We start from the raw sequence: 288,358 nt of genomic DNA, 5'->3' as shown, positions 1-288,358 counted from the left end.
AAAGTTAATATTTCTGCTAAAAGGATGTTTTCTTAGGCTGTGCTGTTTTGCTCATTGTGCCATTAGCATATTAATAGCTATGTATTTTAAGAACAGTAAAATACATGTCTCTGTATGGTACAAGATAATGTGAGGAATTAAAAACAGTGGATTCTCTGTCTTCCTAGCTCTAGGTAGCTGTAGCATGTGACCTAATTTTTGGTCCATGGCTATAAAAATACCCCATCCTTAAAACATAGAGGTTACCTCAAATAACCCATCCCTACACAGAGTTATATTGCTGGCTTTCCAAATCATACAAATTACTCTGAAGTGAAAACCACAATGGAAACAGTCCAAAATCACATTCTTGGCTCAGCTCATCATACCCTATGTTATTTGCCAGTTCCCTTTTCCATGAGCTTTTAGGATCATTTACAGCAATGTTTCTGTGTGTCACATTGAACACTCAAACCAATGTTATCTTCTCCACATTCATTAATTGCTGCTCTCAAGAAGGAACAAATTACTGTAAATTAAATGGCACATATATAGCTTGAGCTTCTTTATTGTATTAAAAAGATGGCAGGTTTTATAGTGTTTATATGCTCCTTGTAGTAAACACTATAAATCAATACTTGGAAAATAAATAAGGTAATCAAAGATGGAAAACATCTTTGTAATATGCCACAAGCTGTCGTCTTGCTGCTCAGAGTTTCAGCCAATCGCTTGTGAATTTCTGGGCTGTTAAAGTGCCGTTGGGGGGTGTTCCTTGAAAAGGGATTTCAATGCAAGACAACATATAAATAATCAGCATGTTTGATCTGCACTGGGCATGTTCCAGGAGAAGGAATTTCAGGGGAAAAAAAGAGACATAATGTCCCCATGCACTTAGCACTGGGAGGTGGTGATTCTGCACTGTACTTTCTGCAGGTTATGCTGTTCTGTTTAGTGCCCCATTAAAAAGACTGATTGCTCCATGACTTGGTTAGAAGAATCTAGGCTCAGCACCCACTATTTGATAGGAGAAGCCCCCAAGGTGGACAAAAATTACTCTGTAAAGAGGAGAGGAAGGGAACATATAAAGACATACCTGAATATCAAGGAGAAACTTTCTGGTATGTTGAGAGGATCCATACTGCTTAATACACTTAGAAGAAGCTAAGGATCAGATTATGATATCCTGCTGTACCTGACACATCCCATGAGTCTTCCAACAAAGCTATTAAAATTCAGTTGGATTACAAAAAGAGGATGTTATTCTGTAAAGGTAAGTGTATTATAATCTCACTATTAAATAGTAAATCCTCTGAAGAATTTTTCCTGGAGTACTTTGGAACAGATATGTTTTTACTGTTGTTCACTATGCCTAGACAAAGTAGGGCTGAATTATAAAGACAGCTACTTCCCCCTGTAGAGGCAGACAGTATAATTCCAGATCATGAAAAATGAGGCAGCTACAGGTTTAATTCACATGTTTGAGCTCCTCTTTATTTGTGGAAGGACAGATTAGTTGGTGATTTCAGCTTTGAGCAAGTGTATCAGCTTGCAGTGCAGTTTGTTCTGAGACTGTTCCTGCTTTGGACTAATGATCCATCAGTAGCTTCATGAATGGGCTAAAACTCTGCTGGCAAGTGCTGCCATGGCTCATCCCAGGCTTACTGCAGCCTTTTGGTATCAGCCACTCCTGGATGTTTGTACTGCCACAAACATTTGGATGATGACTACTCTTCACAATTTTTTAGTCTCGTGTGAATATGGTTATTCATTCAGATGTAAAAGTTATTTTCTATTGAATTATTGATTAAAAGATTTCAGATATGTAGCCTGGAAGAAAAAAAAAAAGGCAAAAAAGTGTATGATATGAATGACCAGTTACACAGCATAAATGAAAATGGGAAAGAGTCCAAGTGAATATTTCACAAATTCTTTGCATAAAGTTTGTTCATCTACAGCCCTTTCCCATAGCCCAGTGAAGTCAACGAGAGTTTGGGGCTTTGGCTCAGGCACTTCAATTGTCTGTCCTACAATTACAATAACAAACACAGCAGTAGTCTGTTTGCAAACAGCTGGTAATTGGAAAAAGGGCTGAAGTTGTCAGCAAATGTATTTGTCAGCACTGATTTGACCAGTTGTACACATTACCTCAAATGACATTTCTTCCCTTCCATGAGGAATGTGGAGTCTGTGTCCAACGAGTTTCCTCAGTGGCTGTCATGCAGTGAGCATGGCAATCTGTGGTGTGTACCCTGTGCATGTTAAATACCCTCCAGCACTTGCTGTTTATTATACAGAATGAATAGGCTGGTTTCCAATTCATTTGTCAAAAAACAGTCCTGGTAACACAGTAGACATGTATGTGACAAGTGGATTTAGGGAGCTCTGTCCAACTTCAGATTTGCCTATTGATAACAGTTAAATGTCCCCTTTCAGCAGGAGAATGGTGACGCTTCTAGAAGAAAAATAAACCTTCATCTAAGCTATGGTTTTGTTTTGTTTGTTTTTTTTTGGGTTTTGTTTGGTTTTTGATTTTTTAGGTTAAGAAACATCCTCGTGCACGATTCTCTAAAACAAATCAAGCCTGTGTAGTAGTCACCAATGCTCACAGAGGAGTTGGTTGAATTCCTGTACTTTTTTTCCATCCTTTTTAGAGGCTCATTTATCTCCCCTGAAGTTATCTGCATTTCCAAGGGTCCCTCTGCCTGAGAACTCTGCTGAGTCCCTGGCTACAGCAGAACCTCCAGTGTGATAGCACAGACACCTCTTTTGCCTGTGTGATGTAAGTGCTGCTGTTCTTGCACTTTCTCACGTTTCCCTTTCGAGAGCCTGCAAGCTATCACATCAGTTCATGGTCATTCTCCTGTTTCCCACACTCTGTGTGTGGATACCTTCCTTTTATAATTTTTTTTTTTTTCCTAAGAAAGTAGATGAAAAACACAAACTCCAGTCATCAGTCAGATTTGTCAGCTGAGATAGGGTCATTGTTCTGGTCTGAAGTTTGTATGTTCTTTCTTATTTATGGTTTGTGGTTGGTTCACAGGTACTGAAAGCAAATGTTCATGGATGACTTGTTAATCATCTCTTGGTTTTTGTGGTTTGTTTGTTGTTTTGGGGTTTTCTCCTCCCTAGATTGCCATCTACCCCTTCCATGTTGTCTTCTGTTCTTTTTGCCTGTTTTCTGTATTCATCTCTGAGCAGGTGCCTCTACAGCCTGGACATTCTGTATTAAAAATTATTTTGGCATGCTGTTCCTTCTAAAATTGCCTATTTCTTTTTGTGGCCTACTGATAGGATGAAGGCAGGGGTCACTGGTGGGTGTGCCTCAGCCCTGGCCTCTGTGTCTCGGGCTTCTGTTACTCAGGCAGTTGTAAAATCAAATACAAACACATTCCAAATTAAATGGAAATACTATTGGTACTGTCATTGATATATGAAGAAAAAGCAAAGCATAACAGTGAATTAATTAAGTTTTTTGTGACACAGAGCAAAGAAATGGGTGGTACAAGAGCAGTTTTGTTGGAAATGATTGTTGTTTCCTGTAGCAGAGGGAAAGGCAGAGAGCAAAAAGCTCTTATTTCTCCTAATCTCAGACAGACCTAGATTTGGATTCCTTTGGTTAGATAGGAAAATAACAGGATGGAGAGAAGTTATGTATCTTGCTACTCTCCACTGCACTGATAGGGTGAAAACATACCTAATAGGCTTCATGGGAGTGAATCCCCTCCTGTATTTCATACTTATTCTACTGTCACTTCTTGACTGTAGCAGCTACCATGGTTTATTGCACATCCTCTTTGCTATAGTTCCCTTTCCCTGGCTTTTCAGATTGTGGCCATGCAGGTTGAAAGGGAATTTTCCCTTTACAGCATTCCCATAATGGATTGAATAATCTGAAAGCACTCAAAGTAGTAAATGTCCTACATTAATGTATAGGCAAGGTGTCTGTAAAAACATTACTGGTTTTGCAAGCATGAGTTTTGCAGTCATCAGGTTAATCAGCAGTTGATGAAATTAAATGGTGAAGTGCAGAAATATCAGCAATTCATTATGATGCTTAACAATTAGGAAAATAGCCCATGGGATGCATATTTGATCAGTGGATGGAATGATGGCACTGTTGATGATACACTACCAGTCTAGTGCAAGGGAATTCTGTCTCTTATGTGTCTTTTTCTTTGCCTTAACATTGTGTGTGCTTTCCTTCATGCTCTTTCCTTGTTGTTTGTAGGCTTCTCTTTGGGCTGTTAATGATGATATTTTACACGGGCAAATGTTTCATTATCTTCAGCCACCAAACTGTGATCCAGAGCACAGCCTGGCTCACCACAAACACCCTCACCAGGATCCTTAAAGGGCAAATCCTAAAGTGGGAAATGGAAAACCTGGAGTCAAAATTCTTTCATCTCCACATGTCCCATTATCACAAATGAAAGATGGTTGAATATTATTCTACCAGTTATCATTATGTCAAGGCTAGAAATACTCTATCCACAGGGAGCCAGTGGATACTATGTTTTTTAAAATATTCTATATGCATGATAAGACTTTCTTCTCTGTTGGCTTGCTAATCGTTTTGACTATTTCTTTTGAAGTAAGAAACAGATGGCAGCATTCACTGTAATAAGTGCAGAAAAACATGCCAGCCAATTAGGGATGTTTCAACTGACTGAAAACCTGAATCCTTTTCCAATATTTTGGTGATTTTTCCCTCCCTGTGTATGTCTAGAGGAAATTTTTATTTATCATTTGTTTATTAGAATAATAAAATTAGAGATTAGAGGAATCTTACATCATTAAACCTCTAGTAATGAACCTAAGAACAAAGAGCTGAAATACAATTTATGAATTCTTTTGTTTTGCAAAGGTTTTTTATCTGCCAGAAGATTAAAAAAAATACCCAAATCAAATACCCTTGTTAATATGAACCCCACCCCTCACTTGAAGGGCCAGTCTAAACTGTATCTGTATATGACTCCAAAATATTTACAATTTTTTCAAACTATGCTTCATTCAAGAAGTTAATTTTCAAATATTGTAGCATTTAAATACCTCTTTCATCAATCTTTAATGTTATGTCCCTGAAATTGTGATTCCAACAGTTCATTTAAAGCAACATTTTGCAGGCAATATACGCCCTTCTCACTTCCTCATCGGGGAAGGTTACTGTCCTCTAATTTCCTACCAAAATCAGGAAGATTAAGATATTTTAGATTCCTCAGAAAGAGATTCTTCTTTGTCTTGTGCTATGAAACTGAAATTAGAGGTCATTGCTGAAAACGCAGGTCACTACTGATCTTCTCCTTAAGTACCTGTTAATGCCTTTATTCCTTTATAGCATTCAGTATTATTTGAACTACATAAAAAAGAGCATTTTGGCTTCTAATATGTATTTTAGTCCCTGGTTATGTAGTGCTTTGATCATTTTTTCTTAGATATTTTGTAGTCCTGTCCTCACTTTTCCACTGTTTCACTTCAGGAGCAAAACTATGCAGATTTCAGTGCTTCAGGATTTTCAGTCTAGGTTTTTTAAAATTGTATTCTACTGCTCTGTTACAACATTTATATTCTTAAGATTATACCCTCTGAATGTCTATTATGATACCATTATGGATATTTTTGAACTAATCTTTTGGAATCACTCTTCTTCAATGACTTCTCAATTGTAGTCAATGAGCTTCTAAGGATGTGACTTAAAGCAAAACTGGTGCCACTTACTAGGGTCGATTTAGCCTATGAAAGATGAAATTCTGCTTCAGGCAGTAAAGCAATTTTCTAAGTAGCATATTGGCTTTTATCAGGTTTGGTCTGCTCTTCCTAAATGAAGACATTCAGGCTGTTTATGGGTGACTATGGTCACTCTGGGAAGCATTTGGTGGTAGTTAAGGGTAAAATACTGATTGTTCTTCAAAATTAGAAACAACTGGTAGCTCTGAAGTGATGATTTAAATTTCTTTTTTAAATTCTTTCAAACCACAAAGCTGTGTGTTGTTTGGTGATTGAATGCGTTTGAACTTATGGAACTTTTCATTTAATGTTGCTCTCCATTGTTTTTGGCTAGAGCCCAAGCCTCACATCTTCTAGCTGCAGGATTCCTTTCTGCAAACTCCATCTTTTGCTGAAGCCTCAGTGTAACATGAGACCATCCCTGTTTCCCAGCAGGCAGCACATTAAAGGTCTGCCTGGTGACCAGCTGCAAAGACAGGTGTTTTCTGCTCCTATTTTTCCTTCTCCCTTTATTTGGTCTTATAACTTCCTTAACACACTGTCAATTCCTGGGTGAAATGAATGATTGAAATTTATAAACTTGGAAAAAGCTCTGATTCAGACAGTGTGAAGATGGGGATTTTGGTCTAAAGTTGAGTGTTCTTAACTGCCTGTTTGCCACATTTTCTTTGGGCTGGCAAGAGGCTGAGCCAGACTGGAAATGCAGCTCATAAGGATAACTGCAGGGATCACAGGCATTGAGAATTTATCTTTCCAGGGCACTTAGCACTTAGAGCATCAAAGTGCAGATGCTGCTTGGAGCCTCAAGGTTTGGGTTTAGCACACTCATAGTCTGCACACAAACAAGTGTTTCCATGTACAAATCTGGGTGAGCCCCCAGTGCACCCCTCACTGGTATCTGTCCCACACCCATGTTGGGTCTGCCTCACTGCAGTCACAGACTGTGTGAATCACAGACTACCTCTGTAGTGCTCACAGACCTTCAAGAAGAATAAGTAAGGCCTGAGGACGATGTGCAGTGAGATCCAGTCCAAGACTCAGTCCAGTTGCCTGCCCCATTGTTGATGAACTGTAACTCTTCCTGCTTTTGCCACTATTGTACGCTCCCAATATCCTGTTAAAAATCAAATTGAAACTATAGCTGCCTCTGCCACAGTCCATTTCTCGTGCTTGCCTGTAAGGTACTGAGTACACCTCTGGTGTTCTACTAGTAACACAGAATAACACATTTTAGGAGCAGATTATTTCAGAGAACAGCAGCTGCTCTAACAACAAAGAAATGACACCTGGAATTCAAACTAATTCACAGCTTTAACTTTCTTACCAGTGAGATCAGCTCAATCCAGTAATGCTCTGTCTATCACTTAGTGTATTTCTGGGTAAGATTTAACACTCTACAGTAGTTTTTCAAAGTACTTTTAAGAAAAAAAAAATCAGTGATTTTTAAGAAAAAAATTTAAAGAAATTTTAAAGATTTTTTTAAGAAAATAATTCACTGTTCAGTCAAAATCATGGTAAGGCATCAGTAAAAGATGGAGTGAAACTTTTAAAGCAACAAGGATTTTTTTTTTTAAATTAATACTTAGATGGTGTAAACTGGGCCTGCTACAGCTAAGTAGTGCAAAGGTCTGAACTGTGATATTCTCATCAGATGACTATTTCCCACTGAGTTGAAATAACTTGTTCAGAATTCAAATGTGTCCATATTTTTCCAAGTCATATACCAAACCCCTTTGGAAAGTAGAGGTGGATCTGCTGACAGCTGTTGAGTTGATTCTTCACAGCTGCTAATTATAGCATGGCTGAGTTTGCAATAGGGCATCACACAAAATATTTGTTTTATCTGGACAAGTCTGATAATGTGGAAAGGAGTAATTATTTTCTCCCCTGCTTATAATGGTCAAGAGATACCATGAAAAAAAGCAAACCTAGTGAGGGTAAGTATCTTCTGGCATTTCTGAGGAGCTACCTAAAGACTGGGGTCCCTCAGATGATTTGCTGTCCTTTTGTAGTTCTAAGGGAACCTTGTTCTTTATTTCCTCTTAAAGAGCAGGGATACTGGATGGGCATTAAGCAACAAGTCATTCTGGTTTCAGAAGAGATTGGCTGAGCTGAAGAACTGCAGAATTTGTCTAAGTATTGGTTAACCCCATTACAGTGGGTTGTTAATTTAGTGGGATACAAAAAAATGCATGAATATGCAGAGCTTTGTTCTATGTTCCTTTCAAATCAAGGGTTTATTCCTTTGATTTTGGCCACGGCTATGGCTTGAGACTTCTTCCCCTCAGGCTTCAGGACTTAAAATTTTGATTTAGGGTCTGGAAGTATCTTGGCAATGTTGATGCTGACTTTGGGATGAGTTGCTGTACCGCAGCAGCTGTACTACAAGAGGGAAGTCACACGACCTCTCTGTGGCCATGTACTGAGGCTGGCCCACAGAAGGGTATCTTTAAGTCCCAACAACCATTCATCTTAGGCTTCATGTGCAGGAATGCTCTTGCACAGTAAGATTTCATTTTGACTCTCTTATGCTGATATGCTGTTGGTTTCAGTGAGGTTTCATCCAATAATCCTTTGCCTGTTATGTGCAGAATTCAGTTCTGCTAGACATGGAAAGATCCTAACCTGTAGGGCCTGACATACTTGACTAAAGAACAGACAGAGAGAAGGTAAAACTTTTGAGATATAGCTAATAATGTCTGCACCTTTCTTCCCCCACTGGGAAGTCCTTGAAGACAACTTGAAGCCTTGAATGGACTGGAAAATATTTGTATAAATGGATTTGCCAGAAAGCTAGAAAGCTGTTTCATAGCTTGTGACTTATGAAGCATTTGGGAAACACTACAAAATTGCAAGTTTGTAAGGCCACACTCACTATACAACACACCTTGTGAACCTCCTACCCTGCTGTGTTGAGAACTGAGAGCAATGCCAATCTTAAGGATCAATTTTCAGCCACTGCCTCCTTTTGAGCCTCTGATAGCATGAGAACATGGGCATGATCAAAAAGCAGTGGGGCTGGTATGTTCGTGTCCTCTGTAGGCACCTCCTGTGCTGCACCTACTGTAATCCTGAGTTCTGTATTGAAAAAGGCCTGGTTTTGTCACAGATGCAAAGGTATTTACAGGTAAATCAGAACAGCCTTGGCTCTGAAACACAAGGATGTTTCTTTGTGATGGAAGCCTCTAAAAAAAATTAAATAAGCAATCTTCTCTAAAGTACCATCACAGAATATATTAGCTAGCAAAGGCAGCAATGTCAGAAATAGTGACAGAAAATAGATAGCTTCTGAGAAAGTGAAATGTGTTTAAATTCTTTCAAGTAATAAGGGATTTGCTTTCAGCTCTGTGGGAAATACAAGACTTGTTAACCATCAGATATGAGCTGAAGCTACAGTAGAATCTGTTTGCATTTCTGTATTTGGATTTCAAAAAAATTCCAAAGAGTTTATAACTAGGGACTTCTATCAACTTGTTGTTAATGTGTGACACCTATATATAAGCACAGGATCAGAAATGGAACTAAAAATTAATTCAGATTCTGCAGATTGACAAGATACCATACTTCATCCAAGTTACAATATTTATTTCTGTATGTTTTAAGTAGAAGCAGCAAAGGCAAGAGAATAAAAATTTGGATAACCCTCTTTAATAGCAGGCTAAGTTAAATTGAATTAAACTTGCAGTAGGCTGGTGAATATATCCACACAGTTACTGTGGCTCAGCCAATTTGCAGTAGCTTGAATTCCTTGCATCATCTGGCATGTGTAACTTTTTTGTTTTGGGTAGCAGGAAGCTGTTGGCTGTATAAATCACAGATATCTCAATTTTCACAGACTAATGGTATTTCTGGACTCCTCTCTACAAAAGATAGAATCTTATATGCCTTCATGGAGATTTTGGTTTATAAAGATACAGCTGTAGAAGTTTCACTTATACTTTCAGCTTAAAAGGACCCAATTCTGCAAATCATGTTCTGTTAGTTCTTTTTCAAGATAGCTCATTGACATTTCTTCTTGTGTTTTTTCACACACAAAATACTACTCCAAATCTCAACCCAGTACTGCACAAAAGCTGTGCATTGAGCTGGCACCTCTTTCTTTTGAAAACATTTGTAATTTCATTATTGCACGGTAAGGAACACTGCTGCTATGAAAAACACCATCTTCTCCAAATGTAGTTCTCACCACAGCATAATAACTATAATCCCATCATCAGATTCATCATGTTTTAATTTGACCAGATATGTCAGTAGTTTAGAGGGTTTTGCACTAATAAATTTCTTTAGGTTAACGTGAAGTACCTTCAAACCATTGGAGATTTCATTGTGGAAAATGTTTTGCAAAGCTGCATATCCTAAATGGCTGCACTCCAGAGTCTGGAATTCAAATCCCATTTACCGTAAATGACTGGAAACCAGAAGATGTAGAAGTTTTTTCTAATATCCTTAAGAGAATATAGGGGAAAGGGGCTGATTTTTCAATTTCTGTGTAATGCAAATGGGTTTATTCAAGAAATTAGCTGTAAATAAAGGAAATACTTGTCAGATACTAATTGGGAAATGTGCATAATATTTGAAGGCAATACTGTGAGATTTGACATGTTCTAAGTAGTAGTAGGATATAGAGCTCATTTTGTTGCTTCTGTGTCATTTGGCAATCCCTTTCAGGTGTGATTGCAGAAGGGCTCAGTGCTGGTCTGAAACCTCAAGCTACAGAAGCCCAGTGGGAAGAGAGGAAGAGTTAAATGGATGGTGAGTGCTTTTTAAAGCCCCACATATGGGCCCCTAATGGGAGTTGTGTGCATGTGGGTGGGCTCTAACCTAGGAGTCTAATGTTCAGCTGGCAAATGGATGCTTATTATCTATGGTCCTCCCTACACTAAGCCACCACCTGGGAATCAAGCAAGTGTCTAAAAAAAGAAATTTGGAGTCTAAATATGGGCTCTTGTTTTCAAAACTATGTATTGACTTAGATAGCATCTGTTTGAGTGGACTAATAGGCACTGTTTAGCTCTACACACTTCCAGTATGCAATTAAAAATACAGTAGCTTCCATCCTAATTTTGGTAACTGACAGTTACAATTATGAACATTGAGAGGAATAATATTTTGCAATAAAGAAGTTTTTCTTTATTGCTTTGGGGGGAGTTATTTATCCATCTGCTACATCCCGTAGCAGTCATTACTTCCCCCATTCACACAAAGGAGCTCCTTCCAGTTTCCTCCAAAGAAAAAGCTTCTATTTTGAGGAGAAAGAAAGCAAGCAAAATAGAGCAGAGAACAAATGATGTCTCTAAATATTAATGAAGGACTTGTAGTAGGTCTTGCCAAATACTGTGGACTAATCAGGCTCTTGATGGGCCACAGAGTTCCCATTGCCACAAGTAGTAGACTAAGAAACTTGGATTCTATTTCTGTCTTTGCCATTGACTGGCTGGTGTAACCCTTGGCCAGACATTTAATTCCCTTGTGGTTTTGTTTTCCCTATTACACATAGCCTGTTTTGTCTGTTTGGTTTGTAAGCTTGCCTGGACAAGGATTGTCTCTGGTGATGTTTGTATAATGCCAAGCTGACAGGGTTCCAGTCTTGGCTGGACCTGTGACGTGCTACCTGAGTACAATATTATTGTCATGTTAGTCCAGTTATCAGTTATGCCAGTTCACGTTGCACTGACAGTTTGCTTCTTTGACTCTTGGTACTTGGTAGGGGAACTCAGAATGAGTCTCTGTGTATTCCCACAGCAGGCATTGTTGAGCTATAGAAATAAAATAATCATAACAAAGAATTAGCTGGAGCCTTCTGTGCAATCCTGGCACCATTTGGGTTGTAAAAAATCTTCCTTTCTTTGGGCTGAATCAGTATTGGGATAGAGATTGTCATGCTTTGAATGGGAGCCACAGTCTCTGCAAGATACCGAGTGACTGTGGCTGGTCACATCCCTTGGGTTAAACACCTCTTTTCAGAGCCATGGCACTTGCTGGCTCTGCAGGGATGTCATGGGCTGGGTGTGCTCAGGCACTGAATTACCCCGGGTCTCACCCAGGTCTCCTCTGGGCACAAGAGGAATCCCACTCCCTTTGCATGGCAATGTAAAGGGGGTGGAGATAAACTAGATGTCACACTGTTAGATTGGCTACAGATAAGAGGTTTTTCGGATCAAAGACGCTTGTGGCAATTTTCTGAATACAAATAAAGTCAGAGGAATATTCCTAGAAAGACTCAATGTGCTTAACTGTGTTCTAAATGGCTTTGTCAGTATGCCTCTCAACTTTTCAAATGTTGCCCTGCATGTGACTGCTTTCAGAGGCCCTCTGAAATCAGCCCTCCTGGTACTCACTTGTACTGCTGCTGCTGTGCAGTGTGGCAACCAAGCATGAGACCATCCTTTTGGGCTGTGAGCAGGAGATGTTCTTTTCTGCCCTGAGACATGAACAGGCAGATCTCTTCACCAACTGTATTTTAAGGTGTGCCTTTGAGAGCTTTCAGAAAGGGGATGGGAATAAAACTTAACCCATAAATGGAAACCCCCAAACCTGTGGCCTAGGGGAGAAGCTGGCACTGTTCATAAGTAGAAGATTCTGAGGCGTGACTTCAGAGATTGGAGCAATGTCTGTGGCATACTTTTCACCGAGGCAAGTGGTGAGCTGTTCTGGCTGTAGCAGAAGCAGTTTCACAATACTCATGGAACAGGAATAGCACCAGAGGGAACAGTGAGGCAGGTAAGAAAATGGTCTTTCTTTTTAAGTAAGTCTCACTTTGATAAATATATTCTTGAGCAGCTCAGACCTTACACATTAAATAAATTATCATGATCAGTTTGGCATGTTCCAGCAAACAGGTACCGTGCAGTATTGATAAGAACAGTTGTAATCTGGGGAGTAATGGATCATGTCTGAGTAAGAGATTATTATGGTCATCTTTTGGGAATATGCAAAATTGGGAAATTTGAGAAATGCATATTTGCTCAAACTGTTAAAAATGGTGGCTTTTGCTAAGTGTGAACAATTCCTGTTGCTGAAATGCATATTTATACTTGAAGTTTTTCCACAGCAGCGTGGAGAATTAAATCTCTTATGGATTATATTGACTTAAATTACACGAATTTAGGTAAAAAGCATAGGCCTTTACTTGTTCCATAAAGGTTTGAAACCCCTTGTAGCACCCCATGAAATCCAGTCCCTACTCATGACACTTTCCCCTTTAACTCAGCAGTGTGTGACTGCTGAGGACATGAATCAGTGATCACCTGTTTGCTTATGATGTTTTGATTGTTCTTGGAGGTGTGTACAAAATGTTTGTTTTAGCTGGGATGGCCACAGGGTCCCATGTTTATACAGCAACCAGAACACTTGTTTCGTGGCTGGGCCTCTGAGGAGCTTGTGCCATTCAAAAAAGAGGGTGCAGTAAAGAAAGTAATTGTTCTGTTGTTGGATTTAGTGTGGCTTTCAGTGCAAACATGCACTAAATGAAATCTGGGCAGAAGTTTAATTCTCTAGTCTTACTGTTAATTTCCAAATGTGTCCAAAGAACCTGCTTAGGGCTGGACCTTGTAAGGTGCTGAGCACGTTTGGGAACTCCAGATGTTGCTCAACACTGAACACAAGTTCTTTTCTCTTTAAAGAAATGGTTGTACTTTGAACAGAGGCAGCTTGGAGTTCTCTGAAATGGCAAATGTTTTGGAAGAGGCATAAATTACTGTTGGCTTTTGCAACACTGGGCTCTTTGGAAACATTCCCCTCGAATAATATTAAAAGCAATTCCAACTTATGTAATTTAGCTCATCCCTATCATCAGCACCAATAAAAAAACCATTTACAGATTCCAGGCTCACCAGGACCTTTCCAAGGGCTGGCATACTCAGAGCCAAGTAACTTATAAACAATGACTATTGATCTCAACAAGTGTGTCTGTTCTTGCAGGGAGTTTGTGTGTGCTGAACTGGCACCAGAGGTGAAGAGCTGCAGTTGCTGTGGTTATACCTTCATTGGTATCTATCAGAATCGCTACCAAAGTTGCTCTGGCAGATAAAATCATACAGTTTCTGAGAGGTTACCCAGGTGTGATCTATTAATTCCTGCACAAATAATATCTATTAAGCTGTATTTTAGCTTAAGGGCTGTAAAAGCACTTAGAGTTTTAATTGTATTTTTTGGCCTCTATGCACACCATGTTTTGTCATGCTACTGCATACCCTTAGAAGAATTGCCTTTGTGTTACTTGCACATCAAAAGATTTGGGTGTGAAGGGAACTACAGCCATGATTTTACAAAGGTATCAAGGCCCTTATTTTATGAGGTTTTACCTATATGCAACACAGTCCCCACTGCAGTTTGAGCTCATTCAACTCCATCTTGTACTCTCACTAAATTTCTGTGATCTTATGGCAGACTTCCTAGGCCATTTATCAATCCTCATGCTACTCCAAAATATGTTCCACCAGCCTCACAACAGTGGTATGAGATGATGAGATGCCTTTAGTTTCCCTGTCAGGATGGAGGATACACCTAAGGCACACTGTAAGAAGTCTGCCTTTTTCTTATTTACACCTAGTGCTTTTTCATTCACATAATTGAAACCTGTTGGCTTTAGTACCAGTGGTCAACTTAAAAATATTAAATATCCCATCTGCCTTCAGGCTGATACCACATTAATCTTCTGTAGCAGAGCTGTTCCCCTGGCCATGTGTCTATGCTGGCAGGTTCAAACTCTGCAAGTGGCACCTGACCAGGCCTAGCCTTGGCCTGTGCTTGCTTGTGTTAGCACCTGCAGGCTGCTTGGAGGGCTGTCCTCATTCCCCTCTGTCCCGTGTATTCCTTAAGGACTCCTGTCACATCCTTGGTGACACAGTCATGTCCATTCTTCATGGCTTCCACTCAGGCTGCAGGACAAGTGGCTGTCAAACTGAAATAGCATATAAAGAGTTATTGTGAGGTCCTTTTGTGCTTTCTCTCTAAGTTCTTGTCCTGGATCCAAGTCATCTGCTCATCCCAACATACATTGGACCTTGCTGCTCAGCTTTAGCTGGGAATGGCTCTTCTGCTTCCTTGTGCTTTTTGTTTATTTAGAGCTTTGTTTATTAGAGCTTGTTGTTGTTGTTTCATTTCTGAGTATGCAATACTCAGATGGCTGCAATCCCACTGCCTAATTAACAACAAAATACCAAGAACATTGCAGTGTTTCTGAATCAATCCTTTCTCTGCATTATTCTGTTGTGTGCCTGGTTTCTCTTTGCAGACACCCATCACTTGCAGGTGGAGGGTGAGCCTCACTCAGTTGTCTTAATTAAGGGCCTAAAGAGTTTAGGGAATAGTGGAAGACACTACAGAGGTATGTAAATACCCTTAAGATGTAAACTCAAAGTACTTTTCCCATTTCCTGAAGCTGCAGCTTCTGTGAAGCTTCAGAATCTCTGTTATCCCAGGCACAAGACAACAAATACATTTTTTACACTGAGCACCACGTGCTGTATTCAGTGAGGTTGTGCAGGGCTTTAAACTTCTTGCAAGAGATCTGTTGCACTGTGTAAAACTGCTTGGCTACGTGTAAAAAAAAACTTCCCTGTACCTTTACTAGACTTCTAGAGTCTAGAAGCATCTTCCTGAAAGACAGAACTAGGAGAAGGAACAACTTCTACAAGTATGGAGAAGGGAGAGAAAGGTACACAGCCTTTGTAATACCCATGCAATATGAATTCATCCTGCCTCAGAGGGGTAAAAAATTGCAAGTGAGAGGAGAGCAAAGATGCTTGTTCTGGGCTTTTAAGTGGATATTTGCCCTTTTTGCATGTTTGCAGGATCACCATCTGGATAATTGAATTGGCAAATGCTTAAAGCTGTAGTCAAAGCCTTTGTTTTGTATTGCACAATGAGATATTGTATTTCATGTCTCCTGTAAGATGCTTTATACTATTCCAGAATGTCTTAGCCAGCTTTTTCTGGCTCAAAGCAAATACTTTTAATAACTGAGACTGACCAAAAGGATCTTGTCTTCTTCTGTAGTTTAAGCATGAGGTATGATAGCTCACTTTGTTACTGTCAAAGAATGGATTTTTTCACCCCATTGGTAACATGTTTAATTCTGGATCTTGTTATTCTTTTCTGCCTCTGCTGCCATTTGCCAGGACAGAAAGAGGAGAGGGAAGAGGAATTTTGCCTTTGAATGTTCTGCTGAAGTCACTCATTTTTATTGAGAGGCAAAAAATGTTTGGTCCTATTTGGAAATTAGTTCTGCAAACTGACTGACACATTGCTGGAAGAATAAATAGTAAAATACAGGATTGCTTGTCTATATCTGACAATGTGGATTTCTTGTGAAAAATTGAAGGACTGGATAGCACCCAAATGTAAAATCTTGTGCTGGCTAAAAACTGAAGTGTTCTTAAAATCAGCTTAATCTGATTTTGGCTGTAGGCTGAAAGGGCTAGGAGTTCAGACTCACATTCCAACAATCACTTGGTGAGATTGCAACTCCTCACCTTTCTGGTGAGAGCATCCTGTTCCATTAGGGCTTGATTATCTTTTCAAATCAGTTTTATGTGAGAAAAATACCACTGATTTCATCCAGTGGTTCACCCAGGGGAGTGTCCTGATTCTCCTCCTTTTCCTGCTCCAGCAGGCAGGTTTCATGTGAGCAGCTTTGACAGGGGCCCATGCTAAGAGTACCTGCAGTGTGTAATTCACAGGCCTGGAGGATTTTGTCAAAAGGTCCTTCTTTCCCTAAATACCTGTTGCACAGTGTCATTCTGGGAGCAAAATGTCCCTGGCTGATCCCTCTGCTGCCCTTCCTGCCCTGCTCCACATGGCCCTGCCATGCCAAGGGGCAGTGGCTGCACTGTCACTGCATCTCTGGGGTCCTGCCTTCTCATTCAGGAGATTTTTCATTTGCATTCTGGCTGAAATGCCCTGAGCAATGTCTTTGGGAACATGAGGCTTGGTGTGGTCATGGCTTTTCACTTGAGGTCTGCTTTTTGGGGTGTGTGTCCTCTGTGGCTAATGATGGGATGGCAGCTGTGGGGATGGAGCAGAGCTGCACTAAACTATCTGGGCACACAGGGATCCCAGGGATTCTGCTAATGTGGGACTCTTAGTCCCTCAGCTAAGGCTCTTGCACCTTGTCAGCTTGTGTGCTGTCACAGCTACAGTGTGATATGTGCCTGTGTTGGCTGGATGTGCTCCTGCTCCTGGGAGAACTACAGCACCTTGGGCCATCAGAACTCACACCTGGAGATGCAGGCTCTCAGACCAGCAAGGTGGATGCTCACATGAGCAGGGCAGCATCCAGTACCTTTGGATAGGTTGCTGATTACTAAAACCCCACTATCAAGAAGGCTGAATAAGATTTTAAGACAGGTTAGATCCAATTCATTTTATTTGGGAGGAATGCATTGCTGCCTTTTGGTAGCAATATTCAGTTTCTGTTTGGGAAGGATGGACTTGTCCTGATGGCAGGTGTCACCAGTTCCAGAGGCACTTGGACTCCAAAGCCAGGCTTGGACTACACCCCTCAAGTTGCTGAGAAAGTCTCAGACCCAAGCACATCCCACAAAGGAAGTGCTTGAACACTAGGATGTGAATTTTCCAGTTCTGGCCTATTGCAGTCAAATTTTGTAATGAATCCAGAGCAGGAGTTGCTATACATTTTTTCAGATTCTGCTCAGACTGTATGCTTAGACTACAGTGTGTCACTTTTCTAAATGGGAAGTCTACGATTCCACAATTTTTGGCTGTGTAAGCCACCTCCAGCTCTGTGTAACAGGATGGTGGGCTCTCTTTGGTGTGTTGATATGCACATATGGTTCAGAGACAGTTGGTGAATTCTAAGGGAATGACCTTCAGGACTGACATTCTTCTATATTTTCATGATTTTGGCATGCTGTGGTGGGTTTGTTCATTCCTCTTTCATCTCTTCTGAGCGAAAAACTCTGCAGTCTTCCAGACAGCGTCTCTCTCTGTCTCTCTTTCTCTCACTCACTCCGACCATCTGTTCCCAGATTACAGATTTCTCTGCATGAGTACCAGGTAACAGACGTGACTTTGCCCAATAACTACAGCAAAAAAGGCTTTCACACACTCTCCACAATCTGTGAACATATGATCAGTCTAGGATAACATGTCGTGCCAAACACACACCAGAGACATTTATATGCAGTAACAGAATGAACCCTGAAATCAGGTACTTGGCAACCCCAAACCTGACGTTTCCTCTGCATGGCTTGAAAAGAGGCCTCTGTGCCCACAATAAAGTCTGTGTTCCTGCCCTGGTGCCTTTTACTCAGGGGTAGAAGAATAAAATCCTTCTCTCAGGTTTTGCTTAAAGAGAAGCTGGTAATATCTCACTGCCCTGTGTCAGTCCTTGAGGCTGGTCTGGGAATGAGGTCTCTGTTCTCTACTGGCAGCTCCATAATGAGCCAAGTGATGGGAGACATCAGAAAGGACATTTTACCCATCTTTTATCATCTTCACTGGATTCCTGCTCATTCTGGGAGTAGGATACAGAGACAGACTGATATCCTATACATAAGTGTGTGTATGTAATAAATCTTCAATTGTATATCTGAGCACTTTTATCCCCTCTCTCATTGTCACATCAGCCCTCAAAGGACCCTAATGAGACTGAATATTAAAGCAGGGGTTTGTTTTTAACTTGAGGAAGCTGCTGCTCACTTACTCAATGGCCATAATGGCTGAAAAGTTAGGGAGCTGACTTGAAGCTGAGGACCCATGTGTGGGTACCAAAGATAGATAAAGCACAAAGCAATGGTTTGTTTAGCTATCACACTATCCATGGGCCAAGGTTAGTCTTTATCTCTGGTGCAGGGTATGTACTGCAACAGGTTCCAACAAACTGGTAATATATTTATTTTTTGATAAGTAGATGTCTGTGTTAAATGTCTCATGTTAGTCTTGTCTACTCCAGTGACTTGAAATAAGAAAAAGATCTTAGACAAATTAGTACCCAAGAGAAACTGCTAGAAGGGAATTTGCTAGTAAATATTCCTTTTAAATGCATTTTACAATATTATTTACTATCCCTTGTATTTAAGAAAAATAATTGGTCATCTGCTACACAGCACTACAGGAAAAAATACTTTGAACTCAAGACCCGAGTGCACAAAGTTTTCCCAAAAGTGAGAGAACTTCAATAGATTGTATCTATGTGCACTAGCAACCACAGAAACAAAACTATAAAATAATGTTCAGAGATTTGGGATGCACATGATGTATTCATGTATTATTAACCTGCCTCATATGGCCCTGCCTGAGTCTTGTTTCCCAAGAGCCAACATCCACTGTCACTGTTCAATGTGAAAAACAAGAGTGGTAGAACAGTATTTTGACAAGTCTCAGTTGGAAAAAGAATGCTTCCTCCTAAACGTGGTGCAAACACAGGGCCCAGAGATGCTGTGAGTGTCTGCTGGGTGGGATCCAGGACAAAAGACAGTGAGTGTGTACAATTTGCAAGCTGTGAGTGTGTGAGCTATTGCTGTGTGCTTACCTGGGACCCTGTACTTGCTGCTCTATGCTTAATTGAGGGGTGTGCTGCTTTAGGGAAGAGCTGACATGTCTTCTGAATGTCTACAAATGCTTGCTTATTTAACAGACATCATCATTTACTGTGCTGCTTTATGTCTCAAATACACAAATCTAATGAGGCATTGCTGATGTTAAGGCTTCACTTTATAGTACAGGTGACTTTTATCATATGGTACAGAAATTACCAGCAAGCTCCCAGTTAAAACACAACCATGGTCTGATGCTTGACAGACACTTACCACACTGAAACAGTTTCTCTTCTGGTTTTGCCCTGTTTGCTGTGTGCTAACAGCTCCTATTGGGTCCTAAAGAGGACTTCATACATGGTAGGAGAGCAGCAGGAGATGCAGTGGGGTGATTGCAGAGGTTGACCTCATATTTCCTCATACTGTTAAAATATTTTAGCCAGTCAGTACTGCTTGGGCTTCACTGAGAAATTGGAGAAGGCTGTTCTCAGAGCTGGGCAGAGGCCCTGGGCTGTGTCTGTGGGGCTGGGTGATGATGTGAGTGCATTGAGTGTGCAGGGCTGAGCTTGGGACACAGTAGTGTCCTGTCTCTCCCTGGGGTACACCAAAGGAAGGGCTTCTCCACTTCCCTCTCTTCAAAGCAGGCATCATTTTCCCAGGGAGTGTGCAATTGTTTCTAGAGCCTAGAGGTAAAAGTGCAGTGTGTTTCTGGTACACAGCACAGGAAAACTTTTCTATTCCAGCTTTTGTCTGAGGCAATTCTCTGGTGCAGTCAGAACAGCAAACAGTTGCTGAGCATAAAGACAAACAAATCTTTGAGAGTGAAATGTAGTTATAGACTAATACAAAAGAAGATTTTCACTGTAAACAAATCATTCATTGCTATTCTTTCCTGAAGATTAGCTCTCAATTTGGGAGAAATCTCCATTTATCCAAGGCACCCTCCTGCCCTCTGCATTGGAGAAAAGAGGAAAAGCAGTTATTGAAGCTATGGAATGGTAATATCTTTGTCAGAAGAATTACTGTGTTCTGAAAATCAAACTGATCTGGGTGTGATTACCTCTGTGAAGAGGTTTATGTTTTCAGCATTAGGTAGAAGGTGTTAAATAAGTGTTGACTCAGGCTTCTGCCTTTTCTCTTTAATTTCCCAGGTCTTAATTCTTTACTTTGGGCAACTGCTTCTGAAACGTGAAACTAAATCTTCATTTTAATGTTCTTTTTTGTGCTTCTTTCACTACTTCATCCACATATTTCTGCTTTAATGCTACAATACTGTGTGGGAGGATTAGTTACATGATTAAAAAAAATAAAGACTGGAGCAAGAATGAATTAATCTACAAGCCAGACACCTTCATTAGGCAAAGTAGGGAAAATTATATATATAATTAGTAAGACTTCTGCTTACTGTATGCTCTAATGTAATATATTAGCCATCTCATTATTTTAAAATATTAATTGCCTTGAAATTGGTAGCTACTGTTGTTAATAGCCAATTAGGGCTACTCTTAAAAGGGAGCTATTTACTGATAATAATTAAATCGTAGAAAATTGGGGTACTTAGCCACATTTGCTTTCACACTCTTTGTTTATTCCTTTTCAGAATCTATAATTTAATGTTTCTCCCTTTAAACAAAAGGGTAAAGAGAGACAAACCCATGTTCTATAAAAGGTATTTTCATTAGAAAAAAATAGAGCAAAAGACCTTTTATTTCTCTCCTTTTTGTTAATATAAGTGTCCAAATACTCAGTAAAACACGTGGTGGAGTGGAAGCCCATCTGTTTACTGCTCTCTGCAGTGCTCTTTGCATTGTACCTGTGCTCTACAGCAACATGATTGATACCAGCACAGCCTCTGCCTTATTCCTGGAAGTATTTTTCTCATTTAATGGTTATATTCTCAGAACAGAGATCACATTCCTGTTCACCAAGCTCCAGTTCTGCAAAATCTGTTCTCCTGTTTCACTCAAAACTTTTGCATCCATTTCCTTCCATGTTATTATAAATTGTTGTTTATGATAACATAATAAATATATTATATGTTATTACATGCAGCTTATTGCATGGTGGGTAGGAGGAAGGGCTAGAGAAAGCTTTTTTTTTTTTTTTTTTTGTATTTAATTCTGCATAGAGAAAGGGATATACAGAAGTGCCCAGCTATGACTGAGAGCTTTGGCAGCTATGAAGGCTGTAGATAATTTTCTTTTCTGCTGTCATAGCTGGACATTTACAGAACCTGCAGAGAAGACAGTGGCAAATATTCTCTGAATAACAGAAATATGGGTTGTTCTGTCATTTTTCCCTGGCTGGTATGCTTGTCCTGAGCAGCAGGATGTGTCATCTCCCTGAAACAAGGACATGATGGATACAGGGAATTCAGCACTTCCCCAGTCCTCCCTGTCAGTGGGATCCTAATTTAGGATCTCCCATCAATAACTAGTTTGGCTGAGATTTCTAAGGAAATTTAAAGAATTGGGGGCTGCTAATGAGCTTCTAACCTTCTTTAGGCCTTTTTCAGCCCTCTTGCTCTCATTTCCAATGGCAGTCACTGTTGCACAGTGAGCAGTGGCTCTCAGGGTCCCCAGTGAGCAAATCAGACCCAGAAAAAACCCAACAGCAGCTGGTACTTCAGTGGCCCAGTCTTGCCTTGGTTAAAATAAGCCCAATCTCTTAAACAAGCAGAGATGCTTCTGCTTACATTTAGTCTGGTTGTGATCTATTGACTGTTATCTGATTATGACTAAAATGAAAGGAAAACTCTTCATACCAGGGCAGACTTTGATGGAACATGAGCAGTGCTTTGCAAATCTATCAGAGGTCTTTGAAGAGGTCAATAAGAAAGTGAATAAGGGTGAGCTGCTTGTTACACCTGTATTTCTGAATGGCTTTTCATGAAGTCCTGTGCCAAAGAATTTTAAGGGAAACTAAGAAAAAATGTAATGGTTTCTTCATGCAGCAGGCAGTAGATGTGTACCTTTTTTCAAAGGATGTGAGGGCTGCTCTAACTTTACATGGATTCAAGGAGAGACTGCACAACCTTCTGGATGAGAAATTAAGTAAGAACTATTACATTGCGGAAACTGAAACGGCTCAGAAAATCCCTGCAGGTAAAAATAGCTGTTCTGTGGGACAACCTGTGTGAACTGCTATACAGACATGCCCTCTTCCTGCTTTTCCCAGCTCAGCTCCTTGGAAACCCTGCTGGAGATAAACCCTGGGCTCAGTGGGCATTTGATGTGATCCACTGTGGCTCTCAATATTCTAACAACTCTGATCTTGCACCTTGCTGGTGTCAGGAGAAGTTTGGGCTGTGTATGAATGGCTGGGGTAATGAGACACTTCTCTTTCTTTCCCATTATTGCATGATATGATAGATAATCTGTTTAGCCAGCAGATGATCACCTGGTCCTTAACTGACCAAACCTGCCTTGCCAGAAAAAGCACAATTTTAAACTATGCTCTAAAAATGAGACACCTCTGCTGTATGGGCAAAGCTGCAGCAAGTAGCTGTAACAGTTGACAGACCTGAGAGACCCAGAGTCTTATTAGATACCCCAGAAAAAATAAAAAAGTCTTTTTCATATTGCCCATGAGGAAAAGCTATCAGAAACTGTGATAGTATTTCCTTCATTGTGAATTTATTTCTCATATTTCATAGATAGACCAAAGCAGCATAAAAATCTGGCTTTTGCAGAAGTGCTATTACAAAATAAGTTGCACAAAGCCGTAGGAAGATGAGCTCTGATTGCTCATTCCTAATTTCTAGCAATATACTGCTATAGCAGAATGAAAATGTACCTTAGTAAATTTGTACTTCTAAAGCACAAATCCAAAGGAAGGGCAGTGTGTAAACAGTACCAATGGTGCAGGACCTGTGCAGGCAGTGATGGGAGCAGTGTTGCTCTTGGGGCTCAGAGAAACCAGCCCTGATGTGGCTGTGCATTAACAACAAATTAAAACTTGTTTTAGAATCCAGAATGTTAACTTGGTGTAAAATACCATGAAAATACAGCTGGTATATTCTATTTCATCATTAAATCAGTTTGGAAGATTTGGGTAGATTTAGTATTTTGGACCAGGTAATACAGAATTAATTTTGTAAAGTCTTCATTTTTAGTGGTTTAAAATCTCAACTTCAGCAATTTTAGTTGTGTTGTAAATATAAAGTCCATAGACAGAAATAGGAAAGGCTTATGGTAAGACATGCTGGTTTTTATGGGGTGTGTTGAGAAAATGTTTTGGAAAAAATGACACCTGAATAGTAAAACCCCACAATCAAGTAGAATGAAATTGTTTGAATTTCTAAGTGTGATTCCTTACATCTTGAAGACAGAAATGAAAATGTCCAAAACTTTTACCCAGCTGAAGAAAAAAAAACCCAAACAACAAAAATAATTACATTATACAACAATTTCCATGTGAAAAGGTGCACATTCAGGAATAAGGAAGAAGGAATCATAGTTCCTTCTTCCTTATTGTGGCACTTATCTTGTCTGTTTTACGATTTCTTCCCCTGTAAAGTGGAATTTGGATTATTACTTCCTTTAGGGAAATCCTGTAGCTGTTGTTATACCATGTCACAGGACAGACATTCATGCAAATAAAGACAAACCATCTTAAATGTCTTTGCTGTACTCTGTGCTTTGTACTTTTGAGCAACAGGTAAAGATTTTTCTAGAGTTTGATCCTGTAATGGTCCATCTCCTGCCTTCCAGGCTCCTAAACTTTAGTATGACATTTAGGCTTGCTTCCTCTCTTTCTTTTCCTGCCCTAGCACCCACTCTAACTCACTTTGCAATACCTGCTAGGAAACAGAGTTATTACTATGTGAACAAAGTACTTGGAAAAACTAAAAAAAAAAAAAAAAAAACCACATTCCCCAAGCTACCTGTATCCAATGAAACCAGTAATTTTTTTACAGAACTAGGACAGTGGAAACCACAAAACATTTCAGTTCCCATTCAGCTCCAGCCCACAAACACACAGCTCAATGCAAGTCCTCAAGTGAATACAACTTACTCTTTCTGACTATTACACATTGGAAAACCTACTCTTAAATACCAAAATGAATAACCTTTCCAACCATCTTCACAGATAAAAAACCCCACACATACCATTTGTATGTTCTCCTAGGAGAGAGAAACACGATTTCAGGAATCTACCTGCTTATAATTAGAAAAGATTGCTGGTGTCCAAGGTGGAGATAACAAGCAGAATAATGACATGTTATGTTGTACTGAACTGAGGCTATGTGACAAGAACTTACACTGTGATGGAGTGGCAAAGCTCCTTTTCATGCTCATTGTTAATGCGGGTACAACACTATGCTGAAAAGGCTTACTCACATCTGGTATGGCCATGCCTCTCAAACAAACACCACCCCCTCCATCCACCCAAACCCCCCCAGCACCAAACCTTGAGAGATGGCTCTTTCTGGTGTACTTGTGACATACAAAGGTGGACAGTGCAGTGGCAGAGAATTGTGCGGCTCCTTCAGTTTCACCTTCAATGCAAGTTCTCTGAAGGGCCCTGTGAATTACATAAGGATGGATCTTTTTAGGATACTGTAGATATCAGGCAAGTTAACCCTGATTTATGCAGAAAGAAGTGATTTCTCCTCTTCACAGTGTGCTGAGCTTGAATTTAATTTGCAGTGAGGTAAAAGTCTATTCAGTAAGCCAGTCTTGCCTCAAAGAGAATGTGTCTTAGCTTTTGAGCTTTTGTCAGAAAACAGAATTTCCTGAACCATTAAAGGGAAGGAAATGCTGTTTTGCAAAAATTCAGCACTTGCCAAATTAAGAACTGACAGATCTTTCACCTACATGTTTCTTATTTGCTCTAAAGTCAGTCTTGTTTTGCTTTGTATTTCTAAAGACATTTAAAGAGGGAAATAAAATGTAATTTTGCAAGTTACACGTGTACAAACATCCCCACATAGAGAAATGTAAGTCCTTCAGCTCACCCAAAAGAAAGAAGAACCTTTCTGAAGACCTGATGTAGAGCTGTTTGCTGTCTGGTATGGTTCACTGAGGACATGGTCCTAGGCATGGCCCTGTTACACCTCTGTCATTCTTAGCAATAATTACAGATGAGCTGGGAGCTGTGTGTGGGGAGTGGTGGTGTTTGTGAGTCAGACCTGAGGAATCAAACACTGCAGTTTTGCAGCAGGCTTCTAGATTTTGTTGGGAAGGAATGGTACAACTTGCTGCATTTATTGTCCGTGCACAGGTCACCATGTAGCTGAAGCTGAATATTTAAAGGTGTTACATGTATTGTCACTTCATCCTGTGGCAGCTGCTGCTGCAGTGGGAGGCTGTGAGGCCTTTACTGGGGATGGAGAACCTGGGAACCTCTGCACAGGCTGCATGCAAGAGAGCATGTACTGCCCACTTCCAAAGGCACACCTTTTCCTGACACTTAAAACTGGTGAAGCCCATGTCCAAGTGTGCTATTTATTACCTAAAATTATAGTCTAAGTGGCTTTTAAGCCTGTTGCCAGGCTTCAAATTACAAATGATCTTGGCACCTAGTGCATTATTACAATGTTTTTGTCTGTAAACAAAGCAAGCAGATTTCAAGTCAGCATCAAAGACGCATGATTTTGAGATACCAAATTAGTTTTTTCATGGTCCAGCTGATGCAAGGGATCACATTTAGCCTGTGGAAAGATTAATATAGATATGATGTGACATCTTCTCTGTGACCACTGCTAAAGCACAGTGCTTTGTTGTGTCATCCCTCACCCATTTGTCAGCCATACCTAATTGATTAGGCTACTGTAACATTTTTATTCTGCACGTGAAGTTCCCTCCTCAGCAATCTCTCCCTCCCAAAATGTACATTCATCATTAATTACAAAATCAATGGGAGAGATGGTCTGGACATATACAATTGATAGCTTCCCTCTTCAGATTAGCATAACCTCCCAATTCATTACGTGGAGTGAATAATACAGTTGCTGCCACCATGAAAGCGGGCAGGTCACCTGCTGTAAATTTCTTAACAAAATGTGGTGTCAGGAGCCTTTTCATTTGCTGAGTGTTTACTGTGTGTTTGGAGGAGTCCATCCTCTTTCTGAGCTTCTCTCTTGGCAAAGAAACAATCATAAATTTAGACAAATAAATGCTTAAATGTGGAAAGACTGAGAAGTTCCATCTGAAAGCTCCGGTGCTTAAAGTGAATCCTGCAGAGTGCTGACACTGCAACTGTGAATAAGATATTAAAAAAAGATGAAAGGATCAAAAAATTTGGTCCCTATGAACCCAGTAATGTTTCTTACATGCGAAAGGTAATGGAAATTTAGGCCACAGTGTGCATACTTTCCTATGTTTTAGCATATTAAAACATTGAAATCTCACAGATTTTTTTATTTTTTCCTTTCTCTGTACTATATTTGGATTAGAGTCTTCCATTCCCCTTTCCTCAAAAAAAATATGCTTCCAGTCACATTTTCCAAAATAGTCTCTCTGGTCTTTTAGTAGCTACCACTTATAACTTTACAAGTCAGGTCAATTATGAAATAGATGCAACATTTCCTGTAAGAGTCAGAAATTTAGCCAATATTAAATAACTATTCCCTTAATATAAGGATAGAAGAATAACACTTTTTTTTTTTTTTAATGACACTTGATGATCAGGCTCTGATATTGTTCTCCATATTGCACCTTACTTCAGCAGCTTCGCTAAAATTAATTTGACACCTTGGGGAATAAGGAGATGGACAACAAAGTCCTCCTGTCATTGCCAGGACACTGGAATTTTTATGCTGAATAAAACTTATCACAAGATCTACCTATTTATGGAGCATGTATATCTTAAAGTATAAGATAGGAAAGATGATTTAGCCATTTAAGTAAAGGGAATGTATGCTTTCAATTCCCATAAACATTAACAGAGATTTTGTTGGAGTGTTAGGGAGAGTAAAACATCATTCCAAATTAATTGACTGAAAAAGAGCCATTCACCTCAGCAGGATTTGGACCAGGTTTCAAGTGATTTAGTGACTTTAATGGACTTTATTCTAGGGATTATAAAATCAAGCCTTGTAATGTTTAAATTGGGGATATAAAAAAAAGGTAGGAAGTGAACTGAAGCATTATTTGAAAAATGTCATCTGTAATAAATAAATTAGGTACAATACCTGAAGCAAGACTAATGCTAGTATTTACAACAAAATTCAGGCCAGACTATGAATAAGAATATTGATAATTGTCTTTCTTGTTATTAAATGGAAATGTATTTATCTATGTGTTGAGGTCAATGGGATATACAGATGGTGGCAAACGTGCCATCACCCAGACATGTCTTTATCTAGTTTGGTGTGAACAGAAAGTTATGATCTGATTTTATTAGTACTTCTGGATTGTCCCTTGAACTAATTTTGCAAAACTCCCAATGTGATTGCCATCCACGGGTTTTATTTAGATCTCAGTGAGGAAAATTACTGCAATCTTTTGCTCTTCAAATGTACATTCTGAGTCAGATATTCCTTTCCCAAAAACTTTCCAATAGGATTCACTGGTGAAAATCCAATTGCAAAATCAAAGTCTTTGTCTGTTAAAACAATGATGTCTTTCAGCACACAAAATAAGGGCAGAGTGCATGCAATGATTGAAGCCATACTTCTGGTGGTACTTCCTTGTCAAATATATATTTCTATTATTGGTTTCAGTATTTCTCATGTTCCAAATCAGGGGACTTTCCTGTATTTGTCAACTCCTCAATCATCTGGCAGGTTTTCCTAGCTGCTGTTTTCCAGTAACCAGAATTCAATTATATTACCAAAATCCTTGCCAGAACCCCTTTGTCTCACTTCAAACGATTCTTGCACAGCCTCCTGGTGTGCTCTGCAAGCCTCAGCAGATGTGTGTGGTACCTTTCCTGCCTCACCCAAACTGGATATGCAGCTCTGTCACTGCAGCAGCACATGGAAAAAGGAAAGATGGATGAACCCCATCTGGTTATTTCTGCAAGAAAAAGGTTTTCTTAGCTAAATAGAGGCCCTTTTCATGGGGAAAAAAATCCCTTGCAGACTATTGTCCTGTGTAACTACATTTATGAAGTTTTCTAAAAGCACATTATTGACTTGTTTGTGATGCATTGTTTCTACATTTAATTATAGAAATACGTACTAAGGAGCCTTTATAAAATGCAGATTAGTGATCCAGTCCTATAAATATTTACTCAAAGTTTTAAAACTCCAATTATTTGACCTGATTGTATGGCAATTCATTCTTAAAAAAAAAAAAAAAAGATGCCCCAGTAGTATATCTGTATTGGGAATTAAAGAAAAAAGTTCACAATTACCTAAAAAAGCTGTTAATATTACTTTCGGAGTAAATTTAAAGTTCAAACATTGTGTGTTTCTCTTATAGTGTAATGGTTTACAAAATTTCGTGTTCAAAATATGATTTTTTTTTAATAATGGGAAGAAAAAAAATTAAATATGTTTCAGTTCTAGAACTTGTTTTCTAAGTTTGAGCCCAGAGCAAAATTTTTATGGTTGAGTTACAAACCTCTGGAAATAGGGGTTTACAATGGAAACACTGACACCGCTTTAACTATGGCAGCACTGGCAGAGCAGTGTAATATACACTAGAAATAGAAAGCAAGATTAGAGATGACATTTAGGACATGAAGCCTTCTCCAGGCTGTGGGAAAAATAACTGTGGTCTATTTTTTTCCACAGCCTGAAAAAGGCCTCCTGGTCTGAGTGTCATCTCTAATCTTATTTCCCATTCATACCACTCATTTAACTAACTCCTTTTTTAATTATTATTGGCAGCAATTTGTTGCAGTTTTAAGTACCAAGCCATGTCCAAATCACAGCTTCTCTGGCTAGCTCATGTCAAGGTGCTGGGGAGGGTACCAAGGACACAGAGGACTTTGATATTTCGGTCTCCACGATGTGCCACAGCTGGCTGTGGGAGCCAGCCCTGCTGCTCTGCATCAGGCAGGGCAGAGCCCCTCCCAGCTGTGCCAGAGCAGGGCACTGCAGCCCTGAGCACACTGCAAACTGCATGTTCTAAGGGCACAGTAAAGCCTGATAGTCAAATACACTTCCCCTGGAGGGTCTGGAACAGCAGCCAGGACAGGCAGGTACTCAGGTGCAGTGACTTCCTCCTCCACTTCTGGAGCAGACCACATTTCTCACCACAATTTAGCCTTGAGCCAGGGTCCTGAGTGCTCCAAAGTGAGAGAGGCCACAACACTAAGAAATTTGGTTAGATGTGACTCTGGGCTAGGCTGTCTCCACCACAAAGCCGTGGTGTTATAATATTGTCTGGAAGTTCCTTCTACCAGTGAGGCCCCCATGAAAGGGGGGACTTGGTACTGTCTCCAAAAGGTAGCTAAGCTCAAGGGATAAGTTTTAGATTTCTCCAGGTTAAACTCTTTCTCCACACTTAGGCAACCTCCAACTCACAGCTGCTTCAGTTTTGTATTCACGGCATTAAATGATAATTCCCTGTATACATTTATGGCCTTTTAATACCTACTGTGCCACAGCATTGCTTTGCAGTGATCTTGCAATCTCCATTCCCAGTGTGGGGTAAAAAGGAGCAATAAGGAAAGAAAATGCCACTGCAGAACAAATGCAATTGTAATTATTTCTTGCTCCCACCAGAAGAATGCCAGTAGGAGATCCATATCCTGAGGGTGATCAGACAGACAGAATGCATCTATCCTGTCTATATTGCTTGAATGGTCAAGGTAGAAACTTATTTTACATTTGAACTGCATTTTCAGTACGCATCTGATCAATTCTTTTTATTGTTGTACTCACAGTAGACAAAGATACTGGCAGCTACTGCCCGTTCTCCAAGAAATGTATCTTGCAAAGCAATAATAGAGGCAAATTTATTGCTGAAGCAATTGCCTAGTGAAGGTGCTTCATTCCAGCACTGTGGAAGCTGGTATTAGTGGAGGATAAACACGACCTATTCTGTGTGTACATGTAAGTAGGTGTATAATTTTGTTTGTAAGCACGGTGTTTTCTTGGCAGGTACTCTGCAGCCAGCAATTGCCAGCTGCTAAATGCTCAAAGAAACATGATTTGACTTGTTCTCCACATCGGGAGAGTAGCCAGGAAAATTCATTTAATATAATCAGTGGATTCAATTCTGACAGCAGAGATGTAGAAAAATTTGCTTACCTGTGAACATCTTTTGGATTTTAATTTTCTGAAAAAGCTGGTAATAATAACAACTATTCTCTCACAAAAATGATATATCACAAAGCCAGAAAAATTGAAATATAAATTATTTGCTAAAGTTGAGCTTTCATGTTCATTTTTCTACAAGATTATGACATTGTTATTGGCCCAATACTTCATTTTACTTCGTGTTGTTTATAGATCCAGGAAAATGTCATATAGTTTCTTTAATCCTTACAAAATATAAACACTTTTAAAAACGTTATTTTCTGTGGTTAGATCTCTGACTGAACTGTATTTTTTACACAAGCCAAATACATGATATAGTCATTTGTCAAAAAGTAGCATGAAGATTTGAAATGCCATTAATTACTGAAGCTGCTGTGAAAGGCTGGTAACCACAGTTCTTGTGCACAAGCAACCTCTGGGACACAGAATGTTCTTCCAAAAGCACCTTCTTGGTCATATAGGGCTGTGAGTGTGGCACATGAAGAAGGGGTGGATCAAAAGTCTCTGCTGGGAAACCAAAGCCTGCACTTCAGGCTATACTGTGGTAATGCCTGAACATGGAGTGCTGTTCCTGTCAGAACACTGTGTTACAATAGCCACTCTGTCTCACTTGTGACAGCCCCTAATCATATTTTTGGCCAGAAGAGCCAGACTATTAGTTTCTGAGACAATTCTCTACCCACAGAAACTGTGAGGTGTTGACTTGAAAGAACTCTGTTACAACAGTGCAGTGGTGTGAGTTGGCACTGGTGATAATCTCACCTGGTCCAGCCCAGTGTGAACCACTGTAACTCTGGTTTAAATCATTACATGAATTTCCATGCAAAAACCAATTTCACTAAGCACACAATATTGCACCTTCTGTTTCCCTGGCACAGCCCTGTGTCCAGGTGATTCTGTCCCACCCAAGCTGAATATTGGGGCCTGCTGTTTCATTGAGGGAAGGAATGTATTTACAAAACAAAGCTGATGGCTGGCAGGAATGGATCTGCAGCTTTCAAGATCACACCAGCCAGGCCTGTCCTTGACCCAGAAAAAAAATTATATTCTCTTTCTAGGGATAGTAAGTGATCTTGGAAGGACTGTGGCAATGGGTCATATGAAGCCAACACTAGGTCTTTTCTTCTGTTTGCTCTTGAAGCATTTTGTGTGATGATTCTGAACATACATGGTTAACACTGTTCCCCCACGTTATCAGAGAGCATATTAACTGTGAGCTGATAACATGCAAGGGAAGAGAGAACGTGGCAAAATTTTCCTAGGTTTAGCACTAGCTCTGATTTTCCTGCACACAAAAATTTAAAATTCATTGTTGGGAAATTGAGCAAAGTAAATCAGCCTCCTGGTGCAATTTGCTGAAGCAAAAGTAAACTAAAGTTCTGAGCTGCACACAACTCTGTGTCCAGCTTATCCAATTCCAGCAAAACTGCATGGCTTCATGCTGCATTTCTTCCTCTGAAAGCCACTGTTGATGTTTCCTGGTGGTTTATTTCCTTCTTGTGTGCCATAGAGATGTGACAGTGAAAGCTTAGTTGCAGTGTGCATGCACAGCATGGGTGTTCTTCTCTCAACAGCAAGTCCTGTTCTTCATCATTTTGTTCATAGGAAGCATTAGGAAGAATGTTAAAATGCTAAATTGTGAAGATTTACAGCAACGTTTTTCTATTATAACCTTATATTTATGCTAATTGGAAACTACTTGGAGTGTCATGCTGGTCTTATAGTACTACTACACATAATCCATTTTTGTTTTACAGCTTGGGAGGCATGTTAGCTGGAGTTGACTGAACAGATTTTACTAGGTGATGAAGATGTCTTCCTCTAGACTCACCTTGCTTGCATCCCCTCCTTGATGAATCTTTTCCTTACATCACTTTAGGAGCAGCATTATTACTACTGGGAAGCAGCAAGAATCCTCCTGCAAGAGATGAGGACTCGTGTCAGGATGACACTGCTGAGGATTCACATAGGCATATCAACACAAGTAGCACTGTTCTTTTTTCAATTATGTGGTGCCTTTGGATCAGGCTTCAAAGCTGACCATCAGCTCTCATTTCTAGGTGCCCTGACTCGAGTCTGAAGCTCCTGAGTGGCTGGAGTTGGCTTCTCACTCCTTTACTTCACTCTCATTTTCTGTGCCCTACACGTTCTCTACTCCACTTTGGAACAGGGATTTGAATCAAAATTTCCCAGGTGCCAGAGAGTGCCTTAGCCTCTACCAAATAGGTTTGCAGTACTCCTTTGTCTGGTTCAGGGATTGTTCTGCTATTCAAACAGGCTGAGATGCCCTGGCAGGTGGAGAGCCTGGCTCTCAGTCCAGGACTGCCAGTTACCAGGTGCTCTGGGCACTCAGCTGGAGAGGATGTTCTTGCTCTGACTGAGAAGAATCTGCCAGTCATTCTGAAATCCTCTCCCATTGCAGCAGATTTGTTACTCCATGGGAAAGTTCACATCTGAGAAGCTTCTCAGAAAAAATACTGATGTGCCTAAAGCCCTTCACCATCCACTGATATATATTTTTTTCTACTTTCTTTGGTATCCTTTTCTGGAAATCTAATCCTCTCATGTTCTTGGGGAAACCTGCCTTTGGCAAAGACATTTAATGATCCAGAGTTTCTGATGCTGACCCTAAATCAGTTTTTGCAAATATTGCTGATAAGCTTTCTTAACTTCTCTCAGTGCTGCTCATTGCAAACGGAACAGGTTTTCTCTTTGGTTTTAAGAAATGCCTCTCTGATTTGCAAGTTAAACTATTAAAAAATAAAACTAAAAGCTTGATACATAGTGTCTTACAAAAATCCTTAACTATATAATGATTTTGCAATACTTTTATCAGAATTAACTTATAAATTCTTATATCTGTCTGTTTTACAGAAAGAATATTGCCTAAAAAAGACACTGTTAACTTATGGTAGCGGGTAATGCCAATTCCTGCAGTCTGGTCCTAGTCTTCCTTTGAACATTTGTTAGGGAAAATATGTAAAATTGATTAATTGCTTAAGTATAATAATAGCAGCAATATTATACTGTGGTGAAGGTTATTTTGCATAACTTTAAAACATTTACAGAAGGCTCAACATGTGGTGCCTTAATACAGAAGTATCTTCCCAGTAATTAGGGTTTGTGGTGCCTGCTGCAGTAGCTGCCACAGCCCTGAGGGTCTCAGTCCATGTTCTCCATGCACAGGGCACCATGCAGTGCCCCCACCTTGGTTGGAGTCAGTCTCAGGATGTTGGCTGGATAGCTCAGAGCTCAGCTGTGACAAGGGGACAAGCAGGGTGACAGTGCCCATGCTAATGTCTGCAGGAATTTGCACAGGGGGAACAGGGCAATGGTCAGAGCACAGAATAAATCAAAGTGTGAAAGCAACTGCAGTCAAATGTCATACCTAAGCACTCAGGGGCCTGGCATGCTGTTTGGAAATAGGTTGGGTTACCTGTCAGCGTGGCATTTTCTTTCCGTTGCTGGAGAATAATGTTATCTGAGGATAAAACCTAAGGAGCACAGATGGTTGTTATACAGATCTGACCCTCTAAACCTTTGTCATGGCAAATTATTCCATTGATGTAAATGGGATTACTCCTATGTAAAAGATCTCAGTTATATTATCTAATTCTTCCATTATTGAAGTTATCTGTTGAATACAGTTTTGTTGTTTTGTGTGTGTTTGTGTATGTCTATATGTCTGTAATTAAACAACATTATCCATGGGACAAACTCTGTCATAGCCTAACAGTATTACAGTCACAGGACTGTAGAATATTAATTCTCACTTTATGAGAAATTAGAAATGTTATTTCTGCACTTTCTAAACACAGAGATATAAACCCTCATTTGACTTTGGAACTTTCTTTGCTTGGGAAACATCAGCCCAGAGTCCAACACTTGTCTAAAGTCTAATGCTTCCTTTTATAAAAACATAGACATTGAGGACTTGTGGTTGTGGAGCAAGAAGAGTTTAAGGAAGAGTAAAACAGATTAAAATTTAGAATCAAGCCTTCTTTGTTTTTACTTATTGTAAATTTTTGTATTATGGTGCAAATATCTCAGCATTTCTTGAAACACTGTTTAAATGTAAATAATTTTTCAGCTGCTAATTCTGTTGTTGGAGAAGCCTCTATACTCTGTGAATCTCTCATGAACAAGGCCTTACCCCATTCATTGTCTTAGGAAACAGTCCTGCTGGTGTCAGAAACATCAAAATAAGGTAAGTTGCCCTCAGATGGGATTCTGCAGCCAAGAAATTTACTCAGTTACTTAACTTTACTACGTAACTCATGATGTCACTGCACAGTTTGCTTAGAAAATGCTTCTCATGTCCTTTTGTCTGCTTAGAACTGAAGCCAAACCCTTGGAAATTCCTTTTATTTAGGAAAAAATAAGGGAAAATATTGAATCTCTGCCCTCTTTCAGTTTTGAGGGGAAAAAATTACAATTTTTGCATAAAAGCCACACAGTTCAGCTCTGAGCCTGGCAACTTTCAGTGGTTGTAGCAGTTGGGCATTATTTAGACCTTCTCATTTACTGTCTAGTCAACTGTTTTTAATTTGAGGATACCTTTTCCCTAGGAAAACCTGAAATGTTGGAGTAGAAACTATCCCTGGCTTGGGGTTTGAAGCCCTGGGTCACATGGCCACCCTAATTTTTAAATCATGCTGGCATTACTGGACCAGGTAGTGGCAGACTGGTGGCACAGAAACCTGCCATGGTTTTTGAAAACTGGATTCCCTCTAATTAAAAACACATTGTGAATTCTCTGAAAGGAAAAAAAAAATCATAGCATGGCTGATTTCTATTATAGCTGTCACTGTCACACCATGGATTCAGCTAACTGAACCATTTTTTATGAATAACACTTAGTTTGAATTCTGGCACTTTTAATTGAGTGAGTATTTTTTCATTCTTTTACCAGGGATGGATTGCAGTAAATCTGACCACAATGTTTCTGACCCAAGTTTTTAAAAAACAGAACCAATGTGACAACCTGCAAATGTTTTGCTTATTATTATTATTCTATTTACTCCAGAATTCTCCTCTAGTAGGAACATAATTCTTCACTAAAGGGTGAAAAACATAATGGTATTAGTCCTAGGTTCTCACACACAAAGGCTATGAGAAAAAAACATGGAGCCATTTTCACAAACAACAGACCAGCCCAGAGCTCTTCTTAAAAAACAATGCAAGGAGACTTTATACAGCTGCCCATGCAGAAAAAAGACAATTCATGTGGTTTAATATTTTTTCACAGAAACATTTTTGCCTCTGCTATAATGGAGCATTCAGCACTGCGTTATCTGAAGAAGCTAATCCACAGAAATTGTTTGGAGCTGATTTTCTGGAGTTACACCTGAATACCACTGTGTGTTCATGTGACTCGTAGTATTACAGACAGTAACTTGTCTGGTGACACCAGAGGAGAGCTCTGTATGTCAAAATGAATGGGCCTGACACCACAAATGTTAATACAAGAGTGCCAGTGAAGCACAGTACAAGCTAATTCTGACATTCATTTCAGAAGCTGTAATTTAATTCACTCATAAATGAGCTTGGTACAAATATTAATTTGAAGTCGCTTATATTTCTCATCTGCTGGCTAAGGCTTGCAAACAATAGGGGAAAGGTCTTTCTATACTGCTACAAATAAGTAAACAATCTTTTCTGCCAAGAAGACTCCAGTGTAAATGCAGAGTCAGGGAATTGTTTTTTGACTAATTTATCCTGCATATGGATACTTGGAAACTACAGATGCTACATAACGATCTCTATCTACAAATATTTCCCAAAGGACAAGAGAACTTCAATTGCACCTAGTTTATAATAAATCATTGCCATGGACTGCTGTTAGCCCACATTAGAGAAGCACTGTGGACAGGGTGAGGTGTGGGTTAGCAGTCTGGCTCAGCCTTAGGAGCACAATTCCCACCTAAGGTCAAAGCAAGGCAAGGTCAGAAGTTGGGAAGAGGACGTGAAGGGGATACAGAAAAACCTCAGTCTATCAGAAAGCAGCTGCAAATCTCTCTAAATATTTCCCTGCCTTCTCTTCTCTCTTTCTCCCCCAGTGCTTTCTCCCTCCATGCTTTGATCTGTTCTGGGACTGTTTTCCTCCTCTTCCATTATTCTGTGCATACCACCAACCCCTATCCCAGAGATAGCAGGAGTACAGGGAAAACAAGGCTGCAAAATGAACTCTCTCTCTGTATTTACATTGGTTTCCAGCTCCTTCTATGAACAGGCATATGGTGTTAATCTAAACTGTCCAACACATTAGTGGGAGGGAAGCAGCACCCAGAGGATTATTACAACATTTTACCTGGCAGATGCCACTATATTTATTGGTATGAAAATTTCCTCCCTCTATATCAGCCACTGAAACCTCCCTCTGTGAAATTCTCTTTACTTTCAGCATGGCTCTATTAAAATATTTTGCTAAACTCCTTAAGTTTTACTGTGTCTAGAATGTACATTCATTATTCAGGAAAAGTTATCGCTAAAGTCAATAGAATTTTAAAGTAATGAATGATATGCTTATTGTAGTTGGCTGCTTGAACACATTGCATTTTTATGAGTAATTTCTATGGGCTCCATATATATGTGTCCATATGTATGCACAGGTATGTATATCTACGTATAAGTATATATATATATGCATATAGATTTTTACCTTTGTGTATATACGTATTTTTGATTTTTATCTTCAAACCTGTGATTTTATATCAAGTATTCCTGAAGAGAACATTAAAATCAATTAACAATGGTACATCAAAATGCTAAAAAGAAGAGCCAAAGTATCATTGAATTAACTTTCAGATAATCCTGAAATGGGTAATAGTGTCAAGCCAAATCTGGAAAGCATTTATAAAATAATGCAAGATATATTTGAAAAAAATTTTTAAAATTAAAGTTTCTTTATTTGTCTTTTAAAAATAATATTTTGCAATACATTTCCTACAGTTTTTATCAAATAACCAGAGCCAATATAAATATGAATGAAACATGTCAATTTTAAAGGCATCTCTTGAAAGGGAAAACACTTTCACAGGGTTTTACTTTCACAGAGAAAAACTATATTCAATTCCATCAAGCCCTGTGTTTTCAAATATTTTGTGGTTCTGGCTTAATCCCAGAAAGGGGAAAAACTTCAAAGTTAAGGATCAAGCCTCCAATATGAAAAAGTTGGGTAAAATTAAGGATGGTAACCTGTTGTGATAGACAGTAGGGAGGGAGTGATCTCTGACACTGGATTTCCTTCCTTTTGCTCGAATCATAACAAACGTCAAACACAGATGAATTTCTTTTGCTATTGCAATAATATGTCTTTTTATTTTGGAAGCAAATAAAGTCTAGAATGTCTGTATATATGTGTTGGTAATAAAACATTTAATGCCTCTGAGATAGCTACAAAACCTGACTCCCCTTTCCTGGGGAACTGTTCTGGGTTCTTTGTGCCCACAGAGCCTTGCAAACACCTTTTCTTCCCTTTGGCCAGCATAAGAATGTGATCATAATATTCAGTGACATGCAGTACAGTAGCATGTTGTTCTACCTCTAACAGGACTGGTATTTGAGAAAAGTCAAGGTCCACACATGGAAACATCATTGATAGATCCATTGACAGAGCTTGAGAAACTGGGCAATGCTGTGGGTTCAAAGCCAATCACCCTCAGTGCCATTTCCTATAGCAAGGTGGGTCAGTGGACATGCAGAAAAGATTGAGGGGCGTGTGGAAACCACACATGTTGCTACATCGTATAGGTTAAAAATTTTCCATCTCCATCTGTTCCTTAAAGGAAAAGTTGAGTTTTGTGAGCATATTTTTTCCACAAAAAAAATATCTGCTTTCTGTAGAAAATTAGAGCTATTCATCAGACAGCCAAACACCTGCAAGTCAAATATTTCTGGCTGAAAGTATTGATCCTCTCAGGAGGATGGGAGTTTGGTGCTTCATTTCCATGCTTTTTGTGAGGGGCTCACAAGTGCTACATTTTCAATGTCTTGTGTGGCTGAGCTTGAGTGGGACAGGAGCACACGTGACAGCAATGCTGCTGTGGAACAGAATTTGGGTGTGAGATGACAGCCCATCCACTCCTTCGGCAAGACTAGGATCTGCCTGCAAGCAAGCCAGGGCAGTGGGGATGACCAAGGACCTTGGGCTGGACAAAAGTTCCAGGATCAGGTTAAGCAGACACAAATTCTGATACAGCACTGCAGAGAACAGTCATATCTTCAAGTACGTAAACCTACCATTTGCATGGTTAATGTTTTTTACTATGAGTTTTCACATGGAACCTTTGTTATTTTACTGTTATAAAAACAAATATTTTCAGATTTTCCAATTTAAAACAGATCAAAAAGCTCAAATAGTTTTTGGAAAGTAATGGGTCTCACTCTGCTCTATTAAACTCAGAGATATTATTTGGGCACTAGATTACCAAGAAGAGAAGCTTGGTAATGCTTGAATTTAGATAGAAAGAAGTTTTTGACAACAAAGGTGTTAAAACAGTGGCACAGGTTGCCCAAAGAGGTGCCCCATCCCTGTGAACATTCAAGGCCAGGTTGGATGGGGTTTTGAGCAGCCTGGTTTGTTGGAGAGGTCTCTGTGTATTGCAGGGGGCTTGGAATAGATGGCCCTTAAAGGTCCCTTCCAGCCCAAACCATTCTCTGAATCTATATATATTTGTTAATGGTTCTAACAACTAATTTTTTTTTTTAGAATTGCATTTTAGTTTTGGTGAAACTGAGTTTTGAAATACAGCTGGCAAAATAAAAAAAAATAATCAAGAAAAGTATTATTTTTTTTTCAACCCAAAATATTTAGTTTTACTTCAAAAGAATGGCTTCATTTTTGGTTTTGAGATGTTTCATGTGTTTAAAAGCTTTTTCTCTCTCCTTTTAAAATTCTGAGGAATTTAAAAATGGACAGATTAAAAGCTTGTTTTGAAAGTTTTTGAAAATGTTTTGGCACTTCTAAAATGAATCACTCCATTTTGAAAATACTAAAATGAAGTGCTTTGACATTTTAGATTTTTTTCTGCATTGTTTCATCCGGGACTATTTGCTAAATTCCATTCAAATTCATGAGGAGTCTCACTAACCCTGAAATTCATTTGTGTGGTGTATTTATTATTTGTCAGACAGCAGCGGTTCATTAAACTCTGCATCAGTTCAACCTTAAATAATGGGAGAGAATTCTTAATAGGGCCTTGTTCATATCCAGCTACCATTCTCACTCCCCTTATAATTGCTGCCCTAAGGGGCACTCAGCTGTGCAGAGCCACATTTACCCCTCTGGGAGAAGACGTGGCAAGACAGACCTCAGGCCCCTGAGCTGGTGTTGCTTCCTCCTCTCCACCTAGAAGAGTACTCCTCCTGGAGTACCCATATCAGCCTTACAGCTCACACCAGTGTTTTGTAGCCTCTTGCTAAGCTCTGCCTTCCTCCCACCAAAGGCAGACTCTTTGCTGTTCATGTCACTGTATGTGGTCACAGCTTCTTATGCTTTATTACCTTCTCTCTCACCTTTTGCCATTAGTGAGGATTGGCCTGTTTATACTCCAACTGGTTTAAATGTTTCTAAAAGCCGTTCACCTGCAGTAGCAGTCAACAGCTGGCATACCAACATTTTTTTCTTTTCTGTCTGCTCAGCTTCAGCAGGGCTATTCACAGCTTGCACTTTGCTAAGGTCGTTGGTATCACCCTTACACATTTCCTGTATTACATGAGGATCAGGTTCCAGTAGTTAACAAGTCAAAAAATATTCCTGGGGGAGGAGAGGAGCTAGGTAGATAAGTGTGTTCCACATGTGCACTTTATTTTGGGAATTGCTGCCTTCATCCAAGTGAGAAATAATTGTGATCAAACATGGGTCTGAAACGTGGTGCTCCAGATCACCCAGAAATGTCTTTGTACTTTGAATGTTCCAGTCCAGCAAGGCCGGAGTGTGATGGGATGTCAACTGCTGGCCACTGCCCAGTGCCTGGATCTGCAAAAATAGTCTCTGGGTTAAACTTTGCACTACTGTAATTGGGAACAGCTCCAGTAAAATCAGTATCTCCACATTTATTCTCTTGAAATTTAAAGCCAGGTTTGGCCCACTATGTGGACAGAGTCCAACTGGAAACTAGGGCCAGCCTGACTTACGGGAGAGGAGATGAGAACTGACTCTCCTGCAGTTAGTTAGCCTCAATACTCACGTGTCTCCCAGATATAACTGTTCTGACCTCAGTGGAATTGATCCTAATTTATGCCACTGTAACTGAGATTGCAGTGTGCATTGTTTGAATTCTGTTGGGTGCGCCTTCTTCCAGATGGAAACTATTTGCAAACTATAACAGCCTCTTTCCTAATGTTGAGGCTTGCCATATCTGAAATTTTTGGTGGGGCAGGGGAGTGGAGAAAAGGATATAATGCCAACTTTGTGCTTCGTGCTACCTAGTGACATTAAATTCTGCAGTGTTCTATTAAATTATCAGTGCCTAATTAGGGGATTAGAACACTTCTATCCTCTCATCCTAATTACAGAATGTGTTCCAAGATCACCCAAAAGAAGGGAGGAGGTAGCTTTAGGAAATTCAGAATGGCAATGTGGTGACTCTGTGCAGGCCTTTTTTCTTATACGGGCGTTCCTGCTAATTGATTTTTCTTGCATCTGCAGCTTCTGTTTTTACCAGCTTTACATATTACATTGCTGAAGAGTTTGATGAATGGGATGCTGTGCAGCTGAAAGATCACACGTCTCAAATGGCTCACTTGGCATTCTCAGACTGAACTGACTGGCAGAGTTGCAGCTCTGACAAGGGGAATGGCTGCTTTTCTCTCAGAAGAGCACTGTAACTCTTAAATGCACCATAAAGGCAAGATATTATACACACCTATGAGTGTGTCTGTCTATATACACATGTATATGTGTGTGGATATATGTGGTTTTGGAATTAAAAGCCACTCTGTCTTCCTGTAATTGCACTGGAAATGTTCAGTTTGTCAGCATTACTTTTTTCCCTGTTAGCAATGAAATTTGGCCAGGAGTCCTAGCATGCCATGAGAAATCAAGCCATGACCACATTAAGCATGAATGGCAGGGCAAGGTTAAAGCCTGTAACACTATGCTGGAGTGACCTGCTGCAGAGTTAGAGGCTGAGGTGTGAGGCTGGGTCACATAACTATTTGCAAGTGAAGCACAAAATGAAGCTTGAAGCTGCTTTGACTATTTACTCTTTCAAGAGGCATTTAGTGAGTATTTTTTATTTTGAAAGCATATTTAGAGAACTTCAGCTGCAGGGATTGTAGCCAACCTTCAGAAATCAAACCAGAATATTTCTTAATTTTACCTAAAAGTACACTCATGGCATATTCCTACTTACTCTACTTTTGAATGATTTGAAAAGCTTTTCTAAAAACTCATGTACAAAGAGACTGCTGAGAAGCATCTGAAGAAGAAGGAGATGTTCAGCTGCAGGGAAATAAAGCATGGGATCTCCAAACCAGCAACAGGAGTAGGTTGGTGGATCTTTCCTGTCATCAGCTCTGGAGTTGTTCTACCGAGCAGGAAGTTAGACATTCTCTCAATGAAGAAAAAAGAAAGGTGCCAGGGAATTGTTTGCGCTACCTATAAACTTTCTACCCTAAATCTGTCTCCTGAAATACTGAATTGAATGCAGATGGAAAAAAACCAAACCAAAACAAAGACATTTTTTATTTTGAAGCCTTCTTATTAATTTGTCTTTGCCTTTTTCTTTTTTTTTTAATTTTTGATTTATTTTGCTTACTGGACCCTTTAGCCCAAGAGGTACATTTGAATGCAGCTTTGAAGGGAATTTGGCTCAGTGCTGTAAGGCAGGCTAGGGAAGAGCCTGGTCTTAAAATAGACACAAAGCACAGTGCATGAATTGGCTTCCCAGATCCCACTGAAGCACAACCTGAACTTTGCCTTGTGGAGTGGCAAACTTGAAGAGCTCAATGAAATCTTTCACCAGAAGCAGGGCTGCAAAGGGATCTGCTGTGTCCCACCCTTTCACCACAGCAAACAGGCTCTGGTGAAGGTCACCCACCTACACCAGCTTTACCTCTGTCTAAGACTGCACACCTTTGTGTGAAGTCACTTATGAGTTATCTTTCTGTGAGGAGAGGACAATCAGACATTTTCATGCCTCAGTCAGTTGGAAAACGACTCAAACTTCATTGGATATCTCTAAAGCTGATAGAAAAATAACATTTTGTGTTTGTAAGTTGTGGCTCACACTTCAGAGTAAGGTCTGACTAGGATTGAGGTGTTGGGAAGGTTTGTACTACTGCCTTGCTTGATAATATAATCCAGAGCTGGATGCTGGACATAGGTATGAGATTGATGGCAGCAGCCATTGCCCAGGGAAGTGCCACAGATCAGCAGACTTCTTAAGGAGCTGGGGATTGTCCTAACAGGACAACCATCTCCTCCTGTAGTGCAGAGCATTACAGAATGCCAGTTCTTGCAAGAATTTCTGGATTAGCAGCACAGTGAAGCACTTTCTGCATCCTACAAAACTTAATGTGCTGAGGACATAAAAGGTCACTTAAGGACTGCCCCACCATAGGCCCAGCCATATCTGCTTCATTTCAGATGTTAGTCCAATCTGTTGATAAAACCCTGGTGACAGAGCACCTCCATAGCTTTGCAAAGAGCAAGCTGTGCTTGGGCTGGTTCTTAGCATTACAAAGCTTTTCCTAATAACATCCAGTACAATTCTTTCTTGCTGCCAGTTACGCTGTTTTCACTTATTTTCTGCCAAGCTAACACCTTCACTGTCTACCAGCCTTTTCTGTGTATGCAGACTGTTATCCCAGGTATCTCTTCTTCACACAATTATCTCTAATTATTCAATCTTACCTTTTAAACTGTGTTTTCTGGATTATTGGTTCTTCTCAGAGCTCCATCTAACAGCAATCTGTCCTGTCATTGAACAACTTTCTGGAATTCATGTGCTCAACCTGGACCTTGGTGCTTTAGATGAAGCCTTACCCTGGGCTACTGATGGCTCTTTCAGTCCCTCTTGCAGGACTGCTTTCACCAGACATGCCAATGACTGCTTTCAACATTTAATTGTAAGTAGCTGAGGCTACTTATAATTAAATAAATTACTTGATATAATTAAATTAATTAATTGAGGCTGAACTGATGCTAAGAGAAGCCAGACACTCATCTGGCATAAAATTGATGCAGTGTCTCAATGTCTCTAAATAATACTGACTTACATTATGTGAGCACAGTGAGCAGGTTTACAAATGCCCTGGCATGACAACACCTGAGTCTCCTGAGCTGTTTCACCACAGGTGCTGCTTCTGCCAGCTGCATCTGTGTCTCAATCTGAAGCTGCTTCACTGTTGTGATGGACATAAACCCCTAGTGCATGAATGATGCATGTTTGCATAATTAATACCAATTGTTTAACCAGAAGCATTTGCTGCATGAAGTGTTAAAATCATATTGCATCCAAATACTGCTGTGTTTCTCTGGTTTATGAGTACTACTGTTTCAAACTCTAATCAAAATATTATAATTAATGATATAAATTCTGTTAAAATGTACAAGCAGTGTGTTATATTCAAAATGCCATCAGCTCTGATCAACTCCAAAATTGGGAAACATGTTTGATTGATTTAAGGCTTCACAAAATGATCATAATGTTATTGCAATTAACAAAGTGATTAAGATTTACAGGTTACATAATTCATTTCACATGTATAACAATTGAAGTTTAATTAATAAAACTTAAGTGTGCTAATTACCAGAATTTTCAAAATCAAAAATGTTTCAACAATGGAATTTGGATAATAACTTTTTCCTCTCTTACCATTCTTTGCTGGATTGTTATTCTGCTTCCATATTTTCAGGTTTCCAGATCTTCTTTTTGGTTGTACTTTACTGCAGGGGAAAAGAATGAAGTTTTTATTAATTGCAGATCTTTTGCTGATAAACCATATTGTTCCATTTTAAATTGTTCTTCTTTTACCCACAGTGGCCACTGCATTTGCTGTTGCATGTTCTTATCACACCTTGGTCATAAATTAATTTAAGTCATTGTATAGTAGAAAGAGTATGTTATATGCATGGATTTGTAAGATTGAACAGTTTTGGAGACTGCTGTAGTCTCATTTATGACAGTGTAACTTAGTTGGAGGCTCAGCTGAAGCCTTTCAAAATGGAATGGATCAAGCAATAATTCTTATTAGAGTATGTTTTACTAAAATCATGCAACACCCTTTTCTGTTACTATTACTGAACACATAGCAATAGCATGAAGCAGTAAAGCTCCATTGTTTTAATGATTTTCCAGTCTTATTTAAATGTATTGGTAGATCCCCTACCTTGATGTTGTGATGAAAGAAGACAGCTTTGATAGATACTTACTCACAAAGGAGATTAAAGGGCTTAAAATTTGGTCCCTATCTAATAGGTGTCAGGGGAGATCCTTCCATGTAATCAAAACAGATAAGAGATGGCAGTGATTATTGTAACTGCTCCATGGTCTCTCCAACTGCTGTACCCAAAGCCCTTCAGTAGAATCACTCTTTTGAGCACTGTTACTGCTTTGCACTGGCTTTGTTGCTAATACTCAACGCAAGAAAACAACACTGCAGGTGTCTTTCAATGTTGACATTTACTCATTGTCATGAAACTTCTGCAGGTCACACCTCACTGTGTGAGTGGTCTGAGGAACTGCTGGAAAGATAGATCTTTTTACTTTTGTTGTTGAAGAAGTCCTTAATGCATTAAAGGACACAGCTTACAGGACTGGGCTGTCAGACAGCAGCTCATGACTTGCATTATGTTATATTGACAATGTCTTGGCAAATAAGACGCTGACAAATTGTTTTGCAATGAAAGCATAAACTATACAGAATTGTGCAAGGCAGACAATATAAGGAGACACCCTCCAGTCTCCAAGGACTTGCATTTTTTTATTGCTTACCATATTTTTTCTAATATCTGTGCTGATGCAGTGTCTCATTTGGGAAGGGGGACTTTTTTCCCTTCTGCCTCATGCAAAGCACCCATCAAGACTCCAAGGCCAACACCACTTGTGTTTGTCAGCTGAAGCAAAGGGAGCCCAGACTGCTGTGTTACCAGGGGCCAGGAGCTTTTGTAGGGGCTAACATCAGAGACTGAAAGATTCTAGGTGTTCAAAGAAATAATGTCAAGGAAGTTTCAGGTTAGACTTAAGGTCTCCATAAGTGCAGGTGGATACATTTTATCTGAATGTTATGGAATACCCATCCTGGTCTTAATAAAACCCTAAAATTAAGAATAATAAGTAAAATAACATCTCCTACAAAAACCCACCATCATTAAGTTAAAAGCAAAGGCAACATGCAAATTTGATTCACTGCTGAGAATCCAGAGGATCTTTTGCAGGCCCTTCCACTACTGCTTTTGGGGTCAGATCTTGAACTGCTGCAGAATTTCTCACTTTTGGGTGGGTTCAGCATGGTTCATTGGTACTGATTTGTGTTTGTCTCCCTTTGGTAGGAGTGGGGATCTAACTGCTTGACAGTCCTGATACTCAACAATGCTCTGTCAATCTTGTGTTTATCAAAATTTCAGATAAAGTGATGTTTATAAAATACATTCAGAGATGGATTAAAAGAAATAATTATTAGATATGGCTGAGTTTCAGAGTTCAGCCATTCTAGAAAGATGTTTTTAAAGAGATTAGTTATGTGGCACCAGTTTACTATGAAGAGAAAGATGAATTTTTTCAATGTCTGTCTTTCAAAACCCAGCAGAAAATGGAGAAAATACATTTTCTTTAGCTTGTTAAAATCTGTAATTAAACAAGCTGTCCACTTAGATAACATATGGAAAACACTGATTCCAAAGAAAAAATAAATCTAGAAAGTCCTGAATTAGTGAAAAGGGATATAAAGATGAAAATAGCCTATAAATAAATGTTATAGTAGAAATCACAGTAACATACCACTGTCCTTTCTGTCATATTTTTATGCTCTAATGAAGCCCTATTACATATTTCTGTGGCCCCCTCTTTGATGAGCTCTTCAGTATTTCCTGCTGCAATAAGCAGTCATCTGAAATACCTGTGGGACTGGTCTCTCCCAAGACACCCGGTGTGGATTGTTCCCTAACTACTGATTTCTACCATTTCAATGGCACAAAGGATTGTGTGTTTTGACAGGGAAATCCTTATAACTCTAAAAATGAATTAAGTATTCAGCCAATCATAAAATGACATCATGAAAGCAGCTCTTTCGCTGATGTGGTGACTATAGAGTTGCTTGACATTATTCTGCTAACACAGTTTGACTGGATATATGTTTTGACATCTAGACAACATGGACACTGATGGAAACTGATAGACCCAATGTCAAAAGAAGAAAAGCTGGCAGCAGGAGGACACCCAGAAAATTAATAGGTGAATCGCAAAAAAACCCTTTCCCAAAGAGTAAAGTCAATAAAGTCAGGACCGAATAAAACCCCCAAAAAACTGAAAAAAAAGGCACAGACAAACCAATTCTTATAAAAATAGCAAAGACATGCTGAGGGGTATTTTGGAGCTCAGTAGATGCAGGCAGAAAAATAGTTAATTTGAATCTGAGTAGTTGACATTCAATGTTCATATTTTTGTTTCTGCCACAACCTTCAAAAATAACTATGTTGATCACACTTTTTGTCTTTTCCTTAATTTCCACCATTAATATGTTCCAGAATACTGTGAACAAAATGTCATTCACAGGAGAAACTAGCATTTTTAGACATTTTTTTGGGGGACATTTCACTTTAGAAGCCAAGACCTTTTCTTCCATCAAGAGCCTTTGTAAGCAGTTCTGCTTGCACATTTATAAAGTGTATTTATATATAATATTCAAAATTTCCAAGATTGAAAAAAATTCCAGTTTTGGAATCAGCCAGAAACATACTCCTTCACATATTTTGCCCATTCTGAACTGAGTATTTGTATCTATGATAGATTGGTCACTTTTCCCTGTCATCTAGTGACATATGTCATAGGTAAAGGACTTGTGACAGGGCTCAAGGCAGAACTGTGTAAAATAATGCAGTGCCAAAAATCCAGTATTTGCACAGTCAACAAACTCCTCCAAGTAAATGATAACATTTACATATTTTGCCACCTGCTGACATCATGTCTCCCTTTGCACTGACTCTAGTATCAGACTATTTCTAAAGTCAGAGAGACTTCATTATTCTGATTTTTTGGAGTAGTGTCTGTGACCAGCAGATTTTGGAAACTGTGAGACTGGTATACCTAATATAATTATATATTTACTGGTGTCTTAAATTCTCCTGTAGGCCTCCAGTGATGGCCACTGTTTGATACAGGACACACATTTGCGAAATGGACCTTTGACTTGCTCCAGAATGGCCATTCCTATTGTCCTGTGCAAAAAACCAAACCAAAACAACCCTACAAAGAAGGCTCAATGAAACAGTCATCCAAAATACTAAATAAAAAGAAACAATTCTATTACCAATAAATGATTCTCAGATCAAAATACTGAAAATCAATAAAAAGGAAAAAAATAAGTTTTGTGAGAGCAACTTGGCTTCATTTTCTGTAGTTCTTGGCTAGAACATTTCCATTGATAGAGTTGCTAAGTGCATTCTATTTACAAATATAAACACTTGATTTTGATCAGCAAAAACGCATCAGCACACTTGAATAGTGTCAATGATGACATAATTACACTCACAATTTCCTCTCTGTAATGATTTTTAAATGTCAGCAGTCATTTTTTGTCTAATTGTAGCCTGCATGTCAGCACTTCCTCTTAAAACAGCATGTTCCTCTCTGCTGGAATTTCACACCTCTCCACTCACTCACTCACTTCACCAGTGAAGATAATGAAGATGATAAAGGGCTCCAGGGTATTTTCACTCCTGTGCTGCTTTACCATTTAATATCAAGCAGGCAGAATGAGGACCTTTTTTTTTTAAAGTAGAGAGTTTGATCAGTTAAACTATAAATAATTATTTGATTTTAATGAACAAATCAAAAAGTAGTTTTGATTTTTCAGACCCCCTGCTGGTGCTTTGCTAATAACCTGTTAAAAGGCTGGGGCTTGTGACAAAAACATTCTCACACATGGAGACCTGAACTTACTCACTGGAGGAGAAGGCTGACCCTGCAGTGCCAGCCCTTGATCACTTCAGGGTTTAACACAGTGCAATGCAGGTGAGCTTGCTCTTCAAAGGCAGCCTGGTTAGAGATGTCATCACTACCATCTCTTGCTATGACCTAGAAAGTGACATTTCAAATGCTATTTTGCATGGCTCAAGGCCCCTGAGCCCATGGCATAACAAATAGGTGCTCCTCAGAGCTCTCTTCCTCCTCCCACAGACCACAGACCACATCATCCAGTGTATGGAAGTGGATCTGTTGTGCAATGAACTGGAAACTCTGCACTGGGGTTAGCAGCAAACATTTTCCACTCATTTTCTACTCACTTTTCCAATTCCTGGAATTGGAAACAGGGACCAAGGAGGCCTCCTTCAATCCAATTTGCTTATAACTCATCTTCATCTCTCTGATGATGCTTAATTGTAGGGTTTAGGAGATAAAGCTTATAATTTACTGGCCCATTTAGTATCAGAAGAGGTGAACAGCCAGATAGAATTCACACTGTGAAATCAAATAATGAAATAAGGTTGAGATGTCTGATAAAAAAAGAATATGATTGAGTATCTCTAATTACAAATACACACATATAATGACATATCAACTAGTTATTTGTCTGAATAGGTCCCTGAAAGCTAGAAGAATGAAAAATGAATAAATTGAATAAACACAGGTGAGGGGGTGGGAGTGTGTTTTCTACAGCCCATGATAACATTCATTATGTCCCTCTGTGGCACTGCCATCACATGTGACTCCTACATACCCAAATGTTTGTGTACACACAGCTGTGTGGGGACCGTGCACAGATTTGTACAACACAAGTGCAGTCCTGGGTCTCTTTGTGCTTTATGCTGCATTTTGTGCCCTACACTTTGAACTTTCTTTTTTAGCTAAATTGGTGCCTCAGAAATCTTCTGGAGCTCTTGGAAAGGGCAGAGTTTTTAAGCAGCTGCATCCTATGCACTTGTGAGACGTGTGTATGCATGAAGACAATCTGAAAAGTGATGGTTCTGTACTCTACTGCAGAGGGATGTCCCCAAGGAAACAAAGCAAGCCAAAGACACCAACAGTCAAGAAATCAAGAGCAAAATAAACCAGTCTTTGAGTACTTCTAGCACTCTATGAGTGCTCAAGACACAGGAAGACCTGCCATGGGAAACTGTGTGCAGCAAGCTTCCCTGTGCCCACTCCTGAGAGAACAGGAGACAAAATCTAAACATAATAAAAGCTGAAAGACTATGTATGAGATGAACCTAGAACACAGAGGCACTGCTCTAGAACTTTCTTTCTCCCCTACCCCTTTCTTTCCCAATTTTATACCAAAGAGAAAAGTAGACAATATTTAAATTAGTTTTAAATTGGGTATAATATCTTGTAGGCAAGTCAGCTATACTGGAGTTATACCTCAAAGCTCCCTATGAGCAGGCTCCACTTCTGTGCACTGCACCACAGAAATGACCAACATGTCCTTGCCAGGTTGCTCAGCTAAAGGTAAATTGAGAAAAGGGAAAGAAAGGTAAGAGCCATGTCTGGAGTCTCCTTCAGATCCAGGTGGCTTGCTGGAGGCCATGAAAATGTTAGGTAAAATGAAAGGTAAAAAGCTACTTTGAAGAGCAGGTTCTTCTGTTTCCATAGAAAAGCAAAAGAGGACATTTACCAGTCAGTTTGCCTCTTTGGGATTATCTGCAGAAGACAATCAAACCTCACACAGAGCTGTGATAATGCTCAATTACCCTGGTCAGGAGTTGTTTTTTTTTGTTTGTTTGGGGTTTTGTTTGTTTTGTTTTGTGGATTGGTTTGTTTGTTTTGTTTTGGGGTGTTTGTTTTCATTTTTTAGTTTTCTTTTTTTTAGTTTAAGTCTCTCTTTCAGCTGGAGTTGAAACTCCAGCTTTTTAATGAACTACCAATGGCAAACTGCATATTACACCCATCCACCCCCAACATTTGAACATGAGGAAATTTGCAAATGGAAAGGAGAAATGGAGTTTTCTGTTTCAATGGACCAAAGGTATTGGAATATTGATGTTACACACGGGAATTGAGCTTATGTTTTACATTACAGTCAAGCATTCCTGTAGCTTCAGACAAATAAATAAAGGCTGCTGAGAGAATGACACACTGTTCAGTTACTGTCTAACAGTGGTAGGTTCAGCCTGTAGGAGCACAGAAACATTCCCCATACCACCTGAAACAGGTTTATAGCCTTGAAAAAGAACACTGTCACAGACTGTGCAGCTTGGCAGATTATTCATGACTCAGTCACTGTATACAGAGCACTGGCTTCTCCTGCATCTGAGGGTGCTTGACATCTCTTAAAGTCATGCCAAAAGTATTGCAAGTTGGCCTCTCAGAAAACAGGGTACATTAAGTTAGAGACCGTGTCTGAAAACTTCAGTTGATTTGCTTCACATGAACTTGAATTGAACCTCAACCTTACAAAACAAGGCATATTAAAACACAAAGACAGCTGAATGGTAACCATGACAACACTACTTCCAAAAAACCCATAGGTATAGCCAACATTTATATATATATTTATATTTATATATATATATATATATATATATATATATATATATACTGCAAGGGATAATGCATTCTTTTGTACGCTTATTTAATACCAGTTCATGCTGTGTGCTTGGCTTTTCCTGAACAAAACTGTAAGTTACACAGGACTGTCCAGATATTAATTTACCTTTGATGTTTTTTGCTACTCTGATAAAGCCCATGCAAAATGAAATTAGTCAAAATGTTCCAAGTTTTAGGCTTGGGTGCAATATGGTCTCAAAATATTGCCTTAATTTTAAAAGTCTATCTTGAGGCAAAATCTGTGCTGCAGCTATGTGTGGCATTCCACTGAGCCATAATATTAGTTGTAACATTTTAATTTCTTTTATTTTTTCATTGTGACAAAAAGAGAGACTTTTTTTCATTGCTGTATTTTAGGAAGATGAATACCAATTTTTGAATAGATTATTATGTTAAATGAACCTTTATTCCATCTAGATGTCTGTTATTTTTCAGTCTTTGAGCTAAAGGACGATTCTTTAATTTGGGCTTTTGTCAGCACTGATGTAAAGTGCTTTATGTCTCATTTTTATAACCCATTTCATCCCAAATGGGGTGCATTTTTAATCCCCTTTTCTCTAACTAAATAGAGGAATACAGCCCTTTCCATCAGCTTGGAGAGGAATATGTTTAGTTTATTTTCAAATACCCTGCCAAGGGACATTTTCCTAAATGAGTATTTTCTAATCTGTAATTAGTATCACAAATACTTTTGCTGCCTGCACATTCTTCCAGTGAAAGGTTGTATAGAGCAGTCACTGCATTCTGCATGTCCTGTGGGACTGTGTGAGGAGCTACACACTCCCCTTTCACACAGTGAACAAAAGCTAAATTCTTGCCTTTTTTATTTCTTTCTTTTCCTTAGGTCTGAAATGCTAAAACTATAAGTGCAGTCCTGAGGGCTGAATACTGATGCTCAGACCTTCTTGGGTGGTATCAGGGTAAGGCTTGATGCAGGTCTGTGATTCATCTGCCATCTCTTCTTTTGCAATTACATTGCTTTTCTGACCTGTTATATATTTACTTCATAGCATAGATACAGTGTTTACTACTTCTTTGCAGACATAGTGAATTGCAAACACAATGTCCTTTTCCCCAACAAGACTACAGCATAAATACTTCAGTTGCTATCAACCAGGAGCACTACACATATGTATTTTTATATGTGTATATATTTTTATAGATATTTAAAATGTAGAACATTGACAATGTCCTAACTTAGCCCATTAACAAGTTGGGCACGTGTCTTTGGCATCAGCCACTTCTATTACACAGCACACAGAAGAAATAGCAAAGGCAGCCTTAGAGTGCAAAAGTCTTGCACTATTAATGCAATATCATTCTTAGCTCATCTGTGGCAAGCTATGTTAAAGTTTTACTAACTAAAACTGCAATCATACCTTTAATCCACTCTGTGCTTGGAAACGAGACCTGGCTTGCATCTGGGCTGTCCTGAATAGCTGTGCCTGCAGTCTCAGAACAGTGATTTCAGTGAGGTTTATCCATCCTGCAGGGAGAAACCTTAAATATAACCCAGTGTTTAATTTGTCTTGACTTTCCCTGTTGGCTTCTCCCAGGCTAAAGCCAGAGTGTAAACTGACACATAAGGAGTATGGATAAAATGGGTGCCAGGATTTGACTGTAAACTGCTGCCCAAATTAGCACAATGGTATAGTTACTATTAAAACAAATTGCCCAGTGTTGTAAAGAGACCTCCAAAAGTTGAATTTGTAAAGCTCTGATGGTCTTAAGCACAGGGATTTACTTCTTGCCTTTTCAAAATACAGAACTTGAAAATGAAAATGTTCATTGCCCTTTCCACTTGCCTATTCCAGGGTTCATTTAGTTTAGATTTAATGAATTCTCAGATAAAAGGTCTTGCATGTAAGCACCAGTTATGAGTGACATCTGCAGTGATGGTGGCATCCACCTCCTGTTGAGATTTTTTGGTCTAAACTTTCCTTAGTCTGTGGAACCTGGTTCTCCCCTAGGGACAGCAGGAATATGTAATCCAAAACATCCCATCTCCATCTGGATGTTCCCCTCCTTTCTTCATCCAGCTCTTATTGCATGAATGCTACTGTAAAGGTACCATGAGACAGTACTAAGGGCACAAATGCAGCTCATTAATTGTTCTAGGAATGAGAAATGAAAGTGCTGTGACACCCTGGAAGCATTAAGGACAGAAGAATCATAGCATGAGCAATAAAACTCTGTCAATCCTCTTAGTGCAACCCTCCTCTGACATTTCATTCACCCTGGGTGCTGTTCTCAGGACATGGGCTCCCACCATGGCAGCAGCCCATGCCTGCTGCTGGCACCATGTCCCCTGCCATCAGCTTCTCTGACCAATGCCCACTCAGGCTGCTGGGAAGGCGGAAGTCCAGCCTAGAATCAGCCATAGCATTGCTGCATCTTTGGGTGTCACCTGCACTAAATGAAATAGCGAGCAAGGCCCTTCCATAGCTATCCTGTGCCATCCTTTCTTCTTTAGTGCAGCTGGCCCAGGAAAACTTGACATGGAGAGCAAGGTTAGCTGGGACTGATGTTGCTGTGATGCTGTAAAATCTTTAGTGAAACTGGGTTTGTAGCTCCTAATACACCCTCTCTCCTTCCAGGCAAGACAGCACCACCCCACTGCACAACCTGTGCTGAGTTACCAGCCCAGGTGTGTGGGGCACTGCCATGCAAGACTCTGTGCTGGGCTGTGCTGCTCACAGTGCCACACTAACCTTTCTGGGACCTACTCTAGCTGGGCTTGTGCAAAAATCCCAGCTCTCTGCAGTAGGATTTAAATTCTGGTTTGTAGAGAATATGGAACAATGTTCTGTCTTGCAGTCTGTCATGAAAAATCACTGCTTCCCAAAATGATTCAGGTCTTTAGGAGACAATCAACAAACTGACTTATTTCTCCTGTAAACAGGAAAAACACATCCCTTACTACTGCAGAGGTTCCTAAATGAGGCACAGCTGGACGGCTGCCAGTAAAGCCTTAGTATAGTAGTTGGCTGGGGAACAAGGATGCCCTGGCAACCACATGTTTGTTAGTGAGGATGCTGTATAACTTTTAACAAATGGTTGTGAGCTAAGGCTGGGGGTGGGGGTGTGGTGAGGAGGAAGGTCTGCTTCCCAGAGATTTATACAGGAGCTGCTGCAGAGAAGGTAAGCACTCTCCATGGAAAGCAGTGCTGGAACAATGGAACCTTAGATGTTTAAGGCTAAAGAGCCCTCATTTTGCAGGTGTACTTAACTCTTCTGTCTGCTTGAAGCTACAAATGTGACAAGGTGCCTCATCATCACAGGACAGATCCAAGGAAAGATTACACAGGCTCCTTTTGAAAATAACAAAAATTAAAGCTTACATAGAGAAAGGGTGAAAAAGCTGGGTCATGCACTGCGATTGATTTGGGCTGCACTAACATATGCTTGATCCCTGATTTACTTTTGTAGCTTCAATCTCTTCCTTTGTGTAAGTAAGTGTGCATCTGTACACTACTAGTTAAGGAACAGCTATAATTTTGACATAGGTACTGATGGTTTTTCTTGCTCTCCTAAAAAGCTAGGTCAGGTCCCTTCTTGTATACTGAGAAAGAAAGGTAAGTTCTTTTCAAACAATTGCTACACATCATTTGTTGATCTAAGCCTGGGGCAAAGGTCTGCAGGGTAAAGGTTTTCATGCTTTCATAAATCTAAACTTCTGAGGAAGATAGTGCACAGACAAGTCTCTTAGAGAAATCTGCAGAGTACCATAACAGTTGCAGCTATTAACTGAGGCCTTGCAAGCATGTTCCATAATTCTGTCTACTAATGACAACCCAAAGCCTACAGCAGCTCTTTGTGAGGGCAGGTGAATTCTGGTGACCTTGCACAAGTGTTCAGCAGGTGGTTCCCCTTCCAAACCTTTGCACAACAGGAATGGTCACTGCTAAGGAACAGATGTGTTTAACATCACAGAAAGCTCCAGTTCATTGAGCTGGGGAACAAACTCAGGGGCATATCTTATGTATTTCACAAAGATGGTGTAAATCTTATTATTTGATAGTATTAGGTAATATTTACAAAGTATTTTAAATTCCCAGAGAAATCATTATGAAGTTGTTGTAGACATTATTATTCCTATCACTGTCAGGAACAATATTGTGTTTTATAATCTACACAAATGCTAATATTGTTTTGTTTCTTAAGAGTACTTATGTGCTTTATAAAATGTCGTGTATTGTTCTCTGTGTCCTCTGATCCACGGTAACTTCATAATGATATGAAACATTGACATTTGGGGATTGGTTCTTACTGTCTTTTTTTCATACAGACTTCCATGGAGGATTTGCTAATGGTATATGTGAGTGTTTGAATTAAACCCTTTAATGCTAGGGGAGGAGATCAGTTTGACACGGAATTCAACAGCTGTTGTTTCTTTAAAGAGAAAAGGCCTGCTGGATTTAAGTGTGTTTGAGTATATCTGGTTGACTGAATAGTTTCCTCAAGGAAGTATTCATTCAGTCAATGTCTTGAAGGGTTAAGAAAACAGAAACCCATAGTGTTACTGAGTTGTTGTTATGTACGTTGCCAAGGGAACTGTAGCTGGAATGTTTAAATGTCTTGTTTCTCCCCAAACCCCACAGGAGTGGAGCTTGAGTGTCTTGGTGTGCCCTAATCCCCACAATTAGTTTTGGGGGGTGGGGGGTGGGGGGTGGGGGGGGCGGCTTATGGGGCTGATCAGACTAAGTACTTGTAGTGACACTGGGTAACATTCCAACCATGATGGACAGAGTGACTGTAACATCATACTCATCACTTAGGAGAATCACAACCAAAAGCAGGAAAAGGAGTATATTAAAAGTCGCCCTTCTTGCTTCTCCCTGAACCCTGGGGATTTCTTTTATGCATATTATAGGAATTCATGATCTCCATGGAGATCTCCTTAAGACTTTGGTAAGAGAAATCATGACAATGATTGATCTTGACTCAGATCTTTAGTATTGGTATTGTTTTGTCCCACATATCATTTCATTTGCTTCACTGGTGTAAAGCAGGAGGAACCTTTGTTGCAAATGACCATTTCAACAGAACAGGCAAATTTTAACCTTGTTTCCATGTACAGGCCAAGCTCTTGCACCGCAACACATCAGTCTGCAAAAAGCCTAATCAAGCACTTCTTATTGCCAGATAATTGCTGTAAGAAAAATAACTGAATGTATCTGAAGAGATTAGCTATGCCATAGATATTTCAAGAACCTGGGAACAACCCTTCTAAAGCATTCCACTGGGCCATCACTCCCAAATGTTTAGCCTATTCTACCACCATGGCTTTTTCACAGCAGCACTCAGTTGGCAGCACTCAGCTGAGTCCAAAGTAGCTGAGCAGCATGCCATGTCTTGTTGAGTCAAACATTTTGCCAAGCACAAACTGACCCACACTTTGACTGATTTATGTATTTCTTCTGGTATGTGGGAGGATTTGCATTTAGGGGAATGTTTCACTTTTTGCTTGTATCCCCTCCTATCACTCAACATAAGGTTTTTAATATGGTCCTAGATAATTCTGTCTTAATCTTCTTTGAACCAAGTCTAGCTGCAATATATGTGGAAAACAGAGATTACCTTCTCCTTGCAGCTGCCCCTCAAGTGCAAATGCTCAAGGCACATTTTCTGAACACCTGATAATTCTTATTGCCTCCTAAGCAGGACCCACATCCTGAGAAGCAGACATCCTGAGACAGAGGAAGGTCTCCAGCTGGTCAGTATTGGGGCAGATTACACACCTTTTATCCACAAAAGTCGTGTGTAAACATATTGTTGTGATATTTCCTTTTCTGTTGTTCTTTTCTCAGTATGAAACCATTGATCTACAGGCCAAGGGGCCTTTATTTCTGCATCCAGATAAAAGAGTGAGCTTAGGCTTTGTCATGTCCTGGGGTCCTCATCCTTCAGTTGTCCTCACTGGGAGTCACCTGAACTGCAAAACATTGAGGAAGACTGGTTCACAATCACAACTTCTACCAGTTGATTTCAAAACTTCTTTCAAGATCTCAGATTTTTAAAAGTTAGGAAAGTGGACACAGTGATAGAATCCTGGGGAGTCAATGCTTCCCTCAGTGCTCAGAGGCCAAGTGTCCTATTTCCACTAGGGTCAGAATAAGAGGACAGTGCTAAAGCTTGGGAATGCTGACACCACACATTTCCCAGCTGGGATGAAATCTTATGACTTAAAATAAAAGAACAAAGAAATAAAAGCCAAAGCTTGATCAGTGATTTCTGTGTCTCTTTAAATCCATGACTTTTGACATTGTGATGCTAAGAAGGAAAACTCACAAGCACTATTTTTTTTGTTTATTCTATGATCTATTTTTTTGCTTTCTAAAACTCCTGCACAAGTCAGTTTGACAAGGCACTTCTGCAGAGTTCTGAAAGTTTTATGTAGGGCAGCACTGAGGTGCATTGGCAGGAGCTGAATGTTGTTTGCCTACAATCTTGTTGGCTCAGGTTTGTACTTCATCACCCAGATATGCCTATGTTTTTATTTAAAATAGTCTCTTAGAAGTCTCTTTAGGTATTCTCAGGTCTTGTAAACTGAATGCAAAACAGAAGCTACGAGATGAGATGAGTTCACTATGTAAAAGACAAAGAGCCTATTAAAAACCCTATAAAAAGCAATGTAACCAAAGCCCTGCACTCCTCAGAAGAGTTAATCCTGAAATGGTGCTAAACTCCAGAGTTCTAATGATGGGGCACTCCTTACCTCTCTTCCCTTGCCATTTGCAACCACAAGGTGAGGATGAGCAAAAATCTGACTTTTCCCTTTTATTAGGTGTAGGAAACTTTTGTTTTGGCAGTGCTTCTTTTTGTCATTCATAGAGTTTGTTTTTCTCTTGATTTTTTGGGCACTTTTTATTTCCTGTCAGAGTGTGGAGGAGAAAGCTGTTCTAGTCTGTAAGTTATGCACCCCTTACAGTGCCCCTTAGTTACACAGCACAAGGAAAAGAGAAACAGAATCCATGGCACCATGCAGAAATGCTGCACTATATAGTTTGCCCTGGTTAAACATTTCCAGAAAGGGAATAACACAACGCTGTGGAGCTCCTGAATGTCTTTTGGCCCTTGTGCTGCAGAGATGAAGGCATTTAGGTAAACTGAAATGGTGCTGGATTCTGGGCAAATTGGTTTTCAGATCTGAGCCCCACAGACCAGAATTATTTCCTTTTCATATTACCATTACACTATCTCCTCCATACCTGAAATAAGTGGCAACTGGAGCCTTGAAAAGCAATACGCAACAGCTGTGTGAGAATTTAATTTGACATGGACACATGCCCCCATCTTCCACCACCTTCTTTGATCTTTCTTCAACAACTTATAATATCTACAAAATAATGCTGAAAGTCTTGTATGTAAAGATTTTTTTTGGTATTATATAATTCTGACATTTTTGTTTTGTCTTCTCCACATGCAGGGAGATGTCAAATTGGAAAAGAAAAAATGGTTATTTACATTTTTCAAAGCCTGCAAGAGGGAAGAGTTGCATTTTTGGATTGAGTTTGGGATGGTCTCACTTTCTCTTCAGCACTTATCTTGTAATTCACTTTATCTTGCTCTAAAATGTTTTGGTGAGGGAACGCGGGCACTGAATCTAATCAGCTCCTTAGAGCTGCTGGGATTTTCCAAATTCTCCCTCAGTGCATTCATGGCTAGTGGTGCCTAATGACAGAATGGATCAAACAATTAGTCTTAAAAAGCAGCTTACATGAAATTTCAATGTGCACCTGTAATTTGTGAATCTTGTGTCAGCTGCTTCTTCTTTGCTGCTAATATTTGAACCTTGCACATTCCCACATTCCTATGCATATGTTTTAAAGATGCAAGATCAAACCCTTTATCTGTTTATACTTATGCCTGTCCTTAAAGCATGTAGACTTTCAAGCTGCTAGGACCGCTCAAAGCTAACTTTGCCTATCAGAGGCTGAGTCCATGCAAAATGCTGGATGGTAGAGCAGGTTCTGGTTGTGCTCAAAATCAGCTGCGAGTGGGAGACAACAGGATTTTAACAATGTAAACAAGAAAAAAAGAGTCTATCCATTAAAAGGGTACATTGGAATTACATGGTAGAGGAGAATAAATTTCCACAGCAAATGTACTATTAACAAACAGAAAAGATCTTGCTGATTTGTAAATAATACTATTGTAAACTCTGAATTATGGTTTATCTGCTGTTTTACCTATTAATAATTTTCTATTATGTTCAATTAATTAGTTATTGGAAAAACACTGAGGCCAGCAGTTGTACAATGAATCAAACCTTTCAGCACAGTCCGATGCTGGGGACGCTGGCACACATCTGCCTTTTCTGCCAACAAAACAACAACAACCCCAGTAGAACCATGGCCTTTGGTTAGCCCCTGCATTTTTACACTAGGATTTGTTCAGTTGATATAAAATGGTAACTCAGGCAGTCCAAGTCAACACTACAGGGGGCCTCTATAGGGGAAAACACAGCCCCTAAACAGGCTTCCAGAGTCCCCCCTCAGGTTCCAAGAACGTGGTTTTAACCATCCCTAAGATGAACCCCCCACCAACTTTTACAGAGGCCACCCTCTGCTCACAAAACCTAGTCCCTTCCCTGAAGGCATTCAGGATCCTTTGAAATGGAAAATTTATGCTGTACTGAAATAGTTCATACTATAATAAACAACTAGTGCCATCATTCTGCTGGTATTCAGAGTGCAATTAAACCTGAACCTCATGTGAGGACTCCATTTGGGGTGGAAGGTGGTGGGGTGGGGAGGACAGGCTGCTCACCCCAAGAGTCTTTCCTTCTGCAGCAGGTTTTACTGCTTGTCCTCCTCACCTCTGCAGTGAACAGCCCCCTTTTCCCTCCCCACATATACATGAGGCATGGGGGCTTGTGGGGGATTATATAACTTACAGGTCAATTTGTTGTTTGGGCAGAAGAATGTGGTATGTTGGCCGAAGCTGTTTGTTTGCTTAAGTTCTCAGAGTTCAATGAGGTCATTTTCTCATCTTCCCTGTGTTTTCTGTATTTTCCACAGACCTGCCAGCCTCGAACAACACCCTCTTTCTTCGCATTAGAAATGGAAACACGTCCTCTGCAGGAATTTTCCACTTAATAGCTCCTGCTTTCCTACCGGGGGCCTCAGTGCACCACCACTGCAATGCTGTATTTCTTTCCACTGCAGTTTGACATTTTGCAGCCAGAACAACGAACGGCATTCACTCCATCCTGATTTTGAAAAACATATCTCTGTAGGCCCACAGAATGCACCCAGTGCAGCAATAACTAGGGGAAAATGGCAAAGGTATTTAAACATCATTACGTGTCACTGAGACTATGACATTGTCTGGTAAAAATGCTCTTTTATACAGTTGCTTTTCCTTACTCCCCGTTCCTCCCCCCTCCAACCCTTTATAGATACACACATACAGACACCAAACCTCTGCCCTGCTCTCCCATCACCAGCCACTCTCTTGTTCTACACTCTGTTATAATTGTTTGCCTTTGTGAATTATTTCCTTTGCACAATATTTGCAAACTGTGTATCAGGTCCTGACACTGTGAGGAGCAGAAAAGCACATTGCAGATAATCTGAGCAGTAAACAAGGAGACTGCTTTAAAATGTGCCGAGTGACCTGTCTGAAGGCAGCAATATTTGCAGATTGTTTACTGCTGAGATGCAGTGATGTCGCTGAAATGCAGCAGCTTGAAGATTGGAGCAAAATGGGATCTCAGACATTCGGTCAAGCACAACCTGTAATTTTTTTATTTAATGTTTGTGTTCTGCTTTTTTTAAAGTTAGAGCTGTATTATAAATTATTAAAAGCTATTTTCTAAAAATCCCTTTGCTGTATCTATGAAAAAAAAAACCTTTACAGGGGGAGAAATGAATGGAAGTAAACATGTTTATAGCTAGAAGGAAGGTTTCCCCTGTCTGCGCAGTGGTAGAGTCTCAGACAGCAAGGTCCCAGTAGGTCAGACTGGCACATTGAATTGCGTATCAAATGAAACTGGTATTCTGGAAAAGGGGTGGAAAGAGGAAGAGGGGTGTTAGTGAGGAGGTTGCTCGGGCCAGGAGGGTGGGCCACTGAAAAACAACAAGTTAAAAAATAGGATTGATGATTTGCAGGACACCTAGGGTATTTCTTTCAGGGGGTATTACTTCCACTTTTAACCAGGAACAAGAGCTAGAAGAAAAAAAAGCGGCAGGAGCTGACAGCTTTGTGCTGATCAAAGGGACAGAGCATTGAATGCCTTCTTTTGCTAGCTATTTATTAGAGAGAGAGAAGGGCTCCTTTGCCATTCTACTTAGGAGAGAAGGGATTAAAGATCAAAAAAAAAAAGGAGGGGGTCCGGCATGAGCTCTTTGTTCAGAAAATATTTCCCTCTTTTTTTTTTTATGGTGTGCCATGCTGTCCACTACAAGACAAAAACACCATTTCTTTTTATAGCACTACTCCCTTTCTTTTCTCACTGACCAAAATTTATAGTGATAAACAGTTCCAGTAGCTTTTTTTTTTTTAAATGTAAAGAAGGTCCCCTTTGGGAAACTTAGTTAACTGTCTTTTAGCCTGATTAACCTAGGAAATAAAGTTTAAATGCACTGCTGGGATTCTATTAGGATCATCAGTTCATACAGATAACAGCAAAAGGTGTTAAAATGCACTTCACTGGTGCAAATGATCTCATGTTGTAAAAATGATTATCCCCAGCAGAACAGGGAGGGATTAAGGGGCCATGTCTACATCTGGGAAACTCCATAAGTGTTTTATTAGCATTAGTACATGTATTAATCACACAGACACACAAAAAAAGGCCCGTCAGGATGGTGGCAAATGGCAGAGTGCATTAAACCTACTCTCTTAAGTCAGTGGAATGTGAGCATCCTTATTCCTAGAATTGATATAAAGCTGTTAAGTAGCATGAATGAAGTTGGGGAAAGCTTGCTTGTATGACTTTGGATCATTGTGGATTACCTAAAAAGAGAGACTGCTCCTGAAGTAAGGCACTCCCACTGCAGAGCCTTTGAAGAAATGCGGGGTAAATCTGGTGTTCCAGCCTCAAATCAGTTGAACTACACTGCGGATGTTTGATCACAGTGACCTAGCTGCTCATTTATATTCTGATTTCGGTTAGATCAGAAAGGAAAGTCTATCCATGTCCCATGCTTCTGCTCCTTCCTCTGCTCCTTAGTTCAGGGTGCTCCTTCCCAGCATGAGTGAGAGTCAGGCTAAATGGTCGTGCAAGCAAGGCTGAGGTAACACTGATAAAAACAAATGCTGTTGACCAGACATGTGAATAATTCAGCAGATGATCACCATGGGGTTTGAGATGAGAAGCATTTTCCACACTTTCATTCCATTTCCATTTGCAACCCCTAAATTTTGTTTCCTCTTGATAGCAACCACAAATAAAAAATGAAGCATTGCCGAATACATGGTGATTTTACAGCCAGCTTTTTAGAAGGCCTATTGCCAGCATTAGGTTAGCAAAACAGATACATGGTGATGATATTTAGGGTTCTCTTTGATCTGCAACCTTCACCACCATGAAAACAAATGTAAGTCCTTTAGTGGAGATTAGGAATGCAAGTCTTTGAGAGAAAAAAAAGGCTCATGGTTTTGCTGTAGTCTCCTTTCAGCTCTACTATGTTGACTATCACCATACTAGAGCAGCATCTAGGAAAGTCTTGATAAAAACTACTTTAGCACCATGATGGATGTGATAGTGAGACATATTATTGACTTCATTGCTAAAAATATTATAGTTATACATGTTGAAATCCTGTCAAGAAGTTGCCTCTTTCATTCCAATATTAAACATTTCTCTTTCAGGGGATATTTGGAATATTGTATATGTCTGTCACTACATCAGTGACATTTGTTATTCTGTTCATCAAAATGTCACCTGCCTATCAAGATAGCTAAGATGAGTAGGACTGGGAAACTCTGTTGAATCATCATACACAGGCTTTTTTTTGCCAGCAGATGTATTACATGAGACACTCACATTGATGTGGAATAACAACAGAAGTTAGCTGCCTTGTCTGCAAAGTTAAAGAAATTATCATTTGCCTTACAAGGATATTTCAGTAATTCCTTCACAGCATTAAGGGGACAGATGGACTATAAAACCAGTCAGTCCCTGATAGTACAGGGATCTTAGAGTAGATAGAGTTGCAAAGAACTTTGAGGAAGAAGGGGACTCTGTGAATACTAAGCATTTTAAGCGCCATAGTATTTTGAACATGCTTAGCTAGCTTACTTGGCTGCCCTTAAAACCTGAAAAAAAAACTTAACTGAGGGCCTAGTAAGTAGCCAGGTGACAGAAGAGACAGGAAATAGGATGCTAGAAAACTGGACATCAACTTCTGAACTGGGAAACAAAGAAGAAATTAAAAAACAAGCCCATAAAAACACAGAGAGTGTTTTAGAACTGACACCACTCTTGACAGAAGATCAACACTGTTTCAAATATACTGTATTTCTCCACCCACCCCTGAGTTGATCTTAAGTACCCTTCACGGCCTTGGAGTCAGATTTCAAGCCAAAATGTCTGTGTTACTAGTTTTGCAAGTGCTACCACTAATTGAAACCACATAATGTTGCAGATCTGAAATAAGGCAGGCAGGGCATCCCTGCTGAAAAGCTACCCAGCAGGACAACCCCTTTGTTCTCTTTTAAAATAAACAAATTCAAGGGAAATGTTGTCTAAATCATTGCTTCTAAATGTATACAGAATTTCCTCCCTGCTCCTCCCCCCACCACCACCCCCCTTTTTCCTGATGAGCTATCAAAGGATTTTGCTATTATTGTAAACTGCAAAAATGGTTTTAATATGCACTCTTGTCATTTCTAGGTGTATAAATTTTGCCTTTGCAGGGATTTTTACATGGCACATATTGTGATCACCTGTGGGTAGGGTAGTTAATTAGCAGTCCAGGTCCTATTTCATTTAATTTATACTGGAGCAATCTAAACTAGCAAAATGATTACAGCCACACTCAATAATTTAACTCCCTCCTTTCAAAGCTGTTTTAGTAATTATACTTGGGTTGTAAGCTTTCAGAAATCTTTTACAGTACTTGTTTTCTAGCCATGTAAGCTCCCTCCCTTCTCAGCTCCCCTCAATCCTGGCTTTTGTCCTTCTGGGTACTGTTGGCTGCATTCCATTAAGAAATTAGAAAGGATGCAGCTGTCATTATTTTGTCAATCGTAAAATCTAAGACATGGAAAAAGTCTTAGGAAGGCAGGGGAGTCATGTAACTTCTATTGAGAAAACAGATTATTCCTCAATACTTCCAACAGTACTTTCACTTGACCTAAAATGAAAACTTTTATGTGGTGAACTTTTATGATCCAGGCTTGGATTTCCCAGTGGATCATTGAGATGTGTGCACATAAACATCACTTTATACTTGGTTTGGAAATTCTCAAAAGCCACCCTCAGCACTCTTGGGGAAGAACTCATTTAATAATTTCATTTTGAGCCCATCATCATTAAAAGTTTTGGATCTATAGCAATAATTTATCTACCTACATTGACACTCATGGCATAGACAATATGCCTGCAGCCCAGACCAAAGCAAAGCATGTTTCTTGTCACAGTGATTGAAAAAACAATAGCATGTAACTGGTAATGTGCATATAAGTGTTTCACTTGCAGCTTGGCAGTAGAGGCCTTGCTCCCTGTGTGCCTTTTTAAAATTGATCCTATTTTACAGTGACTTTGAGATTTAGAAAGACTTTTGGGGATGGAAAGACTTGAAAACATCCTACTTTTGGTTTTCTCTCTGAATTGATAGAAGAAAAATAACTTCACCATAATGTCAAGATTCCAGAAAAAAACTGCAGTTTTGCCATTGGAATTTTGATTGCAAAGTAGCAGACAAATAGGTTAGGGCTTGCTTGTCTGTACTGAAAGAGAGCTGATCTTCACTGATGCTACTATTATCGCCAGTTAACCATATTCTCATCAGACATGCATCACAATTTGAAATGAAGTACCTTCATAAATTCCTATGAGTTTCTGTATGTCTGCTACAGATTATGCACCAAAGATCAAACTTCTAACATCTGTTCATGCTGGAAAATATTTTTGTGTGTGTGTGTTTTCTTGGCTAAAAATTCTTATTTAAGTATGTCAAATAATTTGGTACTTATGAAAAATTCCTTCCTGACCAGTGTTCATCTTGTTTGTGTGTATGGAAGCACAAATCTCAACAGTTACATCACTTTTAACTTGAACAGCTGGTGGCAGTGTAATTATTTATTTTTTTGAGTCCATGGCCTTTGGAGACACAGATTTCCAGTCACTGGTTAGTTTCCAAGTAGTGGGAAACCTTTTGTAAAATATGGCACTTCAAGAGAAGGAGGGAGGGCTTTTCTTTAGAATAAGAGAAGTGTCTGTGGATTGTGTTTGAAGAGACAATGTATGATTAATGATTCTCCATTCACTGGAAAACAGCAACTCTTATTAAGTGAAATGAGAGTGCATCAGAGTAAAATGCAGCCTGACTGAAAAAAAGAACTGAGCCTAGGAAATCCAAGCATCAACCTATTTTTTCTGGGCAGTGAAAAACAAAGTGTGGATGTATTAGGCTTACGTTTTCAGTGAAGCCAGATATATTTTGTTGCTTTCTCTCCACCATATAGATTGGTCCTGAACTCTGCCAAGGGTTACATGTTGCTTGTCTGGGCTAATGAGTAAGTTATCAAAACACGAGATTTATGACAGCAGTCAAGGAATTAATAAGCAGAGTTCTGAGGGCTGAGGAAGCCTTTGCAAATCCCCAAAATAGAAATCTCTGCTTGAATCATCTTCTGTTGTGAGTTGGTATGGCATCTGCTGCTCCAAGTCTAAAAGCGGAATGAATAGACAGAGTTTCAGATGTACAAGCTATGCTTAATCACCAAATAATAACAAATAGGAACTCCCTACAGCCCTCTGTGAGATCACGTTCAAATTAGCTACACATTCAAGTTTTAGAGCAACAATTTCCTCACTTCTATTTATGGGAAAACTGTAGTATATATACCAGCCACAGAACTTCAGTATGACATGACATGGATGATTTCCTAATTGACTCACTCTCTATATTGCTTCATGCATGGTCTTTTAGGAGCTTTTTTTCAATGAAGCTCACAGTAAAGCTCTTCTCAAGAGCACCTCCTGGCCATCTTTTACATGTGAAGAGCAAAAACGTTTCATGGTGCCTAAGAGAAATGTTTTGTCTGTGAGCCTTTGTACATTAGTCCCGACTATATCTATTTGCTTCCTGTGTTTTCATGTCAATCTGTGTCAGATGATGCAGAGTAGAGTTTGATTTCTACATAGTATTTTTCATGCTGAAATTATCCCACTAGACATAGGCAAGTTATGAGTGTTATCAGAGGCTGTTAAGTGTGCTTAGTGGGTAAGCTGAATAGGGAAGTCAAGTTGTGGTTAATAATAATTCACATAAAACCCAGACAATGAGAGCTCTTGTTTGAGTAGGAGAGTAGGGAAATCTTGGCCATAGACTCAGAGTATATCACTGTATCCCTGACTTTTTTTCCTTTCATTCTTTCCTCCCTAACCAAAACTCCCACTTGATTTTTAAAATTCAGAGAGTAGCAATCCAAAGTTTACTCTTCATCTGTTCCTTAATTTGCCTTTTTCTCATTCTGGCAGCCATAAAATACTGCACTTTGCTGCATAAAGGATGAAGTGTTTTATGAGTATATTTCAAAGGTATTAGACACCTAAACAATGCAGTTAGGATCACAGCAAGATTTTTCCAAGGTGAAAGCAGAAGAGGGAATTATGTGCCCTTTTGCTTTTTTAGCTGCCCAAAGAATTAAAAAGAAGCAAAACAAAACAAAACAAAACAAAACAAAACAATCCTGCTTTACTTCCTCTTGAGGGTCACTGGTCCAAGATCCACTTAGAGAAGAGCAGGGCTGAATCATTTAGGTTAAGAGGAAGTCAGAACAGCAATTGGAAGTAGTGGAACTTCTTTTAGTATGTAAGAAATATTGGGCCCATTAGAGTTTGTGTAGTGTTCTAAAGAACAAGATGTGTGTCCTGTCCCTTGTGATAGAACCCCCTCCAGCACAGCTCCACAAGCATGTACCTTAGGCCCTCAGATTGCATTCTGCTCATGACACACATATACATTCTTGGTACTAATGAAAATAAAGCAAAGCTCAAAAAAAACCTCACACCAGCACCAACTAATCTATTAATTCAAATAATGTTCTGTGAGTTGCTGTCTGAACTATCTCTGTCAGATAGTTTAACACTTTAACCCATTCTATGGGTCTCTCTTGATGAAGCCAATCTATTTGGGGTGAAGCTCTACCTCAGTCATTGACATAAAGGGCATTTGAACATGTACCCAACATGTAGAGCAACTGGGTGCCTTGCTGCTTATCAGGTTCAAAGCTGGTATGTAGTCAGGTATGAAATACAGAGCCCTGGCCAGATACCCTGCCACTCAGAATCACCCATAACCTGACGTTAAAAGTTTTTCAAAAAGTAGAAGGCTTAAAGAGAGTTTTCTTACAACATGGGAGTGTGGTGTGGATGTTCCTGTATTTTTCATTGCTGAAAAGAATTCTTTTTCCAATTTCTTGCATGTATAAATCATGCCTTTGCATTTCTACTACTTGGCTTTAAACAAACACAAAAATAATACAAATTGATGCCTGAAAGGGGAAGAATATGCTTTTTAGAAGACTGAGTGAAAACAAATGTCAATTTTGGGTCGACTGAAACATTTCATTCCACCCAAAACCAATTGGTCACACAAAGCTAAATAAAAGGTGCTAGAACCAAGCTATAAAAGCTGTTGCCAGAAGCAGAGCTGAATGTGAATTACTCAGTGCTCTGAGGCTGTCTGCCTAGTTGTGGTTCAGTCACTAGAGAAAAAATACATATATTTTCAATTGACAGATAGTGAAAACTTCCTTCCTTCCCCACCTTCACTGCAGGTGGCTTCTTCATCAAACACTGTCCCACCCTCTCTGCTTTGAGCCACAATTAGCACATATTTTCAAAACAAAAATAAGCCTCTCCCCTCTGTCCTCCCAGCTGTGCTTCCCACCCAGATTCCCATTATGAATCAAGACAAGTACATGTGTTTAAAATAACAAAAAATATTTCTTTCTTCTCTCCCCAGGCTTGATGTCCTTTTCTACCCATCATCTCAGCTTCACTGAAATATTTCCTGGAGCTCCAGAGTTTCTGCTGAGCTGAAGGTGCCTCAATAATCTGATTTCTCCTTCAGTGTTTTTAGAGCACCACATGACCCACATTGCCCAGCAACACTGGGCAGTAAGTCTCTGTCACACTTGTTTAAGACAGTCAGGCACCAAAGGACAAAGCAAGCTGCATGGAGGCTCAAAGACCAGAGGGGTGAAAGCTCTGCTTATCTCTGTGGTTCCCCAGGGGTTCCAATGAAGAGCTAAGCTTGCTGACAAACCGGCCCTGCAGAATCACTCTCAGTTTGAACATTAGCTAGGGTGCAGAGCACGGATCTACAGAGGGGTGGGAGAATACCTTTGCTGGGCAGATTCGCATATATTCTGCTAGATGGATTAAAAAATAGGTGCAAAGGAAACTTACACTTGCAGGAGTCCCCTCACTATTTTGGCAGAAAATGACAGGCTTTCCACAGGTTGACTTGACATGTCCAGCAACTGTTCTTTCAGATGGAAGCACGTGGATTGGTTGGAAATATGATATTTTACCATTATGAGGATAGTTATGTTCAACAGCCTTCTCCATGCCTCAGTTCCTCTGATACACAACTGTATAAACACTGATTAAATATCTTAAAACACCCCAGAAAAAGCTTATTTGTATTTAAAGGTTGTCAATAAAAATACTCTAGCTATTTGAATAATGTATATTTTCTCAGAGAAAATTTTTATTCTGTTTTTGTTCAGTGATGCATGTTTTCCAAGCCAAACACTATGGTACCACCCCTTGACATCCAATCCATATTTTCCCAAACTAACATTCATAAAGGCATTATCCAGGAAGCCAGAGGGGACATTTAAAGGGCAACTCCTAGTATGCGTATCACTATTCCATTACTATTGCTCTGTGAGCAATTTATTTATTCAGGCTTCTAAAGGCTGAAGAGGCCAGGACAATAAGCTAGCCATAGGTAGGCACCACCTCTGTATGATGAACAATTCATTACTTGTTTCCCAGTTTTCCATTATGGGATCTCGCATTCAGTGCACCAGATTTGATTCCTCCAATGTACCAAAGAGTTCATAAGGAAAAGGACAGTTTTGGTCCTCAAAAAAAGGACAATGGATGATTCTGCTACAGAACATTTCTTGCCTATGCTGATTCAGTTTCCAGGGGGGTTAATTTGAGAATGTAGTTGTTCCCTTGAGGGCTTAGCCTCCTTCTCCAGCAGCCTTTGATGGAGAATAGCACACAGGTGTCTCCCCTGGCAGAGCTCTAGAGCTCTACCTGGCACAGGCCATGACCAGTTTCAGAGCCAGCCACTATGGATGAAATGCAGCCTCTTATATTCTCATTAACAGAGACCAGAGCAGGTCTTCAACCCACAGCACGGTTGTAGTTTATCTTCATTGCCAATACGAGTTAAAACACATTTTTACTCTTCCCAAAGCAGCCTGCCTCCCCATGAGTGTCCCTCCCTGGAGGATGAGCGGTCTCTGTGGGGTTACCCCCCTTCCTGCTCTGGCTGCTGCCTGCCCTGGCCCTGCACATCGGCAGCTTGGAGACAGTGCTCAGCACCAAAGGGCAGCTGCTGCAGAGGGCGGCTTGGCAAGGGGCATGCGGCCAGCGCATGGGAGGCAAGATGGGCTTGGATGCAGAGGGGGAAGGGGTTTTGGCTGCCTCTGGCAGTACACGTACCATATGCTCAGGGTCAACCCTGAACAGCCTGGGTGGTTTGGAGCAAGGCAGTTAATAGAACCTTGATTGCAGCCAGAATTTTGTACTATTTGTACCAGAGTCAAACAGGCCTTGATCTCCCACAGCTCCTTTGGAAGGAAACTCTGTCCTCACCCTCCTAGGTAAGATACAAGGTGATGCCCTTAAAGCAGAATGAGTGTCTGCCCAAACTATCTTCACCCTGATCTTGATGCTATGAAGAACCTTTGGTGGTAGGAGTGATCCATGAAAGGGCAGGATGAAGGATAGTAGGATTCCAAGCACTTGGCTGGGGTCTGCTGGGAGCAGGGAACCAAAAGTACAGATGCCTTTCCTCTGGCCATCAGTCATGTCAGAATGCAAAGACTGCAGTAAAGGTTTTGATAGTCCTGTAGACATGAGGCACAAAGTGCACCAAAGGAGTACAAGGAAAACCACACCTTGTTTATGCCACATTTATGCCTGGTGAAAACACTTTTCAAAGAAGACACTTTTTTTCCCCTTTTTTTTTTGCTTAAGAATACAGTTTGCATGCATGAAATTAATTCTAGGCAGAGATTGTACCTTAGGAAGATAGAGTTTGGGGTTATAGACTTTTTTAATGCTTGGTTATTAATTTATTGTGTGAGCAATGCTCAAAACATGTTAAATGCTGCACAAACACGCCCAAGGGAAAAAAAAATTAAAAAGTAAATTGAATCATTTACAGAGAACAGGATGGTGCAGACTTTCTGCTGGGGTAATCAGGCAGGGGAGAAAATATTAATATCTCTACATTATTAAGCTTTGGCGTGCTTGTCATAACCTTCCACTAGCTTTTGCATTCACTGACTAAAACCTGGCTACCAGATGGCATTATTTGGCTTTGCCTGTGCTTCTGAGACACCCTAGTATCATCCTGTATTCTATCCAGAACCCCTTGGTGTGTTGTTATACAGTAAGAAGAGTGAGTCTGGCACCTTTCATTAGCAAACCATGCGATAAATAGTATGAGATCCCCAGGATCAAGCTGGTGCTGTTTTAATGCTCATTTAAGTCTAGTGTTTTTCTGGCCAGTCTTCTCTGGATTTTAATTTATATCATAATTTTATACTTCTATTTTTGTTTCTGAAAACATCAGGAAAAGTAGGCATAAAAGCTTCAATCAATTAATTCCTCTCCCATTACTTTTCTGTCTCTATAATTCTAATATTAGTATTGATTGGAGTTAACCCCTAAATTTACAGCTATAAATAAACAGCAAATTGGCCCAAATATATTTCTCATCATCTTCGAAGTATTTATTTTCTACAGCAATTTTTGTTTCTCTGCCTAACTCCAGTGATGCCTATCAATATTTTTGGCTTTTAACACATATTTTATGAAATTATTCATTTCTGAAAACAGAATTTTCCCCCATTAAAACTCTATGAAGCAACTCATGAGGTTAAGAAGTTATGACATTTCATAATCAGTTGAGTAATCATCCTCACATATTACTGATAGTTAAATTTTAGTTCTATTAATATTTTGCTTATGGTTTATATTCTCTGAAGTTCAGGGCAACCCTTTGTAGCATTGAGTGCTGCTGTGAGTTGTGTCTTTCATCTCCCAACTTGCTCAAGTGCCTGTGGTGGCTACCTCCAGCCTTAGGCACTGCAGAACTGTGTTTCATAGTTTATAGAGGCTTTGGGTTTTGTTTTTTTTTTTTTCAAATCAGTTCAGAGAACAATCACATTAAAAGTTCCAAAGCTCTTTTAAAATAGGCGGCTAGCAAGCCCTTAACTATGAGGCTTTATCTGTCAAGACTGGGATAAAAATCCCTCCTTGGAAAAAGATGTTTGGCCCTTCAGCCTCAGTTCTCTTAGGGAAACCAGTACAGATCTTGCAAGATATGTGGCTCAGAATAGGATTAACTGAAGGATTCCTTTAGACCTGCGTTGCTTCTGGCTGTGGCCATGTAGCTAAACCCTGGGCCCTGTGGCCTCTCCTGTTCCTCCACACAAAACTAATTCCTTTGAAGTCAGACTGTGACCTTTCTGAACACTGGCTGCACTGACAAAGTGTGTGCATGGGGCATGGACCCTGAATTAGGAGAACCCCTCAGCAGGATTCAATTAAGATTACATCGCAACCACTCGTTAATACCCGATTTTAAAGGTATAGAAGGAAAATCCATGGTCATTTACCTGTATAAATGGTGAAGGAGAACCTTGACATCCTGCTGCCATTAGGTATGTTGAGTAGTGAAGCTCTTCTGATAGGGCCTGGTGCAAACTGCAGAGTCAGTGGCCTTGCAAACACATTTGCCTCTGAGCTGAATTCTGTTTTCTGTAGCTAAAGCTCAAGGACCTCCAGGTACATTTACAGAATTTTAGGACTCCACAGTTCCCTTTGCCAGTGCTTCAAAGTAATGGCTTTTGTTCTGTCAAGCTTGAAATGTCTTGCAGTTAAATTGCACATTGAAATCTGAAGACAAAGCAGAGAATATAGTGAGTATCCACAACCATTCATTCGCTGTATTTCCATAATGGAATTGCTTGCCCATGTGGTTAAATAACGCATCTAAGAAAAATGCGACTCTTCAGGAATAACATTCTACATATTAAAATAATATTTGTCACCTACTGTTGGATTCCTCTAGTGATATTACAGTAAAGTGACATGAAGAATAGGAATAAACATTTTTAATTTGGTGACATGTTCTCAGTATTTCTATAGAACTGGGTCCTAACACAAAGACATCACCTGTGCTTGAACATTTGCATCTTTTTCTTTTTTTGTAACCCAAAGTGGAACATAGGAGAAAGGTGAATATCCTTCTGAGCACAGTATGAAGCTATTTCTAGTAAGAGGGAATCACAGACGCTGTCTACTTTTTTCCTCTAACCAGATAGTTTAATACAATATTTTCTTTTTTTTTTAGAATCAGAATTGTCAAGGTTGGAAGAGATATTTAGGATCACTAAGAACAACTATCAACCCCGCATTATTACAGTAACCCCCCAAACTACATCACCCAGCATTAGACACCTCTTAAACGCCTCTGGGGATGGCAATGCCTGCTGGCAACAGCAGGGCCTCGTAGGAAAGCCAGCATTCACCATGGAAATTAGCAGACACATCTTCATGGAGGTCAACAAGGCCAAGTGCAAGACCTTGCACAAAGTCCTGCACATGGGTTGGGGCAACCCCAAGCACAAATACAGGCTGGGAGGAGAATGGGTTGGGAGCAGCCCTGAGGAGAAGGACTCTGGGGTGTTGGTTGACAAGAAGCTTGTCATGAGCCAGCAATGAGGACTCACAGCCCAGAGCTACAAGTGTCCTGGGCTGCATCCCAAGGGGTTTGGGCAGCAGATTAAGGGAGGGGATTCTGCCCCTCTGTTCTACACTGGTCAGACCCACCCGGAGTCCTGCATGCAACTCTGGGGCCTTTAGTATAACAAGGACGTGGACTGGCTGGAGTGATCCCAGAGGACAATCACCAAGACGATCAGGTAGTTGGAGCTCCTCTCCTATGAAGACAGGCTGAGAGAACTGGGGATGTTCAGCATGGAGAAGAAAAAGCACTGGGGAGATCCTATAGCTCCTAAAGGGGCCTACAAAAAAGCTGGAGAGAGACTTTCCATAAGAGTATGCATGAATTAGACAAGGAGGAAAAGCTTTAAACTGAAAGAGGGTAGATTTAGATTAGCTGTAAGGAAGAGATTCTTCAGTGTGAGGGTGGTGAGGCACTGGAACAGATGGCACAGAGTTGTGGAAGTGTTCAAGGGTTGGATATGTCCCTGAGCAACCTGTCTAGTAGAAGGTGCCCTTAGCCATGGAGTGGGGTTGGAAGAAGATGATTAAGGTTCCTTCTAACCCAAACCATTCTATGAGTCTATTTCTTGTGTCTGAAGGCCTTGCATTGGAGAAGCAGTTTCTAGTTGCCCTATTCTCCATGCAAGTGAAGATAGGTTTACATTTGTTTATAAGGTTTGTGAATTATTATCAATCAATATATCTGCCATCTAGAATCCCTTAGGAAATCATAAGAGTTGCATTAACTGCCTTCTCCAAAACCAGTGACCTTAGTAAAGACCTGATGAGACACTCCTGCTGTTGGTGAATGTCAATAACAAAAGCAGAGAGAAAGCCGTGTGGTCAGGCCCTGGGCGGAAGCCCATAAATGTTAAAAACTTCAGTGCAACAGCCCTCACACTTTGCTTCTCTTTAGAAGTCCCTGTGCCATTGCTTTTTAGTCCCCTTACTTAATTTACAGTGGGTAGTGTCTCTCATTGTGCTGTCTTTGCAACACAGCTCCCCTTATAGATGCAAAGCGTGCTTTGCTGAAGACACTTATACAAACCCCTCATTTACAGCTAAGGGCTAGGAATGTTTTCTTTTGGTGAACTTAATGGAGGCTTTACCACTGACATCAGTGAGGCCAAGTTCCCACCTCTTTTTCAAGCAAGACTAACACAATGAGGCCAGGGGACTGGTAGAAATTATGCAAGAATTATATATAACTCCCAGGACAGAAAAACAGTAGGGTGTCATGTAAATCTTTGGTGTAACAGGATCAATGAGCATCAATGCAGTTTTATGAGTATACATTTATTTATATGTGTCTCCCTTTTGAGGCAGAGCTTACGTGTCCTTGGGAAGTGCTGCAAAGCTCCCACACCTCGTTATATAGGTGTATGTAAATATGTCATGCATAGTAAATACACTCATAAAATTTTATTTTTGAAGTTGCCTTTTCAACCTCTTCTAATGTTAGCTCTGAGCAAACAGGCAAATAAAAGCCTCACAACCACACAGGCAGAAACAAGTTGTGAGTAGCATTTAAGCCACCTGTCTGGGAAATTGCTTTGGGCCCATGAGATGTGCCAGCAATGGAAAGGTCTGAATGAAGATGCTGGCAAATGGGAACGGAGGGTCTATCCTAGCTAGCACAGGGTACAGCTGTGTATATATATTGACCATTTTACTGAGTCCTGAGACTGCTGCTTCAGTTGGAAATGGCAGAAAGCATCTGTGCAGGTCATTTCAGCAAGCTGACCTGGGGACGAGGGCCTGAGCAGCCATTTGTGCTACAGGGAGTGATTAATGGACCTCTGATGAGGTGGCAGAGAAAGGTGTGCTCAGCTTTTGGAGCAGAAAATGTGATGGCAGAGGAAGGACACTTGTTCCAACAGCTCTCGTGGTCTCACAAAGCTACCCAGATGCACTTGGAGAGAGCACTGACTCCACACAGTGCCAGGAATCTGCACAAGTAAGACAATCAAGTATGTGGCCAGGAGAGCCCACATTCAGGCAGCAAACAGGAGAGAAATCCAGGAACATTCTGAGTTCTGAGAAAGCTCTAATCTCATTTCTAATCTGGTGAGGAGTGGAATGTTCTAGCATATACCAGAAAGAATGAATGGGTTAAGTTTCCCAAATAATTTCTAGAGAAAGGCTCCTCCTGAAGAATCCTGGACTGCTTTAAGTGGTAGGATGATATAATCATCCATGGCATGATAACGTTGCAGTAAAAATTGATGAATAAATCAGAGAGAGAGCACACTTGGCAAGCAGATCACCTAATATCAGAAGTCCTTCCCAATAAACAGACTGTCCCCAGCGCTGAAGTAAAAGAAATGGCCAAACATTTTTGACTAAGTGTATTTCCTTAGATCAGTCTCCACTATCAAAGCATAAAAATTTCTGAAGAAGTACAAATTCAACAAGTTTATAATGTGAATACTCCTGTGGTTCAGATCACTTCCAAACAGAGAGAAAAAAGGGGGAATAAAAACCAAACTCCAAAAAAATGTGATCTCCTCCCTCCTCCTCCAAAATTTATTATAGACAAATCCAGAACTTCTGTTTTGTGATATTTTCCGAAGATCATATTTTGTGTGTTCTGGGGTGGAACAAAATGAATTTGAGACCTCTAAAGTTATCATAGAGTGGAATTGTAGTTCTAGGGCCAATTATTTAAGCAGACTTGAAGTTATAAGAAATACCCTTAGAAATGAGAGATGGAAAGAAAGAAAAGGACATAGGAGCTGAGAAATCTGACTGTACATTTAATTCAGGGGAAAAAAGGTAATCTCTTTGATTCCAAGGACAGTAGCATCTTAAGGACAAAACATAAGATCTTTGGAATGGAATAATGTAGAACAAGTGAGGACACACCCAGAAAATATCTAATAATATCATAACAGAGAGATGGGGTAATTTTTTTTTAAGTTGCCTTCATCTCTCTCCAAATAGCCTTGGAGATGCATAACCCAAGCCAGGAACTTTGCAAATATTAACACTTGTAAATAGCTGATAAATTCTGCAAATCCAATGCTTCTACTAGCCTTGCAATAAATAGAGGTCAGAATTTTTCAGATTAATAGTTAGAGTTTGGCTGTGCAATGCTGAAAGCCAAAGATTTTTTTTTAATAGGAAAAAAAAAAGTGTAAGATGGTCCCTTTCAAACATTTTCATATTTCTGAAGAGAATCTGCATGTTGTTTCTGCATCTCATGAAATCATTATTTCTGGAGGGGCTATCATCACCTAGCTCACCAGCTGGCCAGCCTTTCAGTACTGGCTTCCCTTTAAAACAAGACATCAAAATCAGTGAAGAAAGTTGCAATGATTGTTGCTAGAATTTCCCAATATAAAAACAAATAATTAATCAGAATGTAGAGTTCTACAAAACAGAGTAGGACAGAAGACAGGCTGGCTGCCTTTCTTTCAATGCTTATCCTGAAGCCTCTATATCAGCTAGAGACGCTGCAAACCCTTTGGGAGCCAGGCTGTCTCTTGCTAATGTCAGTAAAGTCCTTGTCACATTTTCAGCTCTGTGTTACTATTAAAGCCAAGTTGTAGATTCTAGTGTTGTACAGAAAATGAAATGTGTATTAAAAGGAACAGTACTTTGCAGCTCAAGCCCGGTGCCTTATCTGCTTCATCCCATTGAGACAGCATGTCCTTGTGCCTTGTTTGTACAGTGTGGAAAACCCCTGATCTGCAGGTGAACAGTCCTTGCAATTGCCCACATTGCAAAAGAAAGCACTTAGTGAATATTCTTCAGGGGAAACAAACAGGGAGGCCCTAAAAACGTGTTGTACTCTACTGAGAGATGGACGAAGATATGCAGTATGAATTTATTTTTGTTAACAGTCAGAGAAATAATGCTAGTTATTTTAACTTGCCCTTGGAGTTACTGCTCTGAAGGAATGTGCTAAATGCTATGCATTTCTCATGTGTCTATTTGAATATGAAGATTCAACAGCATGAGGCTACATCTGTTCTAAAAAAAAAGATCAGTGCTTGGCATCTTGGTGTGCGCTGTGTACAATTCATTTGATTCCTTGCAATACAGCTAAGATCTACATTTTTAATATTGGCTAGCAGCGCCTCCAGTTTTGGGTTGCTAGCCTAAATTGCCTTGCAGATGTTGGATGTTCTGGGACTGAGTACTCTGTGCTGCTTTGAAAAGCCTTAAATGAAAAATCCAATATTATTTTGGGAGGCACTCAAGAATTATCAATTGCCTAAATAGATGAATATTTCAAGTGCTCCTGAAGATAATAGTGCTTGAAAACCTCATGCAATAATACTCTGAGATGCTGTAGAGCTTACTTCTCATTATATCTCTTTGATCATTGATTAAATATTATTCACCACTCCTTCTACAATTCATGAGAGGCTCTACTAGACTTTAAAATATCTTGAATTTGGAGTTGCTTAGTCAGGTCAGAAGCCCTGTTGCTCCGTTTGAATATTTATCAAGTTCAGATTTTTTCAAAGGCAAAAAAGCAACACAATGTTTTTTTCCATGGCCTCAAATTTTGCAAGTCATTCCAATACTTTTAGGTAATATACTGAAATAGTCTAAACAAGTGCCTTAAGCAGTGCTTAGTATCACATAAAATTAAATTAGAGTGTACACAAAAATGACTCCATTTGAACCTGAAAACCTCACTTAATAAACAAACAAACAAAAAAATCAAATTCCCTAAGAGTTCCAATTGATCACAGAAAGAACCCAAGCAAAGAGAGCAACAAATACTGACAACTGTATCCATATCAAACTATAATTTTCATAACTAGCTTAATTTTTGGGCTGCAAGAGATGTAATAGCCAACTAGTGCAACATCTGAGACTTTCACTGTTCAGCTACATTCATTTCACCCAGCATAAGTTATCAAAAAATGGCATGTCTAAGCTGGATAGCTACACTGGCTCCCTAGTCACTGCAATGAGAGACTGATATATCCGGAGATGTCTGAGAGAGGATGCAATGAATAGGCATTTGGAGGTGCTGCAGCTGGAGATAAATATCTCCCTAGATTTCTAAAACATTGAATATATTTCAATTCTTAAAGAAAAGCAGCCACTCGGGAAGATCTGCATTTCTATCATGGTCTTACTGTTTCATTAGGTTGGTTCTGCATGTGAACATTTCCATCTGGTAGAATCTGTGCTGCTGAACTGACCCCAACATGCACAATTCTTGACTTTTAGAAGTCATTTGTGTTCAACTGTTTATAAAACAGGAGTTTCAAAGCTGTATCAAAGAGAATTTGTGGAAACAAGATTTTATCCAGCACATGTGAGGAAGAATTGCTTCATAAATGCTTGAATATGTAAAAAGGACTGTGTGACTTCTCTGATGAACAACAATTCAACAGCACAGCTTGACTTTCAAATATTCATAATCAATTCATTAAATAAAGAATGAATGGAAGAAAACTATGATCACAGATACTCCACAAACAGAAAAGAAAGTGAAATGACAGTTCTTATGTGTCCTCTGAATATTTTCATGAGGAAACTATATTAATATTTAATGCATGTATTACCTTTTTCAGCCAGCTCTAATTTAAGTGAATTTCATTCTCTTGTGAAATGTCTGCTAATAGAATACTAATGCCACTAATAGTTGCTTGCCATACTTGGAGAGGCGGGAGTTAATATTACTGACGTCTGTGTCTAAAGATGTTATTCTTAACACTGAATTAGAGAATGTTGTAACCATGTAAATTTATAAACTAGCACAATAGAAATGGAAGCAGTGTGTCAGAGAGCTATTTAATCTATCTACATAAATACATAACCTCACAGATGGCAAACAACCCCAGATTTGAGAAACAGACTGTGAGCAATACTGATACTAGAGAAAAGCATGTCTCTCAAATGGCAAAAGCTGGGGTGTCTAACAGCAAAGTCAATACACCATGTTTCTAATTAGCCTGAGCTGCCAAAGACCTGCCTTGAACTGCCAGCTTCTCTTCCCAGGTCTCTGATCCTCTCTGTGGTGGAAGGTTCCCTTCCCTCCTTTGGGACACTCCAGGCTGTGTTCTCCATGGCTCCTGAGCAACACTGCCAAGGGTCTCCAGGCTAGTGAGCAGAGCAGTGGAACCTTCCTCAGTGTGGGCTGCTCCTTAGGACACCCAGCTCTCCTCCTTTCAGGGCTGGCACTCCTGAGGCCTTGCTGACTCACAGGCTTCCAGGACTGATGGTAGAACGGGACTCTAGAAGCTTCAGTGCTATCAACCATGTGCAACTCCCTCAGCACACAGCAGTGAGTCTCTCCTAGCTTCAACTGGCTTTCTGCTGGTAGGTTCAGTCCTTGAACTGGGAAGGAAAATCACAGTATGGCTGACCAACACCACAAAGTTGCCAGAATCTGCTCTAAAGCACAGAAAGGGGGTTTTGCAGTTGACATGATCTACCATTCTCCCAAACCTGTGCATTTCAGGGGGTGTATGGACTCAGGATGATGCTACATTTGGATTCCTTCATGTAGGAGAATATCTTAGGAAAGCAATAATTGCATCTCAGAGGCAATCATAAATGTTGCCTACATTGGAATACTGGAACTGGAACACTGGAGGATTTCAGCATTTTCTTTTTACCTCACTCTAATGGTATTCAAGCATGGGAATGTAAGAAGTCAATGCAGCGAGGGTTAATCCTGGTGCCTGAATATCAGATGGAATGACAGTACTCAGCTTTCTTTTTACTGCTGTGTACAACTGATCCTAAATCAGAAGAGGAACTGAATCGGATACCAAGCCACCTTTGTTTACATCAGGAGAGATTTACAGAAGGCACCTGTACAAATTCCACAGAACATTAGGAGATCCTCAAGGTGTTTCTCCTGTTCCTCAGTCTAAACACTAGAAAACTGCTTTAGAATTGAGAGGTCTATTTATAGTGTTTCCCTGTTTAAGTACACCCACCTTACCTAGATCAGGTCAAATACAGATATGAATATGACATGTACTGAGGAAATAAGTTGCTAAACAGTTGTTTTGCTTTTCGAACTTCCTCATGGGAGAAACTTTCTGTGCATGGGGCAGTTCCCACATCAGAGCACCAGCATTCTGCTATGTAATAGGAAAGGTGGGACTGGAGTATCTCTCCAAAGATACAAGAGCTGTTCAGCCTAAGAGGAGGCTCAGGTGATCTGCATATCTGTAGGTATCTAAAGGGATGGTGCAAAGAAGGAAGAGCTGGGCTTTTTCAATGGCAACCAGTGTCCATCTGGCTCAGGGTGGCCCTTCTTCAGCAGGGACTTGGACCAGACGACCTCGAGAGATCCCTGCTAACACTAACTGCTCCGTGAGTGTGTGGTGCTGGCACAACAACCAGCAAAACTGAGATTGCCTGAAAGGGGTCTGAGCAAAAGCAGAAATATAAAGCCCTCTGCCAGACAAGCTTTCCAACACAGGATTTGTCTCTGTGGCTTGGGAAGCTCCCAACATTGGGGCTGAGCTGCTGCCCACACCTGCCTGTCACCTTGGCAGGCTTTGCTTCCCCTGAGTAGACCCAGGTATTGGTGTTAAGAGTATGGAGGTCCATGTCTGACCCAGCAAGGGCAGCTGAGCATAGGGTGAGCCTGCTTGGGACAACCATCACCTCCTAGTGCCTTCTGCCTCTTAGACAGATGCAAAGATGGAAATCTCAGGGAGATTTAGATGGGGAAATGCTGGCAAGTGGGAAGTGGTTCTTTGGTATTTCCCAAATACTCCTGCTAAGCAGCATTCTCTCATGAGAGGTCCCAGGCTACACTAGGCATCAAGGGGGCCCTTTCTCTCCTTCCCCAGCACTCTAGGGAAGCAGATGGCAGGATGCTTGCAAGCAGCTTGCTAGTACCTAGAGGAAGATCCAGCCCTCACAGGGCTTTTGGCAAAATCCCTCCTCAGCCCAACATCTGGCAAAGCTCGGACATGCCAGCAATGAGATGGGCTTTTGTGAGACTCAGATTATTTGAGCCACGTGGTGCTTGTGGAACTGGGATCCATTTCTGTGTTTTGTACTATATCCCCCCAACATCACCTGTGCTGCTGGCACAGCCTGACCCAGGCTGGTGCTGCAGCTGTACTGCAGGGCAGTGTCAGTTCTTTCCCCATGAGAGCTGAGTGGCAGCCCCTCCCTGGGTCAGAGGGAATCAGTAATGGATCCTCAGTGCAAAACTAGTATTTAATGGCTTTGATCTGCTGCTTCTTGATTTTATCCCAGCTTCTTGATAGAATCTCTCACGTGTGAGCCCTACTAATCCATCCAGTCCATACCTAAGGGGTGCTGGTGAGGGAAGGAGCACAAATGTGGCTGGATAGCAGCGACAGATGTCCAGGCAGTGGTGTGGGCAGCTAGCTGCTTGTGAGGGATTAATGGGAATGGCTGCAAGGAGACCTGAGGGCTTGTCATACTCACAGCTCATAGAAGGAAAGGTGAGGCTTTCTGCAAAATGCTTTGGTGGATGACACAGAGCACTTCACAGTGTTAGGACATTGCCCATAACATCTGAGCCTTTCTCTCCCCTCTTCTGGAGCACATGAAGTGCTCTGCTGCAAGCAGGAAAACAAATTAGGTCATTGACCTTTCCCATGACCTTGACACAAATTCCAGTTTCCATTGACCAGCAGAGCGCCTACTTGAATGGGACCTGTCCTATCCCCTTTCTCACCATGCCTCATCCATTTCAAAGTGGCAGAAACAGAATAGAAAATCAAAGTTCAGATATAAAGAAAGATTTTTTAATAGCAGAACCCTCTTGGGGCCTCTTGGTCTTCCTAATTTCAAGAAACTAAGTTATTTCACTCTAATTCTGATATTTAGCAATGTTGACAGCTCTAATATGTTGTAAATGCTTCAGATCACATTGTTAAACTGGCTCACTTTTACAATTTTATCTGAAAAAAGACAGATGCCATAAATTGTCAGGCTGATAGGTAATGACAATTGTGGCTGCATTTAAATGTAAAGTGCATTTCAATCCTTCTTGTGCTGCACTCTCTACTAAGGGAGCACTCAAACATTTTCACAGCAAGGATTGTATCTTAACAGTTTGTTTTATGGGCCACCTCTTGTGTCATGGGAGACCAACAGAGATCGTTTCTCCTCCCTGTTGGTTAAATAGCAGCAGTACAACAGTTACAGTTGTTTATATAAAGTTCTTTATAACAAAAAAAAATGCATTTAAGTATGTATTCTAAAGTTTATGGCTGTGCATGTAAACAAGCATTCAAGTATGGCCACAGCTTTATAATAATTTAGACTAGGCCTGCAAGATCCAGAGCACGGGCAGCTGTGCAGGCAGCAGCTTTTTGGAAGCTGTAAGTCTGTGAGACATCTCCTGCACGATCCCCGACTAGCTCTAGTTCTAGGCTGAAAGTAGATAAATGTCTAGAGGGTTTTTCCCAGGAGTAGGTATAAAGCCAGTGCTAATGAGGGGATAAAACCCCTTTAGTTCCACTCCTTCCCCAGTGAATTTGCTTCTGTAGGTTTCCCCAGACATCACACCAGTGATTGCTGCCTCACCAGGAAGGGAGCATGAAAGGACCTGGAAGTCTGGTGTAAGACCATTAATTGCTGAAAAAAAAATTTGTAGCTAATCATGATGCAGTTTAATCAACGGAGGAGTATGGTCCAACCCCATGTGCATAGCCACAGCTTTCAACACACTTTAGGCTACTAGTTGATTTTGGATCACAATTTAAACGTGCGTGACAACCAAGAAAAGGTGTTTGCCAAAGCATTCATCACAAACCTAATTTGGTCTCCTGTAAGTCAATAATGAATTCTTGAATTTCTGTCAAATGAAGCAAAGTTAAGCCAATGCTAAACAGTTTTTAAAAACTCACCCAAAAATCTTACCTGATTCAATTCCTGTTAAGGATCTGCTTGCATAAATTGACAAGTGATGAAGATACACAGTCTTAACATGGGACTGCTCTCTCCACACAAACAGGATGGAGTGGTTTATGAGCAGTTAGCAAAACTGACACATCCCTCATCCTTTTACAATTAGGTATTCAAGTGTAAATTCAAGTGAGTGCTCAGCACAGGTATAAGCCATTACCCACATATTTTTTGCAGAGGGAAAGAGGGTTAGAAGAAACATTTTTTGTTGTTAGGCAACTTTTCTTGTTTATGAGGACATCTTTCTCCTTCAGCTATGCAGGCTTAAAGACAAAAGAAGGTTCTAGTTCACAGAAAAGCTATGTGCTTTGTTTAAGATTATTCTGAAAGTTACTCGGTATTTTGTTGTTCTAAATAATTATGCCAGGTGCAAGATATTAAGATTAAATATGTGATCCTATCCTAAGGAGAAGGCTAGTCTCCCACAAAGGGAGATGTGCCAAAGTCTGCATCAGCTGAAATAGGGATTTTAGTTTTGCTCCTCAATTTTATAAGGCAAGTGTTCATATACAGTCCTGGCAGAAAGACAGACGGGTAAGGAAGGTTGATACACGCATGATCTGTCACGGGAATTTCGGATGAAATGCATGATTTCTCTTTTTTTTTTTTTAAGTAACAGGAAAGACAAAACTTGATTAGGAGGATGTTGGAAATCAGACAAGCAACTTTTTACGGAAGGGTTGACGACTTTTCTAAATTACTTCAGTAGAAATCATCATAGCTATTAATATTCAATACCTAAGTGAGAGATCTTTAGCAATAAATAGAGAAAACAGAAGGAGGTACTTGTGTACTTAAAGCAGAAGTTACTTATCTGTCTGTAAGGTGTCCCAGGGGACCTGTGCACTACTTCTTGGTGACCAACATTGCGTTTTCTCATCTGTGAATCTACCCTGACATTTTCACACCAAAGGAGAGCTGCAATTCTTGCTCAGTGTTTGAGCGCCTCCTCCCTCCTTGGCCCCAGGCTGGAGCTGCTTGTCAGGAGAGCACTGTGAGCTGGCTCTGCCTCACTGGCTCTCCAGACACATCAGAAGGAGGGCTCTCATTTTCAGCTCCCAACCATTTTTCAATAAGCAGCAGAAGTCTGCTGCCATTCAGCAAGAGTGCTTTCCTCAGCCTTCCCCTCTGCCACCACTGCGCCATGAATGCTTGTAACCATTTTCAATCATCATAGCTATAAAAAAGCAAAGCTTTATAGTAACAAAATACTTATTCGTCTTCTTAAGTGCTTGTCTGTAATTCAGTTTAATGATGCTGCACTTTCTTGTGGTCTTTCATTGCCTAGAGGGTACTTTGTATTGATTAAGTCATTTTGTAGGTCTCAGTAAAAAACAACCACATAAAATGCAGACTGGAAGAGGAAAAACCATCTTCAGGTGGAAAACCTCATATATCAGAGTAATGAAACTTTTGATTTGGAGAAACATTTAGAAAAAATATGAAAAGAAAGAAATGTAGTGCTTAAATAGAAACCTTCATGAAGAGGATAGGGAAATACCCAATCAGTCTGAGGTTCTCTTTCCTTTCTTAAACTGATCATTCCCATCACAGACTATGAAATACTTCTCTCTATGCACTGTGTCAAGTTCTATTGAGAGATACAATTGTACTGGGTTTGCATGGCCAGGTTTTCACAGCAGGAGCTACAGGGGCAGCTTCTGTGAGAAGCTGCTGGAAGTTTCCCCCATGTCCAGCAGAGTCAGTGCCAGCCAGCTCCAGGAAGGACCTGCCCTTGGCCAAGACCAAGCCAATCAGGAGTGATGGTCACATCTCTGTGATAACACATTAGATGTAATTGTGGACAGAGAAGAACAGAGGATGATAATATGTGAGAGAAACAACTCCGCAGACCTCAAGGTCAGTGCAGAAGGAAGGGCAGGAGATGTTCCAGGCTCTGGAGCTGAGATTCCCCTGCAGCCCCAGGTGCAGCCCATAGTGTGGCAGCTGTGCCCCTGCAGCCCATGGAGGGCACAGGGGGGCAGAGATCCACCTGCAGCCCCTGGAGGAGCCCCATGCTGGAGCAGGGGCATGACTGAGGGGAGGCTATGAACTCAGGAGAGGCTTGTGCAGGCTCCTGGCAGGGACCCGCAGAACCATGGAGAGAGGGCTCACACTGGAGCAAGTTTCCTGGTAGGACTTCCTGTGGGGGACCTAGGCTGGAGTAGGCTGTACCTGAAGGACTGGACCTAGTGGAAGAGTGACCCACACTGGAGTAGTTTGTGGACAACTGTTGCCCATGGCATGGACCCACACTGGAAAAGTTCATGGAGAAATATCTCCTGTGGGACAGAGCCCAGGGAGGAGCAGAGACTCTTCCTGAGCAGCAGCAGGAACAATGGGCAATGAAAAGACCATAACCCCCATTCCCTGTCTCCCTTTGCCACTGGGGGAGGAGGCAGAGCTTGGGAAGGGTAGGGGTGGGGGGAAGGTGGTTTTAATATTTATTTTACTACTCATTATCGTGCCCTGATTTTATTAGTAATAAATTCAGCTAATATCCCAAATTTTGGTCTGTTTTGCCCTTGATGGTATTTGGTGAGCGATCTCTTCCAGTCCTTAACTCATGAACCTTTGTTATATTTTTTCTCCCCTGTCCAGATGAGAAGGGCAGTGATAAAGTGGCTTTGGTGGGTGTCTGGCATCCAGACACAGGTCAACCCACTATAACAATATTCATACAGTTATCCAAATTCCAAAACAATGGGGCTTGCCCAGTTGTTCTTAAATTTTTTTTTCCAGAGAACGTAAGTTGTGCATGATCAAACCCCAACTGTTGTGTGATATATGGCAAAAAGTGATCCAACTACTATTTTCATATATTTAATCAATGATCTGACAAATAGGACCTATCACTAATATTGCTATGGCTCAAAGTAAAATATTTAAGATCTTTGAATACTTCAGATTGATAAGAGATAAGGAATTTCTTCTATTTTAGCTACAATATAATGAAAACTCAAGCCTGTAGAATTTTTTCCCAGGGAACACATTTTCTAATGAGTTTAAAACAGCCATATAACAAAAAAGGAAAGAAGAAAATTAGTAAAAAGTCTCATCAAAATATGCAGGAACCATCACCAAAAAGCCCTTCAGGTTCCTTCCTCCCACAGGGAGCAGACCCCATGCCTGATGGCTGGGATCCCCACAGTGAGCATGGGAGCTCAGGCAACTCCAGTGGGATTTGGATGCAGGATGCCAGGCAGGGAGCTGCCTTCACAGCCAGAAAGAAGAAACATGGGCAAAGAGACTGGGAAAAATTTGTGTTACACTGCCTTTCAAGTCCTTTGCAGGACAATGCTCTCCACTGAAAATCAGTGGCAACTTCAGCTTTCCCTTTTTTGATGGTGATTTCTTGAAACAAGCTGCGATAGACAAAAATATTATTTAGACCATGTTGGTGTCCTCTTCTTATATCACTGTCAGCCCATAACTTTGCAATTTTTGCAAGTTAGTGTAAAACATCAGCTTCTAGTGGTCTCTATTTTTTGCCTTTCTGAAGAAGAAATTGTTTTGGAAGAAATTGTTTTGGAACTACACCCTATGTAGAAACTCAGAAACTGCTGAAATGTTTGACTAAGAACTTCATCCTGCATGATGGCAGCATGTGGGTCTTAAACCTCGGCTTTGGGGTCTCTAGACTAAAATGCCAGCATAGAGCTACTCCCAAACTGAGTGCTGGTTCTCAAGTGAGAACTAAAGCCTCACTTTTCAATTCCATCTCTCTTTAATTTCCCTGTGTTCGTACACTCTTGTGAGCAGCCTCAAAACAGTAATAACCAAGGGACTTCCTAAGTATTTCTCACTAGAAAATGGCATTTTGTGCTGTTTTATAGCTCTCATGCTATTAACCACCTGATTGGCACAAACTGAAAAATGGTATTTAGGACTGATCTTGGACAATGCCTAAGTTACTGATTCCTTAGACACTAATGAGATGTATGTGCTTTTTGTGCAGCACACAGCTACAGACAAGCAAAGCTAATTTTTATGGCCATGTCATTTTATAACCAACATCCGTGTGCAACATTTATCATATGGTAATATTCATGAAGGACTAGAAAACAAGCAAAAAAAGACCTACAATTTGAATTATATTGGAAATAACTCTATAGATGGTTTCCCCAGAACAACCATCTAGCACTAATTGCCTCAGCTATACCAGAGGAAATATAGTCTTGACTGAAGGCCTGGAATTCTCTTTTTCAGAAGACGCATGGGCCTGGAAACATATTTGTGTTCCTAACTGTAAGCACGAGAATAATCCCATTAGAGAGATTTTGTGACTGGTTTTATGCTTGAAGTTAAAATTGCAGTAAGTGTTTAGAGGATCTGTGCCTAAGGCAGACGTCAATATTGAAAGAAAAAAGTGGTTAATACACATCAGCTTTTCTATTTTCTTTTTTTCCTAAGAATGGTATAATTTTTTATCTTATCTTTTGCTGCAAATGGAAAGAATAGAAAACTCAGTTTTCTTTTTAATAAATAAATCATCATTCTTCTAATGTTTTATACTGTTTTTTATACTTCTTTTTTTTTCAGTGAAATCACTAGAACTGGGAATTTCTTCCCATGTATTTTTTGTCATTTTCACAGAGGCCTGATGAGGAGGAATAAGTTCTGTAAAAAAATTGTTGAAGGCTGTTACATTAAAAAAATTAGCAGACTTTGCTTCTTTGTCAGCCATTTACAGGCATCTAAGTCAAACATATTTATATCAAACAATTTAATCAATTAAATAGATTCCTTAAATAAAAGTTACATTTGTAAGTGTTCTAGAATTTTTGAGTTGTGTTTTTGAGAAGCATTGCTTGTATTCAAAGAACTAGAAATAAACATAATATTCATACAAAAATATCTAATGGAACATTCATACTACAGCACTGGTGATCGTGCTTGAAATAATTTATGGCAAATAAACAGCACTTCAGGCATTTTCTTAGGCAGCCTTTAATAAACTATGAACTCCAGGTTTACTACAAGTCTTCACAGCTGATGTATAATACTACATGGTGTTGTAGCTCATCCAGAAGAGAATAAGAAGGTTCCCCCACTCCAGTCTCTTGAACTGAATCACTGACTCTGTCCCACAGTGCTGCTCTCTGGTGTAGGTTTACTGAGGAACCAACAACCATATAACCGAACATTTAGTGTGTTTTCCAGATTTTAAGAATATAACCCTCGGCAATTTCAAGCTAAGAATCATAACCAAGATTAACATTTCACTCCACAGGAGATAGCATGGGTACATAAATTGACAAAAGAATTCAAATAATCTAATGTAACCTATGTAGATCACAGGTTAGAGACAGTAGACACAAATTCTCTTGGTGATATTTTCTGTTCACATTTAGGACTTGGATCCTGTGCAGTACAAGAAATGCTAGTTTCTTCACAGTGTCTGCCTCCTATGCAGGATTCACAGACTAAGTAATTACATTTTGCTGCCTGGTGCACTGCCTGGTGGTGGTGGCTGCTGAAAACAGTGCATTATACTAAAAATATGTCAGCCTGAGAGAGTAGCTACAGGATGTTTCCTAAAGCCTAGAGCAGAAATGTATCTACAAGTAGAGTCATTTGGAAGATTTTCTTCATTCATGTCTTCCAAAAGAGATAATCACAGTGTGGCAGATGGAAACACAATATTGCAGGGGTAAATGGAGGGTAATAACTTAGGTAACTTGGTAGTTTCACCAACCCTAGAAAAAGAAGCAGCAATCCTATTGAAGAAGAGCAAAGGAGAAGCTGAAAATTTGCATCTTTGTCATGCAAATCCATGACAATCCTGGTTTCTAGTCCTAAGTAATCAAGCTTTCATTGCAAACAACAATTTCTCTTACCTCCACTTAAAATAAATCCAACCTCTAGGAACAAGTGATAAAGAAACACTGAGAACAACATGATCAATTGGCCCAGAGTGATCATGTTAGATGGTATGGTCTGTCTACATTACAAACTCTTACTTTCTGTAAATGCTACCAGGGATCTGTTAAATACTCAGACACCTCCCTTACATTCATAGGCTCTATGAAATCTAGAACTCAAACTACTCACAGAAATTATTCTCTTCACTCTTTGAAAAATTATTTTGAAACCCTATACCAGTTGCTGTATTGTCATCTAGGAATGCCAGGACCCTCATCTTCACCCTACATCCTACAGGCTCTACTCTTAAAGCAAGTCCACCTGAACTGCCTGTAACTTGCACAGGGCTGGGGTTGTAGTAGGTCACAGCAGCACTGGGCTCACAGCCTGTTAATGATGTCTCCACTGTAAGATGTCTTACTTTTAATCAATAGGATTAACTGTGCTTTTTCCTGCCAAGAATAAGCAAAATATGGATTTCTGACACCAAGAAGCCATGGATACTGCAGATGGTATCTCTGACCTTGAAGGATGATCAGTGTTTCATCTGCATGTCCCAGTCTACCCATACCCATGGTGCCAGATGATTCCAGCTTGTCTTTGACTTAAGTGAAAGTTGTCAAGAGAAGGTGGCCTAAAGCTGAAGACAGCTGGTCCAAAGGGACTCCAACCCCTGTGTGAAAAATTAGTAGCTGCCTCAATAATCTTCATTATAATGCTCCAAGGAGAGTTAGAGGAATCCATGCACCTTGACATGCCTTCTGTGATAGAGACAGGTCACACCTTTCCCTGCTCAGAACACCAAAGCAAGTTCTTCACACAATGTGCAATACAGCATGGGGGAAGTTCACAGGATTCCAGTATGAGAATAATCCACCATGGGCTATAAAATTAACTGGTGCTGCTGTGGCTCATGAAGTTCCCAGTCTGTTTCTGGAGGCTGGCAGAATGCACCACTGATGTGTGCCTGCCTTGCTCTTAGTGTGGTTGTTGACCACTGTCAGAAACAAAATGGGCTAGAGAAACCTTTTTTCTGGTTCAGTACAGTTATTCTGATGCTCTTGCTATAGAAAAGCTGATTTCAGTATGGTTTTTAGAAGCACCAATCATCAAAACTGTATCTAAAATCAGTGGCAATTTGGGTGTTCAAATCATCAAAAAAACCAAGCCCTAAGTACTTTATTTATTGAGACTAACAACCAATTTTGAAATTAGCAACCATTCTGAATATTACCACTGTACATGGCACAGCATTTTCCTGGCACAGTTCTACTTTCCAGGAGCACCTTAGGAATAAGCCATAATTTGTGTTCATAGGAAAGCTAAGTAAATGCAGGCTTAAGTAGCACCAGCAGCTCTTGTGATATTATCAAAAACCTGACAGCATTTCATGTTCTTTTCAATGTCTAAAATCCTGGATTTATTATGAGAATTACAGATTAGATGTTTGAAAAAGCAAGCTTCTGGTTCTGTCTTCAGAGAAAGCTTGAAAATCTGAATTTTAAACTCCATAATCACAAGACAGCCACTTCTGAAATCTTTCCGTAAAAAAAAAAAAAAAAAAAGGAAAAAACCCCTGCTACATACTTTTTGGGAACGTGATTCAGAAATTGAATCCTTTGGTTTGGAATTAGTGCTTAACTTCAGCTTTGCAAAACGGTCATGTTAATATCTAAATCTTGAAGTTTACCATATGAAATTGGCAGGCTTACACATATTATAGGGGCTTTAATTTAATGACTGATCAATATGAGTTTGCAGAGACCATAAACACAATTCTTTCCTCTCACACTTTTTCTGGATCATGCCCCAGTTGTTGGATTTCCACATCTGACGTGAAGGAGGCAAACATTTATATTTAGAGCACATTCATATTCAGAGCATTCTGAAACTGATGGGTCTCTATCAGTGCTGCTGGACTTTTGTATCAGCACTGCATTGAGAGCTCTGGCATTGGGTCCAGAGGAACGTGCATCTGCAGCTTCTCTAACTGAGAAGGACAAATGTTTGGTTTCTTCCAGATTGAAATAAACAGTGGTTGACCCTTGCTGGCAGAAATGAGAAAAATGGATTTAGAAGGGAGAATACAGAGATTTAAACCTTGCTGAGTAGTTGCTATCTTAGGTTTTACTGCAGCTGCCCTGATGTTTGCTTTCAGTTTTCACTCCGTGGCTCCTTCTCAGCTGGCAGTGGACAAGTGGCAAAGTCGTCCCAGGTCATGCACCTTCCTGACAGGTTTCTGGCTTGCCTAGGAGGGCAGCCAGTGCCTGGCACTGAATAACATCAGGAGCCTCTGTCCCAAGCCAGACTTGCCTGATCCCCTGGGTTGGATTCACTCATTAAGTCTGCCTTCCTTGGCAGGATTGGCAGGTGGAGAGAGACGAGTACTGCAGGATCTGCCCAGTAGCCACCATTGAGTTCAGAGTGCTGAGAGAAGTTGTTGGATCCCTTTTTGATGCTCTGCTGCTAAGGGTTTCTTCTGCCTCCCCATCTGCAGAACTCCTGCAGAAGCTTGCTTTCCCTGGAGCTCCCCATCTATGCCCTGCTTTCCAGAGGCTGTGATGTTTAGTATTTGTATTGCTGAGAGAGAAAGAGAAAAATTCCATGTCCTGCTTTCTTGAGATAGGAACTAGGTATAACCAAGCACTTTTTCTTTGACATTTGCTTAAGGCTATAGCAGAAGGGATGACATGAATATGATCCTCTAAGGACAGGAGTGGAGAGTAGAGAGAGTAGAGCCTGGTGATCCTCAGGTATCTCATTTACCTGAAAAATTGTCTCTGGAAACAATGCTGCATGTTGTTGTCTCTGTCTGTTCAAAGCAGATGGCTTGCAAGGTTCTATCACAGGGGATTTGGTTGTAGAGTTCAAGCAGATGCATCCATACTTTTTGCAAGTTACAGAAATACAGCCTCCAAAGGGTGAATAATAAAGTAGACTGAAAATAAGCCCGAGTGTCTGTGTATTATAGCTTGATCTGTGACCAGAAGGAGTTACCCAGGCTTGGTGCCTCTCTTGGAAGTGAGTAACAAGAGGCAATTCCTGATCACTGCAAGCCACCAGTTCCAGCTCTGAGCCACCACAAGCCCTGGAAGCTAGCCAGCAGAGCTGGGACTGTGCTGCCCTTCCCCACCTGTCTGTGGGAGCACCACCATGGCCACAACTCTAGAACTTGCAAATTCTTCATCCCAAATACAGATTCGTTAGTAGACACCATGCAAAATTATTCTCTCACCAATATACAAGTTTTTTTCCTACCTTCCCCATACACACAGAAAGATTTCAATAGATCTAATGACATTTTGTCAGATTAAGAGAAAGAAATTACAGAATACTGTTCAAACTCATCTCCAGCATGACCGAATGGAAGAATACTTAGCTTTTGGTAACTTCTTATTGGTACATAAAAAGTGGCTTTCATCCAAAATATAGCCCTGTTTTGTCCCCAGCAGAAAACTAATATCCCATCTAATATTCACTTTTTTTCCATGGAGAAAATGAAAAGTCTGCACTAAACTTTCCTGGTTTTAGGGAGACTGTAAAGCAAGGCAGTGCAGTCTGCACAAATAGTTTTGGTGTTTTGTCACTAAAAATTTGAAGGGGTGGAGGAGAAGGAAAAGGGTGGAGGAACCTCCTGATCCTTAAGCACTCCAAGATACCAGAAGTTCCTGACAAACCCTAAATGGAGCTTAGCAGGGAAGAACACAAAAAAGCCTCTGTAAACAAGTGTAATTCATAGTAAAAGAAAAATAAAAGAAAAATAAGGAATCTAGTAACTTCAATGTCACGCTTTCTGAGATGCACAATACATAGTGACCAAAAGATTATATGTTTATCTGCACCCCAGCTAGCTAAAGTTGAAATGAAGTGGGTTTGAAAAGGAAGATTATATAATAAAATAATTGAGAAATACCATTATAAACAACATGTGGTATTTGCATGCATGCATAAAAGAACTCTTGATTTACCAGTCCCAGCCCCAACCATACTTCATACCTGCCCTTTCTTGAACATTGTCTTTGGGGCTAGGGGAGAAATCTCCCAGCCTTACAGATAACTTCATCAAAACTCTGCAACAGGCCATTGCTATGAACCAGTTAAGAAGGTAATTCTAGAAGCCCAAGTTTGTTTCCGTAGCTACATAACATTACACAAACATTTTGGTTACAATTTTGTGGCAATGGTTTCACAGTTATTTGATTAAACTGCAGGGCTGTTCTGCTTGGAGCCTGGGAGTGTCTGATATCAGTGAAAGCTCTTTAGAAGTGCTACAATTTAAAATTATAGCTTACCCTGTTTGAAGGGATATTTTTAGTCTATTTATTCAGAGTATAAATATAGTTCTGTACATCACTGGTTTAATGTCTCTCTTGCACTGGTCAGAAAGACACTTTACCCAGCACCAGACAAAGGTCAACAAATGGGTATCTTTTTTTTCCCCTTCCTTTCTTTTTTTGTAAAGCTGCTTTAAAGGCTTTAGAAAGCAAAGCATCTTGTAAGCAAAGGCTGCACGTCTAACCCCTTTACTGCAGTGACCTACTTATAGGAAATACTCCTATTGAAAGGGGCTTTTTCCAAGATCTAGCATTTCAAACAAAAACATACCTACAATTAGCTGGAAAGAGTTTAAGGGATCCCTGAGCAAAAATAATCAAAAGAATAAAAGGCGAGAGAAGGGAAATGGTGATGAATCACCACGCAGTCAGGAGCAGTGATGTAGTGCATATTTCTATGAATGGCCATTCTCTGGCTTTATTATCAACAGCTCCATGAGTTTTTTATTTCTGATTATTTGTTTGGGTGTTAAGGGGACTTTTGTGCCTGAAAACCCCTGGAAACCAAAGTTTTATGTACATACAAAAGGCACAGTAGTGACAGTGCAGGCAGCCACATCTCTGCTCAGCTGTTGCCCTTGCCCTTGACCTAAAGGGACCCTCCTTTCCACACAACCACCCAGCAGCACATATTTGGTTTCTGTGTTAATGTAGCTCTGGGGTTTTCTTGAGCTGGGCTTGCCCATTGTGCTGAACTGTGACAAATTCTTCACAGAGCAGTAGGGTTGGGCTGATTTCAGGCTTGATGTGTGCTGGGGAAATAGGGGAAGAGGTAGAATTTCTTCTAATAATGGCCTCTCCTAAACACGTTGTCCTTCCAGCTGGATCATACCTAAGTCTTACTGTAATTTACAGAACTGGGCACACAGAAAAGACCACAAAAGTAGGCTCTGCAGTTCACATCTCAGTGGAGTTCCCAGCAGAAAAAAATCCACAAGAGCAGAATCACTTTTGTGTGGTGATTCTCAGCATCTAATTTGGATGGCACAAATTCTTAGCCTCTTTCATATCATGAACTGGGGAGTGACGTGTGCAGGGGGGCAATGCATGTAATGTCCATCTGTGGAGTCAAGGAAGACAGTTAAGTTTTTTTGAGGTGAATGCCAAGGAGCAAAGGAGCTTGGCTGTCCAGGATCCAAGGAAATGCAGGGAGATTTCTGCATATGTGGAAAAAGACTTGTCACTGGGAGGCATGACACACGCACCCAGATGCACACTGCCCTGAGAAACTTGTATTTTTAAGGACACATTTATCAAAGTACATAATAGCTATTTGGCCACAACCTATTTTTAACCTCTTTTCAAGATCTAATTTTTGGGATAATTGATTTGTTGCCTACAATAAGTAAGCCATTTTTCTGAGACGGAGCAAGATTTCAGTGAGGAATATTGTTCTCATGCTTCTTTCCAGTTTTGACTATATTTTAGGAAGATTTTCCCCAAAAATCATGCTCCAGAGAGGCAGGCGACTTTGGAAGACATTTCAGTCCTGTTCACTGTAAGTATGGGCATATGTTATGATCCTTGTATGTCTCGTGTTATTCATGAGAAGCATCTGGTGAATCTCCCAGTCTCATCTCTGCAATCTGAGATTACACTCTTGACATACTCTTACAGATTACACTCTTAATCTACCACACAGACAGTAGTGTGACTAAATAGCACAATTACAAAAAAGAAAAAAAAAAATCTAATTCATTTAATCCTCACTTTATTACCTGACCTTTTTTTTTCCCTTCTTCCATTCTTTACTCTCACCATTTCAATAAATGGAGATTTCAACTTTCTCATGACGATTAAAATGCAAGGAAGGATGTGGAGCAGTGCTCTCCTCCCCAGGCTGCAGCGCAGGGGCTGCGATCAGCAGCCCCGCACTCGCCTGCTGTGTGGAATACATATCCACGCCAAGGGGAGCTCCTCCCGCAGAGCAAAGGTGGAATGCGCAGGCGGGAGCGGCCGGGGCACCGCCAAAAACCAGGGGCTGCTCCTGTGCGGCAGATGAAAGATAAATCCAGTCTCCATTGCAGGGAGAAGAATGGAGTGACGTAAGTGGTTTTCCTGATTTTCATCCCACCCCAAAGAAACCTATGGATAAAATCCCCAAATGCTCAGCATACAGAATAAAAACACTGGGGGATTTGCTTGAGACTCCACTGAGGTACACTGGAGCCCCAGAAGAGCACAGTAACTTCTCTGTTGAGTATGTGGTTTCTATCCCCTGAGCACTGTAAATACAATTTGCAGTATCTGCAGGCTGGGATGGGACTCTCCTGAAAACTGCAGTTCTCACCACACAAAACCTGCAAGCTTCAATGTGCAAACAGCCCTTTCTGAATTCTGCTCATGAAAGCTGGGTGGGTTTCACTGTGATCTCAGCCACCAGCTATCCTTTTCCATTTATTTGTATATTATTATGGACAAAATAAGAAATATTTACTTTAATCTGGATTTTGACAAGTCTTTATGATCTACGTTGTTTAGTTCTTGAAGTTAAACTTGCTAGCTCCTTCCCCAAGTTAACTTATATTTTTTAATTATTGCTAAATTAAACACAAGTTATCCATGATTATTTTATATGCTTTGGAGTTTTAGGACTACATACAGTAATCTGTAGCCTACTGCCCCTAGAAAAAGGCCATTTCCTATTCATGGGGCAGAAATACGACAGACAGCAATGTGATTGCTGCATAACACATCACCTACCCCACAGCAATGACTGCACCTGGAAAATGTTTATTATAGCCAGAAAGACAGCCCTCCCTGTAGATATTTTAGATGTGACTCATGATAATGACTAATAGAAAGTTACTTTACTCATAAATCTGCCTTGTCCCTAATCCATCTGTTATTCTTGTTCTTACAAAAGACAAAACAATTTAGCAGAATGTTTTTACACAGATATAATACTTTTGCATGATTGACTCTCCACTGCTGCTGGAAAAGCAAGCCATTATATCATGAGAGTATAGTGTAGGAATTCCTTTCTGGATAACATTTTTGCAATGGCAGCTCCAGGTGAGCCATCTAGAGGCAAAACCAAGATTTTCTTAAGAATTCTCCACACCAGCAGTGTAATGAATTCCTCTCAAATAAATGTCCTCAAAAACTCGAAGCATCATATGTACCTAGGGCTAAGATTGCCATCTGTTAAATTCATAAACCTCTTACATGCTTTAATTTCCTGCATGCTCATACCATGAGTTTAACAGTTTCCTGTGCTTTTAAAAATAATTTCCAAGAGTGGTTTGGATTGCTTTATGCTAGTGTAGTATCAAGAAAAGCCTATTAATCATAATAAATAATATACCAATTAAAAGAGGGATTGCAGAGTTAAAATAACTTGTAGTCTCTTCTTGCTCTTGACTCAGTATGACACTGGAAAATTCTCTTAACTGGAGTCAGTTTTACCACCCATAATGTACGGCTCATGATTTTACCAGCTTTGTAAAGCGCTTTATGATCTTTGACTGAAATACTAAAACACTACAATAAAGATACATGCACAGTAAATACAATGCATGGCCACATTCTGCCTTTACTTCCCTCTTGCTTAATCCTATTAAACCCAGACCTGCATGGTGCATAAATCAGAGCAGAGCAAGCATCCTTTTTTGTACTTAGCAGTAGCAGCATCACAACACGGCTTATGAAATGGGGATAAAAGTCACCAATCTAAAACACAGCTGGGCCTATCTTAGAATAGAGGTGCACCTGGTGCACCCTGTGGGAGAGTTTAGAGTGGGTAGTAATCAAAGGCAGATTTACTATTAAAAATGCTAAATTATTTTGAGAACGTTTCAATTCACAGAAATGCTCCCATTTAACTCTACTAAAATATGAGATGTTTTTGACAACGTTCTGGCTAAAGCAGTGCAGCCAAGAGCCTGACCTCCACCACATGAGCAGCACTCAAGCTGATTACAGGGTGCAGGTTCAGCAGGGCTGGCCAGACTATTGAGTGGGAGGTGTAGCTTCAGCCCGAGGGACTCAGAGTCCCAAATCAAACTGAGACTACCCTGATTTAGAAATTGCTGGTGTCCAGTGCAGCCACTACTACACCAGATACTAAAAGTAGACACACATGCTCTGCCTTTGTACAGCAATTGCGATGGGAAGCAGAAGTGAAAAACCTCACTTAGCGGCTTTATTCCAAGCCCACACATGGGTATCTCCACTACCCAGAGTCACCCTTGGGGTCTGGAAGAGTCCTCTTTGGGCTACCAACAAGGCCTCAATGACTGTGTTAAACAAGTCTGTATGAAGCCTGGGATGTAATCTATCATTGAACTTTTCCTGGTAGTACAAAACATGAAACCTACAGCATATGTCAGAGTGGACACACACTGCCTTGAGTACTGCTGTGTGAGGCTGGTCTCCCAAGAGTACAGGTTATCATGGCTGGAAGCTTTGGGAAGCAAGGAAGGATGAGAATAAGGAACAGGCTGGTGATCTCTTCCTTCCCCAAGTTCCCAGGGCATACTGGGATAGCCACTCCGGGAATACACTGTGTTCTTGTCAAAACAATAAACGAAGCAGATAGAGGCAAGGAGCCAGAATAATGACTCCCATTGGAGCTAGAATGAATCAGACAATGTCCTGTACTCTGGAAACACAAGTTTTTCACGTGGCATGACATTAGGCATGGAAAGGGGTAGTGAGGATGCACAGAAAAGGTGAAAGTCATTCTGTGAGAGCACATGGACTTCTGCCTGATTTTTTCTTGCAAGAACTGGTGCTTTACAGGGTTCTCTAGAGACAGAACTGACCAAGTTCACAACCTCAGTATCTTGGCTATTGGGGTGTAATTTGGACGAGGAGATTGACCCCACACCTGATCTTCTCTGTACCTCTGGATTTGGTGAGATGTGGGCACCCCATGCTCTGGTTCACACCATGCTCCAGGTGTGCGCTTCTCTCTTTAGTGCAAGGGTTGGACTCCAGTCCCAACTTGCTGCAGACAGCTGTGGTCTCCTGGGGCTTCCCTCTCTGACCCAACACCATAAATGCTTCATAACTGAACAGTTCTTCCACCTCTCTCTTTCAGGAATTACAGAGGATTTTGTTAACCATTTAAATAGTGCCAATAATTGCCTGATATCAGCTTCATAATAGTAAAAGAATTCACTGATTTTCCACAGGTACGAGCAGGATAAGCCTCATGTATATATCACAGACACTTATTCAGACAGAATAAATAAATTCCATCCTACAGCTGTTTCCTAGGTAACTGAACCAGGACTACAGATAGAGACTGTGCGCAGCTTAGAGTTGAAAAAACAAAATGCAGCATTTCTTTCTGTCTCCAAACTTTTGATTTTGTGGGACTGCAAATACGATGGAAATGTTTCAAAAATGAAATAGGCAACTGGAAAATATACACCTATTCTCACATAGCCAAAACATGCAATTCTGAGAGTCCTGCAATATATCACTTCTCTAAACCAGTCAGAACAATCTTATCTATTATTGGATTTCTGCCAGTGCCCAAACCCCCTGGGAAGCTGCAGGAAGCAGTCACCAGAAATTTTTTGGTCGTGTTTTTCAAACCTGAAATCCATTAATCTTAGGCAAATAGGCTTAATGTGCAAGCTGAGAGGAAGTCAGCCCTTCACAAGGGACTGCTGAAATTTCTGGTGTCTTCTAGTAGTCTAAGGGCTTCCTACCATTAACAAGGCGGAAAGTCCCAGTGGATGGTACCACCTTACAAGGTGTGAGCACCACAGAGCAAGGTGTGAATAAAATTGCTCCTTAGAAAAACTGCACACCACAGATGTGCTGCAGGAAAATGCAGTCAGATCCCCTCTGAATCCCTGTTCTGCCTTATTTTATCCATGAGTTAGAGGGGTAAAAAACGCCAACAAAACTCAACACCCACACTCTTTGTCAGGGAAAGCAGCAGGTGCAACTTTGCAAAGGTATTTGCTTTTTTACAAAAAGCTATGGAACAGTATTTCTGCCTTATGAATTAGACCATTTTTGTGGATGAGAATCACTCAAAATATCACTCCAATGACAACAGTCTGATAAGTATTTAACTGAACTGTTTTGTTGGCTCTAGGACCGCACAAGAGCAAATATATTTGATAATCATTAGAACTGAGGTAATCTAGTTTTCATCTCTTAAGTGAGTATGGAATACTCTGAAAAATCAACAAATGTAGTAATTTTAGTGAAAAAAATAAAATAAAAATAATATCTCCCTCAGTTGTTCTATTAAATCAATTTTCTTTAAAAGATGCAAAATGTGCATGCCAGTGTAGGGAAGGAAACTTTAAGGAGCGATGCCCAGACAAACTCCAATTCCTGTATAAAAGGATCAGAAAATAATAAATACCAGTGGGAAAAAGCAAAGTCTTCTGTTTTCATGGTGAGTTAAATGCAATTTTTAGAAAAGGAGTTAGAGCATGTGCCTATCCACCTCACCCAGAAACTCGAGTTCATAGACTGAACTGCAGGAAACATGGCTTTTTGCTAAATTACATTTGTGGGGTCCTAAGGAAGGCAGTGGGGCTATATGAGCTCAAAGTCCATACAAAAATGGATTCAGCCAGTCCCTCTAGTGGTGTATAGAACCCATAGGGCCAGAGTCTATCTCTTCAGCAATGATTTGAACATGCTATGTTAAAGTCTATTGACTTCAGGGGATGAACTGTTAATGTATGCCTATGTAAGTGTAGCTGGAGTTAGATCACCCACAGCTCTATCCATCCCTGCAGCTGTGAAGCAGAGTCAAATCCTGATGATATGGGTTCAGCGGTTCTGGTCCATTTCACTTCCATATGCAAATTCTTAATCTGCAGGGAAATAAGTTCCCATCTTCTTTGCTTCCCACTTCAGCTCAACAACTCTGAAAATTGCTTAATCTGCCCTTTTGCTGTTCATTAGCAAAGGGGACTTGCAATAGTAACTGTTCATGTACAGCTCCCAGTAAACCAAAAAAACAATTTTTCACCTGTACTTCAATCCGAACACCCTTAGATGACTGGAAAAAAGCTTAGTTTTCCTGTTAGTTGGCTGGTCAGAACCAAGAAATAAACTGAACGGAAAGCACACTTTATCACCAAAATTCAGAGATTCCATTTCAAAGCCACACACATTTGTCAAGCAAAAAAGCATTTAGTTGCTGTAGTCCCTTGCCAGAATGTACCCATTTTAAAATTTGATCACCTACATAAAACTAAGAATAGGATCATATCATTTCATTGGCTGCAAGTCATAACCTTTCCAGGTCCTGTGAATATATCAGGCAGTAAAACCCTGATGTTCCCATATATCACCTAGCTAGACACAACAGTCTCCTGGGGTGAAGCTCTTTAGTAAGCATAGCAGGTCCAGGATTTTGCAGCCCAGCCTGTTCAATCTTCCCCTGGGTAACAGGGAAGTGCCTGAGGGCCAGGCTAGGCACACAAATCACAGGAGTTTGGTGCTTTCTCTTTTGGCATAGCCGGCCAGGCACCAGGACACAGCCTGCTGTTACCTGTTGCCCTAGCACTGCAGCTGCAAGGGTGCTTAAGTTACTCTGACTGGTTAAAAGGCTAGGTATGCCTCTCCTGAATAGAATGTCATTTGCCATAGAGAATACCTGATGTGAACAGAAAGCTGTAGCCTGCCAGGGGAGTGCAGGTGGATTGTCTCATGTGGAAGTCTGCCTCCGACTTCAGTTTTGTTTCTTCCTGCTGGACAGTCTTACTTACAAAGAGTTCAAAAGCAACCTGCAGAATTAATACATCAGTGAATTGCTAAATCTAGAAAGTCTGAATGTGCAAATACAAAAAGGAATGTAAAAACAGACAAGAGAGCCCTGAGGAGTCAGAGTCAATGCCATGCTGATAATGAACTCCAAGAGAAGAATCTATTAATACTGCCTGATGAGCTTGCTCGTCCACTTTATTGGAACACACAACTAAATGTATGAGAAAGCTGTACCAGAGCTAAGCTTTAGAACAGAGATAAGGCCATGATCAAGTAAAGCTACATACACCCACTGAATTTTGTAATGCAAACTGCATACAACTTACAGGGTACAAAATTAAGCTTATCCATGACTTGGTTTATATTTTCCACTTAGCCTTATTTCTCCCACAGCTGTAGTTAATGCTACATTGCAGCACAACCAACTGCCTCCAACTTCTAACCGACTGCTCCTATCTCAGGATTTATACTGGGAGCAACCCTTGTTTGAAGAAATCAAAACCAAAGAAGTTCACTACTATCCAAAAGATCTGATGGAAAGATCAAAGGCCGCTTGACCCAACCTCTCCCTTTAACTAATACACCCCACTTGCAGAGGAAGATGTTTCCCATATTGTATACACTCTACTGTCTTTAGTACCTCAGGATGTATTATAACATCAAGCTTAATGCAGAGTCAAAAACCATACAAGGAATTACGGTTCATTCATATTCTCTCTCTCAGCTCTGTGAACCTGACAGGATTTTTGTTCTTTTGTTTTTGGTTTCTTGTTAATTTGTTTCAGTCATTCTCTTCTGGCTCTGTTCTAACCTAGCAGAATTTTTTCTATGCAGTCTAACAGTCAATTGAAAATATAAATCAGAAGGAAGGAGTTTAGCTTTGTTAAGTTCACAAGCTGAACCTTTTATGCACATAGAGAGCACAAAATGTACACCATTTGAAAGGAAGCAAGCCCCAAGTAATTAACCTAAAATACTGTAATTATCAGTGTTGTTTTCTTTTTAATCTAGAGTCTTAAGAAATCATTCCAATTACTGTTTTGTTATTATGGAAACCACTTAATACAAAACACCTCAGGTTAGAAATGTTAACAGCAGATGAGCTTATGTGATCACAAAGTCTTGTAGTGATGGATCAACAGAGGGGTAGTGCAACTGGCAGGCAGCCATCAGCTCAGTTGTTTCTTCTTTATTTTAGAGCTATTTCTTGTAGAATATTCATATAAAGTTAAATGAAAGATGGTTTCCTTAGGTTTACTCAGTGAAGTTTTTCCTGACTGATATAAGACTGGTCACAAATACAGAAATGTTCATAATTTTCCACTGCACAGCTAAACCAAAATGTGCCCTTATTTCTCACTCCAGCATACCCTTTAACTTTGCAGGAATGACAGGCAGTTGGCACACACCACTTTTTTCAGGTGACCGTGCTTCTCTTCTGCTCCTTTCCTCGTTTTTTCTTGGTCTATTGCAAAGCCCACGATTAACAAAAATTATACTTAAATGACCAGTGGCATTACCCAAACAGCTCTTACTTTATTGAGAGTTCACTGAGCCAGGCTTTCACATCTCTAAGGGAAAATAGTGGGATTTAGATGCTACAAGCTCAATATCAACATTTTTCATATGAAAATAACAGAGACTTTTCTCTGGCTCCACTTCCACAGAGACATCAAGACTTTTTGGCATGGATAGCTCAGTACAATGAGCTATCTGTGCTTCTAGGACCACCTCAGAGCAGGTACTCTGCTGGACTTGCTGGTGGGTAAGCTTTCAGTTATAACTGAACTATGAAATGAAAAATAATAGATAAACATTGGAGTCTGCTATAAATACAGTTTACTGGTAACACAGAACATTATACAGGCAGAACATGGTTGTTACACTCACATGAACCATAGTATCCTAATTTTAACTTTGAAGTTGAAAGAAAACACTAAATATTTGCTTCACAATGGCAAATCACACTTTGGCAGGACATGAATTATTTTTTCCTAGGCCAATTTCTTATTTTTTATGATATTCACAAGTATCTTCCTGTTCTTATGGAGCTGAGCAAACACACCATACACTCTGTAATGTTGCCAACAACTACTACTCCCTTTTACTGTTTGAAGATAGAGGAGAATATATTAACACCATCTTGGCAAAGGAGGGAGTCTTCAGCAACCACACCAGAAACCTCTCCATCCCTAGACACACATGCCCACAGACTAGAAATGCCTTTCCCCCCTTACATTATATAATCATTAATAGCAATCATTTAATTGATTTATTATAATGACAAGCAACGCTGACATCCAACCCATCAGGGACCTGCACAAGCAATTAAAAATACAATCCTGCAAAAAGCATCATGAAACTGATACTCTAAAATGAAATAATGTATCAAACTTTCACTTTGAATTCTTATGAACCTATAAATATATAGTGAAGTATATTAAGTTTTTTTCTCCCAAATGTAGATTCCTAGCACAGAAACATGTTGAAAAATAATGTATATAGTGAAAAACAAGGGACACAGGCTTCACTTCAGAGGTCTGAATAACCCATTGCAAAATAAATTATGCAAAAATATCTCACAGGCTAACAATAAGAAATTCTTTGCTCTTAGGGATGACATTTCCCCAAGATTTAGGATGCATGTTCTCACTTTAGTTTTTTTTCAGAACCAGTGAGAATTGTATGGTAATTGCTGATTCTGCAATAAGAGTGCTAGCAATATTGTTAACTGACTTTACCTCCCAGTTTCAGTTGGTAATACAGTAATTTTTCCACCTCCAGGATTATATTACCTGCCAACACAACCCCAAATGGCTTGGAAAAGAAGGGAATTTTATTGCACTGCTTTAGGCCATGTCTACATTGGGTAGTTGTACCACTTTAACCATGGTTAGCTTACATTAAGGTAGCTGGTGTGTACATCAGACTGGTTTTCAAAGTGATTTAGTACCTCAGGCTACACTAAGCAGCCCTCCTTAGAGCAGACATTAATCCATGTTGCAGGAAGACTGTTCCCTGTGGAGTTCATATGGCTCTAGCTGTTCTGCTGCCACAAGTCCTTTACTTAGTAACCCTGTGCTAAGCTGCCTTGATATTTCTGTGTCTCCAGTGTGTTGATGCTGCCTTTGCTAGATGCATTTTCTGTTTATTTTATCAGTAGCCCTACAGATATCAACACATCAAGCTTATCTATCTGCTCTAGGACACATGCACCCCTCTGGGTCCCTTCATGGATCTGTGCTTAGTTCTCAGACCCAACTACTCTTGCCAAAGACACTTACTCAGCCTCACCACAGGAAGATATCCTGCAGTATAGATGTTTTCAGGGAATTGCTAGAGCAGAAAGGCAAAAGGCTGACCAAAGTTTCACTCAAGGCTGAGTTAAAGCACAGGACTCTGGTAAAAGTGCTGTAAAACTAGAGGCCATGATGGAAACACAAGCAGAGCTCCTAGACATGAGGTGACAATTGTATTTTTGCACCCAGGCTATAGACAAAGCCAAAAAAAACCAACACGGCGCCTGCACTGTGATAAACACCCACAGTGGAAGTAGCAGGCTCTGAGGACTCACTGAGGGTGCCCAGCACCCCATGCACAGATGAGGTCTGACCTGGAAGAGAATTATAGGGTGGCTGAGACTATGCAGATGAGATAGGGGCAGAGAGAGCCCAGGAACGGCAGCAACAATGAAAAATAACCTCAACAGCCATCCTATCACCATGGCTGGGATTTGCCAGTAAGTATAACGTGCTGTATTGTTACACAAGGGCCCTCAGGGTTTTCAAAAGGCTGGGGTTTTTTTATTAGGAGCTCAATTGAAGGAGATAGCCCCCTTTCCATCTGTCTGTTCAGCCCTCTCACAGACCTTTGTCCTTTAGTACATGACATTCACAGCTTTCCTGGGTCATGAGGAAACTCCTGGGTCATTCCTCCCAAATCCTATCCCCACATCAAAAATTGATACTTTAAATTTCTGATATAGGATACATTTTTGTGTTCATATTTAGGGCTTCATTCTCTTCACACAACACAATCCTATGTCTCAAAGGGAGTGCAGCTGTGTGGAAGCCAGAGGGATGGGCAGGACTCAGCCCTTGCACTGCATCACCCTCAGTCCAAGCAGCTGGTGGTGAAGCCTCTGCTCTGCACAGCAACAGGGGAGTGAGTGGCATTGGGAGCAGCAACATATTCTGCCTTGGAGGGTGCTGGTTTGGGACAGGAGGGGCAAGAAAGGAAAACTTTCCTGCACTCTACCATGCAGCAGAGTGAGAGTACAGAGAGGACATGCACTGCATCAAATCTTGTCCTGAGCCCAAACACCTCACCATGGCCTCTGGTCAGATGAGAAATGCAGTCCCCATGAGATGCTTCTCCTACTATCCTTGAGATTTTCAGAACTGGAAGAGCTTTTCAAGCTGAGGGTTTGCTTCTTTGCCACAGTAAACGTTCACTGTGTCTTAATGCTTGAGCTGTGTACCATCCATTCTCTTTCTCTCCCATTTGGGACAAACAGGTCAAGTGTAACATGGGATTTCTTGCACTCATAACTCAAGTAAAGCACTGCTAAGTCTGCTGACAGTCAGCAGCTACATCCAGGAGGAACTGCTTCTATTTTCACTAAAATCAACTATAGAATGTCTTCTGCAAGTTCCTGTGTAAAGCTTGGGAATGAGGGGACCCTGCAAGCTTGCAAGTGCAGTCTTGGGGGAATCCACTTTTGCTGAGGTGAATGCAGGATCAGGAACCACAATTTATGATTTTATGGCTGAGAAACAGAACGGACTTTCAGAGTTCAGACAAGGAAATGGCCTGCAAAGACAGGTGAGCTATCAATAGCCCTTGATTCAAACTCTTAAATTCAGACTGCTTCGGTATTCAAATTTCAGAAAGAAAGAACAGCTCTTGCTTCTCACTTCTATTCTATTTCAAGAGAAAAGACTCTTTTCCTTTCCAAATACAAAAAAAGATAGTAAATTTTATTTGTTTCTACCTTTTGTACGAATAAAGAAGGGCTATAGTTTCTAGGAAACTGAAAATAATATATTACCATGCTGTCTTTGTACTTGTCTTTTATGTTGCAAGTTCTTTCCTTTACTCTTGAATTGGCTATGAGCAAAGGGAGTGAGGAGAGCTGCAAATATAATCTTGAGACCTCTATATGCAAAAGTATGAATCATGAGTGGTTCCTGGCTTATTTGCCTGTCTACAAGCATCTGGTGCCAGCTACCTATGCAGAGTAGCCTGCTGGGCTCCACACAACTATTCCTGAAGGCTGTAGCTCTGCCTGAGATCCTTCACTACACCTTCTTTATGACCCCCATTCTTAACACCCAAATGTTTCAAACTGCACTGGGTGTTTTCCTTTGTTCAGGATACCTAAATCAAGCTTGCTGCAGCTACTTCCTATATTTTTAATTTCCAAGCCACAGTATAGGTAAATATGCAACACAGACTCATATTTAACATTGTACACGTGAAAAACTTGTTCTGAACAGAGTCACAAAGTACAGCTAAACATAGATCCCCTTACTCCAAGAGACTCCCACTTCTGCTGTGCATTGTGGTCCACGTTGTGAGGCAGCAGAAAAAAAAAAAATCAGGGTCTGACTGCACATCTTTAATATTGTCTTTGTGGGCATAAGAAAAGGAGAAGCACTGATTTCACATAAGAAATCAATTAAGCATTGAGCCAGCTTGTGTCATTTTATTAAATGTGTTCCACATCTATCAATTCCAAACCACAGAACTGCTCCAACTAGGTATAAAGTTCTGCAACCAAACATGGATCCCACTGAAATCAAGTGATAAGACTGCCACTAGACTTCAGCAAGCATGGGCCCTGCTCTAGAGGGATTGTTAAGACTGCAGTTTTTATCTTGTTTTCCTAGGGGAATGAACTTTATGCAATCTTGTTTTGTGTATAAAGCATATCAGTCTACCCCAGTAACTTCGTACCTACTGGAAAATTTCAAGAGACAGCCCAAAGACATCAAGTTTCTATGAATTCAGTAAAAATAAGAAAATGGGTAGCAGAGAAAGACCCTATCAGTGCTCAGTGAAGGCCACGTGGCAAGACAGCTGACAAATCTTTTCATCTCAGATAAGATAATTCACACAGAAGGCAAATGTGGAACACCAGACTTTAGTCCTGCAACCCCTGGAGCAGCTCAGTTTTGTTGCTTTTTTAAGAGTGTAAGCTCAAGATTCAGGATTAAAATCATTCAAGGTTTGGGGTACTTTTTGTGTGGTTTTTATTTCATCAGAAGACACAGCATGCCAGTGGTTGCACAAGTGAGCAGAGGTAGCAAGAGTAAGCAGTGATCAAACACCATTCCTTCTATGACACCATCAGACTCTCAAATATCCTACCTGCAGAAATAAGAGGAAAGTAATTTGATAGAACACCTTGATGAGAAGGGTATTGCAAAAGCTGAACTATCCTCTCTTTATCTCCTCTCTGATTCTCGTGGAGTCACAATTTGTTACATTAAACCCTTCTCATATTTGCATCTCAGGGATTTTCCCTGGTACGTCAAGAAGAACTTCCTTCTTAAATATTGTTTTGTGGATATTTTTTAGAGAAACACAGGCAGTTTCAGCTGTATTCCAGTGATAAAGACATTCCTAGAGGAAGACTTGCCAACTTATAGCCATGACAGTAGGTTTCCTGCAGGTTTTTTTTTAAGACTGAGATAAGTATGGGGCTTGTCTTTGTCTCCTCGGGCCAAACTTGCATACTGAGAATGAATCTTTGTTAGTGTGCCTAATCCAATAAATATAAGAAATATCCCTGCAGATTGGGAAGAGTGGCTCTCCTATATAGCTTACTTTTTTTTTTTTTTTTTAAAAGTCTTTTGGCTGATTTGATGTTACCACAGACCAGGCCCTGCCCCGGGGGAGCATAACGAGCTGACAGGAGCTGTGGCACAAAAGGCTGGATTTTGCTCCTCCACCCAAGACAAAGTACCTCAGGGGTTGCATAGCCCTGGACTACCTCTGTGGAACTGTGGTGTTGGAGATGCTTGTGTAGGAAAAAGGCTTATTCTAGAAATCAGCTCAAGATGGGCTCTGAACAGTTCACAGTCATTGATCAACAACAAATGTTTTTCCCTTTGTCTGTCAGCCATGAAGTAGGATTTTGCAGGAAGGTGACAATGTATTTCTGGAACTGCTCCAGTACCTCCCCCTGTCCCATGTTCAGAGGCCAGGTATGAGCCCTGCTTCTTGCATGAACCATAGGATTTGTCTGCTGTAACTACAGCTCCTTGCTTACAACTGGAGCTCTCTGTCCTTGGCAGGATCAAGAACTCTGGTCTCACATGTATAAATGTGTGATGAATGCCAATATGTTAAAGACTCAAAGGTAAAGTTGGCTCCAGAACTGCATTGCACTCTGTTAACTGCTTGTGAACACAGAAGGCTCTAAGCTCCTCTCAATGATTTCACATGAAATTTTTGCATCATGTGCTCAGGGACAATTTGGCAATGTGTAAATTGTGGTTGCAAGATGCCTTTTTACTTCATTCACTTGAGTAATTTTTTTTTTATTAGTTTTCAGACCTTTGCCATTATTTCATCATGAAGCATTTTACATAGAAACACAGCCACAATTCTGGGCCTTTGAATTTGCATTACCCCAATTAAAAATACAAAAACCAAAACCCCAGAAAAAACAATGAATAAAAAACTCTTGCTTTGGGCTTCACTCATGGTAGATTTGGACTATCTTCACAGAACACAAAGCCAGGTTCTGCTTTTCCTGTTGAAACACATGGGATTTGTTCTTGCACAACTAATACAATGTTTAACTGGGGGCTTGCTGATTAGCTTGCACAAGTGAGCACAAAATCTTTTGCATCACTCCAGACTATATTTTGTTTAATTCAATGTTTTATTGGCACATAGTAGAATAGGTAAAATGAATTTGTGAATTCTAGATAGAATAACAGTTATTTTACTTATGAAATTCCATCATTTTCAGGGTGTGCCCCCAGAAAAGTTGAGGGATTTTAGTATAAAATCAGCCTTCAAGTCAGGCAACTGTTTGTAAGGGAAAGAGCCAAATATCATTCAGGAAACCCAAAATATGTATAAGAGTGCAATTCAGACTGAAATAAAATCTTTCACTTGTCATGAGAAGGGGAAAAATCTAAACAGTGCTAAATACAGCCACTGTAAAGAAGGTTAACATTTTACCAGAGTATATTTTCTGCTCAGGTACTGTATGGCAGCTTGTTCACTCTCTTTGCCTTGTACTATTTCTTGTGGGCGCTGCCCTGAGAGCTTGTAACATTCAACAACAGACTTAGCAGACAGTTTTCATATGGCAAGTGCTACTTTCAAAGCAATCATTGCTGCTTTTAACTTGCAACTGGTGTCTACAAAGAGCCAGAGACTTCATTTGGAAGAGCAGGGGAATAATGTTATGGATATATAAACAATATATGAGTATCTTACATCTCTGTGCATGCAAGAAATTTCTATTAGAATGGAAGTGAGAAGTGATCACCTTCAGCATGGCCATTCATATCCCTATACATTTCCTAATTAATTGATTCTACTAAACCTTAGAAATTAGACCTTTAGCTTAAGAAATAAAACATTATTCAGCCCAAATATTTATTACATAGAGTATATATTAAGCACTGATTTATAAGTCTCAAGAAGACAATGCTCCAAAATATTCTCTCCAAAACAGAATGGCTTTAGAAGCTATAACTGTGCTGACAGAAGTTAATTTTTTGATTTAAAGGGAGTGTTTCCATCTTAGCATCTAAATTCACTTCAGTCTTGCCTGATTTACAAGCAGCTGCTGACTGAGAGTTATACATAAGTAAGCATGGGCTGAAACTGAAACAAATTTTTAAACTTGGATTGTTTGATAGTTAAATGGCAGTAACATGGCCCACACCAAAATGGACTCTGCAACTGAAAATTTTGGTGCTGATAAGCTCTAGGGTTGGTTTTTTTCCAAAATACCTTTTCAACAGTTATTTCTAAAACGTGCCTGATAAAAAAACCCAGAACGTATTTTGTTATAATGTAGTTATTTAAAAATCTTCTTACTAAGGACTTCTTTGGTTTTCTCAGCCTCTCAGGCAGGAATTTTCACTTAACACTTGCTTGAACTTTTACAGCTTACATAAAACACCACCAAAAGAGGAAAATGCACAATTGTCCCAGCTGCACAAGTGTAAAGCAAGAGTAGGGATGCTAACTGCAGTAGATGAAGATAGGCGTTTTTAAGTACGTTAGAGGAAATGTTGTGCCTGATAAGCTTTGACTTTACCTTTGAATTCATTAAGGGACCAAGTATGGCTCATAGAGGCTTAAGTGGTCAAAAGCGAGGCAGGGGGAGACTGCCAGAAGGGAAGTGCCTTATTCCTGCAAGGAGCATGCTTTCCCCTGGGACCCTGAGAAGGAAAATGCTTTCTCTACACTCACTATCATGGGAGAGATTACTTTAATCCTTTAGAGTTTGAGAATGGAAGGGGAAGAGAAGGGCTCTGTGTGCCTTCTCTCCAGCTGAGTGCTCAATAATAGACCTCAGCTAAGATAAAAAGTTTGAGTCAGCTTTATTGAAAATCATTTAGTTCCCAAGTACCAACACATCAACTTTACAAGGCAGGCTTCAGCTGGTACCTTATATGTTGAAGGTATCATGCTGTCTTTTAACTATTAAAGCTAATCACATCTTTTAATGAATTCTTCCATTATTTTAATCTGTTCTAGGGAGATGGACTCATTTTTATGTACTTTGTATTTATAGTTCCTCTTCCTGCTCTGGATTACTCCAGACTTGTGAAGTGAGCAGAATCACTAGTACCAGTCAACAAGACTGGTACAAGTGCTAGCTGCTGCAAACACTCCTCTCTAACATTTGCAAAGCTGTACAGATAAAAGAGCAAATCTAGTCCTGGTTACTAGGCTAAGTATCTCGCTGAAGGACCTGGTCCACTACCATGAACCTGGTCCACTGAGGCTGCAGCAAAATCTAAGTTACAGACAGCACCAGTCTCAGCACCTTTAGAGATGGACAATTATAGTTAACACAAGGAAACTGGTGTTTTTCAGCTTTTCTGAAAGGCTGAATCCACCATGTCTGTGTTTCTTAAGCAAGTTGGAATCACTTCTCAAGAAGAGCTGTAGGCATGTCACAGCTCTGCTCTTCAATAAGCATTCTTGTTCTTAACCTAAAGTCACTTGCAGCTGTTTTGATGGCCAAATTCAAGTAGATTAACTTACCTCCTTAAAGCCACATACAAAAAGTCTCCTGGCTCATGAATGTTCCTTCCAACAGGGTTGCATTAGCAAGAAAATACAGAGCAGCTATAGATATTTTTATTTGCTGAATCAGATTTAATAAAACCTAACCAAGAGTCCACTCTGTATCATGGACATTGACTAGGCATTCAGTACTATGACTTTTGATTTTTACACTGCACAGATCATCCTGAGAGGAGAGAATTCAGCTGGGGTAGAGGCACATCCCAAACCCAGAGCTGGGTTCTTTCATAAGTATCCTTCCATGCTCTGCACAAACTTTCTCATAAGGAGAGCAGCACATGCGAGGGCACTGTCCTGGCTCAGTCCTTTGGAAAAGCTGCTTGCTGCATCACACCTTGCTAATGCTCAGGGGACTGTGTGCCACCAGCCTTTAACCTCCTGCCAAGTGCTTTTGGCTCAAAAAAGAGAGCAACAAGGAAAGGAAGGGAGTCTTTGGGCCACAAATGCCAGGAGTTGGTGTCTGCACCCAGCCCTGCAGCACTGAGCCACCGCCCAGTCTGAATTCACAAATGCAACTATTTTCCCCCGAGGTAAATTGCATTGACTACATCCTTGTTAGGGAGGTATCTCGCCCTGCCTAAAGCCATAGCTCAAAGAAGGTTTTTCCCATTGCAAAATCTAGGATTAAAAGCAGATACTGCTATGTTTCTACCTTCACAAATCAAGATGATTAGTCATTAGATGGCTTGTTTCACTACCAAATAAGATAAGATAGTAACAAGAAAACATTAACATGGGTAAGACTTTGATTACTTGCCAATTAATTTAACTGGTTAAGCTGTGTGCAGAAACCATGGAAAACTGACAGTGCAGTTTTAACTGACAGTGCAGGTAATACAATGCAGATGTATATGCTGGCAGACAAATTGAAGACATTAGACCTTGATAAAGGTCATGGCTTGCTAATTTCAGTCTTCATGGGGGTAGTAAACAAACAGAGCTCCATCTGCTGAAAATTCACTTCCTAGGAGCAAAATCACAAATTCCAGGTGATCACAGGGGAAATATTAATCTGCTACTGGACATCTAACAGTGTTAAAATGCCATGATCATTTTGGTGATCCTTTTTACAGTGCTTTAACACAACATCTGAGTTTGCCTGTTAGACTTCAACACTGGAAAACTTATGCCAAGAAAGAAATAAGGCAGAGCTATTTCTTAGCAAGCCAAAGGAAGAGTTACTTAAAGGGGGAAGATGAACATGTTGAATGGGAAAATTCAACATGTTCAAAATTCAACTTCTAAAAAAGTCCAAGGAAAAGCTAAACTGTTCCTGACACTAGCAAAAACCCCATCATATACATTTCTAGTTCTATAAGCAAGAAACTGTAATTACATGCGCTGTCAAAGCATGAAAATTCTTTTTTTTCATAATAATAGAAACAATAATTCCTATACAAATAGAGTCATCACTAGACTCCACGTTCCTTCCTTCTAGTTGCCATTCTGAACATCAAGGCCTGCTGATGCACTGCTTGTCCCTATTGTCTGCACAGGGTATTGTTTCTCAGACAGACAATGTCCTCCTGTATGGCTTTGGTGAGAGCTGTTTTTAAAATGCTGCCCTTCATCTTAAAAAAAGAGTGTGCAAAAGCTGTAGCAAAGCCAACTGCTGAAGAGAGAAGGGGGAAACAAAAGTTAGGTAAGAAAGATGGAAGTCCTGAAGACTCTTAGTTAAGTTGTAAAACACAGAAGGGTAGATTCCTTTCTGCTGAATTACTGAGGCAAGCTTTAATGCTTAAAGTAACATTCTCTAAATCCATGTGACAGAAGGAATCCACATTAAGGCATTTGACTTGGAACATTCCTAAACACTGGGGTGCTCTCTCTCTCCTAGACCAACCAGAGGATACACCAACATCTATCCCAGTTGTTTACCAACAGCAAGGAGCTAGAGTGCCACACATCTTTCAGGATGCACAAATTTTCTGCTGGTTAAACAGCAAAGTAGAGGAATTCCTCAGCAAGAAAGTGCTCCATTTGCCCAAGGAATTGACTTGGAAGATAGTGATGCTATCTCCAAAGCTATCAGGCGCTCGTGTCCTAGTAGACAAACTGCAAATACACAAACAGAGCATGTTCCATCCCTGAGTAGCCAATGCTGGTCAGCAGAAGGCAGGAATCCAAGACACGATCAGATGTTGTCTAGACTTTCTTGGTGCATTCTCCACCCCTTGCACAAGCCACAGGGACACCAGCCCAAGTTACCTGTAAGGATATAACTCAAGCACTCAGCATGCCAAAGGAGGAGAATAAAGTAGGAAAATATAAAGTCAGGTAAGCAGAATTGCCTCTCAGTTACAGAGTTTGTGCTTTACGACAGGTTTGCTGTGGTATGTCCAAGTGCAGCAGACCAACAGAATAACCTCAACTTCGTAAATTGCTCAAAATAAGACAGCCCTTGATACTGAATCAGTCGGTCTAATAAGAGATGTTGCTGCTCTGCACAAACCTTGCTTTGTTTCAAAATAATAATAATTGTCAATCTCTTCATATTTCCTTGGGGCAATTTTGTCTCCTTCATTAAGGAATAGAGAGAACAATCAAAACACAACTGATCAAAACTCTGATTTTTACAAGGGTTTTGAATGCAAGGAGGCAAATCAAGAGTAACACTCTTCCATTTTGTCCTAAAGTACTGACTGCTACACCCTCTATGAAAATGACTAGGAGTATATGATTTATGTAGCTTCACTGGTTAACAAAAAGAGGTTATCTTCTCAATCTTTTTCACTTCTGGGCTCTTCATTTTTTAATGTTTTCAGAGTAATTAGTCAGCTGACAATGATTGCAGGAGAGGTCAATCTTCTTCATCCTACCCTCAAGTTCTATAACAATTTGTAACAATGCTACTGTTTTTTATAGTTTTTGCTGCTAAGCAACAAATGCCTTCTATTATAGTAAGTCACCTGTACAAGCAATTTACATATCAGACTTTTGCTTTCCATTTCCAGTTTCTTCTCAACTTCTTCCTCTCCTGTGGGCCTATTCTCACAGTGTACTTTATGAGCTGGAAGCCTGATATTTGAACCAATTTTACTGATGTAGATGAATTGGAACAATGACATCACCCTCCTCCTCAAAGTGTTTAATGGCCTTTAATTTTTCCCCTGTGTTCACATTTCCTTTAAAAACAGACTCAAAAAATGAATGCAAGAATTAAGGTTTTTTCTTTAAGTGTATTCTTCAACTTCATTTTCAATCTGTTTTAGAGAATGTGTTTGCCAGCTGTTCTTTTATTGTTTTCATGCCTCTCTATATCCAACTTTCTAGTTAAATACTTACAATTTGGCCTAAATTCTGCTCCCTAATGTGCATGATCGGAAGTCACAAACATATCCAAGAGCTGGAATTGGCTCTAGCTATTCACCCACAGCCTGTCATATTTTCAGTATTTTTTTTACTATAACTGTTTCATTTTTCTTAAATGATCTAAGCTATTTTACTGAGGCAGCTTTTAACAGACAAGTGTGTATAACTAACAGCACCTTCACTGAATTTAAAATTACCCAGATATTATGTTTTAAAACTTAGTGCAAAGCAGGTTATTTTAACACAATACTCTTGACAGCTGAACAGTTCTACTCACAAAATGGTGCAATTTTAAATATCACTTCAGTTAGGAAGCCAGGTCACATGAGTTATAGATTAAAATTGGTTAGAAACCTTATATGATACAATACTTATTTGCCAAGTATTATAGCATATAGACAGTATTATTAAATTCCCTTTCTCTTACAGCTTTGTAATATACTTCCAGGCATTCCTAGCACCTCACTGTATATAAGCAGATGGAAATCTTTTAGACAACCATGGAGTTAGCTTGCCTCTATATAACATAAGATACAGTTGCTATTTCATGAAATGCAGAATTTTGAATCTTAATAGGAAAGTATTTTTACTTAAACATGAGAGGCAACATTTATACACTTTGCCATTGTTTTACCATTTATTTTAGAAGTTGACAACAATTAATTCAGAAAACAGAGCATTTTAAGTATTCACACACTAAACCAGAGGTTAAAGGAGAAGACAGTCCTAAAGAAACATTTCTTAGTTCAGATGATTTATATATGCAATTAAAAACTTACCATAGGCTTTCAGCAAAGCCTACCATGTTCTACCAGCACTAAGCTTTTACTTAGGCTTTGTTCCACATCTAGTTATAGCAAGCACCTGCTGCTTCAGAGCAAGGTTGAACTTCCAGTGCCTGTAAGTTCAGGCCTTTGCAGTAAGTTTTAGACATGAAGTGGCTGTAAGGACTTAAGAATGAGTCAGTCACAGTGAGTTACTGCTGCTGTCACAACCATCCATCACTGTGTCTAAAGATTCCCATAGCTGGCTGCGAAACTTGTGGATACCTTGTAACATGAATGCTATTGCAGCTGTACTCAGTTATATCAACAGATGTTTTAGCAGAGACAGGATGCTGAAAGAAAATATCCCAGCTGGCTTAACTTCAACATGCAGAAAAATACTTGGACTCCTTAGAAATACTTAGATGATAACATGACATTTGACACATCCACAATGGACATTACAACGCAACAGAAGGGAATGGGTTGATTTGACATTATTTCTTTCAGATAACAGGTGCTGTGGGCAGAGGAGAAGCAGTGGATGTCATGCCCTGACTTTAGTAAGGATTTTGAAATGGTTTGAAAATCATATCCAGAGAGCAGCTGTCAGCTGCTCTCTGTCAGGAGAGAAGGGTATCTCAAAGAAGAGTTCTGCACTGGCTCTGATACCACTCATTCTCTATGGATGTTGGATGGTCAAAGTTAACTTGAATTCTAGACAAGAAAAAAAAGTAAACCCACAGATACAAGTCAGTAGGTAGAGAGTATTTTTCTTAAAAAAAAAAAAATTAACAATATAGGCTTGTGCACATAGCTTATCCACAAAGCAGGATCAGGGAATTGCAGCCAATTGCAAGCACAAATTCCATAAAATGGTCACTTTGCTCTATTATATCTGTCACAGGGTAAGGTTTACTTCCACTGTGGCCACCAGATTATAAGAATGATCACCTAGAATGGGGGAAAGAAATGGTTCTAGGTTTTCAGACAATATTTACACCCCATCCCAAATAGTCAGAAGTTTTCCTTTACACCCTATCCCAAAGGGTCAAAAGTTTACCCCTTCACCTTTTCAGAATTTTCAATGGCAATTTTTTTCTGTTCATAGTGTATACCTGTTCAACTCTCAATTGATCTAAAGAAATAATTTTGTGTTATTATAATTGTATTTTTAAAGTGACAACTGTTTAAAGTCACACCTCAAGACTTTATCTGATTCTCACCAAATTTCTACATAATAATAAAACCCCCTATCCTTCTCTGCCAGAGAACCAGCTGCCTCATTCTTCTTCTGCAGGGATAAAACTAACATGCTGCCCTTGGCTTCAGTGACTGCAAGACTGTTTCTAGAGATTGTTTCTTAAACTAGATCGTATTACAGTTGACTTCAGTCCTTATTTTGTCAGATGCTAAAATAACCCATGAATTTGGTCTTTTAAGATGCTAAGCAAATCCATGAATTTGGGTTTTTTTTTAAAGTGGGCACTGATTCCCTTTTTAACAGAATTATGGCAATAGCAAGAGATAATAATAATGATCTGCTTGACAACCACATGGGAAGAGGAAAATGAAACTGTTCCTCCCTCCCCATCTCTCCAGAAAGCAGGTAAGGAAGAGACTGTCAACATACTTGTGACACCAAGGATCATATACTCGCTAATAATATTTTTTCCTTTAATAACTAATCATAATTAGTTATTTAGGATGTTAGTTTTTCTTTAATAATGCCTTACACCTTCATTCACTCTACCATAGCAAACCTGCCCTGTCTGGCTGCACTGGATGTTGTAGAAACTCACTACAAGGACTCATTTGTCCTCCAAATGTGTAATGCAACAATCAGCACTATTAAACACACTTGTGATAGAATCTCTTCTGAGAACTGTTATGTATAACACACAGATTTTTTCAATCTATAAGAATGAGTTTAATAAAAAAGTTATTAGAAAAAAAAGGCTGAATAATTGCTTGTTCTAGAAATAGCACACTTATTCCAAATGTTCTGTTTACATCCTGTTTACCTCAAATTCCACAACAATGCTTTGTTTGCATCAGTCTGGTTTGTATTTCTGAACATTTGCCACTATCTGCAGGTAACTATTTTGGTTACATTAAAAGATACCAAGCCCACATTAGCCAGCTTTTCAAACACAATTTCAATCCTTTGAGTTGTTAAATTTTTTGCAATGCTTTACCAGGATTTAAAAAGGAAGTAGAAGAGAAACTGCACTATTAAAGATGTTGTCAATGAAAACTTTATGGGTGCCATGAGAGTATTTTAAAAGTACACAGCCACCTGGACATTCTTCTGACTTACTGATAATTTCCTTCCTAGGACAAAGGAGCTCATCCACAGTAAAATTACTTTTCTGACCGTCCCTATAGGCAACTTTAGCAGGTCAAAACAACATCTTAGAATGCTGCCACGAGCCATGACTTGTAGCCTAGTGTAGGGTTTAGTAAAAGAGCTAATTAGGAAATCTGTCTTTTGCAACATTGGTTTCCATTCTCAAAAGGCTGTTTTCCATCATGGAATAAATGAGACAGCTACAGCCCAGTCCAGGAATATTCTATGCTTTTCAATAAGAATGCCCTGGCCAACATTCTAACACTGCTGCAGGAATTGATCCCTGTTCCTAAGCTTTTCAAGAACATTTGAACATTATCTATCAATGCAGTTCTTGCTTCTAAACTAGTTACAGAAACTCTCACAATTGTTCTTGAAGGAAGTGAAAGAAAACTGTACTAGAAATGCACTCAGACTTGGCCTTGAAGAGATGTAAATTGGTCTCAGCTTTGACTGATATGAGCTTCAAACTACAGATCATCCTGAGGATTTATTTAGAAGTAAATTTTTACCCTTTTTTTTTATAAAACCAAGCCAAGTAACAAAGGGAACCATATTAGAGGCTACTTACACCTGTGACAGTCAAGACAAAAGGAGTTCAAACACACCCTTGGGCTCTCCCAGCTACGATGTACTGGTCAAAAACTACCACACACAACCACATCATCCTACCCATGGTACTGGTGCTGCCCTTCTGGGTCTGTCCAGGATAGAATAAAGCTTTCCCTGCTCAGCAGTGCAAGTTGAGCACAATGCAGGCATTGGCAGGGACTCATCCAGCCTGTGCAGAAGTCCAGCAGCAAGGGAAGTCCTCAAGATACAAAAAAAGCCCTGCCTCACTCTGAACTTTCTTTGTTCCCAGCCATGGCCCAAGGTACCAAGGCCTGTCCCTACTACAAGCAGCAGAAGGACTCACAGCCAGCCCTCAGGAATGGGGGAAGCAGGGACAGCAACAGTCACAAGTGGGCCTGGCAACCCCATTCCTGCCTCCTTTACTGCCCAGCCCTGGCTCTACCTTGCAGACACCACAGAAAAAAGGGAGCCAACCCTGTCAGGGTCCAGAGCACTCACTAATATCACCCTACTGAGAAAGGACAGCTGGCCCCACACCAGCTTTCCAGGAAAGTCAGTTTAAAACTACCCTTACAAAAACATGAACTGAGACTGTTCTGTATGACCATCCTACAGCTGGCTATTAAATACACAGCTAGGTAGTCACAAATTAAACCAGAGCATATGACTCCTGCTGGATAAACGACAATAATTTTAGTGACATACATATATATTTTCAGTGGAAGTTGACAACAAGGATGTGTTGAATTACTAGGATTTAATGGATTTTCATAGGAATCTAGTCAGTTTCGAAATATGTTCTCAGATTTTACTATAGAGACAGTTCAACCTTGACAGATCCCAAGATAATAATCTTTTAAGGGCATTATGTACTTAGCTGACACAAATAGCACATTTTAATTGCAGTTAATAAGAGTCAGATTTTGTTTTGAATTCCATGATGTCAAACCTGGCATGCTCCTGTAAGGAGTCTGTACAAAGAGCACAATAGTTTTTTTTTCCTGTAACTCATCTAGACTTTTTTTGCTTATGTCAGTTTGACCTTGAAGAGAACATGGTGTCCTTTGAGGTCCTTTTTTAAGGAAAAAGTCACACTCAGGGCCAACAATTCCTTCCCTTAAGAGACCTTTGTATCTTTAGCTGATGAAAGCTGCTGGTCTACCACCTAGAGGCAGTATCCTTCATCCTCTTTGTTTACAAAAAATACAGCTACAACTGAGCTCTGATTCCAGAAGTATTCACCACCAGTACAGGAACCTTTTGTACCAGCACTGAGTCTGCTGAGATAGGGTGTTAAACATGCAGCAGACCTGTGCAAGCTTATACAAGGTCTGATCTCTTCGTTATTTAGACAGGATAAGAAACAAGGCTCCTGCAAGTAACTAGACAATGTGAATAACCCAACTGACTGCAGTAAGCATATTTTTATATATATCACATTATTGAAGTGTCTGTGAATTTGGGCTATTACCCTATCGACTGTAACTATGTCAATTAATTTATGACATTCGCCTGCCTGTAACATCTGGTTTTTTTACTGATATCACAAGCTGTCCTTCAGATTCCATCAGCCTGTAATAGTTTTGCAGCTAGCTGTAAATATGCCAGCAGCCTTACTAGGATTTCACTAGATAGTTCAGCGGAATTAAGCAAACAAGGCCGATAACAACAGAGATTTTCCGACCATTACTGTTCTAATGAATTGGGATTGACTACAAGGAGGCCTTTAGAAAATCCACAAGACTAAGTTTTCCTACATACAGTGCCAGTCAAGTGCTTGTGGACAATAATTTCTTTGCCTGATCCATAAAGCGTACTTACAAAATTCATCAAGCTCAATAGAGATGTACATTTAAGATGGATTTATACCTCCAAATAATCCTGCTGGCAGCTACTTTGTCACAGAGTGTAAGGCAAAAAGGGACTGTTAAGAAGCATAGTCTGGTCTCCAACATAACACAGGCCAGTGAACCTCACCCAATAATTTATGCTTCAAGACTATAATTTGCTTTTGAATTATAGCATCTCTTTTATAAAGATATTCACTCATACACTAAATGGAGGTGAAATTATTACATGTCTAGGTAAGCTGTTCCAGTGATGAATAACCCTTACTGATAAGAGACTGCCTTATCTCTGGTCTGAATTTACATAGCCTCACTTTTCACAATTAGATTCCTCTGTCTTTTCCAGCTGAAAATAAGAGCTCTCTATAATTTTTCCCTACAAAGACACTTGACCACAGTTAAGTAGCATCTTAACCTTTACTTGGAGAAGCTAATGGACCAAGCAGACATCTTTCAGTACACAGCATGTCCTTATAGCCTAATTAATTTTGTAGTTCTCTGCATTTACTCTCATTTTTAATGCATCCTTTCTGAAACTCCATACCAAAAGGGGCTACATTATTTCTACACCACCAAAATTCTTTCTTACTTTTGTATTTAGTGAGCAAACCCTCAGAATCCTGTGTCCTCATGAAACCATGAAAAATTACTTACAGAGAAGCTTTATAACAGAGTAATTGAAAACACATAGACAAAATATGCCTATAGAAATCTTAGAACATAATTCCCACTGACAAGATGAAAACACCTGATGGAATATAAGTTTAACACTGGACAGGACTCAGGATTCAGTTTGTTATCAAAAAAAAATTTATTGTAACTACCATTAAGTTAACAGAAGCAAGACCAACTTCAAGTATTTTTAGAACATCCAATTTTATCTAAACTTCATATTTGGGTGTGTCATTTTTAGCTTTATTCTGCATTTTAGGTCTGAGAACCTTAGAAAAGTTCCCTTAAAAACAAAACCACTAACTTTTGTCATTTTTTATCCACTCTTACAAAGTCAGTTTTGAGAGGAAAGAAGCTGTTTGCCAGTAAAGTCTGTATTGTTGGAAAATAAATAAATATAATCAAGTAATTAGTTCTACTTGATGTTGTTCAGAAGTGGCATACAGTTAAATAAGCCCTAAAACTTGTGAAAGCTTATGCGTGGGAAAAGGCACTCCAAAGAGCACCCACTAACCCATTCCTTTGCCTGAGCCAGGATTTCTTCTGTTTCTATGTCAAATTGTCTCCCAGGCAACTGAAGAAAGCAGTACCTTCTCAACTCCCCACAGATTTGTGTACCCTACTTTCCATTTTTTCTTCTCTCTGGTACTGTTGGGGAGCTCAGTGATTTCTCTTCAGCTGTTTATACAGTGTGTGCTGTACTTGCAGTTATTTATATACACACATATATGTGGATGTATTCCAGCTGAGCTGGCTTTTACTGTTTTAAATGGGGAGGATTGGCTATGCAGAAAGCTTTCCTCTGGCCTGAGCATCAGTTCACTGCCTAGGCCAAGCCAGTTATTACACACAGCAACACTGCATGAGGCTCAGGGACCATTGAAAATCAATTGCATGCATAAACCATTTCATAGAAGTAGGGAGACAAATCAACTCAAATTTATAAAATATTTATTTTGACTGATTAATAACTATTTGAGACTTAGCTCTTTTTCACCGTTTGTAACTTAGACTTCAGGATCCAAGGTGACTGCATTGCATTTGAGGAAAAGACCAAAACAACTAGCACTAGAGAATCACTGAAGACAAAGACATTTTACAGATGTGACACTCTGAATACCTTGGCTATCTGGATTCCTATTATGCACAGAACAACTCCATCTTTTTAACTGCTTTACAGTCTTCATATAATATTACATGCCAGAGGCATGGCCACCCAAGATGGTTACTGCTCTTATTGATAAGGCAATTACTACAGCAAATGGGGTTGGGGGATTTCTGTTATAAAACTGAAACAATATGAGATCAAGATCCAGGGCAACTAAGTTCAAGGCTGTCATTAAAAATCTGGATGACTTAATTACTAGCATTTCCAGTTAGAAGCTAGACACTCTATGAAGATGGTATGTTTAATGAAACTAATGCCTCAGGCACCAGAGCTGGCAAGGAACTTCTTCATATTTAATGCATTGCACAACTATCCCAGTTTTTGGGTTTCTGCTTTGGGAGATATGGGGCAAAGACCTGCTCTAGTAGGTTCCTCTGCTTTTCTCAAATACAGTTTCAGCAGTGCTGAAACTGTGATGGACTTGTGACAGACGTGAGGCTGTGATGGACCAGAACAAAAGAGACCTGACACTCCTTCCCTGCTGAGCAGTCCCTCTCAACTCTGGGTGTAGAAACGTAAGCATAAAAGTTACCCTGAAGGCCAGCACAGCACTGGGAACTGTGGTAACAGCTAAATCATTAGCTGTTAGAGATCTCCTTTCCACTTTTTTTCTGCTATACTGTTAATTTGTCCCCTGTAATTTTGAGCTTCATTGACACATTTCTTGGTCTCTTATTTATTCATGCACAAAAAGAAATAAAGTAATGTAGCCATACAAACTGCAAAATTAGGAACTTCCACACGTTTTCAAATAAAAAGGCCAAACTCATCAGTACAATCTTGTTCTTGTGACTGGAAGAGACCTCTACCTGTTAGCAAGAGCAAATTTGCTCCTTGGTTGCTTCCTCCAAAATTTCTGGAAAGTTTCTTTTTAACAAAAGAGCTTGCCTCATTAATATGTACAGGGAGAAGCTATACAGAAGCAACCAGAAGGAGAATTATGCTAAGATGGAAAAAATTAAGTCACTTCTAGGATTTTCTGCTATAAATAATTAAGGCTTTACCTTAAAGTAATGCTTCCTCCAGATGCAATGGGGAAACCACCAGAAATCTGACTCATTACTGTGAGTTATAAATCACAGATTAAGTCTTGATGAAAGGAGCCATGGAACAGCCCACACAGCTGAGAGATATTTGATGGTATAAACAGCCATAACATTAGTAATTCCCTTCAACTTGATCCTCTGAATAAGATCACCACTTTCCTGAATTACCATGTTATACTCACATTGTTAAATAATGAAGGTTTCATTAGAATCATAGAATTATTTTGGTTGGAAAAAATCTTAGCATCATCCAGTCTAACTGTTAACATAGGACTGCTAATTTCACCACTAAACCACATCCCAAAGTGCCACAGCTACATGTCTTAAATACCTCCAGGGATAGGGACTCCACCACGTCCCTGGGCAGCCTATTCTAGGGCTTAACAACCCTTCCCAAAAAGAAAGTTTTCCTAATACCCAATCTAAACCTCCCCTGGTGCAATCTGAGGCCATTTCCTGTTGCTCTACCACTTGTTAAGGGGCAGAAGAGACCAACCCCATCTCACCTCTTTGGTAGACAGCTCCATAGTTTTCTTCTATCCTCCATTTCTCCAGATCCCTCAGCTGCTCCTCATCATACTTATGCTCCAGAACTTTCCCCTGCTCCCTCACCTTTCTCTGGACATTCTCCCTCAAACACAGATATGCTACCTTCAACTTACCTGTAGCAAACCTGGTTCTATTTGAGACTTGCAGTTTCAGAACTTATTTCTATTAATAATAAATAATTTTAATGTTTCAGAGACTCTCTTATTCAGAACGTTCCTTAGAGTAAGTTTGTTCTTCAACACTTTTTTCCTTTTCAAGAACAGTATTTTTATTTTTTTTCCCCACATGTGATGTATGTTAAATGGACACACCTCAGCTGAAAACTGATAGCTTTAAAATCTTTTGCCCTCTGAACTGAGTATGGAAGGATCTAAGGAAAAATAAGCCAGAAACAACAAGAAATATACAAAATAATCCCCAATTCTGTGTCCTTCTGACAAGTACAGACAGTAATGATAAAAATGGTTTCCCTAGGAGACCTCATTGTCACTGATATTCCAAGCAAAAGACATTAAGATGTTTATTACATATGCCCCTCAGTGAATACTAAATCCAAAGCATAGATACATGTAATACTGGCTTTTAGATAGGAAGACATCTTGAAAGGTCTCTGACTCACCTTTACTCTCAGCTTTCCAGGTACTTTAAGACAAGTCTCCTTTGTTCTGGAAATAATTACTTGGTTCTCAAGCCATAACTGCTGCTCTCATGTAAAAGAGGAAAGAAAAATGTCTTAGTAATGAAGAGGAGATTTTTAGCTTACCACATTTAAGAGAAGAACACCTGTGATAGTCTTCTAAACTACTCTGCAAAACTTTCCTAGCCCTCCTCACCTCCAAGGCACCAATATCTACTGCAGCCCCAGGCACTCCCAGGGCTCCTTTTGTGCAGGGCCTGGGTCATGGGAACACTCCCAGAACAGCTGAACCTCATCACCCTTAACAAACCTAACTCCAGGGCCCTTAAGTGGACACAGGTGCTGAGGTTGGCACACACAGCTGGGTGTGGTTAATTTAAGTGGCAAGCTGTGGGTACACTTAAAGAAATATTGCACATGATACAAAGCTTTTTACTTCATCACAGACAAAGCTGACTTTGACACTGATACATTCAGTTATACTTGAGAGACTTTTATCTGGCAGAACATTTCACAGGTGTAACGTTTTACACTGTAATTCAGCAGGATTGCATGACTCTCTGATAATTAGTGAGAGGTCTTTTAGCAGGCCCAAACAAGGACCCAGGAAACTCATACCTTCCCAGAAACTTCTTGTTCATCTCCTAAGGATTATATACCGGAGTGAGGAGTGGCTGATCATCAACAGAAACACCTCACAACTGCCATTACAAGGTTTCCACAGAGCCAAATTAGAGATACAAAATTAAAGTTAATTTCATTAGATTTTGCTGCTCAGAAAAAAATCATATGGGAAAAAGTACTGGATTAAGAAGAGGCAAATCATAAAAATAACACTATTTGCACTTTCCAGGCATACTATGGATATTCATATAGTCATATTCAGAAGTTAAGAAATCATTGTAATATGCATGTTGGTGTTTCTAGTAGGTACTGGTCAAACTATTAGGAGTGTTAAGAGAAGGATACTACAAGTTATTACTTCTATAGCATAAAACTCTTTGTCACGTTCCAGTATGATTGTGCAAGAAATTGACTGAGGTACCTGTTGAAAAACAACAACCTGTGTCAAGGAAAAGGGGAAAAAAACCCCAAATCTGTCTAAAAGGTATGCAAGCAGCTAAGGACTGTTCTAGCAAACCTCTGTAGGTCCATATTGCCCAATAACCTCATTCTTTCAATGACAGCCCCTGTCACCCTGCAGGGCCTTTGGCATGGGCAGAGCATATAGTGAGAAATCAATCCTGGACTTAGGAGGATAGAAACACACTCGTCCTCATTTCAGCATGGGCCACCTCTGACTTGTTCCACCTCAGGTTTGTGATGAAGCAATCCAGACCAGTTTAGTTTCTGCCACCTGCTGAAGGCTCAATATTATAGAGTCAGCATTTGCAGGAAGAGGTAATAGCCTTTATTAGAAGAACAAGGGGAAAAAAGAAAGCTGGAAAAAGCAGAGTAAATGGCAGGCACTCAACCTGTCAGCCCATGGCAGACCGTGCAGAACACAATGTCATACATGAAGACAGGCTGAGTGCCTGGAAATATATCTTTTTCCAAGAATATCAATCTAATAAAAATGATTAATTCTGCCCACAGATCTTGCCTGTCTTATTCTCTTAGGCTGTCATGGTTTCAGAAAAGATCCTGCAAACATCTGGGAGTCACTGCTGGCAGGGACGGGTGAGTTCCAGCAATGCTGTTCCCTGCCAGGCCACCCTCTCATTTCCCAGCCAAAAATAAAAAGATGTGCTCCCTGGAAGAGTACTCTGAAGGGAGGTTGGCCATCATGTCCCCCACAATTAAAGAGCAGGCTTGTAAAAAGTATGCTCTGGGATTATAAAAAAACAACCTTGCTACATCTATGTCTCTAGTTCAAAGATGCCAATCCTGCCTCCCTTTGCTGGAATAAGGCTGATTTAGACCACAAGATACAGATTGTTACAGAAAAATTGCCAGCTTTAGGATAAAGGGACAACAAAATATTGCTTTTAAAGAGGCAGGTAGACCTTTCAGAGAAATTAATCAACCTTTCCCATTCACCCCTGACCTTTTACAGTATGTGAAATGTCAGTCAATTAAAGAAAACAAAAACTTAAAAGGCAAAATAAAAAAACAAAACCCCAACTTTTTTTTTTTTTTTTTAACTAAACACCACAGCTGGATTTACTAAAATTATAGTTGAGACCACTGGAAAATTGCTAGGGTGATAAAACAGCTTGTATCATACCCACCACTTTCATTCCGCTCTGTGGTTTAAAAATGCATCTGATTTACTGTCTAGCTTTTCTTGTCTGAAAAACGTAGCTATACAATCCTTAGTGGTTAAAACTATGGCTGAGTCATTCTGCTTTGCCACAGCTGACTTATCCTTCAGAAAGCTCCCACCACACTGTCTGGAGAGTGATTGGACATGCTTTGGCTTCTGCACAAGCATCCCATGGAAGGAGACCATGTATATTCCCAAAGCTTTAAACTGTACAGGGAGTTCTCTGGAAGCTAGAGGCGAGAAAGGACTAAAAAATGTGTGCAAGGAGTGTCTAAACACAGTAATGGGGAATGCAGAAAATATTCAAGAGTTGTTAGACTCTTCCCATCAGACAGTGATCTGGACAACAGGCTGCTTCCTGCACACCTCAGCTCCTCAGTTGCAGGCTCTCATTGACAGAGGATTCACTGGCTTATTGTTCATATGGGAAGGAAGAATAGACACAAGAGAGCAAGACTGGGAGAAACCAGAAGCTAAGACAAGGTCAAAGGAGATGAAAAGGGTTGGAGAAAGGTGGGGAGTCAGAAAGTCTGCCAAATAAACCCCCTATAAGAACACTTTTAATTGTGTTCTACTTCTGCTCACCAATACTGCCTGGTCATCCCACGCAAATCCAGTAGACCCTGTTACTTCCTGTTTGTGTCAACACAAGAGAGAAAAGTGCCACTGTTGTGGGAAATATGTCCCAATAGACTCACCGGGTTTTCATTGTGTTTGCCAAACAAGAATGAAGACCCTGCTTTTCTCCCATGAGCAGGAATTTCTCCCTTCTCCAGCAATTTTTACCAGTCTGCCTCAAAATTCAGCATCCCCCTCATGAACTTCTTGGCACTAATTGGTTTATTATGGGAGAAGATGCTAAACAGGTGGTGATAGTCAGACAAAAGAAAGCAACCAAATCAAACTAAATATTTATTTAAAACACCCCTGTGCTTTGGCTTTCACATCCCCAGAGTAATCATAGCAGATCTTACTGATAGTAGAAGTTCAGATATGATACAGTCTTAAATAATCAGAGACAAAAAAATTCAGCAGGCTGTGTTCTCAGCTCATAAAAACACTACATTAAATGTAACATATTTACTACAGCCCTCAAGGGTACATGGTAAAAAGCTATATTTTTTTACTGTGCAAGACTTATCCCAAGTCTATTTTGTTTCACTTGGGAGTGTGGGTTTCACTGGATTTAAGTGACTTCCTTCTGATCTGTGCTCAGTGAAAGAGGGAGTTAGATCCTGTGCAAAAGAGCAAGTCAGGTTTATTTATTTAGTAGCATGTTCTCACTGCATATTGGGATCTTAGAGTGCACACAGGTATACACTTTGTGGCTGGGTAAAGCTACTCTCAGCAGGTGGATGTAGCTGATTCCAGGGGCTCCTGGAAGGTAAAATTCATGTAGCACAGGAAAGGAAAGAAGCCCAGGACTCTGTGCTGGCACAGCAGTGTAGCAGCACTAACAGTCAGGGTTTAAATGCAATTTAAACACAGCATCTTGTCCTGTTTAAATGCAATTTAAACACAGCATCTTGTCCTGGGTTAAAATTGTCCAGAAGTGACTTGGAGAAATTTTTCACTTCATGAATGCCTCTTGAACAATACAGATGACAGAAATTATAGCCAAAAAGAACTGCTCCAAAATGCTGATAATGCCTTAAACATCTGACATCTCCAAATACAAAGCCCAACCTTTATCACAGCATAACTCTGCAGATCCTTTGCTAGCATGAAAATCAGAAGATTAAGAAAATTTTTTTCCTTAGTAAACTTTTACCAAAAATTAATCACCAGTATTTTCATTTCATTTCACCAGAACCCGTGGTTACGTTGGATACTTTGTGGCTAACTCTGGTAAATGCTGCAGTTCTAATAGCAGGTTCCATAACCAGCACTCACAATACTGAAAGACTTTTCCCAAATATTTTTCTAACAGCACCTTTTTTATCCTGAAGTGCACAGGTGACAGCAACACTTTGCTTTTAGCTCCATGATGTAAGTGTTGGTCAAGGGCTGATAGGAAAAGTGCCAGGTAACCAATCTTGCCAGGGAGGGGCTTCTGTGTTATGCTCGGATTTTTCCCCTGGATTTTGAAAACTCTCAGAGTATGCAAGTTGAAACATGAAAATGTCATATTATTTAAAAAAACCCCAACAAAATAGAGTTGTTTTCTATTCTAGATGTGTATTAGGCTGTCAGATATGAGCCCATAAGATGTAATAGCGGCACTACATACAGTCTGTTATTACAACCTAAAGATTGTATTGTCATGACAATATGAAGGCAGCATATTTGGTTAGACACAAAATGTTAATGCTACCATTTCCTGATTTTTGAGTGCATAACAAATGCATTGAAATTTTCTTAATGCAGAATTTTTAGTTAGCATCTTTTTATGCCTTAGTATTCTATGAATGTGAAGTTATTCCAGCATAACCCTGATAATATTTTAGATTCTTTGAATTTGTAAATAATCAGGCTTACGTAGGTAAGGAAAAGACTAGCTCCTCACTTTTTCTATTCCCTCATGTACTTTTCAAAATACTTTATTAACAGCACATGTAAGAATAGGCATTTATAATAGAAAAAACCCAGCCTCGATAAAAGATAAGTGTAGCACAAGAAGAAACATTCAGTTAGTCCCTAAGGAACTGAATAGTTTAATCTACAATAAAGATTTTCCAGGAAAAACCTAAGTCTATTTTTTAGTTGCAGTTCATATTCAGTTTTGTTCCTGTGAGCCAGGTGGTACAAAAAGATGCAAAAATCAGATTTTTCAGATAAGCCACAAAACAATAGGGCTCTGGCAGATGGATTATCACAAACCCAGGAAAAAGACTACTCAGAAAAAAAGACTCAGAACTAAACTGCTGATTATTTTTGAGATAGGATGCCAGGGTAATACTGGTATTCAACTAACCTCTGGAGCTGAGGAATCCATCTATACCCTGGGATGGTACAATGAAAAGCAAACTGTGGAAGGCATCCGAGGCAGGCCTCAGTTGCTGCAGAGTTTGCTTGGACCAGATTTCAGTTCTGTACCCATCATCTTTATGCAGCTTCTATGACAATTTGACTGTGATATCAAATCCATCCCAACATTTAATCTGTGGGAACTTAGTGCATCCTAAAGCTTAAGCAAATAGGTGCAATGCCACCATTTCTCAGAAACTGAGAATTTAGCTTTGTAGCTCCACTTTTGCCGAGCAGGTTTAAAAAAACTGCAAAGGGGGAGTATAAGCAAATGCAGTTCTTCACCATCCTTACACAAACACATACCCATCACAATTATATATGTTTATATAAATATATACACAACTTTTTTTATGAGTCTGACATAATTTAAGAAAACTTCAGTTTCTGAAGCAAGTCACTACTCAGCCATCCATAAATAGCAATGACCAGACTAAACTGCCTGGAAAAGCCTCCAGATCAGCAAACCATCTCCTATCCTCAGATTTTTTGGTCATTCTTGGATTGCTGGGGATTTAGGCACAGGTTCTGTTTCACCAACTAAAATTTCTGATGGTTAGGCTACATATTGCTAAGGACAGAAAAGTAAATAAGAAAATGTCACCCATATTGTTAACTGTGACAAAATTTCAGTAACATCATAACCAAAAATAAAAACTTAACACATACCTCACTTTCATAATTTTCATTTGTATTTTTGATATTCCTGAGTCATTTAATAGGTGGTAGACTTAAAGTGATCTGGAAGATTTTGAGGAAGTAAACTCTTCTGTGACCCACACAGTAAATGTCACTGCACATACTTTTTCTCTCTCTTTTTTTTTTTAATGTGCTATGTTCATCTTTAACAGAAAAATAATCGATCTCAAAGACTATTTATCCACTTTGTAAAGGCACACAAAATTGATCACTATTTTAAAATCATTATGTAGCTTTGTATTTTTCTTAAAATGCATCTTCATTGAGTAATAATATCTGCCTTACAACCTTAATTATTTTACTGTAAATATAAAATGCATTTTATATAAAAATATAATTGTAATTACAGCCTTGTGGTTTCTGTAAAACTCAATGACTTTAAGGAAAGGGATTAGTAGATTAAGTTTTATATTGATTTTTTTTTAAATTACACTATTAAACTTTTTTCTTTTTTTCCTGAGGACACATATAGTTCACCCAACTTGCCTTAGTTTATATCCATACATGTCCTCACATTTTTTCTGTTGCATAAAAAATGAATATATATATTTATCTCCCTTAAAGCCTACAAAGATAAGAAATTATTTTTGACTGATTCTTGAACTTAAGAGTATTGGTTAGAGGGATGCAATACTTGATTACTGTTATATATTAGATGTTAAAAATTCATTAAAAGATACAGAAATAGTTATGCAATAGAGCATGAAGTTTCTTCACCTTTTTCCTAATTAACTAGCAGCTTCTAAAATGAAGTAGAAAATTAAACATGAGCCACGTCTTAGCTCAAAATTAAATTTTTAAATGATTTTTAAAATTTAAATTGCAGTATCCTAAGACTGCTCCTAGTCATTCAGAGGAGAGTTTCCATTAGATCCAGTGCTGTATGAAAATTTTAAACCACAGTAGCATAGGTAAAAGGAAATAATTTGGTGACTGAATTTGTGTTTAAAACAGATTCATTCATTATTCTTTTTAATTGGAGATGAAAGTACTCTGCTTTATAGGAATCAAATTTTGAAATCTCTGCTCTCAGGAAATTCATGAACTACTCTCCCTTTTTTAATCCCTTAGTATGTTGAGAGGAAAGAGAGAAGGGAGATGAAATAACAAGTCTGAAAATAGGATATAATGGAAAAAATACCCTTATGATAAGGGAAGAATAAAAAGAAGGAGAACGCTACTAGTCAGGGCTATCTTTCGCTGCAGGGACATAAAACCCCCTAACTGAAAGAGAGAACATGAAGAGAGGTTGATGTTCACAAAGAAAAGGCCTTGTATCACATATCTTGTACTCCCTGAAACAGCGCCTTCAAGGGGTACTTTCAGAGAAGACATTGGTTGGCCACAGACTTCACTCAAGGTGAGGTTTTCCAGTTTCTCCAAGAACACTGGGAAATCTTTCCCAATAAGTACATAGCCAAGTTCTACATAAATTTGCTTAAGGCATAATTAACTCTTTCCAGAGAAAAATATTACAAAATTCAATGTAAAATAACTGCTTGACATGAATCTCCAATCCAAATTCCACCCAAAAAAAAAAAAAAAATAATGACAATGGATTCTTCCTTTCCGAAGATGCTCACCAGATCCCGAGTAGCTCCTTACATGCTTGCAGTGCTCCCCAGAGAGTAGAACTCAGTGGCTTTGTCCACAACCTAGAGATAAGAGATGAGAACAATATCTAGTCACATCTTAAGTCTCCATGAAATCAGGAAAGCCCACAATCTTACTGTCATTTCCATTTTGAAGCGTCAGCCCGTGTTACTACTGAGAAAGGTGCAGGGGTGTTTTGTCAGCACAGAATTCCCATGACTCAAGCACAGACTGTCCAGTAACCAGGTATGGACAAAGTGAAAACCAACAGGACAGCAACACTGGGTTGGTTTTGAGTGTTTGTTTGCGTTTGAAACATTTCAGGAAGAATGAAAAATCATTTATTTTGGCAAGTTTAAATGAAAGTTGTCCAGGTGCTGAATGAAAAAGTAGAATGCCATCTTATTATATCTTTTTGACTAATAAAATTGGACAAAACATTCTTCTAAATATTGTATTGTAATCTGACAGCAAGTATAAAGGAAGTGAAAGAGTTTTGATTTCAAACAATAGAATTTAAGCGAGCTCAAGTTTAAATGCCTTGCTGTTAATATTTGAAACTACTCAACTCCAAGTACTTTTAGCAGATGGAACTCTTTATTTAATAGCAAAACCCAACATGATTAATCTTGGATTTAAATGCTATTTAACTCCAAAGTGTTCAAAATGCTGAAGTCAAATATTGTAACCATAGCTAATCTCAAAACAAATGAGAACATTGCAGTATGGTTCAAGCCAAGGAGGGAAGCTGAATGTTAAACAACATCTGGGAGCAGAACAGTCATTTAAAGAAGATTTTCTAAAGGAGAATAGCTAGGCAAGATAAACAAATACATTATCCTATAACAGAATAACTGAGTTCTATGCAGTACCTGGTGTGTCAAATACTGTGATGGGAAAGAGACAAAATCCCCTTCAGAGCTGTGATCTACAGTCAAATACAAATGTTGAAATGAGAATTAATATTTCTTTCAAGTTCTTGGTGTTGTCTTAGTGCATCATGGGTTACATAAACTGCAGTACTCTCTCTAAAAGTGTCTAATAGCAGAATAAAGGATTGTCAGCTACACAGTTTTGGATATTTTTTTTCCCTCTTGTGCAACCTGGATGGAAATTGATGTGTTTCCTTTTTCTCCTGATGGAAAAAGTTATTGCTACAAAATACCAATAAACTCTACTGAAATAGAAATACTGCTCAGAAAATCATTATTTTAGTCAATCACCAAAAAATTTTCATTTAAAATTGAAGCATCATACCTGCTGGGCAGGAGACCAGGCAGACTGAGAAAAATGTGCACATGCCATAATTTTTCATGAATTTCTCAAGCAAAGTTTGAGCTGTTATTTGAGGTCCAAGGACTTCTTATTCATTTGGAAAGTATCAGGTAAACATCAGTTCCAATGAATCAATAAAATTAATCCCAGAATAGGGAGCAAATCAAAAAGACCAAAAAGGATCAAGGCCCTTAAATCAAAGTATTTTAGATTTAAAAAAAAGTACACATATTCATATTAATACCTTGCCATTCATGGAGTGAAGAGCATTGTTATTAAGACGGTGCATGCTGTTGTTATGACTATCATTGGCAGAAACATTCAGGCTTTTCCATTTAATTTTTTTTTTTTTTTTACTGTACCAGATGGAATGCAGGTGTCACTGTCTAGTTCTTTTTTCTCTCATATCTTGACAGTATCTTCAGATATCATGAATGTAAAAAATACTGTTATCAGGAGGAAATGGGACTGAATGTAACTAGTTTCTTGTCCTCCCACCTCCAAGAAGGAAATTTCTATGGAAAGAAAAGTAGGGGGTTGATACATAATGAGAAAGGTGACAGAAGTCAAGGGAAGATAAAGTAGAGGAAAGATAAGCAGGGGAGAACAAGTGAAAAAAACAGGGATTGATTAACAAAAGTTTTTTCACTAGACAGCTGTCAGATTTGAATACAATACTGATTGTGAAGTTCCACTAGAGATTAGAACCCTTGTGGACAGCTTCCTTCATCCTGAACCATTGACTATCCTTTGTACTGGGCCACTGGAAACTCAGAGCTGCACCTGCACTAGGCTCAATGCTCCATCTCACCACAAAACACTCCCTGTGTGCTGCTTCCAAATCCCCGTGGGATGTTGGACAAAAATCCTGTGAATGTCTTCAGTAGAATAGCTGAGAAAATCACATCCATTCCTTCAAAACAGTATGGAGTTTGGAAAGATTTTCTTATAGGAGGGGCCAAAAACTTAGAAATGTGGCTTTTTCTCCATTATTGACAAGGAATTCTAGGAAAAAAAGGGACTGTTTTTGAAGAACAATAATGAATTTTCCTGCTGTCTACATGAAAGGATCTTGGGAATTTCACAGGAATAAAATTGACCTGAACACAGCCTAGGCTGACAGAGGGAATCCAAGCTCCCAGAAATTTTTCCCTCCCTTAGCTGATGGCTCCAATGGTAGTGAGACTGCAGAGTACTCAGGATCTTCATTTCCCTGTAAGATATTCACAGGAAAAGAACTTCTTGGTTTCATTTTCTCTCTTCAGGCAAAGTATTCCTGAGGGGAAAATATTTTCTTTCCTGCAAAACCATATTTTTTGCATGGAAAAATAGGTTATTTCACCCAAAAAGGCATTTCATTTCAGAGAATTTCCATGACAGAAGAGACCCATATGATTTTATCATCTGATAAAATTGATTTCACAGTAAATTATTTTAAAATATTTGCTGGGAACAGATTATTAGCTCTTGAGAAATCACTCGACTGCTTTTCTATTCAGATCTTCAAAATTTACATTTTTAATAAATCTAACCTCTTCCAAAGGAATAACTCTTAAAAATAAGTCTCCTCTTTTTTCCAAGTTACTGTTCTTTCCCATCTCTAATGCTTCTTCCAATACCCCAGTGCATAGGGATAGTCAAAAAATCCTCAAGTTCATGTGGTGAAAAGCTCTCAGAGTCTTAAAATGCAGAGATGTTTTGATTGTCCCTTGTGATTCCTGGGAAAGGTTCAAGTCATCAGCTGGCAGATTCAGTTACTGAGCACACAGAGTCAGTGAAATCTCACATCTCGGGCATGACACAAGAACTGGGAAGGACAAAGTAATTTAAGATTAGATGGGACCTCCACTCTTCAGAGGTTCACACGGCACAAGGAGCAGCATAACCACATAAACCCCTTGTGCCCTCCTCACATCATGTGCTGAATCAAGTTCAAGATGCTTTTAACTTTATTAACTCTGCCTTCTTGCTCCATCTTACCAAATTGATCCTTTAATCTCCATGTGCCAAACCAAAGGCTTTGTTCTCACATAGCATATCCCTTCTCAAAACCTGGCTGGAACTTCAGGGGCCCAGACAATTTTTTGAGACTCTCTGGTGTTTACTGCAGTGATTTGACCAGCACATTCAAGAACTACAAGGCCATAACCATTAACACCTAAAACAAGCTCTGTGTCAGTGTTGGTTTGGGCCATTATTATTCTTTCATTCTCTCTTAGATCTGTTCTTGAAGAGGAAAAAGATGAACAGAGGAAGTCCAGTGCTGCCTTGTAAGAATTCTGGTAGAGAGGTGTGAGTTGAATTCCTGATAACTAGGAACTCTCATACCCATAATGAACTTCAAGGTACTTAGAAGGCTTAGCTAACAATGCCTTTAAATATCAGCTTCATACAAACCATCAATTAACAGATCTCTGGATAAATGTGTACCTGGAAAATTTTAACAACTCTTACATGATACATTTTGAAGCTGAAATTTGCTTTGTGGAGGAAACTTCATTCTCTAAGGTAAGGGGCATTGCAGGCCCTGCACAGGTACTGCAGTCAGGATCAATTCAGCGTGTTCAAGTCAAAAATAATTGCTCACACATTGTGCTCAGGAATGATTTGAGATAGTCACACAATAAATGGGGTGACCATGAATGTAGATCATTGGAATGTGATGCCAAGTGACTGTTGCTAGTTCTGGGACAATTTATGATACACTAAATCTGTCTCAGACCCAGAGGCCTGTAAACTCCCTGTAATGCTGGTTTCTGCATGGCTTTTTGCAGTAGCACAGTGGGTGATGAGCATTTGCTCATGTTTACAGCAGGACCTTCACCTGTATTCTCATTCACATACACTTGGGGTAAATCTACAGCATTCAACCTCGTATTCAAATACAGAGTTTTCCAGACTTAAGAACCAATGGGTATGTAAAATGTAAATAAAACCAGTAGTATTTTTCTTTGTTATACACTTCACTCCTTTTGAACTTGAATTGTACTTTCGGTATTCCAAATTTTTTTTTCTTGCCATGAAACATAATTTTTTTGTTATAATTTTTGGAGATACTGTGTGTATATTGCACTTTAATTATAGTTTTAAGGTACTTGTTAACTACAATGAGCATGGTGCTAAGCTGAAGGGCTGCCTTGGTTGGGTCCAAAATTTTTCCTAGTAATTTTCTCCTTATTCTCAGCTTTCTAAGCTTTAAGGCTCCAGATTGTTTGATTCCCATTTGGAGTTTTAGCCCATCGTGAACTTGACACAGTTGCTAAGATACATATCAGTCTGCACCATGTTGATACAATATTATTTAAACACTTTAAAGGGCAGCCTAACAGTTCTCTATAAACACAAAACTCCACCATAAACTGTTCTCTTCAGAAGCAAGCAGCCTGACACAAGAATTAAATCCAGGGTATTTCAGAGATTACCGTGGAAGCGTTCGTGAGCATCTGCCCACCACGACCATAGTTGTGGTCCAGCTTCAAGGAGCACACAGGTCCTTTGGCCAGTGCCTGCAGCAGCCACCAAGCCTCAGCTCCTGTCCCTGTGCCAGGCTCCTCTGCTGCTGCTGCTGTCGTAGGTGTGCAGGGAGTTCGATTTGATGGTGGCAGCCCAGGGCCAATGGCTGTTTCTAGGCCTACCTCAGTGACCTAAATCAATCCCAAGATCAATCTGACCAGGAGCCCTGCTCATGACCAAAGGCCTTGCCACACTACATAATGTTGAAATTAAAAAAATAATAAAAAAATATAAGTTTACCCCTTTACAAAGAAGGGCCAGCGAGTCACAGTTGGCAGAAAATACAGGCCAAAGTCATGAGGCCTCTCCGGTAACTGATGTTTGTATTCCACGGTACTTTGTTAGCTTGGACAACAACTGTCAGGAAAAAGGGTTAAAGACACTCTCGCATGATGCTAAGAAGTCTTCCCTGACTCCCCAAGGGTCCCTTTCCCAGAGCTAACCCTCGATTTCGATGTTTTCTCCGTGTTCTTTGGTGCTCGGCCTGTGAGCCGCGTGTCCCCTGAGGCGGCCAAGGCCGTTCCCTCAGGGCGGGCCCGTGAGGGAGCGTCTGACAGCGGCCTGCGCACAGCCAGTCACCGCGGCAGCGCCTCTGCCACAGCTCCATCCTCACCGCTGAGGCACAACCTGACACCTCCCGCGGCCGTTTCCAACCCTCTGAAGAGAGTGAGCAACATCTTATGCAAAATATCCCTCTCTGGGAGCCAAGACCCAGAGATAATGTCTCATGCTGTGTGTTAACACCATTGCCCCTGTGCAATCACCCCCTGCACCATGTTTGCACTGGCAACAATGGACCAAGTTTTCAAAACCAAGAAAAACTTTCCCAAAACTCTTTGTTGTTTTTAGAATTAAAAGATTTGTATCCACACTATACCTTAACTCCACAGTATCACAGTCTTGAGTACAGTTTCACATGGGCCATGCCCCCAGTATGTGTGATGGAGGGGCTAAAAACACCCAAAAATTCTTTCCCACTTAGTTAATCCCTACTGGATTTATTTTTTTTACTAATTATTCTGAATATCCTTGGGTCAGCCTTAAACTTTAACAGTATCTTTGGCTGTTTTCCTGTACTCCATTAAGTACAACAGTAGTAAATATTTATCTTCTCCCTTCTAGTTTTACTTCCTCCACTAAAGTATATTCAGTCTGTTCATTATTTCACATTTTTTGGGTCAGGCTACAAGCTTCTCAGTATCATGTCTTCTCTCTTCTGTGGTGGTTCAAATGGCTGCATCAGCTTTTCTTCTACCTGATTTTGTCCTTTTCTAAATATTCCTGTTAATCAATTCAACTATTAAGTTTCCAATGATATGATGAGTAAAAGCCAGAATGGGAGAGGTGCAGGTAACAATTCAAATCACCTCACCAGCAAAGTCCAAAGCAACAGAGTTTTCTCTTGAAGAAAAATAATTTCTACCTTTCAGAACAGGCCATGACACATGGTGGTTTTTTTTCTGCCTCAGTTTTTTTAGTCACATCATTTTGTGTGGTCGCAGAGACAACCATTTCTCGTGAATCTGAGGGCTTGGTTTAGGGTTTTCTTGCTATTCATGTTGTCCTTTGGCACTATGCCCACAGCCAGCTCTTCTGAAAGACCACACTGTGGCCACTGTCCTGGTGTTTATGTGTCAATGTCATGCTCTGCTGCTTCAAATTCCTATCAGATTTTCTTGTTTTGTGGATAATGAGAGACATGCCACTTGCAAAATTAATATTAGGGCACTCCAACATTCCAAAATTTCTTCATCTTTTTAAACAAAACAAGAATTTTAACATCTTTTTCTATTAAAATAAAAGTTTCTAGAAAAAAAGGCTTCCATTTTAAATTTTCTAATCAACTGTACTTCCTGTTCCTGTTTATTTTCCTGATATGTCCTATCATTTATAAAATACAAAAAAGTTTGTTCCTCTTTGTCCTGTGCAAATGGAAAGCAATCCAAATAATGTTTTCCCCAAAGCCAGGCCTGAGTGTTGCGGTAATATGAGATCACAATTTGCCATGCTACTGCTAATCCTGCCAGACCAGACAGATGTGAACATCCTTCCCTGCATGGCCACCAGAGAGTACCAGCCTGAAAGTCACCTTCAAGCACATGGTGAGTGCTCTGGGCCACCAGAGGTCCAAGAGATGGAGTTGATTCCCTACACTCTCCACATGCTGAGCAGAAGAAGAGAGAACAGAAAGTATTCTCTAGTCCTACTCTGATCCCATGAAATTTGGAAATTCAGAAAACTGAAGGCTTGTGAAGACACAAGATATTCCAGTTAGCACAGATATTCTAGGATCTGTGTCACACTAATTCACATTTGTGAGTAAATATTTTCACCAATTTTAAAAGAAAAATAAACCAAAGCGTGGTTTTAAGATTGAATCCTAGGACTGACTGTTTTAAGATCCATGCTTGGACGAATACTGCACTAAGCATACCTTTTTCACTCTAAATTCAGAACTTTTAAGTGTCCCCATATGTTCTTTGGCAACAGTGACAGTCTCTAGTTAGGACTTATGAGGAGGGCTATAATGTAAGAAAAATCAATATTGTTATTTTAAAGTGTTCAGCCATGTAAGAACAATCAATGGTTGAAAAGACCAGGAACAATCGATTTCAATGAGCAGTTCATACTGGGTAACAAGGCAGCACAGATATAGATAAAGATTGACTGATAGGAAGGAATATTTAAAGCATTATTTAGATACACTAGAGCTTAATGCCCCTCAGAAGAGTTTTTAAAAGAAGTCACCATCTTAAAGTTTCATATTCCATTGCAGAATTACATCCATCAAATAGCACTTGACAACTGTGACATTGAAAACTATTTTCTTTTAAAACAATAATAATTTGTTAAGCTAAAGCATATACTGTTCTTTGAATTCTGTGGGAGCATGTAATGTCATTTCTTGAGCACTGTAGAGGAAAGTTACTCACATGTCGAAGTAAATAAGTGCTAAAATCTATGGCAAAGTAAATGACATCTTAGATTGGGATTCCAAGCTGGAGCTGTCATAACATAGTATGAGACTTTCTTGATGTGAAGGCCCTGAATACCAAGCTGGCACATGACCCTGTTTTCCTGTTCTTCTACAGGAGCACTTGGAACCAGGTACCCATTTTGGTTTTAAGGTGTACATACATACATGAATAGGTGTGTGAAATGCCCATTCCTTGTCACAGAAGAGGTTTCAAAGGTTTGTGGGAGAGCCTCAGGAGAATAAAAACAAGACTTACAACCCCAAAACCCAGCACAAAAGACCCATAGCAAACAAGCTAATAACAGGATTGTGGAGAGCATCTGTAAGGTGTGCAGTGTAGAAAATGGGACTAAATTAAAAAATGGAGGTTGAGATCTCCAGCATTTTAAAATGTTCTCTGAAATAGGGGGGATAAGTTGACACCAATCTTTCATTAAGGCTTTCATTTACCTTTGACAGTATCAGACAGCCACTAACAGTCTACCCAATGACAAACCAAAGGTGTATAAAACATTTTTGGTCCAGAGTAAAACTAAGAGTGTATTTGTCTATGCTAGAACAGCAGTAAATGTACCATGAATTATTCTCCTTGGCTGTATAATCTAGTGCTCTTCAGTCAAGATGAAGTTTGAAGGACAGAGAACACTTTGCCACAAGCAAAAATCCAAAGTCAGCATTTTCTCCTATTTCCTATTAATTTGTCATGGAAACAGTATAAAACTTCCCTAAAACACGCCTTGAACTAGCAGAATATGTACATTAAGTGCTATATTTCAACATACTGAGATTCTAAACAATCTTTCCCTTCCTTAAACCCACTAACCTCACTTGGCAGAGCTCTCATTTATCTTATAGACATACTGAAAAAGAAAATCCTGAGTGAAAAGCACTACGTATTCATTCTTCCTCAGAGAGAGAAGGACAGAAAGGTGATTTATATGTTGTAGATCCCTGTTAACATAAGCAATAGTTTCTCTGTGGAAATTAAATAGGCAGTAAGAAAACTTACTTATGGAAATAAACAAAGCATGAACTGAAATTTTCTTTTCTATTGAATTAGAACTTGTCAGAATTGGAAATTTCTTCTTGTACCAATTTTCAAAAGATTATTTTTGCTTGAATTCCTGAAACAGATGGAAAATCAAGGAATATTAAACTTTTGGCAAAATAAAAATAAGAATCAGACATGGTGCTTAGTTCATTTCAAACCCTGCTACTATAAAGGGCTTTCAGCATTTCTTTCAAGCCATAGATTCAGAGTATTAATTCAGACTGTGTGCTGGAGATTTGTACTTCTGTCTGTGTCTACAAAAATAGACATAAATGATGAAACAGAGAGGAGCTTCCCAGGATAAATAAAACAGCAGCAAAAGTACAAGGAAAAACTCACGATAACTGGTCAAATTCACAGTTCCTGTCAGTCCACAGCAGTAAATCCCTGGCACAAATGTTGGCAGGATCATTCCAGCACTGTCTGAGGTGACTGTGCAGTACCTGTTTGAAAGGGCTCACACCATGTCTTGGTCACACCTGAAGGCACACCCACGGTGGGGGGGCAGTGCCAGGCTGCCCCAAGCTGCTGCTCGGATGAGAGGCCTGGCTGGGCTTTTCCTCAAAGGTCATCACCTTTCTGTAGGGCTGCAAACCCAAGGGATGCCAGGCGCACTGCAAGGGGTATTGAGTGGCTCATGTGAGCTTAAATGACCCTTTCAGGTGCTGATTTTTAACCCTTTGACCCTGTGTTCAGTACTGCAGGTTTTCCCCTGCTGACTGCTGCTGCACAAGGAGTAGAAGTCTGGTTTTTATTGAGGCTGATGGCATTGCTTGCAACCTTGAGTACCCTGAATAGGTTGGATCCTAGTTAATTTCAAAATTTATCCTCTTATTTGGATGTACCAACAAATTAGATGCCTTTTAGGAAGCTAGGCCAGATGTTCTGTCACCGTGGCCAGGGTCAGGGATGGCCAAAGCCTGGGGGAGAAGTCTTACCCATGGTGAGTGTGGAAATTGTAAGCGGCACAGTTCAGAGGATGAAGAAACACTCTCAGATAGTGCCCAGTCAGTGAAACACGTACCCCAGGGAGTAACTCATCCTGTCAGCTGATTCCATCTACAACATGTGCCGCCACATCCCACACACAGAGTAAGAGCCATGGAAAGGAGGTGTGGGCTTCTTGGATGGGCCACGTAGTTCAGCAGAAACTGAGACAAAATTCTCAAATGAGCGTGAAAGCCAGGCAGAAATTAAATGTCTTTGCCTGCTTGGCCAAGGACATCTTAGCCTCTTTAAACTTAATTAATAAACACACCAGCCATTCAGTTGTTGTGTTTACAAGAACAGTAAAAAAATCCCTGAAGAACTTGGGAAAGAATAGAGCTCTTTGGTAGGAGCTGGACTCCACAGGAGTTAATTTGAATTTCCCCAGCCAGCTGGAGCCTGGGGAAAGCTGATTTTCCATTGCCCTGCACCTTGTAGAAGCATTTACACTTCTCAAGTGGATATAAAACCACGCTACAGACACTAACAGCACCATTTAACACCCACTTTGCAGAGGTGTTAACGTCCAAAGAAAGTAAAGGGTCATGGAGAGCAGGATTTAATCGGGAGCACTGCTGAGGAAGCGCAGGCTGCTCTCTCCCCCCGGGCTGACACTCGGGCTGGTTCCCTGCTTCCCGAGCACGGCAAGCTGCGATGGTCACCAAGATCCTGCCGCAGGAGGTTCCTCCTGGTGGTGTCACTTGTGCGAGGGAAAGGGACCCTGCCTGGCTCCCTGCAGGGTCACTGTGACTGGCCCTGCTGCCCCAGGGACACCCTTTGCCCGAGGCTGAAGCTCAGTGTTTCCCACCATGTTCGTCTTTCCCCAGCCCTCTGTGAAACTTGCTGAGTAAAAACCAAGAACAGCGTTGATAAATCCTAACTTCTAAAATAAAATCAATGGTGGTTCATCCTCCTGCTCTCCTCGCATGTTTTCATGAGGGTTAAGAGAGCATAGAGCTGGCTGAGAACAGGGGAGGTAGAGAATATTAATGGGGAAAAAAAAAGATGATGGGAAGTATTGTACCTACAAATATATTTCCCAAAGCACATCATGAAAGAAAGGATGAGACAGAAAGAGAGAAGGAGGCAAAAGAAGACGAAAATATACGAGAGGTGGGGAAAACACTGAAACCACCAACCAGTCTGGTGCCAAAAATCTCAATTAAAAGGTGACAGATGTGTAACCTTGTTTTAAAGGAAAAGAAAAAGCACCATAAAAGAGATGTTGGCAGGTTTAGAAAATAAATGCCAAATGTGTTCAGTCTTGCCTTTGAGCAGTGTTTCTTTTCAGTTGTCTTCTGGTTTTGTAAATTTTATTTGGTTTCCTGCAATTCCCTTGCCAGCTCTGTGAGTGCTGGCCATAGATCTGAGAGATGTTGGCCCATCTTCCCTGTGAGGGCTGCTTGACTTCCCTGCTGTGCTGACTGCAGGTTACTTGTTCCCCAGCAAGACAAGCCCCTCTGTGCTTTAATTGCTTCTCAGCCACTCTGGCACCAGCTGAGGTCACTCTGAGTGACTGCAGGGGAGAAACAGCAGCAACTCCAGCCAGTGGTATTGTGATGGCTTTCAAAATGCAAAAGGAGCAGAGACCCAAGATGGAGCACTGCAGGCACCTTTCCACTTCTAAATAAACTTACAGAAAACACAAGTGTAAAACTCAACTGTTGCTTTTTATGGTCTTGTCTCCTTTTAATTTAAGCCTCTTCTGTTTAGAAAACAATGGTATATAAAAAGTGTTTCTGCAGTGGCAAAGAAAGAGCATACATATATTTCAAATAGGAAAATGTCTGATTTTGCCCCATATTTATGCTCCCTGATGCATTTGGCAATGCTTCCATTTAATTCCTTCTCTGTTCAGGTGCTGCTGTGTCCAGAGTGGTCAGACATATCATGTGGGGTAAAGTGAATGTTGGAAGGCACCATGGCAAGCCTTTAGAAATGAGCTAGGATTTTGTGAACCATATCACTGAGGAGCACAGACATGAAGCTGACAAACGGGCAAATTCTTTTTTCCTTTTTTAGGGCTGGGGAAATCCCTGTAAAACAGTGTTAATTTCTAGTCATCCATATGGGGTCTTCATACAAAACATAGAGCCAGTGAGAAAAGGCAGCACTTTCCTTCAGAGGTTGAGTCACTCTGACCATCTGTGTCAGGGGCTGGGGAAAGGAAGAGGAGCATGAAGGGGTAGCAAAGCTGTTCATCCTATATATGGGCCCTGTCAATGGGATTGCTGCTGAGGAGAGAGGCTGTGTCTTGGGGAAAGCAGGTGACTCCTGGGGCAGGGAAGCACTTGGAAAGCACCTTCTGGATTATTTGCAACCAGAAGCAGGTCCTGCTGAATACAACCAACAGCTTCTCCCTCCTGGTGCACTTCTGCATGCAGGTCTGCACAGACAAGGATAAAGACCTTTTTGTATACTAGAGGCAGCTTTTTTTCATGAAAGGAGAGAAATAAGTCCTCAGTGCCACAGCAAGAGCTTTACTGTTTCTTACTGGCTTCTTTATTAACTACTTGCTTACTTGTTATTGGAAACCTTTTAAAATTATTAAATGCCTTCTTAAAAATATTAGGGAGGATGTTTTAAAAAACTTGTGGAATTCCTCTGCAAGGGCTGGGTTTTACGTCCTAGTGGAACTAAAGCTTTTGTCTGGAAAGAGGAAGATAATGCTTACTTTTGAGCAGACTTTTTAGAGCTTTATGGAGAGTGTGATCAGTCCCTCTCACATTTGAGGATATTCTGCAAATGGAGATCTTTGAAGGGGGTGTCTTTGAAGTGAGCATCTGCCATTCCAAACTGTGAAAGGTGATTAGACAAAAATTTATCTGCTCTTCAGAGAAATCTTATCCTAAGGATTTAGTTGAGGTTGGCACTCATGGCATTAGATGCAATGAGGCATGACTTGCAAATACTAACCTATTAAAGCAATTAATTAATTTCCTCCAACAAATGGTACGATTAAAAATGTGCCTAGGGAATGCTATAAATATACATCTATGACTTGACTTCTCTTCCCAGGAATCTCTGGCTAATACCTAGTGAATAACCCATCTCTAAATTTAAACTATCAAATAAAAATGAACAGCCAAATATTTTAAACTATTGCTTTTTTATTATAATTACACCGGAGCACAAATAAATAAGCACTAAATTATTGTAAAATATTGTCAATGCACTAAAGAAAGCAGAATTGATCTTCAAACAACATCTTATTACTTCAGAAGTATCAAAGTACATTTAATTACATCTTACCTAAAAAAATCAAGTACAAAAATGAAAAGAAAATTAATATGTATTTATACTGTGTATATAGAAACGGCTAATAATATATGATTACAGTTAGCCTCTAGCTACTCCTTAGTCCTACACAATCTCAGGCACATACCTGACAATTTCTAATGAAATATAAAAAAAAGCAACATGACATTCAGTTTCAAGATATTGGTAAATGTATTACATTGGAATGAACACAGAATGGTTTCATTTTATTTAAAAACCCTGTCATTTAAAAACATAGTGCCATTGTCCACTTAAAAATAAACAACCCAAACCAAAAAACCCCATACTATTTGATACCATTTGCTTTAATTTGTCAAAAGGAGCGATAAAGTAGACATACATTGGCTAATATACGTAAACACATTTTTAGTGCAAGAATAACAAGACCTGTGACTTTACTGTGCTTTCTTGAAATCACAGTGCACCTTACACAAATTGCTACACTATAATGTTTAACTTCAGGAGTTTAAAGCAAAATAAGTGCATACCAAACAATTTCATATATACAGTCTCCATAAGTGTGTGTATATATGTGATCTGTATGTATATACAGATTGCATATTTATACAGACTACAGCTTTAATGACCGTGTGTAACTAAGCACTGTCATTCACCCTGTGACACAGAAGCTGCTGAGACAGGAGGTGATGTAGGAAATGTGTGACAGCGTTGTGATGGCAGCTCTCGGCAGGACGATGTGCCTTTTACTCGAGCCATGGGGTGGGCCAGCAGTCACAGGACAGGGCAGTGCCTGTGTCCTGCTCTGGCTCTGTCCCTGACCTCTGGAAACTTCTCTGCCTGAGCCTCACGTTCCTCCTCAGTAAAACGGCTCTCACAAGCATGAGGTTTACTTCACATTTCTAAAGTGCTTTGAAGGTAAGTGCTAAGTTATGTTTTACTTTTTCATGTTGTTGCACTTCAAAACAAAAAGCCATTGTTTCCGCGGGATACAATGGAGGTCTGGAAGCACGTGGGCAGTTATTTAGGAAGGACAACATAAACAGTGTTGAGCAATAAAAGCAAAACAAGGAGTTTGCAGTGGACTAAGTGTACAAGCCAGTCTGCTCTAGGACAAGAAAGCTTCAATTCCCTGATCATTATTCCTATTACATCTCGATATGGAAAGGACACGATATGAACAAACACCAGCGAGGACAGAACCATTCACACTGACACTGCCTTCCCCCGGCAGGTGTGCCCAGGGTCTGCCCTGCCAGCGACGTTCCTGGAGCTGCTCCAGGAGGAAAACAGTGAGGACAAGGACTGGCAGAGCTGACTGAATGCCTGCTTGCGTTTTGTCACCAGTGACTTTGTGCAGTTGGGGGAAAGGGCTGAGCTAAGTATTTCACACATGGGTATGGGAAATTCTTCTCTTGCCACATTACAAGGAAGACAAACCATGAACACTTGCTGAATAGTGAACCTGTTATCTCAACAGATTTCTCATGACCAACAAGTCTTCTTCTTTCCAACAGATTCTGGAACTTTTTGAGATCTCTGGAGTTTTTCTTCTGCAGTTTTCTTTCTTTAAAAAAGAGAGAATAAGCAGAATAAACAGTTGGTGTCCTTTGGATGCAACGTGTTCAAAGATTCCCTCACAGCCTCTGGGTTTTTTCATGTCTTCTGTCATTTTGGCTGTGAGGGGGTCTTCAAATCTGCATTTCAACTCTGTACCTATTCCAGCTTTTGTATACTCCTAACACACCAATATTTAACATATGCGGATATACGTATGCACACATCTATGGGTATATATAGATACATGCATATATACATGTATATGTGTGTACACATATGCATATATACATATACAGTAATGCTAATATACATACACACATATAAACACACACTTCATCTTTTACAGAAATCTCAGTTTGGACATCAAAATATACATTAGTTAATTAGTTATAAAATATTTAAAAACTTTATTTCAGAGGCTGAAAAGAAACTACTACTGATAAAACATTACTGAAACTCAAACTTTAGCAATATAGATTACAAAAACCTTCTAAAATTTGTTATTTTTGGTCTTTTTTGATCAGCAATTACAGCTGTGGCAATGCTGTCAGTATAATTTTAAAGAAAAGCCAATATAATAAGAAGTTTCAAACAACACACCTTTTCTTCTTGGTGAATATAACATTAAAATGATTGTTTTAAAGAGGGAATTTTGTACTACCAAACTTCAGACACATAGATAGAAATTTTAATATACAAAATATATGCCATAGATCTTTTTTTTCTCCCTACTCCACTGCAGTACAATTTTCCCTCGTCCTCAACAGATCCTTTTGGAAGATATTTCACCGCACAGATTTCACCCTCATAATCAGTATAAGCCATCCCTTTCTCCCGTTAAAACCAGGAGGTCATAATTCTTTGGTCGTGACATAATATTCTGTTAAAATGGATGTAATATAATACAAGATTGCAAGCCAATTCCAGAAGCAGCCAGGAAGAAGAAACGGCATAGCCGGGAGAACGTATTACGTGGGCTTCTGCTTCAAAACGGCATGAAATCAAGAGGGATTTCCCAACAGCCTTTCAAGGGGTCTGAAATCCAGCCCACAGAAACAACACGAGGAAATCTGACACAGCGTAAGTAAGGATGTGCTGCTGGATTTAAAAATAATAAACATGTAAACATATTTTGTCGCCTTTATTTTCTGGACTGTCGGTAAATGTGGACGGGGAGGGCGGCTGCAGTGGCACTGCCTCACCCCGCTGAGCCGCCAGCTCTCTCTGCCAAGGGCTGCACAATGCTTTGTCACAGTGAACCATGGTCTCTGCTAATCAATGGAACGTCTTCAGGGAAGAGATTCTGTCGCAGGCCGTGCTGCAGAAAATTTAGTTCCTTGGCCAAATCATTTTAGTGAATGGTTCATATAAAACCAAGGATAATTAATCTGGTTACCATTATGGGAAAACAGATGCAGAACAATTAATATTTTAAATGCAGCTTGGGCACCCGCACTGAGCACTCGTACTTTCAGTGCTTGCAGGTTTGCTGTTTCCCACCAGAACTCTCTCCTTTGTCCATCCCACCCCCCTAGCTAAGGACATCTAACAAGTACGACTCTAGTTATCCTCTACAGCCCTAGCACCGAGTTGTTTTGTACATTGTCCTCTCCAACAACACGTACAACCACATGCTTTTGTACAGAGGCCACATCTAGGCAGGTCAGAGAAATAAAATGGTGGCGGCAGGGGTGAACAGTAGAATAGAACATAGAAAATAGGTAATAAAACAGTATAACAGTAACATTATATAGTAAAATTCTCCATAAATTTTTGAATTTATATATATATATTTATATATTTAAACAGTGTATTAGTTTGGGTGTTTTCAATATATTGGTGAAATATTTACATTTTGATATCTTCTGGATCCAAAAAAATCCTGGATAAATATGTATGCCTTAATCCAGTTGGAAACTTAAATCTCTCTCTTGATTGACAGGTGAGTACTGTACTGGTGTGTTTTTTCCTAGGAAGTTCACCACCTGCAGATAAGTCTTAGATTAGAGCCTTTGCCTTTTAGAGAAAGCAGGCTACCTGTGCTTGGTGCCACACAGTGGAGAGGGCATCCTCCACAGGCCTGTCAAATTGCAGTGTCCCAGAAAACAGTTTGTTGTTTGGAATAAGGAGGAGGGCTGTATTTCTTGGTCCCAGCATTCTTTTTCCAACTTGGCAAAATAGGCATGCTGTCCTGTTTGCAGAGTCCTTTCTCTGATTTCTGTCGGGCTTTGATCTCTTTGCAGAGGCAACGCTTTTTTTCAATCATGTCCAGCATCGTATGGTCCCCTTGCAACCACTGCATGCATGTCACCTATTGGGGGATGTGGATGGAGGGAGAAAAAAAAAGAGGGAAAAAAAATACAAATAATTGTCTTGGTCATAGATTAAATATGGTTTTTCTTTGTTTCTTTGCAAAGTTAGCTTACTCCTATTTGAAACACTCAAATTTTATGAATAAAAATCTCTATGCCAACAACAGAAACAGAGCTAGTCTTTACTTCTAACTACTTCTTTAAGAAAAGAAAGGGTAATAGAAGATCCCAGTTTTAACTTCTCCAGAGCACTAAAATCTAATAAAGATAAATGGTTTTGGCAATCTAGCACTGGTTGGATTTTAAATGGTACAATAGATCTTAAAAAGGCACATGGATCTTAACAACATCCTTAAGTTGTGGAAATAAAAAATTCTACACACTGAAACCCATGTTTTATATTGCTTTCCAAATCCAATCTGTCACATTAAAAGCAGGGTGTTAACATTTCTGAGTATCAGGCTAAATATAACTGTTAAATTTTGTTAAAATGATTTAATGAACTCCATCCAATTTATATGGATTAGCCTATCCTACTCTGTGATATTTCATTAACTGGAAGACACAAGAGTTAAGAAACTCCATGTTTTCATGCATGTGGAATACTGGAGAACGTGATCCTGATCCAGAAGGGGAGGTTAGCATATGTTTAGCTGTAAGTACATGTCACAGCCCCTTTGAAGCTGAGAATGTGACTTCATTTGAGTTCAGTGGGGAGTTCACAATTGAAAATGTGTCTTCAGAGGCTTTAGACTGGAACAGAAATCACTAATAGTAAATTCTTCTGGAAGGGCTCATTGGTTTTGGACATCACTGTATACCTGCAGCTCAGAATACTTCCTGTGAGCACTTACTTTGCAAATGTGATGTCTTGAATGTCCCCACATTTTTTCCCCAAGAGTTAAGGATTTGTGTGTAAGTAAATGCACACAGTACATTCACAGGGGCTGTCCAGGTACATCTCTGCTCTTGCCATGAAAATGAACATGTACAGCTATATTTTGGCAGAATTTGAGGTTCATTAAGGAAATGTAACTTCATTATTAAGGGTATTTGAATACACTTTATAATGCATATGTCTTTCATTCACAAGTCTTAGAATGCCAAGCATGGGCATATACTAAGACCCTAGAACTGGGGCTTGGTTTGCCTAGAATCCCCTATAGAATCCCCTATAGATCCAGCTTCTTTGGATCTATTTTGTGTTCAGCTTTAAGTCTATTTTGCATTTATTGACAATAGATTAAGCAAATGTTCAGATTCATAGCAGAAAACAAAGCAAAAGGAATAAATTTAAGAAAGCCTACCAGAAAAAGTAATAAAAAATTATGTGCTCAAACAGAAAAAATATTAGAATACAGAAATGTCAATATTTTTGGTAAAAATATGGGGGCAAAAGAGGATAAAATACTTTTATCACAAAACCATGCTTACCTTATATACTAGATAGTACTGTGAGTAAAAAAAGTTTAAACCATAATATGGATTTTTGTCCTTTAATGTTCTTATGAATTTTGAATTACACTGGTAACCTATCTGCAATGTGTCCTCCTGAATGGCTGAGCCATTTTCTCAGGAATTCTGCTGTGCCTGCTCTTTTAATTGAATACTTATCTTTTATTTCAGGCATGATCTAATGTTTACTGTGGTGCAGGTGGGCATGAGGCACAGCATCTGCCATGGCCAAGAGACTTTCTCTCTTTAGATGACCAGGCTTGGTCCAAAACTCCCTGTCTGAACTGGAGATGCTCCCCTCCCACCCCTTGGCTCCGCTCCACAGATCTTTGGAGAGGCTCTGCCTGACCCAGATTTTGTGCCACTCTGCTCACCGGTGGTGGGTCAGTACTTACACAGCAGTGTCTTCAGTTTGGCTGGGTCCTGCTCCGTGGGGAAGGACAGGGACACAGTCTGCACACAATTCATTACACAAATATTCACCAGCACAGCAGCTTCTGCGCCAGGCTTCACGACAACAGCGCTTGAGCACGGACTTCCTCTCGTAGGCACCGGGAAATACCTTCTCTTTTACAGCCCATCACGTCACAGGCAGAGCGTGTGCCAGTGCCAACCCCACAGCACACGTGTGCTTCAGCCACCAAGTGTCACCAAGCAGCACCCGTGAGAGCCCGTGAGAGTGTGACACCCACGCCACCCCCGCTCATCACCGTGCCACACACAGTGCCGTGCCAACACGGTGCCTCGTGGGACTGATCTCCTGCACTCAAGGAGGGACTCAAGGGGACACAAGCAGCACTTGGACGTGCTGAGTTCTAAAATGCCAGCTGCAACTTCCCAAAGATAGAAATGGAGTTGTAGAAAGTATCAGTTACACAGACACTCTGCCACCCCCTGCAAAACAGCACCTAAAATATACCCAAGAGTAGGCAGCTCCAAAATCCTTTTTTCATACTGGCCATCGTATTTTGCTATGGTTTGTGAATCATTTGTTGTGAAGAATTTGAATTTTCCCACTTTCCTAGAGGCAGATTTTCAAGTCTGCTTGAGATTTTTTTAATGCTATTTTTGTTTGATGGCTAAGTCAGCATCTTAGGTATACTGTCCACTTGGCAGAATCCTGCCCTGGAACTGCACTGAGTAGTAGGGTGTGCAGGGGAAACATGTAGAACTGGGATGGGCAAAGTCATTTGCTAAAATACACCAAGTGGACATATACAATGTTGAAAGACCTGGGGGGAAGAAAAAGCTTTAATATTAAAATTAGCCTAAATACTAAAGAGTATTTTTTTATAGTTTTGCCCACTTGTTTAGTGTTTAAGTGCAACAAAATAAAAATATTAGGAACAAAGTTTCATGGCCACTGGAAGCTAAGGGACAGACCTGAGAGGAAATCCCCACTGCAAATCAATGAACTACAGAAATGACAATAACCATGTTGATGATATGAAATCCCAGAGTGTTAAGTAAATTTTCAGTGTTTCCTAGACAAATAACAGGCACTGAGGCTCACAGGCCAGGACTCAACCCAGCTGTTAATCACAGTGAAAGCAAGCCCTCGATGACTTCAGTAGGGCTACTAAGGTGTTTAAAGCCAATGTGTTTAACACTGCAGTCTTAGGCCTAATCCTCCCAGAGACTGAACTGATGGCACTCACACATAGTTCTAGCACTAATTTTTCTCACCTCCTCCCTCCTTTCTGGCTTTAGCCTGCTCCTCTGGCCATGCACCAGGCTGTTAATATCCCTGCTACATAATAACAAGGAATTTGTTCAGTGTGAGAGACACAAAAATAATGATGTTACAACCTGATTTATGGAAAAAAGTAGAGCATTCAAAACCTTACAGCTATACAGCTCTCCTGGGAAAGATCCCTGCGTGCTTGAGGAATGGTGCACGTACTGCAGCATGTCAGAGCTTGGCTGCACATGTGGATGTACACAGACAGGCACAAAATGCACCAGCACTGGAGGTAACAGCCAGCAAGACAGAGCACAGGAGAGGAAAACTTGGTTCTGACCAAAGAGTCTTGGCCCAAAGCCTGTTCTTACTGAAGAGGAAAGAAAGAGCTGGAAACGAAAGTTAGGATAGCAAGAAGGGACCTCCTGGAGATTCCAGGATGTGTATCAGGTACTACATCCCATAATATCCTTTGGATAACAAAATTTGCTGACTGCACATCAATTTTTTTAAAATGGAATTTTTACTCATTAGATTATTCAAGGTATAAGACACTTTTTATAAATTTTTTTTTAAATCAGGGCAAGAGAGTGAAGAAAAACACCAGGCAAAGGCCCAGAAGTTTGGACACTCACCAAGAAGGTGTTGGAGGTATGCTCAATTCCTTGCTCCTAAGCAGGCAGTAAAAGCTGTGTGATGACTGGATGTGTAGGAAGCATACAGGAATATAGGGTGGTTGGATAAATTCTCTCACCTGTATGTGACTGAGTGCAAGAGTAAACCAGGATGTCTGACAAGTTCTTGGTAAACACACTCACTCTTAGATTAGTCATCAGTCTCTAGTTTTCCTTCAAAAATCTTCTCCAAAGCAAATTCTTGTACCAAACTTGAACATCAACAACAAAAAGTAAGAAACTCCTTCCACTGTACAAAACTGAGCTTTTCCACACAGTTTTAATCACTGACCTCGCTATCTTTAGAAGAAACCTAAGGTGGCCTCACCTTACTTTTACTATTTTCTCTAAGTTTTCTGCTATTTTTTATTCCCAAAACATTGGAAGTAAATGTGATTAAGATCTTTTATGTACTCTTGGCTTCTATGTTTGTAGTGCCATGGAACAAGAAGTAATAAACCCATCTTCAACTAAGATAAAAAAACTTTTACATATCCTCAAAACAATGCAAAATTAAAATCCTTCAAAGTGAAAAAGATCCCTTCTGGTGGGTGTTTTAATGCTTTATGAAGGTCAAGGAAACAAGCTAGACAAAGTAGTTCCCTTCTTTGCAAAGTGAAAATGGTACATTTTTGTTTGTGCCTACATTAGCAGTGGGCCTGATCTCGTATCTCATCGGTTTGAAATTTCATATTATTCCAGAAAGATAATTAGCAGTCCCACTGGTTTCCAAATACAAGTATTGCTTAAATTAGATTGCCCTGAGCTAGACCACAGAGCTGTCTTGGAGCAGAGGTTTGATGGGCAGAATGTGTCTGGTTCAATCACTCTTAGAGGCCAGGACTAGAAGCCAGAGGTCAGTACATGTCATAGCTCTCTGCCACATCAGAATTTACTGGGAAAAGCACATAATCCCAGGGAAAACTCAGAACAGGCTTTGGGGAACAGACAGTGACTCACACTGCCAGGAAGCCCCTGGTGTCACAGAGGACTATTTCTGTTTTCTATTGCCCAGCCCTGGGCACCCCCACCCCTGACTGCTGGCCTTCGCTGTGTTGTGACACACTGCACCATCACTTCCACTAAAGTGCTCAAAACATGGGTGTTTGCAGCAAGAAAGAGAAATGTAAATGAACCTGGTTCTTTCTTTGTTGGTACCCAAGCAGGATAGTTTGGTTTGGCAGAGAGAGTCATAGTTACAAATAGAAAAAGAATAAAATATTACCCAATGATACAATTAAGCAACTACTGATGGACACAACTTTACACATAGGTTAGCTGTTTTCACCAGGTATAGAAAATATCTTGTATCTTTTTATGGATGAACATCCATACTATGAGGTCAGATTCTTGGGCCCTTCAAGAACTGGATTATTATTACTGAAAGGGGTACCAGGCAAAATGCATCAGGACAGGCCCCAAGCAGGGCTGTGCAGGTTCCTGAGCACATGAATGACACAGAAAAAAGACATTGTGTTACTGTAAGTTACATACAAACCAAATGATTCCATGTGGCATAGCCTTTCCAAATGAAAAACATGAGAGCTGTGAAAAGAAAAATCCATGAGCAGAACTAAAAGTATAGAGTGAAATATTCTCAGCACCAGGCCTGGGACTCTCTTAGCTGTGAAAAATTTTACTTATTCATGTGCTACATAAATACATGGACAGATAATGCTCTCTCTTAGTAAAAAGGCAATTTGTGCTACATAAGTCCCACACATATCCCCTTGTCTCGAGCCAAGCCCTAGGTAACCATAGCCCTGAACACTGGGCAGGCAGGAGACAAGAGGAGAGCAAGTGCCAGGAGCAACTCTGCTCCTTAAAAGTCAGGCCTCTGGGGTGAAGTGTGGTAGGAGGATAAAGCCATGCTAATTCCCAGTGCTGAGGTGTTCATTGAAGGTGATTATAATTTTTCATGAGTGCCTGTAAAAATATTTGCTGCTAAAAATGCCACATGGGAGAAGAAGAACCTGAAATATTGTACACAGGTCTGTTAGCAGCCACTAAGTTTGAAAATGTTGACAATTTTCATTCATTTTAAAGGAACTCTTTCTAATATTTGATGTGACCACACGATCGTGCTCTGGACACATCTGTGAGCAGGGTGTTATTTTATAGTGTTTGAACTTTTAATGACCAAAAAAAAAATCTTCCACTATAGTTTACATGAGGGCTTTAGACAACAGCACATACCCTTTCTGTTTCATGACATCCTGGCTGTTAAATTCTTTCCTTGCCTTGTTTTAATGCTGTTGGTTTATTTGATGTGAAATCAGAAGCTCTGGGCAATAGGAGACCCCATGATTCTGTTGTGTTTTCATAATTTTTTCCTAGTAGTGTAGGTTCCCACTTCTTGTGCTGAAATTACATAGGTTATGGGCCTCAGGAAGATGCTGTTTGCCTCTTGCCCTCTTGAGCATCTCCCTTTCCTGCTGGATGAGAAGAGGGGCTGACTCCTGAAGAATGGGGGAAAACTACATTACACATCATGGCTGTTGTATAAAAATATCCTTTTCTTTGTCAGAACTGCATAACATAGATAAAATAAAAGCCCAATAGCTGAAGTGAGGCTATAGCAAAGTGATCTTAAGCTAACAAAAAATACAATGAAATAAAAAAAGGCAGCAGGAGGAGTCTCCTGCAAAGTGGTCTTTAAAAGTGCAGTCTGTGTGCAGTGCTACACATCATTCAGCAGAGCCAAGCATGCTGGTTTGTTTTGGCAGGCTGCAGAAAACGAAGAAGAAAGGCTTTCTGAAAGCCACTTACCATCCTCTGGGAGGAAAAGGTACTCCCTCCCTCACGCCTGTTCTCAGACAGGAGTTTCCAAACTCTGTTTGCCACTGAAACTCTTGACGGCACTTTCTCTGGTGCAGATGGCTCCCAGCCCTCTGGCCAGGTACGGCAATTCCACTGGGAAGGTGTGAAATCCCACTCCTAGAAGGCAGTCCTGTGCCCGGGGCAAGCGCTGGAGGGCTATGTTAAGCAGCAACAGTGACTTCGCTATCTGATACTCGGCTTGACGGGCAGGTCCTCTTAGCCCACGTTCACAAAAGGGGAGTTGTCCAAGGCAGGAAGGAGTTCAGCCAGAGTCAGGTTTCAGAAAATCTGAGCAGAGAGATCCTCACCCATTTGAAGCCAACAGGAATTTACTGTCTGACCTCATGGGTCCAAGAATTTGACTATAGTTTGCTTAAACAAACAGTAAAAATAACCTCAATAAAAACGACTTTAAAATACTTCAGAAGAGCACTAGGAAAATTATGTAGGACAAGATTTCCTTTGCTAACTGTGAGCTACAACCATTGCATTGCTGTTGAATGTTACCTCCAAAGCCTGCAAAAGTCCATAAGTCAAGATGGAATTACAAGCTAAATTTGCAGTCACTCCCCTCTCTCTGAGAGAGGCATTCTGAAGGAATATTGCCATGAAAGACAGCACAATTTGGCCCAGAGCAGTTACTTTTTCATACAGCTCAGTACTGCTAACTCATTCTTCTGTTACTGTCAAAGTCAAAACCACAGTTGATTACTGATACAAGGTGATTAAAAGTAACAGTCTGTTCATGAACACGCAGGATGTGCAAGGTGAGCTGTGGAAGCAGACACTCTCCATGCAGTTTGGAGTGCCTAGGAAGGCTCCCTGGGGACAGTGGACAGCAGAACTGCAAATTCCTCCCTAGGAGTGCCTCAAGTGTTTTCTAGAAGCTTTCCTCTGATGCCAGCAGCCACATTAGAAGGATCCTGTGCATTTATGTAGTCACATCATAAGCACGAGTGCACACACAAGGTGTTAAGCACTACACAATCTGCCCTTTCTGACTTTTTACAAATTCTTCTTTTCAAGGGACACAAGATCAATCTTTATTTTCCCTCTAGGAACATGGGAAAGAATTTCCCCATCACACTAGTTTTTATTTCAACAAAATGTGTAGGATTGAACACTTTGTAATCTCACCCTGTATATATTTAACATTAAAAGCATTCACTGGCACCTGCTATTTCAACCTATGAAACAGCATATGCAACACATTTTAGGAGTCTTATAACATTTGTATTGCTGTCTTTAAGGTTTTGATTTACATTATTCCAAATTTCTAAACTCCTGGAAAGATGATTTATTTCAAATGATACTACTACAGAAAAAAAAAAACTAAAACAAGAGTCCCTGAAAAAAACTGTACAACTAGAGTCCCTGCAAAAACTGCACTATCACTCAATGTAATTACATGATGCAGTACTGTAAAAAAACTCTGGGCACCTTTTTTCAAACTTACAGGTCACTAAAGACTTGACTACATTGTGTTGTGCTCTATGGCCTGACTAATCCACCACTTCAAAATGACTGACAAGATTATTTGGGATTCCAGGAACTCCCAAAGATTCAAGATTATGAGCAATTAATACTGATCCTAAAATTAAATTAACAAACTATTAGTAAAACTTCAGCACCTCTGGTTCCAGACCTCCAGTTTCATGATTCATTGCTTTCAATTACTAAATGTCACAGTTACTTTACTCAGAACCAGCCCTGCACATACTCCTATCCCTCAAGTTTTCCAGTAGCCCTTAGATTTATCTGCCCTTATTGCTGAGGCTACTAAAAAAGCAAATTTTAGGTGACAAATTCACTGTTCTGCTTTCCATTTTCATACTGGCAGTCAGTCTAGCAACAGATCTTTCTGACCCTGCATTATTATCTCATTTGGAAGCATAATCTTTTCTTCTAAGCTCTTTTTTTTAACACCAAACAACTGCCCAAAATGTACTCACACTCTGTAAATGCTTTCAAAAGAAGAGCTTGTAAATTAACTAATATTGGGGATACTGAGGAAAGTCATCTCATGCATCTCAGTGGATCATCACAAAGTGCATTCTTATTGAGATCACTCATTAAAATCAAAACTTCATCTATGCCTTTGCTAAGGAATAAATGCAGAACTCAAGCAACCCAGCATTACACTTCCTGTCATTCACTGTAAAATAGAAAGGAAAATACAATATTGTATTAGGTCAGTCACAGGAGGGACAAAGGACAGGCACTTTGCTGGAGTTCAGTGATACAGAGATCTCCTGTGCTCTGCATTTTGCAGTGCAGCAGCTGCAGGGTAACACTCTTGTGTCCCAGATTTCTTTGGGGCATTACTAACCCATTCTCTCCTTCATTTCCCCTTGCTGGAAGGTGCTGCTCTGGGGCACGTGTGCCACAACTTCTCCTGAACCAGACTTCACACAGCAGGGTGGTTTGAGCTGTGACCCCAGTGGCCACTGCAGCTGGCCCTGCCCGTGGCTGGGTGGCCATGCCCACAGCACAACCCAGCTGCAGTTAGAGTTTCTTACTCTCAGTCATGGCAGCCTTGAAAAGCTGCCAGATTCTAAATCTCATGCAGAGAAGAACAGCCCCGCCACTGCACTGAGAGGTGGTGTGGAGTGGTGAGAGCTGCTGCAGGCAAGGTCCTTTCCTCCTCTGCATCCACAGAGTCCCTGTGGACTGCAAAAGCTCTCATGTACAAGGGAGCTGAAGGCAGCAGGGTGCATGCTCTGGATACTGCTTGGACCAAGAAGGGCTCCAAAATTGAGAATGGAATAATGAAAGTGAATGGAAACAAGACCATAACTTTGCAAGACCTAAGAACTGCAAGAAAGAGGACATTGAAACCTGTCCTAAAGTTATAAAAATGTGACATGTGGAGACATCAAAAATTCCATTAGTTTCCCCATTTTATTGAACCTCATTGTTTCCAAACTATAAAAAAAGCACATGACCTTCAGCACTATTTTTACTGAAGTCAGTACTTGAACCTAAGATTTAGCTAACTTTTGTTGCTGCAACAGATGAAGAACTTCACCACACCAATTTACCAGCAAAGCTCCTAAGTCCTTGTATTTCTCTAGCACTTTCAGGAAAATGGCCAAAAAAGAATTTTAAAATTAAAGAAATATAAAATTAGCAAAATAATGTATGGAGGGAAAATGCCTCAGTACTGAAACCTGCTTTACTTTAAAGCTGCTTTACTTACAAGAAATTTTGAAGTATGCTCTTACATTTCTCCATTTTTGATATTGAAACTGAGTCAAGGATCATTTTCCTAGAGTAAATGCCATTTCTCAAATATTGTACTGATTGTATGAAGGGAAAAATGTTCAGGAAAACATGACTAAAAACCAACACCAAATGTTCAGAGAGGATCTCACTCTTGTAGGTGGTCACAACTTCCTTTTAAAAATGTGTAAAAACATTATTAAAAACCAGATATCTTCATTAATCATTTATTTCTAACTCCCATTTGAAGTGCAGTTAAACAACAGTTGCCAAAGTTATAAACCATACTGAGAGTTTCTGAAGAACATAAAGATGTAAGAGCCTGCTTCAGTATGAGATACCACATCTGATGTTACCTCACAGCAGCATCATGCAGTTTGATTTTTATCAGGAATGGCTAAACTATAGTAGCCAAATCTAATAGAGACAGGATTTCCTGGCACAGAGAATGGCTGAGATAAAGCAAGAGAGTCAGCCTGGTATCTGTGGGCTTTAGACAATGGGATTCATTGGGTTCAGAGATTCCCTGTACCTTGCTCCTGTTTTCTGTTTAAAAGGAATGAATCTCTGAAGGGATGGTGCTGGCTGACAAAGCGTGTGAATCAGCACTAACACAATAAACCAGAGCAGCAGCTCCTCAACCATGGAGTGACCTGGCAAACTCAGCCTAGACTATGCCAGCAGCATGGCTGTGCTCAAATTCAGATCTCTAGAGCAGGAAGAAAATTTAAATACCCAGCTTAAAAGGAAAGGCTAATGACAGTGCAGGACGATGAAAACATTGAGCTTCTTCTTAACCTATGGACATATATCATCTGTAACATAAGCAAACTCAAACAGTAAAAACAGTGTTGCTTTTCTCTGATTGTGTTTTAAAGTTTGGTGCCAAGAACCATGATCTGACCAATGTTAATTTTAAAAGTGCATATTGGTGTTGTCTTTTCTCATTTTTTTTTCCTATTGTGAATTATACAACTGTGATCAGAAACACCAGATAGCAAATGTGCTTTTCCAGGCTATAAAAAAAGAGAAGGGCCAAGCGAATCCCTGAGTCCACTAACTGCCACTGACTTGTGAAGGCTTAAGAGCAGGCCACTGGCCCATCAACTCCTGTCTCAATCAGTGGAATATGTCCTTTCTCCTATGTTTTGTTGAGGGAAAGCATTCCTTGGACATTCTAGTTACAGCTTAGGAGTAAAAGGGGAATTTGCTGTCGATGTGCGTGATGTCAGATTTTAACCCTGTAACTTTGAATTCCAAATGAAAAGGATTTCCTATTATGCAATTCTGGTTGGGGTGAAGGGTCTTCCTTACAGTGTATCCATCACCCTACAAGGTTCTTAGTATTTCCTGCATTAAGATCCATTTTCTGAGATTGTTTTGAGTAGCTGCTGCCAGGCTGCTGCAGCAACATATTGCACACTGAGACTGGTCCAGCTGGACAAGCTAGTACAATGATAAAATTAACTGTAAAGGGAGAAAATTTATCACTCATAGGTCTCATAGAGAATCACAGATGATTATCATTTCAGCTTCAATTCAATGGATAACCTAAACATGTGCTCAACTGGCAAAAGTATATCAGTCATCCTCCAGACTAACAGAAATATTTTGCTATTTAAGATAAGGCAGTGCTTTGCTGCCTCAAGGCGAGATAACTGAGCCTACATACAGTTATGGGGTGATTCACTTTACAAAGGGCTAATAAATGAAAGCTAGCTGTTTTAATAAATGCCTAATCAATTGGCAATTACATGTTGCTGTGAACTGCAATGGGTGAGAGGTCTGACAAATAGTCTGCAATGCTCCCGTAAAATCCACTTACAAGGTTGGGTATTTTTATCCATTCCTAATGCTCACCTGAACTGGACAAACTTTCTTTCCAGCCTGAGGCCCTTCTATATCCAGTATCTATTCATGTAAGGTGTTATGCATGTGAGTCACCCCTAGACTGACAGCAATTCCCTTATGTGAATAGAGCTGGGATCTGCAACACAAGAGTCCCGCTGGTTTAGGGCATTTCTAAAACTTGGAGCACTTGATCTGCATAAGATACAGACAGCCAAAACTACACAGACTGAGCTGTTTACAGATATTTTTCAACTACAGAAAACTGTCAGGAGAAACACCAATATATTTTCCATTTTGGATCTGAAAAACTGGAAACCTTAAAAATTAGTAAAAAAAATAATCTTTTAAAGTTCTCATTTAAAATACATGATGTTTTTATTTTCATTGTTTTAACAAGACAAAATGAGAATAAAAGTAGGTTATCAAAAGTGGGTGCTGGCATTCATACTTTTTTTTTAATTGACATACACATAATGTATATGAATAGCCACACATTTCTAGTGAAAGACTATGAACAAACACACATATACAGAGATAGAGAAACGTCCTATACATACATACATGAGTGAATATACATATTTATGTGCATACAGTATACAGACGAGATACTATACAGGTACAGTCAGTGCAATATCCTGTATAAGGCTACACAAACACGGAGAGAGGCTGGTGGGGTGGGGACAGCCATGAGAACAAAGCCTGGATGGTTGTGACTCAACGCACACGGTGGGGACAGCCTGGCTGCTGTGGGGTGTTCTGTGCGTCAGGCACACGCAGCTCCAACAGAAACATGGTACAAAACACTCAGCTGAAAAAGGAGGACAAGTGGGAGTGTGTGGAGGAAACTGAAATGCATATGAGCAGACAAATAAGGTTGTTCTACCTAGGATACAGAATGTTTGGTTCATTTACAGAGAATGCCTATATATAAACCCATGCTTTCATGAATTCATGCCATTTTTTATTTCTATCTTTTCCTTTAAGAATATTACAAAATTCTTGCCCTGAGTTAAACATAAATACACACAGAAAAGGGGGTGGGGAAAAAGGAAATTGCATGCTTCTGGGTTTTTTTTAAATAAAATTTTAACCAAGGCACAATGTCTTCAAGAGTGGTTGCAAGACCATTTGAAATAAACTTAGCAAGTGCTATTGTTCTGGGACTGTGGCAAAACTAATTGTTTGCATATAAAAGTCTCAGAACAAGTTTTGAAGTGAATTTACAAGTTTTAGAAGAGAACAAGTAAATTTATTACATATGCCTTAAAGAGAGATTCCCTGAAGAGGAAGGAATGCTACCAATGCTACCAAATTAAATTATTTTATAGGCAACTTATTGATGTTTGGACTGAAATTATTTCACACAAACTACATTATATATTTGTTTAGCATTGGCTGTTACCTATTTTTAGTAGAATCATATACAGTGCTGTAAGAGCAGCTAAAAATGAGATGAAGAACTTCCAGATAATTTTCAGTTTCTGCGTTAGGCAGTACACACAGTGGTCTCACTGATTCAGCGAGCTGCAAGAATCACAGCTCAGGCACAGCTGATCAATGGTGGCATGAGACTATCAAGGCTGTATCTCTCTCTGTCATTGACCTGCATGAGTGTCTTACTGGAAATATTAGTTACTAGCTCCTGTGGATCCCACTCTGTACACCCATGCTCAAATCTGACTCTCAAAAGAAAGGGTGCAGAGGCCGTGCTTGGCTGTTGGCCCCACATTCAAGCACTAAAACTCAGATACACAGAGTTGGCATCAACTTCCTGGGTTCTGGAGGGTACCTCAAATTCCAGGGAACAACCGCCTTCATTGTGCTGCATTGGCTGCAACATCTGTCCCCATAAATCTCTCTGAGCTGACTGTTTATCAGAGTGTTGAAACACACCATCTCAACTCTATCAAAACCAGGCACAACATAGCAACCCCCTGAAACCTCTGACCACACAGGTGAGTTCTTCTCATGTCTGTCCTGTGTCTGTTCAAGAAACTGTAACTCCCAATCTGAGAAACAACTAGGTAAGGAGAGTAAAAAAGTGTTGAGCATGTAAATGAAAACCTCATAAATGCCATGTTATTTCATCCTTTGTCAGAAATATCATCACATTTGAAAGGTTTCAACAAATTCTGTCATGGAGCTTATCTCTTTCTGTTTTCTGCTGACAAGCTCACAAAGTTCATGCAGGAATAAAATATCAGGGTAAAGGAATGGCATACTCTTTCTTCTCCTCTCTTCCATCCCACCTGAAATAGTGGCAACTACGCAGGCACTCCAGGGCTTGGCAGGATGACAGACTCGAGGTGCGATGCTCAGACCAGTGTCTCTGTTCCCACACCTGACACCCTCTTGCTGTGGGGTTACTTTTTAAACAGCTGACCTGCTTTCACTCATTACTTCCTCCCTGTGACACACTTATTTTATGCCTAAACCCCATGCTATGACCCTTATGGAGAGGGAGAGTCACCAAAGCCACGTTGGGCTTTAGCACCTATGGTGACAGCAGTGCACTCTCAGATCCACCTGTGCCTGCTGTCCCCTCAGCCGTGGGACAGAGGCTGCTCCAGCAGTGTGGGGCCACACTTAAACCAGACTCCTGGCAAAGCAATGCACTGGCCTGCTCCTGCTGCATGACCAACCCAGCTGAGTGAGGAAGAAAAGATGCTGGGACAGCAATAGCAGGCTAGTCTGCCAGCAAAAGACAGCTTGGACACATTTGCTTCTCATGCCAATCAGTCAGGTGTGCCTTGGAGGTGAGGGATAGTGGATGTGACTATTCCATCTACTTCAAGGTTTGCATTTTATTTTCCTTTTTTAAAAAATGTGTTTTACTTTTTTAATAAGCGTTCTCTATTTGCAATTTGCATATTTAGAAATCATTTGCACTGCTCTGGACCTATGCACTGATTAGGTAAGGCCAGATTCAAGCTGAAACTCAACACAATGCAATGTGGAGCCTTCCCCAAAGCATTAACATTCTTTTTTTTGCTCTCATCCAAAATGTTGACAGCATATTTTGCTGGACTGTCGACAGCAGAATTTTGCTTTCTTGTGTGCAAGAGATTTGTCTTTGCAGGAAAAACCCAGAACTGTGGAAAGTAATCCAACCGCTCCCTCTTGTGGGCACAGGGTTCTGCTGCACTTTAGAAAGGCACAAATCACATAAATCCAAAATTCTAACAGTGCAAAGTCCCCAGAGGGCTGTGTGACACTGCAGGACACAGTTCATGCCCTGGCACTTCTTTCAAGGTGGCAGCAGTTAGGGTGACGGATCCCTGACTCTCATGAACATTCTGTCTGAACAAGAAAGTAATGTCCTATGGCTCTGGATTCAGGCTTCTAAATACTCCCAGGACACACACACTGGTCCAATCCAGACATCATCTCAAAGTAAAATTGGCCCCTGTCCCATCAGTGAAGTGCCACGGGCTTCTCTCTGTACCCCTTTGTGGGCTCTTCCATGCTTGTCCATCCTCCCAGGCAGGACCCAGAGGATTTCCTCTCTCCCTGCCATTTGCAAAGCCAGCATCCACAAGATTCAGTCTATGCCTACATTCCTTTTTCTTCGCCAACACTGAAGATTTCTCCATGACAGGGCCATTTGTGAGAGAGACATTATTTTTAAAGTGTCCTCAGTAAAATATACCTGGTTTTCCACTTTTAGACATTCAAATGCATTTCATTGTATCAGTGACACATAAATGATGCAAAATCACTGTCACAGATAGAGCAGATTGCACCCCAAATAGTTTTTTTGCACTTTCTAATTTCACAAGAACCAAACCGTAAGTAATTCCTTAACTGGGAGTCATACCCTTACCAATATACTTCCATCTGCAACCTCTTACTTTCTCATCTATTACACTGAACTTCTGAATCTTTGGGGCAGGAGCAGCCTTTGTTCCATGCATATTGTCTACCAACAAATAACTGTGACTCTTGGACACACCACAGGCAATATTGTGGTAGATCCTAGTGGCCAGCATTAAGCAGGTTTTGTATCCAGTGACAATCCCAACCCTTAATAAATGTGATGGCTAAACATAAGGAGTAATTAAGTTCCTTTTAGTGAATATCTTCTCAGGCAAAAATAGAAACTACCATCCAAAGTAATAAATAGTGTATAGAAAGTCCAGACCAAAGCCCCATGGGGCTCTGATTACAGAGCAAGCAACACAGGACTGTTCCCACACAGTGGGCACATTTCTTGGATGAAGAAAAAGATCGAGTATCAAAAAGGAGCAACCATAACCTTGGCTCCAGGAGCACAGAGACAGACATCTCTGAGGCATTGCACTGGCTCAAGAGGAACACTTGGCATGTACACACAGGGGGAGGAAAAGGGTTGCCACTGTGCCATGAACTGTTTAGTATGTTTTGCTATTCTATGTCCAAAATACACAACAGACTTTCAGAACTTTTGAACGTTAGAGGAGAAAAAAGGGATGGAGAAAATTCTAAGAGTGGCAATTAGCACAGTAGTTAGATAGTCCCTTTGAACAGAAATCTGGGACTGTGTGTCCCCTGAGATCTTTAACAGGGATAATTTTTCCCTTTGGTCCAGAGGGCAAGGATGACAGAAGTTGATTCTTTCTTTTCAAATCCTTGTGCATGATAAAAGCCAAAACAGCAGAATCACTAGAGCCTGATGCTAGTTCTAGGCTGAGATTCATCAAGGAGTGCATGTAGCACAGACTGACAGTACTGAGTGCTGACATGGGTCCATGCTGTGTAACACACACAAATTCTCTTGCTAGCACAATTTATTTTTTACTAACATTTCCCTAGTAATCAAACTGGATGAAGGACTGCTTCAGTCCACAGACTTCTCCATCTACCTGCAATGACTGTATTTCTTTCATATAATGGAAGCTAAAAGAAAGACTGCTGTGATCAGATACGGAACAGTGGATCTTGATTTATAGGTGCTCATTTCTCAGCAGCAGAATTCATCAACTGCAGAATCAGGAACCCAGCTCTGCTACTGTGCCCCACAACTGCAGAGTGTTTGCTGACTCTTTGAACTCTTGTGCACTACTGCTGGGAAAAAATGGCAACTTTAGGCTGAGAATAATAGAAGAGCACAGATGCTTTGTTTATGCTCACAGAGTATTCACTTTCAGATGCACATTTGCCAACTAAAGCATGATAATGTCAATTCATTGGGGAAGTACTGTGTCTAGGTGCAATTGTTACCATTATGGCTATAATTATTCAAAAATAATTATAGCCATAATGGTAACAATTTGCATTCCCAACATTCACTAATTACAGGGTGACCACAATGTTTACAAGGCATACAAAGACTATAATATGTTTTGTATTCACAACTAAAGCTAGAGATATTACAAGCTGGGCTTGTGATTTTTAACTGACCCAATACAGAGGAAACCTAAGCATGAGACAAATATATATCTGTGCTGCTGAAGAGTACTCTGTACTTGTCAAAATTTAAATCCAAATTATTAGTTTAAAGTTTTGTGTATTTTTTCAATGAGCTTCTACTGCACTTGAACAGCAAGGTATTGCTCTACTCATGCATATGAAAAGCAGCTAAAATATATCTCAGCTTCTTTGTGGTACTTCCATCACGATTTTGTTTTAAAATGGAACCATTAGAATAGGTGTTTGGGATTTTTTAGCTGAAGTACAAAATTAAATAATAGTTGTCTTCTCACATCAGTTTTAATGCTAGATTTTTTTTTTTCCCCACAATACAATATGTGCATTTTGGTTGCATTTCAGTTAGCATCTAAATACTGACTCCTAAATAAAATGTTATCTTAATTCTTGTGTGAAAAAGTTGGAATTTAACAGTCGAGGCTGGAACAAGCCTCCTCCTTCTCTCCTTCCCTCCCTCTCCCTCCCTCTGGGGCAGGGCAGGAGCAGGTGGGGCAGCCCCAGTGAAGCCTCTGCTTCCCCTGCAGGTGCAGGATGTGGGACAAGGGGTGTGGGATGGGCTGGCCCAGTGGGGTGTGCTGGGCCCTACTCCACCTCAGCCCAGAGTTGAGCCCACCCTCAGCAGGGGGGGGTCCAACCTCAGCAGCCCCCTGCTTTGCCTCCCCAGCTCAGGGGTAAATAAAGCTTTTCCTAATCCTGTTGGGTTAGCTTGAACACTTGCTGAAGTGCATTTTCACCCAGACTGCCTCTGGCACAGACCCAAGCCATCCCAAGGGGTTTCTCTCCTGTCCTTGCTCACACACCCTGGTGTGCACTAGTCCTGTCCCAGGCCAAGGGGACATGAACACAAACACAAATCTCCCCAGATGCATATTCAAAGTAGAAAATCTCCTTGCATCTCTACCTACATGGCTATGTTGGAAACCTGTGCTGGGACACTGCTGGTCTCTGCCCCCTGGCTCTCTGAACTTTGGATTTCCATGTCTGTAACACAGCTCCCTCAGCCTGCCAGCCCCAGGCACCAGCCACCCTCAGCACTTGGTTATTCTACAAGTCTTTTTTATTTTCCTACCTAAATATGAATTTAAGGAGCCAACCTGTATCTAAAATTCTTGTCTATCAAAGACACATTCTCATACATTCTCACACAAACTATTGATGGATTCACTTCATTTGGTGCAAGACAATGGTCAAGTCCACTCTTGGGAGTCCTTTCCCCTTTGCTATATTACATTCCTACAAATCATAAAATAAGTGAGAGCTGTCCTGAATTCTGGAGGGTAATGGTTAGTTTGTCCATCTTGTGCCTTCTGTCATGTTTATCAATGTGGTCATGTGGGGAAAGTAAAATGCTGCCTCAGCTTACAGAGAACTCAGGCAGATACCAGGCGAGTAACGAACTGAGCTGCAAGTTTTCTAAAATCAGCCACAAAAAGTTTCAGTGTTCATGCTGATATATTTTCTAGCTTTTTCTTCACTCCTTCAATGCACGTTGAGACTCCTTAATGCACAGCCATCGATGTATTTTCATTCCCTTCTCTGAGTTATTCCTTCTAATCTCAGCATGGCTTCTGAATTTTACTTTGATCATATCTTTAAAGTTTAAATCTTCTTTCCTTGCTTAAATTGGAGCTAGATATCACTGCCTGGTCCCCCACAAAAATACACCAAACCTTAAGAGGCATACAAACCCTCAGAATTAAGATAAAATACCTTGAGGAGGAAACAGGAAAGGACAGTGCTGTCTGGCCACTGAAAAGCAAGAAACTAACAGGCAGCATGAGGAGAGGCTGCACATTTGCAGATAAGGACACTGTTTTGTGGAAATCTATCTGAAAATAGGTTCTGCTTTGCAGGAAAGCTGAAATAGGAAACTCTAGCTATTAGTAGTTTTGTTTTCAAAGAGTGTTGTTTTCTTCAGACCATCTATCTTAAAAACATGCTGTGCTGCTATGCAGCCTAGTATGTGGGATTTTCCAATCACTGTCTACAAATTAATGAAAACAAATCTCCCTTGACAAAGTTCATTAGCAGAAAAAAAATTCCCAAGGTGTTATATGATCTCTTTTTTTATTAAAATGGAAATCAGTGGGATTTTTCTGTGCTGAAGACTGTTTCAGAGAGGCATGGCAGTGATACAGAGAGGATTTTATGTACATTAAAACTCTGGGTGCACGATGTTCTGCTCTCCAGCAGAGGGACTTCCACAGTCTGCCTGAAACGTTTTCTTCTTTTGTGACAGACATGCTCAGTGCACACCTAGCCTGTGTGCCACTGGGATATCTGAGCTCATCGATGGAATGTAATCCTTTGTTACCCGAGGTGAAGATGTGGAGAACGGTAGGATGGCAGGGAAACACCTTTGCACAGCAGTGATACCTGTGACTCCTAATCCTGCGTGCTTTACACAAGTGAACAGCTTTGTTCACCGTGGCTGTCCTGTGGCAGGACTGAGCATTTTCCACTGCAGGGTGAAACCTTTGACCATGCCTGCTGCAGGAATCTCAGGTGCCAGCACAGAGGTTCCATCAAAATGGGTGAGGCATTATTTACTGGGGCAACTGTGGACCCTGCTTATTGCTCTTTATAAACCCCTCAAAGTGATTAAATCCCACTGCTCTCTGTCCACTTAGATGGTTACAAAGACAGTTCATTGTTTTCATTTCCACATAAAGGCCAAGCACAGATGGACTTTTACTATCTCTAATGTTATTCACCCACTTCTTTTCTCTAAGATACAAATTGCTTTACTCTCTACAACATTTCTCCTTTCCCTGTAACTTTTTGTGAACAATGTCATACCTTTATAGAATGAGAATCACTTAGGCTGAAAAATGCCTTTAACCCAGCCCTACTAAATAGCCTTACTAAACCATGACCCCAGGTGCCACCTCTACATGTCTTTTAAATATCTCCAAGGATGGTAGAATGGACTCTTCTACTTCCCAGGGCAGCCTGTTGCTTGACAACTCTTTCTGTGAAGAATTTTTTTTCTGATATAAACAGATGGTATCCTACTGTGTGGAAGTGTTAAAGCAGGTCACTGACCATTACCCTGTGGATTAGGGGGCCTTCATTCTGCTCCCTGTGTCCATCTTCCAGCTCAGGGGGTGGTACCTGGGGAGCAGCTGGTCCTGCTATTGAACACTGAGGCAAAGAAGGCATTAAGTACCTCAACTTTTTCCTTATCTTTTGTCATTATGTTCTCTCTGCCATCCAAAAAGAGGATGGAGATTCTCCTTAGACTTCCTTTGGCTGCTAATGTATCTATAGAAACATTTTGATTGTCTTTCTTGACAGTAGACAGATTAAGTGCTAGTCAGGATTTGGCTCCTCTAATTTTCTCCCTCCATAACCTCATCACACCCTTGTCCTCCTGAGTTGCCTGTCCCTTCTTCCAACTTTCATAAACTCTCTCTTTTCCTGAGTCCCAGCAAAAACTCTATTCAGACAGTCTGGTCCTCTCCCCTCTTGTCATTTGGCACTTGAGGAAGGCCTGCTTCTGCATGTTTAACATTTCCTTCTTCCCTTTCTTTACAAGGCAACGCATCCCATCTAGAATACTTCTCACTACTTATACCTCTCTCTGTAGGATATTTTTATTTAGATATGCATTTAGGAAATCCAGCTATGTGCCACTTTTGTTGCTCAAAAATATTCTATGCTCCTGCCATTATTACAGTTCCAAGCCCCCACCTGACTTCCTCTGCTACTTCCTTAATTTTTTAAACTTTTTCCTTTCACAATCAATAACTTCAGTTGCAGGATAAACTTATGTTTATCCTTCAGTTTAAATTGAGATAATTCATGACTTCATCCAAGGTTGCATTTTGCAACCAACATTTCCCAAATGTCCTCACCATTTCCCAGAATTAAGGACAGAAGGCAGGCTCTCAATCTGGCTCAGCATTTTGGTAAATGCTGGCTGCCCCTACACTACAGAATTTTTAGTGTTTTCCATCAGACACCAGCCATATAATTAATCTCTGCTCATAAGACATTTCTTCTTATTTTTTGGTGGTCCCTCTACTGCTTCCCATCAATATACCATAGATATATTCGGTGGATACTAACTGATTAATCCTCACCATTCCTACATCAATAACCAAACAAGAAATAGGAAAATAAGGCATAGGGCAGTTAAATGACAATAATTACATAATTACCTAATACATGATTGGAATTATAATTTAGGTTTCCGTAGATCAGATCGATTTTTAATTACTAAGGATAGTCACCCCTTTGAACAATTGTATTACAAATGATGGGTTTTGAGAACTCAGTTGCAAATTTGTTGGTTTTTTTTTTTTTTTTAATTTTAAATTAAGCATTTTGAAAACCACAAGTCTGGGGTCCATGAAGATTTGAGAAAACCAATTAACAGTAATCTGCCCTTCCCCAGATCTTATATTCCTGTTTGAATGTTAGCTGTGCCCATCTGATCAGCAAAGAGGGGAATAACATGATACATCTCCTTAATCTTTTGGAAAGTCAAATTTGCTCATTATGATATTGTTAAGGAAAGCAGTATCAATACAATCAATAGCCACAGCACACAAAAATGGATACCCTGTATGTCACAACCCAGCAGACTGAGAATGGGCTAACAGCCCAGCTGTTGGAAACACATTTCACCCATCAACCATTATTTGCATATTAAGGTAGAATAGGTGTTGAAAGAACAATCAATGTTTGTATCTGCCACGGAGAGAAGACTTTTGTCATTCCTCTGAAATCAGGCTCAAATCCACACCTTTAAAAGTTATGCTATCATAGTCAATGGCAACATAATACATGGACAGTAAAAGATTGTCAGCTGGAAGGGAAGACTTAGGGAGAGAAAGCTTGTACTGGTTTTTCTTGTTTTTCATGAAGTCATGACCGTACAATACATTATTCAATTAACAAGATCACCTTCCTACAGTCACTTGAAAGTTCCTCTTATCATCTTTGTTCCTTTCTTCTGTATGAATTGAGGTGGATTTTTCCCTCCACAGTTTCAGTGAACCCTGGCTGCAGCTTCTAAGAGGCTCATTATCTCTTCTATCACATCAGCTTCTGCTTTCAAGGGTCATTGTTTAGTTCTTAGTATAAACTGACAGGCTAAAATCCCTTCAAAACACCCAAGGTGCCTTTGCCACTGAGTAAACAGCAAAGCATCAGGAGTGCTGTAAAACCCATTTAATCAAAAATATATACTACATGAACACTGGGACACTGAAAACCTTTGGAAGTACAATTACCCTAATTTCTTCCTTAGATGAAGGAACACTTGATGTGTTATTTAAATGGGCAGTCATTTTGAATCTCCATTATAGACTTGATTTGCTTATGTAAAATATGCTTTAGAAGTGTGCAGGGTTCTCTCAGTCTTCATGTCTGGCAGCACTCAAAAGCAATACAATCATATCAGTTCATACAGGTTACAGAGCTGTAACCTGTACAGACTTGGCTATCCAAATATAACCTTCCTAACAAGTTGCTGGTTGTCTGGAGTGAGTAAATCAACCTTACTCTTGTGGTCTTTGCTTTGGTCGAGACATTATAGGAGCAACTCACTGAGATACAAACACAATTATGTGATTATTGCAAAGCAGTCCTCGGGGAGTTTCCACTCAAACCTCAGTGACATTCAATAGTATTTTGGGGACTAACTCCCTGAAAGCCAGACAAAAATTCTCCATCAAAATAAGGGTGCCTGTGTGTGCATGCACATATGCATGTGCACCTAAATCCATCTGTGCTCCTGTCTCCTTGTGCACCCACACCCCACACGTACACACCCGTGATGCAGTGCCACAGTGCTTTGACAGGAGCCATTCACGTGATGTTTAAGCAAAACCTCTTCTTTCAATTGCTACTCTCAGTTAGTTCTGTCAAACTAATAATACAGGTCTGTGCAACAAAATGTTACAATATCAGTATTAGCATATAAAATAAAGGTAAGTATAGGTTTCCCACGTCTTTATTTCTTTTCCCATTTTCTCTCTATTGGAGAAATTTGCCAAACCCAAAGACTTTCTTTTTTTTTCCTATGTGGCAGTTTTGTTTCTGATGATGACAAAAAAAGTATCTATGTTTAATAAAAGGAGATGTTGCTCCTTTGATTTGGTTTTTTTTTTTGATTCCTAACAATATACAATAAATATAACTACAGTGGACTATTTAATAGTCCTGTAAGCATTACATGGTCTATAGCTGAAGAGGATCTAGCAGCCTCAACTAAACAAAATCACTTGCTGTAAGAGCAGTTTTCAGGACAGTGATAAATCACAGTGTAATACAATCATGCATTAAGCTCCAACCAGATGTGAGACTGGCACAAATATTAAAGTACAACTGGGCAGAAGTCAAGTATGTACAAGTCATTGACAACATTGGTGTAAGTGCTCTAGACAAGACATTTAAAAGAAATTTACATAAAAACATAGATTAAATTTATCAAAGTTTGATAAATTTTAAGACGGTAAAAAAGTACAGAAAGCATGAAAAAATAAAAAACCCAGCCAGTTCATACTGTACAGTTTTACTACATTTATATTACAGAATGAAGACAGGAAAAGATACAAGGAATCAAGAGCAAAGAAAATTCTGCTGGCTGCGGCCAGCGGAATTTCATTGCCGATGAGAGATGCGCACACACAGATGCACGCACACGCACAGAAAATAAAGACATAAAGCAAAAGAACCATTTACTGTAACAAATGACAGACAGAGAGGTGGGAACATTTGGCATGTTGCAGCACATGGAGTCATTCCCGATTGGCTAACGATGGTACCTGGCTCGGCTGGAGGTCGCCGGGCTGCCTGAGCGGCGCCACCGACGGAGGAGGCACTCCTGACGTGGACGCGGAGCGGCCCAGCCGGCAACTCGACTTAGACTCTGAAAGGGAGAGAGAAACACCAGTGAGCAGGAGCAGGGGACTGCTGCAGCAAGCTGAAACACTGTGGATCCAGGATTCCCTTGAAATGGAGACTCCAGCCTTGGTAACGAGTTAAAGTCTTGGACATAGGGCTGAATCATGAGCAGAAGTTGAGATCAGAAGAGGGATTCAGGCAGGATTCATGCCATGTCCTGGCCTCTTTGCTCTGGCTCTCTGAAGGACAGAGCATAAACAGCAGTCAGGAATACAAAAGAAGCATTCCTGTTTCCCCACTCCCCTGCTCCCCGGCACCTTTTCTACTCCTCATGTAATACAGCAGTGATTAAGGGAGTTACAGAGGCTTCTGGTATCACCTCTCCATCCCAGAGCTGGGGGACGTGACAGTCCAAAGACTGACTGTGCTGAAGGAAAGCATGAAATACCAGAAAATAAAGGAGGTATGTAAAAGTGGTGAGGATACTGTTACACTTGGGGATTTGGAATGACACCAAAAATTCTTGGATATCTCATGTCAATAGCAATGAGTTGAGAGCTATAAAGTAGGATGAAGAGATAAATCAAAGCATCAGCAGTGGCAAAGTCAGTTGCCCAGAATCAAGATGATAACAGAAGCAATGTTTGCCCTGAGAGAAAGCTCCATTTCAGAGAAGAACTTCACAAAAATGACTCAGTTATTTGATTTTACTTCTGCTGCTTTCTATGGAGTAATTTCTGAGAAGGTTCCCCATTGATTTCCAGCACAGGTTACTATTGTACACACTGACACGAGGTGACCATGCAGTTCAGGAGGCCTGAATGAAACTTTTTATATCTAAGTCATGCTGACACCCATGAACTTCCCCAATGTTCAGCTGGTCTGGAGGAAACTGTCTTTTCCTGAAAAAGGGATCTGCCTGTTTCTGCCCATGAAATTTTTTTGTCCTTACATTTCCTTTATGTGGCTGAGGAAGCACCTCTCAGCCTATGACTCTGCTGAGATCAATGTGCTCATTCTCCTCATGTTTCATAAACCTTCTTCCCAACCCTGCACTTGTTTCTTGTATTTAGTGGGCAAACACTGAAAACTTTTGGATTTACCAGACAGATTTGGTGCAATAGCCGAGTCTCACTTTTCACATTGACAGCACTCCTTTACCATGAATAACAAGTAATTACAATACCATGCTTCATTACAATTTAAAGAATTTTGAGTTTTTTAAAAAAGGTTTGAAGAATTCCTCCTACTCAATTCCATGTTTTCAAGAAGAAAGGAAGGGCCTGTGTCTCGTGCAGTTGTGGTTTAGCAAGTTTGTCTCTGAAGCACATCTTTTTCCTGTGTCTGTCTGAAATTTATTTTTTCATGCCTCATTTATACAGCTGCTTTGTTTGTGTTTGTTTTACACTAATTTCTCTATTTCCTGTGTGGATCTCTAGTATCACTACTGGCCACTTGTTGGGCCACAGCTTGAAAGGAAGAAGATTCCTATTGCCAGCATGACCTTAAAATCACTTGGCACACCTTGGAAACTTGAGGACAGCTGGCACATTACTCCACATACCAGCAATATGCTGAAATGGATTCTTCCACTCTCACTGATGCTTTCTCATTGTCACCTTCGATGCTTATTTTCTTCAGCTATTTCAGAATTCAATAGGGTGTGGAGAAGAGCTATCCACTTTTGCTGGAGCACTTAGACCAGTGAAAGCATCTGTATGGGTGAATATTCATCAACTAAATATTAATAGGTTAGTTAACATCCAGCTGGCTGAGCAGCAAAAATATTTATGCTGCTCGCTGAATGCATTATTCAATTCACTCTCTCCTAGTCAGTCTGTAAACACACCACGAGTCAACACAGCCACAGGCACGCAGAAAGGAGCAGACTGGCCTCCTCCATAACCTTGCTTTTTTACACAGTCTGCTGGCTTGCTTTTTTTGGACTTGGGCAGTTACTCTGAAGGTTGATGAGGTTTGTTTTTATTCTGATTTCACACTGTCTGTGTGCCAGATTTCTGACTGTTCCTTTCAGGAATATAGATATAATAATGGATCTCATTATTATTATATCTCATCTCTCATCTCCTGGAATTCTGCTGGGGTTTCAGAAAGGACAAGAATTGGGGTTTTTTTCAGTTGTTTTTCTCTACTGCTAAGTAAAGATTCTGTTTCTGCTGTGACAAGCAGAATCAGACACTCAGCACATAAAAACTCCAAGACACTGCCTGACTATGCTTCTGAATTATTTTCTTTGCTCTAGGAAAGCAGAAAGAAGTGTCATAATTTCCAATTTGGATCTATGAGCAACAGCAAGAGATTACCATTTCCTTGCCAAAGAGACTCCTTTCATCTGGCATCAAAGAAATAAAACCTATCACACACAGAGATGAAGTATTAGTTCCTTTATCTCCCTGTAATATATGTTCCCGTATTAAGGAAACTATTGTGATTTCCATGGTGATCCTCACCAAAAGGTGCTTCAGACACGGCTCCATCTAGCTTTTTTTTTGTCTCAGTGGCAATATTTTTAGACCAAATAAATACTGTATTCTACTGTAATTAGTGGTCTGAGTAACAGCACACCACTTGGGGGAAAAATAGTCCATAAAAGGTCTGTTATTTAAGTGCTGCACAACTCACTGCTCTGTATTCTGCAGCATCTTATTTTTCAGCTATGGGCAGATTATTTACTCTGCTGGGGCTATCTGGGGCTTTCCTATTAATTGCCAAGAATCTTAAAGGAAAAACTACTACTAGCAAATATCAGGGATGGTTTCTGCCATTTAGAAATTCATGTTTATCTCTTGTGGATGATACCGAGACAGCTCAGTATTAACATCTGAAATGAGTAGTCTTGGACATCTTGAGAAGTTCCTTAGTGACAGAATTTCATGGTGGGGAGCTGAATTCTATCAGCCATCATGAGAGGCACATGGGGAAGCCTCTGTAGGCCAGGGGATGCAGGGCATGTGAGCAGCTTTTAGAGATGCCCCTTGCAATCCATGGGCAGCATGAGGTCTGAATTCAGCAGATTCTTGGGGGCAGCCAGAAGGCTGTGAAATATTGTGCAGAAAAACATTCATAAAATTCACTGGTGTATTTGGAAATTTAGTGATATTATTTTGCACAGCTTCAAATGTCTCATCTCTCACAGTGACATGGTATGAAAAATGCACTGCAGGTCTCTGGGAGCCAGGTGCAGTGTAGTGCTAGGAGGGCACAGTGGGTCTCAGTCCCCTCTTATGGCACCCACAGTGGCCACAACACTCAGACAGTGGAATGGGACCACAGCCCCCTAACACCAAACCCACAGGCAGAATCAGCTGCAATGGGCTGAGCATCACTGCACCCTTGGGTTTGAACTCAGTCTTGACAGCACCAGGAGGGTTACATGTGGAACCAGGCAAGCATTTAGTTCCAAAGGGCAGCATTAGGGATGAGAGTTTTAGGAGAGACTGTGCAACACAGAAATACAGGCTTTCCAAACACAAATAGGATTGCCTTAAAGTATTGTGTATTTAATTATGTGTCCAAGCACTCATATAAATGGCTGGTTTTCCAAAACTGCAGGGGCTGCCAGCATGACTAAAGATGTAGAGGCTTGGCTGATTGTATTTGGGACATGGGATGTTGTAGGATTTTCCTCAATAATGCACAGTGCTGAAATGCCACAAGATTTTATGGAAATATTTTCAATCAGTTTTATACCAACGTGCAATGGCTTTCTATATTCTCCAGAAATACAACAACCCTTCATGATTTTTATTTTTGGATCTTAATGGGAAGAGTTCTTTATCCATCCAAGGAAACCTTCATTCTGCCTATCCTAATCTTAATTCAAAAAAATGCTCTGGCTGTCACTTACATTGGAGTAGCTTCTTATCCTGTCACAGTCTCTTCTTTGCACATGAAAAGAGAAATATTGCTTATTTGCTACAGCTGCCAAGAAATGCGTTTTGAATTAAACAAGGCGATGTGACAGGCTGGGAGCAATCACATTAAAAAAAAAAAAAAGAAGAAGAAGAAGAAGAAGAAGAAGAAGAAGAAGAAGAAAAAGAAAGCACGTATGCTGGAAAAACACATCACACCAAGTGTCTTCCTACTGGCTTAAAAAGAGATTAGTAAGCTGAAATACAACTTGAAGTTATGAAACATTATGGTGCAATAAACTATATGGTATTTTGCTATCTAAAAAAAGCATTTAGCAATTTGCTATTGGCAGAAGCCAGTTAGTGCTAAATTATCACAGCAGCACATCAAACTGAACAGTTTTCACAAGGGAAGCACTGAACCTGTGGAACTCAATGTTACCAGACATCCATAGATCAAAAGTTCAGCAAAGTCTCAAACCCAAGTCAGGTAATGAGCAAAACCATGTCTGAAAAGAAACCCCCTGTTTGGGCTTAGGGGATATTTTGCCCAAAGGGAAAAGCTGTTAGTGGAATATACTTTGAATCCTGAAATATGGGTGTTTATTTTCTTTGTAAAGCTTTTGTTGTAGGATTTGGCTGTGTTTGTTTGCTATTTCCTGGCTTCTCTGAAATACAAGTAAGTGTTTTGTATCTTTGTTCAGGTTTTTTGTGCGTGTTTTTCTTACACCTAGGCAATGTTTTTACTCCAGTCAGAATTGGTGTGATCCCACATCCTGGAGGTCTCACAGCAGGACCATGGGCATTGGTGGGATGCCCTCAGTGTGCAGCTCCCAGTATTGCTCATTTCAATACAGGTAACAGGCACTGCTTAGGGGAGCCTGTGAGCAGAGAACTTGAATGACCAGTGCAAGGCCTCGGCCTCCTGGGCAGTAAACCAAAACCCCAGCATCAAGTTTTCCTCATGTGGAGAATCCTTGTGGGTTTAGGAACGCAGTGATACTGACTGTGAGGAGAAAATGTAGGGGTTTGTGGCACAGACCTGGCTGGCGTGAACTGACTTCTTGCTGCTATTCCCTTCTTACACCAATGGAAGCATCTTGTGCCTTAGCCTTTCCAGGCTTTGCCCCATTCCCAAATAGATGAACTTAAAATATTCATTGTTTTTGGAAATCAACAATGATGGCCAGTAATTCCAATGAAGGGTCGGAATTTCCTCCCTTCCTGATTACCAACAATCTTTTTCAGATGGAATATTTATGGCTGGCTGAGTGACAAGCTGGTGGCAATTCAAAACCAGGATGCAACAGAGTTTCTGAGATTTTAAAGGCAGGGCAGTGCCTGTCTCCAGCAGCAGGTGGCAATGCAAAATGCTTCTTCGTTGCAGTTAGGAAAAAAGCAGCAACATTCCAGAAAATGCTCTTCAAGTCTCCTGGAGTGAAGTTATACAGATTCTGTATTACAGATTGTGTTTGGCTGTTCATTATAATTGCACTGACTTTCCTAAAAGTCAGCATGCCCCCAAATCACACTGCTTTCCATAAGAAATTATAGGATGCCAAGAAACAGAAAGTGCCCTTGAAAAATTCTGTCACAGAACAATCAGGCACTAGAGACAGTGATAACTGTGTGCAGCTGACAGCCCAGGCTCTTTGAACAAAATGGACAGAAAGCTCAAGATTCTGCTTGGAGATGGCTCATTCTGCCTCTGGTCTTACCAGCAGTTTCAGAGTTGTGGAGACCCCACCAAAAACCAGTGTTTTCACTCAGGTATTTGGCCAGGCCACCCCAGTTCCCAGCTGGGGCAGAGCTGCCTGATGAGTGCCTGTGGGAAGTCCATTCAGATCCTTTCTCTTTTGCAGCAGAGCAATTCAACCCCATTTAAAAAAAAATTATTTCAATATTGCCATAATAAATGCCTGTACCAGTGTGAACTAGGACCAAACTGCAGTGTTTCAAGGACATGGCTGCACACACACAAAAAATGTAGTCTTTTTTTTCTGTTATCTATGATGCTGCAAAGAGAGCAACAGCAGTGATGACTGTACTGGGGACTGGCTAGATTTTATTTGAGGTGAATCTAAGTTCTAATTACTAGTGCAGAATTACTTTATCTCCTTGACTCCAGAAAGCATTTGTATTCATATGAAAGTATTAAATCTCTCTTCTTGCATTCTGTGACAGTTTTAATTTAATTGCAGAGAATGAGCTGTTCAGTTCATGTGCAAGTTCATTGAGGAGAACTGTGTACAGCATTCTCAATGCAGTGCCCCACCAAGTAAAGGTAAAACATGTTGCTCAGGCAACAGCAAGAAACACAGGAAAATATATTCAGGGTAGATGAGAGGCAATATTCATCAAGTGAAATATCATAAATCTGCAGGGAAAGAAAAGCCACAATCAGCTCTCAGAGTTTAATCATAGAAAGGAGTCAAAATTCAGCCAAGAAAATAAAATTTTTCTTTGACAGTCCTAGCAATGTAGACAAAGTCACTATTAACTAAATCAAGGCATGATTCAACAACTATTACAGTTTGCTGATGCCAAATGGAGACTGAGGCCAACATGTTTTGTCTGCTTTTGGAAATTAACCAACTCTTTAAAATAAAACTGCTGCAGAAATGTTGGACAGCAGTGGTATAGTTTGCTTAGAGCTTACTCTTCAATTTTAACTTCTTTACTACTCTGTTCCATAATGTCATCTAGCAGAACTGAAGAGATTTTGGTCTTAATTATTGGATGCCCCAGTACTTTGATCTGGTAGCTTTAAACCCATCCTTTAACCTGCATTAGCACAGATGATGGTCTAAGACACTGGGGACAGAATTTTTACCAAAAGCTACGAGCTTCTCTGGAAAATTCACACCTTCCAGGAAGCTTTGTAAGAAGAGACAAGTAAGGAAATGGCAGTAGCACAAAAAAGACCTGTGCTAGAGTCATAAATTTTGCAGAAAAGTCACTTTCACTGCACTAGGAAGGACTGTTTGGGGGGTCTGTAGCAAGCAAAGCTGGACTACATGATTGCTGCAAATGACATGTCACATCAGCAAAGACTCTTCAACTTATACACTGAGTTTCAGGTGTCATTTTCAGCAATTCAGGGACAATGTGAGTCCCATTATCACCCAGGGAAGCGATGTTCTGGGTGAGCTGTAAGCATCTCTGCTCACTCAGCAGTGTAAACACTCCTAGCTGCCACTCACTGCCCAGCAGATCTCTCAGGCAGGAATGATTTCTTGTCTGAGCAGCTCATTCCTGCTCTTATCCTTACTGAACACTGACCATGAGGCTTCAATACTAGACATGCCAACTGTCCTTGAAGGGGATATTTCTTACAGTCCACCTAATAAGCAATGAAGTTACTCTTTTATGAGAGCTGTCAAATCTCAAAAGTACCAATACAGTACTCGTGCAAGGGCCATAGATATCTCCTTATAGATGTCTATTCATTTATCAGTTCCATTTGTCTTAGTCAATTTATAAACAAGACTGCATTATAATGCCATGGTTTATGGCAATTTACTATTTAATATGTAAACATTTTTGAATAATAAAATGAATAGGGGTTTATCTGAGACTTCTGAAAACCATTGTCACTTTTCTAGAAATTTCTGTACAAGCAGAAAGCAAAGTCTTCCTGTGTCTTGTTGCTGTGCCCCTCAGTAAGACAGCCTTGCTTCTGCAAGGTGTATTTTTGTTACTTTATGTGATACCTGAGCTTATGAACTTCCTGAGGTGCCATCTTAGGATTGTCTTTGCCTTTTCAATCTCAGATGGGATCCTTTACTTCTTTTAGAGGGCTAACATGTTTACCTGCTTCTATTCCGTGCCACCATCCCAGCTGTTCCAGCACAGAGCACAAGCACAGCACAAGCCTTATTAGTGCAGCACTCAATGGGCAGGGCTAAATCTAGAAGATATTTAGAAATCTAAAGAATCAGGATACTCCTACACCAGTGTATCTTTAGAGACTCTTCATCTCACAAGGAGATTCATGAGGTCTTCCTGTGCTGAATGTGACGTACCTGAGCTGTTGCCTCCAGCCAGCATGGTCGGGCTGACAGAGGATCTCCCCAGCCTGCTGGACACCATGGGGGGGCCTGGTGTTCCATCCCATTCCTGAGCTTTCCCTGGCTCCCTGGAGGAAGCTGTCCCATGATGTCCTCTCTCTTTGTTTTCCAGCTTTGGTAGTGGTTCAGTGCTGTGGCTTCTGATCTTCAGCTCATCTAGTGGTTCTACAAAATACACGAGTGCACATTTCATTTTAGAGTAACTGCTAATCATCCACATCATGCAATAATAGTTTGCAAAATACTTCATACCTATCAATCATAAATCCTTTTAGGGCAGTTGATAGCATGGTTTTACCATCTAGGCCAAAACCAGGTTCCAGTACACTTTTTAATTATTAAAAGCACACACCATGAAGCAGATGGATAAAATGTAACATTTCTGTTACAACTTTCATATGCCAGGAAAATAATTTGGAAAATGGTTCCCTACCAAATTGTGGTTTATTAAAAATTTATAGAAATATTTGAAATCTTTTCAGCTGTCATTTCATTAGGAACAAGTTCTTCTTCAGGCACTTTCTAAGGAAGCTCTCTCCTAAGGCAATAATGTGCAAGCAACATATCTGTACTTCTCATAAGCTCTAATAAAAGCACACAATCCACAAAACAAAACAGCACAAATCCATTTTGGGTGTGCCCAGCACCATAACCTAGGGAATGAAATTGCAGTTGGTTGGAAAAGCCTTGGAGTCAGAAAATTACTTTCTGTTTGAAACACCACAAGTCAATGAAAAGAGGAGCAATTCAAAACGCAGTTGAATGATTTTTTCAAGTGAAGCAGTGATGTCTGCTTTCTTCATGGCTGGTGATTTTCTGTTCTTTTCTCAAGACCCCAATTTCTTTTCTTGCAAGTTGAGCAATGCATGGAGAAAGAATTATTTCCTGCTCTTTCCCATCTGTAGCTATGAAAAATTCACATGGAAAACTAGATACAGAAGAAACATTAGATTGCTCTTTAGTTGTAAGAGCTAATTACTGTGCTACTCAGTTATTCAAAGCTGCTATTTACCTCCTTTTGAAAAAAAGATCAATTTGGAATTTTATATCTCAAACCAAAAGAGATCCCTATATGATACACTCAGTTCTAGTCACACAGATTTATTAATCCACCCCCTGATGTACCTTAATTTCTGTATGTATCTAAAGTCTTGAAATCCACATTTGATAGAGATAACAATCTTCCCTTGAGCTCTATGTCACAAACTTTTAGTGGCTTCAAGGGACTTTGGAAGATTTGAGAGAGCCAAGCAAAGAGAAAACGCCAGGAGCCATAGAGAGGAGATGTCAGCAGTTCCCTGAGAGACCTGTGCTGAATGGCAGGGCAGGATTTACAGTCTGAGCTGCCACTTCCTCTCCCAGTCATCTCCATGGCCAGGAACTGGGACTGTTCAACCACTCAGATTATACAGTCCCAGAAAAGGACCACATTCAAATCACTTTGATTTGCCTGTGGCTCAGTACCCCACAGACTGTTACCTGTGGTACAGCAAACAGGAGAAGATGCACTGCTAGACAGCTGTGATGGGCAGAGAGCCCACCCAAGCACAACAGTGACAAAATCTCACCTTGTTTTGGGTTCTTTGACGTTCCAGTCTGCAGAGGACCTTAATGAGCAACAACCCCAGTCAGCCTGGGGCTTCCTCAATGAATCATCATACAGGGGACAGGTAAAAATATCTAGCTGGATATGCGGTGCAAGATGTAATCATTAGTGTATTTTGTTAACTACAATTGGTTAATTGTACAATTAAATGCTGAGGCTATCTTACCAAGCCTTCAAGTAGTAACACTGCATGAGAAAATGATTAAACCACCCCAGGCTGGGGTGAACCATAAAATTTTTGTATTCTGTAAAATTTATGTGACAAAGACTTTCAAAACTCAAACCTCTTCCATGAACTTTTAAGTCACCTACCTACTTTAGTCTATGCAAAAAGACCCTGCAGTGAAAATCCAAAGTGTTTGTTTTTCCCAGTTGGTAACCCCAGTGGGGTTCAAGGTTGAGTAACAGTCTGTATCAATAGAACATGACATCTGCCTTTCAGGGACCTTTGCTGGGAGATGTTGGTGACACAGATCTGTCTGAGACTGCACAGAGAGACCTGCTAATACAAAGAGCTGTGCAAAGAGAGGGAGAGCCCAAATTATTACCAGGATTAGAACTGTTTCAGTTGACAGCATCGAGCTATCAAAAATACTGATGTGTTTTCTCACATAACAGATGCATGCAATCATATGTGACTTTTTTTTCTTCACACCAATAACATTCACTTCTTTAAGATACTACTTATCTTGGAAAAGGAAAGATAAAAACAAAGTTTCAAAATTCTTTGGAAATGCACACAATTGTCTTTCCCACTAGTACAGGATGGTGTCTAGATTACAGTTTATTCTTCACAGCAAAATGAAGAGAAAGCCAGAAGACTAGAGTGGGTTTTTAGAAAGCAAGAATTGGGCCCTCCAAGTGCCCTACCAAATTAATGCATCATTCAATAGAGTTAATTTACTATGTCATCCAGCTGCTCCTGGAAATGCTGTGACTACCTTAGTGAAACCCTTCTCTGTGTGTGCCTCATTGACACTACTTGAACACCTCCCCCTGAAATTTCACACACACACAGTCAGCCCTTGTCACACTGGAAACACTCTGGCTGAGTGTGGAGCTAAGGATTTATCTACTTCAGTTTACTTAACAGAGAAACATTTGTACTTGTTGCCTGATAAAAAAGATTTGTGCATTCTTAGTTTTTACTGTCAGCTGAATCAAAGCACAGCTTTTGCAACCAGCTGGAAACTGTGGAACTGTTCAGACTAAATAAAGATTTGGTTTATAGTCTAATTTTTTATAAGGTGTAGAAAATCAGTTTTCAGCTGGCTGTCTAGACTTTGTAAATTTACATTCCGCTATCCTTTCTTGGGGATTTTCAGTTCACAGTTTATCTGAAAAGCAATATATCCTAAAAATGAAAAGCAGATTGAAACAGATTATAATGTCATGTAGCCCATCACAGGGCCTGAGTCATTATTATTTGGTGATCATTATCAGTAACAATGATACACAGACAGAAAACAACATGTCAGTGTTTTCCGTAGTTTTCTGTAATATTACTTTCCAGGTCACTTGCAAATACAGAAAAAAAAATGAAAAAGGAAATTATTGCCTCACTTTTACTCAAATATTTTGGGGAGAAATTTAGAACAATTTCAGCTTTAATAAATGTCAATGGGAATCATACTCAAACTCAATCAAAATAAATTAAAAAATCACTCTGCTACTTCTTGGTAGACTGAAAGAACACTTCAGTTCCAATGTGCCCAGGACAGCTCCAGAAATGCAGAATGCTCCCCTGCCAAGTGTCAGCCCATCCCTGGCCCATTTGTTGACTGTGCCAGCCACTTGGAGGTTTTTATCTTGTCAACTACTCCTTGCTGCATATGTAGCTCCATGGAGCAAGCTAAGTGGCACGAGTGGTTGTGTCTCATAGGAGTACATTCCCTGCTCCACGTTTTGGCTCCTGCAGCCTGGCACAAGGCACTGGCAGAGGGCAGAACACACCTGTAGCTACCTGTGGGGTGGGGATCTTATCATCCCCTGAAAAGCAAACCAGGATATTTTACACTGAGTAACCCTTTATAAAAGCTACAGCAGGTCTTAAATGGCCACTTTATCCCTATTGATCCCATCCTGAAAACAGGAACTCTTACCAGTCAGATTTATCTATGTGTACAGAGACACAGCCAAAAGGTAACAGCAGCTGCTGCACAGCTCTTTTTAATTTTTTTTATTTGGGAAGAGCAGAAACATAGGTTGGATCCAGGTTATCTTGTGCTGTTAAAAACCTTAATTTGGAGGTGGGAAATGCCAAAGCTCAGTATTATGCTGGGAACTCACTGAGTCATATGGTGGCCACCAGAAAATCTTTTTGCAGTCGAGTGCTACTTTGTAAATGGCTGAAATTACTATGGAAAGCAACTTTATTGTTCAATAATTCTTCCCCCAAAATGGTACATAAAAATGTAAATTTCAATAAATAATTCACTGCTTTAAATATTTATGGACAGAGTTGGTTAAACTGCCATAAAGGCACTCAAATGTTTCAAGCACTTTCAGCTGTCATGGTATTTCAATATGTAAAAATATGCATTTTTTTATCTATTTCACCTGAATCTCAGACTTTCCATTTAAAGTATAAGATGGTTAAAATCTCCTATAGACTATATATTATACAGATAATTGTAAAATATCTTTCCCTTAGGAAAAGTCCCTAATAGCTATGCAGTAGGCAAGGCTGGCATGTGAGCTGTGGTACTAGAAAACCTGGAAATGCTAAGGGAAGTGAGAAACAGAATCAGTTGTAACTTGGAACTAAGAAAACTGAAATTACAGCTACAGAAAACATCTTACCCAAAGAGTTATCATTCAAATAAGTATAACTCTGTGGCCAGTCTGCCACTCTGTTCTTAAACACAAATTAATTTCAGGTCCATGTGGCTTCTTAGTGTAATACTAAGTGATAAATGGCAGAACCTTTATTATTTCTTGGGGTTTGGGGGAAGAAAGAAAAGCAATTGTCTTAAGGAACTTAAAATGAGGATTGCTCTCTGCCATCTCTCACAGCTGTGAGCTGAAATGTATAAACTAATCCATACATTATTAATTGATTCCTTTTTTCCTTTTGTGTTTGTTATAAACCTAAATAAATAATATATCACCCTAGGCAGAACTCACATACTGGGGAAAGCAAATGGTCTAAAATTCAGCAGTCACATACAGGTGCAAACGAACTCATTCAGGATGGGGTTTAGATGTGAGGCAGAACTCCTAATCTCCTCCAGCCTCGACAGATCAGTGCTCACCTCACCTGGCCAAGGGGCAGGCAGGGCCCTGGCTGAGGGAGCAGCAGCACAGAGCACCCCAAGGGCACACCTGGAGGGGGGCAGATGCAGGATGAGACTGCAGCCAGCACGTGTGTGAGGGTCAGTGCTACCTGAGACGTGGCCCGGGCACAGTGTCCCTCCTGCCACTGCTGGCGCCAGGGCAGCCTGTCCCTGACTGACCCCTGACCCAGGCACTGCATGTAGAGCAATACTGAGCCTTCCAGAGAACCCCAGGGTTTCTTCTGTCTGCACCCCAGGGGTTTTTATTTACCTTTACTACACATTTAAAAATTAAAGCCGCCTTTTAATGGATTTCCTGACATGTGGTGCTTTGTCTGATCTGCACAGGTGTAAATTTATCCCAACCTCTCCCAAAGAAAAATAACCAGCTATTAATACCACATACAAGAAACATGGATAATGCTCAGTGTTTCAGCCATAAAAAAAAGGGCTTATTATACTGTCAATGAAACCATAACCTCATCTTTATTAACTATAGCCATTTGTCTATTCTGACTTCATCCACTTGCTAATTAAGCAGAAGTTTGCTTTGCATATCAATTTTTAATACCCCTTTTTCACAGTTAAGTGAGAGCTGCAGCAGCCAGCTTGTTCAATTAAAAGCAGCTCTGACCTAGTTCCATGCAAAATCAATAGAGAGCCTGAAATTCTCACAAACCATCTAACATTTAGGGAAGACATGGCTGAACTTTTCCTTGGTGTTCATGGAGCAGGCTGTGCTTTCAATTAAAAAACTAAATGTGTGCACAAATATTTCATACCCATAGGTGGGTATGAACAAGGTCCATTACTGTTTGCAGCAGATAGGATTTAAGTAGGAGAAGGAAGGAGCCTGAAAAGTCTAAGTGAGGCAGGCTTGTGAAATTTTGGTTTCACTGCCATTAGCCTTGGGCTGATTAGCAACACACATTGCACATAAGCACAGACTGCCATGCCCAACCTAAACTCTATAATGATCAAAGAAACCTCTGTTAATGAAACCTGTAATGAAACTGTGAAAATCAGTCTCTGTAAAGGTGGCCCAACAGTTACCTGGCACTTGATTTGAAAGGATGGTACCTACTCTCACTAAAAGGCTTTCCTTCTCAGCCCCATTCATTTCCCCTCTCACTCATTCTGTTATTCAGGTTCTTAAAATAGACCCTTGATCTCTGAATGAGGATGCAATGGTTTGATGGGTCCTGCACACATCCTAGCACAGTATGGCAAGAAATCATAAGGCAAGAGTGAGCCAAAAGAGCTGAAGTATAGAGACATTTAAAGAAAAATGTTTTGTAGAAAGTTCGTGACCTTATGTTTCAAAGCTTCACTTCAAAAACATCAATCTTTCATAGAAGTCCTGACTATATTAAACTTGTCAACATTCTTTTGTTACATTTTCTGCTGAAAAACAGCCTTTGAACTCTTTCAGGAGTTTGAATGTAAGGTTTTTCCATTTTCTGAACACTTTAATTTCCTCTAAAGAGTATGTTTTTATCCAGATTCAGTAGTAAATGTTAGTCAGAAAATGAAGATATAGTAAAAGAAATGGACTGTGGAAACTGGGGAGAGAAACTCCCCTTTTTGTATGTGCACATGAAAATATCCATTTCAAAGTTGAAGTGAAAATGAACTCTTTCCTGGCTATTTTGTCTAGGGTTTAATTAGCTGTATGAAAAACATTTTTATGAATGCATTTCTCTTTATTGGCTTCATAAAGGAATTTAAAAATTTGCCTTTCATTATTAGAACACACATGCCAGTTGCACAGCTCTTCTTTCATCCAGTATGTTACCTCTAAGAGAAGATCTTGACATTTCCTGGACACTGACCTCATCTAAATTTTGTTCTCTCTTACAGAGCAAGGCACAAGGACCTAATGCTGCTGTGCAACTTCTGTGCCTGGCTCTAGGTCGGGATCCCAAGAAATTTTTGCTCTGCAAGTGAATGCTTAAGATTCCTCCCTGTTTCAGGATGAAACCTTTGTGTCATTCTGGCTTTATATGCATTTTAATAGAATTAATTATTTGAGGCCCTCCCCACTTTCTAATTAGAGGTTTCATTTTGTGAAATGGTTTTATTCTTGCTAGAAAAGCAACTGTGAAGCCATGCCAGCCCAGACTTCCAATATTGAGGAAATCAGTAGAATTGCAGATGGTCTTGTAACAGCTCTGGCTGATGTCTGTGCTTGCAAGGCCTTACAATTATTGCCTTCACAAGTGTGCAGAGCAGCCACTGTGACTGGCACAAGGCTGTGTCTCTGTTACAGCACATGCAAACCACATACAAATCACACAAACATTGCTGGAGCAGTAAACTAGCTACAGATTTCCTGGAAGAAGGTACTTTTTGAGTCATGAATTCAAATTCACACACAAAAATAAAGTAATTGCCATCTTCAGTAAAATTAAACACACAGCTTCTCTCTTTCAGATGAGTAGTTAGAAGAACAATGGTTCTCCTTACTCATTCTTCAATGCCAGATAAAGTGCTAATTGCATGTTACTGTTTTAACAATAAAATAATTATTAGGAGTGGATAATTCTATTCAAAGGAGTGAAAGGAACATGAACCTTCACATCAAATTGAATGTAAAGGAACCTGATTCTTTAATATGCACGATTATCCTCACAATTATTTCCCCAGTGTTCCTGTACTTTTCACCTTATCTATACCTAGCATGTTTGTACACCCCAGCAATTTCATCGATTGATAGTTGAATCATTTACACATATAACCTAAATAAAACCATTTCTAATGCTTAGATTTTTCTTATTACTGATAGAGTCTTGGAAGGTTGAGAGAAAATTTCAGGGGAAGCACGTCTACCTCTCCTCCATTAAGAGCCCAAGACTGGTTATCAGAATATTATTTCTTCTCCCAGGCAACTAATGAGATTAAATGAGGAAATGGCCTCAAACTAGACCAGGGGAACTTCAGGTTGGACATCAGGAAGAACTTCTTCACTGAGAGAGTTGTCAAGCATTGGAACAGACTTCCCAGAGAAGTGATGGAGTTACCATCCCTGGGAGGGTTCAGGAAATAACAGTCTATGGTTTGTTTAGCAAGTTGTTTGGCCACAGGTTAGACCCCATCTTGAAGGTTTTTCCCAACCTCAGTGATTCTATGGGTAGATTAGATAATACACTGACAAAAATGTGCAGCATAGCATTGTTCATTCACTACTCAGTGTTTCTATTATACACTGCAACATTCTAGAAGCCAAAGTACAGAGTGGTTTTGCAAGGAACAGCCGCCTAGGATAAAGAGAGTCATAATTTATAATGGGATCCTCTGAAGTAAATCTTCAGGGACCTTTGGATTGGGTCTTTAAGGATGGGGTTTAAAAAATGAACTTTTTCAGGCAGGAACCAAATCAGTCATGTCAAAATAGTGTGTCCTTTTAAAATGGATAAATAAACCACTCAGCCCAAGATATTGCCAGTGTTTGTTACACAAATCAGTAAGGTAAAACCATTTTAAGAGATATAAAGAGGAGAAATAGCAGTCCGAGATATCAGATTTTGGAAGTGAGGGAACAAACCATATTCCTCCCTTTACACCCCACAAAGTTCCCACCATCTTCTCTTAAATCACAAATGTTCTACAGCTGTGTCTCTGTAAGAACAGATAAGGCATTTAATTAAACCTTTTCCCTTGTAAAGATGCAATAACAGCAGCTCAAGAAACCATTGTATCAGTTTTCAGATAATATGCTGGTGGGCATAAGTATTTAATTTAACAGTGACCTCAAGCAGCTCCTCTAGCTATGATGTAGATATTCCAGTTAATGAAGAAAAAATTGCAAGTTTTGTTTGCAAAACTGTTTTATTCTCTTGTGAATAATTTTGAGGAAGCTGTTATGACGTGCTCTGTTTGAACCTTGTGCAGTATTTCACAATCCTAAAGTTCACAGCCCTTGGCTCGGTGGTGGTGGTGGTGGTGTGGTCTGGGTGGTTTTGATTACTTTTCCTAAACAACCCTGGGATCTCCTTCCCTGTTATTTGGTTTAAGAGACTTAGATACTATCTCTATACACTTGCCTGTGGAAAATGTCAAATGGGGTTCAAAGAGCTTTACACTAAACACAGACCTTCCTACTGATAATCTCTAGTTTTACTTTTAGGACTTAGCAACCAAAAATGCACTTGAATCCTAATGCAAACAAAATCTGACTCTTAATTCAGAAAAAGATTAATTTCCAGGCCAAATACTTTGTTGTAAAGAGAAGTTCTGAAATAGCTGGCAGCTCGTGCTCTTGGGCCACTGGCCCTGCCAGCCCAGCCGGCTTCATCCGATGTGTCTGCGCCAACTTCCTGAGTGGAGGAAACATAAATAACCCTGCACCATTCTATTAAATCAAAGCACTTCCATTCTACCCTTCCTTTTTTTTTTTTTTTTCCTTAGTTCTTTCACAATAGGACTTGATACCCTACATTGACACCACATCCCCTGAAAAAACCACAGTGGGAAATTTAAAGAAAATGTATTTAGCAGTTTTGTTGAAGCCAATATATGCTTATGGAAAGCACCACCAGATTAAGCATTTCTTGCCATTAAGATTGAGCACCCATAAGTTGGTCATAAATTGTGTGGTCCTGCTTGAAACAGAAAGGCAATAAACTCTCCAATTCAGCATCCTGCTGTATCACTGCACCATTTTGAATACAAGCTGTTCTAGTCACAAAGGACACATTTATTTTCTTGAAGCCAGAGACACAGATGGTATAAACTGGAGTACCTCTCCCGATTTCAAATAAAAAGCAATGATTTATAAGTGCTGAGGATTTGGTCTAAAGGTCAAGATATTTCTCTGGCTTAGAAAGCTCTGTTCAGGGGAGTGGGGAAAATCAATGGCACTTAAAACTGAGAACCTATTATCATTATCCACATCCTTAAGTGCAGCACATGTTCCTCTGCTTATTTACAATATAGTGAACTGGGTGCCAGTAAGTGAATTTAAGGCATTTTTCACCCTCTATTTTTGACAACTTTTAGACATCTCACCTCTTACTGTATGTTAAACATAAAGAGAAAGCCTTTTTCATTTCTTCACCTGGAACCATCTTTTACTTGAAATATAAGAGAGAGAATATCTCTTTTTCACCCCTTACAAGTTTATTTCTCCTTCAGAAAAATAAATTTTATCAAGTAATATAAACAGAAGGAATAAATAAATCTGTATACATCAATCAGAGACAGCAGCTGTTTCCAGAAAAACCTGAGCAATTATTTATGAAATTATGTCTTCTTGAATGCTTCTGCATATCCTCAGAATCCCGGGAGGGCCTGATTTCCTGATGAGCCTAAATTGCTGAATTAGAAGATGAGACAATGCCATGGTACCAATTAGCAAAAGTATTGCATATTGTCTCAAAATGCTTGTTTTTTATTTTAATAACTGCATCTAACAAAGACATTCCTTCATCCTAAGCATGCAGGAACATCCCACCATCAATAACTTGGATGACTAAATGCCCTTAAAATGGCCATACTCACTTTTGTGTGAGAGCAGCAAGACAGTAAATAGACAGCATGTATTTCAATCAAGAAACAGGTGTCCATTGATTTATCCATTGGAAGCAATTTCTTAAGCCTGACATTTACCCTTGGTGCTGAGAAAGTATGGAATCACTGTCCTGCAATGCAAAATGGGGCAGTGATGGTGGAGCTGTGGCATGGAATTATCATGCTGGGATGTGCAAGGTGCCACAGGGCTGCAGTGGGTTCTTCCACACATTTCCCCTTTGCACCTTTGCTTTGCAGCTCACTGCTTCCCCTTTAGACTAAACAAGCCCAGGTGAAATGATGTTTTCCTGCCTTTTGTGGGCTTAGCTGAAAGACCTTGCTGACACATTATGATTTTTTTTCCAATTATTGTCTGTGGTTGCTAACTGAGGAACACATGTTAGCTTCAACAAGAGTCTCCATCTGGCTGGATTAGCTGATCAAGCCCAAAATACTTAGTCCAGTGCACACCTTCTTTTGCTAGGGATCTCAGGACTACTGTGGAAGGACAACAGCAGGCATGGCTGAAGCAGCACTCAAGACCACTGAACTGCAAAGTGAATCTTGTTTTACCCCAGAAATCTGGCTCCTGAAGGATGCTGACCATAGCTGGTCATCCCCATGTGTACACTTCAGGCATTTTCAGTGCTGTCCCACTACATGGCACAGCCCCCAACAGACCTGTCCCTTAGGGGAGGACAGAGCTCCCCAGGTGACCCTGGTAGATCATGACCTTTGTGGGTGCAGGTGTCCACAGTTCTTGCCCCAAATATGCACTCACAAGGAGCACCTGCAGAAAGTGTTTCTGGTGCTGCAACTCCTTGGCTTGCTGATATCTTGGTAGGTTGGAATAGATGTAGCAAGGTAGGCCTCTAGGGGTTTGACTAAATGGAATTAACTAAGGTAAGATCATATCCTTCCAAGGGTGGACAAGTGTCATTCTCTTCAGAGCTGGTGTTCTCTTTGCCTTTTCCTCTGGCACTTTCCCCTGCTCCCATGAAGTGTTTGCTTTCAGACCTGCTTTCAGGACTGTCAAATGAGAAGTGACTGTTTTGATCACCTCATTTAATCCCACAAGTATCATGGCTCATCAGATTACAAAATCTTACTATTATGGAAATGGATGCTACTTCAGTGATGGAGAAATCAGTACACTTCTGGCTCAAAGGTTCAGGAATAACTGGAAAGCTGTAGCTGTCTCATTAGACTGAATACAGCATTCATACTGCATTGAATCAATTGCTACATTGCAGAAAAAGGAACAGAGAATTAGGCTGACATCACTTTGGACAAAAGAATGGAAAAATATGAACCTAGAGGTTAGAGATGAGGTAGGCATTCAAACAGTCTCATGCTAAAAGTATTGTAGTGGTGCAGCTGTGCAGTAGTTGAGCAATGGATGTAACGAAGTATTTGTAACGGTTTTGATGGCCAGCCTCATCTTGCAGGCAAGCTTTTCCTCTTCAGGAGAACAGAGGCTGAGCAGGTATACAAATGAGAAGGCATGCACACAATGCCATCCCAATCCCACCCTGCTTTGGCCAGTGTTTCTCATCCTAACTCTGTTAAAAATACATCGACTGAAATCCTGCCCTGTGCCCCTTGTTCCAGACTTAATGCATGAAGATAGAGGTTCAATTCATGAGGGGTGAACTTTCACTTGATGCATCTCCCAAACTCTGTTCTCCATCACATTGTTCTACCTAACAAGGAACCCAAAGCTGACTGAAACACAAAATGACCTGGATTTAAGGGACCTTAAAAATAATCTACTTTCAACCTCCCTGTTACAGGCAGGGATGCCATTCGCTAGATCACATTGCTCAGGGCCCCATACAATCTGGCCTTGGACACTTCCAGGGATGGGGCATCCAATACTTCTCTGGGATTTCTAGCTTCCTGGAAAAAAAAAGTAATTCTACTCTAAGTCTCAGCTGCCTGAAGTCAGCCTAAACTCTTTTTTAACAACTGAGCTACTTCAGAATCCCTCCTTACCTCCTCTCCTCATACTATTTGATATGTTTAGATTCTTAATTCAGTACCAGCCAGGAACAGGAAATGTTAATAATTACCCCAATTTTCAATCACTATAACTGATTTTTCGAAGTAGCACATTCACAAATTTCCTCCCTTTAGTGACTAGAAGCTGAAAAGTGAAACTCCACGTAGGCAAACGCCAAAGCAGCTCTGAAGCCCTGCAGAGCAGCTTAGGAAAACAAAAACCTGAGCTACATCACTTGCTCTGATCTCACACCTTGTGCTCATCCAGAGTCAGAGCACACAGCTGAGGTCACTGCTCTCCTGTGCAGTTCATTAGGGTGAATGTTTGCGATAACCACTCCAAACTGGCACGAAGCTCCCAAGAAACTGTGAGGAAACAGAAGCCTTAACAAATGGGAACAATCAATATAGAGAAAGAAAGGCTAGTCCTGACGAGGATTTACAGGACCATCTCACAAAGAAAGCCTTGGAGCCATGCACAGCCTGAAAGCCAGTGCAGTGCAGATGCACAGCAGCCTCTGCCCTGCTCTGTAGGATGGGGATGCCTTCAGGCACAGGACTCCAGTGCTAGTTTCACATGGAGTACAGAGTGTTTCTATGGTGCAGAAATCACAGAAGCAGCAAATACAGTTCCAGAAAAGCTCCAGACCATTCCTTTCCTCTCCCTCCATACATCCCTCTTTACTGGAGGACACAGGTAACACAAACATTTGGGGTGCACAGTGACAACAAAGGGACTGTGTGGTTCCACACAGCTGGATCAAGTGGCTATACTTCAACACCTTCCAGCTGCTTCAGAAAAGGGCACAGTGCAGCAACCCAAGTGCTGGTACCCTTTAAATAGTTTCCCTTTAACCTTTGAGGATTGACATTGTGTTTCACAGGGGTCTGCCAAGGGTTAAGGCACACTGCCATGTTATACCACACAAACACAGACAGGATTAAGGAACAGTCAGTGGCAATTAGTAATATATATCTTTTCCACTCTTTCACATTCTTCGTGTTCTACACCTTTCTTCAGTTTTCTGTAGGGCTGTCTCCATCTTTTCGCCTTTTTTTTTTTTTTTTGGCCTAATGTCCAACCAATTTTTTTAAAATTTCTGATTTGGCCTTGCAATTTACTTTTTTTTTTTTTTTTGTTATTTTCTTCTCACTTTCATAATTGTCTGTTATACATATTTAAAATGTTAAAAGCATGCAAAAAGGTTTTTAGAAAACAGGACAATAAGGATCAAGGTTTTCTTAACACATTAGATGAGTAGTCCAGCCTCCCCTGTCTATCACCATGTAAATCATGACATGTAAATGTGTTTTCTATAAATCTTAGAGTGTCTTCTACCTCTGCAATATCTGAACACAAACCTGATTCTTGCTCAGGGCAGTAATCCCACGGGATTAAGTCATACTGTAAATACCAGACAAATTACAATCGGATTAGATGGGCAGTCTGTTCATTTACTCAACACAGCTGTACTCCAGAGTCTTTTCACCACTGGTGTCTATTTATAATATGAATGTATTTTTCTTAAATAAATGAACACAATTTCAATTTCATATCTCTCTTGTTCTTACTATTTGTGGCCAATAAGGAACAGATTTCTACTTCCTAAGGAGCAAAGAGAGTGCTCCTTGAGAGGCCAACAAGACTGCTCTTGGTACAGATCTGCAGGGCAAGATTCAGTTTAAATTTATCAGTGAAAAGTCCTTTGAAAATTTTGCATTCAATTTCAGTCAAGCAGAATTTCAGAATATAGCAAACATATTCTGGAGATAGGTGTGAGATAGCAGCACAGATGTGCTGAAATTTTCCAGACTTGCAATATTCACAGCAGGAATTTCTCCAGGTTCCAAACTTGCTTACACCTGTGAGAATACAAACCTCACTGAGTAGAACTTGTCTAGCATGGGATTTACAGGGGATTTCTGCTCCCTTATGAATAAGAAGCATCTTTAATAATGTTTGGTATTACCTGCCAAAATCTTCCTAGCATTTCACTGAAATTATTTATAAATGTCACATCACATCCCTCATAATTGTTCCCAATTACAGGAATCATCTTGCCTTTTAGATACAAACTTGCTTCCATCCAGCACACAAATCCGGTGCTACTGTAGTTTTACTACTGTAATCAATTAATGAAACCCTACTAAAACATGGAGCTGAGACTTTCATAAAACAGGATTAATGACTACAGGCCATGAAAATACTAAAGGCAAATTAAGCAAACTGCTGCACCAACCAGTATCCTCAGTATCTTGCTAACTTGATTCTCACCTTTACCTTCTGATTGCAGAGCTGTTATTCCTGATGTGCACAGAGATAAATAAGAATAACACCGAGGCTGGAGAAGAGGAGCCAGTCAGTCAGGAGGGATGAGTTGTAGGCCAGCCTAACCCATTGCTACCAAACTTCTCCATTCTTACAGACAGGCATGTCCTCACTCAGCTGCAGAGGTGAGGCAGACAACTCTGCCTGTGGAAACCCAGAGGGGGTGTCCTGCTGAGCACCCTGAGCATGCCCCAAAGTGCTGGGACCACACTATGATGGGTGACATAACAGAGTGGCTCAAACACAACCAGAAACACAGTGTGGAATTCACTTCCCTTCTGTAGTGATACAGTAGCCTGGAAATCAGAACACCCTCTTTTATGAGGTATAAACCAGTGCAGTTTATCATACAGGGAGCTGTCAGTAGCTATAATATAGTACCTACACAAACATGAGATCAGCTGCTCTCCAAAGACAACTTTTTCATTAGGCAGGTGTCAACAATTCAAAGTCATAAACAGATTTTACTGGAGTGGAGGAGAAAGCATCCCAAGTCTGCTTTGCACTGAGACAGGAGGTGTTAGAATGACCTACCACTGCAGGACACCCACTGAACAGGAACATTTTTGCAAGAGAAATACTGATGCCTGGTTCTGCTTTCACACATGTGACTCCCGTTGATTTCAAAAGGAGTTTCCATATTTCACTAGCTCAGAAGTACATGGTGTACATGGTGCAAACTTGAATTTATGACACATCATATGACAAGTGAATACTGGCTTAAGGTTTTCCTGCACAGCCTCCTTCTCTGCATTTCTTCCTGTGTGGGTTTATAGGCTATGTGCACTCTAGGTTATGCTGGTTTTCAGATCAATTCACAGTACAACCTTCCAATCAGTCAGAACAGTCCATGGAAGGAGAGGAATGGTTTACACACAATCACAGAATCATTCAGGTTGGAAAAGTCCTCCAAGACCATCAGCCTTAACCTTTGCCCCAGGCTTAACCAAGGTTAAGCTGGTACCTCTGCTTGCCACCACATTTTCCAGGATTTCTGGCCAAGTTAAGGACGATTGGTGGATCTCTGCAAATAACCCTCAACAGCTACTGTTTTGTTATTTTGTTACAAGCTGCTTACTGTCTTAGCATCCATCAAGAAAGGCAGGACGTGACAAGATTGGAAGATCCTAACTCAGATGGAACATTTACAGCTGTGGAAAAATTAATGAGAACTGACTCTTCTGTCTTTTTGCAAGACCAAGCCATGAATTGTACTTCTAAGTTCAGTATGCATACTTAGAAACCTTAGGAATATAACACAATGAAGACTGAAGCAATTTTAGCAATTATAATTTTTCTTTTCATTAGAGGAAATTTCTATAAGGAATTCAGAATTCTGAGTTATTTAATTTTTGCCAGCATTTGATTTAGTAAAGTACACTAGCAGATAATATTAGCCAAAGATGAGGAAAAATTACAATGACTTACTTTCTGCAGGTTCCTTAGATCTTCTGCCACTGGAGGATTTCCTCAGGAGACTTCTTCCTGAGGTGAAGAGGCTGGTTAGCTCCTCCAGAGGACTGGTGGGTGTCCGAGAGCGGGAGCTGCTCTGAGATGATGACCCGTAGGTGCTGACTGACACACTGACCATCTTCCCTCCTTCTTGCAATGTGTTTCTGGCTGTAGAATGAGGCACTGATGGAGAGCTTCTTGAGAGACTTCCTGAATGTACAGAGTCATAAGGTGGAGGTCTTTTGAGGCTTAAGGGGGTAAGAGACCTACCCATACTGACAGGAGAAGGAGAGGCAGAGTGACTTTTAGGATAACCGTGTGGAGACTGCGTTCTGTATAAGGTAGAAGGATGAGGAGGTGAGGAGGTGTGCCCAGGGGTGCTAGTTCCATGAGATACTGTCTGGTCTTTCTCCAGTTTTTGATGGCCTGGTGTATGAGGTGGCAATGAAGATGGAGAAGCTCCAGCTTGCTGTTTGATGTAAGACACATTTTCTAGGACGGGAAGCTTTGTGACCTCTAGTGGAGTTAGAGGAGACTCGTCAGAATTTGGGGAACACTGCACTGGTGCTGGTGGGAACACCAGCAGTGGAGGTCTGTGAGAAAGCAGGTTTGGAAATGGCGGGGGTATGTCACAAAGCAAGCCCTTGGGAGTAGATGGCACTGAAGACTTGGTGAAATCTAGGTCAGGCACTGTGGGAGTAGCACACTGAGAAGAACAAGTGTGATGGTCATATTCACATTGACATTTTGAGTCTTGGCCTACATCATCAAATATAGGGTATTTCATCTCCTCATAGACTGCTTCGCTTTGGTCATCCTCATCTTTTTTGAAGTCTCTGAGAATATTCCCAACCATTTCAATATAAACAGGCTCCTCTTCCTCTGTGTCTGGAGCAGGACTGCTGACCTGCGAGAGCGAGGCATCCCTAGTGAGGGTTGCCTTCATAGGGCCATGCTTTTTGATATATGTTTCATCAAAAGATGTGCTTAGCTGAGTGTTTGGATTTCGTTTCGGCTTAGGAGGTGGAATCTTCTTTGTGTACTCATCACTGTGAGGTCTTGGTTTGGCTGACACTGAAAACAGAACAGAACATAAACTCATCAGAAGTCTGTAAAACACCTTGTCAAGCATAGAGTCTCTGTTACAGTGTCATAATTCTGAAATGGATTTCCTGGGACCAGCTTGTTGCTGGTTATCTCTGCTATTACATCAATAGAATGCTATAAAAATAACACTCAATTGAAAACACTCCTAGACTTCCCCCAGAATGCTCTGACACTCCAGGATTAAGTAACTAGTGAGCACTTCCCTTCCTCCGAGACATCTGTTCTTTCCCAAACTCTTTGGGACAGGGGACTTTCCATTTTTAAATATTCTGCTTTTCAAATATCACTGTGGGATTTTAAAGACCCAAAGAGTTGCCAACGACGTAACACTAAATATCAAAAAGAACTCCTTTTGGCTCCAAGAGAACAGTTAAGGTCTTGGTCAGTCATACTGGAATGACAGTGAGGTAACTCTGCAGTGACAAAGTGATGAATCAAGACCTTTTTATTTATAGTAACTCCTTGCATAAAGCACCACAATTGTCTCAGCACTAACAGAGAAGGAAAATACTCATGCACAAACTGTAAAATTTGCTGTTGAGATAATTCTAGTGATTTATCTGGACTCTATTATGTAAGATTCTAGTGAATCTCTTAATGAGATTTCTGTGAAGTCAAGGAATAACAAAGTATCTCACAGATTTGGATCCTTTTTACACTGGTTACTTATAGAAACCTTGTCTTTGAAATTATAAATCAAAGCATTGTGATGAAATTCATTTGAAATGAGAGGTCAAGGGTTTCTTGGAAATTATCCTTTATGAATTAAACAATAAGAAAACTCATGCAAACTGCATTTTGTTCACTTTGCATAAAGAGCTAATAAAACATCTCATTAAATGTTAGGGTTAATAAAATGCCTCATTAAATGCTTAAGTGAAGTCAGCTTTTATGCTAAGCAGACTCAACAAACTTGTTCAGAAACAAAATTTATCACATACACTAAACCTAGCTTGTGTTTCTAGAAGGCAATTGATACCTCACTGGGAAGTTCCCCAGTTTAAACAAACAAACACAGAGACCTACACTAGTGGCCAGGTTAGAATGGTAGTTTTCCTGTCTTTCCAAATTTTGCTGCTCCTTGTAATTCACTACTACGTCTGCCAGTTTGAACTCAATGCTCAGAGAAATCTCCAGACACCTTCTGCTGACTCATCAGCAAACAGCCAGCAAATGTCTGATGCTAACCCAGGCAGGCAGCACTCACAGAGTTGAAACCTCTCTTTTAGAAAGAGCCATGAACACATTCCTGAAGCCAGCAGTGAGGCAGTGCTCTGCCAGCTCAAGACAGCACTTTGAGTCTGGGAGGATGCTGGCTCAGAGCTGGATTAAAGCACCTGCATTAAAGCACCTTACCAACGTGGTTTGGTCACTATCAGAGGAGGATTCAAACAGCGTTATCACTTTGTCACACTCATGCTTTGATCTCCTAAATAACTTCTGTTCAATTCCCACAAGGTGTAGGCAGATGATAAACAAGTTTTTTTCAGGAATAAGGAGCTGTGAATGTGTACATGCACAAAGTGATGAGACCACTCTTTGTTAGTAGCATTTGTTTTAGCTTAACACATAACTAAGGTACAACAAAGCAAAAAGGAAAAGAAATCTTGCCAGAATTAAAAGGAACAAAAAACACTCAAAAAATTATATTATACTTTCATGATGGTTCCAATTAATGTGTTCCACTTTGCAGCAGGCTAGGGACATGCAAAAGCTACCACAGATAAGAGTATTTGGTAGCTTGATAGTTTTTCACTATGTGGATATATCCTAATGCATTTTAAATTTGTCTTTTTAATTAACCCAAATTAATTTTCTTGAATGTATTAGGCTAGACTTTTGGGAATAAGATGTAGGCTACCAGAATCATTTGGGCTTTGCAGAAAATATTACTTGTGATGCATCTGACAATACTGGCAGATTTTTCTTGCCTGCTTCCAGCTAAATTACTATTTCATTTCTGTTTAGTGTCTTATTTGTATATTATGTTTTTATATATTCTACTAACATAAACTTGATCTCAGTCCTCTCTCCAACCTCTGTTAATCTGATTTACAACCCTGTCAAAAGCAATCTTATTCAGATTGCTGCCATTAAAATGAAGAGACAGTCAATGAAACTGGCACAAACTGCCTGATGGTTTGTGAACATGTTGGACATGACCTGAACTCTAGTTCAGCTACATCTGAAAATCCTGTATTTTGTAAACACTGGCTTCTCACAGTCTTCAGTTCCCTGTGCATCACACTGCCATCACTAATGAATACCTGAGAAAGGAACATTTCCTGCTCCTCTGCTTCCTCAGATCCCTGTTCCCAGTGCTGCCTTTTACATCTTCTGTGCCACAGGTGTCATGCTGAGAATGGCTCTGTCTTACAGCCAGAGCCCCACTCTTTGATGTTTTTATTTGGATGGATGTTAATGCTTACAAAATAATCAAAAGCTGAGTTACTCTTGTGCTGTGGTCATTCAAAGCTAATGTTAACTGATATTTTTTCTAAAACCAGTCAAAAGTGGTTAAAAGTACTGTGTTTTTAAATTGCTAGAAAAAGCATATTCTCCTCTTCCCTCATTCCATTTTCACAATTTTTATCCAGCTGAAGAGGTTCTTCTACACTGTCTAAACCTGTCCTTGGCTGTTGAAGTACCCATATACAACATCCACAGGTTATTACATTACAAATGAGGAAATGAGAAATGTCAAGGAAAAGCAATTGACATTCTGCCATCCAGTCTTGTATTTTTGCATGGGTTGAAATTAAGTACCACAATGACACACAGAGCCTCATCTGCCATTGCATGATATGTAGCACTAGCCTAGAACATTGGTGACATTATCAACAAAAAGGTCAAATGACCCAGTTCTGCTGTATGAGACAGGGTAAAACATGACAAGGTGATTTACTTTCCATTTGCTATTTAAAGCATTTTTCCTCTGCTGTAGTATTTTTTTACTAAACCATTTTTCCAGGGTGTGTTACTGAGATCTTTTCCCCTTCGTGACAAAATGGGCTTTTCAAACTAAAATTTTAAACTAAATTGTTTAAATATTTTACAAACCTTAAAAGTTACCTCCTATATGGTCCTCAGAGCATGAACATCTGCTGCTATAAGACTCACTAGAGAAAATACACAGGTAAATGGATAGATTCAATAACAAAGAAAGCTTTTTATCATTACTAGGAACAGAGGAACTGTTCAAACCCATTAGGAACTCACTCAGGTGCAGGAGGACATTCAGGAGGCAAACTGAATTATCTTGAAGAAGTCTGTGGTGTAAGACACTTAAATTTATTTAACAACAGTTTCTACTCAAACACAGCTCCTTGGCAAGGGCTGAACTCTACACCACATCTGTAAATGGAATATGAACCATGAAATACTGCTCCAGCCCAGAACAACAGAGAAAAGTAACAGGAATCCTGCAGCTAACCAGAGCTGTGCAAAGCCAATGGAAGGAGCAGGAGTATTTGTGCAGTTCCGGTGTTACCAACATTTGGCAGCGATAGATGTGCATGAATGCAGAAGCCCTGGCAAGATCCCAAACCCAATGAAAGGAAATTATTTGGCAATCTCCAGAGAGGAACAGGCAAGATTGCTTAAAGTGCTTGACATTTATCAGGCAGAAAAAGCATTCGGTGCCTGCTGGGAACATAACCTTCTATGAAGAGTGAACCAGGCTGGCATATTGGTGATACACATCCTGCCATGTTGTCTGCTCTAAACATGGAGTAATTAAGTGCTTTCCAACATGAATTACCATGTCCTTGCTGAAACTGTTGCCTGTAACTTGTGTTGAGACTCTGCCACTTGTATGCATCCTCCACGAGTCCTGATGCAAAGCTGAGTGGAGGAAATGAGAATTGTTTCTTTCCCCACCAGGAGCAGCTTTCCTCAAACACCCATCTCAGAGTGCACCACAAACCTCTTGTGAGTGCTTCTATTACAGACACACAAGCACAAGAGAGCACCAGGCCTTGGGGAGGTTCAGCACCTGGGAGGTGCTCAGGGGATGATGCTCAGCACCTACTCCATGGTCCTCTGTCCCCACAGGAGCTGCCCTGGGAGCTCTGAATGCTGTGCCAGCACCTCCTTGTTTGCATCAGAGCCACCCAAACTACCACAGCTGATAACCTGGAGGCAAAACAATCCTTGCAAACAATCCTGCTCAGTAGGGCACTCCTTCCAAGCAGCTATCTGCCTCTAACAAACTTTAAGGGAAACAAGAAATGCAGTTCTGGTAACTCCAGGTCTCATCTCAAAGCAAGAAGCACAGTGCTTAAAATAGCCTCATGGAAGCCCTACTGCATAAGGAGAATATGACATTTTTGAAATTGGATATTTGTAGTGCAAAGGTTATGCAGCTTTCAGACATACCCAGATAATCTCCCTTTCATTGTTAATTTTAGAAATACAGAAAGCTTCTTGTGTTATCCTTCTGAAGTATATTTTAATTCTTTAAGTAGAGACTGAAATATGAGAATATGTTGTTAGATTGTTGTTTATTATTCGCTCACTGTATAAGGAATGAGTGAAAACATCTAAAATTTAAAATTTATTTTGCTATTTTATATTGTCTTCTGGGTATTTTCCAGTTTTTGCCTTCCACAGACCATTCCAGTGAATTTTTCTGTTCACTTTAAAAAACAGAATAAAACCACAAACAGGAAAATTGTTCCCTTTAATTTCTACAAGAGGCTATAGATTCAATGAAGGAATGATTTGGGGCCTAAAAGTTCTTCTATTGGATTTCATTATCTCTGTAGAAGAAGTTGGAATAGTCTTAGTGAAAATGGTTTTTAAAAGACACAGTTGTCTGAACTGTGCAAAAGATTGGCACTCAGGAGACCTAAATTTAAATAATCTCTTTTTACAGGCCACAGGGCCCCATCTATCGTTTTACCTCCTGATACCACCTTTCAATATTGCTCTTCTGCCATGTTAGGCTCTAAGGTATTTTACACAAGGGTTTTATTTTAATTTATTTGTTTATATAAATACTTGCACAGTGATTCCTATCATTGGAAAGCAAGAGTAGAAAGCAAAAAAAAATTAATTTAGTTATTGGACACATGCAGTGATGAACATTAATCTTTTCTTCTTCAAGAAATATTTGAAGAATATCCTACACTATGAACAGCCATAAAATATACACACAAAAATGCATCTTAGCAAGTGATTATTGAAACATCATCAACAGTTTGAAATAACATCAGGGAATGCATTTCTCTCAAGAAAAAAAAAAATCTGGCTCTCAAAATAGCATTCTCCTCGTGGACACAGGGCCCTTCCCTGCAGGTTACCTCCTCCTTTCTTAAAGATGCTCTAAAAAAAGGGAAGCACATGGGAGGAAAAAAAGAACCATCTGATTAATTCAAACAGGCAATAGGTGGTTTCAGCACAACGGTTTCAAACAGCACCTGTTTCTTCCCCCTCCTGAATTTATTAGCTCTTACTGGAAATTATTTAGGCATTTAAAGAGGACAAAACTATACTGAAAATGAAAGGACTAAAAGTCAGTGTCATAAAATAATGCTGATGTGCTACTTGCATGTCTCAAGGCTTTGATTAAGGACACTTCCTCAAAAGAATTCAGGTCCCTTTATTTTGGCTACGACTTCTTTTAGCTTTTAAAATTATTGATTTCTGCTCTAATTGAAAGTGGTGGAGAGCTTGCAGCTCTGGGAGTGATAGTCCAGAATTAAACATCAGTACAAAAGAGAGCAGAATCAGGACTTGCAGTTAAAGCCAGTTCTGCATTGCTCCAGCACTACAACCCCTGCAGCTGACAGGCACCATGGTTGGAGACAGTCTGCTCTCAGGTCCAGCTCAGGGCCACAGAACTGACTCCCCAGCCCCAGCACCACAGGCTCTGCACATGCCAAGGCTGCCATACCTTCCTGGGGCTCAGAAAAGCCAGCCCAGGGCACCAGTGCCTTGCTGCCAGAGCTCCTCCCAGCACAGCAGGGGCTGCCAGTCCTTTGTCTGCAGCATCAAGACAAGGGCAGACCCAGAGGTGCCAGGATATGTCAAAACCTTTGTAGTATCAGCATGGTGCAGAGATTCCCTACCCAAATTGCCACATTCCAGAGCAGACTGACTTCCAGGTTTTCCCCTTAACAGCCCTCACTTCTCTGTACATCCACCTGGCCAATTACCCTTTCCTAGAGTGCAAAGGTCTCTAAAAACTTCTGAAAAATTACAAAGTGAATGTCTCCTCCTGAATATCTAGCATTGTGCTCTCCTATATTTTGAATTTCACATTCTTGTCTCTTAAAAGAATGAGTAATTGATGTCCCCTATTTTTCCAGATGGCATTGAATAGGCAAAGAAAAAAAGAAAGGGGTATTTGGGAAATAATGACAAATTATTTGCAATCAAGCTGTTCTGTACTATTCACTGAGGCTAAAAGTTATTGTCAGGTGGCACAGGCCTGGTAAGGCAGAAAAAGCAAGACTTTGGATGATTAAGGAAAGAATAGTCAATTTGGATCACCCTCCTTTTACAGGAAAACTGATGTGCTGAGTGCAAGTGGAGACAAGTGAAAATCTCACAGTAACTTCTTTTAGGTGACTCTTTGGGTACCAATCTAGAAAAATATCCTTCAACTAATATGACCAGACACAGAGGGCCAGATCTCTGGCAATGCATGGCTTTAAGTTATAGAAGTTCCAGAAGAGGCTCTGAGGACAGAGAGGTGGGAGGATTACTGGGGAAAGATCCTCACGCTGCCCACACATGCAATGAGTATTTTCAAAGTTCTGGTTCATTCTGAACTCTGCAATATGCAAAACAGGTTTTGCAACCAGTGTTCAGTGACAATAAAAATTTCTGGAACTCTGTATAGTCTGGAGGAATTCTAGAGAAAGGCAATTTGTATGGAAATTTCTCTATCACCAGCATCATCAGTGAAGAATGTGGAAACAGAACAAGAGAATCATGCATGTAGACAAATTAATTTACAAAGTCTATGTGCCTGTTTGTTGGTGTCTCTCTCCAGGAACCTGTATAGAGCTGGAGTAGTGAGGGGTTAAGATGTTCACAGCAGAGTACAGCAAAACAGTAAAACAGCCACAGAGCAGAAACATCAGTAAAGCCCTTCTAGTTTATAGCACCATTTATGGAGTCTTGACTGTGACTGTGAACATGAAACCTGAAGAGTTTGCTGGTTTACTGTGAATTAACTGCTACTGCTCTATTCTTAGAGCTCCCCACAAACTGACTGCCCTTCACACAGAGAGCAATGGGTGACACCAGCCTTCCCCAGCCCCAAATCAGCATTTTTGTTGTTGTACAGTTCTCATAGAGCTGTCATCCTGCACTAGCTGCCCTTTCTCCCTCTCTGCAGCTACCCTGTATCCTTAATTATCTTATTCCTTAAGTATCAGATTCCCTGACTATCACACAGAAGATGGTGATGCTCTGAGATTCTACAGGCTGTGCCATGGAATGGCTCAAGTGCAGCAGCATTTCTCTTGGCCTTAGAAAGAAAAGATCTCTCCTCTGTCCAGAGAGGGAACCTTCTGGTGGTGTGTGAAGAGCTAAGTCCCATCAAGACATGCCTTAGTCACCTGCATCACATGAGCTTGGTGTGTAGAGGACATCATAACAGCAGTGACCCTTTGAGAGCTGAGTTTCTTCCTGTTCCCTGCTGCCCAAAGGCACTGAAGGCCCCTGTGGCATTATCTGTAGATGCTCCTGTAAACAGAGGCAGACCCCAGTCTGATTGCAGCTCCTGCTTCCCAGGAACAACACTGCTATCCATTGCTGGCTGTGACAGCTGAGGGCAGCAATGTGGGAAATCGTTTGCTGAACTTTCATGAAGTTCTTGGAGAAGGTACAGCACACAGGCTCTCTGACCCAGTGCTCACAGAGACGCTGAAGGAAACAAATCTCTGCAAGACTTCCCGCCTCTGGGGGATTTCTAAAACCAGGACATGCACCCAAATAGTGGACTCCAACATTATTTACTGGAGAAATGGTAAAAAAGAAAATCAAACTAGCTTTAGATAAATGCTAAATGAAACAGGAAGTTTAACTCACTTACTTTATTTATCTAGAAAAATAGCCTGTATTTGCTCACTTGATTTGTTATTTTGGTTCACAAACAACCAGACCAGAAGTCTGGCAATTACTGTATGCAAAGGCTTGAATAATTTATCCAGAGATATGAGACTCCTCATTTTTCAGATCCACAGCAATGCCTATCTTCTATTTACAGCTAACATAAGTAGGTCAAATGCATTATTTGCTTATATAAGTTACAATCTGTTTGCTGAGCTTCTAAAATAATTGCAGCCCATTAAATCAAACTGGCAGGCCTACCAAGGTGGTATTGTGCAGAATACTGGGCTCGTGGGGACTTCAACATGAGATGTGCTCTGTCCAACTATTCCACAGGCACAGCAGCCCCACAGAGGCTCCTGTGCTTCCTTGGCAGCAGCGACAAGGAACAAGCAGATTTCAGCAGCTCCCTCTGCCCCAGAAGTCCAGTGGGCTCTGTACAGTTCTTTCCTTGAGGCAGCTGTACAAAGCTGCACTGACTGACACATCCAGCAGGTCCTTCTGCCACCACTGAGCTCACATCTCAAAACAAAGCACAAGGCTGATGGCCAGGGTCAGATGAGTCACCACAGCAGGAGCAGCAGAAAGCAAATGAGCCACAAGGAACAAGAGTTCAGTGAAAGGGGCACTCTTTCCTTTATCAAAAGGTCACAAGGTGACACTGCAGAAGCAGTTCCTGTACGTTGTCACTGAACATTTTTGGGTGAATCTGATGACAGCTGAAGTGGACAGAACACTGCCTGAGCAGCTCACAGGCAGGCAGCAGTGCCTGGAAATGTAACAGCAACAGCACTATGGTCAGAGGCTGAGTGGCATGAAATACCCTCTGTAATCTGCTTGAGGAAAAATGCCTCCTAGATATTAATTTTACTTCCATCTCCATAGGGGTGACTCCTCTCTCCTCAGCTCTAAATAAATTGTTGACAAAATTACAGACAGGCCACACGTTATCATCTGCCTCACACTCAGGGCCTCTCTGTGTGCCTGGCATCTATCATTCCATCCTGCATTTATTTGAAAAGAGTGTAGTGAAACTAGTAGAGCCTGTAATAGTGTTGATCTACAAGGGTCAAGCAGCTGGGCCTAATGCCCATAAATTCACCTGGTATGACTGCAGTGGATAGTACCATTTTGACAGAGTTTTGGGCAATTCCAAACAAGCTTTAGGAAAAGAATCTCCTGTTTCAAATGTCAGGCTTGACCTCATTATTCCAGCTGAGAAGCAAAATGGAGGACGAAAGAGCAAAGATGGAACAGAAAAAGGAAGGGGAAAGCAGAAGTTATAGCAATAACCTAGTGTTCATAGCCTGTTTCATTTTGCTGTTTATCAGAAGTGAAGCTCTTTGCAGGAATTCATCCCCACCACCAAGGCACAGTCTATGGCAGAGCACAGCTCAGAACAGCCTGAGCTCTGTGGGGGTTGTTACACATCATCTCCTGGGACTGTCTGTTCTGTAAAGCCCTGGCATTCAGCACTTCAGAGCTGCACCATAAAGGCAGCTCAGATTTTGCCATCCTTATTCACCCTCTGTAGCATCAGTGATACCCACAGGAGGTTGGGAAAGGGAACTTGAGCAGTTTCTACACTGAGTGGCTGCTTGAAGTATTGGCTTCCACAGTGACTGCCCTGAGTTCACAAATTAAACCCTGCCAGCTGTGTGAAATTTCAAATTAGCAAGGACAGTGTATTTCACATATTCCCTTCACTCAAAATCTTCTTTCTACAGCGCTGCTCACAAAAGCAGCATCCCATCAGCTCAAATTTTCAATGTGAGCACAAACATTCTCATCATAAACTGATTGCAAATGACCTCACTAAACAAAGCTTTTATCACTATCTGTGTGTTACAAAGGAGGTATCTGTGACACTGAGGGACAAATGAAATGCTCAAGGTCATCTGAGCCAGTGGCTATTCCTCCACTTACACCCCTGGGAGACAATGTTTAGTATTATTTTACAGAAGTCTACATTTAGCTTAACACTTACTGACATGCAAGCATGCATTTGCAGAACTGGGATCATATGGCAATGAGTCACTGCAGATATTTGGCCACACCACCAGTATAAATTATTTCACCTTTAACAGAAAATAACAATTTCAGAATCATAGAACATTTTGAGTTTTACATCTTTGCTTGCAAACACTCATAAATAAGAAAATAAGTAGGCAGGACATATTATCAAGCTTTTGCATCCACACTAGTCCTATAGCTTCAAGTTTGTGCTTGGCACACTTTGGTATGTTTGCTTTTTTGGTTGTGGATTTTTTTTTTCCTTTAATCAAAAGATTGCTTACTATCCTATTCACCAAAATTCAAATGTTAAGGGACTTCCATTGTCATAAACAAAATCCTAAACCCATTGAAACTGAGACTTCTGGCATCACCCAAGTGATTCTAAGGCAAGGTTTATAGCCAGTCCATCCTTTGGTATTCTACCAAGAGGAAATAGGAGAGAGCTCCATTTGCAGTCATGCATGGAGGGGAGAACGCCAGCAATCTCCTTAATCCTACAAAGCACTGTTAGGGCCAACAACCCAAAGGCAATGCTGCTGGTTTTTTCCAGGCATGTTCATGCTCAGAGAGTCCTGTACTTGTAGTACTGGTTTTACCAGTAAGCATAAGGGGAGCTATAATTCTTCAATCATATATGCAGGAGGGCTGTAAATTTGAAGGTAGAGTGTTCTTTTTGAAGATCTCTGAGAAATTATGGGAGCCATGGCAAATATTATACCACTGTGCTGGAAATGGATATCAAGCTCTTGCTGATGTCAAGTACACCATGCTCCACTTCTAAGCCTTTCCCCACCCTGAACTAGCAGCCAGCTACAAACCACCTCAGACTGTGGGATATGCACTTCTCATTTGACATGCCAGCAGTTCAAAGTTACAGCCAATAAAACCAGCACTAAAATTATGTGTGCGCCGTTTTGTATTTTCCCCACTTGCATCTGTGAGAATCCCAGGCTGGTACACTGTGACCTCCAGGCAAACTGATGGCAGTGCAAGGAGGGAGCTGTGCTCTGAGGAGCTGTCAGGGCTGTGCACATTACCCCAGCACAGCAGCATTCACACACAGACGGACAGACGGACAAGCATGAAGTGCCAAACACACTTGCAGCATGTCAGGCATGTGTTGCCTGATGTCATCCAGCATTAAGCCAAGTGGAAAGGATGAAAGCAGCAAACCAGTGCACCAACCAAGACTGCTATATTCAAACAGTCATTAGAAAGAAACTACCAATGAAACAGAGGCTGGCCATGACAGGATCTCACCTGGAGCTAGACTTTAATCTCTTGGGATGTGATTCTGCAAGCACTGTAAATCCAGTAAAGCCAATGAGAATGCAGGGGGCACAAAATGTTTTAAGAGCTCAGTCATGCTTCACTCCATGAGGATTTGTCTCATTTGGTTGTTAAAGTAAGAAGAGAATTAGGGCACCAGTTAAAAATAAGGTAAGACAAAGAGGTAGAAAATCAATGTACTTGCTGTGTAATAAAAAGTGCAGCTGTTTTGTGGCTTTTGTCTTTAATTCCAAATTAATTTTGCTAGACACATCTATTATCACAGACTAGGTCTGAGAGTAAACCGGGGCTTTAGGATTTCAGTCTGATCCCTCAAGCCCTTACTCATTTGTCCATAATGCCTTTAACAGAAAAACATGCCAAAACCACTATGCAAAACAGAAGTGTAGTAGGAGTATTCTCAGATTGTTATTTTTGCAGTTTCAGAGGCATTTCATTTTACTTAACAATTTTTGATGCGCTGTCAAAACAAGGCAAGAGAATTAACCTGGATTTCTCCTCCCCTCCTCTCCTGGCCTTGACTTCAGAGCCATTCAGTGAAGCAAAATAATGCAAGAATCTAGTATTTCATAGTATTTCAGCTCATAATATTCTTGTATTATGGTCCCCCGAGGTATAAACAAAACAAAAAATGAAATAGAGTCACAAATATGATGACTTGCAGTGACCTGTTGACAATGAATAGGTTTATTGATATTATAACCTTATAGTTACTTGGGTCTGTCTACTGAGACTGCATTTTAACCATGTGGTGAACAAGACCACCCACACTTTAGCTTTCTTCAGAGACTCTCTCTTCAGTCTGGTCCTGCTGGCAGAGATTATTGATTTGGACACCTCAAATAGCACATGTGAAGTGCTTTCAGGAGTGGGTTGGCTCTAAAAGCAGCCCAGTGACTTTCATATGATGCAAAACCCACACTAATACTTTGTCCTAGATCCCAGGTAACTGCATGAATAAGTGGTTCACATTTTCTTGACTTTTTGGCATGTCCAGGGGCTACAGTGACCTGTACAGTCAGAGGACAGCAGCCTGAGAAAATCTCCCATACACTTTGACTGCATTATGCCGAACACTGCTCTTAGGTCTGAGATGGTCCAGTTAATTTCAGGGCACAATGATGTGAATTCACCATCAGTTTTGACCTGGGCTTGTGACCAGGCTTATAAACTCTCCTGAGCCCTGGAACACTGGGGCTCTGCACTGAGAGTGCAGAAAAGCCCACATGCTCACAGCAGGAGTCACAAATGTTTAGCAGAGCTTGCTGCCCTCAGCTGAGAGCAGGCAGCTCCTCCTGGACTGGCTGTATTTGCAGTTAATCTGGAAAATCAGCAAAACACTCCCTGAACTCACATTATTAAGGCTTTTCCATTATCAAGAACATCACAGCTTCCATCACTCTTGAGAGCAGAGCAATAGCTGTACTGCAGGGGAGCTGCACACTTCGTTTTAGACTTTTTTAACCCTGGTGCAGAGTCTCAGCAAATGAGCAACATCCTATCGTGAAAAGAGCAAGGAGGAATAGATAAAGCAACTTTGTTAAATTAAGAAGAATTTTAAAAAAGTCACCAAGTACACAGGCTAGACTAGCAGAACAGAGCTAAAGTACCAGCTGCCAAGTCCTGGCACTGTGAGATTCCCAAGTGGGTAACAGAGCTTTGTGTCTTTTACCACTGCCTGGTCTATTTTCTGTTCAATGCTTGCAGCTTCCATTAACATTAATGAGCATGCATATGTGCCTTGAGGGTAAGAACATATTACCTCTGTGGCTTCAAAACTTGTTTATAAATCCCTCCAAAAATCACATTGTGTTCATTGCTCTGCAGAGAAAGCTATTATAATAGCTATAAGAGCTGCTATGTTCGCTCCCTCCTTTCCCCTTGCCCTTGCTTATCTGAGGGATGAGGAACCAGACCTGGAAAGATGAAGGGCTGAAGAAGGTGATGCAGGGAAGTAAAGCAGCTCTGGAAGCTGCAATCTGAAAACTGACTTGCTGCAGGGAGGGGCAAACTGAAGTCTCAGCAAAAGCAGAGAAAACCAAATCCCGAAGCACTGAAAAACTACTCCCACCACCACCACTGCCCAAAAAGCAAAGCCTTTGAAAGTCTCTAAGCTGTTAAATACTAGGCAACAGAACAAAATCTTTGCCATGTCCTACCTGCTTGAATGCAGGTCAGTGGGATCAAGCTGCTGGGCAGAATCCCAACACAGTCAGGCCAGTGCTGCCCTCCACCCTTCTGATCCCTGGGGCAGCAAGGAGGCTGGGAGGGGAAGGGCTGAGCAAAGGGAAAGACATGCCAGGGTTCCATTAGAAGTTGAATGGCTCTAACACTGCTGAAGGCAACATATCCATCCCCATGCCACTTGGGCACACAGGGGACACACTTCTCTGGAGTCAGGCATGGCAGTTGAAAGCCAACTCCACCTTACTCTACTGACAACAAGACCTGTGATTTCTGACTTTTCTGCCTTTGACCTTCCCCTTCATCAGTGCCAGCCCTTCTCCCAATGTGCACAGATTCAAGTTAAGCCCTCAAGCCTCACAGGCTGCAGTGCAGCATACAAACAATTATGGGTAAGACAGCACTGATATCAAGAATCAGATTAAGGTATGTGGAGGAAAATACCTTGCTCTACACATGGCTCAACAGCAGCTCACATTATATCTATACAGCTAATGTGAACCAAGCTGCAGCTTCCCACAGGGAAAAACTGTGCTCAAATTGTGCAGGCTGTAGGAAAGAGGAAATGAGCTGTAAAATATACAGTACACAGTATGCAACCACTGAGGCCTCTGAGCACAATGACCCACTGCAGCTCAGACAGCACCTGGCTGAGGAGCTCCTGCCCAGGGCGGCTGCCCTGGAGCTGGAGCTCAGGAGACAGCACACCCTTGTGCTGCCCTGCCAGGCTGCCCTTCCTGCTCCCAGGCCACATCTCAGCACTGCAGAAGCACTGCAGCCACAGTGACAAGTGGCCCAGGCTGCGAGGGAGCTGATGGCAAGAGCCATGGCACAAATCTGGTGCTCTCTGCACAGGGCTCTGACAAGCTGCACTGCAGGATGCTGCTCCCCAGACCTGCCTCCCCACTCCTCTGCCACAGCTCCTGTCATGGGGAGCAGCAGCACTCATTGCTCAAAGCCACATCCCTAAAACACTGCACTGTGCTGTGTCAGTGCTGGGCTGCCATGTCAGCAGGAGCATCTTAAACTGCCCACAGGTCAACCCACCAGAACCCATCTGTCAGTCCCTTTGGACTGGTTACGTCTGAATAGGGCTCATTAAAGATATTTCTTCCTTTAGTAGGCATGGATGAAAAGATCTGGGAATAAGATCTGTCTATAAGGAATGATATGTCATGGTTACCACAGAGGACACTATTTCAAAGTTCAGGTTAAATACGTTATTCACTAAGGTAGGAAATAAAAGGAAATCAGCTCTATGTAAAACCAGCAAAAGTACTAAATCCCTTTAATCCAAACTCTGCTTAATGAGAATAATAAACATTCAAATTTACAAGGAAGAGCCACCAGTCTAGCTGACAGAAAACTGAATTTATGAGAGAGACCAACTGGACTGCAAGCCCAGTTACAGTTACTGTAATTGCTTTTCTCCTGAGAAAAAAATTTCCTTACAAGCTGTCCACCCTTAGAAATTGCTGAGCTCAATGCGAGGGCTTAGAAGGCAGCAGCAAGAAGGACATCTTCTTTCCCAAGACACTTGGAAGGAAAACACTAAACAAATTGAGTGGGTTCAAGAGGTGGGTCTCCTGCAAGTATTTTCTCACATCAGAGGTAGATTTCCCTTTGCTCTAGCAGAAGCAGAATTACAACCATGAATGCATTGTGAAAATGCTGTTCTGAGTTTTAACTGGTATCTGTGTGCATATTTGTATGTACATGCAAGTACATAGAACCTGCTTTCTCATGCAGACATACATTAAATTTTATAATCAAACTATATATTTAATGTGTATTTTTTATATAATGTTGTACTCCATATGACTAAGCAGAATTTGAACAAAAAATGAACTTTCAAAATGCAGTTTACTTACATCTTTTCATTTTTACTTGCACTGCAGCAGATCTGTAAACCTTTCCTGTAGACATGCAATGATCATATCAAAAAGCCCTGCTTGAGGCTGGTTACATCAGCCAATTATACTGTTTTATTACTTCCTTTTTCTGTGAGACTGGGCAGTGAAAACAAATCAATTAATTTTTCTCCTGCATTTTTGCAATAAAGAGCCTTTCAGGATCAAGATTAGATATGCCTTCTATGCTGAAATGTTATTTTAAATTACCCTTTTCAGTTCCCTTCTCACCTCCAATGTGTGATGCATGGGGCACAGCTCCATTTGTTTGCTGTTCCTACCAGACTTTTAAAACTCTGAAGAAAAGATAACCCACATTTTTAAAAAACACTTTCTAGAAATCTGTCACAGAGAAGAAATGCATTAGGTGGAAGGCGTTCAGTGGGTGCATATGAGAGGCAGCCAGAAGAGTAAGAAGTGGAATATTAAAGCACAAGAAGGGACACAAAGTGTGGAAACACAGCAAAAAAGATAAAGTCAAGGAGAAGGATGCCTTCAGGCTAGAGAGGGCTCTTCCAGGCAGAGCCAAGGTAGGCTGGGATGAACAAAACAAACCCAATGCTGCTGCACAAGACAGGGCCAATGAGTGTCACTGCAACTTCAGGGAAGATTCTCACACTCCCACAAATATGGAAGCCAGAGCACTTACAGGAAAAGTGCACAGAACCAGTGGGGGTGTTACTGCTGCTATTTGTGCTTCAGGAGGAAAAGGTCCTTCAAGCTCAAGACCAAATTTATTCTGCCCATTCTGCAGTGCATTCAGACATATTCAAATCAATCTAATGTTATGGCAGATATTATTATGGGATAATATTCAATATTTGATCAAAAAGAGTATCAAAGTTACTACTTGTTACTGCTTTTATTTGTATAAAGAGGATCACTACCAAAAAGAAAAAGGTAAACATGTTTAATAAAAATGAGCAATGAGGCTGTCCCTGGTTGTCTAGAAAATGTAGCAAATTCCTTTTCAAAGTAGCCACCAGATCAGACAATGGACATTATAGTCTGAATTATTCTGCACAGCCATTAAAAAATTGAGCTGGGAACAACAAAGGAGTTGTGACAAATGCTTTGTAGAGATTCTGTGGTAGTTGATGCAGAAACAATAGGGTTTTTAATCATGATCCCCCATAGTTCCTGGAAAAGGCTGTAGTCATTCAGCCTGCAAATACCACAAGCACATGCAAATGTGTGAGACACATGCATATACAAATATTTGGTTACAATATAGACAACAGTGACTGAAAGTTAAAAATGCCTGTTCTTGGACCTGAGCTTTCAAAGACATCCAAAAGAAAACATGAATACTGTATCCTATGGAATTTCTCACCTGAAATTGGGAAGAGGCAGACTTACAAAATCTTGAATTCAAAATTTTCAACTAGAATGAGAATTGCTACATAGGTAAAAACATAACTAATGGCCCACAAAAAACAAGACTAGTAAAATCAAAGTTTCACAAGATTCTCTGAGCAAAATCTCATATACTAAATTTGCTGGAAATTTATTTTTGAGCAACAATAATAATTTCATATTCAGTGAAAAAGCTTGTCTAATATTTGTATCAATCAATACTGCAGGTAATGAACTTTGGCTTCCATCTGGTCTGCTCTTCTTTAGAGGTTCTCATCAATGTATGACCACCGTTTTTATATAAACATTCCTATATTAGCCAAATTACTGTGAAAATTCATCAGAAAAAAATTACCTTGCAGCGCACAGTTGATAACAAAGCCTCTCCTACTGAGAGTAAAACATCTTAGAAATTCAGTCTGCTCATTGAAACACGATATTGTACCACCCTTGAGTAAATCTGTGCTAAAAAATTGCTCCCTTAAATAAAACCCAACCCAAACCAAAAGACCTACAATCTGATATTTCTATGTATTAAACTCTTTGGTGAAACCACAGAACACATAGAAGCAGGGCAGGCATTCTGAACACACAAAACCAACTAAGATTAAAGGGCTCTATCCATTGAAAACCTCCAGGAACCTCTTCATTTTAGCCTGAAACTGCCCATTGCTGCTCCACTTGCAAAGCAGCAGAATGAGCATAATACATGTCAAAAATTAAACATCAAAGAGATTCTTAATGTTCCATGAAGGCATTTATTCAAAGTAACATTTAGGTATTATCTTTTAGTTGGTGATGGAGTATTACTCATTCATCAGTTCTTTCCAGAGATCTTGCTATGAATATTCAGATCATGATGACAATAGTGAGAATCCAAGGTGCTCAGCAATACTTGGACTCTGGTATGGCACCATTGTCATGCAGAGGAACCAGAGTGAACAAGGCTGCAGTACCACACATGTCACTCATAACCTCATGTGATGGGATAGATCAAGCACAACCTGCATGGAGCGGAGGAGGAAAAATATCTTTGGAAACAGAAATGTCAATGAATTTTGAACTTGGAAATCTGTCAGAAGGGACATGACTACATATTCCTTTCTTGGACTCGAATTTCAGACGGCAGAAGAAGATGAAGGAAAGGAAACAAAATTTTCAGAACCTTCCAGAATGACAATAATGCTGAAGAAAACCTAGTTCTGTGAGGACAAAAACTTCTTAAGGAGTCTGCCATGGCTTCTGTGAGGCTGCCAAAATACTTGGGCGTATTCCAGTTATCATTGTTATTATTGCTACTTCAAATCTGTCAAGTTCTCTTGCTTCTCAGCAAATGAGGAAAAGGGCTGGGATATAGATGTAAAACAGACTCCATTCCTAATCATCCTAGAGATAGTGCTGTGGTCAACTATTCTGAACAGCACCATGCACTGTGTGACTCAATTCACACTTACAGGAATAGTCATTAAACAAATTAAAAAAAATTAAAAACCCTTTCCTACTACCCTGTGTGCAAAACAAACTTCATCTTGTCTTGGTGATTCTGGTTTGGCAGATTCAGGGAGAAAGAGTGCTAACAGACATATTAAAGAATTATAAAAATACTTTAAAATGTTGTATTTTTTAAAAGAAATTTTGAGTAATGTAAGAGCTCCTGACTTTTACCTCAGAGCATATCAGACTAAGAAGTCTGTGCCTCTTTTGATACTAAACTAAAATTCGAAAGACTTTCTGATAAGAGAATTTAAATCTCAAAGTTAAATTGTTTCTATGTAGGCTTTGGTCCAGTAAAATTGTGGAAAACTGCTTTTGTTAAGGAGAGTTACTTAATGCTTGCATTCATGTTATTCTGCATGGAGTTGATGTCATGGTCGCTGAAGAAGACAAGATATGGAAGTAATGAAAAATGTCATGTGCACAATAACTACCGAGAGCATAAATAAATCCACAGCTTTGCTCAGCACTCACGTTCAACTTCACAATCATAGACATATGTGCCACCATGATTTACACATTCATTGGCATCTTTGTTATCACTGACAACTTTTTAAAACCAGATTTGTTTAAAGGGGGTCATAGCATGAAGGCAGCTAACAAGTATTTCTGGCCACAGCACAAGGCAAAGGGATAGGAGGAAACGTGCTGCATCAGGTGTCAAACTGATATGTAACACAGCAGTGGGAGACACCAGCACTGATCAAAACCTTTTGTCCTAATGGGTTCCTTCCTACAGTTCACACTGTGAAGCAGAGTCATCCTGATCTCTCTAGGAGAGAGTACAGCTGGTCCTACTGCTGCCAGAATGTATTTACAGCAAGGAATAAAGGAAGGAGATGACCTCTATAGCATTAGCTTGTCTTTAGCAGTGCAGAGTAAGGAAGCAATCTCTTTACTAACACTATTTGTTAATTCTCTTCTGAATGCTGCTCTGGCTGAAATGTAACTGGGAGGAACGGGAAGAGAAAATGTAGATTCAGACAGAAACAGAAGCTTTGGGCTATCCATTATATCACCCTGGCTAAAATTTTTACTGTTGGATGATATTTCCTTGCTGTGGAGTTTCAGGGCCATGAAGTATTCTTTTTATTAATTTCTGTTCTTCACTCCTTTGTGGAGGAGAGCCCTTTTCAGAGCTGTGGTTTGCACCATGCTAATGATATGGTCAGTGGTCCTTGGCTGGTGGGCAGATAACGTTGGCTTACATTCTAACTGACAGCAGTCTCTTCCCCCTTCACTCTGAATAAATTCAACTCATTCTCCAGTATACATCCAGACCACGTAAGTGGTGCAGTTCTGTGACAAATGCCAAATGCACAACTATCCAGAACAGTCTGATAGCTGGTCCAACATTTATACATGAGTGGTCTAGGATACCTGTGTTGGCACTGTTACACAAACAGGAAAACATACAGGTGACTCTTAAATGCAACAGGATAATCTTAAGACTCAAACCCTTTTTCCCAAAGAATTGCAGTGTTTACCTTCAGTCCTGTCTGGTAGTTTCCCACTTTTGCTTGTTGTTCCAGTGTTGACAGTTTCAGATGAAGTGCTCAGTTTGGTGTTGGGGTCTCGCTTCGGTTTTGGAGGCGGCTGCTTTCGAGAGCTGCTGCTTTCATCATCAGTTCCTCCAACTGAGTGAAGAGACTGGGATCTGACAGTGAAGCCACTGGAGCAGGGGTGTGGCAGTCTGTCCTGAGGAGCAGGCATTGTCATAAATCCCATGCGGAAGTGTTTCCCCACGTAGCTGCCTTCATTTCCTCTCGCTACTTCTCCACCTATGCTGTAAAAGAAAATGCAAATATAAGCAAAAGGTCCTCCTTTGCCTGAACCATATCTGGAACCAGGGTCTCAGTTCTGCCTGTGACAAGCAGATCATGTTTTTAAATTTGAAAACAAGAAATGCTCTTCTCTGGAAAGAAGATGACTACTAGAAAAGTCTATTTTTCAATATGAGCTGCCAACAACTGAGATAAAGATACACTTCTAAGCACACAGAATTTTACAAAAAGAAATCAAGACCAGATTTGTCAGGTTTCATGGTATTGTAAGTAGAAATTTTCTACAGAACAAATTTCAAACATTGAAAATCAGAACTGAGTTTTCAGGAAAACAGGAGACTGTGAGTAGGGCAAAGAATAACACTTTAGCAATACAACAGGGTGTATTGATCCACACTCCCTGACACTCATCTTTGACTACAGATGCTCATGTAGCTTGGAAAACAAGGCTCATGGCATCCAATCAATCTTTTCTCTTGAGACTAAAGAATGGTAGAGAAGAAATGTTCTAAAAAATACTTGGCTATAGGAAACTCAACATCACATCAAATCCACATAAATCTGCAACACAAGCAGCTTCAGACTAGTAAATTACAAGTGTAGGAGATGAAAAGGCCATGAACACCAGGTGGGACACCAGGAAGAAAATAACCTCCAGCCATTTAGAAACACAGGTAAAAAAGAAGGAAAGTTCAGTTGAAACAAGTGCTACCATACCAAAGACTGCATTTTTCTGTAGGTGGCATGACTGAGAACTTGATATTATTCCTGTTCCACTCATGCTTATCAGTTCTGAAAAACAGCTCTTACTTGTGTTTATACTGCAAACCATCAGCAGATTTCAATTCAGGCAAGTCAGCGACTACGCAAAGAAACTCAGCAACACACACAGGTCAGTGTGGGCCTGTTTGCAAGGAGGTTTGAAATGGTATCACTGTGGGCACACAGAAATGTCAGCACAAGAACTGTGAAGCATCAGAAAGATCTCATTAGCTCATGTTACCCCTTCACACAGAGTAAAGCTCTAAGCTGGGTAAGTGCTTCTCTGAAAGTTTTTTACTTGATGTTGCCTTGGTCTGGTGACATTTATTTGGTGCTGGAACACACTTCCTTTTTTAAAAGACAAGAACATTTCTCAAAAGTGTGAAGAGTAAGCAAGGCCACCTCATTTCCACCCCATCTTCACTGTAGGTAAAACACAGGCTGTATCTAATTGTCCTAAAACCATCAGACTGGCAATGCAATATACAGCTTTGTGCAGGATAAAGCAGAACCTTTGTTTGCTTATTACTCTCCCTGCATTTTTATCCCATTTCCTCTCCAAGTGGAGATGCCCACTTTCAAAACTGGTTAACAACAGAACAGGTCTAACTGACCATGTGCCACTTTCCAGGGGCACTGACACCTACCCACATTTGTAAATGTGTGCACACATGCCTGCCACACGTATGCACACACTGGTCCATGATCATAGTTGTTACTAAATCCTAATTGACATCAATTCCAAAGGGATTTGCAGCCAGAAAGATCAAGAGGTAGAACTCCTTCATTTGAATATTTCTAAAAAACCTGTAGTTAGTTTGAATGACTAACTGTGCCTCCACTAATCTTTCATAATTTTTTCTGAAAAGAATATAATCCTCTGACACTGGACTACAGAAAGAGCCTGTCACATTATTTAAAGAAGATTACTATCCAAATATGATGAAGAATGCATGTGGGGAGTCTGCTTCCTTTCTTAAGTCTATTGGATAATCATGTTTAGCAAGGAAAATTTCAGTTTTCCATGTCTCCAATGTTACAATTCTTAACAGTTTACACTATTTAATTACTGCATTTACTTCACTGCTGTGTGAAGGTGTTTGAACCATCCACTATAAGTCAGGTTCTTATGGCAAGCTGGATGGACTTGCACAAATCCCCCTGAGGTGATATATTTCACCCTTTACTTACAATACACAGAACTGCATTCATATGAAGCATGGGGGTTTTTTTGCCAACCTGCTTCTTCTTGTATTCCAGAAATTAAAACTTACAAAATGTACTCCTGGTGTCTAAATGCACTGTATCAAGAAATAATTAAATAAAATCCTTCTCCCCCCCCCTTAATTTTTCATTCTTTACTTAAGTTTAACATAGATGAAACTCTCACCTGCTTCCTACACTTTCTCCAGAACAAAAAGCCTACAGCCAGGTGAGAGGGAGGTTGTGGGTACAGATGGGAACAGAACCTGCTGCTGTTCAGCATCACAGCTGGAATAGATCTGATCTTGTTTTCCTACATCCTCTGCTCAGCTACCAGGCAAAACCAGTACAGCACCATTTCCCTCTTTTCAGCCACATTTAAAGGAGTGTCCATTTGTCTTTGAATGCAGGAGCCAGCACTTAGCTGCTGGTTAAGCTCTGTAAACCACAAGCTGAAGAAGACTAGCCTCCAATCTTTGGTCCTTGGCCCTGGTCATTGACCAGGATTACAAAAGGCTTAGGTTTGTTCCCTTCCTTGTTCTCTTAGGCTTGTTCCCTACAGTGGTAGCAATTCCCAGGATGGGGCAGTGGGTGTTTCCCAGCTGAGTCTGACCAGTTCACACCAGCACAGCACACAGTGGGATGCTGAGTTCACACCTCAGCAAGGCAGACCAAAATCCCTGGCATGTGCAGAGAAAGGAATAACTCCAGACTCTCACCCAGAGCACAAAATCAAAAACAGATTTCAAATATGGTATACCCTGCCCACAGGTAGCAGGTCCATTTAGATTTGTGCAATGTATAGTCTTGCTGTTGTTACATCATGAACCCAGAGAGAATGAAAGGATTTATTTATATACTCCTCCTGCTCACAGCCACAGGAGTTGGCTGGGGCTAGCATGTGTCCCACTTCTGCACAACAAGCTGACAAAGATTTACACACAACTTGCTGTGCAGCAATGACTACAGAGACAGTGAGAGAGAAAGGAACTGTGTAGGTCTCACTCTGACAGGTGAGACTCTGTGCTCCTCATTGTACTGATAATGAGTTCTATGTCATTTCAAAACTGTATTATGTGAGTTGCTACCAGTACAGTTTATTAATATATATGGAAATGCAGATTTGGATTATTCCTCTGGGAAGTTTCAATTTGAACTTGGCCAGGATCAAATGCTTCTCTGACAAAGAATTTTGTACAGCATTAAATAACTGTTAAAAATGCAAGACATTTATCTGCAAAGAGAGCCATGATTACATAACAACAAAATTAATCACATGATCACTCAGGCTAAACACATCAAAGCTGACCTGGTGCTGAAAATGCACTTCAGTGTTTGCCCAGGTCTAGTGACTGGTGTGCCACGGGTGGAGGAAAGGGCAATGCCAAGTGTCAGACACCTTGAAGAGGATTGCTGTAAACCATCTCTCCCTTCAGAACCACGTTACAGGCCTTCTCCAGCCCCAGCTCAGCAGACCCATGCAGACCATCGAGTGCAACCAGGTTACACACTCTCTCCTTGGGTGCACTGCAAGGGAAGCAAGATCCACCCCTCTCCCACAGTGATGGAATGAAATCGTTACAGCAAATACTAAAACAGTCGGATCTGTCTTAAACCAGTAACAGCAGATTTCAGCTTTCATGTCTAAAATACGAACAAGAGATCTGACTGATGGATCCAATGAGTCTCATTTCATTTCCATTCAGGTTTGGTCTGTTAGCTGAGTTTTTGAGGTCAGAAGTGGGCTGGCTGCTCCTACAGCAGTGTCAGCCTGCTGGCACATAGGCTGTGGTCATGGCAGGGCTGCACACTTCACAGCTCACTTCTGGTGCTCTGCCTGCTCTTTTCCACCAAGCAGATACTGGAGTACTGATGTTACTACAGCACAGAATAATGGAAGAACATCTTTGGAGAACTACAGTGGAGAAAGTCTTTTATATTATTCATTTCATTACACATCACAAGAGTGAAAGTTACAGAGGAAGACTAAACATTAGAAATGAACACAGAAAGTACTCTAAATGCAAACAGCATGGGGAAGGTCCTTGCTTTGTCATGAGTCATAATGTTCCTGTTGACTCTTAACATATTTTCAAGTTGTTAAGTTAGAAAACTAAGGCAAATAAATTTTCATCACATTGATGAAAAATACATGGTAAACAGAAAGTATCCAGAGACTGTCTGCATCAGTGTGATCTTTTTAGTTTGCATTGTTCCTATTTAATATTGCAAAGAACAATTTTAACTTGCTGTGCAGTTTCATTACTTGGTCCAGACAGAAACAGAATTAATTCCTGGAAAAAAATTAATAGTTGTATGAAAACTTTTGTTTTACTTGGTGTCACTGTTTAACTATAAACAAAATAGAATTAAATTCCTCAGTGCAGCTGTAAGAAGTAGAAATCTTGGACTGAGACCATAAAGTCAGAATACCCTGGAGATGGATTTTCTTCCTAGCCATCTACCAACTCTTGTTCTTGGTTTTCATGCAAAAATTCTCCTATCAGTTTAAATTTACCCTGGATTATTTTCATCCCTCAGGCACTAAAAACCACTTAATAGTTCTCCTCATTTTTGTATGTTTCCTTTTTTCTTCCTGTGCTGCTTTACATGGGATTTTCTGCTTTTTTGGCACAAGTTCAAAAAGGGAGCTACACCTGATTACAAGATTTGACCTCCAAAGCAGGAGGAAGGGGCATTTGCTCTGCTGGTGATGTATCATCTTTGAAGGTATTTTAATTTCTTTGCTGTGATACATTCCAGTCAGGGACCACAGAAGGTCACCATCCTTTTAAGTGTTGGAATTCCAGGTAGCCAAGAGAAACCATTTCAAGAGCAGCTGCTCGCTCCTCTTGTGCTTGAAGAAGATTCATCACAGATATTGGTTCATTTGCTGGCAGAACCTGAGCTGGGAGTCTCTGCAGGCTCCTCTGTGGAAGTGGGGAGAACTGGGAGTTCCAGGGCAAGTGAAGCACATGGATGGCCAGGCTCCTTCCCTCTGGGGAGCTGCAAGCCCACGCAGAGCTAATCCTCCCTGACATGCTTCTAATCCACCAGGGAAGCCATCTGAGTCAGAGACAGAAGTCACTGAAAAATTAACTGATAACATAGGAAGAATTTTCTGCAGAAATGACTAATCATCAGCAAAACAAAAGGAATAAAAATACCTAACTCAAGGATCTTGTACAAGCTGGCTCGACTGTGCAAACAACAGTTGATCCCATGGTGTATTTTTATTTTCTGGGTTAAGACAGTAGCTACTGCTGTTTTAACCATTTCCTTGCTCTTACAGCAGAGAGCATCCAGCTGCCCTGCTCATATCAAATGTTCTGCATATGAAGGGCTGAAATGGCTTTGAAATGTCTATTCCCCATCAGAATAAATTATGCACACATATACTAAGGATGACACATTTTACTTTGTATCTGAGAAGCACTTTCAAGATTAGCATAAATTATATTTGTAAATTAGAGGTTGGATGCCAAAACAACAGAAGATATACTATTTTTATCCCCCTAAACATGATTTTAACAGACCATGAAACGTAATACTGAAGAAATAAGGACAGGATCACAATCATGGATACAGGAACTACACTGTAGGTATGGTTTTGCACAAATTGATACCATTTTTATCACAAAAATTAAACATGCAAATCACACACATTTATCTATATATTTTTAAAAAACACTTCAGAATTCCCCCTTCTTATTCCCAAAGAACATAGACACTTTTTTTTCTAAATTACTTTTCTGAAATACGCCAAATGACTCACCATGATCTCAAATCAAGATCAAGAGGGTAATAATGCCATCCTTTTAGAAACAGGCTAAAGCATAAATGAGGTATGACAAAGGTCAGATTTAGAGCCATTTTGTGCACCTGGAGGACTGCCTAAAATGAGCAGCCAATATGTCTATGCACATCAAACTTCTTCCCTCTACCATATGCCTCTGCTTTTGAGGTAGGAGATCAGGTGCTGCTTAAGAAGTCAGGGCTCTCAGGATATACAGAATACATTAGTGCTACAAAATAAAATTTATTCTTTTATCCTACCTGTCAAACCCACAGGCCCAGGGTTTGATCCTGCAGACATGCAATGACAATCCTGCTCTGAGTACCCAAATTATTGCACTGAAACACCCAGGAAGCTTTGTGGAGATTGCTTATACCTCATGAATCTCTTGTAAGCAACACCACTCACAGATGTGTACCAACTGCCCATTTTGACAGTTATTGGTTATTTCTTTAAGCCCTTTCTGCTCCTCTTGAGATTCTGCCATCCCCAACAGGACTCACAGAAGATTTTCCAGAAGAAACTGAACTGCCACACCACATGTTGTGGCTGCACTGTACGATTAACTGAATCCCTGGGGAGCAACCAAAAGACAGCTGTAATCCCAGAGTGCACAATGGATAATAAAAGCAAAAATAACCAGGACTGTCCACAGCAGGTTTTCTGTATGATGCCAGAAAATCTGATTTCAAATGATGATCTAGTATGCTCTGCAGTAAACTACTTTTATAATGCTAAACATTGAAAATTCTAACAAGAGTTGGAATTTTGGGGGAAAAGGAAAAAAAAGGCAAAATAAAACAAGCCCAAAACGTTTTATGAGAAACTGATAATTTTAAAACTTTGTTTGCTATTTTTAGAACAAATCTAACATAAGCTAGACAGCTTGGAAAGGAGTAACTGAGGAGTAAGGACCTTTCTGATCCACAGAGAGCTCAACAAAATTGTTTCATGAGTCTGAACAGAAGTGCAGGTACTAGTTCTATTTTCCACTGGCACTGCTGCTATTTATAGCAGACTGTCTCTTAAACCAGGCACTAAGGATGCCTGCATTGGGCTGAGCATCCCCAAAGGCCTGGCACTGCTCTCCTCTGAAGGACCAACTCTCCCTGCTGTTCCAGGGGTTCAGGGACCCCAGTGCTGCAGCCCACACGTGCCTGGTGACCAGCTGATGCACGTGGGGACATCTGTGGGCTGTGATACGCAGCACTGAAGAGGCTGGAGGGAAAAAGTGCTCTGCTGTTATATGGATACAGTTATTTTTAATCTTGCATTGGGGGATGCACAGCTAAAAGCCAGCAAATGAAAGCTCATATGTTCAGAGTCACCTAGAATAAGACATGGAGCATATGCAATGTTTAAACTGAGTGCAAATGCATGTTCACATTAATGGAGTGGGGTTTTGCATCCTGTCAAAAACAGGTGGAGCTCGACCAAGGCTGTGTTTTTATCACATTCACTGGAAAACCACATGGCTCAGACTCCACTCTGCCTGAGCAACTGCAGCTAAGTAAATATTTCAATGAGATACGGGAATAAATTAACATACAAGATAATTCTTGGGCATTTCTGGAAGAAAAGGTTTCTTCAGTTTTGACTCAAAGTTTCAATGGAAAAAGAAATCTGTAGAGAGTAAAAAATCTTTTTTGTGGATCAGATGCTGTGAAAAGTTAAAACCTGAAGAAATTAATGAAATGTGGTGAAACTCTGAGACAGAGACCTGTAAACCAAGTGTTCAGTGTGGGCTGAGATGTTACACTGGGTCTAGCTTTTCCCAATTCAGGCTTATTTCAAACACTGGTTGTAGAGATGCTCAGTCCCTCAAGCAAACATGACACCACGTTTTTTGTTTAAAATCCAAGCTTAAATTAAATTGACAAGGAAATTACAGGTTTTTTTAATGCTTCCTATGGTATCCAGTTCCAAAGAGAAGGGACTCTGAAAGTACTCTTCAACCCTGAGTGGCACTGAACAGGAAGAGCAGCATTTCAGTTTGGAGGAAAACCCCTGACAAATTGCACTTTAGCATGATCTATAGGAAACATACAGATTATTTTTTACACACCTGGTGACCTGAAGGTCCAGTTATTCACATTATTCTTCTGGTAGTATTGTCATTCACAATTTGCAGTTCAAAATACATTCCCTGAGCTGATTTGCCTCCTCATTTCCTTTTCTAAGTGCCCTGTGAGTAGGTAAGAAGGGGAGAGGCACTTCCCACTGGCATACTGGGAGAAGGTGTCAGTAGCACAGTTACAGCAGGGATGTGACAGGGATCCAGGTCCCTCTGAAGGGACAGTTTTATGCAATAGCCACCACTCCAGATCTGTTATATTCATATGGGGCAATTTTGCCTCCAGACATCGCAGCACATGACAAAATTTGGAAGTTTAAATTCTCTTGATCAGGCATTTATCTGAATTTCTTTGGTGTAATTTTAGGCACTGTTTTCATTGACATTCAGGGTCAGTTGGTAGTTGCTAAAAAAACATCTGCACATTAGCAATTTAAATAGGACTATATAAAATTTAACCTAAAAATTGTATATTAAAATTTTCATTTTAGGGAAATGTACAGTGCAAGTTTTTACAAACAGCGCAAGGCTTATTTGGGTATTTTTCCCACTTACAAGGACTCTGGGTGTTGGACTGGTCTTTGCACAGGAAACAAAAAAAAAGAAAAGCACTTTACTACATTTTACCCAGCCTAGCTACACTAATGTTCTGCTGTATACATCACTCGGCTGTCTTAGGTTGTGGAACCCATAGAAGTCTTCAGCAGAAAATACTTTTTTACCTGGAAGAGCCCTGCCTGAGCCCATCATCTTGACTTTACTGCTAGAATTACTACCCTTGTGCTATTAGGTATCACCATCTCTCTGTTCCTTCTGATGTCTGAAGGAAAGGTTTCAGCTCTTTTGTCAAGCACTACTCTGTATTTTAATTGGACAGCAATGATAATCTCGGCTTTGCAAAATGAAACAGACTCAAAAAACTAAGTGAAATATTTTTGATTAGTATAATAAACCTAGGAAACAGGAAAGGGAATCACTCCACAGATGTGTACATTGGTGTCCCTCCCTCTTTCCTCCCAGGACAGTCTCAATCTGCTAAATAAAGCTACATTGAATCCTGTACATCAGTATCAACTGTTCTCCTCAGAGCCTGGAGAGGTTTTTCCCCTAAGATACAAAGTTCTCATGAAGATCTCCCTGCTTATGTCACTTTTCTATGTGTAACAAAGTGATCATATTGCCACAACAGAATATTAATGCGCTTCACATCTAAATTTAGAAATAATACTATAAAAAACTTTTTCCTTGTCTTGATGGATGACAGTTTCTTAGCCAGGGTTGTCAGAAGCTACTTATTTGTTCATAGAAATAAATTAAAAATGACATTTTATTTTCAGAAACACAGTTAATTGAATATTGCACATCAGAGCATATGACAAGCAAGTGTAGTGGGCATAGAGGTGGTCAGGACCTAGTGATTTGAGTCAGGACATTGACAGAGGCCAGCCAGCAAACACACATCTGTCCCCACTCATGCATGTATCCAGCATGTCCCTGAACCCTTTCCACACTGAGGTTTGCCAGCACATTCATTGCATCTCCATTCCCTTTAGAAATCAAGGTGAATTGTCCAAATGCAAAGCACAGAAACTCTTTTCTCCTCTGTACCCATGCACAGATCTAATGGGCCAGACCCAGGAACTCCAGCAGACTATTAAAAGGTCTTTATGTCTACAGGAATTTAACACCAGAGACAACTGGCTACAATAAAAGCTGCCAATAAACTTCCCAAGCTGCCAGAAATTAGCACATGCTGGTTTTCATCACTCACAGAATTACTTTTGCAAATGGGGATGATCAGATAATTTTGGGAACTGCTATGTTGTGCTTTCTTTTTCCTTCATGAGTAGCTTTTTGCCAAATTTTTGAGCAAAAACTATGTCCAACAAGCTTTGACAGTGAAGGAAGATGGTGCTTAAATGCTCCTTTAGGGACATGTACTTACATTGCCCAAAGGGTCACCACTACAACCTATGAAGCCACAGTGAAATGAAATTTTGCTAAAGCAACAGCTTGTTTTCCAAGCTGTGAAAGTCTGTGTGAGGATTTGTTAGAGAGCTAAAACATTAAAACAAAGAGCAACACCCTTGTAACCTGCATTTAACAGTGGAATGGTAAATTAAGTGGGGGATGTACTAGTTAGTTCCCTGCATGAGAGGTGATCAGCTCTGTGCTATTCACACTGAAAGTATGTAAATTCCCTTTATTCCTCAGGCAATTCTTCAGAGCTGTCATTTTTTGAATGTTATGTTTCAAGTGTCTCAGCTTGAAGAAATAATGCTGTGTGTGCACTGAGGTTGTGAGCTGTGGCAGTCAGGGCCACACAAAGTCTGGACCTAATTTTATGTAAAGATGACAAACCACAAATAATGTGCTGTTCCTTTCCTTTGCTCTAAGAATTATTGTTAAAATCTGCAAAGCTGCTGGTAATAAGCTGTAGTGCATGGACACTTCGAGGTTGCTTAAACCCCTTTGAAAAGTCATCTATTTAGGAACAATAACCCTGACATAAGATGAAGTGGATTTCCCTCTCCCTAAGCTATGTTGCAGGCAGCAGCCCACTTTAAAACAACTGAAAGGGGAAGAAGCTCAGAGACAATTTGTATGTGAGCTCCCAGCACTGAAGACCAAAAGTCCAAATCAGTTATCTGCACACCAGGCTGCACATAGGAAGTTTCTGTCCCTCAGAAGAACAATTCAGCTATGCTTTTAAATTGTTTATGTATTTTCAAACCCAAGAAAATACTGTTCTCTGCTCCAGAATATGTGGTACCCCTTTCCCTGCTCCGTGGCCCAGTGCCCACATAGGACACAGGAACCTGCTGTCCTGTCCTTACTGCACCAGCTACTCCAGAGTTTTCAATCTTGAGATGCTAAGACAAACAACTTCCTTCAAGGTGGTCTCATGATAAAAATCTTAAACCAGAGCAGCCTCAATTCAAACATTTTAGGTCATTATGTATAAGACTGGAACAGCAGACTTTCAAATCCTACAGAGAAGTTGTGACAACATATCTTTTAATAGGCACTTTCACCCACTAAATAAATGTAGTGATGGCCTACTGAGCTTTAAGTAATAGAATCACTGAATCATTGAAGTTGGAAATTATTTTAAAGATCATCAAAGCCAACCATCAGCCCAGCACCACTACCATGCCCACTACTAAACAATGTCCTCAGTGGTAGGAAGGATGAACCTTACTGGACTTTGCACACACACTTCTGTGAATTTGCATGTGAAATGATTTTGTACCCTATCTAGAAAGGCACACAGAAATGTTAATGCTCCTGGTGGGGAGCAGCTCATTATTCTGGTCTCTAGAATCTCTATTTTATTTTTACCTCGGTAAGAAGTGAAAGGTAACAATTGTTAGATAAGAGCTAGCAGCACCTAGTTATTTAACCAGTGGATACATTGCTTTACAACAAAAGAAGATTATTACAGGTAAGAAAAGACAGATGCAGCACAACTACATTATTGCAGCTCTAAAGTGCCTTCTAGAAACTTTGTGGAGGAAAATGATAAAATCAGCATATTTCCCATGGTGGGTTTTGAGTTAAACAGCTGAGTATGACCTGTTGTCATATTTTCAAGTTTTGCCTTATATCCACAACATACCTAAAATGAGTGACAAGGCTTTTTTACAGTCCTGTTATTGGATTCTGGAATGGAAAACTAAACGCAATCCAAGGTTGTAGGACACTAGAAAAAACTTGGGAAGTCAAAACTATGGAGTTTCACAGATGTTTGTGAGTGATCCAAGCTGACACTTTTAATCCACACTCAGATATTAAAAAAGGGACATTTCATAGGTGGATCCAGTAAAATTTGGATAGCTTTGATTCAAGCCCCAGAACAGCTTCAAGAGGGCTCACAAAAGAATAGTATCAAGGGAAGAAATATCTCCTGAGGAGAGATTCCCTCCTGTGATAGTGACAAAATTGGGTCGTCTCCTAGATGCTAGCATCTATAATTCTTGAAATGCAGCTAAAATGCAGATAAAAATAAATACAAAGTATAAGCTTTCACAATAGATTGGAGTTATTTATGCATATACTTCATAATCTGTGTTTACTGCCCTTCAAGCTGCATACAGAAACAATTAGATGCCTTTTTAGAAGGGGAGGTATGGAGCATGCAGATCTTTAGCTTTGATTTAAAGAGTATGACAGGCAATCAGTGTGTGTCAGAGGAAGCCCACATCAGCAAAAAGACATGTTAAAGCCACATTTGAATTTTCTCTTTTAGGACTGAACAGATGAGTGTTTCCTTCATGTTCTGAACACAGTGGGATTGGGAAATATTCTGAATTTCAGGCTAGGAGAAAATGGATTGCTTAAAATATAGGAAAATGAACAGCACTGATTTTATTCCTCACTTTTCAGAATTGAGTAGTGCACAGCAGAAAAAGGAAAGCCAGATGCATTCCTAAGTCTGTTATATATTTCCACCAGAAGTAGCATAACAACTAGAAATTAACTATTTCCCTACATTTTTCACTCTCATGAGATAAATGTTAAATTTAGATAATGAACTAGAAAGAAAAAATAAAGTCTATGGATTAATATTTTTTAAATCATTATATGAAACAGGAATACAGACAGGAAATTAAAGGCTGTATTCCTGTATTAATACTGATGTACAATGAGAGCAGCTAAAGATCCCTTTTAAAATTCATCAATATCACTTCCAATGTAAAAAAGGTTTACATTGCTTGTGACAATATGAACTGAAGCTATTTTACCTGGGAAGAGTCTGATTGCAAAGTCACAAAACTGTTAAAATTCAGACTAATAGAAAGAAGACATCTGAGGTGAGCAAATGGGTTGCATTTTGTTTTAGAAACCAGAGACTCAAACCATCATGTATTAAATTTGAAAGAAGCCACTACAAAATTGAGAAACCTGAGCAGGACCCCCAGTCCCTTCTGTCCCATTTCCATGGACAGCCTCCTCACATCCTTTGTCAAAGCCAGACCCACCATGCTCTGTCAGGACTACAGAGACAGAGAGATGTATAAACAAACTGCTCTGGTTCCTGTGCAAATAAACCAAGGTCAGCTTTTTCCTCCCAAGTCAAGTCACTCAGTGACTACAGTGAATGTGAATGGCTGGACAAGTGTCTGAGACTGTCCCTGGAGAGGAGCACTCTGTGCCCTGTGCTTCTGGTGGCCAGGAAGAACGTGAGCCAGACAAGTCTCTGTCCTGCTTTCTAACTGCAATGTGCAGGGTAATTGAGAGGCAAAACAGAGCCTAAATCACCCAGAAACCAAAGTTCTTGACATTCAAGCTCCCCAAAACTTCCTTTAGTGACAGTTATACACACATGTACCAGTCACACAATCTCATGCAGAAAGCTCCAGTCTGCGCTAGTGCTGCTTCCAATGACAATGTTCCAACATGTGGTTTAATAGTTCCATTGGTGTTCTTTGAGAATAATGACTGTTGTTGTTCCTTTTTGTTTTGCTGCACTTTCTGTCATTTTGCTAGCTTACATCCCTAATGTGTTTTATTATTATGCAGGTCCTCGCCCAGTCTATCTGTTACTTGCTCATTAGAACTCCTGTGGTAGAAAATGTTCCTGCAGGAGCCTAATTCTAGTACATTCCAATTTATTTTCAGGCTGAGTGAGTCTGAAAACTCAGATTATTAAGGTGAGTTTGCAGTGATGTATCTGATAGACTGTGTTTTGTCCTGTTAAGGTAAAGGGAAATTAATCTATACAGTTTTAACTTTATATTTGGAAAGCTAAACAAAAAAAAATAAGTATATCTAGATCCTCAAAGAAGCCTGCTTCCACTGAGGCTTAAAGTGAATAGGAGGTCAAAACCATTTAAGGCATTTCTTTATAAGACATATGAGAGGGATATATGGCCATTAGTAATACAAGCCTGTTCTGATGACACTTTCACAATGAAAACCCACTTTGGAATTCTCCAAAATAGCTTGAAAATTTCCAAACAGGTGTTTTTAGCTTAAATTGCTAATAAAACCACTGAGTGGATCAGTGAGTTGAACCTACAGCAAGCTTCAGCAGCACAAAATTTTTATGTGTGATTTTAGGGCTGAGTTCCCTACAGAATGACCGTAGAGTTCTTACTGCACTGCAGTTATGGCTATAAAATATTAGCAGTGCTAAGTAAATTACAAGATATCATCTGAGAAAGGCCTTCCATCAGGTAACATCTGGACCTCCAACCTATGCAGAACAGGCCCTATTACTTGTCTCCAACTTATTTTAAAATCATTTATTTACTAAGACTTAGTTTAAAGCAAAAGAAAAAAGAAAAAAATCTAGGAGTTTAATCATAGCTAAAAGGTTTACAGCATGCATATTTTCTTCAATTTATTTTTAAAAACAGCAGCAAAAATTGACTGTGATATTGAAAGGGCAAGAGAAAATTAAGCAATGCCTCATCTACTACTTCCAACTCAATTTTAAGCACTCTGGGCCTTTTCATATAAATGACAATTTTATTGTTGGCATTAGAGAAGTAGTTATCCTGCTCTCTGAAAATGCCTACCACTTTCTGGGCAAGTCTGTGGAATATGTGTAAATGATTAACCACAGGCCAGGTCAGCTCAGACACAGAGCAATTACAGACTGCTGCAGAGCCCTAGAAAACTTTAAAGCCCCAGGCCAGCAGAGGCCTTTGGATTGAGAGATGCACACTAAGCCACTGGGCAGCCACAGCTGCCAGAAAAAGGTGGTGTCATCTCAACAGCCTCTTTCCTGTTCCCCTGCACTGATTTTTTTTTTTTCATTTCCTGAGGCAGGCCCAGTGTGCACATACCCAGCAGGCATCACAGCCAGCCCCCAGGAGGCTCTGGTCTCCAGAAGAGCTGTAACAGCCCAGGAGCATCTTGTCAGACCAGCCAGCCTGAGCAGAGGGAGCCTGGCTCTAGCCCAGTCATGCCTTAATGAGAATATCATCTCACTTATTACAAAAGACACCAAATAAAACTGGATATTTAGGACTCATACTGTCATGAGAGGGAAAACTGCTACTAAATATTAGCTTATCACTAGGTATCCAACCAATTTCACAGAAGACTAGCAGCACCTCGTTAGGTTTATACCTATAAACTGTCATCTGTTCAGTCCATTTATAAAATGGGGGAAGGCAGCAGGAAACCTAAGGATTCATGAGGAGTTCTTGGAGAGAAACATCCACTGCTCTCTTTGTCATTTCTCTTAGCCTTTGATTTTAGCCTCATCGTTTCACAGTTCTTTCTCCTCCTTTCTGCATGCCCTCTGCTCCAGCAGAGCCACCAGTCACCCTGGGCACTCCATGTTAGACACTGAGAGAGCTTGTGTGCAAATGTTCAGCACCACTGTCAGCAGCCGTGTGCTGGCTCTGACATTTTACACCACTTGATCCTAATCTAGAGACAAGGGGAAAGGATGGCATGAGGGGATGCACAGGGGAAAGCAGAAGCCACCCTACAAAGCCTGTGACAGAGCAGAACCAGGCCCACAAGGGGAGCTACAGGTCAGCAGGAGGGCAAGGACTTCAGAAACCCCACTGAGTACACAGGACCCAGCTAGGGGCAGCTGTCTTGCACAGTGCTGCAGTCTCAGGGACTTACACTACCTTGGCCTCTCCTGATCATCTCCTCTTGGATAGCTGCTATTGCTCCATTTCAAAAGTTGGCAGATGATGCAGAACAAAGAGCTGAGCCAAAACCTGAATTCACATGCCGTGGTTCCCAAGCTGCAACCTCAAACCCAGAACCACCCTTTGTCACACTTCTGCTTTTCTCTGTGTGCTTTGAGTTTCACCTCTGAAATACACAGAAACACTGGTCTGAACAGAGCTTCAGAGCCCTCAGAGAGGGGGGCACACAAGGCACCACACACCAACTCAGGAAGGAACCGTTGAGCCTGTGAAGACCCCTCCAATACACTCTTCTTTGACACAAATGACAATGGCAGTTTCTCAGGAGATGACCAAGTCTTTGGTCTTAGAGCACAAAAGGGCTATGCAGTGAGGCCACAGGCCTGGAAAGCAAAGCAGAATATGTTCTTGGCTTATCTACAGCTGCTATCTAATTATTTTCCACCTTGCTGTCCAAAGTTCCTCAGCATACTAGCAGGAGAAGCAAGTCTGTAAAACGCAATATAAATACAAAAAAAAAAAGATAAAATACCTCATGTTGTCAATGTGATTTAGCCCTTGGCCAGCAACCTGTGAACAGATTTGAGTATTTGGACAATCTGTTTATAACAAAAGACATGACAGACAGGAATGCAAGAGTGTGTCCAGTAAACATGGTGAAGTGCCAAGGCTGAGGGGATCAGTAATAAATGGAGAAAAACAAGTTATTTTGTTTTCTACCAGCCAGATAAACAGGAAGAGGAAGATGAGGAAGAAAGGGAGAAGTCCTGCCCTGAGCATAGTAGATTCTTCATGGATGGATGCTTATTTGCTGCACTGCAGATACACTTACACATAATAAACCTGAATTCATTAGTACTAAATATTTATGCCCAGCTTGTAACTCATCCAAAAAAGCAATTATGATACATCATATTGATGGAGAGAATAAAATCATTAAAATTTGGATCACTCACAAAAGAGACTGTGTCAATGCACAGTTAACAGTAGAATCCCTAGTACAGTACTTTTAATGGGAATAGTCCAATGCTTTCTAGTAAAGCAATGCAAAATCTGTTTTGCTGTAACACTGCCCTGGTTCCAGGTGGGATGGGGTTAATTTCTTCTCAGTAGCTCTTACAAAGCTGTGTTTTGAATTTGGAATTAGAATGGTGTTAATAATACAGTGATGTTTTGGTTATTTGCTAAGTTGTGTTTAACCTAAGTCAAGGACTTTTTTCTTATCTCATGTTCTGCCAGTGAGGAGGTACACAAAAAACAAACAAAAATTAACACACCCCCCCCCCCAAAAAAAAAAAAAAATTAGCATCGCTTAAACTAAGAGGCAGCTCTTGGGACTGAACTTTGTTTGTTATATTTTCCCAGCAGCCTGACGTGTCACAGGTGTCATTTGTGGGGGACTGAAAACACAGAGGTGAGCTGGTGGCAGCAGGCCTTTCACCTCATCATGGGAGGTGAGGAGAGCTATACAGGAAGAGACTCCTCAGTGCCCATCCTCAGCCTATTTCCAGTCCATTTGGATATCTTTGAGAAAGGGCTAAACAACAGAAACTCCTTGGTTGGAAATTAGTGGAGCTATCAAAAGTCATACCCTGAGATGTGACAGTCAGAGTCCTCTCTTTCTCAAATAACACTTGTTAGAGATTAACCATGAGGCCTTTTAAAAGGCAGCACATTCCCTGCAGAAGTCACTGTCCATGCTGGATATGGCTTCCAGCTCCAACAGCACAGAGGCCTTGGAATCAAAGCCTGGTTGGAGATTGTAGGTCTTGGAATTACCAATAGCTACTTAAAAGATATGTAACTTAAAGCACAGTCCAAACACACTGGAGGGAATCTGATACAAGCTGATGACCGACACAGGTTTTAGGGGAAGTGGCTGTCCAGTTTGGCACTGGGAATACATCACTACAACATGACCTACACGAGTTTTGGGCATCCCTTTGGATAACCCTGTATGTAAACACATGGTGCCAGTGGTAAAACATCAGCTGGCAGGATAAACTGTAAAAGACATAGTATTAAATCAGGCATTTGCAGGGCTCAGATCCAAAGATACTAATCCTTTCATCAGGATTCAAACTGGCAATATTCCATAGAGGAGGACATTTGTTCTCTCTCTGGACTGGATACAAAATTCACCTGTTCAAGAGAGCAAACCCTCTTTTATTCTACTCCCAATTCCACTACTGAGGAAACACATGGTGGCAGTGGGGAAAGGCATAAAACCTTGTTTGCCTTCTGTGTGTCTCAGAGAGTGACCACAAGTGCAGTGACAATGCAATGACACTATTTGGGGAGGTGTAATGCTCAGATATGGCTTTGCATTGTGTTTCACAAAGCCCAGCAATGGCACAGGAGCATGCAACATGCTTGACCTAGACCAGGATCAAAAATCCTCACTCACTATGTTTTGATACAGGCCCACCTTAGTACATGAGTTAATCAGATCCTTGAGTTCACAAACAAACCCAAAGCTGACATTTAGATCTGCTGACATGGGTCTCAGTACTGGCACAAGAATGGTATTCAAAATTTCTTTATTTGGAAATAATTCCCGTGATCTAGATACCACATCATGAAACTGCTGCCTTTTCTGTAGTGACTGCCATTCCCTCACAAAACTCATCTGCAACAAACAGTTCTCCAAAATCAAAATTGCCATTCTGATAGAGAAAGATGATCTGATGATTTAAGCCAGACAGCAAGTAAAACAAGTTGGAACAACTTCAGAATATTCAGTCAGTGATCATTTCCTTGAGTTTCTGTTTTGCCATTTTGTTTATTCTTGAGGCCAAGCCTGAGAACTTATATCCATGCTTAGATCAAATTGTATGTTGCTAGTTTGGGCAACCACATATAGTAAATATCACTGTAGGTATAGACGATGAAGATGTCTTAAGAATTTCTCTGCTCAATTCCTATGCACCAGGATATTTACAAGGTGGCCAGAGCCAAATAAATCATCATTTTCTGTGGTAGCAATAAAAGCATGATCATTATCTTGAAGGTTCTATTTCACTGTAATACCACAGGACAGGAGTGGGATACTACCACTGAGAACAAACAAGTTTATTATTTATGGAAGTAGTTCATTGATCCAAACACAAATCACAGTTAAGATTTACCCAGCTATAGAAATCCCAAGGAAGTATTAAATGAAAGGCTAAAATAATTCCTGTGTTATCTCCCAGGTAATTTAATTAATTATTGCCAAGTAATTTCTCCAATTCTGTGTTGGCCATCATATGTGGTAAGTGAAGAACCTCAGCCTGTAGATTTCTGTATGTTTAAGTAGAGCATTTTCAAGGCCAAGTTTTTTTTACTAGTATGTGTTAATGCATCTTATAATGTGTGAAATACAGTTCAGGCAAGTCAGTCTGAAAATCAAATCACTTTTGCTACACATACTCTCCAGGCTGAGATGGTAAGTTTTTGGATAATAACTATATAAACGTTAATAACTATATAAACTATAATAACTATTTAAACTTTAAAAATAGATTTCTACAATCTAAAAATAAAACCAAGGTTTGATAAGCTGTATTTTAGCAAAAGGAGAAAACTGCTTGTTTTCTAAGGAGAAAACTACTTGTGGAAGCATGATGTAAAGTATTACTTAGCAGAAACCATCAAACAACTGGCTATTTCCCCAATGTTTTATAAAGCACTTTTGTGCACAATACATAAAAAGGTGTATTTAGCATTAACATCATTATTGGAACTTATGGTCCTAGGATAGTGTAAAAAGCATCAAAATCCACAGCCTTAATAACTTTTTATTCATTAATTTCAGCTCAAAGGAAATCATGGAATCATGACAAAGCATGTTTACTCTTTTTTCAATGTCAAATAATCCCTGTCTTTTCAGTTTTTTCTTGTGTTGCTCCTAGATGGAGTTACCCTGTCAACAAAGTGTCATAATATTTCTTGACAGTACATGAAAATAATTTCTAGATGTGTTCTTTTAGGATAGATTATAGCACAATAAGCCATTCCATTGCCTTTGAAGAATTATAGTAAACTGCTGTAAAGCTCAGCATATCAATGAGGCCTGATTGCACACTGCAGCAATTAGCAAGGGGATACATCTCATTTAGACCTCTCCGACAGGAAGGTGGGGAGGGTGGGTGCAATAACCCACTCAAGCCTCCAAACACAACCCACAAGCCCTCACCTTGTTTTTGGACAATCGAGACCCTTTCCTGCCAGCCTGTACCGTACAAAACCCAGAAGAACTGGCCAGGGGGAAATGTCAATGAGACAAGTCAAATGAGAGCACAGATCTTCACAGAATGACAAAAGCACTTGTTCCATATGAGCAACTCTATTTTGCTAGTTAAAATGGCCTGAAGGAAGGGGAGCTGGTCAGGGAGTAGAGTTCAGTGCAGCCTGGGAAAGGCAGGGAAACTGATGAAACGAAAGGGGCTGCAAAGCTGTTGCAGTAGTGCATGAGGCTGTCTTTGGGAAGGGAAAGGCTGATAGCATCCTTACCCTTTTTACTCAGGTCTAGAAATGTCCCCCTAGAATGGGAATTTTGCTTTATAATTAGAGGAAATACCTTTGGGTGTGTGAACTGCCAACTGCCACCAGCTTTCTGGGGTGCAGCCATACAGCCTTTGAGCCTTGCCTCCTGCCCAGTCTGAGGTCCTTGTGCAATCAAGCCCCACAGGTGAGGTGATGACCTACTTGAGAAGTCAGATCTTCTCATGAAATAGGAGTTTCCTGTCAGGAATTTCCTGGTTTTATCTCCCCAAACCAATCTGCAGTGAAATGATGTGCCTAATTTCTGATTTTAGAGACACTAGAACTCCCTTGTCCTTCATAAAATATCTCTGACTGACCGACATATAACCTCGGGTAATTAGGTAGATTCCTAGATGGCAAATATCCAAGATTCATCTTTAATCTCAAGGGAAAGAATAGTGACAGAGCTTCTTAAAGATTTTCAGGTAATTCATAGAGACATTACATCCCTCATTACAGTCATCTTAAATGCAGCAGAACTGAGTTGGAGTTCCTGGAATGAAATGAGATACAACCTAAAGCATGCTGAACAGTCCTTTCCTAAGCATCTCCCATTTCCTACTCAGCCTCCTCAGACAGGTGATAAATGCAATCTCTCCATTTATTGGGTCATATTTCATCAAACACAAATGTGGGTGTCACTGTACATCTGTGAGTGCCCTCCACGGCCTCTCCAGATCGTGCTGATGGGGCTGCAGCACAACAGAACCTTCTCCAGCCTCCGTCAAGCACAGCTTGGGACAGCAAGGCTCACTGACACAGGGAAACAGTTTAATCTGGCAATTAATTCAGGGCCTATGCAGAAAAAGAAATGATCCACTTTTTCAGAAGACCTCTCTAATTTAATTCTCAGCTAAACAGGAGAGCAGTTTCTATTCTTTCCTGACCTCAGAGATCCTGGGGTGAGCAAATCCCTGAATCAATATCAGAGGTAATTCACCCCAATCTGGGATCAGTTCAGACCTGGTTCAGGGCTAAACATTAGAAAATACTCCCAGACAGCAGGACTCCAGGTGGGATGCTCATACCAGACATCTAATACATGGTGTTGCTAAATCAAGCAAGCTAAAGCCACTTATTTCTATACTACTGCAATTACTCTTTAAGATCCTGACACCCATCCTACAGGCCATGAAAAAGCAAGAACCCAGAGCTAGTCAAGAACACAGGGAACCAGCTACAGATAGCCTCTGAATTCTAAATCAAAAATCTCAACATTAAAAGTAAATAGTTTATAAACTATTTAGCAGTTCAAAGATTAGCCACAGAATTATCCAAACAGTTATAACAAATTTATAAATCTATGAATAAAATCATAAGCCCCCCTTAAGCAATTTATAAAGCAGAAAAACATCATGTCAATTATTTGCTGTAAAAATGTTTTCTGCTTTAGCTTCTACTTAAGTAGCTGCAAAAATAAATAGCTTAACAGCCTGCAACCATGTTAGTTTGGCACAACTGCATTTAAATTTAACTCTTAACAAAAAGAATTTATGATTTACATTCACTTTCATTTCAGAAAAACAAAAGAATATACTTTTTTTTCCTGTCTTCACATTTATAAAGTAGAGGGCATGAACCTTACAGAGAACAGCCTACAGCATGCAAATCTGGACTGAGGAAATTGCAGAAATGGCTCAGTTGTCTCAGGCTGATCGCTGGGAATCAGTGAGAGTCAGCTCAGGATTGAAAAACTGCTGCCTATCAAGGTTGAGATGGTCATCGGATGGGACCTATTTCAAAGTTCAGCAAGGTTCAGATACAAACCCAAACTTTGTCTCAATTGTGAAAAGAGAGTAAAATACTATACCCAAACTCATTTCACATATGGTTAAATGTAATTTTTGGGCCCACCCATCAAAAGGTTGTTCTAGAAACCTCTTGGGACAGAAGTACAAAGCAGAGGCAATACTGCGGAATTGGGTGTTCTGATGAGCAGGAAAATTGGGAAAATGGATAGGAACAAGTGAGGAGCTACATCAAGAAGTAGCTGAGCCTCATTTAAGGAGAAACAGCTGAATTCAAAGAGAAAGATAATGGCAAAATGAACTATGTGGGGAAACCTGAGAGAAGCTTGATAACTTTCAACACTTATGACATGGTATTCTTATTGTACAGATCAGCTCTAATACTTTTGCCATACAAACTGAACAATTCCAGCTATAAAAATGAGTCAGTTAATTATACATGCATATTTGTATGTAAAATAGGTAAGAGTATGTAGTTATTTTTCAGAATATGGTCAGATCAATGATTCTGGAATTGCATAGCTGATAATATTTCTAAGCTTTAGATATGCAGCATAAAACATGTGGACTGATTTTACTTAATCAAACAATTTTAAGTTGGAACTGCTTTCTCATTTAGCTAACAGCATATAATAACCATTAGAACGTGCCATAAAGTTATCATCTTATTTGCATGAATACCATACTAGAGGAAATGAAAGCATTTCAGATTTACACAGCCATTGAGAGGAAGATCAAGTCCACAGTGTATAAACATTAAAAAGACCCTAATTAGACTCAAGTTTTTTTGACAATTTTATTTCCAGCTAATTAGCACTGATGTTTTAGTACTAGGACCTGACTGCATGGTGTTCTGCAATAACGATGATTCATACCTACATTCAAATAAATAATTCAGCAAAGAAATATGCATAGAAGTGCTTTTGTTTATAGTGCTGTCAAAATGAAATACTTGGGGAAAAAAAATAAATGTTAATTGTCATCCACTTTGAACAGGTTGAGACTAGACTAAGTGCTATTTACAGGGAATCAGTTGCCCTGCGGACTGGGAATAATTAGACACCAGAGCAGGTTCCTTGCAACCTGACATGTAAAGGCCAATTTCTGGTGTCTCCACACACTCCCATGCCTGCAAGCTCTCTGTGTACAGCTGGGAGACTGCAGCTACAGCTGTGTCATTATGTGACATGTTTGGGTGGCAGCCTTTCCCAAAACTCTCTTACAGGGAGAGGAGGTTCTGCTGGTAGTATGGGGGAGAGCCCTGCCCCATATCCTCTGGGAGAACAGGGTGATGCACTTGCACAATCCAGCACCCAAAACCAGAGTAAGTGCCAGGACTGTGCTCCACCCTGGGGCTTCTGCCATGCTCCCATGCAGGGAATATTGCTGCCAGAATACCCCACACCTGCGGTAAGACTGCAAAGGTACATGGAATTTGCAGGTAGAAACAACAATGTGGGATCACTGCATTTGGAAATGGGTATTTTCATGTCCAAAATCTTCTGTACACATGCAAAACTCTAAAGGTTACACGTACAAGCCTTAATATTTAATGCAGAATCTGTAGATGAAGCAGCCTGGAAGTACATTAACCACAGAGAGAGACACTTCACAGCCAAATGCCAGAAATATATTGACAGTAAGAGACAGGGAATCCTGAATCATTCTTGTGCACAAAAGAATTACTACATCTAAGGTCATTTTTAACAAAGAAATGATCTCTAGGCATGGCTGCTATCAGAAATGGCACAGAATAAAAATAAAACATCGGAATAGTGTAAGACTGCTACGAAGGAGGGGACAGGCTATTCCAAGTATGGAGGACCTTCCTTCATCTCTTGGCTTCACCACACACACTGCCTAAGACTGGCTTAATCCTTCATATCATCATTCATGAAAGCATTCATCCTTTGGAGGCTCCTGTCCTTCTACAGCAGGTGCCCAGGCTGTTCAAATGTGTAGTTATGGACATTCAAGCCATGGGACTAAAATGGGATGGGTCATGGAGGGGCTGCCCCCTTTTGGAGCCACAGTGTTGGCATCAGGGGCACTGTGGATCAGAAGCTGGTCCAAGCAGCAGCATGCTGGTACTTACACATCCTCAAGAGAGTGGAGCATTGCAGTTGCCATTGGTCCTGTTTGCTAACAAAACCAGTTTAACAGGTAACCAGCAACTGCTGCAAAATGGAACTGTATTTTTAACTCCAATTTTCTATCACTGTGTATAAACCATCTCAATGAGTACAAATAATTGCAATGTCCTGTTTCGCTCCTCTGTAAGTAGCAGTGCACTGATTTCAGACAGAGTAACAATCCAATGTGTGAATACCTTGGAGGTGACGTTTCTTCCCTTGTCCCAGCCCTGCTTTAGGCCAGATTCCCAGCTGGTATAGGCTAGAGAACTTCACAGGACTAAAAGAATGATGCTGACTTATGGCAGCTAAGGATTTCTGCTTCGTTAAGTATGAGGAGGAGGAGGAAAAGGAAAATTTATCAGTGCAGTTACTTTAAAAGGCCAATTACAATTTTATTAGTGGAAAAGCTTCAGCAGTTTTAGTTATTTACAATTTAACAACCATGCTATGAATTTAATTGATATAAACTTCCCCCCTCCAAAATAATTAACACTATTATCAATAAAAATGAATTGAGTGTGGATCAAGACAGTTTGGAGTAGACTTGGTGGTATTTAGTGAAGCCTTTATTATTACCACTTTAATGACCTGAGCTTAAACATTCTGCTTCCTTTTACCATCTGTCACTTTTATTCTGCCCTTTTGGATACACATGTGGAAAAGAACAGGCCTGATGTACATTGGAAAAATAAAGTCATTCAATTAATTAAAGCCTTTGTTTTTACATTGCTGACATTCATGAAGTGGGAAATAAAAAAAATGGATTCTAAACAAATAATAATGAATCAACAGCATTAATTAAACCTTTAATAATGAGTGACAGTAATATCCCCAGAGTCTAAATTCCATTTTAACCATGGTAGATAAAAGCTGATGCAATAGACTTGTCGTTTTAGTTCACTAGTACAGATTCATGTACCTCACCTGGTATCTCACCTGAGGATAGTAAAGTCCCTGCTGAAGTCTCAGACAAGGTACCAGATTTCCATGCAGTGACTGATTCTGTTGGATTTAAGCATTCCAGCTCCTTCCTTATTGCCAGAAAGCCGACATGAGTAGCCAGAGTCTGATTTCACACCAGTTTAACACATCAGTAACATTTCAGTAGTACAATTCAATCTCAAACTATGCCTTCACTTACACAGATAGCCAGCCAAGGTGAAAAATCAGGCCAAAAAGACAATTCCAGAAGCAAGGTTGCTATTGCCTGGAGACAGAAAGGCACATACCTCCCACATATCTGTGCTCCACAGAGAGATTCCTTTCATCCATTCACCCAGAACAAGCAAATCCACAAATGGAAGAAATGAAGCATTCTGCTTCAGGCTTGGATCCACAGCATAGTTGAGCTAAGGTGCATCCCCTCTGCCATGGACCTATTAGCAAGCAGCTCCTACTACCTCAGGGGAAGAGGGAAAGTGGGGCTAAGACAGCTCCACCACACCCTCACCTACCTGCTGCACCTGCAGGACAGGCAGGACCAGGGCACAGCAGGACTGGAGCCAAGACATGAACTGGTTCTGCTCTATCCACCAGCTACAACTACTACTCCTCCCACCCTGACTTATTTCTGTAGCTGTTATCTAAGCTGCTAGCCCAGGTTTGTGTTTTGGTAACTCCATCATGGCCGGGGAGGGAAGTGAAGGCATTTCAGCCCTGTGGCTGCAGTTCCTTCCCAAGCACAGTCCTTCCCCAAGCTTCCCCTGGCAGTGCTGCACAAGGCAGTTTAATCCCTGAAGGGAAGAAGAGCTTCCAATCCCCAGTTCTGAAGCAAATGCACATTTATTTTGAGCAGGCTCCAAATACTGCAGAGCTCCCTCCTTTTTTTGCAAGAACCAGTCAGTCATTAAAGCTGACCGGTCCTGGCTGCTGGATTCTGCTTGCTTGCATTTTACAAAGCAGCCATGGCAGCTCCTCATGTGCTCCTCTGTGCAAATGTTAGCAATAACAGCTCACACAGACATGAAATGTAGGTATGCAGGCTTAATTAGAGCTAAAAAGATTTAAAGACAAATATTTTCCTTAGAGAAAATCTGAAGCTATACTTCAGACACTTGCTTGGACAGGTTCTTTGTACTAAAAAGAGTTATCCACACTGCAGTGTGCTGGAAATCTTTAAGGAGAATAAAAGAATCAAGAGCTCAGAGCAAGCTTTAATTCCAAATGCACCACTGATGTCTATATTCCTGTGATCCCTTGACAGGTTTCTTTAACCAGCCAGCTGGGATTGCAGCCAGGCCAGCAACATTTAGTTCCAGACTAGAGGAAAAGCTATTTGCACATTCAGCCCCCTGCTGTAGATCAGCAGCACTAATAGTTATGGTTATGTTATATATAACAATGAATTAGAGCTCAAACATTAACGAGCTTTTAGCAGATGCGTTCATTAGACCCTGCTGCAGCGAGTCTGAACCCAAGCAAAATGCTGAGCTGCCTGCTGCAGCTCTGTACAGTCTGCTGTCATTTCCATAATAGGAGAGGTATTTTTGAACACCTTTGATCAGGCTTTTCTTATTTTTTGCAGAAGTAGCTGAAAATAAGGAGTGTCTAGGTGGCATGTCATCCTTTCCCCTCACCTACCACTTGCACTGACAGATTCCAGAGAAGAAATTCCTTGGCTGATGGCAGAAATCCTATCACTTCATCAAAGCTGGTGGCGCAATCTGAGTTTACATGCTTGAAAATTTTGCTCAGTAAGGATTTACCTACCATAGCAAAATGTGGTCCTGGATAGCAATTTGCCTCCTCTAGCTAAATTAAAAATCCAAAATCAAATTTGTTTAAAACAATAAAACAGAAAATTTATTTTCTTGAACAGACCCCATGTGGAAACTTCAGAAATCTGAATTTTCATAAGCAGATTAACTTTGGCATCTCCCACCATGAAACAAGAATATTTAAATCTAAAAATAGTATGCTAAAGCTGTTTTAAGTTGGATAATTCAGCCAGAGGTGGCTTTCATTTCATCTAGCTCTACCTAATTTGCTACAGCTAAAACCTATTTGAGACATGCTGAGCGAAACAGACAAGCAAAGCATCCCCTTGTCCACAGCTCAAAATTCCACTTTAAATCTTGCAAGTCACTGCACGCATCCTGTCCTATATTTAAAAGGTCACATTTGACCAAGCTATAATTAATCATACATCCTCACAATTTAATCAATTGGTAGATAGTTTATACTAGTAGCCTTCTGTAGCAGCATGCAAATCTTTTTGCCCTAGTTCAGCTTCTTTCCAACAAAGCAAGTCAGTTTACAGCAGAAATGTGAAAAGCTAATGCTCATCTGTTCGAGGAGACAAACACAGGAGATGCCTCTTCCTTTTGTTTTCCTTCTTAGAGATCAAGGAGAATGTACATAGGTATGGGGAGGCTGATGTTTAATTATACAATAGCTATGGAGAGATAACAATCTCTTTGAAGTGCTTTAACTTCTGTGCCACTTTCTCAAGTGCAAAAGGAAGGAAGATACTTATCACTTTGAATGATGCCAGCTTAGATGTGGGGGAGGAGACAAGGAGGAAGAAAGCCACACTAAGGAAAATATATCTTCAATTTGATTAATAAATGTAAACACATCATTAGATTAAATAGCAGGTTAGTTTCCTGACAGGTAGGTTGTCAGGAGGAGAGAAAAGAAAGAGAGGAAGATCACAAAACCCAAACAGGTGCTAAAATTGTGGAGCTATTTGGAGCTTGATTCTGTTTCTATTTGTGTGGGTGAGAATCTTTCCATCAACTGGATGCAGCAGGAGCAAGCCATGGGTTGTTTTCTGCAGTTTTTTGTGTCAGTGTCAATTAACCAATTCCTACTTTATTCAGCTTATGCACAATTAAAATCTAGATTTAAACCACAAAGTGATTCCTCATCCCTATCCAGGATTAGGTCTGAAGTCCTTTTATGAGGGATTTCTTGTTTCAAGGAGGATATTCTGATCAGGAGTAGGCAGGGACACCTTTCTGCTACCTGCAGAAATATTCTATTTTCAGCTACCAAAATAGTAGGAGTAATCAAGAGGGAAAATCCTTTGAGTGCCTTGAACTGATCAAATCTAGCAAAATAAAAAGGGATAGAATTTAGATTAATAATTTTAGATTTTAGAGTATTGAACAGGGAAGGCAGACTACAATGAAAGAGTTTTTCCTTCCACTAACATCCTTTATGAATGGGTTCTCTTAGTAGGTAGACTATCAAATCTAAAACAAATCTTAGCAAAGAGGAAAATCTATACCAAGAAAACAAAGAAGAAATGAAATTATTTCCAGTATCTGTTATTTATCAAGGGATCAGAAGTGTCCAGCTGTGAATTTCTCTGTTCAAAAGCTCATACTTTTTTTAGATATAAGGATAGCAGAATTTAGTAAAAAATACAGACTGATAACCTAAGCAATGAAAGTGTTGCCAATTAAATTATACAGTTGATTAGTACCAATTAAAGCAGAGGGAGAGGGGAAGTATGGTAATTTAAGCATAGTGTGTGAGAAGACACACTGGAGCCCTTTCAGAGGGCTCCAGATCTGATCACATAATCTTCTGCTACTTCTTACAGAATTTTGGCCATCTCCATGATACATATATTTATTTAATCTTACATACCAGATGTATGATATACAGGTAAGCCCATACATATTTTAAAATGAACTGTTGCTTAATCTAAAGCTTTTTTTATTAAATAATATATATTTTCCATACAGCATACAGCACACATGGTTTAATTATCATAGCAATAACTTCCACTTATCTCTGTGCACTTGCAAATACTCCCTAGAGACCAATAAAAGGACATATGGCTTAATGGCATCTCTTCAACTGTAATCATTATCACTGGTACATGTTAGAGTATTAAAGGTGAACTGAGGGCTTGTCAAAGATGAGCTCCTTAATACAGACATTTGCTTTTTCTTTCAGACAAAAAGCCTTTGAGTTGGGCTCATGTTATAGTTTGGGTTAAAAACAACCCTTTTATTTGGAGGCACAACAGGAATTTCTTCTCTGTAAACATACACATACAAGTGTGCTCTGTTCCTACCTTGGAAGGTTTATCTCATCCCATTCCAGCAGAACAACTGGCTGTCTCCTATTTGGAAAACACAGCTTTATTTCTGTGGCTGAGAGACAGGCAAAGCATGTAACAGGCAGTGAAAATTGAATCCAGAATTAGAGTTTCAGTTCAATTTTTCCAAATTTTTGAGAGCTGTCTGGATCCAGAGAGTTATGACTGTAGGCCAAACATCAAGGTTCAGTGCCTAAACTCACATATGGAATATGCTTTTAATTTAGAAACTGGGCCAACATCCATGATGGCAGTGAGGACACTCAGTTCTCTGCTTCCCAGGGAAGAACCAGTGGGTGTAAATGAGGGAACTATTTGTACTACAACAACTGCTGTCTGATGCAATGATGGTAAGAGGTCACCAGCTTGTGTCTGATACCAAGTAGGGATTCTCATCCCAAAAGTACAGCTTTACTTGATAGCTGAGTCTCCAGCTTTGATCCTAGTAGGTCAGAGGCATCCAGACCCCCGGAACAAATCATCCAGACTCTCCTCCCAACATCACAAATCCACCCAGAAACAGACCCTGCCTGAGGAATGCAGCTTGAACATCACATATCTCATGTGCAATGCTCAACTTAATTCTAGCATCTAAACAGAAGCTCATACAGTCAGTGCCTCATATTTTCTGTGGAGCTGCACTCAATACCCAGGCCTTCAGAAAAGTCATTTGAGTGTGAAGCACGAAGTTGGTTTAATCTTTCTCAGAGCTTCTGGATGGTGCAGTTGTACAAATATCAGATAACATAATTATTTATTGTTTTCCAAACAGGAATAATTAGGATGTGTGTGAGTGTTTTTCTCATCAAGATGCACATTAGTAATTCTGGGACTCCACCACATTTACCTTTGTGTACACACAAAAAGTAGAGTTGGCTTATCACTCCAGATGTCTGGTGCAAAAGACATCTGATCCCAACAATAACCAAAGACCTGGGACATTAAACATGCAGATGCAAGTAGCATTTTTAAACCATATTCTACTGCCCCTGCAAATGAACCAGCTCAGTATCACTCTGAATCACACTAGAGTTAACAAGCTGTCAACCCAAGCTACTGACAAAAAGGCCTTTTGCCTCAAAATTTACATCTCCACAGCTGCTTAAGGAGTACCTTATTAACTCTTTTCATAGCTCATCTTCTCTCTGTAATGAAAACTGAAAACTTGGTTCCCGTTGTTTCCCTACAGATAATGAAATTATATAGCTTCTGAACTTTAATCTGTCTCAGAATGTGCGATTAAGGAGTGCTACCTCCATTTTATACATAGAGATTTTTCCATTATTAAAAAACTAGGACAAGAAATAAAGGAAGAAAATCAGTCTGAGACTCCTAAAAGGATCAACAACCTCTGATCCAGCAGCTTTCAGCTTAAGGTGAGGAAGAACAGAAGCAAGTAGCCTTACTCAGCAGGTGCATAGGATACACCCCACTGCTCCCACAGGGGAAGAGGGAAGGGTCTGCAGGCAGGACACCCCTGTGCTGCTGCCTCTGGCATCCCTCACACACCTCCATGGTCCCATTGTGGGCACAACCACGATGAGACATGGTCACTTCTGCTAGGAGCTCATAGTTTGGAGATGAGAAGCAGGCAAAGCAAGGGGGGTAGCAAAGGAAAACACCTTTAGTGACTTTCTTCAGATTTCATTTTCTAACAGCAGAGAAAAGAAAATCCTTCTCTCCAAAGCCCTACTTGGGTAACTTTTTGTCCTCCAAAGTGCTGCTTATGGCAGGGGAGTTCAAATGAGTCTCTCCAGCCTTCTTCCTCTGGACAGCAGGATACCCCTCTTTAAGCTCTTGTCTGACTTATGAGGAGCTGAGAATTTTTTCTATCAGCTCAAGTCCTCTTATTGGAGACTTTTGAAACACTATATATATTTCCAGGAAATCTGTTTTACTGTTACCATCTTCTACTCCTCATCCTTTCTCCTTTCCTCAATATCCATCTCTCCTGCAAATCAGATTAATTGCAATTTTCACAAAAATGAAAGCAGCAAAGAAGCACATGCAAAAATTCTGTTGCAGGGGAAAAAAACAAAAAAAGCAAACAAAACCCAGAAACAAACAGGAATAAGAAAAGACAGAGTTAGGAAGAAAAACATTTCCCAAGAAAATCCATGCAGAACCAGACAATACTTGGTGTTTGGACTTTCAGTTTCAAGCCCAAATGAGCCACATCTGTGTGGCCTTCTGCTTGAACATGCAAACAGCTCCAGCCCCAACGATGCTTTTGTCTTAAAATCAGCACTGGCAAAGGATGACATAAATATTTTTTGCCTCACACAGGAAAGGATTCCATTTGCTTCAGGAACTATTCAATTTTATCTACTACCCTCCAACTTAAAAGTTTTGTATAGTATGAAAATAAAACCAAACACTATGCTCACACACAAAGAATAACAAGCACAAAACAACTCACGGGTACTCTATAGGCTGAAATTTGTTTGCACAAATTATTCAGTGAGCCCTCATGAATAATGAATGCATTGTGGAAGCCACGACTAGCTTATGAATTATTTATTAACTGAAATATGGGCTGAATTTGTCAGATAACCTTATTTTCCACAAATCATTCAACCATTTCCTACATTAAATGGTACCAACTGGTCTCCAAATAGCCCTACCTGCAAAATCTTTGTTTTCTGTGGCATGAGAGGAGCTTTTAAAATCAAATTTCTGGAGACCTTCCATAATATTGTCTGTCAAAGCTTTGCTCAAAAAACAAGTAATTATCCAGAACCAATATTAATGCCATCCTATATTTTAATTACCAAAGGCTATAATGTGACAGCTTGGCACCTATCCTATCAATCCCAAGTCTGAAAAGAGAGTATGGGCAGAAATTACCTATCACATAATACTTTAGGAATAGTCCTGCCAATCACAGTGCCTTTAAAAGGAGTCATTATTTTTGAGTTGTCTGGGAGAGAGAGAATAACTAAAACACCCCAGTAAGTGAACGAACATGACCAGAAATTTAAAATATTTAATTTTGAAGTGTTGTAAAATGCTTGGGAAATTAATTCAAACTTGACATTTTATAACATAGGCTCTTTTCTTGAAGATGTTGCTCTATAGCCTGTTTAACCAAGGACTCTGAAAGTAATTTATTAGTATATGTAAAAGTCTTCCACATGGGAGCTAATATTGGTACACAGAAATTGTCCTACTGGGTTGGACCTGAAGTCTCTTTAATGCCACCCAAACTTTACAGAAGCTTGCAAAAAGCCTGCAGCAAGCAGCCAGCTCTCCATCACGCTCACAAACATCACAAGAGCAAGCTGCTGCTCTTGACCCAATTCCTGCTCGGTGCCAGAGGCACACGGAGGCGTTATCACTGCATCCCTCCAGATCCAGGCACCGCTCATCCCTGTCCCTTTCGCAGCACTCACGAGGCACGAGGAAACCTCTCCGTGCCCTCTTTTCCCGAGCATCCCAGAGCCAGATGAAACTTGACCGAGCGTGAACGAGGGACCATCCCCTCGAACAGCCCGGTGCTGTTACAGGTGACCTCGGCAAGGCCAGCCAGCAGCGGGTGTGACACAGCCCTGCCGTGCCGAGCGCTCCCCGCCGTCGCACGCGATGGCAGCGGCGCCGGCCGGGGCTGCCCCTCCCCAGCCGCTCACACCTTCCCGGACAGCCACGGCGAGCAGCAACGGGATGCTCGTCCCCGGCCTGTCACACCTTCCAAGGATGGCCACGGCGAGCAGCTGCAGCCTGCATCAGCCGAAGGAACAGCTCAGGTGGGATTTCATCCCCCTTGGGTTGGAGCGGCTCGGCACGGCAGAAAGCCGCCAATGATCGCGCCGTGCCGGGCTGAGGAAGGCGCTGATCGTGCCGTCATTGTTGCTTGCTTATGCAATTGTAAGGAAGGATTGCTGCAGCAGTGCCAAAAAACCCGAGGTGCTCGTGACCTTTTGTTTTGCTTGCTGCGGTCTCTGGCAGCTTCAGCAGCGTGATGGCTCATGGCAACCAGCAGCCACTGAAGTATTTATTCGGGGTACAAATGAATAATGAACAGGAGCTGAATCAGGACCCCCTACATCAGCATTCTTACCCTAAAAATGTCAAAATGCAACGAGGCTACTCACAAATAAACCATACAGAGATGAAAAAATATAGCATTTCCCCAGTGGGTTATTGCAAATTCAGTTCAGGAATAAGTTCATCCCAAATGCTATTCCGGTAAATAAAGGAAGTTGAACTAGATCATGTTAGCCTTCACTGCCCCAGGACAAATTGTGAGCTCGGGAAAAGTGGGAGAATATACTAATTAAAGATCTATTTATTAATAGATCCAGTTGGAATCTATTTCTAGTTTCTCATCTGGACAAATACAATGAAATCAAAGTGGAAGAAAATGTACCATTTTCTTCAGGGCTGGGTGTTTCATTCTCTTTTTCTTTATAGCTACTATGTCAAATCAACAAGTATTCTACCATAGCTGAGTTGTGGTTATTGCCATAGGATGTGTTATCAGCACGGCCAGGAAATGGTTCACTTGAGGCAATTAGAATTGACATACAAGCCTTCATTATAATTACAAAATTGGGAGGGTTTACAACCACACAGGCTTTTTTCCTGTGTGGATATAGTGTGACCTGACCACAGACTCACCACACATTCCCATTAAAAATCAACAAAAAACAAATCAAAAGCATCAGTCTCCAAGAAAGAGGATAAAGACCAAACTGTCTAAACAGTTTCCTCCATGAATAGGCATAAAGGCCCTAAAAGAATAGCAACACAGATGTTACAAGAAGTGGAAATCCCATCTTATAAAAAATAGTCACAGCCTGTGCCTTGTTGAGAAGATCTCTCCTTCTGATGCTTTGAGGCACTTGATAAATAAAAAGAAAATAAAATTAAAAAAAAAAATTCAGAGGCTGAGAACTCTACTCCCAAAATTACTTCCTTTAGGCTGAAAATTAAATATTTAATCATGTATGCAATGAGATTCTAAAACTGCAGTGGGAGAAAACTGGCTAATTTTAGGATTAGGATAAACTTGCTCCTGGATGCTTCACCAGATTATGAGAGACATTTGTTCTAAAAAATGCACCACTGCATCTCCTGTTCCCCTTCTGTGTTCAGGTGAGTGGGCTCTGAGTGTATCCTGTAAAAGCCTTATCCACCACAGGCTCAAAATGCTCAGATTAGGGTGTTCCACTGTTTCCTATGCACACACACAGAGAAAGATGAAAAGGACTGGGAAAAGAGATTTGCATCTCTTTCAGCAGAAAGTATTGCAAAGAGACAAATGAGGACACAGCAGTGAAAGCAAAGCAACTACAAAGCTTCAGGTGGGGCAATCAGAGAGTATGAATCATCTGAAGAACTTTGCCACTGCTCGTCAAACAAATTATTCATCAAATTACATCTGCTGGTCTTGGACTAGTTCTAATAAATATCCCAAGCTTTAAAAAGCACAGTAGTAAATCAGCAAGATTAGATATCTTTGTATCATGTGGTTTCATAAACACAAAGAAGAAACTGGAAATTCTTGCAAATTGAAGATGCCACTGTAGAGGCAAAGAATCAATTTTGATTAAACAACCTGAAATTTGTTTTAGTTCAAACTAAAAATAGATCAATGCTTTGACTTCTCAGAGAAGGAGAGAAAAATAGCAGGCAATGCATTTCTTTGTCAAGCTGTCATTTCATGTTTACCCTTCTAAACAAGTTCCACTCACCTCAGCTACCTTAAGGCTACTGCAGACTTTTAAACCAACAGCTTTGGCAGGTCTGCACCATATGGGCACTGCATCCCCTTGTAAATTCTAAGTTACTTACAGCCATACAGTAAATATTCAGGCAATCCTGATCATCCAGGCACCTTCTGCTACAACTTTAACACCTGGGTCATGTTGGTAGAGACATCTACATTGGGGCATAGTGCAAAATTTAATCTGCAAATGGCTGAATCTGAGCCCCATCTGCTCATGGACGTAGCTGTGGTTTTCAAAGCTAAAAGATCCCCAACTCAATGAACCCAAAGGTGACTGCTGTGTGCTGTGAAACCTTGCACTCACCAGAACTGCAGTGCTCAATACACACATAAAACTGCCGACACAACAACCAGTTCATGGAAACTTTGCAGGCTGCATGTCCTCTGAAGCACTGGGATTGTCCAAAACCAGTCTGTCTAGGAAAGGCTACTTTAGCAAAAAGGCACCTCAATTTTCTTCATGTGTACATCTGCTCTCCTGTGTTGATCTACATGACTGAAAAATGGGAAAAATATAAATTCAGGTATGCAAACAGTTATATTAACAGTCCTGGACTGAGGTCAGGAACCAAAGCAAAGAACCAAAAATGAAATGTTTTAAATGAAACAAAGTTCAATTTTCTCTTTCAATGAAATTAAAAGGCCTTCTTCAATGCACAGCCTAGCACTATAACTTGCTAAAGAAAGATTCTTAGGTCTTGTTAGAGATCTTACACTTTTTTTTTGTTTTCCTGAGAACTGACAGAAGGTTTCTGTATGCTACAGAGGACACAGGTGAAATGGTTTCCAGTTTCCAAACCAAGAAATAGAAAGGGTGAATTGTGGGACTGCAACTTGCTAACAACACACAATTACAACTGACCACCCTGTTCCTTTTGTTTTGGCAGAAAACAACTGAGAATTCCAATTCCTCTGTTGCCTCTCTCTGTTCTCCTATTTCTGCTTCACTGCCTCTGGTCATGGAGAGATTCTTCCAGCAGGTTGACAAGCACTATGGAACAAATGGCACCTTAAATCACTGATGGTTCACAAAGCACATTGAAATAAACATGGATCTACCACTTTGGCCTTCAGATGATCTCAGTCTGTGAGGTGTCTCCTTACTCAGGCCCCCTTTTACTGCCCTGAGACTGCTCCTTGTGCACTTCACTGAAAGCCAACACTGGTACATTTTCCTGCTGTCATCAGCACAGAAAGCAGAGCAAACCCTCAGGACAGAACACACACTCAAAGGATCTGGAGGTTACAGCCTTGCAGGGATAGCAGACATGGGTGAGCATTTTAAGCAAGCAGGCTTAATGTTTCCAGTAGGCTGGTTGGTTTGGTTGAGTTTTGGGGTTTTTTTCCCATCCCACTCCTACATTCTACCATATTTAATCTGGGATCTCACCTTATGTGAGAAGATGATGAAAGATGTTGCTGAAAGCCAGGCCATCTGCAGCCTGTGCCACTCTTGGTGGTGTTTTAGGTCAAGAAACAACTTAGAAGTGAGTATATCCACTGAATCCATATTCAGTGGTCACATTTGACGTTTTTAACATGTAGATGTTTCAACATGAAGTGACCTTTAATTTCAGTATTTTAAAATTACATATCAAATGAAAAATTTGGACTTGGCCTTTACAATTCATTTCACAGGAAAACCAACCAACCAACCAAAACCAAAAAACTCTGATTTTGATTTTAGCTGGAAAGCACAATTAAAAAATGCAGAATTTCCTAAAAGCCAGAATTTTAAAAGTCTACATAATGCTTTTTCAATTCCTCACAATTATTTTTTTAGGAGAAAAACATAACTGTGAAGCTGAGAAAAAAATTTCTCATGGCATACATAGTTATTACCTAATGATCTGTAGAACAAAAAGGCACAAAGACAATAGATACTGGATTATTATTTGCTGCATTTGGAGGTATTAGACCAGGAGAATTCTAAACACTTGGAATAATTTTTACTTTTGCGTGATTTATCTTCTGTGCTTCTTTGCCTTACTTTGATCTCATCTTCTTCATACCACCATTCCTGAGCTCTGTTCAGTAAACAGGGAAAAATGGGGGGATCTCTACCCACAGATTTCAAAGCAGGCAGCTTCTCACTCTCAGCATGTTCTTGCCTGTGGCTCAGATTAGGAATGGAAAAAGCAACATTACGCAATATTTCTGCTAGAGTACACACAGGCCTAATGTGCTCTTTAGGTGTTATAAGAAAGCAGGAGCTAGACTGACAGAGCTTTCTAGGGGAGGTAATTTTTTTGAACAAACAAGAAACTAAGACAGGAAGAGAAAAATTATTCCAGCCTTCAGAAATTTTTCCTGATATTTCATCCTCTATCAATAGGAGGAAAGCAAGTGGTCTCCAGATGTTAATATGGGTGTACCAGCTCTTTATTAAAAAATGCAAGTCTGAATTTCCTTTCCTTTTACATGGCAGCTCCAATGTTTCAAAGGCTAATATGCTGAGAGCTATTATATTTTGTATGTTACTTTGTTTAGTAAAGATCATTGCACACTCAGTCTACAAACACTACTGTAAGTACTCAAAGCTGTGCTCAATTCACCCAAAAATCCCTCTGATTCTCGTACCAAGTACATTCACTTAGTTTAAACAGAACCTAGTAGCCTCTGACACACACCTGAACTCATGTGTAATGCTTGCTCTAAACAGAGTGAATAAGGATTGAAAGAAAGCTCCTGTAGTTGTGGGTTTTTTTGTACAAATACCTTTCCTCAGGAGCTGCAGGCCTGTGCCAGGTGGCAGCAGCTCTCTTCTGGAGCACAGGGCAAAGCCTGGCTGTGACACTGAGAATAGCAGCTCTGCCTTGTGCCCCAGGCTCGTGCTGTGATGGGATTTGGAGCTGCCAGAGGACCCCAGCTCTGGAACTTTCCACCCAGGCCACCTCCTGGGTCACTGTCCCCCAGCCTCTGCAGTCCCTGCTGTCTGGCTCAGGGAGCAGGAGGCACCACAGCACTATTTACATGCACACCGGCCCCTGAATAGCAGTAAACCCCTGAGCAACTGCTGGTTATTCAGCCCCATAAAACACATCCAGGACAATGACTGACAGGGACAGAGAGCACTGAGGCTGGAGCTCAGGTGAACACCTCTGCTGGTCATGTGGAATTTGACCTCACATAGAAACCCTCCAGGCAGGTTTACTACAATTTGTGAAATCAAACAGACACAATCAAGTACCAAAAATGCACAACAAATATGTCAAACATACTAAAGGCCAGCAGGCATACTGACAGATTTTTCCACCAAAAGCAGAAGAATTTTATTCTGTCTTAATGTAAGACATCATTTTATAAACCACCATATGGAATGATAAAAGACTTCCTAAAATATTATTCAAAAAATAATGGCAAAGTGCTGTTAATTTTCACACAGAGGCTGAACTATAAGCCATTTAATCATGGAATTGACCTTGCAGTTGGAGGTTTAGTGAGACTGTACAGCAGGAGATGTGGTAGAAAAAATAATACTTGCAATGCATTACCTCAGGAACTGGACTATTGTGGTTAAAATATATATATATATATATGTAAACTAATTGTTAATAGGCTCTGAACAATTTCTTTAATTAATAAAAACATGAACAGCCATATATTTCATTTAAAAAAAAATCTTACTATCTCTTTTGCAAGTCATATCAACTAAAATCACTAAACAGCATCACCTTGTGTCAATAAAAGCACTAGAGTGTGCATTCCAGTCATTTACAAGGCACTTTATGATAGAAGGTCTACAATAAATATTCACTTCTGATGGCCTTGCCATTAAAGACTGAAAAAAGCTTTTTCCATCCCCTTATTTACATGAAATGGACAAAAAAAGGTTAGAAATAACCAACCTCCCTTTCTATTTCTCTGTCACTGCATTTCACTTGTTCTCAAAGAACACCCCAAAGTAATTCTGAAAAATTAAAGGAAAAACAATATAGAGAAAAGTTATGAGATTCTGTACAAAGAGGGGGGAAAAATTTACTGATTCAATTATTTTCCATCTAAACAGTTGGGCATCCAGAAGTTGAAATGTACAAAGGAATATCATTTATCTTACCCTATTTTCTCTGACAATTTATTTTGAATTAGAACAAATTTGTGACACAAAAACAAACTAGAAAGTTTGCAACAGAGCCTTTCATGGCATGGCATCTCCTTACATTAAGGACTTCTGCAGCAAGACACGGCCCTTGGGGTGACAGTGCAGTCACAAGAGATCACCTGGGGATCACAGACTTCACCCCCTCACATTAGGCATTGCCTTGGTGTCACATGTGGGAGCCAACTGCAGATCCCTGGGATGCCATGGAGAGAAGAAGCAACCTCCAGGAAGTCCTTGCTGAGCTCCCATGGCCTGAGACAGCATCCCAGAGCAGAAGGGTGGCAGGAGGAAAACTGGGACTTCACCCTTTAGCTACCCAATATAGGCTTTTGCTGCTGAATTTCCCCCTCTGGAAATTAAAATACCCTGTGACCCAGGCCAGTGTGCCTGCAGCCTTCTTGCTTCTGATGCACACTTTGAAAGATGGATTTAATCAGAACTAAACCAAGACTACTTTTGCAGCCACAAGGATATCAGAGAATGAGCCAGAGTGACACTGAGGGGAGAGTGTTGTCTCCCTAAAACTCCTGTGCTTCCCAAAAGAGCTGGCTCAGAAGGTAGAGGCTACCAGCCTCCACAAAGAAGGGCTTGCCAGATGAAGTGGCCCTGGGACAATTTTTCTGGGGAAGTGACCTGCAGTTTGGCTTTGCTAAAGCTTGGTAAACCATTACATTCATACATGCCAATACATTTCAGCACACAGGAAGATTCTCAGCTCTTGCTGTGGTGAGGTGCAGAGGACAAAGACCAGGCTCCAGGACAGCCTGTCCCAGCCTTCCCAGAGCAACACCCCACAAAACACTAATGCACCTGTATGGACATCCTTCAGCACAGTCAGAGATACTGATTGAACACAGACTCAGATTTGAGCTCACTATTAGGCTGGTGAGAACTGCTTTTTCCTTTGGTATTGTGGGGAGTTCTTCAATTTTACTGCTAGGGTTTCACATTGGCTAAAAATAAATGTTCATTTCCATTAAAGAAAGAGCAATGGAAGAAGTTACTATCCTGAAAACAGGGGCAAAATCTTTGCTTCTCTCTGTTTATGGCCTATATTTAGTTTACCAGATGTATACCTTTAAAACCAAGAAATATAATAGCTTAGGATGGCATAAATTTTATATTGCCTACATAATAGCCATTATGACACCAAGAAATGAAACTTCATTGTGGCACAAACTACATTTGCACCCAATGTTAATTGCAGTATTTATCTCAAAGTGCAAACCAACACAAAATATTTTAGAAAAAGAGACATAAAAAGAGTCAACAACACATGCTGGTCAACCTTACATTAACATCAGCATACATTAATAATGGCATCATAACAGAGGAGCACTGAATGCTGCTACTTTTAAAGAATGTATCATTTTCAAGCAAGCACAGCTGTTAATACTCTTACTAGAAAAACGGCATATTTCTATATATTTCATTTTTCATTTCTTTGGGTTTTTTTGGGTTTTTTTTCTTTTTTATTATCAGTTAAAATGAATATATTGAATATTTGGAGAGTGAGAGGGAAACGGCAATAACTGATATTCAACATTTAGGAAGAAACCAGAGGTCAAAGCTCTCCTGTCACTTCCAAATGCCCTTAAAACTGCATTTGACAAGAAAATGTATTCAGCTTATTTTGTGCATAGCTTAGAATTCAGAGCAGCCCACAGCTCTCCCCCTTCCAAGTGTTTGGGAATGGTAAACAAATTGGCACATAATTACATTCCGTCTCTTAGCAACCCTAAATGTCTTGCAATGAAGTTATTGGGCTTTTTTTCTGATGTGTATTTGTAATGACATTTTTTCCACAAATTTTAGACCCAGTCCAAACCCACTTCATACAGAACCTCCAAGATCAGCATCCAGTTTAATGGCAACAAAGATCAATTAGTGAAAGCTACCATCTTGTTTGTAATCTCTTGGGAAGACAATTCACCATAAATATATACTGAGAACAAACAAATGACTAAGTAGGAAGAGGCTAGTCAAAATATTTTGTCACGAGCCTAAATAGCCTTTTCCACTGCCATAACTGCAAACAAGCAATACAGAAACCTGTGGTTTAAACATAAACCTTTAGACAGCAAAGTTCATTAGTTTACTGAATTAATGAAATTTGAAATTTTACAATAGAAGGGAGGGTTGGGCCAGTTTCTCAGGAAAATAATTGTTTATGGTAATATTTTCTTAAAATGCAATCCCACTTGTAGGCATGAAGGAATTCTAAAAAGCCAGTTCTTGAAAGGGGAAATATTGCTGCCACTCCTCCCCTTCTGCAGACACAGCACAACAGAGCAGCAGCAGACTGCTGGGAGCGGTTGTCAAAATCTTCACTACATTTTAGTAGAGTGGAGAGGGCTTTTGTTCAGTGCCTTCCCTGGAAAGACAATCCCCAAGTTTCCTTTCCCTCCTAATAATACATCAGAACAGGTATCAACAAGAAAAAATAAGATGCTGAAAAATCAGTACTGTCATAAAATACAATAAAAACAGTAACCTAGAATACCTTGTTCTGCCAAAAGAGTTTTACTATACATTCCCTTACATGTCTCCTTATTTAAAGGCTGATTTTTTATTAGAATCTATGTACAATCACTGGCAGAGATGCATAGATACACACTTTGTCACTGTGTCCCTAGTAACAAAGATAATATTACTTCTCTGTTTAGTGGTTGATTTAGGTACAAGTATATCTCTAAATTAATTCCCAAAGCAGGTTAATGTTCCCTTACCATAGATCTTCCCCAAAATGGTAACCAAATAATAAACTCATTTGAAGCAGGAGGAACAAGCAGTCTCTCACTGAATAGTGTTAATTATCAGTATTTGCACCTTAACTGATTACTTAGGAAATGAAGATGAAAATCTGACAGCGTGGAACTGGACACTGAAAATAGATTTTCCTCAAGTGCAAGAGCAACACCATAAATCACAAAAATTAACTTCAGCACAGGGACTTAGGAGTTGGTCTCTCTATAATGCTTGATAAATTACATCTGCATAGCAGACAGGAGCCTAAATAACTTCAAGGGGTTTTGGCAATAACTAAGACAAATTAAGTATTTCACAGTGTTTTGTTGCTGTGCAGTGTTTTCCATTTCAGTCAGGCACCTGGCGGTGTAGCTGGGCTCACACAAAGTTCCTGACACAAAAACCTCAGTTTCCAAGTAGATGAGAAGGAAAACCTGCATCACTTCAGTCAGGCATCTGACAGAAGAGAGGCAAAAAGAAGGGGAAAGTGATTCCTTTCTATTGTTTCAGTAAAGATCAGTTCTTCAGGAGCTCCTTTCCAAGTACAAGCTGTGCCAGCGGGTAGACACTAAAAGCAGCATATGCTGCACCTGCCCTACAGCAAAGAAACCAGGGCAGCTCTGCACTGCTGCTGCTCTCTTTGAGCACATTGAGGTGCAGGCAGACGCCTGCTTAGCTCCAGCCCCACCTCTTAACTCCTCCTTGCACACCACCACTCATTCCTGGGAGACTGCAGCCCTCCAAATTTCCTTATCAAATGCCACACATAACTCCTTTTAAACAAGTTAGGCAAAACTTGTATCAGTCTATATTTTGCTGGGGAAGGAGTCAGAGATTAATATCATTGTCATCATCAGGTCTAAGATGAAGTATGTAAAGGAGCAAAGGTGGTTTTGGAATGCTTTGTTGATATTGGAATGGACCTGGGTTGGTTTTGAATTTTTTTGCTCTGTCCACATTTACTCTTCTGAAATCTAGTAGAATCTAGGAGGCAACAGCAACAAAGGTTTCCAGGAAAACAATATATTCAGCATAGTTCACTCAACTGCAAAGAGCTCCTTCATATCTTATTTCAAAAAGCATAATTAAAAACCCTACTACTTTATCTTCACACATAGATTTTTTTTTTTCCCATTGAAAGACAGACAGAAAGAAAAAAAAAAGACAAGAAAAAAAGGTATGACCCAAGCCTTTTGAACCTTCATCCATTTTTTAAAATGCTCAAAACAGCATCTAAGAAGAGAAGAAGATACGCTGGCAAGATGATGCAGGTAAAAGCAGCGATGCTCAAAGCCAGTTTCCCTTTAAGGAGCTGCCTGGGCTGGAGCAGTCACATGGCCACTGGTGTGTGTGGCTCTGTGCTCAGTAAGCCATGCAGCTCCTTGGCTGCACCAGCCAAAGTGTGTCATGTGAGCCAGGGGTTGCCATGGCGAGCACGAATGCGGCTCCCATCTGCTTCACCGAGGCAGTGCAATTCAGATCAGCAATGCACAAATGTGATTTCCTAGGGGGAAAAAACTGCACTTTGCTTTGCCTAACAGTTTGGATATAAAGCTGAAACAATTAAAATTATCTCTGAAATTATATTTATGATAAACTGCTGGGAAACCTTTTAATCTCAGAACAATAGCCAGGTAACAAACATTAGCAGTTCAATCTTCGATAGGAGCTGCATTTTGGCATAAACTGCAGTACATGAGTTTCAGAATATTTTTCCATTTAAATACCAAGAATGTTGTATTTCTTCAGAAAAGAAGAACGGGAGATGGCTGTTCCATTGAAATAAAAATCATGTCAAACCAACCCTAAAATTCACTCACTGCATTTCTTAATGTGGTAATCCACACATAGGCTGGCATTCAATGCAGGAAATTTCCGTGAAAGATGTTCCTGACACTGAGGTAGCATTTTATCATGAGAGCCCTAACATCTGCTACCAAAATTAAGCAGCTTGCTTTTACAGCAGGATAATGAAGACCTGCATCATATGGGCTGCCATTCCTAACTTGGTGATGGAATGCAGCTGGAGCTACTTGCAACCCAGAGGCAGGTTTATTGAGGGGATCCTGTTTCTCTAGGGGCAGCCAAAGGACTGTTTTACCAGATTGAGGTCAATTCCAGCAAGGCACCTTGTTCTTGCACTTCCAGGAACCTCACTAGAACACCAGGATCTAACATAAAGTGTTCAGAGACCTCTGGCATACCATGGCCTTCAGTGTTTAATGCACATACAGGGGATATTCCAGTATGCTACTCCTTTCACAGAAAAGATATTCAAGTCCTGAAATAATCTGAGCTAGAGACTCTAGACAATAATTGATAAGGAGCCTAACCTTAGAGTATAACCATAAAATGTGAGTGCCCAAGCTTCTGAGTGATTATGTAAAAGCAGACAGATCGCAAAGTAATTGAAATATTTAATAAAAGTCAGTCCTTTGTCTCCATGTTTGTAGAAATGCCTGAAAAGGGATAACTTTTATTGAAAAAGACCATTGATTCTCTCAATATTTCCTTCCCACAAGAAGACCAAACAAAAATTCCATTTTAGTTAGAGCCAGATAGATTCACCATACCCCTAACTCTGCCCATCACTTATAAGGGGCTGCTCTCAAACCTTACAGCACCATTCAGCCTGTAATTGCTACCAGCTCAGGGCACATGGAAGTGCAGAGCACTCCCAGCACAGAAAGATCATGATGTTGTCTTTGTTCTTCGTCCTCATTAGAAGATACTCTGCTGGGTCTTCATGGGTTAATTTCAGATTCTTCTCTTTTTTAACCTTATGCTTTTTACTGCAACCCTGCACATCTCACTTCCAGCACATACTATAGGTTTTTCTCCAATAGCAATAAAAGGGAAAATCTCCATTGCAAATCACTTGCTGACTTAAAGGAATCAGAGTACTAAAGCACAAAGTGATGCTCCAGGATTTCCTCTCCATTAGAGTGAGCAGCATTTAGCATCAATTGCTATTATTTTTAATCGGATGTCCGAAAAATTGAAGATCTACATCACTACTGACCCAATCAAGATGCTTCTCCCACAACAAAATTACATAACAGATTATATGAATTTTTACTGAATCTACCTTGAATCTCTCTGTCTACAGAAGATGAATATCAAAATCTAAGCAATAAAATATTGGATGTAGTCTCAGGATGAAAATAATTGATTTTGTTGAGCTTTTGAGTTTTCTTAATGACAAAATTGTTAATATCTCACTCAAATTCATCTCAGCACCAAAAATTAGAAAAATGAAATCACCAGTCAGACTCCTACTAATGTGCTTTTGGTGTTAGCAGACTATGTTCTTAATTAGCCCTCTTGGTTTACTTATTGTGGATGGCTGCAGGATTGTCTCACATCAGAGTCACAAAACTGAGCATAAGATAAATAACTTCTCACGCTCCTCAATACCTCTCCTTCAGCCCTGAGCATTCTGCAAACAGCAGGAATTTGCTACCCCATAGCTGCACACAGAGAAGCAAAACAAACTTTGTGTTTAATTATAGAAGATTATTCTCTAGATGGGCTACATTTTTAAACAATCTCTTTTGCAGTAGTAAAGGACTCAGCAGTTTCCTTTTGTCTTTAAAGATTCAATTAAAAGTATGTTTCCAAAATTAAATTACAGCATGAAATTAGCTAAGGGTATGAAATACGGCATTTGCCCTGGCATTCAGGGGAAGGCTGTTCAAAGCAATTCACTTAATGGCTCCAACATGTGATCTCAACTTAATAACTAAAGTGCCCTCAGCTCACAGAGGATCTACTGGTGAGATGCACCCTGTATAATCCACCAAAAAGAGAAATGGATTAAACCCAGGAAAATCTTATTAATTTATGGAAAACCCTGCAGTTACTCTCATTTTTGATCTTTTAAAATGTTACCATTTTGTCAAGAAACACATTTGTTGGCAGGAATATTTCTGTGGGTTTTATCTGCCTTTGGCCTTCTCAATCCTGACACATTCCAGAAACATCTGCCGGAGTCCATTGGAAGTGTTTGCTCCTCTGCAGCTTTCAGAGAGAACTGCTGGATGTAATTCATCACAACCACTGGGGACACACTCCACTTTATTCTCTGCTCCACTAATATAGGGAAGGAAATGAGCAGTCCCCTAACTCCTCAGGTGCCCCTTTAGTCACCTGTTGGGTGCAATTTCAGCTCATGCTGTGAGCTGTCTTTGCTCTGTGTGCACTGGGGTAGTGTTTCAAAGCAATCTAATTTCCATTTGGGGTCCTTGTGTACTGTGCAATAAAAAGGGAAATGAAAACCAATTCCACTGACACCCACCTTCTGTGGAACCACAGCAGCTCCCTCTGCTCATTCCCAGGCTCCTGGCAGCTCACAGGGGGCTGCAGCACCTGCCCCAGCCCAGCAGGGCTCTCCCAAGGACTCTACTCTTTGTGAAGGAAGGCCCTGTGCTCAGGACACACCACACAAAAGCCTTTTTTAGTTGGTTGGTGTCATGGTGGGCTTTTTGTGGTGAGGGTTTTGTGCATTTGTTTGCTTTTATATATATATATATATAAATATATTTAACTGACTTCGCTTAGGATTGCGACTTAAATTAGAGTAGAAAGCCAGAAGGAAAAATAAAAGCATTCTCAACTATAAAACCCACAGCTAATAATGTCTCTGCAATCCCTTTCTTCTCTAATCTTTCCTTGCTCCTATTTTAATCCAATCACACAAAAATCTAATAATGTACATACATATTCCTCTTTTCATACAAATTTTAGCCACTGATACAGCATAACTTGACAACAAGATGCCCTTCATCTGATGTTTCTGTTGCAGAAGTGGTGTGACATTCTCTTTTTCCAGGGACACACCCAAGCACAGACCCTCTACTTCTGGCTAAGGAAATAAACATCCCAATTAAATAATCAAGTATCATGCTATGTTTCCCTGTGAAAGAATAGAAATAAATAAATAAAAGTATGCATAGCCTGTCAGGAGGGTGCTGAGGAGAACATGCAAAGGGCACAGATGCCTGCCAGCTGGATGGGGCTTAAAGCAATCTTTATTAATATTAAATCCAGCCAAATACAGCTGTGATTCATGGCCCTGAAAAGAGCAATGAACTGAGCTATTTTGCTCAAAGGAAACATTTGTTTTTCTTCAACTTTATGAACAGTTATTTTTTAATGATGGATTTTCCTGAAGATACAGAAAGATTCACTCTTACTATTCTAATGCTGGCACAAAGCATCAGTTCTGCTGGGTTCTCAGACTGGGGCCGTCTGTTCCCAGTGTCTAGGACCATGGCTAGCTGCAATTTTGCTATAATGAGTTGTAAGATTTCTTTTTACATGTTTTTTGTTCAAGTATCTGTCCTCCAGGTTGCAACACGTGCTCTAAATTTGGGTCATAGGCAATTACAAAATTTGTCAGGGGTCAATGAACTTCAGCACAGAGCACTTTTTGGTTAGTGGAAAACTTGAGCCAGAACAGATCAATGCTTTTAATTTGAATATGAGTTGTGCTGTATTACTGAATGTATTCCTCTATTAATGAAGTCCATTCTGAAATAGTTATAAAAATTTCATCTGGGCAGGCTTGAGAACACTCTTCCTTATTTATCTCCAGTCTTCATACCAAGAGTTTTAATAAAATTCTACTCTACTCTTTGCAATTTTGTAACGTACTTGAAGATATTATCCAAACAAATGCAAACCATTGGTTCCATACAATGGCACCACCAGAACTCTACAGGATCATGCAAAATATGTCTATTTCTATGGCTCTACATGCATCTGTCTTGCTGAGAGGGCTTTTGGGTTAGAGGAAATACAGGATAATTTTAACTACATCCTGTAGTTGATGAGTAATCAACAGACAGTGAGAGAAGAGACTGGAAATAGAAGTGGGAACAAATGGCTACAAACTGTCCATTAAGATCCACAGAGCCCCAGCCTGTCTCAGCAGCAGTGCCAAGGGCTGTGTCCAGAAGGACAGCACACCTCCAGGGTGACTCAGCCTGGAGCTGGGATGGGAGCACACACTCAGATAGGCTCAGGGCCAGGCCACTTCACCCACTGACACAGGTGGTCAGGCAGCCCTGTGAGTACCAACAGCTTCAAGACACTTCCACTGGGTTTTAACAAGAATAGGGACTGGAACCCCTTCAGAAGCCTTCCAGGCTCTCTATGACCCCACACACCTGAAGTGCTTTTAAACAGAGCAAATGAATCCTGAGAGGAAAAAAATGCACCCACCATAGTGGATCATTATAGATCTGAGTAATTAGTGGAACAATGAAGGGAAGGAGACCATGTAAACTTCCTGAGAAAAAGTAAAAGTCGTAGGCAAAAGCCCTAGAAGGGAAGAGTTTTTGAAAATAACAACAAGATTTAGAAAGCAAACTGATAATGATTTCTGCTTTATTTCCTTGGTCTTTTGGATTGTGAGGCTGGATTTCAGCCTCTGTGGTAAATTTTAAATGGCATTAATCACATGACTGTTCGAAAATAAAACTTCTCAAAATAACAGCAACAGCAATATAAAATAGTTTGCATTGTGTCTGTTGTTTATTTTGTGTGGCAATAACACAGGCAGCCATATGGATATGAGCATTTGGAAGGGAGGATTTGTTGGCTAGATCATCACATCTGTTTACTTATAAAAGCAACAAAAATACATTTGGAGGTCACTCACTTCACAACCATTTTTCTTACTCTTGTTGAAAAAAACCTATTAATGTTACCCTTTCTACATTGAACCAATTACAAAAGACATCCCAGGATATTTTCATGAGAAAAAGGTTTTGAAATCATAGAAAAATTAGTCTCTATGACACCTCATCAGCCATTTCCACCATAACAGTGGTATCAGAGCAATAACTTAATCTAGGATGAAATGAGCATGCAACATGTCCAGGAGGAACATAAAGGAAACAACAGTGCCCCAGTTAAGCTTCCTCATAGCACAAACCTTTCAATCAAAGGAGCGCATACCACTGACCTCATATCCAGAAATTACATTCACCAAGTGAACTCAGATTTGAATTAAAAACAAAAACAGAAAAGACCCAAAACAAACAAACCCAAAAAAAACCCCACAAACAAACAAACGAAACCCAAAACAAAAATATCCAAATAAAAAACCTTCACAACTTATATCAACACACCAAGCCAAAAACAATGGGTTAACAAGCTTGTAATGTATAATATCTCAATAATGTGTTTACAGGTATTTCAGCTGAGGCTCTCACCATGACCCATAATATTTAATGCACTTCCTTCATCAATTTTTTTGAGGTCAGGTTATAAGCATACTGTAATCTAGCAAGCATAATTATTCCTGCAAATTTAGAAAGGCACAGTTTACCACCCAGAATTTCAACTACAGAGAGATGTTCAGAAAAAAAGAAAATACTTTCACCTAAAGTATTGTTCTGATTTCAAGACAAAATTATAAAAAATAATTTTCTTATGAACTGAATTTTAAGTTATTTTTTATTCTGGTAAAAATCTTTTGGTAAAGCCTCTTCAGCATGTCCATATAGTCTAAGATTACACACATTTTCTCAGCTGAACAGAGCTTTTGGCAGTGAATAATCCCATGCATAGAAATCTTTTTATATTTCTTGCTGTCACCCACGCTTGATAACTCAACTTTTAGCTAAAGGACACATAATTTATGTCTTGTTCACAAGGGAAACTAAGGATAGGAATGACAGAAAACTACAGAAAGATAATGCATGAATTCAATTACTGCCACGACCATTTCAAAAAAGAAAAAACACAAGAGAAAAATATGATCTTACTTTTGCTGATGGGTCAGTCTTCAGTACTTGGTTTGCCAAAGAAAGGAGAGGTTATGTTGACAGCTGTTCATTACAATTCCTTCTTTACTACAAGAGCTTAACTCTGCCACTGGCTGGCTGGCCCATTTCTGCTAGCTTTAGCACACAACAGTGCTCCTAAAAGCTCCTCCTCTTGACAGCATCTGTCTGGATACAAGCACAAGCAAGGCTTTCCATAGAGCCATTTAGGTCCTGGGAACGAGCTACAAGTAAGGCAAACCATTAGAAGTAAATATTTTGATGACTAAGTCCAGGATTTGGCAGGCAGAAATTCATGCCCACTGATACCACCAGCTTTACAGTAGAGTAGTCACATCTTCACAGTGTTACAAGTGAAAATTACTTCCCTGACAATAACTTGAATGATGCACAAAAAATAGAAACCAGACCTTTGAAATCATGCACTCTGATTTATGCAACATGTCCAAGCCTTCAGACGAGGAGGGTTCATTGTTTGTTTCTTACCAAGCTTTTATGTTTGTGCAATTAAAAAGGGGAAACATTGGTAAAGTATCCACAAAAAACATTATTAACGTATCTAAATATGTGCATTTCAGTTATGGATGAGTCAGAAAGCAGTTGCTAATTCCAACAGATGCCCTATATAAACTCCAAATACTCACCTTTTTCCTGGCATCCACAATAGCTGAGGCAAATCTACCTTCTGTTCCCAGAAATGCTGCCTACAGCTGATATTGTATCATGGCCAATGTACATCCCATGGTATTGCCAGTGAAAATGATACTGCTCCATAACTTTATTTGCAATTTATAGGCTCTGTGGGCAATATGCCAGTACCTTCTCTTAATCTGGACACAGCTCCCTGATTAGACAATGATCATGTAATGAGACCAGATGAATAAAAGATAGAGGAAAAATCATCTATACGTTAGGTCCTACATACCTACGTATTTATTGTGCCTTACTCTCAGCTACTAATCAGCACATTAACCTTGTTTTCTCCGCATGAGCGCTAAGAACCATACTAAAATTAGGTCAGAAATTCAGATCAGATCAGCTGACTCAGCCCAGCAAGATTAGACAAAGACTAGTTGCTGTTATTTTTCCCAATCCAATACACTGTGTTTATCTCCCGCAATGTACAATGGATCCATACATTTTTCCCCACAATTAACCTATCAGAGCCAGACACCACGAGACAGCAATCACATTGAAGGTACATTAGTGCTACTGAAGGAACACAGCCCAATGTATCCTTTGGAAAGCAAAATGTAGAATCAAACTTTTTTTTTTAGGTAATTTTTCAGATCTTGTTTCAAACTGCTCAGAATAATGCATTTCAATGAACTTTAGTCATTCATCATAGTTATGAGATGATTTAGGTAAATAGCAGCTGCTTCTAAATATTGCTGTGTGTGAGTACCACCACTTTATTAGACCATATATTACTCATTATTGTCTCATTAATATACACAAACAGCCTTCTAATAGAGGCCATCTGAACACTAAAATTTAATAGCTTCTAAACAATTCAATAACTGGACTAGCAAGTAATTCTCTGTAGGTGCCAAAGGCTTCTGGCTGCTTTATTTTGATTCTCACATGCAAAAGAAGAGTATTTGTGGGAACCCCCTCTCCTTCCCAAAAATCTACCTGCAGTTAATCACAGGGGATGACTCCCTTGTTGCTAAGGAGATTGTTTTCAGCTATTGGGAGTCTCCAGACTGGTAGCAGTTACCACTGCACATGTGCACCACTTGCTATCTAGGCCACGCTCTCAGGAATTAGGGATAATATAAATACCCACCAAGACAAGGTAAAGACATAGTACAGAACAAAGAAATCAGTGATCCAACTTTACCTTTCCTGACTGCTGCATTTCAAAAAAAAACACAGTCTTGGATGAATCTCTGGAGGTTACTAGAGGGAGCCAACTCAATTGCAATCAGCCTAAGTGACTTCAGACATCACGGTTCCTTTAGTCAAATCAGGTATTTTCCCTTGGTTTGCCATTCCTTTTAGTTTTTCCAACCAAAGCTTGATCTCAAGCATCTTTTTTAGCCTCTCCAAGTTTACAAGGGAGAAAGCAAAAAAGACTTAAAGAAAGTGCTTTTCCTGAGATGTTTTCCTACACTGTTTCCTCAGGCAGACATTGTTCCCCCCCTCAGTGTTATTGAGATGAGCCAAGCTGGGAGGTGTCACAGCACATGCTCCAGTTGAGATGGCTATGACACAGAGTATCACCACACAATTTCAGAAAGCTTTAAGCATTCTCCCAAATACAGTAACACCATACCTAATCAGAAGGCCTCAGGTGTCTGCCCACACAGAGTAACATCATTCCACTTCAGAAGGTTGCAAGCATCTGCCCTTCTTGTTGTTCAGCCCAGCCTTTTATCCCCTCCCGTTGCTGCACTGCCCCTGTGTGCCCTCTGCTCCCTTTGGTGGCTGGTCAGTGCCCCTGGGCACTCCATGGCTCATTGCTGTCAGTGCTGCTCACCTGCTGCTCACAGCTGTGCCCACTGGGGATGAGGGTGGGCCAGCCCCACTCCCAATCACCACGAACTGTGTGCCTACAGGGAGGGATCAGAGGGGATCACTGCAAAGAGTTTCCCACAGAAGAGCACTGTATTGAGGAAATGTTATCTCCAAACCACACACAAATACATGCTGTTCCTCTAATAAGCCCACTCTGTTGGTAGGTCCTCTACCTCCTGTCATCTGGCTCTGTGACTGAGGATAAATATTCTGTTCTCATTGATCTCAGTGTGGGCAAGAATTTCATGGTTTGGCTCAGCCCTAAATCATCTGTTACTTCTCCAGAGCTCCTCATCAAATCGCTTTGCCAGGATCAATGAACAAAACCACACAAACCAACCACATTGTAGGAAATACTGTCACTACTATTCAAATGATCTAGAGAAGCTTGGCTAGGGGACTATAAAGAAACAGGTAGGTCCACAAGTTACCCTCTCATGTCCCAAGAAACCTATTCATAACAAAATCTGTTCTGGTACTTGGTAACCTTTATGGTCACACATATAAAAGTACATGCAAGCAGATTAGCCGGAGTACAGTTTAATTTGCTGTATTCACCTTAATGTCACCTTATCACTCCAATGAAATTACTGACAATCCAAATAGTTCTACTTCCTGGAACATAAAGCAGCCATATTTTTGCTTTAAATTCCTTCATCTCCCTCCTCTCTCAAACCGTGTGTGCTGCTCTTTTCCTTTTAATGCTCCATCAAAATTATCAGACTACCGAGGCGTTGCTCAAATGTTCACAGCACAGCATGTCTGTTATACCTGCGTGTACAGTACCCAAGACATAGCATAAAACTTAATCACTTAAACTGAAATACAGAAGATTCATGCTGGGGGAAAAAATTCAAAGGACCTCCTATCAGTTTATGCTCAAGCCATCCATTCACATATAAATGTTAAGGATTTGGATGGAGGATTTACCTCTCTTACAGAATTTTACCTTCACCTCAAGAAAAACAAATTTTTTGTACTGGCAAATACATATGCAATAAATATTTATATCTATTCCATTCAACCTTCTTTTCCTCTCCAAGAGGCTACAGAGATTTCATTGATATCCATTGGCAGAAGCGTCCAGGTCATGCAAGTGCCCCTCTCATTAACTGTCAATTAAAATCAATGGAATTGTTCAAGAAGAGCTGTTATAGGGCTCTGCCCATCAGGGGCTTGATCCATTTTCCTGTAAGTGATTGCAATATTGTTACTGACTTCAGAGATCGCAGAATTGAAAGGAAAATGGAAATAATAGACATTTTTTTGGAAAAAACCTCAGACACCAGTTAGAAGGTTTTAGAAAATTTACCAGATTTGAGACATCAGCTCAAGAATAGTCTATTTTGACCTGTGAGACTATCCCTGTCTTGCTCACACACAAATATATTTTTGCACAAATTACAAACTGTTCATCTAAAAGGACTAAGAGGATGAAAACTCATTTGTCACTAGATCTACATCTATTCCAAGCACCCAAACTTTTTGTTACAAATCACACCTGTTCAAGATGCCACGCATGCTGCTCAAGCTATTGTCTACGCAATGTAAACCACACATGTTAGAGGCCTGACAGAGGCCAATGGGCTGTACTGCTTTTGCCAGCAAGCTGCTTAGAAATCAACTACTCTATGCATATTTACCATATCGGAATCCCTTGCTTTTCATTACTCTGCCAGACCACTCATGTTTTTATCAAAATATTTACCGTTTTATTGCTTCTTCTTGTTTTCGTCGTTTTTCACTCTTTTCTTTCAAGTAAGCCAGGTTTGTTTCATTCCTCATGCGATCATTCTCTCGAGCAATGTCTGATGCATTCTGTATAACCAAGCCATCATAGGCCTTCATCCCCATATCTTCAATATACTGGAGAAAAGCGCCCAAAGTGACCTCCTCCTGATTAGAACTCATCATCTTGCAGGAGATAATGAACAAAGGAAAGCAACGTTTCCTGCAGGTTGAAAAACACATAATACCTTTATCAGTAGGAAAATAGCTTATGGTTTATGACAGCAAGATCATGTCAGTTGTAATTAACATCTCCTTAAGAGACAATTTTTCAGACTTTCCCATTTAAAGGATAATAAACAAAGCAATGCAGAAGACAGAGCAACGTTACTCAAGACAAGAGGAGACAAAACCAAGAGTCTCTTCTTCCAGCCAATGTAGATCCAAAAAAGTACACTGTTTAAATCCCAAAAACATTTCCTTCCATCCCTTCCCATTTGCTAGTACCCAACAGCTGCCATCCTGAATCTCAGTTTGAATTGAGCTGAGAAGGCTCCCATCACAGGACAAGAGGTCCTCTTTTACACTTTAGATAAGGCTGCAACACGAAAGATTACCAGAAAAAAAATCCTATTCTGACTACCAGAAAAAGTTCCTAATATCTGCAGAATATTCTAATGTTCAGGTGAAAAGCATTGTTTCATTTTTTGAAACAAAAAACTTAAAAGCATTCTTCAGGCTAAAAATTCAGAAAGAAATATTTTGAACTATTTTCCTGTATTTCTTATTAATGTGATATGACCCCATAAGCCATGGTCACCTGCTGCCCAACATCTTGAAGCCCCAAGAATGGATGGGAATGTCCAGCTGAGCTGGGACCTTCAGAGCAGACCAAGAATCTGTATTCCAGAGGTATGACAGACACTGGTGTGTACAGCATCCCCAGATAAACACCTCGGAGCAGAAACACTTAGACCCCTGGGTCATTCCTGGGTCTGTGGCAGGCAGCCTAAAAACCCTACAGAAAGGCCCCAAAGGTTTTCCATTCATCAACAGAACTCCTGGGAGTTGTAAGAGCTCTAGAGATAGGCACATCAGTAAGTATTACAGGAGACTAAAGGCAAGGTAGAATGTCAAGAGACAGACTGTCTATCTCAAAAGTCTGTGCTGGATAGGACTGGATTAAACTTATTAAACTAGTAAAATAGAAGTTTAAAAAATAGGACTGTTCCATCTTACTTTAAATACTGATTATTGTAAGGTCCAGAAGCATTATCAGCTTGAGTGGCATTACCTGCACACAGCCCCTTGAGAAGCCCTCATCCCCCAGGCAGGGAGTTGGTGCAGCAGTCTCTGAGTGCCTTGCTGGCAGAGCTGGCAGCTGAACTCAGCTCTCTAAGGCACGTTTGCTTATTCACTGCTACAGCATTCCTCCCTTCCCTGAAGAAGAATGGCGTGGCTTCTCGGAATCAGCCTCAGAACATGCCAACACTACAGCTAGAAAGGATGTTATTGAATAGGCAATAAGAATTCTGTCTGGACAGAGATTTCAGGGGCAGGGTTCCTGTGGAATCAGCAACAAAAATCTTTCCCCTATTTCTTAGTACAATGTTATATTTCTAATATTTATTACACAACTGGAGAAGTAAAATTCTGATCTAGGTTGGCACTGGTTAAAAAAATAAAATTTAAACAATCTTAAGGATTCTAGAAATCACTCTGGGCCTTCAGATCAGGGCCCTGACTTTGAAAATGCAAGGGATGAAAAGAATAGAGAAATATATTTCTGCCCTTGAATGTTTTCCCCCGTTTTGATGGGGGGAACTTTTGAAGTGACAATGGCAACAAGCAGCTAGTTTCAGGTACTAAACACTTTAAAAGCACACTGATAAGTTCCCCTTTTTCTCTCGTGCCTGCATATCAAAGGTATTTCTATACAATGGTAACACAACTGTTAAAATCATGAAGACTCAGAGGACGCAAAGGGTCTTCTCCTATTACCTCTCCTGCCTTCCAAGAACAACCTTTTCTATCAACTAAGCCTGAACATGAAAACAAGGCTGATGTTGAGGGTCACTGAAGTGATCTTTAAGCATTTTCAAGCATGGGTATAAGCATCTCCTACAAATCCCTGCAGGGTAAAAGCAGTGAAGGAGGTCTTAGTGCAGCCCAATGTGCCTGCATGCCATTTCACACAGCTCTGACATTGGAGCTCGCTAGAACTCTGCTGGGCTGGAATATGCATTCAGCCATTCTATATGTTCACCAGAAGTAGCACACTGTCTGCACAGGAGGATGTTGGAAAGCTGACAGTGAGCTGAATAGACTCCACGAATGTTATAATTCTTCAGCAGACATCATTTCAGACTAATTCCTAACCTTGGTGACCAAGAAAAGTAAGGCCAGATATCAAAGCCCCTTCCTCTCTCTCTACAGCATGAACACTACAAGATTAAAAACAATGCTAACAGCACAGACAGCTCTAACTCCCCTTTCTCTGAACTCCTTAAATATCTGCTTTTTGATGGTTAAAATCTGGGTTGTTTCCCCAGTCGATAGTTATTTTTCGTGTATTTCATTTTTGACTTCTAGTAAAACCTTTTTTCATCATATGTTTAATTAAATTCAAATAAACCTGCACAACAGAGAAATCTCACCCTAGTGACCTGAATGCCAGTATTGTCATTGATTTCTTCAGTGACCATGGTTTACTCCTGAAATATAATAGGAAATTTTATACTGAAGATAACTTCAACAGTGTTTCAATAAATGCTGTTCTCATCCATTTTTCCCCAAGACATGATATGCTTTACATTGTCTTTGTGACTATACTGCATTACTTTCCCTCATTTTTTCCTTTATTTTTGAAGGTCAGAAATGAGCTGAGAATTTAGGATATGCTGAATTTCCTTGTGTTATGATGTTTATTTTTTAAACAGGAGGATGAGGTCATTCCAGTTGCAAAAGAATTAAATAAAAAGCCCTTATTCTGCTTCATGAACTGAGAAGAGACTTTATATTCTGGTTTTCTACTGATTTTTTTAATTACTAAACGCATGCAGAAATTTACTATTTACTACATAGATCAAGATCTCTTCTTTGTCTTAACAGGGGACCAATCTCACAGCAGTACTGAGTAACTGAATTCCTCCTGTGACTGTTGATCCTCGTGTGCTTGTGACAGCAAATTCAGTTTGGGGTACTCCTGGGGGCAGCAGGGGGCACACAGATATTTCAGAACCTTGAACCTGCTCTTACGGCACTAACTCCAAAAAGCCTCTGTGCAAGCAGCAAGCACCTTCTGATTCAAACCTCTTGTACCTCCTGTGTAGGTGGTATTTTAGAGTCTCACTACACTTACTAATAGTGAACAGTTGTGCATGCTATACTTAAGCAAGGATTAAAAATGGAAACAGCAGGAGCAAAAAGCTTAATTAATTATTGTAAACATTTTTACAATCTTAGTATTCTTTGGGCAGCACACCAGGACCAATTTTACTTACAGGTATTAATGCCACTTCAGAGAATATGTTGCCTTAATAAATGTGCTACAACAGGCTGCCATCAACACATATGGCCCCTGGAGTCCCATGCAATGCCTGCCTGTACCCCTCCTTGGAAAATGGCTGGACAGCACTGATCAGCTTTTGAGAAAAGGTTCTGATGACTGATAAACTCAGGCAATAAGCGATTCCTAACCATTTGCCAGGGCAGATACAAGCACAAGCAAAGGTTCTGTTTGAGTACATTCATATTTGATTAAAACTGTGCAAATAAGTCATGTAAGCTTAGGCCCCATGATCCTGGTATCCCTAACATGCACTCTGTGGTCAGGGATTTTGTTAGCTAGTAACAAGGACTATATACAGTCACCTAGGTACATGCAATCAAGTTGCTTTCAGTACATTGTGTTTTCTGAAATCAAGCAGTCCTGGAAAATTATAACTGGCAGTTGCACCACTTGAGAAATTCTTTAGACACTCCTTTCTTTTCCCCTCCTCATTGTGAAGGAACAAAAGGAGACAACAGAGCAGAGGAAAAGCCTTAGAGTTTAGCTATTGAAGTTAACATACTGAGAGGTCAACAAAAATTGTTTGGAGGAACTTGATTCTGACTGTTCACTGAGAATCTTTGAAAATCCATCTGAGCACAAGGACACAAAGAAAGAGTTCTCCATCATGTACCCTTTGCTTCTTAAAGACTAGCACCCTGTGAAACCTCACTGAGAAAAAGCCACAATCACACCCATCTTGCTCACTGACACCTGCCCCTTCAGGTACCCCCGGACCACAGCTCACACTGGCATGGCTTGTGCATTCAGCTGTCAGCATGGGAGGAGTAAAGCAAGAAAGATTTTTTTTTTTCTTCCCTGTCAATGCATCTGGTTTACTGGCAAGGGCAAGCAGTCCCCTTCCTGGTTTGCCTAAAAATATTTGCATAACTAAATTCAAGATCATTGTATTGATTCAGATACAATTTCTGTGAGAGCAGAGTGCATTGTGCTTCACAGGACGATTGCATACCTTACTTCTAATCTAACCCTTTGCTCTGATGCCTACACACAGCATTCTGGATTAAACCACCTCCTTTCCACATGATCAGTGTGCAAAAATATTGATTTTAGAATATGAGTAACCAACTGAATATCACAGTATCCAAGCAGTGCTGCATGTGAAGATTCTGACATGCCATTCTCTCTTATTCACATCAGGATCCCCAAAATATCAGTTGCTTTTCAGCTTGCTTGACAGCCATAAGCTGCAGCTGTGCTGCATTGAAAATTGGCAATGCTGACATTAAACTGAAGGAGCTTTTTGAAGTAATGACAAAGGCACTGATTGCCTTCTTCCAAACCAGAGGGATTTTTAAAGAAAAAAATTTAGCATAGGAGAAGAGACCATGGAAAAACAAGTGTGGGCTTGCCCAAAGTCCTGAGTCCAATCTCAGATTTATAAAGGCCTACTACACACCTCTTCAGTGCTGCCTGATTCCCCCTCAAACACTGCCTCCTCTCTTTGAAAGAACATCTGCTTTCTCATTACCTTTTAACTCCCTTCACAAAATTCATTATATCAGAAGGATTCTGCACAAACAGGGATAACCAGCCATTCAACCCTCGAGTCTGAGCTGTTGTATTGTAGCTTCTTGCAAGAATAAAAGCAGACAGGCCAGCCATATCCAATTTTCACAAACTGCTGACCACAGCAGCACTAATAAGGACCTAATGGTATTGGGTGTACAGAAAAATACACTCAGTGAATCAAGACAAATTTAGTGAAGGAAAAATATACTAGAGACTACTTTGCAGAACTCTGTCTCCTATCATAACTGTGTCTTATATAAAGTGATATTTGAAATACCCAAACAAGTGAACGTGATAAGACAAGTTGCTAAGAAATGCCTTTTAGAGATGCATTCCCTGCTCATTCTTAACAATAAAATGACATTTCTGTTTCCACATACAGTGATGCTGGAAATTATGATTTCAAAGAGGAAAGACCTTCTGAAATCAGCTGCAGCTTTACTACTACATATCATTTGACAAATATATATGCAGCTATTTAAAGAAAAACAACCAAGGAATCACTCCTGTCATTTGGAAGTACAAAATACACTTGATATTCTGGCTAGGATTGCAGATTATATACCTGGTGCTCATTGTATTGCACAGCATGAGCTCTAGCACCTGGGTGAAATCACTAAAGCTAAGTAGTCCTGAGCCCTCCACTTAAAGAGGTTAAAAGTGTCTCCTTCAGTAGACTGAAATTGCTCCTGCATGGGTTTAAAGGAATAGTCAATTTCTGCAGATGTCCTACCCTTCATAGGGGAAAGCTGTGTTCCCCATAGTTTTAAGGACTAAAAAAAATTAGCCTGGGCCTTGAATTTTGGCCCTCTTCCAGGTGTCTTTTGAAAAGGAAAAAGGTCTTTGCTAACAATGACTCCTCTATGACTCCAGGATGTAAAAAGCCATTGCTTAATTTGCAATACAGCAACACTTTTATCACTTTTATTCCCAAAGGAAAATAAGGCTTCCTCCTAAACATGTGGATGCTGGACAACTGCAAACCTAGATTCAGAATGGCCAGCACGAAAGATCAATTAAGAATTTTCTCATCCCATTATTATGCAGACAACTTATAAATAACAACAAGAAACAAAACCACACAGCTAGCAAACATTTACACACATTATCTATGCAAATAGGAGTGTATTTGGACTCAGAAGAAATCAGGAGCTTCTTGCTGATGGACTTATTTTTTTCCTCCTCTTTAAGAAAATGAAATGGAGATTTCACTACCATCAGCATCATGTTAAGATGCTGTAAAATATTAATGGTGCAGTGGGTCTGATAAGTGACTATCACAGATGTTAGAAATTATTTCAATTAATTCATCAGAAAATACAAAACAATTATTTTAATTATTTAACACTGCTTTTTACAAACAAAAAAAAATCAGCTGCCAAATGTCTTTATTACAAGAACAATCAACATGTGAAGTACACAAAACCAGTCAAATAGACTTCAGCTTTTAGTTTAGCAATGGCTTGATTAATACCATCTAAAAATACATGCAACCTCATCATTATTCTGACAACTCATTATTTCATTTTGTGATGTTATTCTTTTCATTCTAATTAGCACCATATTTTATTAGCATGCTCATATGATGTATTAAAACAAGTACGTACCAAAATTCAAGTCCACGGGGACCGCTAAGTGCAATAATCAAAGGTGACTTTTGCCTGTAAAAGCCCTTTCCTGTGGTTATCTCAGTGCAGTCGGAAGGGATATTTCAGCACCATAAGAAACAGATTTTCAGTTAGGCTCAGTTTTTTCTTCAGTTAAAGTGCATTAAATCTTGTTGGCAGAATTGCCCAGATTGTAGAATTCGACATCACTATAAGTCAATGTGTTATGTTACGGATCTTCTTAACATACAATTAAAATGGCATGGAAAGTTTGGCTTTAAAAATGAAGTGGAAAGAAAAGACAGGTGCTTGCTTCTTTAAATCCACATTCAGAGAGGAGAGGGTACGGATAATGGGAGGGTATAAACAACACCCTGCGTTGAAGTCCAGCAGAGAAGAAACTGGATGATTTTTACCCACTTTACAACACAGACGATTACAGCACCATCATATGCACTAACACAGAGATTTCTAAGGTGCCTCATTTGAATATGTTCTGTGGAGACAAAAAGAAAGGAATATAAGGAACAGCAAATATCCTATCCAAATGGCTTCTTGCAGCAGGAAAGATGCTTGCTCGCTCATTGCCACTTACAGAAGGTCTGAAACAGTCTGGCTCGTGGCATCGTCTCTGTCTCTCCCCCGTGACTACAGGCAGGCTTGCTCTCTCCAGCTGCCCGGGTCCGTGGATGCTGCTGCTGATTAATCAGGGATTCTCAAACAAAGAGCAAGCCTACCTTCGGGTGCCAGCAGGACTGTGGGGCTCCTCTCCCGCTGCAATCCGGCTGCAACCAGCATCCTAGCACCTCGGACAGCTCCGCCGCGCCGGGCCCATGGACACGCGGCACGCCGGAGCTGGGGCGCGCCGGGAGCCGGCGCGGCAGCCGCGTCGCTCCCGCCTCCGAGGCTCGGGCGCCGGCACAGCCTCCTAGCTAGGCAACAGACTCGCCCTTATAGCCACTGCACTGAAGTCTGATTAGCAAATAATCCAGTGGGGGGGAGAGGGGGGGAATCTGCATGAGCAGCACTGTACATCACATGGAGTCTATAGGTAGGAAAGAATATGAAACAACGCCCTTTCCCCCTCCTTCTCCCTTCCCAAAAAAAAAAAGAGAAATTGTTCTTCCACGGAGAATGTGTAAGTTAACCTTTAGCCCATATTATGGCTCAAGGAAATGAGTAGCCACTTAAAAGCAACACCTAAGCTTCGGTTTGATACCTCTCATTGATGTATCTTTTGCACTCACCCTCACTGAAAAGCAGTGCAAGGCACACAATTACTGCTGACGCAGATGAGAATGCTGCTTGGGGAAGGAGGGGAGGAGCTTCTCAGCCCATCAAAACAACCTCCCACCACCTGCTCCCATTGCACGAGAACAAAACTACGCAGCTCGGACAGACTGAGCGTGACATTTATGCCATTTGCCTTATATTGACATGCACACTCTGGAAAGAAGCATTCTGTTTGAAAAGCATTCAGGGTGAAACTACAGTTTTATGCTCATCCAGAATTTGTGTAATGGTTTGGAAGAAAACATTTCCTTTCTTCTGAACCGGATCAATCTCTGTTATAGCTCCTCCTTGCAGAGTATGTGCAGTTTTGCTTTCTCTCCCCCAAACCTGCAGCCTGGACACAAAGCAAAAGCGTTCACTCCCTGCGCCAAAGCCAGGGAAAGGAGTGATGGCTGAATGTGGAGAGATTGCATTATCCCGTTGTCAAATGATATTTTGTTCTTTCTTCTTTAAGTTACAGGCATATTTTTCTCAAGCATAAATCTTAATTCTGATATTACAGTAACAGTTGAATTTATTCCTAAAACTAATAAAAGAAATTATGGTCATGGAATGAAATCCTTTCAAAGTAATGCATGTTCACATGAAAAGCTGTGCTGGTACACAAATAAGACCTCACCTTCAGAGCACAGGAGAACTTTTTGCAGATTTACTACCCCGCAACTGGAATATCAACATTACCCCACATTCAGCAGCACTCAAGACAGCCAACTAGACACATTGAAAAACACAGTGAGCACCTTCATGCACTAGAATCACAGCCTGAAAAAAGTCTTATGCTAAAACCATCTCTCAATCACCGGTAATACATTTCATGTGTTTCACTGTAATAATAGTGCACATCCCAGCACACCTCTTGCAACCCTGTGAAACAGGGAAGTGAATTTTCCTCATGACATCCCCAAGAGACCATTTCAAAAGGAAGGGTTACAAAGCCAGAAGAACAGGGTTTGAAGATATGGAGGACGTTTCTTTGTGTTAAGGAAAAATGCCTGGAAAGGAGTACCTACAGTGTAGAACTGGAGGCAGTCCTGTGAAGAGAGCTCCTTCCCTAGCCCAGAGGCTAGCCTCCAGCTCTGCTTCTGATTTTTTTCCTTCCTTGAAGGATACCTTAAGAGCAGCTGTGGCCATATGGTAATTGGGAAACTTCCTAATTTTCATCAGCTGGAAATTCCTGTCACATAATAGCCTCTTATTCCCAAAACTGTTCCAGAATTAAAGATCTTCTCTATCTCTGCCCTAAGTCATGCACTGAAAACAGAAATTGCACTATCAAACTTCTTTCCAAGTTACTTTAACAAGGCTATCACTAAAGTCATTATAATGTCATAAGCAACTTGAAGCACTACTACTCTTAATCTCAAAGTGTTAAACACTTGCCTATGTCTTCACCATATGGTTCATCCCAGTAACTGGATTCCCTCAGATACAATCCTTTCCCTGACTACCTATGTTATTGCAGCTTTTTGGCAGTTTCCACATCTTATTCTTGCACCAGGGTTCCTGGGAATCACATATCTATCAGCTGTGGAAGGAAATGTCCAGGGTTTTTTTTTTTTCAGTAGGATTGTGGGGAGGGAACAGGAGTTACAACCTCTGCAAGGCTGGCAGTTCCATTCCTGGTTATTGTACAAAAAAGTTTATGATTTAGTGTACAATCCAGGAAAAAGTACCTGGAGAATTGAACATGGCATTTCCTGCATCAATGACAGAAGGGCTGGATCAAAGTTCAGGTAACATGTTTTGTGTTAATCACTGTCTTTTCCACATGTTTCTGCAGAACAGTGCTACTCACCTATGGACATCTTTAATGACAAGTCTAATGAACCCACAAATGGCTTTCACTCCTTGGTTATCAAAGAAGCTTAATCAGCACAAATACATGCACCTCCACAAATCACTGCCTGTGTTCTCATGCTGCAGAGGCCAACACCTGCCTTCCTGGGCTCCAAACAGCCAGGAGTGGAGAACCCTGCATTCCCCACAGTAGCTGCCAATCCTCTCTTCCTATCTCCTTCGCTCCCCATCCTTCCCAGAGTTTACAGCCACACAATTCCAGCAGATTCCACTTGCATTTTCTCTGAATTTCTGAAGAATATGTGCAAGGCTTCACTACATACCTGAAAGATTAACCCATTTTATTACTGTATGTGTATGTACATGTACATATATACACATACATAACAAATATACATAGAGAGAGAGAGATGTGGCTTGACCTGTGGTTGACATTTGCAAACCTGGAAAAGAATATGAAAAATGTGCTGTGGAACTGCTCATTGGCAACTACTCAAAATAGTTGTGGGACACCCCAGTCTCTGCCTGGCCGTTCTGGCAGAGGGGTGGAGCACAGAATATGAAATTAGGAGACAGCAAACCTCTGCAGGAGGCTCCTTTGTCCAGGGCATGACAAGTCCGTTCAGCCTTAGTGACAGGTTGAGGATTTGCAAGGCCTGAAGGCTGCAGGCAGCACAGAGACAAAGGCTTTCAAGAGGAAGAAAATACTCATTTAAGATGCTAACAGACCACTTAGTGACTGAGAAAGACAGTCTGCCCGTCCCTGAAGTTAGAGAAGCTTGAGGACAAACGGATTAGAGTCAGCGCCAGTCTCTGCTTGGCTGGTGAATGGAGGAGGAAGGCTCTCTAAGAAAAGCAAATACCATGTTTCTAGGCCTGAATCTGCTAACACCCGAGTTGATACACAGACTGTTATGTAATTTACGTTTATGAGGGTCAAAAAGGTTTCTTGTCTTTGAATGCACCAACCCCTGGTCACCCGAAGCTTCTCCAGAGAAGGCACTTCCATGACAGATTTCTTTATCTGACTAACAGACCATAGATGAAGAGTTCTAGGAATGAACACTCCACAAGTTCTAAAAAAAATCTGAAATAAAAGCCAGAAACTGAGGACCTAAACCTAAAAATTCCTGACATCTAACCTAGGGGACCGTGATAGGAATATAGATCCCTGTACCCAAACCCTACATCCCAGTGAATGGGAAAAGAGAAGCTATTGAACAAGATGTGTCCATGCAGCAATCAAATAAACCAGTTCTCCTATCAATCAAGTTTTGCTGAGACTAAAGGCTGACCAAGCCAAAATCAGCTCAGCAGAAGCTAAGCTTTGCCAATTCACCCACAGTTACAAATACAACAGCATCAAGATGCTGCTTTTGCTGTTTAACAAATTCTTTGTTTAGAATAAAACCCAGCCTAGCTTTCTCCTTTACAGTGCCTCCTTAGCTTCAATTGCTTTTCCCTGTCTCCTGTGTGCTTGGTCCTGACTATTAGGTTTTACTGCTGCCAGTCTGCAGTTGCTCTAACCACCTAATGCCCCTTGAAGTATGGATTCCTTGCCTGATCCCAGGCCACATCTCTTAACCCTGGCCTTGCTACTATCCTTGGCTTTTCCAGGAGTGATCTTGAGCTTTTCTTGTTTCCAGCATTGGGTTCAAATCCATCCCAACTATTACATGCCTTCATTTCCCAATAAAACCATAGTTTCCTCACAGCTACTGTCTTGCCCATGTGTGAGGCAAGTGAAATCTTCAGTGACAGTCTTGCCTATACTTCATTCTAAGTCTCAGTTTAGCAATCACTGTGATTGGTCTTTAGCACCAATTGAAAAAACCTGCTTAGATTTTTATTTGGATTGAACCCTGAGTTAACAAATATTTTTGAATAGAAATGGGTTAATTTGAGGAAAATTCATAGAAAACAAACTACATTCAAACCCAAGCCCAGAGCTTACCATAACTTGGACCTTAAACAAACACCTCTTTTTTTGTTGATGCTCTTAATACCAACCCACCGCCATGCTGTGCAAAGGAAAATCTTAAAGATCTATTTGCAATTAATTTTCAACCTGACATGCTGAAATACTAAATTGAGCCTTCAAGGCTGTTTTTCCCAAATTATTTCATACTATGCCCCAGATAACCTTTAACATTTATGCATTCCCCCCTCAAGCATTCTTATAAACCCTTGAAGTTCTGCAGTTGCTCCCTCTCCCATCCTTTTGCCCCTCTCTCACTCCTCACACACTGCTGCCATGGCAAGGAAAACTACTCACATGATGAGAGACATGGAAGCTCTCAGTGCTCCAGCTCAGCATTCGTTTCAGCTACTTCCCATCCCTCTGTAGCATTCTTTCACTTCCCTGGAGCACACTGGCTCTATCCCTCCCAGCAACAGACTATCCACCACCACCATGCACATTTTTCTCCTCAGAGTTCTGAGGAGGATTCTTCTAAAGGTAAAACAGTAGAGGGGCCCCTACTCATGTAAAAAGCCAATTAAAGTTAAATGCTTAACTGCCATCTGTGCCTTTAAGAAAAATCTCTTAATTTTCCCCAGTGATCAGGTTTTTTCACATGGGACCAATTTTGCTGTTATTGCTTAGGCAAAATTCCCATTGAAGTCCGTAGGGAACTTTGCCTGAATACAAAATATGGAGCAAAACCTTGTGCTTATTTGCATAGACCACAAATCACAAAGATCACATCCTGATGCAAGTGATTTATCCTACATGACAGCTAGTACAACTAGGCTATTTTTAACCATGATTTTTTGTAAAATATTTCATGATATTTACCATTCAAAAAAGAGTCAATTGATTCTTTTTTCTTAAACTGGATTAGATGGAAAGATTCTGGCTGCTTTCCAAACCCCTTAATTACTAAATGGTACATTTTCCACAGAAATGTTAAGCTATAAGTAGTTCTTCTGGAGCCAGTTAGCTCCTAGCTAAAATCAATTAAAGCTGGTAAAGATACATTCAATGGTCAGGTCCCAAATACAGACATCTGTATTTATAGCACAGTGGATGCTGGTAAAATCCCCCAACACAGATGTAGCTGCACTGGCAAAACTGTGCTTTCACTGTTCAGCTCACACAGGGGGCAGTGGTGGGTTTATTACTCCAGGATAATCCCAGCTGTGTCAGTAGAGATACACTCACATGATGCTCTATTTCTGCTCAGGGAGCCTCCGTTTTCTAGCCCCAAAGAAGCATTCTTTTTCCTATGGAGTACAAAGGCCAGGCAGTTTAAGCTTGTTTGTCACCTCCCCACCCTGCTGTTTATTCCCACTTGTGAGGACTTGCAGGGAACTGGGTCATGGAAATGATCCAGAACAGTACTAATTTTGGGTGAGAATGAGGGAGAATCTGAAAAAACAAAAGGATGGTGTTCCTTTCAACCAAATCACTTCCTTGCACTCCACAATGCAGAGGGCACTCCGCAGCGTGAGAATGGTACCCCTGCCAAGGTGATCCGTGACTTTTACTGGAGTGAAAACTCCCCATGCTACAAACACTGCTTTGCTGGGAATGAGTCCAGTGCCAAGGCACTGGTGCACTGGCACTCAGCCTGCTGAAGATTCCATGAAGAAAAGCCTGGAGGCAGCCAGGTAACGCTCCCTGTCCCAGAAACCACAACTCTGGCAAGTTTACGCCACTACCCAGCTGCCTTAAGGCAGAAAAGGGTATGGACACAGCACACAAATGTGACCCTGCATGTAAGTTACAAAGTGTTGTACCAGACACTTGACAATCTCTGGGCATTCCAAATCTGTATAAACCAGCACTGCAGCTTACAAAACAGAACCAAGAATGGAGCTTTGCTTCCCTGCCACCCTCAGGTGTTCCTTTGGCCTTATTCTGGCACAAACGCCAGTTGGCCGTGTGGTGAAGCAGATTGGGAAGCTGATCAAGTTGAGAACTAGGCCTGGGATATTGGCACCACGTGGATGTTGTTATTTGTGAGAGGACCACCCTGCCTATGCAATCAGTGGGCAGCAAGGACCAAGTGCAGCCAAGCAGATGGAAGGCAGGCCAGTTGGGTCTCATTCAGGAACATCCAACTTCTTGCTTTCATCTAAATTGGGGAGAGACTCAGCTGTGAGCAAGGAGCTCTAGTGAGCCCCACAGCATCTCTGAACTCTGAAACAAGTGTGCCTACAGAGCATAAAATCTGTAAAAGCAACTGATGGTGAAGTCTAGAGCAAGACATCTTGGAATGAGAGATGAGACATTCTCCAGAAATTTGAAGTCTCCCATCTGCACTTATTGATATAATCTGCAGGTTTTTTCCCAGTGGTACATAAAAAGCAGCCCCATAAATCCATTAGGAAATGGGCAAAGATGGGGAAAGTCAGCTTTATTCACATTCACAAAAAAAAGCATCTGGACTACTAAATAAAATCCCAGTAAACATCTGAAGACTGGAAAGACTCAAAGAAGAAATTGCAGTTTACACTTTAGGATTGACAAAGTGGCAAATTCCTCTATTAAAACATAGCTGTGCAATGTACATTAAGATGGTATTTATGAGTAAATTGCTGCTGTTGGTTAAATTCTTAAAGGCACTAACTTCGCAAAGAAACTAAAAGATGTTATTTGTTCAATGAAATATACTTTATACCTATAAGCCACACAACTATATATTTTTAAATGTGTTTTCTTTCAGTACTTAATAAAAATCCACAAGAAAGGTTTCTTGCTATATACTTCAGAGCAAGACAGGAAGGCAAGTGAAATATGAATGAAAAAGCTGTTAGACCTCTAGAGAAAAGATGCACAGCTCAGAGAACACTGGGGGAAACCAGAACTGAGGAGATATGATTAAAAAAAAGAGAAATTAGAGAACACTGGGAAGACTACTCTGAGCCAAAGAAGAAATGGCCACAGCAGAAGAGACAGAGGGTATGCACATGTGCTTGTTTCTTTGTTTGCTTTTCCTAATGAGACAAAGATGGTCTCAGTAACTCTTGAGATGAAGAAAATGGTCTCAAAGAGGTTTTCAGGCAGGAAGGCTTCATACAGGGGCTGTAAGTGGTGAGGAAAGCTGGGTACCTCACCCTTCTCACATCACCCAGACCAGTGAGTCCCACTTGGAGAGGCAGCAGTGTAAGGAGCTGGGTAGGCTCAGAGCTTCCTGAGGGCCTGTGGCAGCAGGGTGGGGAGGTGCTCAGCCCCCAGAGCCCAACCCAAGCATGGAGGGCTGCAGGTGGGTGATGGAGACTGGCTGTCATGCAGGCAGAGGGCACTGCTGGCAGTTTGCCCTGGTGGCTCATGGCCAGGCTCCCCCAGCCTTCCGTGGATGCTCCTGACCTAAACCCTGTACAATGATCCAAGCTTAAACAGCACCAGGGGAGATCTTATTGTCAGAACAGGCTGGTGACCAGGTGAGAGGTAATGGGGTAGCCTGTTGTCATCAGCTGACCAGTTCCCCCGGTCATTGACCAACCAAGATCCTACGAGGGCAAGAGAGAGCAAAAGCCCAATTTGTTTCCATCAGCTTAGGGAGATAAGGCTCACTTTAGGAGTCTGAGTGACTCGACATTGGCTATGTTAACAGTAGCTATTCTTTTACATTCAGAAAATCCTATCTCCACGGAGAAAAATGTTGAGGTTTGCAACATGTAAGTCACCGTAAACACTTTGACCAATATGAGCTATTTTTTCATGCCCAGATATAAAGCAAAATTTTAAAAAAAATCAAATTATTTTAATTACTAAAGAGAGTAATTTCCTGCTAGTACTCCCTTAATAAATTCTTAGGAAAATCGGTTTCTTCCTCAGCTATGGCTAGATAATCATCATATGTCAGTTAATATATTTCTGGTTTTCCCTTCTGCATATTTTCTTAGAGAAAATATTATGATCCTTCATATTCTCTCAGTATAAAAAACATTCCTATCACTGGATGAGCTCAAATTACCACCACTCAGGAAGAAAGGAATGTAAATGAGGAATACCAATTAACCCCTTTACAATTAAAAATATCTCTCTCTATTATATCACCCATTAGTGATACTCTAGTTAATGGTCTGTCGACATTTCCATTAGACCTTTTCCCCCTGCTCCCACACAGAACTAAATCCTGGCTAATCACCTTGAATATACCTCTATGGATTTACACAATACATAGACATGGCTGCAATGAGGTAAAATATAGATTTCACTGTTATCTTGAGCCATTAGGTTCTCCCATGTACCTGTTTTCTAATGTATCATGCTAAACACTCTGTACTCCAAATACAATGGATAATTTTGCAAGATTTTTTTTTCCAGTGTTACAAACACTTCATGTACAAAAAGCTCAAAGTAATTGCACAGACCTGTCCTAAATATACACCACGAAAATTGTGGACAGAAGCTCAGTTCACAGCAGACTACTTTTGCCCAATATACTTCACATTATACCATGCCTTTTTTGCACTAGATGTGAGACAGTGTGTTACATTTGGTGCCACACACTGTAATACCTAGAAATGACAGGGTGAATTAAGGACAAAGCTCCAGCCTTAATAGCTTAAGATCCCCTGGTATCCTTATGGTCAAACCACATTCTCCACACTTCTGTAATGTATTTGTGTCTGTCAAATTAATTACAAAAGAATCACATTCATATATATTGCATTTGTTAGTCCTTTCAACTCTCAAAATACACTGAAGCATTTTATAGTGTGCTCATGATCAACCATACTCAGTTCAAGAGCTGGCATACTGGAGAGAATAAGAATTCTGTGCCTGATAGACAGATGGAAGAAGGGAGAGGTATACAGTGTGAATCCAAACCTACAGTTTAACCCTTGTTTTCACATGAGATTTCTCAGTAAATTTATGAAGGTATTGTTTGGTGTCTATATGCATCTTGGCACTATTTTTAGTCATGAGCTTGCACACAGCAATTCAGCTCTGCCAGATTTTCCTGGCTTGTTTTTAATCCCCAAATAGAGGATCCATAGCTCTGATGAAAACTAATTAAATACCTCTTGTACACAGACTACCCTTCAGAAACAAAACCTGCACTCTTGCTCACCACAGTTAAGTGTTTAATACAGTGTGACTGGTTTTGTTTGGAATTACTGTTTGCAAACTCTAATTAGACTAAATGAAAATG

At 40.3% G+C, this 288,358-nt stretch overlaps 1 protein-coding gene across 3 annotated transcripts; it reads right to left on the bottom strand.

Annotated features, from left to right (window-relative positions):
- Positions 1-144,636: 144,636 nt before the first annotated feature.
- Positions 144,637-271,679, bottom strand: NYAP2 (neuronal tyrosine-phosphorylated phosphoinositide-3-kinase adaptor 2). 3 transcript variants are annotated; one of them, XM_059855292.1, is made up of 6 exons: positions 271,450-271,679; positions 217,637-217,935; positions 196,705-197,802; positions 180,513-180,722; positions 172,537-172,640; positions 144,637-148,650 (listed from the first exon to the last, which is right to left on the bottom strand). In XM_059855292.1, the coding sequence occupies exons 1-6, from the start codon at positions 271,653-271,655 to the stop codon at positions 148,423-148,425; spliced, it is 2,145 nt and encodes a 714-aa protein (XP_059711275.1). In that variant the 5' UTR covers positions 271,656-271,679; the 3' UTR covers positions 144,637-148,422. The 3 variants fall into 3 exon arrangements, with proteins under 3 accessions (XP_059711275.1, XP_059711273.1, XP_059711274.1); XM_059855290.1 differs by lacking the exon at positions 144,637-148,650 and having other exon boundaries at positions 160,705-172,640; XM_059855291.1 differs by lacking the exons at positions 144,637-148,650; positions 271,450-271,679 and adding an exon at positions 243,027-243,211 and having other exon boundaries at positions 160,705-172,640.
- Positions 271,680-288,358: the final 16,679 nt, after the last annotated feature.

This window comes from Haemorhous mexicanus, chromosome 10 (genome assembly GCF_027477595.1).
Source record: "Haemorhous mexicanus isolate bHaeMex1 chromosome 10, bHaeMex1.pri, whole genome shotgun sequence".
In the NCBI taxonomy this organism is placed as follows: Eukaryota; Metazoa; Chordata; class Aves; order Passeriformes; family Fringillidae; genus Haemorhous; species Haemorhous mexicanus.
The sequence above is the reverse complement of the archived record's forward strand: the minus strand, read 5'-3'. Positions and strand labels throughout refer to the sequence as shown.

What these genes read in the sequence shown, in the direction of transcription:
- NYAP2 (XM_059855292.1), bottom strand. Translation starts at nt 271,655, where the DNA reads ATGATGAGTTCTAATCAGGAGGAGGTCACTTTGGGCGCTTTTCTCCAG. An exon ending in CAAGAAGAAGCAATAAAACG is followed by an intron (nt 217,936 to 271,449) that starts GTAAATATTTTG and finishes TTTCTTTTACAG; the next exon opens with CATAGGTGGAGAAGTAGCGA. An exon ending in GGCTGGAGGCAACAGCTCAG is followed by an intron (nt 172,641 to 180,512) that starts GTACGTCACATT and finishes TCTCCCTTTCAG; the next exon opens with AGTCTAAGTCGAGTTGCCGG.